This window comes from Nelumbo lutea, chromosome 8, assembly GCF_056320005.1.
Source record: "Nelumbo lutea isolate HS-2025 chromosome 8, American lotus-T2T, whole genome shotgun sequence".
NCBI classification, from domain to species: domain Eukaryota; kingdom Viridiplantae; phylum Streptophyta; class Magnoliopsida; order Proteales; family Nelumbonaceae; genus Nelumbo; species Nelumbo lutea.
This window is the reverse complement of record NC_142691.1, coordinates 11,363,076-11,632,316: the sequence shown is the minus strand read 5'-3', so window position 1 is coordinate 11,632,316 and position 269,241 is coordinate 11,363,076. Positions and strand designations below refer to the sequence as shown.

At 38.5% G+C, this 269,241-nt stretch overlaps 6 protein-coding genes and 1 long non-coding RNA gene across 59 annotated transcripts; 2 read left to right on the top strand and 5 right to left on the bottom strand.

Annotated features, from left to right (window-relative positions):
• Positions 1-13,056: 13,056 nt before the first annotated feature.
• On the top strand, positions 13,057-18,000 carry LOC148842724 (uncharacterized). 50 transcript variants are annotated; one of them, XR_016103438.1, is made up of 6 exons: positions 13,057-13,264; positions 13,450-14,901; positions 16,388-16,494; positions 16,801-16,925; positions 17,040-17,297; positions 17,728-18,000. XR_016103438.1 is itself a non-coding variant. In XM_088958682.1 (2 exons), the coding sequence occupies exon 2, from the start codon at positions 13,611-13,613 to the stop codon at positions 14,898-14,900; it is 1,290 nt and encodes a 429-aa protein (XP_088814808.1). In that variant the 5' UTR covers positions 13,060-13,255; positions 13,450-13,610; the 3' UTR covers positions 14,901-15,107. The 50 variants fall into 50 exon arrangements, 2 of the variants coding, with proteins under 2 accessions (XP_088814808.1, XP_088814809.1); XR_016103466.1 differs by having other exon boundaries at positions 13,060-13,255; positions 16,862-16,925; positions 17,089-17,297; positions 17,784-18,000; XR_016103468.1 differs by having other exon boundaries at positions 13,060-13,255; positions 16,862-16,925; positions 17,040-17,100; positions 17,784-18,000.
• A 950-nt stretch (positions 18,001-18,950) lies between these two features.
• On the bottom strand, positions 18,951-24,493 carry LOC148842723 (uncharacterized). The gene is made up of 2 exons (XM_088957903.1): positions 24,213-24,493; positions 18,951-19,527 (listed from the first exon to the last, which is right to left on the bottom strand). Exons 1-2 carry the CDS (start codon positions 24,491-24,493, stop codon positions 18,951-18,953), a joined length of 858 nt encoding a protein of 285 aa, XP_088814029.1.
• A 2,629-nt stretch (positions 24,494-27,122) lies between these two features.
• On the bottom strand, positions 27,123-40,837 carry LOC148842722 (potassium channel KAT3-like). The gene is made up of 13 exons (XM_088958379.1): positions 40,505-40,837; positions 35,813-36,028; positions 35,543-35,704; positions 34,887-34,944; positions 34,413-34,730; positions 33,884-34,123; positions 32,684-32,782; positions 32,572-32,604; positions 30,968-31,153; positions 30,362-30,439; positions 29,188-29,263; positions 28,178-28,333; positions 27,123-27,461 (listed from the first exon to the last, which is right to left on the bottom strand). The coding sequence occupies exons 1-13, from the start codon at positions 40,690-40,692 to the stop codon at positions 27,358-27,360; spliced, it is 1,914 nt and encodes a 637-aa protein (XP_088814505.1). The 5' UTR covers positions 40,693-40,837; the 3' UTR covers positions 27,123-27,357.
• Positions 40,838-44,959: 4,122 nt separating this feature from the next.
• LOC148842721 (beta-ketoacyl-[acyl-carrier-protein] synthase III A, chloroplastic-like) lies at positions 44,960-53,617 on the bottom strand. Its single transcript, XM_088958380.1, has 7 exons — positions 53,412-53,617; positions 52,898-53,034; positions 48,337-48,442; positions 48,119-48,237; positions 46,890-46,954; positions 46,542-46,764; positions 44,960-45,379 (listed from the first exon to the last, which is right to left on the bottom strand). Exons 1-7 carry the CDS (start codon positions 53,587-53,589, stop codon positions 45,158-45,160), a joined length of 1,050 nt encoding a protein of 349 aa, XP_088814506.1. The 5' UTR covers positions 53,590-53,617; the 3' UTR covers positions 44,960-45,157.
• Positions 53,618-79,493: 25,876 nt separating this feature from the next.
• On the bottom strand, positions 79,494-234,152 carry LOC148842720 (zinc finger FYVE domain protein). 3 transcript variants are annotated; one of them, XR_016103586.1, is made up of 36 exons: positions 233,040-234,152; positions 220,520-220,664; positions 209,981-210,256; positions 209,662-209,829; positions 209,337-209,552; positions 207,557-207,651; positions 201,352-201,526; positions 198,287-198,717; positions 197,977-198,100; positions 182,582-182,680; positions 182,425-182,496; positions 181,332-181,469; positions 172,295-172,448; positions 171,828-172,195; positions 152,775-153,238; positions 152,340-152,684; positions 150,326-150,550; positions 136,337-136,427; positions 135,381-135,458; positions 134,895-135,185; positions 134,605-134,802; positions 133,847-134,335; positions 133,420-133,581; positions 132,833-133,162; positions 132,632-132,714; positions 132,352-132,456; positions 124,753-124,984; positions 112,611-112,976; positions 94,152-94,253; positions 91,500-91,643; positions 90,010-90,098; positions 89,486-89,568; positions 89,213-89,328; positions 82,110-82,195; positions 80,350-80,445; positions 79,494-79,812 (listed from the first exon to the last, which is right to left on the bottom strand). XR_016103586.1 is itself a non-coding variant. In XM_088959033.1 (36 exons), the coding sequence occupies exons 1-36, from the start codon at positions 233,927-233,929 to the stop codon at positions 79,747-79,749; spliced, it is 7,596 nt and encodes a 2,531-aa protein (XP_088815159.1). In that variant the 5' UTR covers positions 233,930-234,152; the 3' UTR covers positions 79,494-79,746. The 3 variants fall into 3 exon arrangements, 2 of the variants coding, with proteins under 2 accessions (XP_088815159.1, XP_088815160.1); XM_088959033.1 differs by having other exon boundaries at positions 80,350-80,449; XM_088959034.1 differs by having other exon boundaries at positions 80,350-80,449; positions 209,948-210,256; positions 233,040-234,133.
• A 369-nt stretch (positions 234,153-234,521) lies between these two features.
• LOC148842719 (uncharacterized) lies at positions 234,522-236,468 on the top strand. Its single transcript, XR_016103587.1, has 3 exons — positions 234,522-234,655; positions 234,738-234,796; positions 236,131-236,468. It is a non-coding gene; the product is annotated as an uncharacterized LOC148842719 (long non-coding RNA).
• An 18,837-nt stretch (positions 236,469-255,305) lies between these two features.
• Positions 255,306-261,474, bottom strand: LOC148842718 (heat shock 70 kDa protein 15-like). Of its 2 annotated transcripts, none has more exons than XM_088957212.1 (10): positions 261,301-261,474; positions 259,640-260,871; positions 259,172-259,399; positions 258,943-259,038; positions 258,634-258,855; positions 256,953-257,147; positions 256,702-256,848; positions 256,465-256,614; positions 256,184-256,314; positions 255,306-255,860 (listed from the first exon to the last, which is right to left on the bottom strand). In XM_088957212.1, exons 2-10 carry the CDS (start codon positions 260,807-260,809, stop codon positions 255,662-255,664), a joined length of 2,538 nt encoding a protein of 845 aa, XP_088813338.1. In that variant the 5' UTR covers positions 260,810-260,871; positions 261,301-261,474; the 3' UTR covers positions 255,306-255,661. The 2 variants fall into 2 exon arrangements, with proteins under 2 accessions (XP_088813338.1, XP_088813337.1); XM_088957211.1 differs by having other exon boundaries at positions 261,239-261,360.
• Positions 261,475-269,241: the final 7,767 nt, after the last annotated feature.

The window sequence follows — 269,241 nt, the reverse complement described above, 5'->3', positions numbered from 1 at the left end:
GCCCTATAGAATGAACAGTGTTCCGATACTATTATATAATGCCTTGATGAGGTGTTTCTATACCCTATAGAATGGCCACCTCATTCTATGATATAATTCTAAGGTTCTGTTTGGCTTGTAGTTGGAATTGGGATTGTAATGCTCTATTTTTATAGTCTGTTTAATTCTGATAGGAATTAGAAGGGGGGAGGAAATGACCATTCCTCAAAAGAGAGAATGCCATTCCACCAAAAATAGAAATAAGATTCTAATTCCACCAACCAAATAATTCTGATTCCGATTCCAAACCCTTACTCTCACAAACCAAACAGACCCTAAATATTATCTAAGCATAAAATTAGTGAGAGGTGGCACAATCTAATTAGGCCTGCCAACCCCTTGAAAGTGGTCAAACCCCCAAAAGCCCCTTATATAGATAATTATGGCCCTATGATACCGAGTGTAACAAATTTTTTATCCTTGATAAGGGGTTTGAGGTTTTCTATGGGTTTAAATCATAAAAAACTCCTAATAATTACTAACCTGAAATATTAGACCAAACTAAGTACATGTATCTATATCTATACTACTAAGGCTGCATTTGACATTCCTTATTTTCAGGACTTATATCCTTTAATAGAAAAAAAAGGGAGATAATTCCTTAAAATAAGAAATGTCAAATGCAGCTTAAAATACCCCAATTTTAAAGACAGAAATACCCCAAGTACATGTATCATTATCTATATCTAGTGACTTTTGTTTGACTAAAGCATCATAATTTTTGAATTTGATTCATCTCTTATTGTAAGGACATAAATGTAATTTCAACAACCACTTTTTCTCCTCAATGAAATTCCACTCATTAAGTCTTATATTTAAGTTATTCATTCCACTAACATTCATTGAATCATATTGTTGATTAGAATACTCAATTTTTGAATTTGGTCACTTTAATTGTGAAAGCACAAACCATTACATTTTTACTCATTCAATTCTCTCTCATTAAATCTTATATTTAGGGTATTAATTCCGTTCTTTCATTGAATTGTATATTAATTAACAATATTAAATAAAAACAAGTATGACAAAGAATAATTTTTTTCATGGATGACAAAAATAAAATACAATTTTAAAACCAACAAAAAATGGAATTGTTTTCTTGTTTAATGGCAAGTCAACAATTCAACCTTTTGGATTAAATGTGTCGATTTTTGGTATCATAATTAAATAATAATAAAAAAATAAAAAAGATGAAAACACACAAAAATATAAAAAATACAAAAAATATAGAAAATATTTGGACAGCTCTAATGTCGTACCTTAAACAAAAAGAAGTATGCCAAATAAAAATTATTTTTTATAAATATAAAAATATTAATTTTTTTTTTAAATTTAAAAACATTATTTACCATCAACATCATCATCAAAAAAAATTGCTACATACAAAACTTATGCACACCTACTAATAATAATAAAAGTATTATAGCTTTTACATGTTCAAATTTTCAATGTATATTGATACATTTAACCTCGCTCAACATGGCACCAAAAGCAATATTGCCATTTTCTCTAAAGCCACCATCAATATTTACTTCACAAAAATCCTATTGAGGTGGCTTTTCAAATAAACCATTCCAAATTTCAAAGTCATGATGAATTTCTTTTCTTTCTAGAGACAACATGCAATTCTAGTATCAAAATCTCTTTCTTCTTTCAATAAAACCTATGAGCATAGAAGATGAGAGTTCCATATAATTAAGTCAGGCTTTATCTTTTCATTTCTAGCTTTCTAAATGCTATGAAAACTTTACAATATAATAAGAACAATCAATTAAAAATACAACTCTTTAATAAGAGCGAGGTGATCAATTCATTCCTTTCTGATGATGGAACAATCTTCCAACCACAATTCAATATTTGCATCAAAAGTTATGCCCCCACTTGTTTCTAAATCGGATTTAGTTCTCACAAGACCGTGCCTATACCGTCTTTACAGTCCCTTGCAGCCTTGCATAAGGAATATCTCCCCATGAAAAAATATATATATATAAATATGGAGATATTCCCAGCGTAAGACCGCAAAAGACTGTAAATGTGCAAACAGTACGAACACGATCTTGTGAGGATTGAATCTAATCTCACTCATTTCTAGTTTTAAATTGAATGGTCTTCCAAATCAAAACTCCAAGTTTAAATGAAAAGACTTGATAAAAAAAAAATTCAGAGGTTAATCAAGTCCATTAGGACCATAACTAATCCATCCCTTAAGAGTAGAGTTGGGATCTTCTCCCAACAAAAACCGTTTGAATATTCTTTCAACATGATCTGTGTCCATACATCTCATCATAAGATTATGATTCATCAGGTAGGAGGTGTGTGAAATTAAAACAAATCATGTTTTTTTTTCTTTTTTTCATAGAAAGCAAAAGTTCAAAAGAAAACAAAAGATCAAAAAAGAGCTACACACAACAGGGGGATAACGCATCCTCAAATAAATGGAATTAACACAATAGGGGGCCACAGAGAGAGAGAGAGAGACCTATCGATAGTTTAGAGTCATTTAATTTGAATCTATTCGGGTCATGGCTAAGCTGGCCCTGCGAGATATGTGGTCGCCCAATTATCGCCCTGCCACCTCGTAACTCGGCTGGGTTGGCATAGCTCAGCCACGTCAGGCTAGCTCGACCAAGCTACGCTATTGTTGTGGAATCTCATCTTATCCTTCTAGTCACTTCAACTATACGTCATATGGATGAGTACAACTACGGATAAAGAGGAGTAAGGAAGATGATTTCGTTGGGGAATGATACTCTATCCCCAATACCTCGGCGGTTAACTTCATCCCGACAACCCTAGAAACCTAGTCCGACTAGGACACGAATAATCAGTTATAAAAAGATACTCCATGCTCGAGATAAGGGATCCAACTTCTGAGACCTACACCGCTACTTAGTTCGGACCGACATCCTTATAGCTCAGCCCGACTATCCTATCACTACCTACTGACTTGAGCGTCGGAGTTCTTACCCGGGGATAACTCCTCGAGCCTCTGACTTCTGTTTCCTTCGTCACAGGTCTTGAAGCACGGCCTCATCCTTGTAACTCGGCCCCGCCCTGCTAGCAAAGACTATCTGATTGCCCTCCTCGGTTTATGCACCACCTCGGATTGAACAACATCAAAATCTTAATACTACTTTTTGTGCATGGGCTTTCATAAACAACCAATTCTTACCATGGGGTTCAGAAAAATGAAACAATCGCCACAATAACACCTTCCTTGTGTTAAGGAACTTGTAGTTCAAGAACAAAAAAAGCAAGTTTATAAAAACTCTTGTATGGGTTTGCGTTTCAAACCTATATATTTACTATTCAATTTTTTTTTAAAAAACCAAACTATGTCAAAACACGCCTATGAGCCGAAGAAATTTCATCAAAAGCTAGGATCTCAAAACCTCATTGGGTCACCGATTCAAATCTGACTAGGGCTGTCAACGGGTTGGGTCTAAATTGGATTCAGGTAGAACTGAAACTGATTTGAAAAGAATTATTAAGGACCAGGAACTGAATCGGACTCAATAGAGTCTGTAATCTATTGATGGATTAATAGATTAAAATATATAATCTAACTATGATGGGTTAATGGATATTTGTGATATATTAAATTAAGATTTCTGTCAATCACATTAAAAATATTGCATGATTTACTTAATTTTCATTGGTTGACATTTCACAAAATGTATTTACCATCAAGACTCTAATAACATTATAAATGTCAATTGTAATACACACATTATTTTTTCGATGATTCACATTTTTTTGCTTTAGATGTAATTAGTGCACCATAGATTTTGTCAAGAAAATATTTATAGTGTGTTAAATTAATTAATCAAAATTTTTATCAATCACATTAAAGATGCCAAATGGTTTACTTAATTTTCATTGGTTCACATTTTACAAGGTGTATTTATCTTCAAGACTTTGAAAAATAACTTCACAAAATTCATTAAGAACTTTTTTTACCTCACTTATTCTATCAAATGAAACACAACTAATTATTCACTTCCATCAAATTTTCAAACCGCACCTTCAGTCTTTTTTTTTTCCTGTAGCCAATTTGTCACCTTCCCACTCTCCAGCACCTAATGGGGCAAGGGAGGGAGGGGCAACGATGCGTGACGCCCAGGCAGGCGTGCCCTTGGCCCAAGGGCCTCGGGCCCAAGGCCCTTGCGGGCATCACATGTTCACTTCTATCAAATTTGTTTAAAAGAACCGACCCACAACACTCAAACTTGATGTTTACCTAACTAGACTTGAGTCCTTTTTCTTTCCCCATTTTCCACTTTTTCTTTCTCATAACAATGTCACAAAGAGAAACAAGAAGTGAAATAGTCAGTCTTTTTTTTTTCCCTGTAGCCAATTTGTCACCTTTCCACTTGAATGCATCTCTATCCGGTGAATCAGTTGTGGGACAACATCTCGTCATCATGTAAGAGGACCATAGAATTATACTGTTTGTGATTTCCTTTTGCTCTTGAAGGTGCGGTTTGAAAATTTAAATACACAGCCAATGACTCTCACAAGAAACAAGCAAGAAGTCAAGGATAATGAAGAGACCAATTTAAAAATTTATTATTTGAAAACCCTAAATTCAGCAGTCTACATGGCTTCTGTTAGTTTCAATGGTTTGACATGATATGTGCAGAAAAAAAAAATGGTGAAAAGAAAATATATTCTATGATCTTGGAGACAAGAATAAACCTAAATAAGAACACATTATTCTCAATTTGTTTGGTTTTGAATTTTCTGTAAGGCTGTGGAAGAGGGTTATCTGGGCCTATCCTGACCTGTCATATAAACACCCTACTAACCATAAATTGATAATCTTCTGTTCTAAAGCAAAAGCATATGTTGGGTTGCTCTCTCATACACAAACCATAAATATTCTTTTGCAACCCAGCATGATAAGCCGGGGTTGTTTTATCAGGTGCAGTTGGGACTGTATTCTATCTGGACCTTATTCCTTGTTACACCAACCTAGATCCGGCTACTCCTAGGGGTGTCAATTTGACTGGATTTGGTCTAATCTGATTCAGTCTAATATGGGTCCAATCCAATTCATTGAATGTTTTGACCATTTTTGGATTTGCTTATAATTCAGTGTATAGATGTCTAATTTGTTCAAATTGGTTTTAATTTAGATAGATTGGTTTCAATCCAAATCTGATTCATTGACACTTGTATTCCTATCTTCTATCAATAGGCCAGATATCGGTTCAAGCAGATTCAGTCCAATATAAATCCATTACTAATGTGTCCAATCCAATCCAACAAATACTTTGAACGTTAAGTCTGGATTAGTCCAATTCAATGTCTTATTAGTCTGTTCAATTCATTCAAATTGATTTTGATTTTGATGGGTCCAATCCAAAACCAGTCCATTGACATTCCTAGCTATTCCCATCCTGATATGGAAGAGGGGCTGTCTGGGCCTATCCTGGTCTGTCATATAAACACTCAAATAGCCATGAAATGAAAATCTTCTGTTCTAAAGCAAAAGCCTATCTTGGGTTGCTTTCTTATACACAGAACCAGAGATATTCTTTTGCAACCCAGCATGACAAGTCTGGGTTGTCTTGTCCTGTCAGGGGTAGTTGGGGCTGTATTCTGCCTGGAACTTATTCCTTGATAGTCAGCCCAGCCAGGCCATTCCTAGCCCTACTTTTATGATCAAGAATCCTTCTTTTTAAGTTTCTTTTTGGATTTTTATTGTAGGGTTAGTGGTTATTTGAAGAATGAGATGAACTGTGGACTAAGGTTTCTTCACTGTATCTAGCTCCAATAGAGTTTATGTTGCCATGGTCATACTATAGGCTCCATTTGGTTGCATAAGAATTGAAGGATAACCAATGGTTTAATTTCTGAAGTTATTATTTTATAGTGTTTGGTTGCATGTAAAATTTTTCTAACAAAGTAAAATAGAAAATTGTTTCTCTGGCAATTTACATCAATGTTTTTGAACTGCTGTTGATTCAGTCGGTCGGATAGGGAACCGTCCAGGCAATCGGTTCCGCTTTACTCCAAATTCATTCTTGGCAAAAAAATTGTTGAATTGGTCGACATGTTGACTTAGGAAGTTGAATTTTCGATCCATTAGACCCATTCAATAATTTTGACAATTTTTTTATTTTGATTTTTTGTTAGAACAGGCTATCCTTTTAAACCGGATGGTTGAGCCGTTAATCTGAAAACCAGTAGTCAAAATGGTTCTGATTCCGGATTGGTTTTTAAAACATTTATTTGCATTGAAAAAAATAAGAAGGGATGGAAAACAAAGCTTCCATTGTATAAGGGATGGATATAAACATATAATAAATCTTTCTGACTATTTTCTAAAGATACAAACTCAACTTAATTGTGGGAAAATGGCATACATTCTTTCTAATGTTCTGAAACCTATTTTCCCCAAAAAAAGTAAGTAAATATTGGAAATATTAGAAATATGATTTGTTTTCCTACTGTGAATCATTTTTTAAGAAAATCACTTTTTTTTTTCTCCAGACAAATGCAGAAGTAGTTTTATTTTCTAGCTTCATTTAAAAACCGTACAGCATTTGAGTTATTTTGCGCAGTCCATCTCCACTCCCAATCCCACCCTTGGAACAAAAGAAAGGAAACAAAGGTGTAGCTTCAATGGAATTTTAGTGAAAGTTAACAACAGGGCTCTTTTTACTTTTTACTTTTAGAAAGATATGGCTTTTACTGAAACCATGGAACTTTTTTTTCTGCACCACTCTTTATTTCTGATAAGTGACATGATATTCTCACATTATCAGAAACTATAAATTCAAACTTGATCTCTCTGAAGGAATTTTATCTTTTGCTATTCCTCTCAGTTGCTGCCATTTGTTTCTCTACAAGAAAATGTTGTATGGAGCAATTTTGCGTGTCTGAGGTGATTATAGAGTACTCACAGTCAGTTAACAAAATCGTGGACACATATTTTAATTTAGAACTCCTGCCCATAAGAATTTATCTACCCACGAAAGGAAACATGCAAACATACGAGATGTTCTTAATATATAACTGTAATGAGGCGTGGGTAAGAGAATTGAGCTCCACATTTGTATTGGAACCGGTTTTTCAGTTTTTGGAAAAGACCAAAATTAAATCGAACTAAATCAATCGATTAACTAATTTTTTGGTTTAGATTACTAGTTTTGGTTTTCGGTTTTTTATGAACACCCCTAGTGATTAACGAGTTTGTTAATTGTTAATAGCCATGTCCACCTTTGTATTTAAAAATTAAGGTTCAATTTGGATAAATTTTTCTTTTGAGCTTTGGGTTATGAGAAACAAAAATGAGCCAAAAGATGCTTTGAGCTTTTGATAAGAGTTGTATTAAAAACATAGGGATCTAAAGAAAAACACTTTTAAGCCCCCGCCCCTAAAATACAAAGCCTAAAATCAGGCTTTGTGCTTTGAAAACACAAATCCTAAAGCTTTCCAAACACAGTTTAAATAAATTAAGGAAAAAGAAGGACAAAATGAAGGGTCTTTGAATTACCCAACATTGAGAACTTATCTCATCCATGATCAGATAGGTCATAGGCCTGCCCTTGTGTCACAAGTGACTCCTTCACGGTGCCATCAAACACCTTCCACCGTGCCATTTGTGTGCCTTCTTGGCGTCATCATGTGTGTCATAGGTGAGCTATGTATGTATCTTTATAAGGGGGAGTCTGCCATTTGACTAGCCCCATGACACTTGGTCATAGTTTCATTGTTTAGGGTGAAAAGAATCATACAAAGGCATGATCATAGTTTCAAAAGGCTATATGAAAGTGGAGAGACACAAGCCTTAAGATTAGGGGTGCCAAACTCACTTGACTAAAATGTATCTATGCCCCTTATTTAGGTGCTAAGTCCAGCTCATTATTACCCCTACCAAGATGCATACGCCTCATAGCCTTTAATCTCAAATTGTTGAGACTATGGTCTCATTTGTTCCACCAAACTAGAAAAAGACATTAGAAGCTAAGCAAACTTTTTGAGGCTTACGCCTCTCAAAGGCCTACTTGCCTCATGCCCTCTTCACCTATTGAAGACCAATGGCCTTGTCTCCACCTTTTGTGCTTTGAAAATATTTGACATTAATGAAAAGGCCAAAAGTAACACCTTTTGCCTTTGTGTAAAATCTATTTTTGCCTCAAATTGTTGAGGCTATATATGGTCTCATTTGTTCCACCATATATAATGATACCTAGTGCCCAGTAGAGAATGCGGTCTTAATGCAGTTATAATAATACTAAAAGCAAACTTTTTTTTTGAGACTTTTGCCTTAAAATGTCTTGATTGACTCTTGAGACCTAGCTACTTGCCTCACCTATTCAAGACCAATGTGGCCTTGACTCTACCTTTTGCCTTTTTGAAACCTTAGGCCTGATATTGTGCATTGAAATCTACATTTCTAAACCAAGGAAGTTTGTGTAAAAACCATTTCCACAAAAGAGTACAAAACCAAAAGTATCAACTTCGATGGCCTTTCCATTCCCATTCCCATTAATGTAAATTAATATTTTCTTATTCTCTATTCCAGGACATATCTATAACATTTTAAATACCTTTCCCTTCACACTTTCCTAAATATTTGTTTTTTTAATTTTTAGGATTATTAGAGGTGTGAGAGGAGTGTGACACCTGGTTTAAAAAAAAACAACTTGGAAATGGAACTGTTCTGTCCACTGATTTTTGGGTCAATGATTCGATCATTCGGTTCGAATGGATAACCCGATCTGACAACAAAAATTAAAAAAATAATTAAAAATAAAAAATGGTCAAAAATTGTTGAACAGATCTATAAGTCAATGATTTGACCACCTGGGTCAACAGGTCATTGACTGATTTAACGGTTTTTGCCTAGGGACTGGATTTGAGGTAAAACGAAACTAGTTGCCTGGAAGATTTCCGGGCTGAACGGTCCAACCATTTGGGTCAACGGTGGTTCGAAAACCATGGTGTGACAAGATATTTTTGATGGTATTTAACAAAACACACAAATAACTTAGGGGGGTACTTGCATGGAAGGAAATTTGGAAATCTTTGGAAATTTGTTTCACCTAATTGCAAATTAAGGGAGTGTTCGACAACATTACTAATTGGGTTCAACTATGATTCTGGAAAGATATGATACTGAAAAATTTTACAACCAATCAATTAGCATTCACAAAAATAGAAACCAATCAAATTTCACCAGGGGTTGTGATTGGTCAAAGCCTTTCTGATATGATGTCTTTCCGACATCATAGATTTTCCCTTGTTGATTTTGTTTCAACCATGTTGTCGAACACCCGTAAGTCCTTTGTATTATCACTTCCTTTATCATGATATAGTATAATGGTTCATTCAGAAACTGTGAAGAAATCCTTTATTTATGGCTATGTAGTAAGATGGGATTATAAGGCCCTACTACATCAAAGTACAAGAACTTTCCCTGAATTTTTTAGCTCTCTTATTTTCTATCAAATCAAACATAACCTAAAAATAATACCTATTAAAGGAGAGGAAAAACAAGGAGAAAGAAGGTTCTGTCATTTAGAGCCTTCGAGTGTAGAATTCTTTTACATCAGCTAATTGAACTCTTTCTTTATTGGTCAAGTTCAACTCTACTCAATTCAGCCTTAATCCTAATCAACCATATAAACCTTTCCACGCCATTGTGCTATATATCAAGGGCTATATTATCTTCCCAAATTCTAAGTAACACCTCTATTGGTCCTAGCTTCTAATTGCAATTGACAAGGCTGAAAATGACTTCTTACCACCCAACACATTATGTGAAAAGGTGGTATGAACCATGTAGATGCAAGTGATCTTAAAATTAAGATTTTGATCAGCTAAGGATTTTGTCCAACCAAAGTCATAGACTTTCTCATCATCAGGGGCAGAGCCAAGATTTTATATTAGGGGGGCCAAAAGCTAATGAACAAGGATTAAAGGGTCCAAATATGAATGGGGGCCAAAATATGTGAAATGTCAATAGGGATTGTGAGGATTTTTAAGGCATAGAGGGGGCCATGGCTCTCCTCTGCCACTCCTAACTCTGCCCCCTGTTCATCATCATTTAAGCCTTGTCCTATTTATATGAGGTTGGTTACAAACTATGAACCCTGTTTTGCCTTCCATTCTGTTTGGTGCCTTGCTGAAATCGACTTCTTACCATCCAATACATTATGTGGAAAGGTGGCATGAACTATGTCAGTGGTTTCGAAATTAAGATTATGATCAGCTAAGAGTTCTGCCAAACCTGATTCATGATTCATCATCATCTAAGCCTTGTCCTATCTATATGGGATCTGCTACTTGAATTCTGTTTTATCATTCCGGTGTGTTAAGTGAATTCAGATTAGCTGAATGTTTTAGCTGTATAACAAGCTGTGGAATCAATGATAATGTCCCACACTAGTGATAAAATACATGGGATCCACACCAAGAGATTGAATGGTTGTAGGCTCCATGCATTTTATGATTGATATTGGAGTGTTACAATTGGTTTTACAGCCCGCTGAATAACTATTTTAGGGTTGAGAGGTATACATTTTGGTTTGTCGACAAAATTGTCTTAAAAGCAGAAAAAAAAGTTTGATTAAAAGATCTAATTAAAACGACTTGTCCTTAATTCAAACGTGCGGCTAGCCTTACAATCAAAAATAAATTTTTAATTCAAGTTAGAAAGTTAGTTGTTAAAATAATTTTTGAAATTTCCTTCATGTTTTTTATATTAGAAAAATATGCTACACAAGATGGGGGAAGCATGACCCCAGAAGTCAATAAAGCAAATAAAATAAAGGTAAATAGGAAGATTAAAAAAGTTAAAAGAAAAAACAGAATGAGGAGAAGACATCGCCTTGTGAGTGAGCCATTTCGCCGCTTGGTTTGCCTCTCTAAACACGTGCCTGTAACATACACCTCTGTCCAAAAGCTCTTCCATTTTTCAAAATAAAAAGGCTAGACACTCCTAACTAGAGAATCTCTGTTGTTAAAATACAAATAAAAATGTGTAAATTGTAATTGAGTAGCAAAAAAAAAAAAAAAAAACAAATAGAAATGGGTAATGACTAAGAGCCATTCCCATTAAACTGAAAAAAAGGTGTTTATATATATATATATATGTATTTATGTATATATAAATTCTCACATTACTATATTATCAAACGTAAAGATTCAAGCATCTGAAAATTTGAGTTTTTTTTTTTCAAAATAAAAAGAAAAAAAAGAACTTTGATCCCATCTCTATGCTATAAAAGGGCCATTAACCAAATGCTGATCTTGGCACTCCTTAGATGATGAAGATGAACCAATGTCGGTTCTAGCCATCTGGGTCTTAGGAGGGATGGACCAGATATGAACCCAACCTTCCGTATTTTTTTTTTTCTTTTTGCACTAAGTGGCTTCATCACCATCATCTAAGCGTTGTTCCATTTATACGGGTTGGCTACATGAATCCTATTTTGCCATTGCATTTTATTCAGTGCTATATCTATTTTTATTAGTTTATCAAATAATATTTTATTATTTTAGTAAAATATCATTTCTTATTATTTTTCGAACAACTCCTTTTCCCTTTGCACCTAGTTCTTGTATACCCTTTTTACCAAAAAAGAAACTTATATATCCTTCAAATTTCTAAAAGATCAATTTTTTTAGCAAGACTCGAATAGCTAAAAAAGCCAAAACCCCGAAAGCCTGCCCGAGAAACACTCCCCAAACGCAGCCTTATATGATTAGGACAAATTCTAGTTTGATAGACCAGCAAATGCTTAGGTTATGTTTGGTTCGATTAAAAGGAAAAATAGAAAGTTGAGGAAAAGATATTAACAAAATTTTTGAAACTTCTTAAAGAAAATTTCCTAACTTTCTATTTGTCTCATATTTTTTTTGTTGAATATATTTGTATTTTGTATGTATTTGCATGTACATATTTGCATTTGTACAGTGTAAAATGCAAATATGTGTGAATGCAAATATGTAGAGTGTAAAATGGTTCATATAAGTTGCAAAATTGTATTAGTTTTTCACTAGCAAATTTACCTTCTTACCAAACCGACTTTTAGCTATAATGGATGCAAACATGAATTCCAATAAAACATATGTTTTTTTTTTTTTTTTATCAAAAGCCTTAAGTGCAAATTTACTTCTTTTTTATTGATGTACTTTTACATATTATTATCAATGTAAGTATGCACTGCTCTGTCATTTGTCAATGTATAAATGTAATGTCAAACACGGGCAAAAGTGAACCAGAATGCAAATTTACCCTGAACCGGAATTTACACTCCATTTGCATTGTATCCAAACACAGCTTTAGCTTAATTTGGTAGGAATACAAATACAAAAACTCTGCCCAAAAGTTGGGATCTGCTGCCCAAAAGTTGTTTCACAAACTTAGAATCTCTTGCACATAAAAACTTTGTCCACATTTATCCACTGTACACTACCCTACCAATTAAGAACATCTCACATGCATAATACTATACAAGAGGATGAGATGTTTTCCATGTGTAACTGTAATGTTACGTGCTTAGATATGGGCAAAGTTATTGTGGGCAGGAGATCTCTGACTCTTTTCCACATCCTTACCCAAAGAACACCACAACTATGTATTGAAAACATCTAACCACATGACAGGAAAATATTTTCAATACTTAGCTGTAATGTCTCGTTGGTAGAGATGTGCAAACAGCTTGTGGGTAGGAGATACTAACCCCTATTTTCCTCATGGTTTTTAAAAATAAACTGGTGATTGAACCGATAAGGGATCCGATTACTGGTTTGAATGGTCTGACCATTCGACCTGAACGGTCAGCCCGTTTTAACAAAAAAATTAAAAAATTAAAAAATGGTCAAAACCGTTTAAACGGTTCGAATAATCAACCAGCTAGTTCAGCGGTTTGCTGACCAAAACCAATGGTTTTGGAGGAAAACGAAACCAGTTCAGGTGACCGGTTCCCGATTTTTCCAGTTCGACCGTCCGATCCGGTCCGGTTTTGAAAACCACGATTTTCCTCGTTTGTGGCCAACAGGATTGCCCCCACTCGCAAGAACAAATCTGCGGATCACGCATCCCGCGTATTTTAGCACCTCACCCTTCTTACCAGCTGCTGCTATTGCTGATCTTCTCCCGGTGCTCCACTCTTCTCTTCCCCTCTCGCCATCGCCAAAACCCTACAAAGCAGTCGGAATCAAAATGCTCTGCAACATGTAACAAGCAACCACACAGGTCGTCAAGGTTTATCCGGAAGCAGTATTCGTATCTCTTGCTTTTGTCTTCTCTTCTTATGGATATAACTATATAAGATCAGATATTTATCTTCATATATCAATAAATTAGGGTTCTTAAATGCCAGGAATTGAAATTTGACTTCTCGAGAACCACAACTCACGATTTTTTTTTTTTCACTTTTCTAAGGCCAGGACGTTGGGATCCTTGAGAATTTTTTTATTAAATTCTTAGCCTTCAACTCTGCAGAAAGGAGGAATAAGTTCTTGAATTCACGAAATTATGGTTCTTGAGAGCGGACGCTAGCTTATTGTTGGCCCTTTTTAGTTGTTCTTTGGTCTTCAATCTTGCGGAAATGGACGACACGAATGACGATGCAAGGTATCCTCCGAATCCTTACTCTGGAAATTACCACCAGAACTACGGTTCTTCGCATCGCCAGAAGCTTCCGGTGCGAAACGCCTCTTATCTGCAGGCTGGTGGTAATGAATATGGTGACGAAGATGAGGATGAAGATGAAGCAGAAGAGGAGGAGGAGGAAGAGGAGGAAGAGGAAGACGAAGAAGCAGGTGTGCAGCGTGTTGCAGAAGGGGCAAATGAAGATGAAGATGATGTCGAGGACGACGATGGAGAGAGAGACAATTATCGGAGGAGGGTTGAAGTTGAGGATGAGTCTGGGAGGCACAGAAAGAAGCGAAAGCTTAAGAATTTAGGTTACGAGTTTGCTCCTCGGGTAGCAGCACCGTCTGTTGCTGCCACTGCTGTTACTACTGCGCCCAAGCTATCCTTTGGTGGCCGGAATTCCCCAGCTGATTGGACAGAACATGAAACTTTTGTTCTACTAGATGCTTGGGGTGATCGGTTTCTTCAGCTTGGGAGGAAGAGTCTTCGATCTGACGAATGGCATGAAGTTGCAAACAAGGTTTCAGAAGAGTCAAATACCATTAGGATGGATACTCAATGCCGCAATCGTTTGGATACGTTGAAGAAGAAATACAAAAGGGAGAAGATGAAGTTAGCAGAAACTGGTGGCACAACCTGTAAATGGGTTTATTTTAAGAAAATGGACATGCTCATGACATCATCACCACGGCAACCTGGGTTGTCATGTGGATTGGATTCTGGCGAGTATGTGTTTATGAACCCCCGAGTTTACTTGAATCGTGCAAATGGGTTGGATGAGATGAGGGACAGCCCAGAAAATTCAGAATCCTCAGAGGGTGACGATGATGATTCGGATGGCCTTCCACCTAAGAGACCAAGATTCAGAGATGAGGCTGACGGGGGTTCTTCCTTTAGGTTTCTTGCTGATTCTATTCAGAAATTTGGAGAGATTTATGAAAAGATTGAGAACAGTAAGAGGCAGCAGTTACTAGAATTAGAGAAAATGAGGATGGAATTCCATAGAGATTTGGAATTACAGAAGAGGCAGATCCTAGAGAGAGCACAGGCAGAGATTGCAAAAATAAGGCAGGGAAGTGATGATGATGATGATGATGATGATGATGATGATGATGATGATGATGATGATGATGATGACGACGACGACGACGACGACGACGACGACGACGACGACGACGACGACGACGACGACGACGACGATGATGATGAAATTGATGTTTCTGCTGAAAATATCAGTGGGTGATGTATGTGTTTTCCAACTTTTTATTTCTTAGTTTTATGTGTTTCTTAGTTCACATGTTGTACTGCTTTCATTGTTGTATTCTTTGGATATTTTCACTCTCTCCTTTGGCTCTTATTCATGATGCATTTGAGTCTGTTAGAAAATAAAATATTTGGAAATGCTAGGTATACTAAGACAGCACCAAAACCAAAAGATCTTTTGCTTTTAGTTCTTCTCTTTGGAACTATCAACCATCTGGTTCACGAATTCATTGGCCATATGGTCTGGTGGTACTTTTCAAAAAAGATGCATTCTATTTATGTGGCTCTTATGTGGGGATTACTTTTTTATTAACAATTACCAGAAATGTATGTATTGATGATAAGATTTGATCATTATCCAAATCTTAGCCCAACTATATGGGGTTGGCTACATGGATCCTATTTCACCAATCCATTCTGTTTATTGCCATATCCACTGTTAAATTATTGGCGGTTTCTTTTTTGCAAAAAAAAAAAAAAAAGCACACATTTCTTACTACTTCTACTCATGTTCCTTTTGGTCTACCCCTTTCCCTTCTAGCCCCCTTCAACTTGTAACAAGTCATTCTTTTTACGGGGGATATTGATGGTCTTCTATGCACATGATCAAACCATCTTAGTCTACTTTATTTCTCTCATTTTATCCCTACTATACTAATTCAAGTAGCAGGGGATGAAACTGGCTGAAATACAACACAACAGATGAGCAGATTGTGGATAAAATGATGTAGCAGGTACAGTTTATAAATAAGTGTTTTGAGGGGTTAATGCATATATTCAGTGGATGAAGTCCTGTGCTTCAGTTCTTCCCACTTAGGTCTCACATGGATAGTTCTTTCCTGGTTATGCATTGATTAATTGCAAATTGCGATCAATGAATTGGACAAAACCAGTCTCACTTAAATTAAATAATTGCTTTACTATGATCCAAACTTTTTTATAAATCAAACAAATATTTACATTTTTTCTGACGTAATTCAGATCTCAACAGATGAAATGAGAAATCTGGTTCACTTTGAAAATGAAATAAAATAAATGAACATTTAACCCAAATGAAATGGTAACAATGATTTGTAGAGCCATTTGCCTTCTTCCCTAGCAAACGAACTTGATATATGGGACACTTGCTGGTCCAAATTATTCTGGGGCACCAGATATTTTTCATCACACCTTGGTAGTTAGGGACTTGAATTACTAGGGGAGTCATTGGGTTGGGGAATGTTATGGGATGATCCCGAATATGAACCTTTCTTCATCTTTTAAGCTCTGATAAAAAATAAAATATAATGTTTAATTCAATAACGTTAACAATAGAAATCAGGATTAATGAGCATAAATTCTGTAATGGCGAATTTGGAGTGAATGCCATTTTGGTATAAGAACTCTTTGTTCAAGCATCTTGTGGGTACATGGGCAAACCAATACAGATGCAGATTGTAATATCTTTGTGCTTGTTGAGTTTTACAGGATCATAGCCATGGAATGTCATTTTAGTGTAAGAACTTTTGGTTCAAGCATCTTGTGGATACATTGGTGGACCAATACAAGTGCAGGTTGTAATGTCTTTCTACTTGGTGAGTTTACAGGAACACTATCACCATGAAATCAAGATTTTGCTGATTTTTCCTTTTTAGTGGTTAGATTTATCTGCTTCTTTTGTTTATTTTTTTTGGATGTTTTAGTGTTAACTTGGTTCATTCACTTGCTGTAGAACTTAATTTTGTTCCTTCAATCAATGATGATCTACTTAATATTTGTGCTTCAGGCTGGTTTTCCTTGGTATCCGGTTATCCTTGTTAAAGTGTTTTTTCTGTGCTTCTCGTAATAGAGAGTTCCACCATTTCTTTTTAACTGCATTCTTGTCTTTTGTTGGATAAAAGGTGACAACTGTATGTCACCGTTCACCAGAAGGCCTCAGATTTAATGGGTGGAGCTGTGCAGGCACTTTTATACTGTACCAACAATTGGCATTTAGCTTGCCATGGGAAAGTTCAGACTCAATAAGGTGTCAATGCTTTTCAACATTTTCTTTCAATTTTTTTTTAAATATTACAATGTTTTTAAACATTATATAATTTAACATTTATTTGTGTCTTTGTTTGGTTGACTTGATTTCTAGAGGATTATGTGCTGAACACCTCAATTCTTGATTACTGATACCTGTGCAGACACGAATCAAGGTAAAACTTGTGATTTGCTTCATGGTCGCAAATCTGAAGTCATCCTGCTTTTCTTTCTTTTCTATATCTTAACTCTCTCTCTTGGGGGAGCGGGGGCATTTTAAGTGGATTGAAGGAGTCTTTCTACACAACTGTTGTTATCTTGATGCTTTGACAAGTGTGGTAGGGACGCAACTCTGTTCTTGGAATCAAAATAGGTAAGTAGTGGGAGCCTTCTGCGTTGATTCTCTTCATTGGTACCAGTATTGTACTGGCTCGATATTACATATTATTTTGCCTTTCTTCAAAAAATGATATAAACTATATTCCCAGCATAGTGACTTGATAACACCATTCAGCTTGTTATAATTTGTGCTGCTGATTATTTTGTGGGGACTAATATCCCATATTTGTGGTGGTTGTGGTTGTATGTTTTACTCCCCACCTACAAACAAAAAGGATGATTTTTAAAAATGCAGGGAAATATATGTGAAAACAAAGATTTATGAGCTTCCGATATATTGAGTTAAGAGGGGACAAAGTTATCATCGATTGTCAATCGTTTTTTTTTTTTTTGTGTGTGTGTGTGTGAGATTGCCAATCGATTAAAAAGAGTATATGATGTCCGAATCTTTGCTAACTATGCAGAAGAAAATTTTTGGATTCATGTGAAATGGGGTACAATTTCAACTCTTTGATTGCAGAGGGAGCAGCTCCAGTGCCAGATGCTTTGGGCGGTTATATGTAATCTAATTGGCTTTGAAGCCTTGTGCTACTAGTCTATTTATGGTGTGAATGAAACTGTGAAAGCCCGTGAACCCATGTTGTATTTTTATTCACACTTCAGAGTTCACATTTGTATACTTTCATCCATCTTGGCCTTTTCTATTGCAGCCAATCTAAGCGGTGCTTTTGGGTTTCTGTTTGAGTTTGATGCCATTATTCTTAGTAGTCGCCATCGCTTCTGTTCCCCTCTCCTTTTTGGTGGGTTGTGTCGGTTCAATGAAACTAGCCAAACAGTACTTCGAATTCTCTGACATGGGATTTCCATTGTGTAAACGGATAGTGCTGTAACTGCATTACTGTGGTTCTTGCATACTCGGTACGGCACCAACTGCATTATTGCCTGTTGATGCTATCTGACTTCTGAATGATTCACCAAAAATTGGCATTGTATGTTCTTTCATGGTTGCTAATGGTTAAAGGTTCTTAATTATTGAAGGAAGCGACGAAAAGAAGAACTGCAGAACAAATGTGGACGTTTCTTGTTAGGTTGTGAGATCATGGGTGTTGATCAATTGAGTGCTTTGCAGCAAGGGAAAGTGGGAAACTACCATTAGAAATTGTCACAGGCTGCAAACCTGCGATCCAGCAGGAGTACTATATGTACCAAAATATCTCTTTCCCTTGCTTCATTGATTCATGGTGCAGTATTGGATCCCTGAGAAGTTGAGAACGTATTTACAAAAAAAATTATTGGGGTTGCGATGATTGATTTATTGTGTGGTTTCAGATCCTCAAACATATCTCTTTACTTCATAATACTGGGGAGATCTCGGTAGTCAGAACTAGATACTCGACCAATTGTAGCTTTTGAATTTTGAACTCTCAGCACCATGAAGAAGAAGAAGAAGAATTGGATAACCCTTCAAACCAACTAGAAACTTCTAGTTTTAGAGATATGTGGGGCGAATAAAAATGGCCTCACTCTTTGATTACATATTTTGAAAGAAAATCCACTTAAACCACAAAAAAATGTATGTTTTCTCTGTATGAGTTTTGGTTGATGAACAAGACTCCGGAAGCAACTAATCTTGTCCTGGGCTGTGCAGCTTCATCCGAACCTTCTCTTCCTCGGTGATTCAAGTACATCAAACATCAAAGTTTAGTGATTTACATGTATAGTAGAAAACAACATTCATAACAGTGTCCAAGACAAGCACCAAAGAGTACATGGAAGCTAACATCAGGCCCTCCCAGACACTCATCCCTTTGCACATCCTAAACTCAAAGAGACATTCAACTAGTCTCAAGCCCACATTATTAAACAAAGTCATCAGTAGGGCTGTTTGTCTCCTTCCTTCTATTAGACTCTTGGCTTTCATCAATGACGCAAACCCATAACACTCGTTCTCTAACACAGACAAAACCCTTGCCAAGTTCCCCACAACCGTAATGTGTGCAAACCCCACACAGAAGGGTATTCCCAGAAGCCCTATGACACCCCAAAACCCAAGCACCATTGAACAAACCCCACATGCAAACAAGATCTTGGGTACTATTACCAAGCTGACAACCAAAACACCAAAGAGGCTAATTGCAATGAAGAACTCCCAGAAACATGTGTGGAGAAGCTTCACCCAGGCAAGCCCACTTCTCATAAACAGCCTTCTTCCATTGAGGCTGATCCCATTGTAACTGTCTGAAACTGCTTGCACAGTGGCAGCTCTTCCAAGGAGAGAGAAAGTTACAGAAGAAGGGAAGCAAATGATGATGTGAACAATGGTCTCGGAGAGGAGTCTAACTAGGGGTTGAGCTCCATTGTGTCCAAATAACTTTCTTGTTAGTCTGATTGTGGAGGGCGGTATTGTAGGAAATTGATGAACGAGGAAGTGGGAGATGAAGAAGGAAAATGGGAGAGGCGAAAAGAGGAAGATCGAGATAGAGTGGAAATGGGTTGGATGCAGAAGTAAAACCCTGATGGACTCCCTAAAGATTTCGGCTGTACTCATCACTTGAACTGATTCAAAGACCTGTGCCGTTCTTCTTGGCATTGTGGGAAGAACAGAGGAAAGAGTAGAGATAGAGTGTCTGTCAGTCTGAGTCCTTTGGTCTCAGCTATGGTCACATTGGTTTGAATTTTAATTAGAGCTTTTGGTTGCTTCAGTGCTAATATTTCATGATTGTATTGGTTTGTAAAGGAATTCACTTGACTTGCATTTTAGCACTTTAGCCAACTATTTAAGATTTCAATAATTAAGATAACTGAAGCCATTCACAAGGGCTGATATTAATGAAAGAGGCCTGATTTGGTGACTCACAAACTACCGAATTAAATGGTATTGCATGCTTTGACACCATTATTTGCATAGTTATTGGTGATTAAAGCTATGATATAATAATACTTTATTTTATTGTTTATCTACAGAAATCAGTTTTCACTCAGACTGATAGATTGAGAGATTCAGGGAATCAGAGATCAAGAGACTACTTATTATGGTAGGTTGCTCTAGAAGGTGTAATTCCCTTTATCAGAATCAGCCATCAGGGGACTTTGAAGGGTACGAACTGATAGTGGGTTGGAATTTGGAAGCATTTGGGGGGGGTGGTTGAGCCGTTGAGGTGGGGGGAAAAGTTCAATCATTTCCTTCAATGAGATGACATGATTTTGCCTTCTTCATCAAGCTCCAATTGGGGGAGATTAGGGTATGGACCGAATTATTAGAGGGGAATTGGAGTGGGAATGGGAGTGGGAGTGGGACAGGGAGGACCCTGTGGAGCACAGGCTGTTGAATGTAGACAGTCAATTTTTTTTTCCCATCTTTAGAAACGATTGACTAGTTGTGGCTTAGAATTTGTGATACATTGCACATTGGTGAGACCCAATGGGACTGGAGGACGCACTCAGTCTTGTTGATCAGAGGGCCTCAATCATTCAATATGGTTCGAACCCACAAATTGGGTGGTCAGGATCAGTTGTTCAGCAGTGGCTACACATCTTTGGGTCCAAAATCCAAACCCACAACATGCTGAACTGATAGGTGTATAATGTTAGGGTATTGGTTTCTTGGAATTTTGAATTCCATGTCGAATTTGATCCGGTTAAAGGTGATCCAAGTTCAATTCCTTTATAATTGGATCAAATATGGATTCACCCCTCTTATCCGATAAGATTCAAGTTAAATCTAAATATTTATCAATCAAACATGCATAACTGCATACTCTCCGTGGTAGGGTAAGGTCCTCAGGTGCACCCTGCTCTGTCTCTATCCCTTGATTCCTCACCTCCATATTTGGATGAGAGGCACCAAGCATGATTTTTGAACTGTTGTTGATCCGGACAGTTGGACCATTTGGTCTGGGAACTATTTAGGCAACTTGTTCTGTTTCACACTTAGCCCATCTTTTAGCAAAAAAATGTTAATTTGGTCAGCAATCCATTGACCCCAACGAACGAACCATTGACCTATTAGACCTAGACAATTATTTTTGGTCATTTTTATTTTAAAAAATTGAAATGGCCCAGAAACTGGTGGCCTAAGCGCTTCCGGTTCCAGATCGGTTTTTAAAACATTGACACCGATGTGGCTTCAGCTACTGGGTCACGGATGAGTATATCCAATTAGATCGGATCTGTCTGCAGCCCTAATTCCTAAAACGACCTAAACCAGACCTCACCTGGTTCCCAAGGAAAGGGTCAACAATCCTGGTTTTTTTATTGACTTACTGTACCTGATTCCCTTCGGCTCGGTTTGTTTGGGTGGAAATTTTCCACTCAAATATTTCGGCTATACTTATGCCCCTTTTACAGTTAAGGCAAAATATTTCACTTTTCGTGAATGGAAGCAAACACTGCTTAAAGAGTTCTGGTAATCAGGTCATTTGGACCTCTTGTCACATTGACCCATTTGTGCTATATGGTGAGGACTGGTGATTTGCCCAACTGCCAACCTCAGCTTTCCGTCAGATAGGTTAGCCACTATTTATTCGAGATTTTCTGAGTGATATCAACTGTCTGAAAGAAGCCCAAGAAAGGTGATTAAATTGAACACCTGACAAGGGCTTTTGGATCCATGAACAGAGGATAACAAAAGGAAACACATCTGGGCCCTGAGGCCCCTGACCATGCTGACGGTGAAAGAAAGAAAACATGGTCATAAAGAATTCTCTTATGGATTGGCAGAAACAGAAAAGTGAATCCCCTACTTTCTGGATCTGAAGTTTTGTCAAATTAGTATACCCTTGCATACAAAATGTGAAAGAAATGGACTTTGATAGAATTAGGTCTTACTTTCCACTTTCCAGTTTCGGCTCCTATCAATCAAACACATCCTTCACTTTGGATTGGCCCTCACCCCTGAATTCACTCCCTTGTCCTAGATTTACCCAAATATGCCCGATACACCGGGTATCAGTAGTTTCTTTTTTAGGTTTTACTTACTTTTTTTGAAATCAGTTCAGAGGGGTCGGTATAAAGCCCAGCTACCCTCTGAACTAGTGGATGACCCGATACAACCCCTGAAAGGACGTATCGGGAAGCCATCGGCATGATACATATCAGCCGATACGTATCATACTTTGAACCTTGGATTTACCTAGAATTGGAGCTTTTCTCAAGTAATTATGCATTCAAAGTTTCAGCTGTATTTTTAGATTTTAAGTGCCCTGACTTCAACACTTAAGCTAGTAAATCAACTTCTTGGTGAAACCAATTTTAGTAGCTTCTTTAAAGAGGTTCAGTCTACGCAGCTCGATCAAAGCGAATTGGGATTTGCTCGTCACAGAGTGCACCCCACACCAACCTCAGAGGCACAACCCACTGTGTATTAGAGATATCTCCCATGAATGATAACACACAAGTATGGGAGATATTCCCAATATGCAGTTGAGACGTGCTGTAAAATCGGTGTGTGGAGCATTCTGTAAGGAGTAGATCCAGACTCAACCAAAGCTGTTACCCTCCTAAACGGGCTCTAAAATGTTCTGTGCAAATCTTATGGGCTAATTAGGAAAATCATCTTGATAATTGGAGACTCCAAAATTGTTGTGGGATGGCTGACAGAACCAGCTTCAGCTATATGGTGATATAGAGACTTATTGAAGAAAGTCAACTGGCACACAAGAAATATGACAGTTACCTCTTTGGGGTGAAAAGATCAGTAAATACTTTAGCAGCAGATGTAACAACTCGTGCCTCTTCATAGGTTTCCTGTATTGGCTTAATTTATGGATTAATAAATTATTTTCATTCATAAAAAAAAAAACTAGGAAAATCATCCAAAGGAAAGAAAAGGGCTTCACATGCTAAGATAAACTTTGTGTATACATTCCAATCCTGTTTTGCTTCTATGTATACACTAAAAAAATAAAATAAAGGTTAGATAAATTTTAATTCAGAAGACAATATATAAAGTGGCATGAATCCCAGGTCATTTTGCCCATTTAACCTAATTTTTCTAAAATCCCAAACTCACACACTAGTTCTCACACATTTCCCTCAAGTCTTTCAATAAAGTTCATCTTGAGAACGCCTTGAGAATGATTAGTTCATTAATGCCTAACGATTTATGCTTTAGAATGGTTATTTTTATCATATTGATGCTTGTTGTTGTCAACCTTTAGAATCTTAAATAGGCTATTTAGTAGTTTTACTTTCATCATCAACCCCGTTGGTGGATCAGGGGGTAAAGTGCTGGAATCTAGAAGTTGGGGGTTGTCACAAAACAAAGTATGGGGTGGTAAGTATTACTAAACCCTAAGTACGGGGTGATTATGTAATTTATCCTTTTTTATTTTCAAAATATATTGACAAATGTTACTTTTTGGTTAAAGATCGACTCTCTTGAAAGTTTAAAATTTCTTGAATATTTAAACAAATTCTTCTAGAAAATTTGAGTTCTGCAGATTTCTTATTTCTTAAGATCCAATTCTCTAGCAAAACAGTTCTGCTTCTTTTGATTTTGGTGATCTAATTAAAACATAAATGTTTCTGGAATTCAAACCTAAAATTATTATTTTTTCGCCAAAAGGTGTAATTGGCAGTTTTGTGAGTCCTCCTTCCCTGAATACGTGTACAAGTTATGAAAAACTAGGTTTCTTACACAACAAAATTATTTCCTAGGGTAAAATACAAAAACCTCCTATGAATTTTCTGACAATTATAAAAACCTTTCCTTATATTTTACTTTAGCAAAAACTTTCCTATATTTTTAAAAATTTTAACAAATACTTAAGTTACGGAAAACGTTAAAGAGATGATCAATTTTTTCAAATTAACTATTTTACCCTGTTATGAATTTATGTGCATATGTTTTTATTAAAATAACGCTATCTCAACAGCTCCATAATATGTTCGAACACTATTCATCATCTTCCTCACGCACAGCGGCATGGCAATACACTCCCCCTCCAACCTTCCCCCTTCTTTAATGGGTGGGAAACCATGGCGGCAAATGGATGATAATGTCAGACGTTCAACGATGGTACTGGAAATTTCGTTCAGCAATGGGAATGATACTCTGTTTTCTCGTTCATTACAGGAGGAAGCATGGGTACAAAAGACCTTACTGGGCATTGGTGCAATGGAAAGCTTGCTTACCTGTAGAAGGTTGGCGTAATATATCCCAAAAGATAAACCGGCGTCATCCAAAGAATCAAATATGGTCTTCTGTGGGAACCCTTGGATCAGCTTCATAGTATCGTGACTGATATATCCGTGCGACGTTGCAAAGTGCATGAATATCTGGTTTGGCTGCGCTGAACTGGGAAGCGATGCGAACCACCTATCACACACTGCAAACTACGACACAAACTCCTTGTATACCGGTATTACTTCCGGGTTAAACCCATTCATCACCGTCTCCGACAACCCCTTCTCTACGCTCTCTGCCTGCTGTGCAAATCTGTTCATCGTCGTCGCAATGCCGCCTTTATTAACCGATGATGACTACTGTCCCCATGGAACACCAAAAACCTGCTCGTAAATTGCCTGACACGAGTGAGCAGGGTCAGGGTCGACGTACTCCAATTGATTCCCAAAGTAAACCCGTTCCGAGTTGGGATCCGTTGCAGAGATCAAGTTGTATTCTTTCCCAGTGATACCATCAATTTCAGGGTTGATGGACTTCATCCACCCTAGCATGTGATCCAAGGAGTGGTTTTCTTGGATTAAAACCATGACGGTTTTGATGGAACATGAATTAAGAGTGGAGGAGCCCTCCTAAGGCATGGTTGTCACTTTGGAATTGAGTTTGGTCTTCTGTTTCTGAATGGTAAGATGAGCAATCTTTAAGGGCAGTTCGTTGCACAAAGCAACAAACTGAGACATGGTGATGATCGATAGAGTAGAGATAAGGGAGGATGGGGGAGCAAAACGTCTATCTTGGTGAAGCGGATCGCATATATATAGAAGAGCTAACCAGTTTGGTGATCGGTTATTTGGATCTGAGCCAACAAGGGCTATCAACTTTGGTGCTAGCCCTGTAATGAACAAAATTCCCCATTACATGGTTGCCCACCCTGGAGGAAGCATGGTTGCCCACCCATTACAGGTGCTTTTTCCTGTAATGAACAAGAAAACAGAGTACCGTTCCCGTTGCTGAACGAAATTTCCAGTGCCATCCTTAGACGTTTGACATTGTCATCCATCTGCCGCCATGGCTGCCCACCCATTAAATAAGAGGGAAGGTTGGAGGGAGGTGTACTGTCGTTCTGCCGCTGTGAGTCGTAAGGAAGAAGATCAACAGTGTTCGAGCATAGAGTTGCTGAGACAGGGCTATTTAGTAAAGACAGATGCACATTAATTCGTAAAAAAGTAAAATAGGTATTTTAAAAAATAATCATCTCTTAACGTTTTCTGTCTTGGTCCTTGACGGAAGGGAGGTATTTGTTGAATTTTTTAAAAATAGAGGGGAGGTTTTTATGATTGTCAGAAACGTCATGGGAGGTTTTTGATCCCTTTATACCTTCCACTCAAAAGAAATAGAGAAGGGTCCTCGGAGTAATGATAAAATCTCGGCTGACAAGAATGAGAAGATGGGTTTGAGTCAGGAAGAGGCTACTTTGTGCGAAAAAAATGCCATGGTTCAGGACAGCATCCAGGGCACCCCTCCCAAGACCCCAAATAGTAGGGACCAATATTGGGTAATGGCCGTTTTTAGAGTAGTAGAGAATGAAAGTTTGTCACTTTTTCCTACTCAATGATCATAGTCAAGTTGGTGAAGGATCAAAGATTGCAATGCCGATAAATCTGTATGAAGTGACACACACATATTTACATAATGTGAATGCATGTATGTATATAATAAATCAGTTTGCCACTGGATGTTTACAGAACAGCCATTCTTTACTATCTAATTGGTCAGTCAGATTGCTCAGAAAGACGGATAATTATTCTGTTCATATGATTCCACTTTGATAAGACTGGGGAAGAACTTGAAATCTGTTTATAGTTGGAATTGGAGATCTACTTGCAGATTTGGTAGTTATGATTCTCCCATTTGGCATGTGAGCATTTTACAGTCTTATAACATACAGCTATAATGCCTCGGAAGATACTACATATATCAGCCATGTACATATGCTAACTAATGTGGCTTAGGAATGAAGTAGTTGCTTTAGATCAAGTAGTTGTCCTTGCCCATTTAAAAAGAGACGAGATTCGTCTTGAAAACAATTGCACTGAAAGCCAATAAATCAAATATAGTGCATTGCTATCTCTTTTCTTTTCCCAATTTTAGTTTGACTAATTAAATCACTTCCATTTCCTACCCTATTCATCAGGCAATAATCTTTCACTGTTAAAACATAAATCACTTTTATGTTATAGGTAATAAGAAATGACTTGTTACTAGTTGGAGGGCTAGAAGAGCTAGGGGCAGATTGAAAAGGACAAGTAATAAGAAATGATTAAGCGTCCATGGCACTGAACAGAACAGAATGGTGAAACAGGATTCATGTAACCAATCCCATATAGTTGGGACAAGGCTTAGATGATGACAGTGGCGGAGCTAGGAATTTTCTTTTGGGGGGCCAAATTTTCTTTTGGGTCTATCATAGATTTTTTTTAAAAGAAAAATAAACAATTTTTTTTTTTTTTGGGAGTTGGAGGAGCGTTACACAGTGATCCTTAACAGTGAAATGCATCAAGCTATACTGGAATAGTGGAAGAGAAGGAGAAGTGCAAAGAATCTTCTATTAAGAAGAAAATCTTCCATGAAGAGAAGGATCATTTCCAAGAGTAGCATGTACTCTTTTAGATATGTTCAGCTACAGAGATATCGGATGATAGCTGTAAACTTCACCTTTTCTGCTTAGTACAATGCTTTTAAATTGTATAAGATGTCTTTAAAGATCATAACTGACAAAGTATGACATTTTTATAGTTACCCAAATACATATGAATAGGTATCACTTCATTCTATTATTACATGATTGAACCTTTTCTCCTCTATATTTATATTTTATGCATCTCATAGCTTATTACGATGTTAATTTACATTGCCACTTGTACATAACCAAGTATACAGAGGTTGACATTAGTGAAAAATCATCCGTTCTTCAAAAAATGAACAGGTGATCATCGTCTCTTAAGGCATTCAAATCTTCCACTTCTGAGCCATCAGCCATGAGAACTTTACTCCCTCTTTTCCCAAACTTCTTCTCTGCATCCAAGGCATTTGAAAATAAAAAGTAAGGCCTTTTACCTGGCAACCAGACTTTTCATTTATTTTCCTCCTTTACGAGCTCATTGACTATACATGTCATGTGAATGCTATGTTCTATATCTCGGATTTTTTTTTGAGAAATTTGGTGTCTTACAGTTTGCAATTGATGTGAACCATGTACCATTAGTTTCTTTTAATTTTTTTTTAATTTGTAACAAAACATAATTCAAGTATCATGTCAAAATACTTTGCTAATTAATATATATATATATATATATATTTATTTATTTATTTAAATTACTTTTTGGGTTTTCTAATGGTCAAGTTCAAATATTAATGTGTCATTTTCTTTTGATAAACATCGAAGTGGTTAGTTCTACTTCTACAAGACAGTGCATGTGTGTACCTAGCTATTGAGTTTTTTCCCATGAATAGATGACACCCATTCATTTAAATCTGATTGTCTGCTGAGAAAATTCATACATTTTTCTTTTGCTATTAGTTTTCCCATAATGATTTTATCATTCTACTCTGATAAGTGTAGTAATATCTAGTTCTATTATTCACTTCATAAGTTAATTTTAATTTTCATTTTTCATTCATAATGACTTTGAATTTAAATCTGAATGGTCTGCTGAGGAAATTTCATGTTAAACTATGGAGATATTTATAGCTAATGTTTAAGAAATTTATGGGAGGTAACAAGCTTGTACCTGCTAATCTTAGAAGGTCTTCCATCGAGTCAGGCAAATGAATGAGTTTTCCCATCTTGCTGCCTTCCATATTGTTAGCTTCGTTTGGATGATGGCCATATATTACCAACCTCATGGGTAATCTGATTGAACACGGGTGAGAAGGTGTTGCTGTTCCTGCAAAATAGTAGGTATAGTTTGTAAATAATCTTTGACTTTTATTTTACACACGAAAATTGAGAAAGACAACTATTTATTTAGGAATACTTGTACAATTAAAAACTGAATTAAAAAACAAAGTTAAATATAAAATAATACATATAACATATCTAAAATATATTTATACATTATTTATTGCTAATATATATATATATATAGTTGGGATACATATATAACCAATTTGTACTTGCTTACCTATAAATATATATTTACATATAATGATATATATATATATATATATATATATATATATATCATTATATGTATAAATATATATTTATAGGTAAGCAAGTACAAATTGGTGTCTCTTAAAACAATACCTTTCATGAATTAAGATCCATTCAACTAAACAGGGTTCTCTACATAACCAGATTTGTACTTCCATTCTTCATAGCTTTTGCTCTTAAACTAAACAGGATTCTCTACATTTATTGAGCTTACCATTGCAGTGATCTGAATTATGTCCAGCTTAACATGATCACATTCTGAAGTCGCTGTTTTTTTTTTCTTAACCAGTAAAGTCAGTGTGGCTGTTGTTTGGACTTGGGTATGTCAATGTTATCAATCTAAGAAAAAGTTCTCAGCTCAAGGACATGACAAGAACAATGGCATCATGTTCTTCATTTGCATTGATAATCATTTTTCATTTGGAGAAATCTCATCCTAGGTTAGTGTTTTTCAATGACCAAACAACTTATGATATCAACTGACAACCCACATACAAATTTGCCTTTTCCATACAAACATGTACACAGCCCACATAATGTTCATGGACATTGTTTAGCAATTAATAAAACATGGGAACATAGAACCTTCTAAGTTGGCATCTCCATCACAACTTAGTACTGATGCTTCATGGTCTCTTATTTCCTCTCCAGATGCTGTTTCCTGCATAGGGAACATAGTTATCATCACCACATCATACTGGTAGCTTTAATGTGCAGAAAGATACTAATATGCATATTAGGCATGACAAAACAACAAGCATCTCACTAAATAAGTATAGATGAACAGTGAGATGGATGAGTCGGAAAACTAAAAAAGTCAGGATCAGAAATAAACTTATTGAAAGGAAAATAGGAGTAGCTCCAATAGGTGATGAAATGAGGAAAAGTAGATTAAGATGGTTTGGGCACATGAAGAGAAGATCATCTACAGCACCAGTAAGAAGTATTGATCTGTTATAAGTTGAAGGGGCTAGAAGATCTAGGGGCAAGACGAAAGGGACATGGGTTGAAATAGTGAGAAATGATTTAAAGGTTCATAATTTAACAGTGGATATAGGATTGAACAGAATGGAATTGCAGAATAGGATTCATGTAGCCAGTCCCATATAATTAGGAAAAGGCTTTGATGATGATGATGACCCTATTATAAGAAAATTGTTCCTACTCTCCTTTCAAACAACAGAATGTATGATTTCATACATGACAAAAATGATGTAAGTGTAATAGTTGATGAAAACATATCTGCATGCCTCTATTTTGAGGTTTTTTGTGAATGTTATTATGGCTGTTTATTTGTATGTGTGGAATGTGAGGTTGCAATTAGTACTCAAGGAACAGATATATGTCCATGCTCAAGTTCTTACTGCATTTGGCAACCAAAACGTAAAAATATTATGACATTAATGTTGTGAAAAAGCTATAAATATTTGATCAGTGAATTTCATGTTCAATGGGAAAGAGCCCCTTTAAAGATTGAGTACCTTTAGAAGATATGGCCCTCAATTTCTTCTTCTGAGGACTCAGATTAAATTAAGTTAAAGAAACTAAAATGGAATTATATATTATAATAATTTTACTTCAAGAAAACTAGCATGCTCTATTCTTTTACACTCTCTCTCTCTCTCTCTCTCTCGATCTCATACACAGGCATGTAAATAAACACTTGCACCCACATAGAGGTAGATATACAGTTACAGATACTCATTCAAAAATTTACCATTTGTGACAAATTAATTCCTGGTTGGAGATGAAGACTAACCTTATTATTCAGGTCAACCAGCTCTTCTGTTATAAATGGCATTTCATCCAATATTTCTCTTTTTAATCCCTTCAAATACTGAACATAGAGGGGTTAGTATTATAGGGCAAAATGCACAAGATGCGAAGTTGGAAATTATGTGACCTGAAAACCAAAAACATTTACCCCAAGGCTGTGCTTATTTTGATGTAATATGCATAAGTATAGATAAAATATTTTAGAATGAAACATTCAGTTCCTTTTAAGGTTGAAAGAAAAGGAGACTGAAGGTATGACCTTTGGATTTGAGATCACTTGAAATCGATTACATTGAACATGGCCTTCCATCATGTTGGTTTCCTTTAATGGTAAAACATATGACTATTTACTTGAGTATAATCATGCCAATTGTTTGAATTCTTTTATTTGTTTTATGAAGGAGGAGCATAGGAAACTGCCATGAAAATAGTCTGTGGGTTTTTCTGTCATTTTCGTATAGGGTGGTTTGCAATCTTTTCTTTTTTTTTTTTTGGAATTTGAAAAACATGGAACATTATATTGGTAAAACATTGACTTAAAACAACGAATCTAATACTCTAGACCATTTGTTTTCCTCAAAGTCCAAACCTGAATGAAATTAGAGATAATTGTTTTTCCATCTTCAATATGTGGCTGCACAATTTGCTTGAAGTGTTGATGACTTATTCGGATGACCTGAGAAAGTCTCTTGCTTCTCACTATGAAAGGTTGTGGAACGTTGAAAATTACCCCAATTTCTCCTGCCATGTCTGAAGGTCCTAATTTTGAAAGAACCTGAAAAGTTCACAACAATTTAGATTGCATTATGCGAAAAAACACAAAGCTCTGGCTTCCAGAGTTACCTTCATTTGCATTATGTGATTCCACAATTTAGATGTATTTTACATAGGGACACTTCACATGCTAGTTCTCTATTCCTCATTAGGGGTGCAAATGGATCGGATAATGATCCGATCCAATCCTATTTGGTTGAATTCGGATCATCCCTATTCGAATCTTTGGATCGGAATCAGATTCCCCCTATATTTATAAATATAAATATATATAATACATATATATATGTTATTTTTTTATTTATAAATATATTATTTATATTGTATTTTTATAAATTTGTTATATAATTTATTTATTTATTAAAAACATGTATATATATGATGAAAATAATTGAAAAATAGTTGTACTTTTTGTTTTTCCTTTATTTAAATTTGTATATTTTATTTTTCTTTTAATAATTTATTAATTTTCAAAGAAAACAAGTCGGATCAGATCAGATCCAAAGATCCGACTTATCGATAGGATTTGAATTCAAATCAAGGCCTATCAGATCCTATCGGATCTTCAGATCTGACATAAACAATGTTGGATCGGATGCGGATATACCCTGATTCAAATCCGATCCAATCCGCTTGCATCTCTATTCCTCATTATTTAGATCATTTTATCTCAAAAACTATAAATAATCTTGTTACTATAATACAATATATTTAAATGTCATATCCTGAAGCTTCTAAGAATTTTGTTACTAGAATATACCATGTTTAAATGTTAAGATTACATGAATAGAAATGTAAACCCCTTGCTTCTCCATCCTCATTTTCCTTGGAAAATATGCCTCTGTTTCTATCTGAATTGGTATCAATAACTAACCTGCCTATGACACTGATATGCAAATATGTGGATTGGAGGCATGCTGCATGCTGTTAATTCAGTCAAAGTGAGTATTTGTTTTAGCTCAACGTTTCCATTGGTTCCTTAATATATGTCTTATATGAACCAAAGATGTTTTAAACTTCTATGGTCTCCTATGGAAAAATATTGATGTATTTGTCAAGCTACTCAATAGATGATGGCTGAACAGTGAATGAGGTGTAACCAATTATGCATGTAATCTGATCTAACTCCATATCTTAAAGAAATCCTATTTGAGTCTAGTATTAAAATTCTTGGCAGCAATACCATGTTACTCTTTATATTTAATTCTTCATATGCTTAAAATTTCAAGTTCTATAGATAAGTTACTGTAAATCAGAATTTCTTTTTACTACTTTCTGATCAAAAGATGAAAACGAAAGTTGTCATCACCCACCCTTTGTTAGAGTAGAAGCCTCTTTTTAATGTTCCCATACCATTTTGTTGTTCCTATGTTCATGCCTCTAGGAAATTAGTTGTTACTCGGAATGGTTTGTATGTACCTGTTCTGTTCCATTCTTGTAGATCAGCAGGTCCTGTAGATTTATGTACAGTTAGACTCTGCATCTCAGAAAGGAAACAGTATAAAAAAGTCAGAAAATGGAGCTATCATACCACTGCACCAGAGGCTATGATGTAGAAATCTGTGGGTATTTCATTCTGTAAAATAATATCAACTTTAGGTGGAAAATATTCTGCTTTCATCTCAGCAACCTGTGAGAGGAACTCCAATGAGTTACTGAACGGAAAAAATGAAAAGGGAGCACTTACAAATTAGTAGCCCAAACTTTTTTTCATATTAATGCTTCTACTGCTAATGTATTAGTTTCTTTTTCTGCTTTTTTTTTTTTTTTGGGTGGGGGTGGGGGGGGGGGGTGGGGGGGGGGGGGGGGCTGCTCAATCTAATGTATTTGTTTGGGATACTAGCTGATACACAACAGGACACATACTATGACCAGGAGGGCATGAATAAACAATTTCTATTATAAACCAGGCTACTCGAGAGCTTTAAAGTTTTGAAGCTTAACTTTGATAAGCAGCTTCTGAGATTCGTTGAAACTGGGAATGTCCAGGACAGAATTATTTTGGGGTGACAAGGGAGAATATGTAAACTGTGACCTAGTTTAGGAAAATGATGCTGACAAAAGATGATAACGTCTTTTCTTCAAGGCCATTGGTTTTTTTCTTTTTTCCTATATATCTTCAAAAGAATCTTCCAAGAAGTCCAATGGTGAATAGCTCTTTATACGCTAATTTATTGGCTTCAAGAGGATAAGGATCATTAATACTACCTTGCTGTGTGGATCATGATTTTGAAATCAGCAGAAGAGTAGGAGACTTTCTATGAGGTTATCAGACTCTTGGAGAGGTTAATGACCTAATTCTCTTCTCAGAAAAAAAAATGCACACTTTCTTTTTCTTTAGGGTGTGTGGATCATGATTTTGAAATCAGCAGAAGAGTAGGAGACTTTCTACGAGATTGTCAGACTCTTGGAGAGGTTAATGACCTAATTCTCTTCTCAGAAAAAAAAAATGCACACTTTCTTTTTCTTTAGGGTGTGTGGATCATGATTTTGAAATCAGCAGAAGAGTAGGAGACTTTCTATGAGGTTGTCAGACTCTTGGAGAGGTTAATGACCTAATTCTCTTCTCAGAAAAAAAAAATGCACACTTTCTTTTTCTTTAGGGTGTATTTGTTTCCATGTAAAAGGTGGTGAAAAAAATGCTTTTGCCAATGAAACAAGAGTAAAAGTTTTATTCCCCATAACAACAGCCTAAAAAGAAGTAATGAAAAAGGAATGGAAATTATTTTACCAACTGGATTATTAGATCTTGAGAAACTCCTTTGAGAAGGTAAGAATTTTCAACAACTCCCTGGAAGAGATGTTGGGCAATGCTGGATCTTATTGCATTTGGCAAGTCCTCAAGCACTTCTTCCTGCTGTAACTCTGTTGTCTTGAACTTGAGTTGCACATTTGCTACCATCTGCTCCTTCAAGCTTTCTGGAAGTCGATTCTTGCTTGCATATCGCAAAATCTCATTGATGGCATCCCTCTGTAAAAGGGAAAAACAAGTTGCTTCAAAACATGAGAGTACTTGTTTACTATAACTAGCTGAGGTTTTGATGGTGGCAAATATCCGATATCATGAAGCATTGAATGATTAGCAGTGTTTCACGGTTGAATGTGCAAATCAGTTCTGAATCAAACTGAACTAGTATCTCTTTATGACACATTCAGAGTTCCCTGTGGTGCTCCTTTGTGGAACTAATGGCTCCATGGATGAGGTTGCTTGCTGAAAAGGGAGTTATTTCAAGCATTGGAAAAAGAGAATGAGGACTTACCATTACAAAGGTCCGTATGGCACTGTGGACAATAAGATTGGTCATGTTTCCAATTATGTATGCAGTGAGGCCAATGTTGAAGAGCATGTAGCAGATGTTGAAAACCTTCTCTCCATTATTTTGTGAGTGAAGATCTCCATAGCCCACAGTTGTCAGGGTGACGATAGACCAGTACATGGAATAAGTATAGCCCACCCAGATGCTACGGTTTTCAAAATCATCCAATGCACTTCCAATCCATGTTTTACTTTTGTTTGGGTAATGGGTGGCTAGCCAGTAGTAGAAGCAACCAGCTGAGTGCACTGCAAATAGAGTCACCTGCAATCGATAAATAGCAAATAAATTATTAAATCAAATTCCAGATTCTACTGCATTTGGTATCTATTTAAGTGTTTGAGAAGAGGGAGCTCTCAAATGGCTGTGCAATTTTGGCTGCCTGCTAAGTAGTAGAAAGTAGAAGTCAGAGGTACTTACAGCTATGAGTTTACAGTATCTTGTCCAGAAGTAGCTGAAACGTGTGTCTTTCTCTAGTCTGCAGAAAAAAAGTAAAATAGTTGAATTCCATTTTTTCTTTAAATTCTTCTCTTTTGTGTTTTCTGATATTGTATTACATTGTTTATAGGAGGAAAAAAAAAACAGAAGAACTCCATAGACATCATTGTTATGCACAAGAAGCATGGCAAAAAGCTTCGTCAAAGTTCCTAGAGCAACACTTCAAGGTAACCATCAATCAATTATGAATGGCTACGGCTATGAGAAAAACTTTGGAGCTTAAGAACTTTATCATAGTATACTGAATCGATGGTAAAGCCAGGATTTAAACATTCTAATCACTGTTCCCTTATGTTTACTAGTCATATTCTCATATGTAGAAGCAGAATAGAACCATCTTTTCTCATTCCTAGGTCTTTAGAAAACAGAGTGGAAACTCTGATATTTAATCTTTGGGTCTATTCAGTGATCTCTAACCTCTCAAATCTCAAATTCCATAGCGCATGCAAGAAATTCTGCTGAATTGAATAAAATAATGGTGTCTTCGGTGCCAATTCCAGGCGCTACAGCTCTTGAATCCAGGAGAATAAACGATTTGCATTTCAAATATTAAAATGGATGATACATTTATACCTAACCTTGTGAAAAGTTGGCTAACACGCCTGAGCCGCCACAGCCGGAGCAAGTTGAGGAAGCCAAAAACTTCGCCGTGGTGCATTTTTCCGGTGAGAATTCGGTAAATGACCTGGTATGGCAGGGTTGAAGCTACGTCCATGGGAAACCATAACTTGGTAATGTACCTGAGATGAAGATGAGTTTGAGTTAATAGATAGGGCTAGGAGAAAATGTAGAGAGCGCCAATGTGCCATGGGAATTGGACACAAGCAGAGAATCCACGTATATAGTACCGTGAAGCAATCTTCTTGGGATGATCGACGAGGAGATAGGTGGATTTATCCAAGTAGGCTACAAAGAAGGTCATAACAATGTCCACAGCGAAGAAAGCATCGACCACCAAATCAACAGGCAAGAGAGCGCCGGTCGCCACTTTTTTGAACGCTAGCTCGAAGGGAGATGACCATGCTGAGTATATCACTAGCACCACCAGGAACGTCTGCCACAACCTGCGCGTTTTTATTTTTTATTTTTGTAAATAGTACAGTCAAAATGGCTGCTGGTATGTGGGTGCAAATGGATCGACAGAAATCGGATCGGATTCACACCACCCCTATCCGATCCGATATATATCATACATATATGTTATTTATTTAATTTATTATATTATTTATTTTTTATAAAAAACACACATATATATGACAAAAATAATTAAAAAATACTTATATTTTTATTCTTATTTTTATTTAAATTAATATATTTTATTTTTCTTTTAATAAGTATTCATTTTTTAAGAAAACAAGTGGAATTGGTTCAAATCTGAAGATCCAACTTACGATAAAACTTGAATTCAAATAGTCTGATTGGATCGGACATAAACAATATCAAATTGGATTCGAATATATTTTTATATTTTCATCCCTTTATTATCCCTTCATTGTGGCAAAATCTAGGATTCATTGCACTATGCAGGAAAGCACATGATTGAAAATGATGGCAAGTATATCTATTCATGGCCCGAGCTTTAGGTTTGATTTATCACTATGTTGGGTTTGGGCTTTGGGCTGGCCCATTTAAATTTTAACAAAAGTAAAGCCCGAGGTCTCTTCTACTCTAATGTCTATTGAGATCGAACATCTAACCATGAATAACAATACATAAAAAAAGTTTGGAAAAGATTCACGGTGTGCGGAATAGGCGTATTGTGAGGTTGGTGTGAAAAGCACTGGGCAAGGAGCAGATCTAGACTCCCATTTTATAAAACATGAAACAATGAAAAATAAAGACTTCGAACATGATTGATTGATATCTAGATTTAACGAATGCTGGTGGCAGCAGAATTTGATCTGAGGGATAAGACTAGCTTTGAACTGACTGAAGACTTTAGAGTAATTTAACATAGAGCTATTTCCAAATTTGTGAACAAAATAGATACAAAATGAGCTAATTTCAGCATCGAATTCTTTGCATTTGTGGGTTCAAATTTTGTGTGAATTTAAAAATAATCAAAATCATTTTATTTAAAATTAAATTGGTTATCGAAATTTCAAAACAAAAACATCGGAATAGGGGTGATTTCAAGTCAAGCCGAGTTGAATAATACGAGGTTCGAGCTCTGCTCGCCAAGGTAGTATAAGGCTCAAGTTCGAGCTCGAGCTTGGTGAGTTTGAACCTTGAGCTCGAGCTCGGCTTGCCAAGGTAGTATAAGGCTCAAATTCGAGTTCGAGCTTGGTTTGAGCTAGAACCTTGAACTCGAGCTCGGCTCGAGTAAAAAACTTCTAATATTTTTATTTGATATTTAAAAAATTAAGAATTATAATAATTAGTTATTAGTATATATAAAAATAAAAATATTATATATATAATATTTTTAGTATATATTTATTATTATTATTGTTGTTGTTGTTGTTATTGTTGTTGTGTGGCTCACGAACCTCACGAGTCAAGCTATATTAGGCTCGAACTCGACTTAATTACTAAACGGGCCTATAAATTTGGCTCGAGCTAGGCTCAAAACTTGGTTGAAATTAAGTCTAGCTGAGTTTTTCACGAGCCAATCTCGAATAGCTCATGAAAAACTAGACTCGTGGCCACCGTTACATGGGAAACATGTTTTTAGTTATATATGCACTTTTTATTTGTAAAACTGAAAAAACAAAGTAGGGGTGCAATTTGGGTCAGGTTTCGTTGGGAATTTATTAATTTTCAATGAGCCCCAACCCCTAACTTGAACCCGATGAAGCTGAAATTCTTTAAAGCAGGCAATCTGACTTGCAGCCCTACCATCTGATCAATTAATAATGTTCTATAAATCATACAGGAAAATTTTCTTGTTGCAAGTTTCCAAAGCAAGTCAAAACCACATTTGGTTTGAAAACAAATTGGTTCTTCCAACAGAAACACATTAAACATGCTCTTGTATTTGTGATTTAAAGAACAATTTTCATTTAATAATAACGTTTTATAATTCATATGATATTTGTACTCCAAAGTTGTTTTTTATTTTAAAATACATCATTGTGACGATTTTAAGAACAGAAATGTTTTTTATATATATAAAACCAACTTGTTTTTGCTTTTCAAAACAATGGAGTTCAAAGCGTGATTTTGTTTTTGTTTTTGTTTGTTTGTTTGTTTTTTTTTTTTTTTTGCCAATGTGGCAATTTTAAAAAACAGAGAAAAATCTATGCTGTGGGTGGATAAGACATAATACTGAAAAAAGCTTTAGCCAAGTGAAATTTGATTAATACCACCTGATTGGACTTTTATGATACAAGTTGGTTGGTTACAAGTTTTTGATAAAGGTGTGTTTGATTGCAGTGCAATTTTATTTGCACTAATACAAATGCATGAGAGTGTAAATGAAAAAAAAAATACAAATTCTCATTTAATTTTATTTTGCACTGCAATCAAATAAAATAAGCTAAAATTTGACACAAAAATAAGTCAAAATTTACACTAAAATCATTTGCACTATCATAATTTTGTATCAGTACAAATTTATTTGCATTGCAACCGAACAAAGCATAAAAAACAAATGAAAGCTAAAAATTCATGGTGTAGAATACCCCCTACCCCTAGAGGGGTCAATGTTTTATTTTGATGTTTCTCTCAATATCTCCTAAATTAATTAAAGAAAATAATTCAGTCCATATTTGATCGATGGAAAATAAGTTACATTTTATTAGACCAAACACAGCCTTAGCTCCTTTCATTCATTCAGGTTTACGCATGGTTGAAATTTAGGCACTGTTTGCTTTTTGATAAGTTATTTACCTAGGTAAATGCAGTTATCTGGGTAAATTTTTCTTGGGAAACACTTAGGTAAATGAATTTACCCATATTCTTTTTTTTCTCATGTAAATAAAGCAATGACCATGTTATCCATAAAAATTCATTATTAAAATAGGCATTTTTGTCCTATTTTGTCAACTTTTCCCCTAGGTGGGAAAATTATGTAACTACCTAGGAGATGGGTATCACTTATCCACCTAGGAAAATAAAATTTTTCTGGTTCCCACATAAATTTAAAAAAAAAGAGCATGTGATTCTTGGTAACCAATATCCCATTGATCAACTTTCCTCCCTCTCAAAATCTAAAAAAAGAAAACCCCCTTAAAAGGATTGCAGACTTTGCAGTGCTTTTATAATAGTAGATAAAAGTCTTCATTCACGTCTCTCTCTCTCTGTCTTTCTATTCACGTTCAGTAATAGTTGCAAGAAAAATTCAAAAACCCAACGGTGCATGTATTGAATGAGAATAAAACAAATTAAACTTTATTTACGTAATAACGTGAATGAGTTAAAAATGATGAAAGTAGTTGGACTTCATACCTCTACATAGTCATGCTTTGCAAATTATCAAGAGAGAGATTCAAGACTCAGGCACAGGCAGTGGGTGAAAAAGCCAATTAAAGAGGTTTCTCTCACTACTTAATTTTCTCGATCTGTTTTGGGGGGCCGGAATGGCGTCCATTCGTTTCTGAACCCACTTGACTTGAGCAATCCAACACGTCATGGACTCATGGCGTCCATTCGTTTCTCACCGGTTCCCTGCGCTGTTTTCTTTCTTTTTTCTCTCTCTAGGGTTGTTCATAAGATCAATCAATATCAAATTTACCAATTCAACTCAATTTAATGTGGGTTGGTCGGTTTTCAACTATTTTTATCGGATTCGGTTCATGGAGGTCGGATCATTTTCAGTTTGGTTATGTATAAATCGACCCGACCTGATTTAAAAATTTTTAATATAAAAAAGTGATAAAACTTTCATATTTTTTTAGTTTAAGATAATTTATATTTTATTTTTTTAAATACTATTGCAATTATTAATTAACTTTGTTGTTTTAAATTTTTTATCCAAAATTAGTTATAGGCTATCTTTTGATTGATGGATCAAATCCATAAATTGATCTAAACCAATAGATTTAAGTTGGCTAATATTCACTAATGGTAAGTTGGTTTTGGGGTCAATTCTCCAACCCCATTAAGTCAATTTAATTCAACTGAACTACCATTGAACATCTCTCTCTCTGAAATTTTCTCCCTAGCTAAGTAGTTCCACGACTAATTCCCGTCTTGATTCATGATTCATATCTTCCTTTTGGGTTTTTCGTGTATGTGCATAAAATGCAGATTTTCTGTGTAAAAACAATCTGTATCCATTGTCTATCTGCAAGTGTGTTCCTCCATGTGTTGGCATGGTTTTTCATTTCTTTTTCTCTCTTCATATCGTTTCTTTTGACAAGATGAGCAAAAGCTAGCTAAGGACTACGCAGAGGAGACCAACCCAAGAACTAGCTAGCAGTCTACCACACAAACAAAACAAACCTCCAATGGAAAACCTTTAACCTAAAAGAAAATAAACAAATCTCAACCCATGAAAGTTGTTAAATAATGCTTTCGCTTAACCTTTGTTCACAACTCTAAAAAAAAACAGAGAAACAGACAGACAGACACCGAGAGAGAGAAGAAGGGCATGATACCTATATCTGCGATCATAAGGAGCGATTATATATTTTCTGAGCTGCACAGACCCTTCGACGACAGTCCCGAATGCAGGCAATAAGCTGCTGGAAATGGAAGCTAAGTTCTTGATTTCACCATTCGAGGAGTATCTCCGAGCCAACAGTGGCGCCGGTGACCTTGTTGCGCTCTCAGTCTCCGTCGACATCGTCAGTATAGCCCCGCCGGATTTACAAAATACAAATCTGGGTCAGCTTAACTGAAATTAATACTAGATATATATAGAGAGAGAGAGAGTAGCTACTAAATTCTCCTCTCTTGTTTAATTTTGAATCCATTTCCACCTACGGAATGGAAGCTAATACCACAACTTTATTTTATATTTATAAAAGTGATAAAATATTATATTAAATTAAAAAATACTTTAATTGTGCATTGATTGATCCAGAAGTCAAAGATATAGGAGGTTGAATTATTTGATAATTCCTTGCAATTTCCTCGCCGAGTTGGCAGTATTAATTTGGCATGGTAATAAATCCCCAGGAGATTGAAAATCAAGTTGATATTTGACAGGATGCCAACGGGTCGGGTACGTTGCGGGTTTGACTAAACCTCAACCTGGACCTGCCCTAAAGTAATACTTGTCCAGAGCTACCCCGATTATTAAGGCTGTGTTTGGTTTAGTTGTAATGTAAATAAATTTTCATTGATGCAAAATAATGGCAGTGTAAACGATTTGAGTGTAAATTCTAACTTATTTTTGTTTCAAATTGTAGCTTATTTTATTTAATAAATTAAGACATGAGACAGAATAAAATAAAATCTAAAACAAGATTAAATAAGAATTTAGATTTTTTTTTTTTTACTTTTGCACTCCTATACATTTGTACTAATACAAATAAATTTATAATGCAACCAAATACAACCTAAATGAAGAGGAGCTATCGAAACTGTTACACCCCATCCCATGTATAACCTAGATCCAATTGATATTATATATACTAATATATTTTTCAAAGCTGCAGTGCCAACCATTCGGGTTAGGGTGGATTCTCCCCAACCCAAAACCCGATTAAGACCAAACCGGCCCTAAGACAATAGGGTCGGGTCAGTGCGGATTTACAACCAAACCCGACCCACTGACATCCCCAATTTGAAGAACAGCCGAGGAATTAGGATCGACTCAGAGTCGCTGAAACTTGAAACCAGTAGATATCAATTTTATTCTTTTCTATCATCTAAACTGACTTAATTGGTATCAGGCATGTCCGTGTGCATGTATGTAGATGAATTATTGCGAATAACCATGAAAAAAGCAATTGTTAATTGTTTTCTTCTTTGACCAAATGTATCTTTACAGATTTTCTACTAGTTTGAGGACGCGGGTTGTTTTCATGTTTTGTATGTGCATGTGATGCATGATGTCATAGCCATGACTCTAAACCCATGCATCTATCATCTATGTGGGGTTTTATGGTCATTCATGCATTGACATTGTGTGGTTGGTTATGCTGACACAAATACATCAATACCCACCATTTTCAGAAGTGTGGCATTTGTTCAGTGTGTGGTGTATTGGTGTGTACATGATTTATGATGAGAATATGTACATGTGGCATGAATCACATCCACATCCATGCTTACATGGATGATATGTTGACCATGGTCTCAAGGCCGTGCCCTAGTGATATTTGAGCAATGAATGAGTGTAAGGATGTAGGGACTAGGGTGGTGACATGAATGCACAAATTTTTATATTTTATTATTAAATAAATTATTAACAATAACAAGCTTTGGTGCATAATAATACTTTAATTTTTTTTAACTTCAATTGTAATGTTATAAAAGAGGGAAATAATTGACTTTTGTGGATGGAATTGATTTGCATTTTTTAGGTCAACAAATCTGCCCTATTTAAAAGTTGAAGGGATAAGGCTTGAATGATGATGATGAAACTCGTGCCCTAATCCCTCTTTAGTTTCCATTAGAGTATGTTCTTGGTCACATAAAAATCTTTTTCTTGTCATTTGTACAAATAAGATACTTCCATTAGTTGATTTCAGAATATTGTTGAAAAAAATATACCTTATTAGAAAAACATTGTTTGAGAGTAGATAGTATACGGTTAGTATATGATAAATATACAAGTATAATAAATACAAAAATAGGTATTTGCACTTCACATACCTATAATACCGTTCTCACACCGTTTGCATAGCCTTTTACACCGTGCATTGGGAATATCTTCATATTTTGTATGTTTTGTATTTTTATGAGGAGATATTTTCAATGCAAAGCTGCAAGGGACTGTACAAACAGTATGAGCATAGTCTTGTGAGCACTGAAGTCGATTTCATTTTGTTTTGCAGGTGTGGACTTCAACACTTAAGAGTGGTGACTTGGCATATCCAAAGAAGCTGATATGATGAGGTATCTTCTGAATTGACCAGCTAGCTAATGTGCTGTTAGTCTTGTCCACATCATCCTCATGCCCACCATGTGTTAATTCTAACTTCTTACAAAAGACAGGTTGTAATTTTGTACTTCAATGGGCCTTCTACATAGTAGAGACAATTTGGCACAACCATGTATTATTAAGGTTGCGCTTGGAAATGATGCAAATAAGTGTGAATGCAAATATGTAGAGTGTAAAACGGTCCATATAAATTGTAAAGTTGGATTAGTTTTTCGTTGACAAATTTACCTTCTTACCAAACAGACTTTTAGTTGTAATGGATGCAAATACAAATTCCAATAAAACATATGCCTTTTTTAATCAAAAGCCCACTTGAGTGCAAATTTACTTCTTTTTTATTGATGTACTTCTTATTATCAATGTAAATATGCATTGGAAAATGTCTTTTCTATCATTTGTCAATGTATAAATGTAATGTTGTCAAACACATGCAAAAGTGAACCGAAGTACAAATTTACCCTGAACCGGGATTTATACTCCATTTGCATTGTTTCCAAATGCAGCCTGAAATCTAGTTTATGTACACAAAAAGTTGTTATTTGGGCCTACATTTTGGGCTGGGTTCGTCAGGCTTCAACAATAGCTCAGCCCATGTATGCTGGAAGCTGAATATGCCTAGCCATTTTTTTTTTCCGGCTTCCTTAAATAGGAGCCCGGATCTCCTATAGGCAAAAATTCATAAGGGGATGTTCTTAATGCGTGACTGGATGTACATGCTTGCGGTGTATGTGCAGTTTTTGGAGATCCCGTGGCCTCAAACAACCTTGCGTTTAAGAAGTTATATGACATTATGGCAGTTAGATGTATCAATCAATTTGTACTTTTGAAATACCCCATTTAATTTCAGGGAAAAATAATGCAGAAATTTCCTTGTCAACAGTTTTTACTGCCAGATAGATCTCTGGTAGCAATGGAAACACAATGGTGGGGTCTTTGCATGACTATGAAGCCTTTTTTTTTTTTTTTTTGGTAAAGAGACTATACTGAGGTTGAAACGCCTCGACCTCAAACGCAGCCATATCAAACACCCACATTGTTTATAGCAGATCCGAAGTGATATATAGGACTCTCATGTCAAAAGCTGACATGATATTCGGTGTCATGTCATTGACCCAGATGATTGGACCATTTGGTTCGATTCAAAAATCATTTAGGCAACCAGTTCTGTTTCACTCTTAACCTGTTTCTTGGCCAAAAACCGTTGACCTAGGTGATTAAACCATCAATCCATTCGACCTGGGCAATGTTTTTCGGCTTTTTATTTTAATTTTTTTATTTTTTAAATTGAAACTGATGGTTGAACCCCTGACCCAAAAACCGGTGGCAAAAGCAGTTCTGGTTCCGGACTGGTTTTTAAAACATTGCCAACTTTATAAGTAAAACTGTGGACAATTTGAGCTTCCATATGATGATTGAGATTTAAGACAAAGAAATCAATAAATTTAAAGGGTAATAATCTTATAATCCCCAAGGAGAGCTGTTTTTTATTGTGAGAAACGTTGTCAGAATTGGACCTGACACCTGAGTACCGCACATATGAAGATTAAGATGAATAGAGAAATTTAGGGGAGGTTTATAATGGATTGTTTTCTTGAACCAAATTGGAAATTCTTTCACTTTGTTTTGAAAAACAAATTCAGCATTCAAGAACAGGTACTGTTTTATCGTTGAGGTGGCATAGCTTAGAAAATAGAAACAATAAAATCAGAAACATTCGTGCTTTATTTTCTATCAAACCAAGCATAACCTTACAGAATCATTTCTCTTATTCACAAGTCGATATGAATGTTTAAAGCACAAAATGCTTTGCTAATTCCCAAATACTGTACAGACGTACAGTGCTGCACTAAAGAATCAAACTTAAATGATTCAAAGTCGAAGCATAAATTTCGGTAGCCAGTTTTGCCGATGGAGAGAATAGAGAATAGTGCTTTCAATATTCTGCATATGATAGTAGTAAAGCATCAAACGACGATAAAGTCAAAGAAGGCCTCAGCGATGGGAGAAAGACTTAAATTATTGAGATGGCCAAAGCCAAAAAAGTTGCAAAATCCAAAAGAACAGAGGAGAGACAGAGACGGTGCTATCACCATCTCTTGCAAATACATATCAATTTCTTGGGAATTCAACAACTGCCGTTTACAATCTCTCTTCTAATTAGCCTTTCACCTGCACTTACCATGTGCCTCAGCAAGACTTATCCCCACCTCACAATCACAGAACCCCAAGTAAGGCCAGCTCCGAAACCTGCAGCCACTATTGTATGACCGGACCGCACCATACCACTTCGAACAGCTTCATCCAATGCCAGGGGTATTGATGCAGCACTAGTATTGCCATAATTAGCCAAATTTGAAATAACCCGGTCTGGTGGGACTGCTAAACGTGTTGCAACAGCATCAATGATCCTTTGATTTGCCTGCATTAACAAGATTTCCATCAAGACAGCTTCAGGAAAAGAGGTCAAGAAAACTGATTTGAAGGATAGCCTATCAGTCCAACTCTTGGCACAGCCCTCCTGGGTGCAGTGTTGCATAGACTATTAAATGGATGAAGGCCCATATTACACAAGCTATAGACTTTAACACTGCATGGATTCTCGAGGGACACACTTCCATGAAATATTTTTCCTTTTTCTTAATCTCATTTGACATAAACGGATGCCTATAGGAAAAAAAAAATTGGCATAAACAGACAGCTAATGTAGATAATGACTACCATATTTCATATGGAACGTTAATAAATAATTAACATAATTCAAACACTCTTCCTACAGATATAAGATGCTATAAAACTCATAAATTGATTTAATAGTATATATGTTGCAACATGTCACTGGTTCCTTTTTTTTGTATTGCTGAGTTTTCAGAACACGTATCAGATTCTGATTCTCATTTCCGTGTCAATGCAACATTAATGGGATGTCACACTACTGCACGTATATTTCATGGGTATTGGTGATATGGACATCACATTGGGATTTAGAAGGTGTCTTATAATATTTTTGGACTTTTAAATTTTATGTTTAGGTGTATTTTGGTAATTTTATGGTTGAATTATGTTTCAATGTTTATGGCACTAGGATGAGTAAAATAAGATTCAAAGTTTTCTTCGTGCTTTAGTATGGGCAACTCTTTAGTTTTCTCTTTTCTTAGTTCAAGTAGGAATTATTCATCTCCAAGGGCTATACATATGTAATGTCACTGATTTTTTTTTTCTTTCATCTGGAGTGAAAATGGGGGTAACCCCCCCCCCCAAAAAAAAAAGACTAGGGTGAAGGCAGGATTTGATCCCAAGTCTCTGCTACAACCAGCCAGATGCTTTCTTTGCTAGCAAACTAGCTGTCTGGCACCTTTCCAAGTGGTACAGTTCTGATGTATGCTTCTTTCTAACCCTAACTAGTGTTGTCTCCTCTACTCTGTCCATATTCTTGCAAGTACCATCAAACTAGCATTTCTCAGAAGTTGTTTCTCCTCTCAAAAACTCTTAAACTCCATCCTAGCAAGTCCTTCTAAGTCTGGTCCAGCATCAATTGGGTCCAGAAGTGCTAGATTTCACTTTTGGAGATTTATCTAAATTACCTGATGAAGCAATAACCAGTCAATGTCAGACCCCGTGAGACCAGCTTTTTCCAGGGCAGACTCAACTGACTGTGGCACACACCGAACAGCAAAACGGAATACCTCTTTGCCATTCATCTGGATACAGGAATAAGATGACTGTCTAGGAGGGAAGTCCACCACTGAACCATTGGAGCCCAGCACATGATCAGTTTCATCATCCCTCGCCATAGCATTTAAGTACCTGCATAATAAACCAGTTGATAAAAGTAAAAAATGTAATGCAAAATAAATAGTGAAAACCAAAACAGCAAAAATATAAGGATAAAGGCAAGTTCATTTGCTTTTTCCAAAAGACAAGAACAATACTTTCGGCCCTCCCCATCACTATGTAAGTCGAAACTAAATAAGCCATCCTCACTGCCATCACATGCCTGCAAAACAGTTATTCTATCAACATAGAAGTGATGGTCCATTTGCAAATATACACAACGAAGTCCATTTTCCATAAGAAATCTCAAGTATGAAAACTTGCTTGTTCCACCAGAAATCAAGCCACACAAGTAGAGGTAAAACTGTTAATGCTAACAAGAGACCATTTGAGCCAACAGATGGGTGAATACAAAGCATTTTCAAGTCACAATAGTTAGCCAAGTCACTTGGAATTCCTTTTTTTTTTCTTTGGTGGAAATCACTTGAAATCTATGATACCCAGATATGGATACGAACCATGACATGGATATGAACAGGGATACAACTCTCCATTTCCTAAAATTCTGGACAGATACTGGTAAGGGTATCCCATGTGATATGCTTATAGCATACATTTGTATCTAATTTTTTAAGCTAAGTATCATCTCTATAGATGTATGTCTTGCCAAATTTAATTAAATTTTTTATTGGAAATTTTAATTAAATTTCTAACATGTGCAGATATTTTTATAGTATAATTTGTTAAAACACACCACTGTACATATTTTAAAAGTGTTGATGCTATTGAGTTAGCCTAGAAGTATCCGCGCAGCATCCAGTATCATATCTGGTAAGTATACAGTACAGGTACACTAGGCATGTACAGGTATGGTTTCATAGCTTGGAATCAACAAGAAGAAATCTCCATGTATAATACTTCCACCATGAGAGACCCATGATGGAAGTGCTTCTTGCCCTCCAGACGAAGCAACTCCTTAATGTCTCAAGGCCATTCATTAAGGCCAAAGGTCAACCATTTAGGGTCTATTTGTTTGCGGTGTGAATCTCTTTGCACTGGTGCAAATGCATGGGAGTGTAAATAGGATGGGTGTATTTGCTTCAGAATTGACTTTGTCTTATTTGTCTGGAAGAATTGAATAGGAAATAAAATGATGTGGTCACAACCTTCAATGAAAGAGAAAGGAAGTAGGAGAAGGGTACCAAATTATCAGGTATAGATCCTAACATTCCAACTCCTTGATAGCTGACTAGAATAACAGAAAACATGATGAAAACAAAATAAACCCTTTGGGATTTGTCATTCCATGCCTGAGCATTAAGTAGCATAAGATCACAGGTATCCAATTTACAGTAAGTCCAGTAAAACTAAAAAATAAACCATGTACCTGTACTAATACGGCACCTGCAGCATCCCCAAAGAGAATACAAGTTCCTCTATCCGTCCAATCAACATATCGAGAAAGAGCATCAGCACCAATTACTAGAACATTTTGAAACCCACCTCCTGTATTTCAACCAGCATACCTTAATTGTATAGACCATGAGCAGGAGCTAGAAATAAAGTATAATATACCTAAATTACTACTCTAAACAAAATGAATACCTCTGATATGACAAGCAGCTGACACAAGACCCAATACAAACCCACTACATGCAGCTGTAATGTCATAGGCCAAAGGATTTCTTTTACAACCTAGTGCTTTCTGGATCTGTTGTCAAGAGAAGCATATTATGGATTTTTCAGAGGTCTTACAATATGAAAGATGAATGTAGAAGAAAGAAAATGAGATTTAAATCAGGTGTTAAAAATCTTAATCAACCAACATAATCCAATGGAGCTCCAGAAGTCCGACATTTTATTTCTCATACAGAAGAGTTATTCGTACTGATACGGTAATACACATTTCTAACCATTCTGAAACTCAACATTCTACATTGAACATAAAAAAAAAAAACTATAATAAAAATGGAAAACAATATCAATGAAGTACTTATTTTTTTAAAAGTAAGATATTATAGTAATAATATAGTCAAAATGTGTTACAACTATAGGCCATGTACACAGTACACCCTTATGTATAGGACTATACAACTTGTTGGCAAGAAATTAACAAGAAAAGAACACATTCCTATCAAAAAAATCTATACTAAATTCTTCAGTTGATTGTGGGCTGGTTGTGTTTGCTGGCATTGCTGCTTCTTTGGGGCTGAGTGATTTTTAAATCACCTATGTTGTACCCAATGTTTTAAAACATGGAGGCATGACGTGAGGCGTTCCACTACCTAGAAGCGTGAGGTGTAGTTCAGAACGCAAGAGGCGTAAGCCTCCTGAACACAAGGAGGCGTAAGCCTCCTTAAGAGGAGGGGGGTTAGAAGGAGAATGAAGAGGAAGGGGGGATCTCATTTTTTCTTTATTTTTAAAAGAAGAATAAAGATGCATAAAGTGCATGAGGAGGTGTAAGCCCCCTTATCTTTTCTTCCCTTCCTATCATTTTCTCTTTTTTCCTTCTCTTTCTTTTTCTTTCCCTTCCCTTCCCTTTCTTTTCCTTTCCTTTCCTTTTTTTTTTCCTTTTTCTTTTGTCTTTTTATATCAGATGTGTACGAGGCGCATGAGGCATACGCCTCTAGCACGCCTCATGAAAAAAGCGCAAGAGGCATACGCCTCAGAGGTGTCAGCACCTCTGGCATACGCCTCAGGGCGTTTTGGGAGCGCCTCGCCTCCAGGCGTATTTTTTGGGAGCGCCTCGCCTCCAGGCGTATGCCTCCCACGCCTTTTAAAACACTGGTTGTACCTTCTTCTTTCTCGATTTTTTTATCAGTAAATTTTATTTTTTATTTATCTTCAAAAAGATCTGTTGAAACCCAGCCCCCTGAACACCTTATGAAGAACAAAGTTTTCCTTTATCTCTGTTTTTTTTTTTGGATCAAATTCCTTTCTCTGTTCAACAACACTAGACTATCAACGTAGGTGCTCTCAAATACTTGAGAATTCCTTTTCCTCCCATATACACCAAAATACATCCACTGGAACATCCTCCATACAATTTTATCCCTCCTACTAACACCACTGATCTGTCAGCTCCAAGGCTCAAATGGATTGAGGAAAGCAGCCAACCAACCCAAAACTATTCAGTAGGATGCTCCAAATTCTGAAGGCACTCAGACAGTGCAACAAGAGATGATTGACAGTTTCCAAATCCTTTGAACAAAAGACACACCATTATCGAACCAATGTCAATCCCCTATGCAGCAATTTGTTCCGGGTAAGACATTTTTCCACTGCTGCAGTCAGTCCAAGCAAAAAAACATGACCTTGGAAGGAGCTCCACTGTGCCAATATCAATGGAGTACATGTCCTAGATTGAAACTACAAATGGACATGAATTCTATGGAACAGTATACTCTATTTATGGAAAAGTAGCCTCTTATCTCTAGAATTCGGTAGTTTTTATTTTTTTTACCTTATTTTGGCATCAGGTGGACACCACCGGAGCATAGTGATAGCTCATTTAGGCCATCCTCCTTTTCGCTGCCAAAAGGTAAGGGAAAAATCTTATGGAGACGCACCAGAGCTACAATTCTATGGACAGTGTGGGAGGAAAGATTGTGGCATCATCATCTACATCAAGGGCTTATTCCTTTCCTTGTTGGACCTCACCAGCCTCTCATATGATTATGATCAAGTAAAATTTTGATAGCAGCTGCTCAGGTAACCAGGTTGGTCAGGTATGGGTGGAGTTATTAGAAATACCCAAAGGAACATTTTGGCAATCTTTTCTGGGCCTATTGGCCATGGCAATTCAAAAACAGAAGAATTGATGGCAATGGTGCAAAGTTTGAGATTGGCTAAAATGCTTCATTGTAAAAGCCTGTTGGTGGTAGGGGGCTCTCAATAGTAGTTTTTTTCAGGTGGATTACAAGTAACAAAAATGCCTCTTGGGTTATAGGAATACACTAAGAGAAATACGACAGTTGGCTTGGGAGATGAAAGCAACATTCATATGGGCACAAAGATCAGCCAATAACCTAGCAAATAAACTAGTTCGACAAGGGATAAATAGAAAGTGCAGTTTTGAGGAATCATTTCCTTGGAGAGTCACATAAACTAAATGCTTGTATAAAGGGTTTGGGTTGATGATGCTAGCCCAAAATTCTAAGAGGGGTGTTTGGCATACTTTGTACTGTAACAGGAATCCTTTTTCAAAAATCAACAAAGTTTACCATTACCAATAGAAAAATGCTAGAATTTTTTTCTAGCAAATAGCAAGTGGTAGAAGCCTTTGATAAAGTCACATTTAGGTTGGTACATGGGGTGAAAACAAAGGAGGAATATCACAGTTTCTTTACAGATGGCTTTGTTAGAGGATGGTGTAATGCCATCAACATCATCTATCCTCTACAACAAGACATACTTCTGCCATCCAAGAATGGAATCTCCCATCTCAAAACAGCATCAAGTTAAATTTTCAAGTGTGCAGTATGGGAAACCCAGGAAGCTAGGAAGACATACAAGAACTATCAAGATGATATTCTAATGATTTGCTCAGGCCTGATAGAACATGGAATGAGATTGGGCCAACATCTAGGGCATAGAACCCCAAAGGTAGAAGGGGACTCTAAGGTAGTAACTGGATAGAAGTAGGAGACAGACCAAGCACTTGACAATGTAGACAGACCATCATTGAGGTTAGAAGCTCAGCAACTGCATTAAATGCTAGTATGCTAAAACTAAATGGAGAAATGGATCCAAAGATCAGCAAATTCCTTGGAAAATGAACTGGTCAGGGATAATGTCAACGGAAATGAGATATATGGGTGTTCAAATCACATTTAGCTTAAAAATAAAATAAAATTTTAATTAATAGAAAAAAGAAAATACATTTCTAAAAAAGGGTGATGAGATAGTCCATTATCATCTTTCCTATGCCAGCAACAATTCTTTTAATATTTCTGGATTTGTCCTCAGAGAGCCTCCTGTTTCTCTCCTTTCATAATCTCCAGAATACTGCAAATGGAATACAGCTCCAGCAAAGTGGGGTTCAAATAATATGAGTTGAAAGTTAGTAATGCCATAATTGGTTGGTGAAGGCTAATTGGGGCTGGCCCTTGGGTTTATCAATTTCTAAGACTGGTGATGACTTTTATCAGTTTCTAGGTAGGCACCGACTGAAAAGCAGCAATCTAGAGTCCCTAAGCTCAAGCTGGTGCAAAGAAAATAAAAGAAACTGTGTATACTCAAGAAGAGAAAAGGAAAGAAGAAAGGGAAAATAAGAAAGAAAACAAAAAACAAAGAAAAGACAGAAAAATATCTAAGCTGATTAAATTATGGCATCCATATTTTCATTATAAATTAATGAAATAAATTAAGGCCAACTGCAAATCACATAACATAACTTAGGGAAATCAAATATGTGGTTTAGATGCTTTATCTTCTCTTCCCCATCTTGTGACAAACATAGAAAGTTCTCTCCCAGATACCTGTATGGCTGTACATGGATGCCATGCCATGTTTGCACCATGCCCACCCAAATCCTTACCATATTTGAGCTCAGGAGTCTATCAACAACTCCATTACGCAATGAAACTACTTAATCTCAATCGATCAATCAAGCAGCTCACAATAAAGTTCCTCATCCCCTTTTCCCGTGTCTGAAGTTCTGCCCTCATCTAGGAAAGAAGGGTAAGTGCCATTACCCAATTATGGATCTGCCTTTTTTTTGTTTTGCTGACAGGGTGCACATTGTTTCCTGAGTACAGTTTTGGAAACAATTTTAATGAATTACTTTATCATTCTTCAAAGAATTTGGGGTCTTGAAAGGGGTAGACTGGATATGAACCTAACCTTTTGCACATTTTTTTTTCGTTTTTGCACAAAGTGTCTGCTCTCAGAAAAGGGTAATTTAGATAATATTAATTATATATAATTAAGGGGGCAACTTTTTTGGACAGAGATAATATAATCCAAATTTTGGCTATCCAAGGAACCCTACCATCTCAGCATCACATGGACACTTTGATTACACTGATGGACAATGAGAAATGTTTTTTCTTACATAAGCTAGTTGACATGAAGCATATATTAGGAGCAAAACAACAACTACAATTTCATTTTTTATTTATGTCTTTGATTAATTTTATGATGCCCTAAAACAATAGCTTCATACCTGAGGTGCACTGCCAAAAAGATCATCCGGAGTAGATGTGCACATCAAAACTAGGTCCACATCATCAGGATCAACTTCAGCCATCTGAAGAGCTTTCTTTGCTGCCTCCACGGCCAACCCTGTCAATCTATCTTTCCCTACCAAGACATAAGTAAAACCAGATATGGGTATATATTTACAGGGGTACAATGACCTAACAGAAAAATAATTCATCAACTAAATCAATTAAATAATGAACAAGGAAAGCCTTTTTTTTATCAGTAGAATGAATTAGGAAAGTTTCTTCATAAATACCACCAACTCCAATTCCAAACATTCAGGAGAAATGTGTTCCATGCATCTAAGGGACTCAACAGCAGAATACACATAGAAGTGGTTCAACCATGCATCAGACTGATATCTGGTTTAAATATTCTACCTGGTTAAAAATAACTAATGACATCCTTACACCCCCTGCAAGCTTGGAAAGCTTCAACCACACTTTATAAATGAGCTTCATGAAGAAGGAGATTACCTGAAAGAACTCGTCGATTACGAATGCCAGTTCGAACAGATATCCATTCATCAGAAGTTTCGACAATTTTTGCAAGATCATCATTGGAAATCATAAGGTTTGGTGTTGCAGATCCACATCCAACCAGCTTGCAACCTTTATTTACAAATCTGTGGGATGGGAAGCACTTGTCAAACATAGAAATTTAAAAGAACAACTTTACTTAAAGAAACATTTTCAGCCCTAAAAAGGAATTTCCAGTTCTTTCTAAACAATTAAATTAATAGGTTCCAGTGACATGCATTGCCCCCATAGCCTAGGTGGCTTAAATGGGCCTAGCCAATCCCTATTTCCATTTGCAAGTTATGGAATTCAGGATAGTTACAAAGAAAATAGAATTTGACATAAATATCAGTCATTAAAAAATGAAACATTTCTTTTTTGGCAAGGACAATGTGAAACTTTTTTATTTTCAAGAATTGGCACTTTGCATGCGTAAATAGTCATCTTTTACTAGTGTTTTCTCCTTATATTTCCCTACATTGTGGTGCATGTGTTGTAACAACTTTAACACCTTAACATGAAATTATTATTTTTCAACAACAGCTCACATAGAATATAAGAAAACATTGCACTTAAGCAAAGCAGTGCAAATCTGGCCAACTTGAACAAGAAATCAAAACAATAATGTAATGAGCTGGCCAAAAGACAGACAAGATTAAAAAGCTCACAAGATGTCATCACTGTCAAGGTGTATAAGCAATTCCAAGTGACAGTGGAGTGCCTAGTCACCTAGGAGGGCACTTAGCTGTTGCCTAAATTAGAGAATTTTACAAAGAAAAATGAAATTCTAGGTTAATTCACTAATTTTATATACCAATAAGCATGCACACAAATTGAAAATTAGCAATGCTTTTTTCTACTAACATTATATTTCCTCTCAAAAATCAAAATACATGGTAAACCATCATTATTTGAAGGAGAATAGCATTTTAAATCAATTAACTTTAAATTTTCAAACACAAATCTAATATAAAATAAGTATTTAATAGAAAAATTAAATGTTGAAGAATTACTACAACTAATATACTAATAAAAATTTAAGAGAGAAAAAGTAATAAAAAGGAAGAAAACAAGGGGTGGATCCCTATTTTATTCAATTTTAGAGAGAAAATAATTGTAGAAAAAATAAGAATCCTCTTTTATCTCTCTTTGCTGTCTTTTTCTTTTCTCAGAATCATTAAATCTTGTTTTATCCTTTAAATAGTAAAATCCTAGAATAAATCATAAATAATATATATGATATTGATATGACGTATCAAAACACATTAATAAAATGCAGCCATAGTAATATAGTAATAATACTACAAATTTACAATGAGGTGCATGCCTTGTGACTTGTGAGCTAGGCAGGCACCTACGAGTTTGGATGGGCTCCCCACAGAGCATGCCCCACAGGTTCCCCACAGCCCATCCCCCTCGGGCATTGGGAACATCTCCCTTGCTTGTCATGGGGAGATGTTCCCAATTCACAGGAGGGATGGGCTGTGGGGTGCATTCTATGGGGAGCTCATCCCATCTCGGCACCTAGTAAAATCTGGAACCTAAACCCCATTCTTATCAATCTACAGCAATCATTATGAGATAGCCCCTCAAAATAACTGAAAACCATGTGCTGATCTTTTGACCCATTGGGAAGTGGTTCTAAATTCCCTTGCCTGGTAACGAGCCTCCTTTCATTTTATTTGCCATTTTGTCTTCCTTGATTTTACCACTTATTTAGTTATTTTCATTTTCTTTGGTGATAGTAAAAGATTAACAAACTTGTAGAAACTTAAAGCAGAAATCAACCTTAGTCATCAGTAGAGAAAAAGGCAACAAAGACAAATATAAAAATTGAATCATCACTAAACAACAGTAATTGTATGTGAGTGAGAATGATAACAAACAGATACTGACACAATATTGAATCAGCAGGACACCCATTAGTCCCTTACCCCATGGAACATTACCAAGCATTATAAGATTTCCTCACTCTGATTCAACCTTACATCCATCATATAACAGCACACAAAGAGGAAGTGACATGACAAAGGACCACTCTATAAAAGTAAAACATGAACTCTATTGTGGGAACTTCATCATACAAAGCAGTGAATTAAAAGCTTCATTGAACCAAATTAATTTGCCTTTTTAATAACTAAAAGTAGCTAGGCTGAAAAATTATAAGACTAAAATTAAACAAAAACATGGTGACATGATTTATAAAATTAATGTATTATTTTTCATCAAGAATCATATGATTAAAAAACCTCAACACTAACTATAGTCCAGTTTCAGCCACTATTAGTTTCAGAATACATGGTGAGAAAGTAGACCATAGGTCCAAATCAACCAACTAGGTAGAAATCCTTCTCTTCAAGTACTGGACTGCAGTACTTTATTGGAGTATGACATTCATGTTGATTGTCTTCAACGCAATCATGGGCTCATGGCAAACAACCAATCGCTATACCAATCAATTCAAACATTCAAAACTTAATGAAGCCAAACATTCCACCAACATTTTATGAGATTAAACCATTAATCATAACCAATATGATTTTTGAATTTAAAGACTACCTAATCCTCTTTCATAAGCTTTTTGGAGGAGACAACTTCAAATTTCTACCACAAGGATGAATAACAAGGGGGAGAGGGGGAGAAGGACAGAGAAAGGATCCCCTTCTCTAATACCTCAAAATGCCTTGAAGAAACCTTTTGATAGACCCATTCAACAAGGTGGAGAATTGAAGCAGAACGCCCTGAAATCCATTTGATCCAATGATCCTCAAATCCCATCTTGTTCCATTTAAGAAGCTACCAACCTACATGATCATAGCCTTCTCTAAATCCAGCTTATAAACAAACCTTTCACAAAAGCACCTTGAAGGGGGACATGATTGAATTAAAACCTCTCTAAGCCAGAGAGAGTCAACACTTCAAAAATAATATCATAGAGACTAGTCACAAAAGCTAATTTATCCCTGTAAAAGAAATTTGGTGCAAGCCCATTCCACCTCGGGTTGGGAATTTTTGGTGGGAAAACTTTCTGGAAAGAATCAACACCTGTGATCTTCTTCAAAGAAAAAGACCCAAGAATTGTCTATCCCCACACAGGTGTGTTCTTTGCAAAGCTGATAGAGACACTGGGTACCACTTATTAATGCCTTGTCATTATGCAACATCTATTTGGGCTTGGGCTTTGTCCATCTTTGGGTGTAGCTGGATCCCCCCCTCCGAATGTGCAGAGTTTATTTTCCTTATCTTTTTTCAGTTGACCTGCAGAGAAGGGTAGGATCAAGTGGAGTGTTAGGACTGCTGTATGTTGGTCTTTGTGGGAAGAAAGAAACTCCAGAATCTTCTTGGAAAAGGAGAGGGAAGCTGAGAACTTCATGGAGATGATCCACTTAAGGGTAGTGCACTGGCTGAAATCCATGGATTTGTCTTCAGACTTTTCTGTGGATGTTTTGTTGAGAAATTGGAAAGAAATAGCAAAATCAGTCCAGGTCAAGAGAGTCATTAGTCCTTCTTGGATCCCCCCTTCTGCTGGGTATACAAAGTTAAACTTTGATGGCAGCAGCATTGGGAATCCAGAACAATCAGGAATTGGAGGGGGTTTCAGAAATGAGGAAGGAAATACTATAGCCCTTTTCTCTGGTCCAATTGGAGAGGGTGACCCTCTCAGGGCTGAGATATCAGCAGCCCTGGAAGGGATCCAAAGAGCAAGAGAACTGGATATTAGGAGACTGATTCTTGAAGGAGATTCGGAGATAGTAGTAAGTTGGTTAAAGGAAGACAAGCCTGGTTTGTGGAAATACAACAATGAGAGGAAAAATTTTAAATGGCTGGCAAAGGATATTGAAGTTAAGTACAGCTGGGTTCAAAGAGCTGCAAATGCATTTGCTGACGGGCTAGCTAAGCAAGGGGTGTATAGGGATTCATTGTTTTGGGCTTCTTTCTAATTCTGTTTTTTGCTTGTGAGGGAGTTAAGACAGCTTACCTCCCTCTGTTTGATTGTAATACCTCCTAATTAATTCCAATGAAATTCTGTTATTGATCGAAAAAAAAGGAAAACGAATCTTCATTTATAAAAGGAAAAAGGATAAAATCAGTCAATCATATTTGGTAAGGTATAACCAACCCATATACAACCAAACAACAACCATCCACACCAACACTAGTACACTACCCAAACAGAAATTTGCACCAACATAAGGCCCTCAAGAAAACATAAAAAGAAACTGACAAAAACCCTGACTCCAAACCCCACCAACACACAGACCCTAACAGAACAAACCTACACTCCCAACCAAAGAATACAAGTCAATTCTTAAAATTTAAAGCCCCAAACTTTTCTCCAACACAACTACACCTTACCCACCATATCCTTTTTTTATAGATAACCAGAAACTTTGATTAATTAGAAATTAAATAGTATCAAGACTCTCAACCCAAGCCAAATACACAATAATCTTATGAGTACATCTTATCCCATAAAAGTTGCTCCCCAGTAGCCCCTTGCTTGGCTAAGGAGCTTGCCAGCGCATTTATTGACTTGTTAACCCACTTAAAAGTGGCCTCAATCTCTCTTGCTATCCTTCTGATTTCCCTTATTACATGTTAACCCACCCACCATATCCTTTAACAAGATAGTCACCAGACCCCACTGACATAACTCTGAACCACCTTTAAACTTGAAAGGATTCTCACTTAAACTTTGGAGGGGAGGGAGGAAGATGAAATTGCAGACACTTTTTGTTGCTTGGTAGCTCCTTGGCCATTGAAATATCTGGGATTACTAAACAGGTATTACTCTTAACTTTTGAGATTATAATCATAAAACAAACATTACTAAACTAAATTATCCAGTTTGTGAGTTAAAATATTAATTTCTTTTTATTATTTTCTTATTCATTAGGGTTCAATCAACATGTATGCTATCTTGAACTCTTGAATACTTCAAAACCTGAACTGATAAGCAAGGAAGAACTCAAAATTTTGTCCAATCAACACATATTGATTACTTTCTTCTCTATCTTTTCTTTTCATCTTTTCTAGGACAAAATAGGGGTTCAGCCCCTCTATTTTTTTTTTAATTTCTTTTATTTCTTCCATTTTTCATGAATATGTTGAATTTTTATTTTTTAAATGAAGTTTGTACCATTTTTATGAAGATTATAGACAATTTCTAGTGAAAGATGGTTGCTGCTTGCTTAGGAACCTAGGGAACTACCCTAGGATTCATTAAAAAAATCCACCACCTAGGTGACTAGGAGTCCACGACAAGGCGCCCCCTGTCACCTAGCCTCGCTTGGCACCTTGAAAACCATGGCTTGCATTTCAAGTTGAGATGAACTAAAGAAACTAAGAAAAGGCAACCACCAAAGGATGCAAAGACTAAAACTTGGAAGCATAATTACCTGCAGTCTACAGATAATGGAAACTGAAAAATGAACACTCACTTCATGTGTAGACAAATGAATGTTTGTATGCATATACACAAGCATGCATGCATACAACATACATATATATGAGACACTTTCACATGGAAAACTCTAGATTGTTAAATTGCCTCATCTCTGTCACTTGCAATTGATGCTTACTAATATGCATTTGAGGGGACTATCCGACCACTGGTTTTTGGCTTTAATAGACTTACAGGCATTGAAATCCTAGAATCAACATTCAGTGAAAATACAGAGAACTAGACTTAGCTGTCATTCAACCATTTGACTGGGTGCCATTTGGAAGATTATTTTTTTTTGAGTAAAGGTTGATTTCATTAAAACAGCAGGAAAAACATGAGCAGATGTACTGCACAGAAGAAAGAAAACTCAAACAGCAAAAAAAAAAAGGATTACAAGGGGGAAAGCCTATAGATTTTCTATTCTTGCTCCAATTTTAGATAATCCATCTGCGATATGATTCAACTCCCTCGGTATCCACAGCAGGTTTGCATTTATATTTTCTAAGCAGTCTCTTGCCTCAGCCAGATAATGACTCAACCTCCAAGGGCCCCCCTCCTTGTCCTTCAGCCATTTGATAATATAAGAAGAATCTCCTACAATAGATAAGTTCTGAATGCCCAATCTTTTTATTATTCTGATTCCAGTGAGAGCAGCCATAACTTCAGCCTTTGTTGAGTTGGCATTACCTATTGGGCCACTAAAAACCCAACAGATAAGTTCTGAATGCCCAATCTTTTGATTATTCTGATTCCAGTGAGAGCAGCCATAACTTCAGCCTTTGTTGAGTTGGCATTTCCTATTGGGCCACTAAAAACCCAACAGATATTACCCAGATCATCCCTCAAAATACCCCCTATCCCAGCTACACCAGGATTGCCTGCAGCACTTCCATCAAAGTTTAAAGTTATCCTTCCTTCATTATGCGGTGTCTGTATTCTCTGGATTGGTTGAGGGTAGGTTGGAAGAAACAAGATTGTTTGGATATTTCTGTTAAAGTCAGAGTCCTTGGAACAGCTCAGAATTAACAGTCCAGAAATTACAATGAAAGGAGATATCTGAGATTAGTTCTTCAAGAGATCTGCTTTTGTTGTCAAATAAGCGTCTGTTTCTTTCCTCCCAAATTCCCCACAATACTGCATGTGACACCGTATGCCAATACAATTTACCTCTTCTGCTTAGGCCCGAACCATGCCACTGATAGAGAAACTCCTGAATATGCTTTGGAAAGACCCAACTGTATCCAGTCAGGTTTAAGAAATGACACCAGATCTTTTTAAAGAAATTGCAATGAATAAGTAGATGATCAGCTGATGCACCTTCTCTTAGGCAAAGCAAACAGGCATGAGGACAAATATATGATCTTCCCAGACCTTTTTTCTGAAGGTCACAGGTATTTATTCTCTGTAGGCACGCTTCCCAAACAAAGAAACAGACTCTTAACAGAATATGACTGCTCCAGATCTTCTTGAAAGGGAAAGAGGAACTCTGTTCACCTGCAATTAGAGCCTTGAACATAGATTTGGAAGAGAAATCACCATTTGGGTGGAGGGTCCACAGTCCACACTCGTCAATGAAATGAGGGGAAGTGTAGACTTCTTTAATGGTATGAAAGAGGTCCAAGAGGCCTGAAATCTCTCTGTCCCTGTTCAGGTTCAAGTTGTTATTGGCAGGTATATCTAGGATACAAGAGGAGACAGTTGAATCTTGGTCTAAGGAAAGGTTGAAGATTCTAGGGAAGGATTCTGCTAGGGTGGTGGTGTTCCCCCACCAGAGATCTTTTCAGAATTTTATTTTATTACCATTTCCCACTTTAAGTCTAATGAAAGGAAGGAAAGAAGAGTGAGAGGAGGCTATACCTTTCCAAGGATTTGAATTCTTTACCTGGTTCAAATGAAGATCACTGTCCCACCCATTTGTGCTTGTTCCATATTTGCTAGAGATGACAGCTGCCCAAAGAGCATTGGACTTTATAGGAAATCTCCACAGCCATTTGCGCAAGAGAGATGTATTTTTCTCTTTTAGATGTCCAACTCCCAATCCTCCCTCCTCCTTCAGCTTACTCACTTGATCCCAACTTACCAAGTGGTTTCTTTTCTCCCCTCCTCCATCCCGAAGAAAGTTTCTTTGGATTTTCTCTAAGAGGTTTCTCAGTTTAGATGGAATTTGGAAGACAGAAAGGTAATATACTGGTAAGTTTGCTAGAGAGGCCTTTAAGAGAATGAGCCTGCCCCCTTTTGATAGATAACATTTTTTTCCAGGAAGCTAGTTTCTTTTCACACTTCACCACTGGCCCCCAAAAGCTTAGGGTTCTTGGGTTGCCTCCGAGGGGCATTCCTGAATAGGAAATAGGGAGGTTTTCCATTTTATAGTCCAGTACAGATTTGAAGATCTCTAGGAGATCCTCTTCAACCGAGTTTATGGGTACAATGCTGGTTTTGCTAAAATTGACCCTCAACCCAGTGACTGATTCGAAAACTTCAATTACCCTTTCCACATTAGAGATGTTTTCCAAGGAAGCATCCAAGAATAAGATGATGTCGTCAGCAAATTGCAAATGAGAAATCTGAACCAAATCTCCCCCCACTTCAAAGCCCCTAACCAAGCTTAGTAGTTTGGCTTTGCCAAAAAGAAAATTGAAGATACCCACCACCAGGGTAAAAAGGAGAGGAGAAAGTGGACAACCTTGTCTAAGCCTTCAACTAGCCTTGAAATAGCCCTTAGGCTCTCCATTTAGGAGCATTGAGAACCAATATGAACCAATACATCCTTTGATCCACTTGACCCATCTACTGCCGAGGCCTCTCAATCTCAAGCAATCCAAGATCCAATCCCAGTCAACTTGTCATAGGCCTTTTCAAGTCTAACACTCTAACTTGACTAGTACCCCTGGCTTCCCAAGAGCCTTTCTGTCTTCTACGCATTCATTTGCAATTAAAATACTATCCACTATTTGTCTTCCTTTAACAAAGACAAGCTGATTTGGAGAAATCAGATCTCCTAGAACTTCGTTCAGTCTTCTTGCTAGAACTTTCGCCAAAATTTTGTAGACACACCCTACCAAACTTATTGGCCTAAAGTCCTTAACTTCTAAAATTCCCCCTTTCTTTGGAAATAAGCACAGAAAGGCTGAGTTTAAGCCTTTGTTTACAATGGTAGAGGAGTAAAACTCCCTAAAAACTTTAGCAGGTCTTCTTTAACAATATCCCAATATTTTTGAAAGAAGAATAATGAGAAACCATCTGGGCCAGGTGCCCTATCTGAAGGGATAGGAAATCCATCACACGGGCACCCAAGAATGAGGAATAAAGGGGGCGAATTTCAAAAATTTTTCTTTCCCTTCAACTGGGAATCGAATTCCCTATTTAGAAAATCATATTTTCAATGATCATTCTTGAATCATAAACTGAACCAGATCTGAACCAAAAGGAGGAGAGAGAGATAATACCTGATACAGAGAAATAATATCTCTCAATGGAGGTGTTCATGCCCAAGGTAGAAACCAAAAATCTGCTCCCACTGAACATGGCACAGTGCAAGGTGGAACAAAATAAACAGTGTCCTTCCTAAGAACTTGATTCTTCCCAAGAATCACCTGGACGGTTTGTGAATACAACTCCTACCAATCTTTTTTCCAAAAGATTGGAATCAAGATCCAATCTTGATTTCTCCCAAGCAATGGAGATCGAACTGCTATAGGTGGCGGCTGCAGAAAGGAGGCGGTTAGAGAGTATTTGCAGGGTGCAGAATTCTCTCTTCTGTGATCTCAGCTCTGAAGACAAGAATGTTGCTGGTGAATCTGTTGGATGTTGTGTCTAAAGGTTGCCGCCCCCTATTCCTTTTATAGACTTAAAGGGATCAGCTCCTAATCCCATTAGGAGTTGCTAACCCAAATCATATCTGGATTAGAAGTCCCTTTAAGATAAAGGATAATCCTTATCTTATCTACAGATTAGATCACCCAGTTCCTAATCTAATTAGGAAGTTTCCAAATCTAAATCTCATTTAGATCTTGGACTCTCTGAGTGGATAGGGTGTGGGCCCAATCCTATCAGCTGATCTTATCTCAGAATTCGCCCCTTAAAGACTAATCAAATTAGCCCAGTTCGAAATGGGCTTGAGGCCCATTTAGGGTTATGTATTCACTAAGCCTTCCAAACTGCTGTCTAGTTGGGCTTCCTTGTATGGCGTGGGACCCAAACATTGATCTACACATCAGCCACATGGGTTCAGCCCAGCCTTTGTTACAAGGCCTAGCCGAATACACTGTTATGGACAGTGCACCCCCTAAAACCCATCAGATGGGCTCTATGGGCCCAACACTTACCCTAAGTGGTCCCTGGGCCAAGCCACCTTGTAACACCCAAGGACTGTGGACAGATGCAAGATTAGCCCATCAGGTATTATCCTCAATGGCCTTACACTTAACCTCTCAGCCCATAATGATCATACACTGCCCGACAAGAGAGGACCTCTCCCTCGGCTACAAGGAACAGTGTTGCACTCTCTCAAATATGGATCCCAAGAATTAAAACCTTTTGCAAATCATTTCGAAACCATAATATATATACTTTTATATCTCATATAAAATATATTTTGCAAAACAAATCTCAACGATTGAAATCGGCTGCCGACAGTCTTGGTTTCCATCAGTGAGAGTGCATCCCTGATCATTACTTTTGTCCGACAAAGGGGCTGATCCTGTCACTATGATCACCCACTCAAATGAATTCTCAGACTGTCCCAACATACCCAGGTTTTGACCCCCGCTAAGGATCTCACCGATTGGTACATCAAAGACAGCCCAATCCGACACTTAGTGCAGTATCATAATCGAGTCTAGGGGTCGGGTGTAACTTTACAGTTTTGCCCATCAATCTCCAAAATCCAGGGCAATACTGGAAATCCGGTACAGTTCAAAGATTCAATTAATCCCACACTGTGTGTGCTTGGGGTCTCACCCTGGTAGCTGAGACAAGCCACCCCAACCGACTTGGTGGCACCACAGTATCAGCCTTGTCAGGATAGGTCTCCCCAGACCGACCCACTGGTTGTGAACATTCTAAACTAACACGAGTCTCATAAGTGTCCAGTTTAAGGGTATTACACAGAAACATACCAAGGGAACATGAATCAAATATGCACTTTTATTCATTTACAATAAACTCATAAAGTACATCATTTTGATTGAAGCTAAGGGCATACAAAACTGTCTAACACTATCTCCATCCATGCTGAAGACTGCCTCTTTGATTTCTATCTGTTCAAAGCTTCTTTTCAACCAGGCTTTCTTGTCTAACGACAAGGTCGATCCTTCCTATCTGCTCAATCTGAATCTGCACTGGCTTTCCTTAGAGTATAGGCACTTAAAGTAGGAGAGGAAGGCTTCTGTGATTTCTTCAGAATTTTCCACTTCTCTTTGGTTCACTCTTGTTTTGGATATGAAGTTTTTCCCATGTCTTCCTGAAGAATAACCATGGAAAAATCTAGAATTGTTGTCTCCTTTCAGCCATCTCACTCTTGACCTCTGCCTCCAATAAATTTCCTCCTTTCTGACTACCTTTTCCCAAGATTTCCTCAGCTTAGTTCTTCTTCTGCCAGATTCATCTAAAGTGCCGCTCTTTTACATCTAATTCATCCAATTCTGTGAGCATCCTCCTTTTCTCATCTTCAAAGGCTCTATATTGTTCTTTTCCCCAAGATTTCAACTTCCTCTTCAGGAATTTTAATTTTTGTAGAAGCCTGAATCCAGCCCATCCCTCTACTTCACACTCCTCCCACCAACCAGCTACTGGCTTCTTAAAATCCTTGTGAGAGGTCTACCATTTTTCTAGTCTAAAAGGGGGCTTTCCTCTTGTAATTAGGTCAGTGTTTAGCTTAATGGGCCAATGGTCTGAATTACAACGATGACAAATGTCTTGGATTAGGTTGGGAAATCTTTCCACCCAGTCCTGGGATAAAAGAAACCTATTAAGTCTACAGCTAACTGTGATTTCCTGCATATTTAACCTGGTATATTGACCATTCTTGAGAAGAATGTCACAAAGATTATATCTGGAAATGAAGCTGGAAAATTTTCTCAAGCTTCTTGTTGGAGCTCTACCATTGGAGTGTTCTTGGCTGAACCTTATTACATTGAAGTCTCCTGCTACACACCAAGGAATTCCTTCATCCTCATGCAAAGAGTCTAATTCCTCCCAGAATCTCTCTCTCTCTCTCTCTCTCTCTCTCTCTCTCTCTCTCTCTCTCTGTGAAGGGAAATTGGGACCATACACCCTGTTAGAATCCAATTGAACCCGTCTTTTGTATTGGTGAATAAGACTAAGACTGAGAAATCTCCTCTATCAATTTCCATTGTGGAAATTCCCTTATTCAGCCTATTGTCCCCTGAGTTCCGATCCATTAAATCCCATTGCAGCCTTTTAAGTTCCCTTTTAGGTCCCGTTTTTCTCTTTTTTTCCTGTGTTCCCTTGTTTTTGGCGTGATCTTTCTCTCTTGGCCCCTGTTTTTCTCCAGTTTGCCCTCTTCTTTCAATCCCTAGGTGGGACAGCTCTCCATTTGAACCTGAAAGACAAGAGACAGATGAAAAATGATGAGAGGTTTTAGAATGTTCACAAACTTGGGGGTAAGAGAACCTGAAGCAAATGGGGCGGAAGAGGTCCTGGGAGACGGAAGGCTGGTGTGGCGAGAGTTGGGAGAGCAAGCTGGTGATTCTCTTCCTTGTCTACAAATGAGGCTGTCCGAGTCTGAAAATTTCCCGTACTCTAGATTGATTGGTTGGGTTTGTTCTAGAATCTCCACACTTCCCCAGATTTCCTTCCCTGCAAAAAGTTTTTGTGCCCTTTCAAATGCTTTCTCTTGAGGATCTGCTTCGCTTTCTGTTGCATAGGGGTTGTTATCGTCCCCTGAATCATCTTCTTCATAGCCAGAAGAGCCATCAGAGTTGGTTGAAGGGGTTGGAGCTCTGAAAGCATTTCCTTTTTGTCGACCCAAGCTAGGGGGGTCTCAAGCACTGGTTGCCCAGAGAAAGAGGGAGTCTCCGGTGGGCTCGAGAGGGAAGGGTCCAAGTGCAAAGGAGGGTTATGAGCCTCTAGTGGACAGCCCAAAACTTTAAACTTGTTGGAGTTTGGGTCGGGCTTTGGACCCTAGGTCTTGGGGGTGGGGGTTCTTTGAAAAATTGGACACCTTTCTAAAGGGATATCGAACCTTGCCAGAATCAACCTTCTTTTTAAACACCTGCTCCTCTCTAGCCTTTAAAGGTAAACTTCCCACCTGGGCTTATTATGCTCTGAGTCCCACCACCGACTTAACTTCTTTCTTATGGCTCCTGCTTGAACTATCACACATTTAAACAGTAAGGGAGAGATTGCCACACGGTAGTTTGCCATTAGAGCGAGTTGACTCAGTCTATGGGGGAGGGAACTTGTTTGCCTTCTCCGTCTCCAAGGAGAGGTAGAACCAGACATTTCTGTCAAGGTGGGGTACTGATTTCGGAATAGCATGGATTCCCCAATTTCTTACTTTGATTATGGCAAAGCTCAAATCGGTGTGGTTCAACGAATCAAGATCTAAATCCTTCAAGCCACCGCATAAATCTCCTATCAATGAGAAAGTCTCCTTCGTCCAAAGGTGGAAAGGGAGACCTCTTATCCTTACCTAGCCATTGAATCTTAGGGAGTCTGGGGCTGCATTTACCGTCAGCCACCACCTTTCTAACTTTACCCAATCGCTGTAAACCGGAACTGAGTCCTGTTTCACCCAAGCCCAAACCAGCTCTTCTATATGGGCGAAACCCACTGCTCTATTGTCTTCGAACGGGAAAAGCACCAACAGGGAGTCAAAGTCCAATTTCTGAAGGGTTTGTTGCGATGGACAACAATGAAAGTTGAACCTCCTGCATTGATGATCCTACTTTTGGATTCTAAGGGGGAAAGAGATTCAGCGAGAGGTCTTTGGTACCAGGGACCAATCTATTGGTACAAAAGTAGTTTAACAACTATAAAGAAGTCCTCCAACCTCCATTGGTTGGTTCTTCAGGAACACAAATACTTCTTGGCCTTTCTGATTTTTCCCAGCTACTTAGACAAACAAATCTACCCCAACTATTTTCTTTGAGCTGTAAAGAAAAGACTCTTCCTTTGGTCACTCTCTTGCTGTCTGCAAAGTGTCTTCACTGCTTTTCCACGATTTCTTGGATGAATGTCCTGGTCCATTGAAGATCTGCCTGCAGCAGAAGGATTCGTGACCAAGCTCCCCTTCCTCTTTCTGTCACTACAATCTCATCTTCTTGATTGCCACTTCTTCTTTCTAGTTCAAAAGTCTTTGAGCCGACTATTATGAACCTCTTTTCCATCTCGATTCTTTCTAGTTCTGATTCTTCTCTTATTCCTTCTAAGATTGTCACTGGTCGCCGGTGTTAACAGTCCCACATAACTAGGAGTTAGAGAAGACAGAAAATATGTTATTGGAATAAAGAAAGAAAGGCAGACCCTACAACCCCATTGACTGAAGAGATTTCACATTGCTGCTTTTTCTGCAAGGTGGTGTCCACTTTTTTTTGGAAGAATAAGATATGGTAATTCATTCAAAAGGAAATCAAATACAAAACCCTATACAATGAGATTCTATACCAGGAAGGAAACAGACCCAATACACCCAACTTAAAAATAACAAAACAACTATTTATTTCTTACAAAAAGAAAATCTTGATAAAAAAAGTTGTCTATTTCTGAATAGAGAGTGGTTTGCCATTTCTTTCACGCCTCTTCATTTGTTCTCTGGCACCCTTAAAAAATTCTGCTATTTCTGTCACACCATACTGCCAAGAAAACTGTTGAGGAAGGATGTCCCAAACTAATTTTCCAGCTTTGCTTAGTCCCCTTACGTACCAAGCTCCTAAGAATTCCTTCACACCATCCAGGAAACACAGTTTCACTCCAAAAAACTGCAATAGTCTTACTCAAATCCAGTAGAAAAAATCACAATGAAGCAACAGATGACTAGCAGTTTCCACAAAACCAGTACACATGGGGCATCCCATGTCCACCAGCTCTAGCCTCTTTTGACTAGATTATCCCTGGTCAAAATCTTATCCAGCACCGCTGACCAGACAAAAAAAAGCCAATTTGGATGGTAGTGCCCACTTGGAGAGCCAAAATTATCTTTCAACCTCTTACATGGCTCTCCATTGGAGTTTCTTTTAGTGGTTTCTTCAAAGCAGCTCAGCTGAAACAGCTCAACCAAAGGTTAAACTCTCTCAAATGGGGCCTGGATCTCACCTTAAGCTTCTTTTTGTAGCTTAAGCCCAGCTCCCCATGTTTTTCCTTTTAAATTTTTTTGTATAATGACAAAAAATGTCCTTTTTTGGGGGCTTCTTTTCTTTCAATTAGATTCCTTTTAAGCCATGGCATCTTCTTAACGACAAAAGAATCTAATTGCTAACCAAACATTGCTTAACTGTTTTCAGTTGTTACACCTTTTACAATTGTTAAGCGGTTCAACTTAAGCTTAACCCCTTCCAAAGGAGCCCTAAATTTGAGCTCCAAACAGTTATTCAGAGATAAAGTACTTACACAAGGACTTCCCATCAAAGAGTCATGTACACTTCAAATGCAAAACAGCGCTTCCATCAAAATAAGCATAAATGAAGTAAACTTGAAATTGAACTAAACTTCAGCAAAATAAATACAAATGAAAGAAGTAAACTTGTAATTGAACTAATACAAAGGATAACCCCACTCCATGCCTCAAAAGGAGCAGCTTTTGTCGATCTAGATCCGTAATCAAAATCAAATACAATTTTCAGGGAAACTCCCAAATAAAGCAAACCAGCAAGCAATATAACATTTGTAGGTTCAAAAGAAAGATGAAATCCCCTTTAACAAAAGCAGTCATCTATCAGAATTCCTCCATAAAAGTGCATGATGACATCAGTGGCACTAAAACAAGTGACCATTAAGTTCTAGTCAATACTTCTCTACTCAAACTGAGTGCAGGTTTTCGAATTTCGAGGCTACTTATAGATGGGAAACCAGCGGTCTCTCCCTGAAGCCAGAGATCTATGAAAGAGGATCCGTGTGCTGATATTGGTATTAACGCTCGCGCTCAGCGGTCTGGGCGGATGGGTTGATGGGGCGATTCAGAGAAGAAAAGGGAAGCGGCGTGGGTGGGTGGCCGGGTTGTGGTTTTTTTCTATCCAGTTGTCAAGATATAATTGGATGATCGGCAATCTCGAGGACCGATGGATCCTGCAACCATAACTCTTCATCTGATCTGAGTCCCCACTCCCCAACAGACAACTCCCAAACCCCAACCGTTCTACTTTGAATAAGCATTTTGAAAGTAGGTGTGTCGAGGTTTGATTAAATGTGCTTTTTGGAAAGTAGATTTCTTGAATTAAAAATTTTCAAAATGCAACAAATCTACAAAATGAAGTATAAATTTATTTTGGATTATTTTGTGCTTTTTGTATGCATTTTGGCTAAATATACTTTTCATTAATTCCCTTAAACCTCCCGGGAGTTTTCTAAAAAGGTCTTAAACCTTACTTGATTTGGGGGTAAAGGGACTTATTAACCCCTTTCCATTAATTTTAAATAGACCTTGTATAGGTTTCCCTACATTTTCTTCCATTTTCCTACATTTTTCCTTCAAACCAAATATCGCGTCAGAAATTATGAAAAGTGTTATTTACTAAAATACCCTTTATAGTTTCTTGGATTTACTAAAATCTACCTGTAGTTAAAATTTTACTAAAACACCACTTATAATTTGCAATGGATTTAATCAATCTTCCATTAGATGATAGTGGAAAATGATAGTGTTGACCCTAATGTTCATTTAAATAAATTTAATCAAAAGAAAATAAAAATAAAAATACTATTTTTGCCCTTTATAAGACATGAACAACCACTATATTGGCTATATTTGGTTAATTTTATTTTCTATACAAAAAAAAGTGTTAAGGGTATTTTTGAAATAAAAAATCATGAACCTAATGGCAAAACAAGCACTCCTCAATGAAAGGTTGATTAAGTAAATAAGTTGTAAAATATATAGGATGTTTTAATAAAATGAAAACCATAAGGTAGGTTTAAGTAAATATGTAAAACTATAAAATGTGCTCTAGTAAATGACACTAATAGAATCAATCACATAAGAGTATAAAATTGTTTTATATTTTCAACTTTTGAAATAATTAATAATTATTCATATTTTATATACTACTTTTAATAAATTTTTTATATTACAAAAAAAAACAATAATTAATTTCAATTAGATTTATTCATCAAACTAATGAAATCGACCAACCTGATCAACTCGACCCAAGTTGGTCAGTTCTCTAGTATTTTAGGTCGATTTTGGTTCAAAATTTTCCCAATTCGACCAAGTTGGATCAATTTCACTTTGGCCATTTGTAAACCAACCAAAATCAAATAACCTAACAATGGATATATATATATATATATATATATATATATATATATATATATATATATATTATATTTTAAATATAATTTTTAACATGGAAAAGTGAGACATTTTCCATATTTCTTAGTCTAAAATGTTTTATATCATAAATCTAATTCTTAAATTTATTTTTCAATAATTGCACTATAATTTTTAAGTTTAAATCTTTTGAACCGAATGATCAAACCAAAAAATTGACCCAAACTGATACAACTTGAGTGGGTCAGTTTTCACAAAAAGTCAGTTTTAACTGACCAACTCCCCAACCTGACTATGTCAATTTGGTTGGCCAAATAGCCTACGACCGAAATGAACCAACTCATGAACACTCATAATTCCACCTAAATTAATAGTATCATCTCTGATAAATAACAATAGTTTAATCTCCAATAATTATTGAAAATTTATAGTGAAAATACATAATTATTGAAAATATATTGATAATAAAAAGATACAATAAGTACTAAAAATATATTAACTTAGTCAATAAATAGTATAATCTCTAACAAATATTAATCAATAAGTTATAACAAAAATATAATAAATTTATACATAATCATTGAAAATACATTTATCACAAAAAACAATAAATAATTACTGAAATACAGTAAATATTATTTGTTATATAATTATATAAGAAATACAAATTAAGAGTTTAAAATTATTATTAATAAATATTTTTTTGAAAGTTATTTTCTCGAATACAAATTAGTTATTTACATTATTATGTTAAAATATTAAACTATTATTAATTTCAATATTATGTTATAATTATTTTTCTACTTTTCATAAATTGTTTAAATTTATTACATAGTTTCTTTATTTTGTCTATTTAAAATCTAGTTATGTTAAATATTTTGTTATTTAAAATATTTAGTTATTTAAATACTTAAATAATATGTAAAATACTTAAATTTTAAAATATTAGTTATTTATTGAATTTAATTATCCATAAAATCATAATCTATACTATTATTACATAATTTCATATTAATTTTGTAATATATTAAATTACTATTAATTTCAATATTATATTATAATTACTTTTCTACTTTGAATAATTTTTTAAATTTATTACATAATTCTGTTATTTTAACTATTTAAATATAGTTATGATAAATATTTAAATAATCTAAAAAATATTGAAAATTTTTTGTTATTTGAATTTTATTTATTTAAAGCTATTACATATTATTAAATATTTGAAAAACATTTAAATTGATAATCCAAAAAAACATAATTTAAGTTGTTAGTACTTAATTTCGTGATATATTTTGTCAAAATATAAAATTATTTTTTTGTGTTTTCAATAAATATTTTAAAGTTATTATATAATTTTGTTAGAATATTTAAATAATTATTAAAATTTTTAATCCAAACTTTCTTTAGATAGATATAGATAAAAAGTAGGGGAGAGGATAAATAGGAATTAGAGATAATTTATGAGAGAAACTCTCTACTAAATTAGAGATAATTTTGGAGATAAATAGGAATTAGAGATAATTTTGGAGAAAGCGGGGGAGGTAGTTTAGGAGAAATTTTAGGAGATGAGATTATTTAAGTTTGTGGGAAAGTGCATCTCATTGGTTGTTTAATCTAATTAAGATAAGCACTGATGTTTTATATTTTTAGAACAAAAAAAAAAAAAGAAAAAAATACAAAAAAAAGAGAAAATAGATAAATAGCTTATCTCAAAGGAGAGCTATGCTGACATGGCATGACCAATTTTAGAAGAGGAAAATGGGTGTTCATTTCCACTTATTTCTTATCTATTAAAGATGAATCTTCCAACTTGTTGTTTTCCAATGATACCCTCAAAACACAAACAAAACTTCTCATATAGGGGCTAAAATGGATATTTGACAATTTTCAGAATTCAAAACACTCTATACATTCAGAGTTCAAAGGAAAGAAAGTTCACCAATACCAATATACCTCTTTATGTAACTATTGCACTTTCAGACGTCAGACGTAAGACGTCAAATGTTAGACAGAGCAAACGCCCTAATGTATAGGTTGTCAATGGGTCGAGGTTCGACCTAATGGACTCAGATCAATTGGACTAGTTCTAATTCTAAAATTCATCCCGATGAGGTGGTTCCGGTTCCTGAGAAATTGTCCCAATTATTATCGGTTCAGAACTAGGTCCACCATGTCCCAAACAGATTTGGACCTAACTCGAGCCTTATTATATATATAATATATAATATAATATTAAATGTATAATATATATAATAGTTAATAGATTATATATTATGTCATATTTAAACAACATATGTACAAAATGGTCATTAGGGTTTCATTCAAAACCCTATCGAAATGAGCCTTTTTTTTTTTTGTTTTGTTTTCTTCTCCATTCGAAAGGCAAAAGCGAAACCAGAATTTTGCAAGTCTAGAAAACAGGAAAAGGGGCTACAGTTGAGACAACCTAATATTTTCTCTTACCGTTAATATGTCTCTCCTCTCTCGTTGGTCTCATCTCTCTTGTCATTAATATATTATCTCTTGTCAGTCTCTTTTCTATCGCCATCAGTCTCCTCTCTCACCGATATCTTCTTTCTCCTCCATTAATCTCTCTCTCAAAATTTTTTCCAGTTTTTACCAGTTGATTTCTTCTTATTTTTTAATAGTTGATCTTTAGTTCTTTACTAGTGAACTTGACTATTGGGATTAAGCCATTAAGGGTTTTGTTTGAAATCAATCTCCATTGTTGAACTTAGTTATTGGGATTAAGCCATTAAGGGTTTTCATTTTAATTTGATCTCGATTGTTGCACTTGGCTATTGGGAGTTTGAAGTCGATCTCTATTGTTGAACTCAGTTGTTGTCTTTTTCTCATAGGTTTATTATAATTGGGTCCATCGGGTTGGACCCAATTGTCCCGATACCCAATCAGTTCAGTTCTGGTTCCAAGATTACAAACCTTATAGGGTTTGGTTTGGTTCTGGGCCCATTGTATTTCTTGTCAGTTCAGGACCGATTCTACCATGTTTCGATTCAGACTTGACCTGTTGACAACCCTAAATATATATTATGTTTCATACTAATTCCTCTTATCAAGTTAATAGATTTTTTCTAATTCCAACTTTACCCTTAAACTATTAACACAAGTTAATATGTTTTAGTATTTCATTTTTTGTGGCATAAAAAATGTTTTTAGGTAAAGAAAGGTTCAAGTTTTCTTTTTTTTTTTTTAAGGGTATTTTTTGGGTTAAGCATTTAAGGGTATTTCAATCATCAAATATTTGTTGTCTTTTTCTCATAGGTTTATTATAATTGGGTCCATCGGGTTGGACCCAATTGTCCCGATACCCAATCAGTTCAGTTCTGGTTCCAAGATTACAAACCTTATAGGGTTTGGTTTGGTTCTGGGCCCATTGTATTTCTTGTCAGTTCAGGACCGGTTCTACCATGTTTCGATTCAGACTTGACCTGTTGACAACCCTAAATATATATTATGTTTCATACTAATTCCTCTTATCAAGTTAATAGATTTTTTCTAATTCCAACTTTACCCTTAAACTATTAACACAAGTTAATATGTTTTAGTATTTCATTTTTTGTGGCATAAAAATGTTTTTAGGTAAAGAGAGGTTCAAGTTTTCTTTTTTTTTTTTTTAAGGGTATTTTTTGGGTTAAGCATTTAAGGGTATTTCAATCATCAAATATTTGTTGTCTTTTTCTCATAGGTTTATTATAATTGGGTCCATCGGGTTGGACCCAATTGTCCCGATACCCAATCAGTTCAGTTCTGGTTCCAAGATTACAAACCTTATAGGGTTTGGTTTGGTTCTGGGCCCATTGTATTTCTTGTCAGTTCAGGACCGGTTCTACCATGTTTCGATTCAGACTTGACCTGTTGACAACCCTAAATATATATTATGTTTCATACTAATTCCTCTTATCAAGTTAATAGATTTTTTCTAATTCCAACTTTACCCTTAAACTATTAACACAAGTTAATATGTTTTAGTATTTCATTTTTTGTGGCATAAAAAATGTTTTTAGGTAAAGAGAGGTTCAAGTTTTCTTTTTTTTTTTAAGGGTATTTTTTGGGTTAAGCATTTAAGGGTATTTCAATCATCAAATATTTGATGATTTTATATAAGGAAAAAATTGGCATTATAAAATATTTAAAATGTATAAGTCCCTTTATCCCGAAAGGTTAAGCAATGTTTGAGGTTAGGTCAAAATTGAGGAGAGGCTTAAAACCTTTAAAAAAAAACCCAAGCGGAGTTTAAGGGATTTATCCTTTCATAAAACATAGTAAGGTGCAAATGTACGCAGCCCTACCATGTGATATAAACACAATGATACTCTTAACCAAAAAAATCAATAAGGTGAATACATGGCAAAATATGTGCCACATCTGATGCCCATAAATATGATACGTGACTAAACATATGTCATGTGATAAAATATATGCCATGTGGCAAATTTTGACATATGAAAACAATGTCATATGGCAGAATTTGTGACACGTGGAAAATTATATAAAATTTGTGAAACTTGGCAAAAAACAAGTAATAAAATATATGCCATGTATAAAATTGGTGACACATGACAAATTATATGGCAATGTGACACATGACAAAATATGTCATGTGGCAACATATACATGGCAAAATACATAAGGAAAAAATTGTGAAACATGACAAAATATATGCCATGTGACATTAATTTGTGACAGATGACAGTATCATGTGGCATTTTAATATTATAAATTGCAACAAATAACAAGTTGACATTCATTTGGTTGGTTTCTTGCTAAAAGTTAGAACTTGTAATGAATAGCTTGCCATGAAATTCATGCTTTACCAAAAATGATGAACAGTTCTAGTCTTCTCAAAACGTGGATGAACTCCAACAGCATATTTCAATTATAAAAGAGTACATTAATTAGAAAAGAAAAAAAAAAAAAGAGATTGAATCCAAACCTTGAAAAGTGAAAATCAAAAGGGTGTTTCATTGTTCTTAACGATCGCTGATTGGGTTGCGTTTGGTTCCAATTATTATTATATGGGTTGTGCTTTTGTTTTTGTTATTTTTGTCTTTTTCAATTAAATCATATTTCCGTTAGGACAAAAAACAACAAGAAACAAACAGAACTGTAGAAGCAACGAGAAGGTTGTTTTTATTGCCATGGTCAACGTTAAAAGATACAATAGCATTTCATGTCGCCATACATGAAAGGTTTCCTTATGTTGGCAAGCTGATTGGATGTTGAACAAAGTGTTTTTAGCATTTATTGTGTTTGGCATTGGCATATATTGCTACCTAAAAAGTTTCCTGATCATTGGCTCATTTTATATTAGATTAACATCTAAATGTATGACGGAAAAAAAAGAAAAATTACTTTATAGGTAGAGTTATACTTTTTTTTTTTAAAGGTAGCAAAGCATTGATTCCTCATAATAAGTGAATAAATTTTTTCATTTTTAATTTTTTTATTTTTTATTCTATATTTTAATGAATTTAACCGATTAAATTCTTACACTTGAATCATTTTTGGCCATGTCAGATGACTTTCAAAGAGCCATGTTTTGTCACGATTCTAGAAGGGTTTATCATATTCGGAACCACTCCTAAATCATGTCCAACTCAAACACAAAAACTTTGTTCTTGTTTTACTTTTCAAGTTAGGTTTTTTTATTCTTTTTCTTCGTTCTCTTCTTACGATCAACACCAATCTTTTTTATTTTCATTATGTTTTTCTTCACGTCATACCTTTCATAGTGGTGGAAGTAATTCTATTTTTGAGAGAGAAAAACAAAGGCAGAAGGACACCAATCAGGTAAATTGTTTCACCATCTCCTTTCTTCCTTTTCTATTCCGAACCCAATTTAAATTTTGTTGTTTTTCTCACTAAAAACAAGGGATGGAAAGACGCTATTTTGGACGAAACTACTTTGTAGGGGCAGAACTACTTTGATTCATTGCCCAAACAGGTAAAACTCCTTCTCAGTCTCCATTCTTCTTCCTATATTCCAAACCTCGTTTAAAATTCATTGTTTTTTTTTTTTTTGACTAAAAATAGGTGTGGGAAAATGCTATTTTGGACTAAAAAGAGACGTTATTTTGGACTAAAAATAGGGGCAGAAGGAGACCAGGCGTGATTAGTACATTTTGCTCATGATTTTGTTTTTATTTCATGCTTTTGAATTGAATTTGTGGTGTGAACACTATAAGTGTGATTAACAAGAAAAAACTTTAAAAAGAAAACCCAAAAAATGAGAAAATATTATGTTGCAAAAAAAAAGCCCATTTTTTACTAATCGGGCAAAGAAGGCGAAGATAAACGGGTCAGTGCGACCCGTTTTCAATAACAAGTATAGGTCGAGTATCAACCCATTTCTAACCGATTTGTTTTAATTACCGTGTTATACACGATTGCCAGATTTACCATGTTACACACATTTACCTAATAATAATAATTTTATTATTTTAAGTAATTTGTAATTTTGTTATTTAAAATAAATAATTACACACGACTACCTAAATTGAAGATGAAGGGGGCCTATGCAATAATTATTTTTTAAAATAAATAATTTAAAATAATTATTTTAAAACAAATAAATAAATAATTACACAGTTTGGTTTTTAGGTTTTTTATATTTAAAACTATAAACAATTACACCGTTATTTAAAATAAATAATTACACATGATTTGGATTTTAGGTTTTTTATATTTAAAAAATATAAATAATTACACTTCTATTTAAAATAAATAATTACACACAATTACCTTAATAATTTATAGTTTTGTTTTTAATTATTGTAACCTTCATAAAAAAATTTTGATTAATATTTTGAATAATTTATGGTCACCTTCACCATTTATAACCTTAATAAATAAATAATTTTTAAAATAAATAATTAGAAATATTTCTGAAAATATGATAATTTCCAAAAATTAATGGAAATAGCATAAAATTACCAATAATTAAGAAAAGTCACAATTACCAAAAATTATCCAAAATATTACCAAATATGAAATAACATTATTAATCAAATTATTGTTAAACTATTGTATACTTATTTTATAATAAATTCACAATAAAAATACGATAATTAATAGAAATAGATAATATGATAACCAAGAATTATCCTCTCCCCCACTTTTTATCCATATCTATCTAAACAAAGTTTGAATTTGAATTTTTTATTTTTTAATTTCATGTCATTTTGAAACAATCAATGACATACTCTCCTTCCCCATAAATAATTACCTAAAATCTCTCTCTCTCTCTCTCTCTCTCTCTCTCTCTCTCTCACACACACACACACACACACACACACACACACACACTCGTTCTCATTAACCTAAGTAATATTCTCTCCTAAAATTTCTCCTAAACTACCTGCCCCCTATCCCACTTTCTCCTAAATTATCTATAATTCCTATTTATCTTCTAAATTATCTCTAACTCCTATTTCTCTCCAAAATTATCTCTAATTCCTATTTATCCTCTCCCCCACTTTTTATTTACACATATCTAAAGAAAGTGAATTAAAAATTTTAAGAATTACTTAAATATTCTAACAACATTATATGATAAATTTAAAATATTTATTACAAACACAAAAAAATAATTCTAATAGATTTAATAATATTCGTGTTATTAATAATTTTATATTTTTACAAAATTCATGACAGAATTATGTAGTAACAATATAAATTATGATCTTTCAAATTATTCAATTTAAATGTTATTCAAATAAAAATTTAACATTAAAAAAATAAAATATTATTTCAATAATTCAATAACTAAATATCTTAAATAAGAAAATATTAAAAATAGCTAAATAATTATATAACAAAATATTTAATATCATGTAACATCTTTAAAATAAATAAAACTCAAATAACAAAAAGTTTTAAATATTTTACATATTATTTACAATTTTAAATAACTAAATAATTTAAATAACAAAATATTTAACATAACTAGATTTTAAATAGTAAAATAACGAAATTATGTAATATATTTAAAATAATTATAACATAATATTGAAATTAATAATAATTGTGATATTTTCAGATATTTATTTTCAATTTTTTTCATGCCTAAATATGGTGGGCCCATTTAATTATTGGTATTTTGATTTACCCTATTTCTCATGCCTAAAAAAAATAGAGAAAGTATTTTCTATGTCTAGGTAATTCAATCAAATCAAAAAGCACATGAAGTTTCTTGATTTCTGGAGGATGGTTTTGCCCATCCTATTTGTTAGATAATTGATCCCGCTCATAAATTTTGTATTTCAATTTTGCCCTAAGTAGATTTTACATTAAATACCACATACATACCATTAACAGTATTATAATTTATATTCCTCTTGAATTTTGTATTAGAACTGTTCTTAAAAGTATAGAGCAATAATTTCTCTTATCCATGACTTCTCTCCACCTCCCACTATATTTTGGTACTGCTAGGGGTGCAAGTCGGGTAACCAATTTGAAGAATTTACATTGCATTGAACCTGGGCTTTTAGGCCGGGCCCATTAAAATTTTAACAAAATCCCAACCCAAACCCATCCAAGTTGGGATCCTAGGTGCTTCTCACTTATATTTCATTCATCCGATGGCATGGTGGCATGAGAGGAATAGCCTGATAATGATGAAATTCCTATGATGTCAGTTTTCAATCTAGCTATATAATTGATATCTTTACTAAAAATTAAACACAGATTTGAACAATCCCATACTATTAATAGGGTTTGAACCAAGACAAACAAGTTTTGTCCTTTAGGCTCAGTTTAGGAGTACAAATACAAATATATAGTGCAAAACCTTGTATTTTTTATTATTTTCTATGTATTTGTATTGTTCTCTTTCCAAACTTAGCCTTAATAGGTCCCATGTCTCGAGAGCGAAGAAAATCAAGAATTGAAGTTTTTTTTTTTTTTTCTTGTCTTGTTTTCTTTCTTGGGCAATTCTATGGTACCTAAAAGGTAGAGTACCTAAAAGAGCTTCCACAATAAGAATCCCTAGCCCCTAGGTGAATTTGAGTAAAATATCAGTTGATTGGTTGTCAATTTGTTTTGTATTAGGCACAAAGAATGTTATATGCACGCCTCAGCAAAAATAGCAGAGAATATTTGATATCAATATTTTCTAGCACCATTTTTCTTACAAATCTTATTTGCATTAACTATATTCTTCACATAATGTGTCAACACAACAGAATCAAAAGTGAAAAGACTATTTTGTCTTGCTCAACTTATGATACATTGTAACCTCCTCGCCCCTCCCCCAACTCTTTTCCTTTTTACAATCCCCCCTTTTTTTACATAAAACTATTTGATTTTCTGAATGGTGAATAGATGGTACCAACTCAATAGTTCTCTTTCAAAAATAATGAAGATTTTACATAAATTTACATGTATTGAGCCAACCATTGTTTGCACATATCAAGCACTGGCAGTGCATTTGCGTGTAATGCCTGCAATACCACAGAAAGAGAAGAGACATTTCTAAATGGACTTCACAAAATAACTTTATTGAAAAAAACTCATGTCAAAGAAATGTTTCTTCTCTTATAATACAGAAGAAATATAGTAAAGGTTATTCAGCAAGACAATATAAGGCTTACACAAAAGAAAAAACTAAAATTCATTTCAAGGATTAAAGATAATAACCAAACATAAAAGGTTCTAACTTATATCCCTTCCCCCACGAGAGAGCTGCAGACAAAATGATTAGGAAGTTTTGTAACCGAAACCTTTTCCGGTAGCTTATCTAAATTTCTGAAATCTATAGTCTACAGCTAATCTGAAACATCATCAGATACATATTCTTTCACAAAACTTCAATTCTTGGGGATAGTATTCATTGCATAACATGATAACACATAGCAGGCGCAAGTAGATTAATCTAGATCAGTAGGAACTGATGGTATAAAAAGATGTTAGATTCATATATTGTAATACCTATGGTAACCATATGCCTTAAAAAGGATGAGAAGAGAAAATAAACATACCTGATGTGCTACGTACTGAACATCAGCCACACTTCCACTTCGAGAAGCAATTTGGAAAGCACTTTTTAGACGGCCACATACAACACATGCCAAAACCTTCCTGCACAGGCAAGTCTAGATAATGAAACATGATTCGAAATACCACAGTGAGATAGCATGAAATAAAAGGGCATACAATCTACTCAACTCAACTCATTCAACCCCAACTATTTGAGTTGGCTACATGAGTTCTGTCCTGCCATTGAGCTCTATTGAGAGCCATGCTTTCGGTCAAATTATAATTCCTTAAATAAATTTTTACCACTTCATACCTCGTTTCCTTTGATCTTCCTTTGCTCTTTCAGAGCCTTCTATTTGCACCAATTCACGTCTTACCAGTGCAGGCATTAGTTGTTTATGCATATAGAAAACCATTTCAGGTCAATTTTCCCTCATCTTTTCAGTAATTGGAGCTACTTATAACTCCTCTCTAATGTGTTTATTTTTTATTCTATCCATTCTAGTCTTGCTGTTCATCCATCTCAATATCATCATCTCAGTTAGGCTCATTTTTTGCATATCATATTTCTTGATTGCTCAGCACTCCGTCTCATATGGTGATGCCAATCTAATTATTTGAAAAAAAAAAGATGGCTTTGGGAACCATAGTGACACAAAAAATGCTACACTACGCTCTCCATGTGTATGACCTACAGACTATCAATTTAGAGTTCTATGCCAGCAGCCTTCCAATTGGCAGCAAAACCCAAAAATTAGATTGGTTGTGGCATATTAGGATAGAAGCATTAAATTTACAGCTATGACTTTGAAAAAAATACATGTATAATTGATAATTCTGAGAGAACCAATTATATTTGGTATCTTTTTCCTTTGAATAGGTTTTCATTTTTAGCAGAAGCAGAAAAAGATAATTCGCATCTCTATTGTTCTTTCTAACATCTCTTATGTTCGAAGGAGCAATCAAAGTAGAATATTATTTTTGTCCAAGATACATAAATAATATCACTGCAAAACTTACGAGGCACTATAGATGGACACAGAATGGTTTACCATTGCTCTAGAATGTAGAAAAAGTTAAAATTAGGTCATGTTTTGCAAAACTTAAAATGCCTCCATATGTTATTGCTGATAAATATCCGATTTATGGCTGCTCAACTTGATATAGTAGGATAATACACACCAGAACCGCCACTCAAGTTATACAACCATACTCAGATCAGATGGCCATAGGGACTCTGACTGGGCTTAACTATGTTTGCTTCAGCTTTTAGGGAATGAGATTGGGATAACCACAGAGATTAAGGAACTTTGAGGTGGAAGGGAATTCTTGGGATATAACATGTTAAAGGGAAAATAATTTGATTATTTTTAATAATTGATTTTTTTAGTACAATGGTTTTAGGAAACATATTAACGACTCATTACAACATATATGGATAAAGGGCAGAGAGAATTAGGTTCGTGTTAGAGGGGGAGTGTGGAAGGAGATGACATAAGGCAGGAGGATAGAGGCATAAAGGGAATGGGGTAGATTAGCCACATCATCTTAAAAAGATACATACTGAATTCCAAGCACATAAATTCAAGAGGAAAGCTTTCATGCTAACAGGCTCCAACAAGTAACAGTAGATTAGCCACCAGTAACTAAGATATAAGATGAACAAATTTTGCCTAAACTTTCATGCTAAATGCTTTCATCTCACTTAGATTTGGCTATACATGTAAAATTTTCCAACAACAGTAACAAATGGCATTATTACCTGTGACTGCTGATTAGCATGTCTATGAGACGGTCAGGGCGTTCTTTGTGTTTGTTGGCATACACATTAATTGCTGCTCCCAACACCTAATTATTCCACAGTTGCACAAAGTTATAAAATTTCAAAAAGCAATAGAATATAATATAATAGGATTACCATCACAAATACAAAAAGAAATCATTCCCATTGTTATATGGAGCTTGCAGAATAAAAAGTCAACAAAATTAATATGTGACAAATGGAGGAAATTGTTTGATGATGATCTTGATATGTGGAATATATTAGATGTTGGTGAAACCATAAAGGAGTATTTAAGTCATTGCAAAGAAGTTGATCATGATCCTTTTTGGTCTGTCCTTAGCTCCTCTAGCCCCTTCAACTTGTAGCAGATAACTTCTTATTGGTGCTGCAGATCGTCATTTTTGCACCTGCCAAAATCATCTTAGTCTACTTTCCCTTTATTTATCAAATATTGCAGCTACTCCTAGGTTCCTTTGAATAACTTCATATTTGCTACTATCCCCTCTAGTTTTCTTACTCATATGTCTCAACATTTGCATGTTTGTTACACTCATATTTTGGGCATTTTGTTGACCACCCAACACCCTACTTCAAGCAACAAAGCTGGTCTTTTACCTGTTTTATAAAAATTTCCTTTTAGCCTATGGCTCAGTTTGGGAAGAGTGCAAATACAAATATGTTCACTGCAAAACCTTGTATATGGTATTTCTCAACCTTGTATTTGCACTCTTCCCAAACTGAGCCCAAGTGGTATTCTCTAATCACATAAGACTCTAGATGCACCTATCCATTTTGCCCATGATGCTCTGATTCCATAGGTGGCTTCCTCCTTAATTTCTCCTTTGCTATGGATTATTGAACCAAGGTAATGGAAGAAGTCACATTGCAATATCTCATTGGTCTCTAATCCTAAGTGTACCCTGATTTCCTCTCCCATTGTTATTAGGACCTCCTCCTACATATGTTTAGTCAATTCATCCATGGCTAGCATGTAAATAAATAGGGGCCAAGTGCTAAGCCTTGGTGAAGCAATATTACTTAAATATGGCAAGGACAAGGCTTGAGAAGATATCAGATATGAAATTTACACTAAAAACAGTTTGCAACCCATTATTGACTCAACTGATTGAATTGCTGACCTGTAATGGAGTTAAAGGTAGGCCCATTCCCCAAGCCCAACTAAATATAAAAACTGTTGACTTTAGTAAAAAACCATTGACTTGGGTGGTTAAACAATAAACCATTCAAACCGTTCACAAGTCGTGGTTTAAATAAATGTTGAATATCACCATTATTATTTATTAAGTTATAATAATCGTCATATAAAATATCAAAGATATTTAAAAAAAAGAAATAATAAAGAGAAGGCATATTGAGAAAGGAGAGGAGATTGAGAGAGATTCACAGAGGGAGGGGAAATAGATAGAGAACCAATGATGTGATGATTCTAATGGTACAGCTGCATGGGAGGAAGAAGAGGAGAGGAGAGAAGAGAGAGAGACTGCTTACTAGTGGTGGTGACAAGTATAAGTCACCCCTCCTTTCTTCTTCTTGGTCTCTCTTTATTTTTCTGATTTTATAAGGAAAGACATTTACAACTATATTTGTCAAGGCAACACCTAGGCAACAAGGTGCCCATGGAAGGTCACCTCACTTAAGTACCTAGCTATTTTGTCATGGATATTTTTTATACTCTTTACATTTTGAGATTATAATAGTAAAACAGACATTGTGAACTAAATTAGTGTGGGTTTATATACTAGTTTCTTTTTATTATTTTCTTATTTGTTAGGTTCAATCAACACATATTGGTTTATGCTGTGTTTAACCCTTGAAGACTGCAAAACCAGAACTGATAAGCAAGGAAGAATTTAAAATTTTGTCAAATGGTCCAATTAACACATTTGCCCTTTCTTTTCTTCTTTTCTTGGACAACAACATGGGCATAACACCTTTTTCTGATCAGCAAATAAAAACGTTAAATTAATTAAAAGTTATTGTGAAAGTACAATGCAAGTCATCTTTTTTTTTTTTCTTGAGAGAAGTATAAAATGTATTAACTGAGAAAAAAGTGTACAAGTATAGTCCTCTAGACAGTAGTATTTTATACAAAAAACTCCTTTAAGGACCCCTAAAAAAATTTACAGTAAAAAAAGTGGACGAGAAATCATCAGGACTGAAGCATGAAAGAGTTTACATCCAAGTTCTCAACATGCCAACCACCAAGTTGATAACCGCCTCCTCTGCACTCGATTTCTGTTAAAAAATTCTACTATTCCTTTTGTTGAGTTGTGGGCCGATTTTATTTGTTTTTATTTACATAACTTAGTTAGGTAGTTGTTGGGCCTTAGGCCCATTAGTTTATGTTTAAGTTAAGTGCGGCTTTTCAGCTTCTTACAAGTAGCCGACTTACTAAAGGCATACTTGTACTTGTGGACTCTTTATTTATGAGTATATAATCTAATGAAATGGGCGGCCAGATTTGATTTTGGCTTCTCCTCCATTCTCTTCTATCTCTCTTCTCTTTCTTTCTAGTAGAAACCTTTTCTTCGCTTCTTTCTTTTACAGATTTTAAATCAAAACAGGTTATCAAAACTTTTCTACTTGGTATCTGAGTTATGGAGGGCTGTGGAGTTGAAAACAAACTTGGAAGTGAAATGGGACAAGGGGGAGGAGGCGCTAGAAACCTCTTCGGGGCTGGGACCATCACTACAGTCAAGTTAGATGGTACAAACTACTTAGAGTGGTCACAATCTGCAAAGATGGCCATTGGTTACCAGGCAGGGAGATAAATCTGTTGATATTTACTTTTCAGCCCTCAAAACCTTATGGCAGGAGATAGATCATTTGGAGACTGTGGTTTGAGAAAGTAGCAAAGATGCAACAACTTATCAGAAGCTTGTAGAGAAGAATAGAGTTTGAGTTTCTAGCTGGACCTAACCCTAAGTATGACATTGCATGGCAGCATATTCTTTCCAGAAATAGTATTACTCTCTCTCAAGCATATGCTTTTGTGCCTAGAGAGGAGAGTAGGAGGAATGTGATGATGAGGAACCCAGGCCTTGAGCAGTTAGCCATGGTTAGCACAGTGAAGCCTAAGCCAAGTGGAGACAAGGCTGGAAATGAACCTAGGAAGGAGGACAAGAAGGATCTGATCTATGACTACTATAAAAAGTCTAAAACATACTAGAGATACCTACTGGAAACGTTACCCACACCTTGTGCCTAGCCGACTCATAAACAAAATGGGAAATGTGAATATGTTAGTGACTGGTGACTTATCAGGACCCCCTACTACAACTTCCCTAGAGTCTGTTGCAGTAGTTGCAGTGATGGCCGAATTGGAGAGATATGGACAGTTTTTGAATCAGAGGGATACAGTCAGTTCCAACCCATTATCAAGCGGACAACAGGGTGCAGGTGGATCAGGAGGTAACCATTCTACTATTTTTCACATACAACTAGTTCACATGCCACTGCAAACTATGTTTCCACTAAAGGTAAAGAGGAACCTCCTTGGATTATAGACTCAAGAGCCTCTGAACATATGACCAACATTTCAACAATTTTCTCCTCATACCACCTCTGCTATGGTAGAGATAGAGTCTTCGCAGTTAATGGATCACATGTTCCCATTGTTGGGAAAGGGTTTGTCAAGATAACTGATACCATTACCCTACCCTCTGTCCTTCATGTCCCTAGACCAAGCACTAACCTTTTATCTGTTAGTAGCTTGACAAAGAATTTGAATTGATTAGTGATTTTTTCTCCCAGTCATTGTGCTTTACAGGATCTGAAATAAAAGAGGACGATTGGGAATGGTCGTGAGGTGAATAGAATCTATCTTCTTGATGCGCTTCATAGTCATCAGAGTCATCATGTCAACAGGGGTATTGAGTCAGAGTCAGTGGGTCAGGTTATGCTTTGGCATAATTGGTTAAGGCATTTGTCTTTTGCTTCTTTGCATTTCTTGTTTCCGAAGTTGTTTGAGTCTGTTAGTTTGTGTAGTTTGGAGTGTGAAGGTTGTCAGCTTGGAAAGCATTGTAGACATTCCTTTAAAGCAAGTAATAAAAGATGTTCTTCTGCTTTTAATATTGTTCATACTGATGTATGGGGACCATATCATGTTTCCTCTATTGGTGGCTATCAGTATTTTCTTCTATTTATGGATGATTGCTCTCGATATTCTTGGCCATATTTGATGAGATCTTGTGATGAGGTACCATCTTTGGTTCGACAGTTTCATCAGATGGTTCTGATGCAGTTTGGGGTGTGAGTGAAATTGTTTAGATTAGACAATGCCAAAGAATATTTTTTAAAAAACCTGGCATCATACCTATTGGAGCATGGAGTAATCCATCAAAGCAGTTGTTCATACACTCCACAATAGAATGGTGTAGCAAAAAGGAAGAACAAACATATTGCGGAAGTTGCAAGAAGCATGATGTTGAGCTCTACTGTTCCAGTTCGCTTTTGGGGTGATGCAATTCTTACAACAGTTTTCTTGATTAATTGGGTGCCTTCTTGTGTTCTTGGATATAGCACTCCGTTCAACCTTCTTTTTCCTGAGGGGGAGATGTTCCATATTCCTCTAAGGGTGTTTGGATGTGTATGCTTTGTCCATGTTCTTGGTCCTCACGACTTAAAGCTGGACCCTAAGGCGAAGAAGTGTGTCTTCCTTGGGTATGCAGGAAATAAGAAGGGGTATTGTTGCTATGACCCGGTCTCTGGGAGTTGGTATGTTACTATGGATGTCACCTTTTTTGAGTCCACATCTTTTTTTCGTAGAGGGTTCTTCTCAGGGGGAGTATTTTGGGGAAGGAAGTGAGCAATCTATACCACATCCGGTTCCAGACCCTTTGTCCACTCCAGTGTCCGACCCACCTATTTCACCCACTTCACCACCTCCATTGCGTCTTGTTTCTCAAGGTTTTACATGACAGCACCTATGACTGCATAAGGAGGCTGATTCCACAACAGAGGAACCCACATCACTCTCTATTGGCTCATTGGAGATTCTAGGTTCGACTGACACTGACCCATATATGCCCCTTGCTTCCTCTGATGGTTTAGTTCCTATTGATACTACTACCCTTGCTCCTAACCCCATTGCAAATGACCTTGATCTTCCTATTGCACTCAGAAAAAAGAAGAGAAAGTGTACTGTTCATTGCATCTCACACTATCTTTCCTACAGTGGATTATCCCCTTCCTACCGAACCTTCCTTTCCTCCCTCAACTTCGTGTCTATACCCAAGGGTGTTAGTGAGGCTCTCTCCAAACCTTTGTGGAAGGCAGCTATGCAGGAGGAAATGAAAACTTTGATTAAGAATCAGATGTAAGAGATTGTGGATCTACCAGAAGGCAAGGAGACAATTGGATGCAGATGGGTTTATACAGTGAAATACAAGGCTGATGGGAGTATAGAAAAGTATAAGGCGAGACTGGTTGCAAAAGGGTACACTCAGACTTATGGCATAGATTACTTGGAAACTTTTGCACCAGTGGCAAAGATGAGCTTAGTCTGGATTCTTCTATCACTAGCAACTACATACTCTTGGCCACTCTTCCAACTTCATGTGAAGAATGCTTTTCTCAAGGGGGATTTGCAAGAGGAAGTGTATATGAATCTTTCAGTTGGTTTCTACAATGATGTGGAAAAGGGAAAGGTATGTAGGTTGAAGAAGTCTTTATATGGTTTAAAGCAATCACCCAGAGCTTGGTTTGATAGGTTTAGAAGTGCATTGGTTGTATTTGGCTATACTCAAACTCAATCTGATCACACACTGTTTGTGAAGAGGAGGGGGTCACTGGTGTTAGTTTTGATAGTGTATGTGGATAACATTGTAAGTTATAGGAAATGATTTGAGTGAGATTGATACCTTGAAGAAGAATCAACACAAAGAGTTTGAAACTAAGGATCTTGGGGAGCTGAAGTACTTTTTAGGCATTGAGGTGGCAAGGTCCAAACATGGGATCTTTATCTCATAGAGAAAGTGTTCTAGATCTACTACAAGAGACCGGGAAACTTGGGGCAAAGGAAGCTGATACACCTATTGATTAGAACCACAAGATAAATGCTTCAGAAGGTGAACTAGTGAAGGATGTTGGGAGGTATCAGAGATTAGTGGGGCAGTTGCTATACTGATGTATGGCACGACCAAACATCTCTTATGTAGTGAGTGTGGTGAGTCAATACATGCATGCCCCACGAGTTCAACATTGTGAGACTACTGATAGGATACTTTCCTATTTTAAGGGACACCCAAGTAGAGGCATATTGTTTGTTGACCATGGACAATTGAAGTTAGAGGCTTACACAGATGCTGATTGGGCAGGATGTCTAGATGACAAGAGATCTAGATCAGGAGTTTGCACTAATGTTGGAGGTAATCTAGTTTCATGGAAGAGTAAGAAATAGACAGTTGTGGCAAGGTCTAGAGCAGAAGTTGAATACAGAGCCATGGCACATGGTGTTTCCGAGCTCCTCTAGATCCATTCCTTGTTAGGGGAGATTGGGATTGAGGCAGAAGAACCTATGATGCTATACTGTGACAATCAAGCAGCAATTAACATTGCCCACAACCCAGTTCAACATGATAGGACGAATCACATTGAAGTAGACAGACATTTTATAAGGGAAAGGGTAACCTCTGGAGAAGTTTGATTGCCATATGTTGCATCTGACTTGCAGCTTGCTGATGTTCTTACAAAAGGTGGTGTAAAAAACAAGCTAGAGAATGATCTACACAAGTTGGGAATGTGACATTTATTCCCAACTTGAGGGGGAGTGGTGAGTTGTGGGCCGATTTTATTTACATACCTTAGTTAAGTAATTGTTGGGCCTTAGGCCCATTAGTTTATGTTTAAGTGTGACTTTTCAGCTTCTTACAAGTAGCCGACTTACTAAGGGCATACTTGTACTTGTACATTCTTTATTTATGAGTATATAATCTAATGAAAGGGGCAGCCAGATTTAATTTTGGCTTCTCCTCCATAAATCCCCCTGCAGCTCTGATAACCACATTACAACAATACTGAACTGAATCCAATACTAAGTAAATATGTGAAATAGGCATTACTTGGTCCCAATCATCCTCATCAATTGTGCCTTTGATATTTCTCAAAAATTCTGTCAACTGACCACCTTTCTTCCTCTCGGCAAGTGACGCTGCAACTCCAGCATAGATATCAACAGCTGTAAAAGCGCCCAAAAAAACAGTTGAGAGATACAAGAAGACTAAGAAATACATAAAAATGAATTTAACCATAAAAGACATGAAAAAATTGATCCAAAAAACTAGAATGTGAAAAAAACCGGCAAATCAAAGAAAAAATCATGAAAAATTACATACCAGGAAGATTAAATTCATATACTACTTGGAAAGCCAAGTCAAAGTTCTTTTCAGCAAGAGTCTCTGCAATCTCACATCTTCTCCTGTGGTAGTTGGAGATAGACAAAGGAAATCCTTAAGATGGAAATTAATACATACACACACATATAGTGAAGTGTATCAGACACAAAATAATTGCATTGTAGGTTTCATAGTCAAACAGAAGCTTCTCTACCAATGGAATGAAAGCAATTCAGCTAATCTATACAGCGAAAATTAAGTAATTAAAACACCAGATAATGACTTTAAAAAGGAAAAGTTGATGTAGATCAATTTTGGACAGATATTCAGATGCTCTACATAGTGCATGACGATGGTGTGAAATGCTTCAGATGGTAGTCAAAGAATACAGAACACAGAAATATGACTCTTAAATAGAAAAGAGTTGACTCCAAGGTCAATTTTGGACAGCACAGAAACCCGTTGCAAGGCTAGATGATTGTGGTGTAAACTGCTTCAGATTGTACAGTTGAGTTAAAACAAACCTGAAAGTGTCAGGATCATTTGGATTTCCAAAAAGAGAATGCTTCCACTGTGGTCCCTCTGCAACATTGTAAGCTTTCACAACATCCACCTACATAGTTTTCAAGAATGTTAATAAAAAGAATAAATGAGGAGCATATAAAACTCCAGGTAGGTCACAAAGATGTCATGGTCCTGAATTTGAGGTACTTCAAGGAATATGAACAGGGTGTGCAGTTTAAATCCTTGTAATGTTAATACATTGAAACAATATTTTTAAAGCTGAGATACTAACAGAAGTATTCTTTGGTTAGGGTATATAAAAATGTGAAGCATGTTATGATAAAAAATCAAGACCGCAGATGCAGAACCACTGTTGTTTTGTCAATTCCTTCAATTATGTAACTGATGTACTACAAACCGATTTCTTAAAGTTATCTAATAGTCAGACTTTGTTGTGACTTGTGATCCACAATTGACAAAAAACCTTTAGTTTGCAGAAAGTATCTGACCAATGGCACCATTAAATTGGGTAGTTTGTATATATAACCATCAAAATATAAAAATGGTTAATAAACAATATTTTTAAAACTAAACTGGCCTTTGAACTGCAAGAGCTGGCAATTCATGGTTCAAATATTCAATCATCCAGTTTAGTTATCAGCATGAAGTCATTAATGTAGATAATCAAACTGAAAATAAAAAGAGAAAAAAAAAGTTATCTGAAGTTGGATCTTTGCCTGACTACCTTCAATACTTCAACCATGTGGAGGATGGATGACCAATACAAACTGTATATTGAATAGGGTAGGGAACCTTTAAAATGATAATTTCCCCAATGCTCATTAGGTATACAAAACCATATGCCACCTTGTATTCACCTTTAAAATGTAACCTCAGTATGTCACACAGGTTCCCGCCCCGCCCCAACTCCCACCCCATTATATATTAAATATAATCAAATATATAATATTGTTTATGCTATAGGTATCAAAATATATTAAAACCTTTTTTTAATTAAAAAAATTTCCCTTATTTTAAGTAAATCTATTTCTAAAAAACTTTTAATTTAAAAATTTGGGGGATTTGGGTCCCCAACGGGTAACCCGTCTCTATCAGGGATCAGGGATGGAGGGTCATTTTATCCCTGACAAGGATCGGGGTTGGGGACAGGGAGTATGGATTATTAGACATTCTTTATATGTGTTACTGACAGTTTATAGAGTGTCATGACAAAGATGTCTATCAGATTGAGACTGGTAAGGAAGGTAGACAATAGAAGGAAAATAATTTCATGAAGAAATTACATGGTCATTAATCAACTTAGTGAAATAACGACTAACAAACTAGATACGACATTTCAAAGTGGATAAGTATATTTTATAGTTTCTCTTTAACAACATACAAGTATACATGATTATAGTGAAATAACCCTTCTCTGTGTGTGTGTGCATGCACATGATTATAAAAAGTTTTTCTACTAAAAGCACCTCTTTCTTGCAAGATCACATACCTGGATTTTTACACGAGCAGATAACTTGACAAGCCCCTCTTCAGTGAGCTTTTCTGAGGCACTTTTTCCTCGGACACCCTTAGGGATAAGCTTAGTGGATTCCCCTGCCTTGTGCCGTGCTGACAACCCTTCTTCAAAATGCATCTAATGAAGAAAGAGATAATAAGCTAATAGGAATGCCACAAGTAAAACACAGCAACTGAAACATACACCAATTAATAAAAAGCACATTGGTAATTCTTATGGCAGAATCATCACCTCCCCCCTCCCTCCCCTCCAAAAAGAGGATATGATCATGTAAGCATAAACTTTCTTGCAGATATGTCAAAAGCTTATGATTTTTATGAAAGCAGAAGTTTACTCAATAAGAATACATTTAGATTTGGATGGCTTGGTTAAATAATTGTTATGCAGAGATGTATAAGAATGGGGGCCTTTTGGACACATCCCATTTTGGTAAAGGGAGCAAACTCCTAATTAGTAGTCAGAAAGTACATGTAGAGGCATTCATAGTAGAGATAAAGGGGAGGGTTAGTTGTCATTTTCCTAGTATCTTTGCTATACTTTGCTGTACTCTACTTATATTGGCTATAGACTATTTGTATCTTAAGTACAGAATAGTCCTTTTATCTTTTAATATAAAAGGTCATCTTTCTAGGTGTGGGGGTCAGTTTTGACACACCCGAACAGCTCTTTCTCGTTACCTTTTTTTTTTTCCTCGACCTAACTCTAGTATCAGAGCAGTCATCAGTTTTGACAGATATGGTATCAGAGCAGGTCATGACCTGACCTATTTTCCTTGTTTTTGAAATGCATATTGGTGTAAACACTCCACTGTGTCTGTGTTCACTTCTGCTGCTCATGGAACTTTTCTAGAGTTGTTATGATCAGCCCTAATCTGCTAAACATTGAAGCTGCGCAACCACTGAAGAATATTCTCTGGTTTCTTTCTCTCCAGTTGCTGTATTCTTTGAAGTTTCTTGCTGCTAGTATCACCTAGGCTACATCAACCAATCTCTACTGTGCTTGGTTTGGGTTTGTCCTAAGAAGGTTTCGATCCTTATCTTCGAGCGGAAACATGCTGTTGTCCTCTTGTTAGTTTCTTTCCCGGACTATTATAGGAGCTCGCTTTGGAGTGGATTAAATAAGTTTCCAAGAAGATTTTGATTCTTCTCTTGGATCATCTACTCCTTTTAGTCCCTCAACTCTCTATTTAGTCTTATCAATCAAGTTGGGCATCCCCCATTCTCTCTTATTATCTCTACCTTTGTTAGTCGACTATTATTTTAACAGTCAATCAGTTTTGTTAACAGTTGACCAGTATCTATTAACAGACTACTAGTTCTATGGGTGACATCCTCCTCAATCTCTCCCTTGATATGAATTATTGAACCAAGGTACTGGAAAATGTTACATTGAGTTACCTCTTCGTCTCCAATCCTTAAGTGTACTCTGATTTGCACTCTTATTATTATTAAATTTACATGACATATATTTATATTTTAGTCCTACCAATTTTAAAGCCTCCTGCTTCTAAGGCACATGTCCATAAACATAACTTTGCATTTAATCCTACATTAGTTTCATCAATTAAAACAATGTCATCGGAAAATGACATGCACCATGGGACCTCCTCCTAAATATACTTAGTTAATTTCATTATGATCAAAGCAAATAAATAAGGGCCAAGTGTTGGACCTTAGTTGAATTAAATTAATTTTATATTTATTTTCAAAAAAAATATTTAGACATGAGTCTTAGTTGAATTGAATTAATTTTACATATGCATATGGAGCTTCTCACCCATAGAAGTCGAGCAGGATGGACAAAATGGAGGGGTGCATCTAGAAACTTATGTGATAGGTCAAATACTCAATATGACTTAAATTAAAAGGAAAATTCTATAAAACAGTTGTAAGGCCAGCTACATTGTATTGAGCATAGTGTTGGGCAGTCAAGAAACAATATGTCCAAAAGATGAGTGTGGCAGAATGCATATGCTGAGATGGATGAGTGGAAAATCAGAAATGAAATCATGCATAGGAACTTAGGAGTAGCCCCAATAGGTGAAAAAAATTACGGAAAGTAGAATAAGATGGTTTAGCCACATGCATAAAAGAACATCAACATCACCCTTAAGGTGATTTGTTATAAGTTGAAGGGGGTAGAAGGGCAAGGGGTAAAAAAACATGGGTAGTAGTAGTGACAATGCACATGGCATTAAATAGAATGGACTGGTGAAACATGATTCATGTAGCCAACCCCATATGGTTGGGATAAGGCTTGGATGATGATGATGATGCGTGCATACATACCAATATTACTAGACTTATATTAATTGGATAAAATTGAGATGGAAATTCTAAACAGATCTGATTTTTGAGATCCAAATTCAGTTTAATTGAATTTTGAACTAGGACTGAGATAATTGGGTACTGTTTACAGCATGGATACTTTTGTCAAATTTAATGAAGCTTTTACCATTTACAATTAAAATATACTGTTTAGATATTTTTATAAGTGTTCATTCTATAAAACATATAAACCAGTAGGCATTCATTCAGTAACTGGTATCACATCATGCATTGTGTCTAATATGGGTACGCTTAGCATGTAAATTTATCTAGGTTATTTCCTTCTGAAAGAACATACCTTGGCATTCTCCAAATGCCTTATAGCTTCCTCTTGGAAAGATGAGTTCATAAATAATTGGATACAGCAGAGCCCAGCAGCTACATGGTCTTTCTTGATTACCTGAACCAATGAGGTAGGTGTAAGTATGCTAAAGGGAAAAAGTCCTAAAATCTGAAATAAGGAAGATTATCGTTCAAAAAGAAAATGAAATTAGGAAGATTATTGTGGTGAAAAATTGGAAAAAAAAACAAAACAGTTAAATTTGCTGAGATCAGAAACAACAAATTAGTGATACTTCTATAGCCATAGATACACAACAGATTGTGCATGTTGGACAGATTATTATCCACACATCCAAGAAAAAAAAGAAAGAAAAAAGCCATTTAATCTTCAGATTTTTCCATATACAGCCCTGTTGACAAAAATAGTACTACCATGCACCTGTATGCAGGTAATAAATTGTGCATGTTGGTAAGTTGTTGAATGATGTCCATGCATACTAAACTGTATGGAAATATTTAAGTCAACCATTTACAGAAAAAATAGTCAATTGTTCATGATTTATGTTTGAGGCAATGCAATCATATCGGACAATGATCCATATTAGCTAAACTCTTAGGAACATTCTTTTGTTACACAAAAATCGAGTTAACACATAAGAAACTTGGTTACTTCTCCATATCACTGATCAGTACAAGAAAAACAAATATGTGGGCATTTTATAGTTCTTTTATGATAAAAATATATAACAATGGCAAGTATATACAACTTTCTCTTTAGTGCTACTGAAAAGCATTCAATCTATTGAAACAAATCATCCAACCCCATTGATCCCTGTCAGTTCTTTTAGGTTGTGATATAATTCTAAGTTTCTAACATAAAATTCCTGCACTACTACTGTAATGTCAACCATACCATGGAAACACTTGGTACTATAGCTTTCAATATCAATTATCAACGAGATTTGGAAAAACCTCCCCATTTTGCTTGGGGTCATACAAAATATTCCAAGAATCTTTCTTCCCTTGTATCTTCAATAGATTGCTAATACTTGGGGATATTTCAAAATTTGTTGGTATATTACATATTGAGGATTTAAAATTTTAGAATATCATCAAAGCTTTCAGATTTTCATTGAAATCATTGAGCTTTTTAAGAAACTTTTCATGAAAAAACAAATGGCGATTCTTTTATTGGATAATTGGCTTACTACTATAAATGTGATTCACTTACTAAATCATTGAGCTTTTGGGCCTTTCCTCCTTATCTATCGAGGGTGACTCAGCTAAAACAATAAAGTGGTTACAACAGAAGACTGGAGGTCCCTGGAAGCTTGCACATCTACTGACTGAAGCTAGACACATTTTAAATTCCCTGAATGTGAAGCTAGCTTGGATCCCTAGGGAACTGAACACTGTAGCTGACAGCCTAGCCAAATCTGGAGCCTACAGAGCTAATTTGTTTTCTGATGTTTCCTTGCCTGTGTAACTCTGTTCCTGCCTTCTAAGGGCTTGTATTTGTTATCTTTTCTCAGTTACTAAGTCAGCATAGTTCAAATTTAAAAAATAAAAAGCAACTAGAAAAAGAGGACTCTCAATCTAATCAAAACATATCAATATTATGCAGAGGAAAAAGGGAGGCCAAGTGCCCTTGATCCAATGCTCATGTGGACCTCCTTGTCCTCTCCTTTTTCCCACATGCAGTTTATTTATTTTTAAATTAAAAATACAAAAGTGTAATAAAACCTTCTTGATTCTTAATTTTCCAATAAAATCCTTCTTCTCTCTCTCTCTCTCTCTCTCTCTCTCTCTCTTCAATAGCCAGCGTTTGTAACCTCATATCTCCCCCACTAAATTCATTTTTCTCTCCACTTAAATCTTTTTTGATCCCTCTTAACTCTCTCTAATAAAGTAGGGGTATAAGTTGGATGGATTGGACTTGGATCAAGGGACAACCCAATCCCAAACTTAAACACAAAACTCAAACCTGAACCCAGACCAATGTCGAAGCCCAAGCTTGCAACCTAAACCCCAAATAAGCTCAAACAAACACAACTTGGGATGGGCTTGGGTGAGTTGTTGAGATCATGGTTTAAAATGTTCCTATTTCCCTAATATTTCCATGACATATATCCACTTCCATGGGTAGTGACACAAAATTTTAATTGAATCGACATATTCCCCAATGAACACCGGCAGCACTATGTGGAATAATACAAGAGAGAGTTTCCATGACATATTTCCATTTCCACTTCCATGGGTAGCAACATGAAACTTTAATGGAATCAACATATTCCCCAGTGAACAATACCAGCACTATGTGGAATACAATTAAAAAAGGAAACCCAATGCACGAGGCACCCACCAATGCTGGATCTAGGAGGGACAGATACACACAACCTTACCCCTGCACATACGGAGAGCTTGTTCCAAGATTTGAACCCGGTCACTCAGGTTGCAATGGAGTAACCCAATCGTTGCACCAAGGCCCACCCTCACTATGTGGAGTACAAGAGATAGTATTATAACATAAGTTGGTAATTGTAGATATGTGGAAAAACAATGTTGTTGCCTGCCTAACTTACATGATTACCACTTTGAGCTAACTCAATATTCATTTCAAACATGAAGTTAAATATTAGTTTTTATTTCTGTAATAGATTATTTGGTTAATCTATTGCAACCATTTACGATGGTTTTTCTGTAATAGATTTTTGTTTTACAATGCTTCTACCATGTCTATAATGTTTACAATATTTTCATACGATATTTCTGACATGTTTCTTATATTTGGATGACTGACATTTCCACTGACACCAACATTTTAAACCTTGGTTGAGATTTGATAGTATTCTCATCTCACTCATGTTTTGTACTTTCTATAAGAAACATGTCAGAAATGTCAGAAATATTATATGAAAATATTGTACAAATTATAGACATTGCAGAAACATTGTAAAACAAAAATCTATTACAGAAAATCCTTGGTTGAGATTTGATAGTATTCTCATCTCACTCATGTTTTGTATTTTCTATCATTTATGCTGGCTATATAGTAAAATTGGAGTACAACCACAATTGTAAAATAAAGTAAAGCTATATACGAGGAAGGAAATTTCTTCATTTTGTTTGGATTTTTGCTCAACTCTGCTAGTGTGAACTTGTCTTGCACCGCTGGTCCCAAGTCAGGATAAACGAGCATTGCATCAAGTTGGAAGCCAACACTAAAACTTTTGCCACTCTCATGAACATGATGATTGTTTGGATTTTTGCTTATTTAAAAAATAAATATTAGGTATTTTTCATCATTTATTTTGCTTCTTATATCTCACAATTAGTTAAACACTAACACAATTGTTAAATGATATTTTATGACATCTAAAAATACTAGAAGCAGCCCACATGCGATGCCTAGATTGGTGCCAAAGATAACTCATATTCTACAAGGGTGTGATTAGATTCAGTGTCCTAATAAAAAGGGAACTGAATTTGTTGTAAGTTTAAATAGGCCCACATTTTATTTTTTTATTTTTTTTAATTCAAAAAATCACAAAATTCAGAGGAGTCATAGAAAGGGTAGAGTTGTGACATTCAACAAAATCTGAGTTTCAATCCAAAAAGCTCTAGGCCCTACTGCCTTACCAGACTTAGATTTAGATCCAAATAAATACATAAATTATGATCCATATCTCATCCATTTTAATATATCCCAAACCAACATTTAACTCTTTATCCTACAACTGTCTCCATTCTAATTGGAATCAAATATTAACCAACCCACTTTTACTCAATTGACTTTATAAATAAAGTTAGCATGCAAATCAACGTTTCCAACCAATATTTGGTAGGCTGGCCAAACTGGTCAATACGCCACCTAGCTAGGTTTCTGGGTCCATTTATCCCTGGTCATTACAAAAATATGTTTTTTTATCAGCAAAGAAGAATTTTATTTGATATTAGATTTAAAATTTTACAACTTTGTGTATGGGATTCAAACTCCCACACTATTACATATTTCTGTCCCTCTTTACATTGCAGCCAAAACAATTGTTGCCTCAAAGCCCCTTGTTTAGCAAGATAATCGGCTAGTCCATTTACTCCTTTTGACCCATTTAAATTCAGCCTCTACCTCCCTCGACCTTTTCCACTTCCGTTATCACTTGTTTGAAAGTCCATGGAGTAGTTCTATTGTTTTTAGCCCAAGAGATGATCACCTTGGAGTCCCCTTCAACCTCAATATGCCTCATTCCTAGTTGCTTAGCTATCTTCAATCCTTGTAGCATTGCCATTAACTCAGCTTTTAGAGAGTTGCCCATGACGATAGGTCCAGAGAATAATGCTAATATTCTCCTATCATAATTTCTGATCACTCCCCCAATACCTGACAGTCCCGGATTTCCAAAAGAGCTTCCATCAAAATTCAGTTTGATTCTGTTACCATCTAGAGGTTTCCTTTCCATCCTTACTCTCTCTTTCACTCTTGAAGATTGTGCTACTTCTGTCCAGGATCTTATAATGTCCATGACTGAGAACTCTTGAAAAATATGCAAAGATAGTATTTAACTTCAATTGTGTCAATTACCTCCTCAATTGTTCTACTCTTGTCCAGGAATATTCTGTTATTCCTTCCCAAATCACCCAACAAATAGCTGCCTTTGTAGCTTTCCACATAACCTTCCCTCTTTTCTTTAGTTGCATAAAAAAATCTCGGTTGAAAAGTCCCACCACATTTTGCGGGGAAACCCACCTGCAGCCAAAGAGAAAGCAAAAGAATTCCCAAATGTGATGCACAAAGGAACAAGATAATAATAGATGTTCAAGGTCTCACCACTTTCCTTACAAAGGCAACACATGTGAGGAGAAAGGCAAGCAAAAGGCCTTCTTCTCTGTAGCATATCACAAGTATTAACCTTGCCAAGGAAAATTTCCCAATAAAAGGCTTGAATTTTTTGGGGGATAGGCTTACTCCAAATTTCTATTACAAGGAAGTCCCCATCCGGGTTGTTAGGTGTGGCAAGAACACTAAAAAAGGAGGAACAAGAGAAGAGACCATCTGAGGAACCTTTCCATATTCTGAAATCTTCCAAGGATGGGTCCACAACCTGATTAACAACCAAGTGACCTGGACAGTTGAACCAATGATTCGTTTAACCTTTCCATATTTTGATGGACACACCACACTTCGCTTTTCAAAGTAAATGAGACGCTAGTAATAAAATAAAGAAGTCAAAATGACATACATACAGAAGAGATGGCTTAGATGATGATACACAATTGTTTAGGGGGTGTTCAAATTCGGTTATCAAATGGAAAACTGAACCGAACTGAACCAAATAAACCAATTCAGTTTGGTCGTTTTGGTTCAGAAATAGAACCTAACTGCCATTTTTGCAAGTTCTTAGTTCTCTCCTTATTAGTGGAATCACAAGACAACTCCCCCCATCCATTTCTCGAATAGAACTCTTTTCCTCCCCTCCCTCCCCTCTCTCTCTTTCCTCCCCATTTCACTTCCAACACAACCATCTCCAATCACAAGCCCTGACTCAGCATTCCTTTTTTCTCTTCTGTCAAAGATCATGCGTACCTCTATAGAAATGTCTTCCACCACTGACCAATTGTGATATCCTAACGTAACTTCAATTAGATATCTCTCCACACCCAAATCTTGAACCACATTCTCAACCTGCTTCACCTCTCCATCAAAGATCATTCTGTGGAGAAGATGGGCCGAATGGCCCATAGGCTGTTTATTCTTTTTTACTGTTTATGTTCTTTTCTGTAATGGGCCTTATTCCGGGCCCATCCTTTCTATGTTATATTCTTTGTAATTTCTTTCCCAACTAAGGCCTCCTTGTAATTATTCAAATTTATCTTAATAAAATAGTGTTAGGGTGCTGAGAGGGGGTAAGGTTCGAAACTCTCACTCTCAAAACTCTCATTGCCGAACTCTCAAGGTCTGTTTTCTTCAGTTTTCTTCATGGTATCAGAGCAGGCCTGAACTTCAGTATTCTAGGGCTGGAAGCTTCAGCTCGTGTTGCCTGATTCTTGGAGGTCATTGGAAGGTGCCCAAGACTCAAATCTCTTGGAGAAGTGGTTCGGTGGCCAGGAAGAATCAGAGAAAAAATGGAAACAACTTGGTTTCTGATTTGAAGCTTAAATATTGTAAGTTGTGCTCAGATTTCTGGGTTATTTTTCTGTGTTTGGACTGTTGAAGTGTCCAAAATTTCTGGGTTGTTTCTGTACAGCTATTCGGCTGTCTTTTAATCTGGTTTAACCCAGAGATTTCTAGGTCGTTTTCACTCCTTTTTTGGATTGTCAAAACTGCCGAAACATCATTGGATTCAATGCTGCAAATTGTTGCTTCTTTTTGGCTGTGTTTTGGGGGCCTGTACGGACTGTTCTTGAGACTTTTTTCACCTTTGACAGTGGGGTCTTCTCTATTGCCCACACTGTGTTTGTAAAAAGGCCTCTTCATCAATACGGACTGGTATTTACTCTTCTTGGCTACTTTTTGTTGATTACCCTGAAGTCCCTGATTAGAAAAGGAACTTCAATTGAGTGCACAGTGCTTAGAAGTTTTTTGATTACTTCTTGAAGGCCGAACCAAGGTTCTACTTCAGTCTTGGTTCTTACAACTTCCGGGTGTAGTTTGGCCTTGTGTATTGCTGTCTTGAGGTTGGTTGAACTCAGTCCTTGCTCATCCTCATTCGGTACACTTGTAGAAGTCATCTGAAATCATATTTGAAGTGTTTACATGATGAACTCCTCAGAATTTGAAAACAAGAATGGTGCTGAATATGGATTGGTTCAGGGGACTCCAGGTGATTCTTTATTGACTGTGACCACAGTTAAACTAGATGGAACTAATTATCTGGCATGGTCACAATCGGTAAAGATTTATATATGTAGTAGAGGAAACTGGGGGTTTATTTCCAGGAGCAAGAAGGCTCACCCAGAAGATGATCCATCCTACGAGAAGTGGATGCAAGAAAATTACACTGTCATTGGGTGGCTTGTGAACTCAATGCATCCACAAATTAGCCAACACTACCTATGGATGAATTCAGCAAAGGAAATTTGGGACAATGTTGCAGAAACCTATTCCCAAAAACTAAATGTGGCTAGAGCCTATAAATTGAGAAGTGATGTGAAGAATTTAAGGCAATGGGAGAAACCTTTAGCTGTATACTTCTCAACCCTGAAGTCTCTGTGGCAAGAAATTGACCTAATAGAAGCTGTAACTTGGGACACCACCAATGATGCAGAGACTTATAGAAAACTGGTTGAAAGGAACAGGGTGTTTGAGTTCTTAACCGGACTAAACCCAGAATATGATATCATAAAACAAAATATTCTTTCCAAGGAGAGTGTCTCATTGTCACAAGCTTATGCTTTGGTGAGCAGTGAAGAGAGCAGAAGGGTTGTTCAGGTTCAAGGGGCTGGTATTAGTGATCACTTTGCGAATATGGGGGTTAAGCCCAAAGGTGTTGTTGGGACATCTAGTGGCTCAAGAAAAAAAGAAGTTGTATGTGAGTATTGCAAGAAGCCAAAGCACACCAAAGACAAGTGCTGGAAATTACATCTTGATCTTGTTCCATTTTGGTTTCAGAAAAAACATGATAGTAAAAGGACAAGAAGTGCAAATGTGGCTGCTAGGCCAGATAGTGATAAGTACTATACTGAAGAGATGTCTACTTGTGCACAGTTGGAAGCCATGAAAGCAAAACATGAAAAATTTGGGAAGATGATCAGTCATCTAGAGGATGTGACTTCTTCTTCCAACCCTTCAAGAAATTCAGCTTCTTCTGCATTTGCTCATTCAGGTACAAGGGCTTCTGCCAATCATGCAACCACTTCAGGTAATCTTAAGATCCCTTAGATTATTGACTCAGGTGTTTCTGATCATATGACCAACCTTTCTACCTTGTTTGTTTCATATGACTTGCTTCTTGGACGTGATAAAATCACTTTAGCTGATGGTTCACTTTCCCCTATTTCTGGGAAGGGAACCATCAAGGCTACAGATTCCTTGTTCCTACCTTCTGCCCTTCATGTACCTAGACTAAATACAAATTTGTTGTCTGTAAGTAGTTTAACCAAGTCACTAAACTGTTGTGTAACCTTCTTTCCTTTCTACTGTGTTTTTCAGGATCTGGAGTCTCAGAAGGTGATTGAGAGTAGCCATGAGGCGAATGGAATATACCTGCTTGATACTCCAGGACAATGCACTGATCATCCTGGGAATGTTGCTTTGGGGTTTGTTTCTTCAAAGTCTATTAGTCGGATTATGTTGTGTCATCGTCGTTTGGGTCATCTGTCTTTTTCTGCCTTGATCATCTATTCCCTGAACTGTTTAAGGGAATTAGTTTGTCCAGTCTTCATTGTGAGTCTTGTGAGTTATCAAAGCATTGTAGAAACAATTATCCTTTAAGCAATAAAAGATCTTCTTTTCCTTTTAATATTGTGCACTTGGATGTGTGGGGGCCTTACCACTTACCCTCCATGGGTGGCTACAAATATTTTATATTGTTTATTGATGACTTTTCTCGATTCACTTGGATATTCCTGATGAAATCCCGTGATGAAGTTCCAAGACTTGTAAGACAATTCCATGAATTTGTTCTAACCCAATTTGATACCCGGATTAAAATTTTCAGATCTGACAATGCAAAAGAATATTTTGAGAAGAACCTATCTTGCTATCTCTCTGACATGGGGGTTATTCATCAAAGTTCCTTTGTTAGGACCCCATAATAGAATGGAGTTGTTGAGAGGAAAAATAGGCATACTGTTGAAGTTGCAAGAAGTATCTTATTTGCCTCACATGTTCCTACAAGGTTTTGGGGTGATGCCGTTCTCACAGCCACCTACCTTATAAACCGTATGCCATCCAGGGTTTTAGGGTTTAAGTCTCCCTTCAATCTCCTTAATCCGGACAATGATCTTTTTCCTATTCCTCTTCGTGTCCTTGGCAACACCTGTTATGTACATGTTCCAAGTGTCTAAAGGCATAAATTTGAACCCAAAGCCCACAAGTGTATCTTCCTTGGTTATTCCCCCACACAGAAGGGTTACTGTTGTTTTGATCCAAAGATTGGCACTCGGTATTGTTGGAAAGTAGAAGATTGACTTTCTGATTGATTCTCCATAATTTTAGGTCCATCAGTTTAGGAAACTTAATTTCCTAGAATCATGGGATATTAATTGAAGAATCCCACTGATATAGAAATTAGTTTTTTAGGAAAAGTTAGTTTCCTATTTTATCACCCTGTAAGTTAGCTCTGTAATTTTATATAAAGTTGTGTATATGCTCCTTCCAATACAATACAATCAATTCATTTTTTCTCTCAAATTTTCACATGGTATCAGAGCTGGTCACGACTTAATCCACACATAGTATCTCTTTGGTCATTTCTGCTGCTGGTTCAAGAACTCTCTAACAGTATTTGGGAGGTTCTTGAGTGTCCTTGATTCTTCTTCGAGATCGGATTCATCCTTTTTTCTTGGATCTCTTTGTAGAGACATCAGATCAGTCTGAAATCTTAGATCTGGTGTTGCCCAGAGCAGATTTACTGAATCCCTTTGGTTTGGTTTGGATCAGTTTTGATTTTGAGTGGTTTCGATCCACTCTTCAGTTTGGTGGAGCATTACAGTTACCTTTTTTTTACATTGGCTGAAAGATTCTTTAGGCCTTCATCGCCAACCCTTACTAAGTTTTTCAGACCTTCATTGTCTGTTTTTTCTCTCTTTCTAGAAGCCCACCCAATATGTCGGAAGCCACTGTATCAAATACCACTGCACAATCGGAAGAAGTTTCCTCACATCAAGCATCTGGCGACCTACAAAACATTCAGGCAGCATATAGGTTGAACGGGAAAAATTATTTGAAGTGGTCTCAGTTTGTTCGAACATATTTAAAGGGAAAAGGAAAGCTTAGCCATCTCTTAGGGACGGGACCGAAGAAAGGAGATCCAAGATTTGATGCATGGGACGAAGCTGACTCCATGATCATGTCATGGTTATGGAATTCAATGAACTCTGAAATCAACGACACATGTATGTTTTTTTCCACGGCTAAAGAGATCTGGGATGCCGTCCGACAAACATATTCAAAAGCACGTGATGCAGCACAAGTGTACGAAATCAAAGTCAAGACTGGAGCAACTAAACAAGGCAGCAAGACAGTTACCAAGTATGCAAATTTACTGCAGAACTTGTGGCAAGAACTCGATCATTATCGGTGCATTGAGACTAAATGCGCAGCGGATGCAGCAATCCTAAAGAGTTTTATCGAAAAAGATCGCGTTTATGACTTTCTTGCAGGACTCAACGCAGAATTTGATCAAGTTAGGGTCCAGATTCTCGGCAAAGAAGAGGTACCATCTCTAAATGAGACTATTTCTCTGATTCGTGCTGAAGAAAGCCATAGGGGGGTTATGCTTGAACCCTAAGTACTAGAAGGTTCAACCATGACTACAAGGATGGAACAACCGAAAATACTGGAAGGAATGAAGACAGATTTGTCCTCTGCATGGGACAACAAGGAGTCTCTTTGGTGTACCTATTGCAAGAAACCAAGGCACACCAAAGAGAAGTGTTGGAAGCTGAATGGTAAACCATCGAATAGGGAATGGGGCTATCGAGGAGGACAATAGAAGAGTCGAAGTCAAGCTAACTTCACCACAAATCAGCCGAGCCAAGAAAAGCCTCCAGACAAGACTGAGTTCAATAAGGAGGAGATCGAAAAGTTAAGGGGGCTTCTGGGATCGTTGGAGAAACCTAGTGGTACAGACTCTCTTGCAATCTTAGGTAAATTTTCTATTCCTCACGGACTAAATGTCTCAGATTAACCTATTAGGGATTTATGGGTTATTGACTCAGGAGCCACAGATCATATGACTCACTCCTCACTACATTTTAGCACTTATACCCCCTGCCCAAGCAATCGAAAAATAGCCATTGTAGACGGTTCCCTTACTACCGTAGCTGGCCTTGGGGATATCCATATTAATCCATCACTTACACTAAAAAGTGTTCTTCATGTTCCAAAATTGTCTACTAACCTGATATCCATCCAAAAACTCACCCATGGCATGAACTGTAATGTGCTTTTCTATCCTTCTTACTGTATATTTCAGGACCAGGATTCGGGAAAGAGGATTTGACTTGCTAAGGAGAAGAATGGACTCTACTATCTTGAAGAATCATGCAAATCAAATATTGTCCAGGATAAGTTATCTCTGTCATTCCTTTCATCATCCAACAAAGACACCATTTGGCTTCATCACTTTAGACTAGGACATCCATCTTTTGGAATTCTGAAAACTATGTTCATTGTTTAAAGGATTGAGTGTTGAATATTTTCATTGTGATGTGTGTGAATTTACAAAACACAAGCGTGTGCCCTTTCCAATCAGTAACAAGAGAAGTTCAGTCCCATTCTTTTTGATCCATAGTGATATATGGGGACCCTCCACAGTTCCAAATGTGTCTGGCTCACGATGGTTCATCTCTTTTATTGATGATTGCACTAGGGTCTCTTGGATCTTTCTTCTTAAATCTAAATCAGATGTAAGTAGTGTACTCCCAAATTTCCATAACATGATCCAAAATCAATTTGGGGTCAGAATCAAAAGATTTAGATCGGATAATGCACGGGATTATTTCAACCAAACTTTATCCCCATATTTTCAAAAAAAAGGGATTATCCATGAATCCTCCTGCATTAATATTCCACAACAAAACGGAGTAGCAGAAAGGAAGAATGGTCATCTACTAGCTACAACCCGAGCCTTACTTTTCCACCAGCATGTTCCAAAAACCTATTGGGGGGAAGCTGTGCTTATAGCCGCATACATTATAAATTGATTACTTTCGAGGGTGTTGGGATTTAAAACACCAATGGAAACACTTTCTCAATTTTATCCCGATCTACGTACAACAAATAATCTCACCCCAAGAATCTTTGGATGCACTGCTTTTGTCCATGTTCATACCCATAATAGAGGGAAGTTAGATCCAAGAGCCGTCAAGTGTATTTTTGTGGGTTATTCATCCACCCAAAAGGGTTATAAGTGTTACCACCCACCTACTAAAAAATTCTGTCTCTATTGATGTCACTTTTGAAGAAAAAACACCATATTTCACTCAACCTTATCTTCAGGGGGAGTCTTTGTCATTCATTGAAGATGAGGACAGAGATTTGTTCCCGTTTGGTCTACCTACAGTTTCTCAACACCCAAACTCAGCATCTATACCAGTTCAATCCGTATCTGCACCTATTGAACCACCTCAAACCAAACCAACTTCTTCACCCATTCATACCAGACCCATGACAGAGAATGATGAACTTTGTGACTCTATGAGATTGCAGGTATATTCAAGAAGAAGAAATCAGGATCCTAATCTTGTGCAGGTTCAAGATTCAACTCCTAATCCTGAGAATGAGGTAAATACAGTTCCAAAAATTTCTTCTGAATTAGCATCTGACCAAGATCTTCCTATTGCCCTTAGGAAAGGCACAAGAGAATGCACTAAACATCCCTTATATCCCTTAGCAAATTTTGTGTCCTTTAAAAAATTCTCACCATCACATAGGAGTTTCCTAGTTAGTCTAAACACCATTCATATTCCTAATACTTTATTTGAGGCATTATCTGATGAGAAATGGAAAGATGCTATGAGAGAAGAGATGCGGGCTCTAGATAAGAATCAAACATGGGAAATTGTTGACCTACCACCAGGAAAGAAACCCGTGGGCTGCAAGTGGGTTTTCACAGTAAAGTACAAGTCAGACGGCTCTCTAGAAAGATACAAGGCAGGACTCGTGGCAAAAGGATATACACAAACCTATGGTGTTGACTATCAGGAGACATTCGCTCCAATGGCTAAGATGAATACGGTAAGAATTTTGTTGTCACTAGCAGCTAATTTCGACTGTCTTGGAGCATTTTGATGTAAAGAATGCTTTTCTTCACGGTAATTTAGAGGAGATATACATGGATATTCCTCCGGGCTTCAAAGGAAATCTAAAAGGAAATAAAGTTTGCAAGTTGAAGAAAGCACTATATGGTCTCAAGCAATCACCTAGGGTGTGGTTTGGAAGATTTACTAAAGGTATGCTTGCCATCGGATACAAACAAAGTCAGGGAGATCATACACTCTTTATAAAGCATTCGGATGCAGGGGGAGTCACGACTCTTTTGGTATATGTCGATGACATAATTGTGACAGGAAATGATGAAAAGGAGAAGGAAGCCTTGAGAAGATGCCTAGTCAGAGAATTCGAAATAAAAGAACTTGGGAGATTGAAGTATTTTCTAGGGATTGAAGTAGCTCATTCCAGAGAAGGCATCTTTATCTCACAACAGAAATATGTAACAGATCTTTTAAGAGAGACAGGAAAGTTAGCATGCAAACCATCCTCCACACCGATTGAGCCAAATCACAAATTGGGAGAAGCAAATGAAGATCCAACCCTGAATAGGGAAATGTACCAAAGATTAGTAGGAAAACTTATATATCTTGCCCACACAAGGCCAGACATAGCATATGCCGTGAGCGTGGCTACCCAGTTTATGCACAACCCGAAAGAGGTTCACCTACAGGCGGTCTATAGGATACTACATTACCTAAAGGCTAATCCTGGCAAAGGAATCTTGTTTAAAAGAAACACTGGATTAACCCTAGAGGCATACACCGATGCAGATTATGCAAGCTCTCCCATGGATAGGCGGTCCACTACAGGTTACTGTACGTTCCTTGGAGGAAATCTTGTGACATGGAGGAGTAAGAAGCAGAATGTGGTAGCTAGATCAAGTGCGGAGGCAGAATTCAGGGCAATGGCTCAGGGAGTATGTGAATTACTATGGCTCAAGATAATTTTGGAAGACCTAAAGATCAGATGGGAAGGTCCAATGAGATTATTTTGTGACAACAAGTCAGCTATTAACATTGCTCACAATCCCGTCCAACATGACATGACAAAGCACATTGAGATAGATAGGCATTTCATAAAGGAAAAGTTGGATAGCGGATTGATTTGCACTCCATACGTCTCAACGAATGGTCAACTGGCAGATGTGCTGACAAAAGAGCTTTGCAGTGTGGCATTCCAAGGACTTATCTCCAAGCTGGGAATGAAAGATGCATATTCACCAGCTTGAGGGGGAGTGTTGGAAAGTAGAAGATTGACTCTCTGATTGATTCTCCACAATTTTAGGTCCATCAGTTTAGGAAACTTAATTTCCTAGAATCATGGGATATCCTAGAATAATGGGATATTAATTGGAGAATCCCACTGATATAGAAATTAGTTTTTTAGGAAAAGTTAGTTTCCTATTTTATCACCCTATAAATTAGCTCTGTAATTCTATATAAAGTTGTGTATATGCTCCTTCCAATACAATACAAACAATTCATTTTTTCTCTCAAATTTTCACAGGTATGTCTCAATGGATGTCACCTTTGATGAGCTTTCTCCCTTTTATGGTTCCTCTCCAGATGGACATTGTCCACAGGGGGAGGATTTGTCATAGGTGTTTGCTCTTCCATTCTCCCTGTCCCAGTGTTCTTCCACCTTTACCTCCTCGTCCTATCCTCAATCCCAAGGTGTATCAAAGGCAGAGATCCAGAAATGAGCAGGTTGTTTCTCCTACAACACATGAGCCTCATACACTTCCAGTCACAGATGAGACAACAGGTACAGTTTCAGCACCCTTGGAATCATCCTTCCCTGACCTTGATATTCCCATTGCTGTTAGGAAAGGAAAACGGAAGTGCACTGCTCACTGCATTTCCAAGCACCTTTCTTACAAGTTGCTTTCACCTTCATACTTTGCCTATATATCTTCTGTTGCTTCTAACCCTATTCTCAGGTCTGTGTCAGAAGCTCTTAATATTCAAGAATGGAGGGATTCTATGAGGTCTGAAATTGATGCCCTACACAAGAATGACACATGGGAAGTGGTTGATTTGCCTGAAGGAAAGGATCCAGTCGGTTGCAAGTGGGTCTTTACCATCAAATATCGAGTTGATGGCACCATTGAAAGGTACAAGGCCAGACTGGTTGCAAAAGGCTATACACAGACATATGGGAATGATTATTTGGAGACCTTTGCACCTGTCGCCAAGATGACATTTGTGAGGGTTCTTCTATCTTTAGCTGCTCACTTTGATTGGCCCCTTTATCAATTGGATGTGAAGAATGCATTTCTGTATGGTGAATTACGTGAGGAGGTTTATATGTCTCTTCCTCCAGGGATGTACGAAAATTGATATGAAAGGAAAGGTAAGCAGGCTGAAGAAATCCCTTTATGGACTAAAATAGTCCCCTAGAGCATGGTTTGAGAGATTTAGAACAACACTTGTTAACTTTGGTTATGTGCAGACATAGTCTGATCATACTCTTTTTGTGAAGAGGAGTTGACCTCTGGCAGTATACCTCATTGTATATGTAGATGATATTGTAGTGACTGGTAAATGTTTCAGGAATTCATGATCTAAAATCTTTCCTCTATATAGAGTTTGAGATTAAAGATTTGGGGGAACTAAGATACTTCCTCGGCATAGAAGTTGCTCGATCCAAGGATGGGATTCTTATCTCCCAAAGGAAGTATGTCCTTGACTTGCTCTCTGAAACTGGAAAGATAGGTGTTAGACCAGTCGCTACTCCTATTGATATGAGTCATAAACTCTCTGCCTCATATGGGACATTGTTAGAAGACAAAGGAATCTTCCAGAGACTTCTTTTGTTAGAAGACAAAGGAATCTTCCAGAGACTTCTTGGGAAACTTCTGTACCTATGCATGACTCGGCCAGATATTGCATATGCAGTCAGTTGCATTAGCCAATTCATGCATGCTCCACGAGACACTCATATGGCAGCAGCAGAGCGAATCCTATGTTATTTGAAGGGCTCCCCAGGAAAGGGAATTCTGTTTGCTAAGCATGGTCATATGAAACTTGGAAGCCTACACCGATGCTGACTGGGCTGGAAACATTGATGACAAAAGATCTACTTCTGGGTATTGAAGCTTGGTGGCTAGTAATGTTGTTTCTTGGAGAAGCAAGAAACAATTGGTTGTTGCTCAGTCTTTAGCTGAAGCAGAATACAGGGCCATGACACATGGAGTTTCTGAACTATTATGGCTAAAATCATTGATGAAGGAACTTGGGGTTGAGCATGACAAGCCAATGATGTTGTACTGTGATAATCGGGCTGCCATCAACATTGCTCACAATCCAGTACAACATGATAGAACTAAGCATATTGAAATTGATCGACACATCATTAGAGAAAGGGTCTCTTCGGGTGAAGTATGTCTTCCTTTCATCACATCTAAAGGACAGTTGGCAGATTTTCTCACCAAAGGCATTCCCAAGGCAAAACTTCAGCATGATACTAGCAAGCTTGGCATGATTGACATCTATGCTTAGCTTGAGGGGGAGTGTAGAGAAGATGGGCCAAATGGTCCATAGGCTGTTTATTCTTTCTTACTATTTATGTTCTTTTCTGTAATGGGCCTTATTCCGGGCCCATCCTTTCTATGTTATGTTCTTTGTAATTTCTTTCCCAACTAAGGGCCTCCTTGTAATTATTCAAATTTATCTTAATAAAATAGTGTTAGGGTGCTAAGAGGGAGTAAGGTTCGAAACTCTCACTCTCAAAACCCTCATTACCGAAATCTCAAGGTCTGTTTTCTTCTCCACACCCAGATCTTGAACCCCATTCTCGACCAGCTTCACATCTTGAACACTCCCATCTTCTACCATGGTAGTTTTGTTGCCCTTCTCTTCATTGAATTAAATCTCTATCACTTTCTCTATCTCAATCACCTTGTCATCTCTATTACCTTTGTCTTCCTTGGTCAAATCTACCACCCTATAGTTATATCTGGTTATGTGTCAAAGAAAATCTCCTATTCCTCACACGTTGATTTGATTACTTGTCAAAACCCTTAGCTCTCCAATTTTACCTGGGATCTTCTTTCGCTCGACCTATTTCTTCTTCCTTAGCCCTTAGGTTCAGAGCAGTACCTTTAGCAGAGTCAAAATCTCAACTGTCATCTCCTCTCGTGGGCCAACGTTCATTATATCTGGAACTCAGCCCATTCCCTTGGACCTTCTTAAACATCTTAACACCTTTTGAGGTTTCAACACTTATGTTATTTGGTCCACCCCGAATAACCACCACCTTGGTCTTCAAATCTTCAAAGTTTACATGATTGCCATCATCTTCCCTTGACTCTTCATCTACCTTCTCCTATTATGATTCTCAACTCCAACATTTCACCAGCAAAATAAAGATTAAGGCGTGGAGGCAACATTTGCACATTATTTGTCTTGATAAGTATTCACATGCATTGTAAATTTTCCCATAGCCTGTAATTGGATTAAGGCATTCACTTGGACTTTTAGTATGCATTTATATGCATGTCTATGATGTCAGTATTTATCTAATAGTCAATCCATCTGACCCAAAATCTTGGGATAATAGGACTCTGGTAAAATGGGTCCACCAACTCACTATAATTACATAAACATTTTGTTGCATCACACAATAAAAACATAATTGTAAAATAAACACCAATACAATTTGATGATGCATACATTTTCTTGATTACGCTCAGTTTGGAAAGAGTGCAAATACAGATATTGTACAGTACAAATACATACAAATAAAAATACAAGGTTTTTCACTCTACATATTTGTATTTGTATTCCTTCCAAACTGAGCCTTAATTCCATTTTTGTGCACCATTGCATTTTCCAACAGGTATTGCTTGGTTGCCACATTTCTTGGGTGCTTGGAATATCTAAGCTGCACTAGGGATATTGTTTAACCATCAAATTTTGTATATGTTAACAACAGCAAGAAAATTGAATATTCACTGACCAAAAAACCATGGAATTATTTGGAGTAAATAATATCTCTTTTAATCCGAAACATCCAATATCTTTGAACTGTTACCGATCAAAAGAAAACAAAAAGAGAGAGAGAACTCTTGTGCCTTTCCCAAAGTCTGAGGGTTCCTTAGACCCACACCTTTTCCTTTTTACTGTTAATATAATCACATCTTCATTATTGAAATTAAATAGAAGGAATTCCCAAGACACTTAAGGTAATTCCAATGATACATAATTATTAATACAAAAATGCTTATTACTTTCAAGAAAGGTATTTTCCATTAAAACATAATTATTTCGATTCATAATTTTGCATACCAAAAACACTAGGATAACTCAACCATGAAAAAACTAAACTATTTATTTAGTTGAAATTCCTAATAATTAATTAATCACAGGGACAACAGATCACTATCCAGAAGAAGAAACAAGCAAATATTCCAGCTTATGTTACAACATTATTGTATGAAGGCATGCACAAATCCAGACACTTTCCAAATTAACAGCAAGAACACACAGAGAGAGGCTGACATGCACAAGTGGTTCTAAATAAGAAAGGAGTTTCATGTACCTGAAACTTGTATAGATAATTAAAATGCCGATGAGTTTCACAATATATGCATATGCGAGCAAGTGCGGCAAAAGTATACTGGTTCACTGCCACATCCTGTGGTGAAGAAGAGGACAATCTTGTTGAAATGACATTCTCCAAAACAGGTGTAGAACCATAACCAACACACCAATCACACAAATCATCAATGGTCCCATAATCAGTTGCCAAAGGATCAGGCTTTTGAGGGGATGAAGCAGCAGTAACTGCCCCAACTGATGATGGTTGGGGTGGTAGAGGAACAGCATTTTCAGGGAAAAACAGCATACAAGCCTCATGGTAGTGACCATGTCTGAACATAAAACCAAGCAAATGTTGGCGTGCATACTGCAAAAAAGAAAATGAAGAATACAATTTAGATACATCATAAATGTTACAGAAAAATTATTATCTCCCAATATGTATCTCAAGAATCAAAATAAATAAAAGAGAAATTATCTAAAACCTTTTCTGGCTTTACTTACAAAGCTTCCTCCAATCTCCTTTAAATACTGCCAAAGAGTCATAATGTCTTATGAATCATGCACCTTTCTACTGTTAAGTCTCTGTCTGGTCTTATAATGGAAGCAGTGCACCAGACCTAAATTTCTATATGACAAAAATAACCTTGACCTACTGACATCATTTCATATTTAACATGACAAATACTCTTAATATATGCCAATCAAACCATTAATCCTTTCTCTTTCTTCTCCCAAAAAATTATTTTACAACAAGAATCATGGTCCTATCTAGAGGGTCATATAAGTGCCGCCATTTGATCTTTTTTGTCCAATGTCAATAATTTGCTTCGAAGTCATATATTATATAATACAATAAGGAAGCAGGGAAATCCATTGATATGGATGTCTATTCACATTCCAAAAGTCGGTGAAAGTTCTAGATATTGTCAATAATGCTAGAATGTTAGAGTGATGCTCGGCTGATAAGAGTTCTTATTAGCCCATTCTTATGTTTAACTTATCTTGTAACTGGGCCTGTGTTAATGGGCCTAATCCTGTTTAATGATTTAAGTCATCTGGGTGCCCCATCACTAATCAAGGGCATCCCAGTAATTTCTTGTACCTTGTACTATATTCATCTATAAATAAAGGACTGGTCGACTGGATAGTACAATTCGACATTCTCTTAAGTTCTGTGGTTCTCTTCTCTTCCTTGCTACTTCGAGTATAGCTCTTCAGATTACATGGTATCAGAGCATTAGCTCCTTCCTGGTTTCAACAGGCGCACTCTTTTCTCTTGCTATCTTTTCATCTTCTCTCTTCCTTTTCTAGGTTGCTGCAGTGAAGACCTAGGAGTGTAAGAGAGTAAAGCAAGTTCAAACCTAGGGTTTCTCTTGGCTGTAGGACTCAAGGGAAGTAAGACCCAGAAGTAGATGTCCTACTTAGATTATCTCCAGCAAATAGTAGCTATTGGGCTACTAAGAGAGGTCTGTATAGGACAGACCTAGTTGAGGACTGATTTCAGCAGTCCTAGCACTAGCCGAAAGGGGGAGAGCTTCCTCTACAGTTGCAGCTTTGTGCTCCAGCAAGACTTGCGCAGAACAAGTGGCAAAGACTTAGCCTTCTCTACAGTTGCAGCTTCGTGCCCCAGCAAGACTTGGGCAGGACTGTGGTAACTTCAGTTACAGATTCTCTTCAGGTCGGCTATCAGTCCTACTTTGTGAACTTCAGTTACTACACTGCACAGTTACTTCAGGTTGCAGAACAAGCCCTAACTGAAGTAACTTCAGTTACTAGCACTGTGAACTGGTTTAGTTACTTCGACCAGCCCTAAACAGCACTGCACAGTACCCGAACTGTAAACACTTCTACCAGCACTGTGAACACTGTGACCACTTCGGCCAGTCCTAAACAGAACCACCTACAGCACTGTGAACAACTCTTGGACTGAAGTCAGGATGTCCTCACTATCCGGTGAAGTTTCCTTTAGAGATAACAGACCTGTTACAAGGTCCTCAAACCTGGAAAACCCTAATCTGCACAGCTTGCAGATTACAAGTGTGCTGCTAGATGAGTATAACTTCAGAGAGTGGTCTGTCTCAGCAATGCTGTTCATTACCTCTCGTGACCTCACAGGCTATTTGGATGGAGACAAGAAACAACCAGAAATTGGCAGTCCTGAATACACCGTGTGGCGCAAGGAAAATGCCACAGTCATGTCTTGGTTGCTGGCCTCTATGATTCCTAGGGTGGCCAGAACTGTTCATCACTTCCCCACAGCTGCTAAAATTTGGGAGAAAGTATCTAAGACATATGGCCAAAAAAAGAACAATGCTAGAATCTACAGGCTGAACCAAGACATTGCAGCCCTAAGGCAAGGAGACATGTCCGTGGCAACCTACTTTGCAACACTGGAAGGCCTCTGGGAAGAGCTTGACCACCATTTGATTTTGGATTGGGAAAATGCTAATGATAAGGGGAGGCATGATAAGCAGATTGAGGAGGGCAGAGCCTTCAAGTTTCTGGCGGGTCTTGACCCTGTATATGAAGGTATAAGGTCACAGATTCTAGGGAGAGATGAATTACTTGAGCTTCACCATGTCTACTACCTGGTGAGGAATGAAGAAGTAAGGAGAAAGGAGATGCAAGTTGACTCCCAGACACAGTCAACAGAACTACCTGGAGAACATTCAGCCTTAGTCTCCACTAAGGGGAATAGATTTTCAGACAAGAAGTCCCTCAAGTGTACACATTGTGGTGGTGAGAAACACACAAACGAGAAATGTTGGATCCTGTACCCTCATCTGAAGCCAACTGCTCTGAGAAAGGACAAAAGGCAACATAAGGGCCACACAGCAAGTGGGAATCTTGCCACCAACAACAGTAGTGACAACTCACAGAGTATTCAAACAGTGTCATCTTCCACCGCAAGGCAGGCTGCCGACTCCTCTGGACCAAGTACTTTGGGCTTCACAGCTAGTGAGGTAGAGGTTCTCAGTCGGGCATTAGCCCGTCTGAAGAACAATTCTTTAGCTTCCACCTCTTTTGCCAAATCAGGTACAACCTCTGCATTTAGTGCATCTAGTTCCATTAATTCTACCTCTTGGGTGATTGATTCCGGAGCCACTGACCATATGACACATATGTCCTCCTTATTCTCCACATATCATTTGTTGTCTGGCCAGGATAAGATGAGAGTAGCTGATGGGTCCCTCTCCACCATCTCTGGAAAGGGGGTGGTTGACCTAAGCAAGGATCTCTCTCTTAAATCAGTCCTACATGTTCCTAGTCTTACCTCAAATCTGTTGTCTGTTTCAAAGCTTACAAAAAACTTGAACTGCAATATAACTTTCTTTCCTTCTCATTGTGTCTTCCAGGACAGATTGACGAGGATAACGATTGGGAGTGGTCATGAGTATGGGGGCCTCTACTATTTTGATGAAGATGTCAACTCAGCCTTGCAAGCTTCTACTACTAGTCCGGAAAGTGTGGAGTCAATAGCTAGGCTGCACTTGTGGCATGCTAGGCTAGGTCATTTGTCCTTTTCTTCCTTAGCAATGTTGTTTCCCGAACTATGTAAGGGCATTCCGAGTCAGAGTTTAATTTGTGATGTGTGTCAAATGTCAAAACAATGTAGATCAATGTATCCAATTTCTAGTAATGAAATTCAAGCCCCTTTTGATTTGGTTCATTCTAATGTTTGGGGTCCTTCACCCATTGTTTCCATTGATGGCTTCCGTTACTTTATCAGTTTTATTGACCATTATTCTCGGTGCACTTGAATTTATCTGTTGAAAGGACGTGAAGAAGTTCCTCGGATAACTATGATGTTTTGCAAGATGGTTGAAACACAATTTGATAAAAAGATCAAGCAATTCCGTTCAGACAATGCAGCTGAATACTTTGAAAGATCCCTGAACTCATTCATGAAAGATGCAGGCATGTTACATCAATCATCATGTGCTTACACCCCTCAGCAAAATGGGGTTGTTGAGCGCAAGAACAGGCATCTATTGGAGACAGCTCAAGCCCTTCTTTTCCAGCACAATGTGCCCAAGCAATATTGGTCTCAAGCTGTTCTCACTGCATCATACCTGATAAATCGGATGCCATCTAAGGTACTGGGTATGAAGACCCCTTTCTCTGTTTTGTGTCCCACTCTTCCAGAATTTCCTCTTCCCCCGCGAGTTTTTGGTTGTACATTCTTCATACATGTGAAAGATCCAAAGAAGACCAAGCTAGATCCTAAGGCTACAAAGGGAATATTTTTGGGGTACTCTCCTACACAGAAGGGGTATAAGTGTTATGATCCTGTCTCCAAGAAAAAATATGTCACTAGGGATGTAGTCTTTTTTGAGTCTCAACCCTATTTCCAGTCTTCTCAGAATCCTCTTCAGGGGGAGAGTAGTGGGTTGGAAGAGGATTCTCATTCTCCCTTCTTTTTTGTTCCCATTTCATCACCTTCCACTACTACTAGCTGTAACATTCCGGGTCAACCTAGTGAGACTTCCACTGTACCAGTTGCTTCTCCAGATTCGGCTGATGCTTCTGAAGGTTCCAGTAAACAAGAGAAAGAGATACTTACATACAGTAGAAGGAAGAAGGCCCCTCAACCTCATGATTGCAACCAGTTGAACTCAGATCAATCTGTCTTTGCAATCCAAGGTAATTCTGATTCACTCAATTCAGATTTGGATCTTCCTATTGCTCTCCGTAAGCCTATTCGTTCTTGTACCACTCGGCATCCCATAGTCGATTATGTTTCTTACTCACACTTATCCCCTGCCTATCATTCCTTTGTGTCTGTTCTTTCCTCTGTATGTGTCCCTTCCAGGTATTCAGAGGCGGCATCTGATCCAAGGTGGAAAGAAGCCATGAATGAGGAGATGAAAGCCCTAATGAAAGCAAGGACATGGGAATTGGTGGACCTGCCAGAAGGGAAAGGCACTGTTGGGTGCAAGTGGGTATTCACAGTAAAGCACAGGGAAGATGGGTCAATTGAGAGGTACAAGGCCAGACTTGTGGCAAAGGGATTTACACAAAAGGAAGGAATTGACTATAAGGAAACCTTTGCCCCAGTAGCAAAGCTCAACACAATCAGGGTTCTACTGTCACTAGCAGCAAAATTCTCTTGGGAACTTCATCAGCTGGATGTGAAGAATGCCTTCCTAAATGGTGATCTTCATGAAGAAGTATTCATGGAACCCCCACCTGGATATGATGTTGGAAAGAAGGTATGTAAACTAAGGAAAGCATTATATGGTTTGAAGCAATCTCCCCGGGCATGGTTTGAGAGACCTTGTTTGGCCATGAAGAAAGTAGGGTACACTCAGAGTAGTGCAGATCATACATTGTTTACAAGGAGACAGGATGACAAACTTACAACACTCATTGTGTATGTGGATGATATGGTGATTACTGGAAATGATGTGAAAGAGATGAAGAGGCTGAAGGAGTTCTTAGCCTCAGAATTTGAGATCAAAGACCTGGGAAATCTGAGATACTTTCTTGGAATTGAAGTTGCTAGATCAAGAGAAGGAATCTACATATGCCAAAGAAAGTATGTGCTAGATCTCCTAGAGGAAACAGGCATGATGGGGTGCAGGCCAGCAGACACTCCAATAGAACCAAGCCATGGATTACAAGAATCAATGGGTGAGGAATACTGTGATAAGGAAAGGTATCAAAAGTTGGTAGGAAAACTGATATACTTATCCCTTACTCGGCCAGACATTGCCTATGCAGTGCATGTTGTCAGTCAATTCATGCACTCACCAAAGACCCCTCATATGAGAGCAGTGGAAAGAATCCTCAGATACTTGAAGACTTGCCCAGGGAAAGGAATTCTATTCAGAAAAAACACCAGACTTGAAATTGAAGCCTACACTGATGCTGATTGGGCTGGGTCCGTTGGAGACAGAAAATCAACCTCAGGTTACTGTACATTCTTGGGAGGAAACCTAGTCACATGGCGTAGTAAGAAGCATAATGTTGTGGCTAGATCAAGTGCAGAAGCAGAATACCGGGCTATGGCACACGGGGTTGCTGAACTCTTATGGCTCAGGACTCTCCTTAATGAGCTTGGTATCAAGACTGAGGGTCCTCTCAAGCTGTATTGTGATAATAAAGCTGCTATCAACATTGCCAACAATCCTGTGCAGCATGACAGGACAAAACATATTGAAATTGATCGACACATTGTCAGAAAGAGAATTATTTCAGGAGAACTTTGTGTGCCTTATACTCCATCAGAGATGCAGATTGCAGATGTATTAACTAAAGGGCTGGCATCAACGAAGTTCAGGGACATACTTGGCAAGCTAAACATGATTGATATTCATGCTTAGCTTGAGGGGGAGTGTTAGAATGTTAGAGTGATGCTCGGCTGATAAGAGAGCCCATTCTTATGTTTAACTTATCTTGTAACTGGGCCTGTGTTAATGGGCCTAATCCTGTTTAATGATTTAAGTCATCTGGGTGTCCCATCACTAATCAGGGGCATCCCAGTAATTTCTTGTACCTTGTACTATATTCATCTATAAATAAAGGACTGGTCGACTGGATAGTACAGTTGGACATTCTCTTAAGTTCTGTGGTTCTCTTCTCTTCCTTGCTACTTCGAGTATAGCTCTTCAGATTACAAATAAATTCAAGGGAAGTTTTAAATATTTTCCCCATGTAAAATAATAATTCATAAAGCTCTTAACAACAAAAGCATATAAACTGAACATATCAAAAGAGAGAAAAGGAAACTTTACTCATTAGTTAATTCCAACATTGCATTTTTATTTGGAAAAATAATTAGTTCATTGACTTCTAATTTCATTTTATTTTTGAGAAAATGTATGGTATATTGGAAATTTACTGATGTTTGATGAAGAAGAAAAGAAGATAGAGAATGGAGAAGGAAGAAGTGGGAGAAAAAGAAAAAGAAGAATTAGCAGAAACAGGGGTGAGAAGGTGTCTAATGTACCTTTCCAATATCTTAAATATGAAGTTATTTGAATTACAGTTTTGCCCACAATTGACTCACAACTTGATTAACACTCCCCCTCAAGCTGAGCATAGATGTTGTATATGCCCAACTTGTCTAGGTTATCTTCAAACTTATGCTCACAAGCTCCTTTAGGAGGACAATCAGCCAACTGATCGCCCGATCTTACAAATGGCAGACACATGTCCCCACTCACAACAGTCTTTGATGAAATGTTTATCTACCTCAATGTACCTGGTCTGATCACATTGGACTGGATTCTGAGAATTGTTTATGGCAGCTTGGTTGTTACAATATGACTATCAGCATCTTAAACTATATTCCCAGCTCAATTAGAAGGCTATTTAACCATAACTCTAAAACCAAACAAGTCATAGCTCTATAATTTGCTTCTATGCTAGAATGAGCAACCACACATTATTTTATGGTCCTCCAAAAACTTTATTGCCTCTAATAAAGGCATAGTATCCAAATATAGATAACTTATCATCTACAAAACTGACTCAATCAGAACAAGCATAAGCTTCTACAGTTCACACTATATACTTCAACTAAACACAAATTGAGGCAAACTAGGAAATAATAGTATTAAGAAGAGGATGACCGAGATTATAGTGCCATACTTTAATTAACCCAACTAATCATAAAAAATAACATCTTTAGACTGAGATTGATATTCCAAAATTGGTTAGATTGTTAATCTAGGAGGTAGACCCCATTGACCCCAATTTGACTTCTAATCATCTCCCTATGCTTATGCCCCAGAAAACACAATGACGAGAATGTTGTACAATAATTAAGGCCTTTGGTAAGATAAGTAGAGAGCTAGCGGATAAAAAAGTTAGTATGGAGCTCAAGAATGTGAATAACTAAACAACGGGAGAATGTGAATAACTACACCAACCACTGATATTGGAGTATGGGAGCCAACAGCTATCATGATTTTGTTTTACTCAAAGCATAGCTTAGAATAAAATAGAGTGCAGACATACTGATCATATGATCATTGTCTACAGAATAAACTAACCATGGGGTAGGAGCAAAAGAGGAGGCACGGAAAATATGTGACATGGTTTGGCAAAGGCAGTGGAATAAGTATCAGAGGTAAAGGAGCTATATACAAAACTAGTTTAAAGCTGAACCAGAAGGTTTCGCAACCTCCCCATCATTTTGAAATTATTTGACCCCAAGGAAGTCAAGGATGAAGATGAGGAAGTCTGAGTATCAGTAGTAGTAATAACATTGGCATTTTTTTCCCATTCTTAAAACCATTCTGACTTTGGGTGAGCATGCAACTTCTGAAACTGGTCCTTGGTGTGTACTGCTTTGGCTTCTTATAATAGTCATCGACCATATATTCTACCTTCTCTATGTGTGGATAAAAAGGTGGAGATTGGGAAAACAGATGGACATTGGGAAACTATTGGGCCTATTTTTCCTGGGAGGTGAAGGAATGGTGAGGAAGGCAATTGAACAGTTGGAGAGAAGAAGGGAAGAACAGAATAGAAAGAAAGATACTGGGGAAGGAGGTGAGGTATGGGAGGAAGGGGAGGAGAGGGAGGGAAGAAGGGTTTGCTGATGAGGAATAGAGGGAGAGTGAGGTTTGGAGGTTGAAATCAAAGATGAAGCTGGTTTCATGGAATGTAAGGAGCCTGAGAGATGAAAGGAGGAGAAGGGTAATAAGGAACATTTTGAGAAAACAAAATCCAGATGTGGTGCTGTTGCAGGAAACAAAACTGGAGTCATTTGATATAAGAATGAAGGAGATATGGGGGCCTAAGGATGGGGAGTGGATGGAAGTGAATGCAGTGGGTCTCTACTCTCTCGGGAGAGTTGGTGGTCATCTGGGACCCATGAATCTTTAAAAAGGTTGGAGTGAAGAAAGGGGTGTGATACCTGCAGAAATATTTTCATCATGGCCAAAGATAAGAGGAAGGAACAAATCTATTGCAGATTGGGTCTTTGTATTACACTATTACCAAAGTCTAGATAAGTTACTAGGGAGGACTTTGGGGAAAATCTTGGGGAAGTTTGAGTTTTCAAATGGAAATTTGAATAGCTTGTCTTGATGTGTAATTGAAAAGTTCTATTGTATTTCTCACTAAAGTTGGGTGTTGCCTTAACACCTGGATATGTTGTAACCTTTTTCTTTTCTTTTAATGAAAATTTAATTTTATTTTACTATCAAAAAAAATTTGTATGATGGCTGCCCTCTGTCTTTCATCATCCTGCACAAGTGAATATGCTATGGGAGGATTAAAAGCAAACTCAAGATTCAGTCCTGCCAAAGGCTTAAAACACTTGACTATTCTGAATAAAATTCCTGTATTGATCTACATCAAATGGATCCCTCTACTCAAATGCCTCAAGATTATCAATCTCTTCCCTAACATCCTGCAATGAGGACTATATAGCAAATGACTGTTAGACAGTGTATGCCCTTAGCTCCAATCAGATTGATGTACTTGATGACATTTATTGTAATGAATAAAAGTACATAATTGATTCATGCGTTTTGGTGTGTTTCTGTGTAATACCCTTAAACTGGAAACTTATGAGACTCTTGTTAGTTTAGAATCTTCACAGTTGTTGGATAGATCTGGGGAGATTTATCCTGCCAAGGCTGACACTGATGTGCCGCCAAGTTGGTTGGGGTGGCTTGTCAAAACTGTCAGGGTGAGACCTGAGGTACATACAGTGTGGGTTTTCTTGGAACCCTGAACCGAACCAAAATTCCAGTATTGCCCTAGACCTTGGAGATAGATGGGCAAAATTGGAATGTTAACACCTGACCCCTAGACTTGATTATGGTACTGCACTAGGTGTCGGATTGGGCCGTCTTTTATATGCCAATCAGTGAGATCCTTAGAGGGGGTCAAAACCTGGGTATGTTGGGACAGTTTGAGAATTCACCTGAGTGGGTGATCATAGTGATAGGATCAACCCCTTTGTCGGACAAAGTGAACGATCAGGGAATGCACTCTCTGATGGAAACCTAAACTGCCGGCACTTGATTTCAACTGTTGAAATTTGTTTTTGCAAAATATATTTATATAGAGATATACACACACACACACACACACACACACACACACATATATATATATATATATATATATATTATGGTTTCAAAAAGTTTGCAAAAGGTTTTAATTCCCGGGATCCATGTGAGTAGAGAGTGCAACATTGTTCCTTGCAGCCGAGGGAGAGGTCCTCTCTTGTCGGGCAGTGTTTGATCATTATAGGTTGAGAGGTTAAGTGTAAAGACCATTAAGGATAATACCTGATGGGCTAATCTTGCATCTGCCCACAGTCCTTGGGTTTTCATAAGGTGGTTGGACCTAAGGACCATCTAGTGTAAATGTTGGGCCCATTAAGAGCCCATGGTGATGGACTGATGTGTAGATCAATGTTTGGGTCCCACGCCATACAAAGAGAACCGAATGGGCAGTAGGTTAAGGGGTAAGTGAGTACATAAACTTAATGGGCCTAAAGCCCAATTCGAATTGGGCTTAAGTTAGTTAATTAAAAAGGAGGCAAGATAGGATTTATAATCTGATTAGGATTAGTTGAAGGATAAGATAAGTCTTATCCATTCAAGAGTCCAAATCCAAATATCAGATTTGGATTAAGGAACTCTCTCCTAATTGGATTAGGAGGCTGATCCTGAGAAGGCTATAAATAAAGGGGGCGGATTCCTTAGTTATACACAACACAACAACTTGCAGAATTCCCTCCTATTCTTGCCATCCCTACCCAGTTCGATCTCCTCTTGAGGAATTGATCAAGAAAGGTTATTGATATTGATTCTTAGCTGAAGAAAAAATCTGAAGTTGTGTTCACTAGTCCCTGTTCTATTATTGCTGAAGAGCCAACCTGCTGATCCTGCTTCATTACACACTGTGTCATCTTCGGTGGAAGCGGGTTTTGGTATTCTCCTTGGGCGTGAACACCTTCATTGGGAGTTACTGCTACTTCGTATCAGGTATATCCCTCTCCTCCTCTTTTGGTTTTAGATCTGATCCGGTTTTGGATTCAAGAATGATCCTTAAAAATGCAGTTTTCTAAAATAGGGAATGCGATTCCCAGATGGGAGAGAGCGAAAATTTTGAAATTTCGCCTAATCTTCCTGCAGGGTTCGGGCATCCATATGATGGATCTCCCATCCCTTCAATGACGTCTCCCTCTGTTTCATAATGCAGGCCTTTCTTCTGAGATTGCTCAAGAGTATGTTGCATTAATCTTGTCCTAAATCTTCTTTGCTGTTGTAAGAAACATGTAATTGAGTGCTATATGGGGCCTTATCAAGCATACTAACCAAGACATAATTAGAAGGTTATGTCCCCACCAGCCACCAAGCATAGGCAGGGCGATCCATCTAGAGTTTCACCTATCTCCTTGTATGGAATCCAAACTTTCCATGGCTTAGTGCATCGAGACCACTATAGAATATTGGTCTCATTTGAATTCGCTATTGTTATTTAAACATTGACACTTTCATTGGTTCCCACATTACTACTAGGCCTAGATTTCATATCATCCTAAGCCATCATTCAGAACCAAGTAAAGGTCATCCTTAGACAAAAGGGGTAAACAGTTCAGGTGTTCTCAGCAATCAGCATACCTCTGTCCAATCACCACAACCAACAATCAAACACCATAGTCCCTAATCAGACCATGTGGCACAATAAAAGATCTCTCCTTCCAGTGCTGGAAAAAGGTATGGTAGGGGAAACATAACATGGCCCTAGGATCTAGGGTTTTTCTATAATGAGGTACAGGTCAGCCTTACAACTGCTGGCATCATCTGTATGGACAATGACATCAGCAGCACCTCAAGGAATATGTCAGCATAATACAGTCTTGAGCACGCCATAATACCAACTAGAAGCTTATTTGATATTTGATGAAGGAGAAAATAATATAGAGAAGGGAAAAGTAAGAATAAGATGGAGAAAGAAAAGAAGAATTACCAAAAATTTACCCCAAGTCACTTCACCTAATCAACAGGTACTAATTAAGTCGCATGCAGTACTAATATATATAGTGTCAAATACAAAAATATAACACGGACATTGGTTTCAAAGTAGGAATTAAATCACTGAGCACAAGTATCAATCTAAATTTCTGCAAGATGGAATAACAGGTCAATATAATAACAGCTTACTTCTTGCAAATAGTTAACACATTCAAGGTATCGAATGTTATCAAGGTTGCTGCGGGGACCGTCCTCAAAATCAGAACTAGATGACATGGAATGATTGTTTGCAGATTCTTGAGACCATCTAGACCTCTCAGAACGTGGAAATGTAGATGGCATATATAGAACATTAAGGTATGAGTCAGCAGATAGAGAATCATCCAGGATTGTTGGTGCACTTCTAGCCAAATGTTCATACCTGCAATAGTGGTTGAAGATACAAAGGTCAAACAGGTATGGAATCAAAGAAAGAACACAGAAAAAAAGGAAAGGATCAACGGAAAAATAAATTTGTTTTCCAATACAGACACCAATTCTGGAATCTTGGGGTGATAAAAATATTGGTATTCTAAGTTCTTTAAATTTATTGCCTAGTTAGTAAATCAAAATCACTATTTATTGTAATCTTGACACATTATTTATAGTAAAATTGTGATTTATTACTTTTAGTAATTTTAGGTTTCTTTGCAACAAGTTAGATTTAGTAGGATTAGAAAAGTGTTAATGACACTACTTAAGGAGTTAGAGTCCTTGTTTAAATGCACCTATGGGTTTATGTAGGTTTCAAAGTGGTTAGTAGTTATCATATATCAGCATCCAAGTCCAAATTGGAGTCTATGAGAGGACATCCAAGACCCTATAGCATGTCTATAAATAGTCACTATAATGAGAAAAGTGGAGTTGATTTGATGAAATAAGTTTATTTTGGTGATTGATGATTACTTCCAGGAAAATTTCTCTTTTTTTTTCCTTTCTCACCTATTTCTTCTTGTAAGTACTTAAACTTTTTTTACTTGCTTCTCCATACCTATTATGAGTACCCAAAGAGAGATACTTCCTTTTCATCAATCTGTAATGGATTTATATTAGACTGGGTCAGATTGAACCAGTATCCGGTCCATTTGACAGAAAATTAGAATACGGGTGTCAACAGACCAGGTTTGGGTTGGGCTCAATCTAAATTAAAACCAATTTGAACAGATTGAATAATTCAGACATTGAATTGGACCAGTCCAGATCCAGAACAGTCCAAAGTATTCATCGGATTGGATTGTACCTGGTCCATTTGTAATGGACTCATATTGGACCGAGTCAGTTGGACCAATATCTGGTACATTGACAGCCCTACATAGGGATAATGATGGTCATGTGGTAGCTATGCCCTCAGGTCCAGTTGGAGTTGGGTTGAACTTTACACTGTTATCTAAGGAGTGGAATAGGCAAGGGATATGAGTTTGAACAACTTAATCATCAAAAGGGATTCAAAGGCAATGTTTAAAGTTCTGTCACACATCGGGGCATATCACATCATACCAGCCCTGCCCAGATATGTGAAATAATAGATTTTTTTTTATTTTAATATAACCAGGGGGTGAGGCCTTTCTAAGACCACCCCCTGTAAAATTTTGAAAAAAAAAACTAAAAAAAATGCAAGGTTGAAAGTATCCATACACCTCTTCTGGCATGTTGGGGTGTATCAATATCTTGAACCTTGTTCAGAGGTAGTGATTTGATGGTTGAGAAGTAGTAAGAAGGAAAGGTGGCTTTACAAAAATGATCCGAAGAAGTTGAAATGGCTGACAAGGAATATGCATATTCAAATACAATGGGTAGAAAGATCAGCAAATAGTATGGCTGATGCATTGACTAAACAAGGGGTTACTACTTACAATAGACCAAATTGTATTAGTCTATTTTTAATATATGTAAGATGTTACATTGGGAGAGGAATCCCCCTTAAATGTATGCCTTGAAATTGTATATACATTCTCAGTTTCTTAATGAAATTCATTGTTCTTTTATCAAACAAAAAACTAAGATATTGATGAAGTTAATACAGATCATAAATATGCAAGAAAAGAATGATATTAAACATTTAACTTACAATCTTTGTCTTGAAACAAAGAAAAAGTTGGGTTGGATGGGGTAAGATAGGGAATCATAGGCCTTGTTTGCCAAAGAAAGACTGCAAGTTCAATTATTTGGTAGAGGACATAGTAATGGTGCGATGTGTACACATTGTGGTATGGATGGACGTATTGTTAATTTTTGCTATGATCTACATGGCCCGCCTTCAACCTGGGCAAATCATGCAATGGTTAGTGGTGGTATGGGACAAGAGAGTCAACAGGCCAATCAGACACCTCCATCTACAGATGCCTCCGAGCAAGAGATGACGAGTATTTCATGTAATGAATATGAGCGGTTGATCCAGGCTACTTCTCAGCCGAGTACAACTACGCTTGCCCACTCAAGTATGGCTTATCTGGCATCCAAACCCTCCCATTGGATCATTGATTTTGGAGTTTCCGATCATATGACTGAGACTCCAGGTGTGTCCACTTCTTCCATATGTGGTATTGGTAATGTTAACACTAGTTCATTCTCTTTGTCTTTAGTTTTGTATGTTCCCAAGTTCCCTTTTAATCTTATCTCTATTAGTAAATTGACCAAGTCTTTTAATTGCTCTATCACCTTTTACCCCTCATCTTGTGTCTTTTAGGATCTCAAGACGGGGATGAAGATTGGTGGAGGACATGAAGTTGGTGGACTGTATTATCTTGATGGTGGTGGTGGTTCGTCAACAACTCTTTAGTCGTCTCTTTCTCCTCTCCAGTGGCACTGCAGACTTGGTCATCCGTCTCTTAAAACTCTTAAGCAACTTGTTCCAGCATTGAGTCGACTTTCTACTTTGGATTGTGAGTCGTGTCAATATGGGAAACATCATTGGGTTCCCTTTAGTCCTAGAGTCGATAGTAGTAGTTGATCAAGACTACAATCAGTCTTGAATTCCAAAAGATTTCGGATTGAGAAAAGTAGAAGAAAGCAGAAGTACACAAGGGTTTTGAAAGGAGGGACATATTGAATGAATCTGCCGCCGCCACTCTCTCAATATTTATAGGTTATGTTCACTAAATGTAGGAAAGGGCAGAATTGCCCTTAATGCTTACATGGCAAATAAAACAAATAATAAACTGAAATAACAAGCTGTCTAAGATAACTACCAACACACACTGACATAACTAACAAATGTTACATGTGCTGTCATACGAACACAGTGGGGACCACAGCCGAGGGGCCCACATTAGTGCTCTCTACACTCCCCCTCAAGTTGGGAATAGATATTTGTCATTCCCAACTTGAATAGATCTGCGAGCTGCATGTTGGAGGTGATATACGGGAGACACACTTCTTATGATGAGACCCTTTTTCTGACAAAATGTCGATCAACTTCAATATGTTTAGTTCTATCATGCTGCATCAGATTGTGAGCTATATTAATAGCCGCCTAATTATCACAATACAACATCAAGGGCTTCTCATAATCAATACCCAACTCTTCAAGTAGTGATTTCAGTCATAGGATTTCAGCCACTCCGTTAGCCATTGACTTGTATTCAGCTTCGACACTAGAGTGGGAAACAACACTTTGTTTCTTACTCCTCCAAGAGACAAGGTTACCTCCTACAAGGGCACAATATCCAGGGGTAGACCTCCTGCCATCAGTACTCCCAGCCCAATCAGCATCTGTATAGACCTCCACCTTCATGTGATTATTGTTTTTGAACAGTATACCTCTACCTGGGCATCTCTTCAAGTATGCTAATATCCTCTCAGTTGCAAGAAGATGAGTAGTTCTAGGGGAATGCATGTACTGGCTGACAACACTGACTGATATCTGGCTGTGTGAGGCAGAGATATAGGAGCTTTTCAACCAACCGTTGGAACACTGATCTTGTGATTCTGTTCAATGGGTGTATCGGCAGGCTTGACACCTAACTTTCCAGTTTCCGCAAACAGATCTAGAACATACTTCATTTGAGAGATAAAGATCCCCTGTTTAGATCTAGCAACCTCAATACCCAAAAAAGATCGCAGTGCACCAAGATCTTTCACCTCAAACTCTTGATGAAGGAGCTGTTTGCGGGACTCAATCTAACTATTATTATTCCTGTCACTACAATATCATCCACATATACAGCAAGCAAGGTCAAAGAAGAGTTCACTCTTTTAATGGACAGTGTATGATCTGACTGGGCCTGTACATAGCCGAATTTTCCAAGGGCTAGTCTGAATCTATCAAACCAAGCTCTAGGGGACTGCTTTAATCCATACAATGCCTAATTCAGTCGGCAAACCTTCTTACCTGCTTTTGTATCATAGAATCCAGGGGGCAACTGCATGTAGACCTCTTCTTGTAAGTCTCCATTCAGAAAGACATTTTTAACGTCCATCTGGAACAAGGGCCAAGAGTAACTTGCTGCAAGGGCTAATAGAACTCGAATAGTGGTCATCTTGGCTACTGGGGCAAAAGTCTCCAAGTACTCTATACCATAAGTCTGAGTAAACCCTTTTGCAACCAACCGGATTTTGTACCTTTCAATGGAGCCATCAACATTATGTTTCACAGTAAATACCCATCTACATCCAATTGGTTTCTTTCCTTTGGATAGGTCAACTAGCTCCCAAGTATTATTTTTCAAAAGGGCATCCATTTCAACTTTCATTGCATCTTTCCACTCTGGAGCTGATAAGGCTTCTTGCACTGTTCTGGGGATAGGAATATCAGCAATGGAAGTGAGAAAGGACTTGTAAGAGGGAGATAGACGATCATAGAATAGAAACTGGGAAATACAGTGAGCTGTGGATGTGGTGCAATGCCGTTTCCCTTTACGGCCGCAATAGGGATGTCAAGGTCATCAGAAGGAGGGGAAGTAGCAACAGTGGAAGGTATCTCAGTGGGCCTTGGGATTGTAGTACCTGGATCTGGATCCGCAGAAGGAATTGGGGCTGGCCTGGACTGCTGATGACCGAGACCAACCTGCCTATATCGCCTGTGATAGACTTTCAACTCCTGATCCCTCTAACAACCCTAACCATTACAGCCTTCATCACTCAATGGAATGGGTAAAGGAACCACCTCAGATGAGTTAACCCCACTCTAACTGCGCTCCCCCTGAGGAAAAAGACCCAAATCCTCACTACTCTCCCCCTGAGGAGAAACCCTAGGATAATAGGGTGCCTCCTCAAAGAAGGTGACATTCATCGAGACAAATCTCTTCCCTGAAACAAGATCATAGCAGCAATAATCCTTTTGAGTTTGTGCATAACCGAGAAAAACGCATTTGGAGGCCTTAGGGTCAAATTTGGAATGATGAGGTCCAAGAAGCTGAATAAAACAGGTACAACCAAAGGTTTTAAGAGGAACTGTAAACAACTCCTCGTCTGGGTATAGAAGGGTAAACAGAGGCTTCATATCAAGAAGCCGTGAAGGAACCCGATTAATGAGATACACTGCCGTGAGGATAGCATCACCCCAGAAATGGATAGGCACATTGGAGGTAAACATAATGCTTCTAGCCACCTCCAAAATGTGCCTATTCTTCCTCTCGGCAACCCCATTCTGCTGTGGTGTATGAGGACAAGTGCTCTGGTGAATAACCCCATGATCGAGTAGATACGAGACTAGTGGCTTGGCAAAGTATTCTTTTGCATTATCAGATCGAAGGACTTTGATTTTGACCCCAAACTGGGTTAAAATCATTTGATGAAAGTTTTAGGTTAGATCGGGAACCTCATCTCGAGAACGCATAAGGTAGACCCAAGAAAAACGGGTATAGTCATCAACAAACAACAGAAAATATCTGTACCCACCCCAATTCAGTTATGCAGGTAGTGTTGTCAGCCAGTACATGCATTCCCCTAGAACTTCTCTCATCTCCTTACGGCAGAGAGAATATTAGCATACTTGAAGAGATGCCCGGGTAGAGTGCTCAAAAACAATAATCACATGAAGGTGGAGGTCTATACAGATGCCGATTGGGTTGGGAGTATTGATGACAGGAGGTCTACCTCTGGATATTGTGCACTTGTGGGAGGTAACCTTGTCTTTTGGAGGAGTAAGAAGCAGAGTGTTATTTCCTGCTATAGTGCTGAAGCGGAATATAGGTTAATGGCTAACGGAGTGGCTGAAATCTTATGGTTGATATCACTACTTGAAGAGTTAGGTATTGACTATGAAAAGCCATTGATGTTGTATTGTGATAATCAGGTAGCTATTAATATAGCCCACAACCCAGTGCAGCATGACAAAACTAAACATATCGAAGTTGATCGACATTTTGTGTGAGAAAGGGTCACATCACAAGAAGTGTCTCCCGTATATCACATCTAATATGCAGCTCGCAGATATCCTCAGCAAGGCTGTACCAAGGAAGAAGTTAGAGGCAAACCTATCCAAGTTAGGAATGATAAATATATACTCCCAAATTGAGGGGGAGTGTAGAGAACACTGATGTGGACCCCACAGCAGTGATCCCCCACTGTGTTCGTAGGACAGCATGTGTAATTATTTGTTTCAGTCATAGTAGTGTCAGTTGGGGTCAGTTTGTTATTTCAATTGTTATTTACTTTATTTGTCATGTAAGTACTAAGGGCAGATCTGTCCTTTTCTCTATGTACTGAACATAACCTATAAATACTAAGAGAGTGGCGGCAGTAGATGTGTTAGAATCTGTCCCTCCTTTCAAACCCTTGTATTCTCCTGTTTCTCTTCTCTTCTCCTTCCTCTCACTTTTCTTTTGCTTTTCTTAACCTAAAATCTATTAGGGTTCAAGACTGATTGCAGTCTTGATCTTCTACTAAATGAATGGAAATGGCTGTCAACATGGAAGAGTGATGCCTCTAATAGTACATTTACCATTTTTCTGTGAATGAAAGCTGGTATGGAAGACCAGGGATGGTGGTAAACGAAGAGGAAGACGTCAGATCTAAAAGAGGTAGATGCAAAATCCGAGTTCATTTTAACGCTTAGTGCTAATAAAACTGCCAGATCTGGAAGAGGTAGATGGCCGAAGCCAGATCTGGAGCTAATGTGTTAAAATGAATGGAAAAGGATGTCAACATGGAAGAATGACGCCTCTAACAGTAGATCTACCATTTTTCTGTGAAGGGAAACTAGTCTGAAAGACCAAGGATGGTAGTAGATAAAGGTGAAGGATGATTCATTCAATGAAAGAAGACCAATATGGTACAAAAATGGGCGGAAATTGCGAGAGGATGCCAAATCTGAGCTTACCTTTCAAAAATATCACTGGAGATGGCGTCGGTGAGATGACCATTGGACGACGTCTGAGAAGAAGACGACACTCTCTGGGTTGTTGGCTCGACAAAATTTTCTCACAAAGGCCTCTATTTTCCTTTCTCAGCAGGGTCTCACCATTTTGGTGTGGCCCCACGTATTGGTTTTTGGGAAACCCCATCCCAAGCCTTTCTCTTCCCATCCCAGTTTTTCTTTCAAAACAAACAATAGAAAAAACGAATATTCTTCAAAGATTCTTCCCTTCCCATCCCTTTCTCGGCAACCAAACATACCATTAATGCCAAACCACCAAAACCAGTCAGTGTTCATTGAATTGAACTGGGGTCCACTTGCTGACCCTAGGTTTGGACAGAACATGTTCTTGGATCACTATTGGCTCAAGCCAGCCTGTTCCAACCCTATAACAATAGATTCATAGCTTCTTTAAGCAGATAAAGGAAATTATTTATTATGCACAGGCTTACATGGAACGAACAGATGAAACATCAACTGGTGGACCTCCTTCTATCGTATTTATGATCTCCTGAATGGCGGGCGCAGGATCACCCTTGTGCAACTGAAGAGCTTGCCTAGGCACCAAAAAAAAAAAAATTAGGCAAAAAAGAATTATAACTATTATTATTATTGAAGAGGAAAAGGTCAATGTTAGATTCGTGAAGAAAATGCTCCAGTTCCCTTATAGTATGCTCATCAGTTGTACATTCTAATCCAATACTTTTGAATGACAAAACACATGCAACATACTTAAATTTCACACGCGCCTGAGCATAATGTTCCATACGAATTAAAGCATGTCCCCATGCATTCCATACAGGAAAAGCATCAATCTGAGAATCAAAAAGTACAAAAGATCAATAAGTATGAAATAAGAAAAAATAATTCAGAGAAATAAAAAATGAAAAAGAAACAGAAGAGAAAACTAATTGCTTCCAGATGGATGTTTACCTTGCACTTTTTGCAAGTATAGACAGCCATGCTATACCTTTCATCTTTAATTAACCTGTCTCTGAGACGTGCTGATGATTCCTTGTCAGCAATATCATCAAGAGAAGCAACAATTCCTGATCCAAGAAGGCTCTGAAGCAACTCAGCACGTCCTAGCCATATATCTGCTTGTGATAGAAGTTCAGATAACTCATCTGTTGACTGGCTACCAACACTAGAGCTGCCAGCATCTGAAGAAGCATCATCAATATCCCTACTTCTTTCAGAGACACTTGATAAGTCACTACTCCCTGCAAGTTTCTTCAGCTGGCCTTTAGCATGCAAGAGTGCCTGCAAATGCATAATTAGACACTTATTGCAGGTTGAGCACCAAACAAAATTCACAATTAAAGCAGATATAGAATGAAACAAGAGTTCCAGGGATATGCTAGTACCACAGCAAACAGAAACCAAGCCACCGCCATGGTTTATCATGGAATCACTATCCTCAACCATGATATTACCAAGGTTCCCTAGAAGGGAAGTAGACAATTTGGCTAAAGTTGCTGTACTGCAGGGCTGTTCTATCATTCCACCAAGATAGATACCTGTACAAAAGTTTCTGTTGCATGATATGCTCGCCCTAAAGTTTCCATAGATGCATCCAGAGGCAACTGCTGAGAACTCAAAACATTCTTCATCTGGGCAATGCATAACTCCAGAGCACCTTTGGCAGATACTAACTCATCAAAGCACAAGGAAAGTAATGCCTAGAAAGAGAAGTGCCACACCCCGCACCAAAAATTCAAAAAAAAAAAAAGAGAGAGAGAGAGAAGTAAAAGGTCATCAGACTTCAAGAAAGCTAGTTAAAACATGTGTCCATGTTAGCTACATGCAACAACTGCAATATGAAATATGCAATTGTGGACAGTTACTTTGGAATAGTATATATACTACGTACATTGATACAAGTATGGCAACAAAATTGTAGACAATAGAAGCAAACAGAAACTATAGCTTCTATTTCTACCATACCTTAAAAAGAATTATGTCAGGTGCACTCTCATATCGATGTGAGGAGCGAACAGAATCATCCTTAATTGGATCACCTGTGAGCATCCATTCCTCAGAAATTGAAACAGCTGGAAGACGTTCTTGCCCATCAGCAGTGTATGTTGAAACACGATCTTCTTGAATACCAGCCATTGCCTCCCAAGCAACTCTTTCAGATGGTGTCAATCCTGAGCTCTTTCTTTTCCGATAAACCTCTTTCGGAGAAATCTTATTTCCAGTATCACGGGGGGTCCAAGAAAAGGCTCTCCTAGCCTCTTTTTGAAAGTTACTGAAGCTGCTAGTAAAATTTAACCTACTAGTCATGCCAGTTCTTGATTTCTGCCTTGGTCTTGGACCTGAGGCAGATATCCGTTGTTCTCTCGAAGGAGAGACAACACCGACAGAAATAGCTTTGGTGGAATACATGAGAATTAAATTGTTGTCCCTTAATGTGGGGAATTCTTTAAGGATCTGCAAACAAATATCATATAGGTGTCATACACAGGATGTACACAATAGCATACCATAAGAAAATAATCATATGTGTTATATCTCATGTTAAGATAAAGCTAAGATAGCACCCATCTTCCCCGACCTACAGATCCCATGTCCAAATCAATTATCTTAAGTACAAAAATCAATCTATGAACAATTTTCCTTCATAGAGACATGAGGAAACTATGAATTTGATAAAAGGGCTTCTGACCGATGCACAAATCAGTAGAGCAAGAATATGGTACCAAAGAAGCAGATTCAAGTTGCTTCCGCATTAACAAAACTTCCAGAATTAAATGAGGGTGCTCATGAAGGGAAGAGCATCTTTGCTGCCAGGGAACCGGCAAAGCTGCTAGAACACGAAGGCCCAAGGCCCAAGAGTTTAGACGAGAAACTTCGACATCCGATAGATTTCCATCTCTTCTCTTTAGGAAAAAGTGAACCTTCAAATAGAAAAATAAAGAAGTTAATTGAAAGAAGATGGTTTGTCAAAGATATATATGAAAACTTATATGGAACAGAATGAGTTGAATACAAGAAGCTGCTTTGAGCGTAGGTTTGGCAACAGTTGCATTGCACCCATTGCAACAGGTAAAGCATCATCAGAGTCACGTAGTGAAGAAAGAAATCGAGAAGCTTCTGCTGGACCTCCACCATTAAGTGGGTCTGCAGTGAGAAGCTTCACAAGTTGTCGTCCTTGCAATTCTCTTCGCAATTCTATAGATAAGTTTGCACTTTCAGCAACTTCTAAAGCAGCAGAAACTGCTCCTTTTCCAGCTAATCTAAGTGCAAGACCTTCAGGATCTGCTTTACAATCAGCTTCAACCTGACAAAGTCCATAGAAAGAAAGTGAAAGAGGCATACAGCCGATGTTCAAGGAAAACACAGGATAAGGAATGACTCCACTATAAAGAGAGAATATGAAACCCAGCAGATTACAAATAGATTCTGAAAATATAAAAGGAAAAAATTAACATGATTGTTTTATTTTACTCAGAAGATAAGAAATGAGAGCTAGGACCTCTTGCCAGCTGCTATAATGGTCATCTGCACGTAAAATGTGACTGTACCTCTGCAAATCCTGTCTCATTTGCAATACCTATATATGTCCAGAGAAGTATGTTAATAAAAAAAGAAAATGAATAACCTGGAAAATAAATTTTTGGAAGGAGAGCATCAAGATTACTTCCAGCACTACATATACGTGTTACGCATGCGTCTCAATCACTAAAATTGGTAGAACAAAAACCAATGCCAAATTTAAAGAAATGATGCTGGATTTTCATACATGCTTAAGAACAAACCAACGGTCAGAGCAGTCCACATGGTGTGTCAAGAACAAATCACTGATCTAGACCAACAATCTGGAAGATCTTAATGATATGCCTACACCAACCCAATCACTCGTGATCTATCCAATGATCTAGACCAACCAGGTGTAGCAAGAAGATCAGACCAATGATTAAGGCCCTTGAAGTGATAGTGCCCACCAATGACTTTTTGTTAGACATGTAGCTAAGGTTATAGTAATGGACACAGTGTAGTTAAGGCAACTGAGTGCCACCTAGATGACAGTATGCCACTTAGGTGAAAAAAAAGGTTATTATGTAATTGCATACTAATTATAAACTACTAAACTATAAAATAACTTGGTAAATGTTTTAAAAAATACTTTTACCTAATTTTTCGAAAGAAATAACACAATTTTTGAATAACCTCACTGCTTCAACATAATACATACAAGGGATCAACTGATTAAGAGCCCTAATTTTTACCTCTACATACACTAATAATGACCCAACGTGGGTTGTCCAGACTCATCAAATATAGAAGGGGAACACCAAACTACTTACTTGACCTTACTAAGATGCGTATATCTATACCACCCACACCTAAAAATGTCAAGATGGCACTTATACTACACTAAATGTACGTGTATATAAAAAGAGAAGTGAAGGTTCATATGAAAACTTTTACCACATTCCTAGCTGGATCACTTGCAGGCAAGTGGCAGCTGCACATTGTGAGAACATCCATAGCAGCATCTAGCTCCCATCTGTGTAGATATCTGAAATAAAATATTATGTGATTAAGTCAGCATCTAATGATTTAAAAGGTGAAGATGAATTATCCTAAAAAGAGAACAGGTAAACTTTCCTTTATTACTATACTTTCTAGCTGATGTTTTATATCAAGTTATTTGAGAGATTTCAAAAAAACACATGAATTTCCATTAATTTTTATTTCTTTAAGAAGGTTCACATGCTGGGTACAAGCACAAAGAGTATGTTATTGAGGAGCGAGTAACTGTTGATTTCTGTTATTGGGCTTTTAGTTATTGGATAATGGGTTGGACCATATTTCTTTGTTTATTTTTTGCCATTAAATGTTGCTGCTTCCTATCTAGGGGCATTGCATTCTTGTAATTTCAGTTTTTATTGTCAGCAGTTAACATAAAAGGAAGTGGCAAGCAGGCTACACTAGACATCCCACAACCGGGTGTTCTCTTCTCTTCTTCCCTTCAATTTCTTCTGATATTCTCTTATTTGATTCTCAGATTAGTTGAAATTATTTTATTACTAATTTAAAGGCATTATCAAACCATGGTTTTCTCTACTTTCTTCTGTGTAAGACCCATGCATGGAGTAGTAGATCAAGCTTGAAAAACAATGTATTTAACTAAGATAATGGCAGAAATCAAGACAGCAAAGTTCAGAATAGAGCAAGAAGACAGAAAGAACAAAGAAGGGTTTGGGCGAATAGAGAATCTAATTGATCTTTCAGCCCCCAGCCCCTTAATCACTTTTGTTAGAGAAGATTTTAATTGTATAGAATTTACAATCCTACCCCTAATGGCGCAGTTGCAATGAGTGTGTAAATAATTAAGGCCATGTTTGGGAGTGCGAAGCCTACATCTCCTCTGTTAGGTTGAAGGCTTTCTTATGTATTGATGGTTCGGCTGATAAGAGTTCTTATTAGCCTGTATTTGAGTTCAAGTTATTATGTACTGGGCCTGCGTTAATGGGCCTAAGCTTGTTTAGTGTTTTACATTGTCTGGGTGTCCCATCACTAATCAGGGGCATTCCAGTCTTTTTCTGTAACATTGTACTATACACTAATATAAATAATAGTACAGTCGACTGGGTCATTCAGTTCGACATTCCAACATCTCTTCTTCTTCTTCTTCTCGTTTCTGCTACTTCGGCTACAGTAGTTCAGCTTTCATGGTATCAGAGCATTGAGCACCTTCCTGGTTACAGCCGACGCCATCTCCTCTCTCTTGCTGTCTTTCTCCTTTTTTTTTATCTGGGTTGCTGCTGTGAAACCCTAGGGTTGCAGGAGAACAACACAAGGTTCGACCTAGGGTTTCCCTTGGTTGTAGGGCGCAAGGGAAGTAAGACCCAGAAGCTGATGTCCTACTAGTTTTTAGTAGTTAGCAGCTATTCGACTGCTAAGAGAGGTCTGTATAGGACAGACCTAGTTGAGGACTGATTTCAGCAGTCCTAGTGTTGGCTGTCAAGTGGAGTCTGCATAGCACAGGTCGGTTACCAGCCCAGAACACCTCATTTGCTGCTGTAACTGAACTGCTTCAGAACTGTGACAGCCTCGGCAAGTCTGAAACTGTGTTGCGAGCTGTCAGAGCCTGCTGTGGTCACTTCGGCCAGTTAGAACCTGCTTCAGAACCTCTTCAGAACCTGCTGTGACCACACAGGCTACCAAGATGGGAGCAAGAAAGAACCTGAGGTTGGCAGTGCAGATTATGCTGTGTGGCGCAAGGAGAATGCCACAGTTATGTCCTGGTTGCTTGCCTCTGACTCCTCGGGTTGCCAAGATTGTTCATCACTTTCTTACAACAGCCAAGATTTGGGAAAAGGTGTCTAAAACCTATGGACAGAAGAAAAACAATGCTAGAATCTACAAATTGAACAAGACATTGCTGCCTTACGGCAAGGTGATATGACAGTTGCAACATACTTTGCAACTCTGGAAGGTCTTTGGGAAGAACTTGACCATCGCTTGATATTAGATTGGGAAAATGCCAGGGACAAGGAGAGACATGATAAGCAGATTGAACAGAGCAGAGCCTTCAAGTTCTTGGCTGGTCTGGACCCAGTGTATGAGGGTATAAGGTCACAAATTCTGGGAGAGATGAATTTCCCGAGTTACACCATGCTTATTATCTGGTGAGGAATGAAGAAGTTAGGAGAAAGGAGATGCAAGTTGACTCTCAGACTCAACCAACTGAACAATTTGGAGAACATTCAGCCCTGGTTTCTACTAAGGGAAACAAACATCCAGACAAGAAGCACCTCAAGTGCACTCATTGTGGTGGTGAGAGACATGTAAAGGAAAAGTGTTGGGTCCTGTATCCTCACCTGAAACCAGCTGCATTAAGAAAGGACAAGAAACAACAAAAGGGTCATGCGGCAAGTGGGAATCTTGTCACTAGCAACAATGGTGCCAACTCACCAACGGTGTCTTCTTCTCCTATGGGGCAGGTTGTTGATTCCTATGGAACTGGTGCTTTGGGCTTCACTGCTAGTGAGGTAGAGGTCCTTAGCCGGGTACAATCTCAGCCTTTAGTGCCACTAGCTCTTTTGACTCTACTTCTTGGGTTATTGATTCCGGTGCAACTGACCACATGACACATATGCCATCCCTATTCTCTTCATATCATTTGTTGTTTGGTCAAGATAAGATGAGAGTTGCGGACGGATCTTTTTCCACCATCTCTGGAAAGGGGGTGGTTGACCTAAGCAAGGATCTCTCCCTTAAATCAGTTCTACATGTTCCCAGTCTTACCTCAAATCTTTTGTCTGTTTCAAAACTTACAAAAAATTTGATCTGTAGTATAACATTTTTTCCTACTCATTGTGTCTTCTAGGACAAATTGATGAGGAGAACGATTGGGAGCGATCATGAGTATGGAGGCCTCTACTATTTTGATGCAGACATTGGTTCAGCCTTACAAGAATCTGCTGCTAGTAGTCCGGAGAGTGTGGAGTCAATAGCTAGGTTGCATATTTGGCATGCTAGGCTAGGTCATGTGTCTTCCTCTTCATTAGAAATGTTGTTTCCTGAATTGTTTAAGGGCATTTCAAGTCAGAGTTTAGTCTTTGAAGTATGTCAAATGTCAAAACAATGTAGAATTGTTTATCTAATTTCCAGTAATGAAATTTGTGCTCCTTTTGATTTGGTTCATTCTGATGTCTGGGGCCCTTCACCCATTGTTTCTATTGATGGCTTCCGTTACTTTATTAGTTTTATTGACCACTACTCTCGATGCACATGGATCTACCTGTTAAAAGGAAGGGATGAAGTACCATGGATAACTATGGCATTTTGCAAGATGACTGAAGCGCAGTTTAATAAGAAGATTAAGCAATTCCGGTCAGATAATGCTACCGAATATTTTGAAAAAACCTTGAACTTATTCATGGAAGATGCTGGCATATTACATCAATCATCCTGTGCTAATACCCCTCAACAGAATGAGGTTGCTGAGCGCAAGAATAGACATCTATTGGAGACAGCTTGAGCCTTACTATTCCAACACAAAGTTCCCAAGCAATATTAGTCTCAAGCTGTACTTACTGCATAATATCTGATAAATCGGATGCCATCTAAGGTGTTGGGTATGAAAACCCCTTTCTCTGTTTTGTGTCCCACTCTTCCAGACTTCCCCCTTCCTCCTCGAGCCTTTGGCTGTATATGTTTCATACATGTGAAGGATCCAAAGAAGACCAAGCTGGATCCTAAGGCTACAAAGGGAATATTCTTGGGGTACTCTCCTACACAAAAGGGTTACAAGTGTTATGATCATGTCTCCAAGAGAAAGTATGTCACCAAAGATGTGGTCTTCTTTGAGTCTCAACCCTATTTTCAGTCTTCTCAGAATCCTCTTCAAGGGGAGACTAGTACTAGTGGGATGGAAGAGGATTCTCATTCTCCCTCCTTTTTTGTTCCCCTATCTGCCTCAGGCCTTCCATCCTCTTCTTCTACTCCTTGTTGTGGCATTCTGGGTCAGCCAAGTGAGGCTCCCACTGTGCCGGTTACCTCTCCTGATGTTGCTGATGTTCCTGAAGGCTCCAGTAGGCAACAAAAAGAGATACTCACATACAACAAAAGAAAAAGTGGCCATCAACCTCATGACAACAACCAATTGGTCTTGGATCAATCTATCTCTGCAGTCCAAGGTAATTCCAACTCACATACTCCTGATTTGGATCTTCCTATTGCTCTCCGTAAGCCTATTCGCTCTTGCACCACTCGGCACCCCATTGCTGATTTTGTTTCTTACTCACATTTATCTCTTGCCTATCACTCTTTTGTGTTTGCTCTTTCCTCTGTACATGTTCCTTGTAGGTACTCAGAGGCTGTGTCTGATCCAAGGTAGAAAGAAGCTATGAATGAAGAGATGAAAGCCCTAATGAAAGCAAGAACTTGGGAATTAGAGGATCTACTAGAGGGGAAGAGCACTATTGGGTGCAAGTGGGTGTTTACTGTAAAGCACAAGAAGGATGGATCCATTGAAAGGTACAAGGCCGGACTTGTGGCAAAGGGGTTTACTCAAAAAGAAGGGATTGACTACAAAGAAACCTTTGCCCCAGTAGAAAAGCTCAACACAATTCGGGTTCTATTGTCACTAGCATCAAATTTTTCATGGGAACTTCATCAGCTGGATGTGAAAAATGCCTTCCTAAATAGTGACCTTCATGAAGAGGTATTTATGGAACCTCCACTAGGCTATGACTTTGGTAGAAAGGTGTGCAAAATGAGGAAAGCATTATATGGTTTGAAGCAATCTTCCCGTGCATGGTTTGAGAGGCTTTGTGGGGCCATGAAGAAAGTGGGGTACACTCAGAGTGGTGCAGACCATACATTGTTCATAAGGTGATAGGATAGCAAGCTTACGACACTCATTGTTTATGTGGATGATATGGTAATTACCGGGAATGACTTGGAAGAGATAAAAAGACTGAAGGAGATTTTAGCTTCGGAATTTGAGATCAAAGACTTGGGCCATTTGAGATATTTTCTTGGGAGTGAAGTTGCTAGGTCAAGCGAGGGAATCTACATATGTCAGTGGAAGTATCTTCTTGACCTCCTAGAGGAAACAGGCATGATAGGGTGTAGGTTTTAGACAGTTTTGTATGCCCTTAGCTTCAATCAAAATTAATGTGCTTTATGAGTTTATTGTAAATGAATAAAAGTGCATATTTGATTCATGTTCCCTTGGTATGTTTCTGTGTAATACCCTTAAACTGGACACTTATTGAGACTCGTGTTAGTTTAGAATGTTCACAGCCAGTGGGTCGGTCTGGGGAGACCAATCCTGACAAGGCTGACACTGTGGTGCCACCAAGTCGGTTGGGGTGGCTTGTCTCAGTTACCGGGGTGAGACCCTAGGCACATACAGTGTGGGATTAATTGAATCTTTGAACTGGACCAGATTTCCAGTATTGCCCTGGACCTTGGAGATTGATGGGCAAAACTTGAAAGTTACACCCGACCCCTAGACTTGATTATGATACTGCACTAGGTGTCGGATCGGGCTGTCTTTGATGTACTAATTAGTGAGATCCTTAGCGGGGGTCAAAACCTGGGTATGTTGGGACAATCCGAGAATTCATCTGAGTGGGTGATCATAGTGACAGGATCAACCCCTTTGTCGGACAAAGGTAATGATCGGGGATGCACTCTCACTGATGGAAACCAAGACTGCCGGCAGCCGATTTCAACCGTTGAGATATGTTTTGCAAAGTATATTTTATATGAGATATAAAAGTATATATATATATATTATGGTTTCTAAAATGTTTGCAAAAAGGTTTTAATTCCCGGGATCCATATAAGTAGAGAGTGCAACACTGTTCCTTGCAGCCGAGGGAGAGGTCCTCTCTTTCGGGCAGTGTATGATCATTAGGGGCTGAGAGGTTAAGTGTAAGACCATTGAGGATAATACCTGATGGGCTAATCTTGCATCTGCCCACAGTCCATGGGTGTTACAAGGTGGCTTGGCCCAGGGACCACTTATGGTAAGTGTTGGGCCCATAGAGCCCATTCGATGGGTTTCAGGGGGTGCACTGTCTTTAACAGTGTATTCGACCAGGCCTTGTAACAAAGGCTGGGCCGAACCCATGTGGCTGATGTGTAGATCAATGCTTGGGTCCCACGCCATACAAGGAAGCCCAACTGGGCAGCAGTTAGGAAGGTTAAGTGAGCACATAAGCTTAATGGGCCTAAAGCCCATTTCGAACTGAGCTATTTATTTAGTTAATTAAATGGGCGAATTCTGAGATGGATTAGCAGATAGGATAGGGTCTTAATCCTATCCACTCAGAGAGTCCAGATCTGAATGTGATTCAGATCTACAAACCTCCTAATGGGATTAGGAGAAAGCTATTCTAATCTGCAGATAAGATAAGGGTTTATCCTTATCCCTAGAAGAGAAGGCTGATCCAAATATGATTTGGATAAGCAGCTCCTAATGGGATTAGGAGCTGATCTTTTAAGTTAACAAAAAAAGGAGGGGGCGGCAGCCTTTAGGAGACATACATCAGATCCTTTTTAGTGCTGAAATCAAGAAGAGAGAATTGTGCACCCTGCGAATACTCTCTTGCCGCCTCCCTGTTCTTGCCGCCCTGTTTGCCAATTCGATCTCTAGTTGTGGGAGAAGTCAAGATTGGATCTTGACATCAGTTCTTTGAGAAAGGATTGAAAAGGAAGCTGTGCTCACGTACCATTCTACTGATTCTTGCAAAGGACAGAATTCTTGGGGAAGAACACTGTTGATTCTGCTCCATCCTGCTCTGCGCCATCTTCAGTGGGAGCAGTCTTTGGATCCTTCCTTGGGCGTGAACACCTTCGTTGGGAGATATTACTTCTCCGTATCAGGTATAATTCTCTCCTATTCCTTTTGGTTCAGATCTGGTTCAGTTTAAGGTTCAAGAATGATCATTGAAAATATGATTTTCTAAATAGGGAATGTGATTCCCAGTTGAAGGGAGAGAAAAATTTTTGAAATTCGCCCCCTTATTACGCAATCTTTGGGCGTCCATGGGATGGATCTCTCATCCCTTCAGTAGGCCAGTGGATACTCCAATAGAACAAAATCATGGCCTACAGGAATCAGTAGGGGAGGACTACTGTGATAGAGAGAGATACCAAAAATTGGTAGGGAAGATGGTATACTTATCTCTCACTCAACCAGATATTGCTTATGTTGTGCATGTTGTCAGTCAATTCATGCACTCTCCAAAGATCCCTCATATGAAAGCAGTTGAAAGGATTCTCAGGTACTTGAAGACTTGCCCAGGAAAGGGAATTCTATTCAGAAAAAACAATAGAATTGAAATTGAAGCTTATACTGATGCAGATTGGGCTGGTTCTGTTGGAGACAGAAAATCAATTCAGGATATTGTATATTTGTGGGAGGGAATCTGGTCACATGGCGTAGTAAGAGGCAAAATGTAGTTGCTAGATCAAGTGCAGAAGCAGAATATCGAGCAATGGCTCATGGGGTTGCTGAACTCCTATGGCTCAGGACCCTTCTTAATGAGCTTGGTATTAAAACTGAGGGTCCTCTCAGACTGTATTGTGACAACAAGGCTGCCATCAACATTGCAAATAACCCTGTGCAACATGACAGGACAAAACATATTGAGATAGATCGACATTTTGTTAGAGAGAGAATAGTCACGGGAGAACTCTGCATTCCTTACACTCCATCCGAGATACAAATTGCAGATGTACTAACTAAAGGGTTGGCTGCAACAAAGTTCATGGACCTTCTTGGCAAGCTAAAAATGATTGATATCCATGCTTAGCTTGAGGGGGAGTGTTAGGTTGAAGGCTTTCTTATGTATTGATGGTTCAACTGATAAGAGTTCTTATTAGCCTGTATTTGAGTTTAAGTTATTATGTACTAGGCCTGTGTTAATGGGCCTAAGCTTGTTTAGTGTTTTAAGTTGTACTATACACTAATATAAATAATAGTACAGTCGACCGGGTCATTCAGTTCGACATTCCAACATCTCTTCTTCTTCTTCTCTTTTCTGCTACTTCGGCTACAATAGTTCAGCTTCCATCTGTTAGACTGTTTTGTATGCCCTTAGCTTCAGTCAAAATAATGTACTTTATGAGTTTATTGTAAATGAATAAAAGTACATATTTGATTCATGTTCCCTTGGTATGTTTCTGTGTAATACCCTTAAACTGGACACTTAATGAGACTCGTGTTAGTTTAGAATGTTCACAGCCAGTGGGTCGGTCTGGGGAGACTTATCCTGACAAGGCTGACACTGTGGTGCCACCAAGTCGGTTGGGGTGGCTTGTCTCAACTACCGGGGTGAGACCCTAGGCACATACAGTGTGGGATTAATTGAATCTTTGAACTGGACCAGATTTCCAGTATTGCCCTGGACCTTGGAGATTGATGGGCAAAACTGGAAAGTTACACCCGACCCCTAGACTCGATTATGATACTGCACTAGGTGTTGGATTGGACTGTCTTTGATGTACTAATCAGTGAGATTCTTAACGGGGGTCAAAACCTGGGTATGTTGGGACAGTCCGAGAATTCATCTGAGTGGGTGATCATAGTAACAGGATCAACCCCTTTGTCGGACAAAGGTAATGATCGGGGATGCACTCTCACTGATGGAAACCAAGACTGCCGGCAGCCGATTTCAATCGTTGAGATTTGTTTTGCAAAATATATTTTATATGAGATATAAAAGTATATAAATTATGGTTTCGAAATGATTTGCAAAAGGTTTTAATTCCCGGAATCCATATAAGCAGAGAGTGCAACACTGTTCCTTGCAGCCGAGGGAGAGGTCCTCTCTTGTCGGGCAGTGTATGATCATTATGGGCTGAGAGGTTAAGTGTAAGACCATTGAGGATAATACCTGATGGGCTAATCTTGCATCTGCCCACAGTCCATGGGTGTTACAAGGTGGCTTGGCCCAGGGACCACTTAGGGTAAGTGTTGGACCCATAGAGCCCATCTGATGGGTTTTAGGGGTGCACTGTCCATAACAGTGTATTAGGCCAGGCCTTGTAACAAAGGTTGGGCTGAACCCATGTGGCTGATGTGTAGATCAATGTTTGGGTCCCACGCCATACAAGGAAGCCCAACTGGGCAACAGTTTGGAAGGCTAAATGAATACATAACCTTAAATGGGCCTCAAGCCCATTTCGAACTCGACTAATTTGATTAGTTACTTAAGGGGCGAATTCTGAGATGGATCAGCTGATAGGATTGGGCCCACACTCTATCCGCTTAGAGAGTCCAAGATCTAAATAAGATTTAGATCTGGAAACTTCCTAATTAGATTAGGAGATGGCTGATGTAATCTGCAGATAAGGGTTATCCCTTATCTTAAAGGGACTTCTAATCCATATATGATTTGGATTAGCAACTCTTAATGGGATTAGGAGCTGATCCCTTTAAGTCTATAAAAGGAAGAGGGGGCGGCAGCCTTAAGACACACAATCATCAGCAACAGATAGTCTTGTCTTCAGAGCTGAAATCACAAGAAGAGAGAATCTGCACCCTACAAATATTCTTTTGCCGCCTCCTTCCTGCATCCGCCTCCTACAGCAGTTCGATCCCTAGTTCTTGGGAGAAATCAAGATTGGATCTTGATTCCAATATTTTGTAGAAAAGATTGGTGGGAGTTGTATTCACAAGCCATCCAGGTGATTCTTGAGAAGGATCAAGTTCTTTTGGAAGAACGCTGATGATTCTGCTCCACCGTGCACTGCGCCATCTTCAGTGGGAGCATATTTTGGATCTTTCCTTGGGCGTGAACACCTCCATATCTCTCCCTACTCCTTTTGGTTCAGATCTGGTTCAGTTTATGGTTCAAGAATGATCATTGAAAATATGATTTTCTAAATAGGGAATTTGATTCCCATTTGAAGGGAGAGAAAAATTTTTGAAATCCGCCCCCTTATTCCGCAATCTTTGGGCGTCCATGTGATGGATTTCCTATCCCTTCATCATCCCCCTCCTATTCTGACACCTAAATCTGGACCCTGCACCCTACTGGCGAATTCTCTTCTTAGTCTATGTTCAGGGCTTTGATTGCTGATGAACAACATCCCTCCTTATAAGAAGATCTGGTGTAGCCACATCCCTTCAAGAGTTTGTTTTCTTTGTCCGGGAAGCTTGTCTCCAGAAATTAAATACTTGTGATCTCTTGCAGAAAAAAGTTTTTGGGAAGACTGTCCATCTCTCCTCATGTTTGCATTCTATGCTTCAGTGAAGGTGAATCAGCAGATCACATTTTTCTTCACTGCAAATTCACCCAAAAGATTTGGTTCCATTTCTTGAAAATGGCAGGTTACAGCTGGGTTATACCAAAGCACATTATGGACACTTTGCACCAATGGCAAGGGACAGGGTTAAGTGAAAGGGGTAAAGTTTATTGGCAATCAGTGCTACATGCAGTGTTGTGGGGTGTTTGGGACGAAAGAAACAATCGCCTCTTTGACAATAAATTCAGAACCCTGGAGGAATTAATTTCAGATATTATTTATATTTGCAACCTCTGAACGGTGAACTCAGATCTGTTCAAAGGACTCTCAGTCAATGATCTCAATAGAGATGCTTACCGCTTTCTGTTTCTCCCTCACCCCCATCAAACATCCTTGAGCCATCCCAACCCCATCAGTGAAGGAGTGATGACCCTTAACTTCGACGGAAGTGCCTTAGGTAACCCTGGATTAGTTGGTATTGGAGGTACAGTAAGGGACGAAAGGGGCAATATATGTTGGACTTTTAGCAGTCCAATTGGTTTGGACGATTCTACAAAGGCTGAAGTGATGGCTGCTCTCACAGGAATCAGGATAATATAAAATATGGGAATCCAGAATTTAGTCATTGCAGGTAATTCAGCAAATACTATAAAATGGTTAAGAGGCAAAGAGGGGAGACCTTGGAGATTGAGTCACTATCTGGCAGAGGCTAGTGATTCTTTGGACTGTTTAAATGTAAATTTAGTTTGGATTCCTAGGGAACACAATCATACTGCGGATGGTTTAGCCAAATGTGGTGTGTAATTGGAGCATTTGTATAGCGACAAGCTTCCTCCTTTGTAATTTGTAGGGGTTCTTCCCCTGCTTTGTACATCTTCTCATGTACCTCCTCTTCATTTAATGAATTATGGTTAAATTTTCAAAAAAAATAATAATAAATTAAATGCTTATTGAATAAGTGTTTACTCGAATAAGCACTTATTTGCATTTGGCACCCGGCTTTTTCAAGTGCTCATTTAAAAAAAAATGAGCACTTATTTGCATTTGGCACCCAGCTTTTTCAAGTACTCATTTAAAAAAAATAAGCACTTATTTCATATTGTGACTCTTTTGTACTTCATTTTCAAAATATCCAATCCAAAGTGAATAAATAGTACTTTGATAGAAGTACTTTTACGAAAGTACTTTTATAAAAGTTCTTTCATAAAAGTACTTCCATAAAAATACTTTTATAAAAGTACTTCCAAAAAGAGCTTTTATAAAAGCACTTCAGTAAAAGTACTTTTGTAAAAGTGCTTCTATAAAAGTGCTTTCCTAAAAGTGCTTTTATAAAAGGACTTTCACAAAAGTGCTTTTTATAAAAGTACCTTCGTAAAAGTGCTCTTCTAAAAGTACTTTTGCCAAAGTGCTTTCAAAAAGTACTTTTTTTAAAAGTGCTTTCATAAAAGTGTTCTCATGTAAAAGTACTTCCTAAAAGTGCTTTTGTAAAAGGGTGTAATTGGTATTCTAAAATTTACCGAGGACAATTCTAGGAGAACAAATTTGAATAAGTGCTAATTATATGAGCACTTAAAAAAAGCTAGAAACTTGGGCTTAAAAAATAAGCCTTTATTTTTAAAATAAGCACTCATTTCAAGCTTATTTCCCAAACACCAATAAGTGCTTAATGGTGTGGTCCCCACCCAAATACACTTATTTTGAATAAGCACTTATTTTTAAGCACTCCCAAACATGGCCTAAGTGAGCCAATTTCCTATCAAGGTTCAAAATATCGACACGCATCGGCCCGTATTGGCCGATGCCCAATATGTATTGTATCGAGAGCTTCTTGATATGCCCCTACAGAGGGTGTATCGGGGTTTTAAACAGTTCAGGGGGTGGACGGACCTTAAACCGGCCCATATGAACCTGATTTGTAAAAAAAAACTACAGATACTGCCTGATACGCCTCTACTGGCACATTGGGCGTATCGATATTTTGAACCTTGATTCCCATTAAAACTCAAGCCCAATACCACTAAAACCTATTCCACTATTAAAAATGGGAATGAGGTCTAGATTCTGGAATTTTTCTCGACTAAAATACCACTACAGTTGAATTTGGTCCCTCTTTATTATAAGGGCAAAAAACTAAATTTGAACTACTCCTTATATTAATTAAATCCATTCCTTTCCCTCTTATCAAGTCCTATGTATTTAAGGTATTAACTCCCATCCACTCATTAAATCCTATGTTTACCATATATTAAATAAATAGGCTTTGTGGACCCTTTCTTGACTAAAACACCCCTACTTTTGAATTTGGTCCTTTTCCAACTGTGAAAGTAGAAAATGTAATTTAAACTATTACTTTTCACTTCATTCAATTCACTCTCATTAAGGTGTTAATTCCCGTTCTCCCCCCTTAGGTCCTTTATTTCACGAAGTTTTGTTTCTCACGATAAATTCTACTAATTGAATCTATAACCAATAATTTTAACAATATAAAATTTATGTGTTCAAACCCAACATGAAAACTAAACTATCCTTTGTCCATGTAACGGAGTACATAGTTCAACTATATGGGTCAAATGGGTCAACCAATGGTTTCATAGTTAAATAATAAACATTTAAAAATAAATAAAAATACCAAAATTAAATAATAGGTCAAACCAGTCAACCCACATTGTCATAATTAAATAACAAAAATTTAAAAAAGATAGACAAAAACAATTTAAAAATATTAAAAAAATGTAGAAAACATTTAGGTACATCTCTAATATTATGTATTTCATTATATTAAACAAAAAAAGTGTAATAATTAATGATGGAAGTAGAATGAAAATTTAAACCAACTCAAAAGGAAAACCATTTTTCAATCTAATTGGTGGTGAATGACCCAAATGGGTGCAAATTGCGCGGAATCAATTTGAGCCTGCACCAACCTAGCTTGCAATTTTAGATGAACTAGCTTGGATTTTTTGTCCTTGGGCTCGGCCTGGGCATAGGGCCAAAAGTTTGGGTCTACTAGTTTTTTAAGCTGCACTCAGGCCTAAGCTCAAGCCTGGCCTTATATACATACATAAATACGTACAAGCATGCATGCATACATAGACACATAGGGAACTACCGTAGGATATATGTTTTTACTTAAAAAAAAAAAAAATCCATCACCTAGGCGATTAGGCGACAAGGCGCCCCCTGTTGCTAGCCTTGCCTTGGCTCCTTGAAAACTATGCTAGGCACAAGTCCTACCTTTACATCCTTACTTAGATAGAGAGGGTTTTTGCATAGTGATACATCCTTATCTGAATAGTTCTTTTGTAGTGGGAAGGGCTCTCTATCCAATCTGTATTTTGCATAGCTCATTTAATCATTTTTTGCCACACTTGTTTAACTAACATAAGAAATACAGTTACCTTTTAAAAAAATTAAAAGCAATTTAAATTGTAAGCTAACAAGTTCAAATGCTTCCTAGCTGCTAAGTGACATCTTAACTAAGATGTATAATACTATTGTATTATAATAAGATTTGGTAGGTCTCAATTCTGAGATCCTAGTTATCAAATGGTACCAACTACCAGCTCTGAAAATTAATATATGCATTCCAGACAAATATACAAAAATGCACTCAACAAGCTAAATAGATAGAGAAAACTGCCTTAAACCAAACTATCAGTAGAACTCAATGTAGGAAATATCTTCTGAGAGGTTGCATACTTGAGAGCAAGCCTTGCTGCCAACTGCTTGTCTTTCAACCTTAGACAATACTGCCAACTGTTGCTCCAGAAATTATGGGCTCCAAAACCTTGAGGTTGCCCAGCCATTGAGTGGTTTTCCTCTCCACGTTCAATTAGTAACTGAAGTAATCGATCAGATGCTCCATCGCGTAAACAGCGATCCGAAAGAGCAAGAGCATCCATTAATTTTCCTTCACCAATCAACCTGTCAGAGCATACATAATCATTATCATTCATTTAGCAGCAAAATGGATGAGACAATTTCATCCCAGTCAAAGCTTAGTGTTTTGGACCATTAAAGGATTTGTGGATTCTGACCACATGTAGAGCAGGCAAAGCTTAAAAGTGAAAAATTAATCAGTCTGGCTAGCATTTAAGATGGCATGGGATTACAGCATTATTAGTTTTTCAAATGAAATGCATTGCTTATAGGTTACTATGACAGCAATAGAAGCATGCACCCCAGTACTTAGGCACATAATAGTGCCCCTTCATACATAGACACACAATATCATGACAATATCCTACCAAAACATATCCATCAAGATCAAGTTGAACTGAATGTATTGAAGAGTCAGGTTAGCTTCCAAATTCAAAATTTGGCAGGAAAACAGGGTAGAAACGTGCTGACTTCAGAAAACCAAAGGGATTAAAAGTTAGTAGGGCTGCATGAACAATCTATTGCAAAAGAACTGGTGTAATATTGGATTTGGCACAAACCAGTAAATGGGTCTAGTGTACCCAAAACTAGCCACTACCCAGTGCCCAAGCTTCCCCCACAATTTACCTCACTCAGCTCCAATTTCCAAGATAAGGACAATGGCCCAGCTAAAAATTGACATTGTTAAAAGGTTTCAGTAGACCAAAGCTCCATAAGTGGACAACAATTCCCTTATCATTTCATTTTCATCTTCAGTTTCATCCTTGGATTTATATTGAAGTTTCTTTTGTAACCTTTCAGAAGTGGAAACTTTGTTTTGATTAGGTATTTCTCCATGAGTAAAGAGGAAACTTTGTGGAAACTACATAAATTTCACGCAGAAATATGAAAAACCTGAGAAAATTAGAAAACATTTCCATATTGAAATGTGCAAATGCGGTATCGGATAAAAATGGTAATTATTATGATATTAATATGTTGTTACAAGAGTCAATTATTTTTAAGTCAAGCATTTAACATATGTTTGAAGAGTTTTATATTATGGAAACCATGTTAGAGGATTCAAAGGTCTAGAATGAAGAATCAATAAAACCAAGTACTTTTATTTCCTAACTTTAGAGGTGGCAAAAGGGCGGGTTGGATTTGGGTTGAGATTTAACCCTCACTGCTTAACCTGACCACCTGTTAATGACCCATTTCAATGAAATTAAATGGGTTGGATTCAGCCCAAACCCGCCCTGACCCACCGCCAAACCCATTAACCTTGTAACAACTCCAATACCTGGAGGCATGAGGCGTAGTTCAAAACATAAGAGGCGTGAGCCTCCCAAGACAAGAAGGTGTAACCCTCCTTAAGAAGAAGAAAAAGGAAGGAGGATATCATCTTTCTTTTTTTATTTGCCTTTCTCTTTCCTTCCCCTTCCTTTTCTTCTTTTTTTTTTTCTTTTCTTTCTTTTGTTCTTTTTCTGTTCCTTCCCTTTCTTATCCTCTCCTTTCCTTTCCTTTCTTTTCTTTTTCTTTCTGTCCTTTTGTATGAGGTGTGCATGAGGCACATGAAGCATACACCTCTAGCACGTTTCATGCGAAAGGCATATGAGATGTATGCCTCTTGCACCTGAGGCATACACCTCCAATGCCTTTTAAAATAGCTGTTTTAACAGAAGGAATTTGTGTGGAGTTAAATCATTTGAATCTAAATGGAAGCACAAGGAAAGAGATGTTCACTACCCTTTGCACACCTTTTTGTTGCATACCTTTTTGTTTAATCCGTACACATATCCTTTACAATAATAAAATTTCTGATCCTCATAAAAAAAAGGAAACAGATGTTTACCTCTCAACAGCTTTTTCATATGGACCCTCATTCTCCCAATCAAAAGAAAGAAAGGTGGTTGTATCAAGTTCAACATTCTCAGATTTTGGGGCATCTCTCCAAGGGTCAGAAGTTGCATTGCCTTGATTATTGGATTCTGGCAAAGTCGTAGAAGCATGACTGCTGACAACATTGTCATCAGATTCTGACTCAGTATCACTGTCAGGTTCACGTAATCGCTTGACAGCCGCTTTTACCTCAGGTTTCACCTTGCCATTGTTAGTACTCTGCTTAGATGTTATAGCAGATTCTGATACCCTATGAAGGTTTGTCTGCATCTGTATCCATCGGTTCAGAGTTGGAAATCTGTCCATCAAATTAGAAGGTAAAATTAAGGCATCCCATGAATATTAAGTAGGAATTGTTTCTTAGATCATCTAGTGCTATCTGACTTACCTTTCAGATTGATCAAGAGCAAATTCATAGAATAACCTATCAGCATCAGATGACTGTACTGATCCATCATACAAGGAACTGGACATAGATGATTCGTTACCACCATATAACATGCTACTCCCAAAAACGCATGCTAAGACAGCCCTCACTGGAGATAATTTAGCCAAATGTTTCACTATATCTAGCTGTAGAGGGTAAAGTGGGATTTCAGGTCTCACTGATGAAGGGACATATGAACTTGACTTGGCTTCTTTAGAGGAGCAGAGAAATGCTTTATTTTCCAGGCGAGTCTTAGAAAAAGTAGGAAGCATGGGGATGCAGGCCCATCCATGACCTGAACGTGGAGGATACACAGGTGGCACACAAGCTGAGATAACTTCATGCACAAAATCAGCACACATGATATCTGCTACCTTTCCAGCAGCATCGGTGCTGCCACGCTCAAAAACTAGACGGGTTAAAAGCTGCAAATGAATAAACAATCATGAGACTTCCTGATAAATATTTGCACCAAACTAAAATAAATGAGCTACCTCATGCCATTACAACAAGTTTTGATAAAACCATTATCTGGAAACCCCAATTATTTTCTATAAAAGTTCAGCCATGAAGTATAATTGTAAAACTTCTTTATGCATTTCCTACAATTAAATTTGTTTAATGTTAGTTCAAATAAACTCTACTTTATTAGATACATTTAGAACAAAGAAACTAATAAAAGAACTATATTATTATTTAATATATAAAGGGAGTTATGATAAGACAATGTACAATGAAGATACAAAAATGAAATAAAGAAAACAAAAACCGAGTCCATTACAAGTTCTACAAGCATTACTTAAGCTATAGAAATTCCTATGGCAATTGACCCCAACCAAGGATTAACTCTGGAAATTAAATTAAGCTCCATTGAATCATCCAAAAAACATAGAACCATGACTAAAAAGTTCAATCTCATTTGAAAAATTCCAGAGTTTCCACAATCCCCTCCCAAAACCTTTGCCTCAACTGACTGCATTTTAAAAAGACCCCCACTATCTTCAGGTCGAACAGGATTGCTATGACATCAGCCAAAGTTAAATTGCCTCTCCAACAGGTACACCAAAAGCCCAAATTGTGTTCCTATCCCTTCTGTAAACAACTGGATCCCACAATACCTGAAGGTCCAGTGAATCCCAAACAACACCCATCAAACTATAACATGCTTTAGTAATGGTACTAAAGCATAAAGCGCTTCGATGTCCTCCATATCTTCCTTACTCTGGCCTAGCTATCCTGTCATAACTTATTGCCTTACTCCCCCCCACCAAACTTGAAAGTGCACAGAAACCAGGTTCCCCCTATCACTACCTCTTCCTCCAGAACTGGATGATCCCATTGCTCTTTGTGGGTAGCTTGCAAGGCTCCACACAAGGACCCCAAATCGTCAAGTACAGGAGTTCCAGTTTCAGTCTTTTAAGGGTCCCATTTTGAACTGCCAATATTTAAATCCAAATCTTATCAATTGTTGCACATGACCAACTACCATTGACAACTATAACTAATTCCACCAATGAGGCTACTTGTAAGTTCAATTGGACAGTTATTTTATTTTGACCATTACTACCACAGACAATCATAGCTCATAGATCTCAGGCATGCCCAACCAAGGACATCTATTGTCTTACATTCCACTCCATAATGCATAGCCAATCTTAGTAGTCCTCAAAAATTCCATTTCAACTTTACATGGTATGACCTGGATCAAGGCTTTTGCTTCACGGTTTCTCTGGATTCCATTTTGACCATAGACCATTTGAATAATCAAGGCTTCTCTATGGCATGCAGTTGTTTGATGTGCAGCAACCACAACAAAGATGTTATGAATAATTCATTCAGTGCAGGATTGTGGTCTTCATTTGGTCCTTTTTCACCTTGATCATGAAACCTCTCCTCAGATCATCTCTACCTCATGAAGAATTTTCCCTTTGTCTGGCAATTGGAGAAGGGCATCATGCAAAACCTCTTTGTAGTATCATTCCATTTATAGTCAGAGAACAGAAGATAAAGCAACGGTATATTTGTTGAAAAACAAAAAAAAAAAACCTAGAAGACTGTGCTGACATCATTCTACAATGTGCATAGGTTATTATTACATCCCAAGTTTGAGAATTTTGAGAGATTATCTCAGGATGGTATTTGGGCTGTTTTGGACTCAAGGCTGCATAGGATAGGCCATGTCTATAATGATTAGTCTCTTGGGAGATACTTTTTGTTTGTTGTAGGTTTTTTTGGTCAACAAAAGAATTCATTCATTAATTAAAATAGTACAACAAGAGACAAACAGCAAAGTACAACAGAGAACACCTGTATCCTATCCCCGCCCATGCATAAACTCACAGAGCAAACAAATTGTTGTCTGTTGACCCCCCAGATTTGCTAAGCTATCGGCCAAAAGAATTGGCTAATCTTTGTATCCAATGAAACTCAACCTGTGTATCCCTTGAAAATCATTTGACCCACCTAATTTCATTCCTGAAGCCCCAAGCAGCCTTTGTTTCATCCATTAGCCAGCTGATAACAATCTTCAAGTCCCCCTCAAGAATCAACATCTCCGCTTCCATCCCAGAAATTATTGCCTTAATCTCTGCCCTTACTGAATCTCCCTCTCCAATTGGATCTGAGAACAAAGCAAGAATACTTCCATTGATCCATTCTCATCCCTTATTACTTCCCCAATACCAGAAGGCCCAGGATTACCCATACTACTCCCAACAAAGTTCAGCTTCCACACCTCTGCCTGGGGATTCCCATTCCTTACAAGTTGATGGCTTCTTAGAGGATGATACCACTGCTACCGCCCAGTTTCTAAGAATATTATCAAGTGTATAATCTGAAAACAGCCAAATTAAATTACATGGGTATTGTTCAGCTTAGTCTCTCCCGCAGGCCTCGGTAACATTTCAAAGCATATAATTTCTTCATATTAGGAGTTCTAAAATATGATATAATTGCTCTTAATGCAACTGACGAAAAACAGTCTTGACAACAGTGGCATTTGGCAACACAAATCATATGGACTTGTCACATTCTTCTAGTAATATTATCCATTAACAGGTAGGCAATGTTGTGCCACCAAACTTTTCTCTCAAGCTTTTGAGTGATATAGTTACATATGTATGAGGGTGCAAGAACCAATGTTAGAACACCTGTGGGAGAGACATTACATTTTATAGTTACAGTGGGTCTTCACCAAGGCTCAGCACTTAATCTTTGTTCATTTGCATTAATCATGGATAAATCAACTAAATATACTCAGGATGAGGTCCAATGGTGCTTGTTGCAGGACAAAGGATTAAATGCAAAATTAAGTTTATCGAAAAATACCATAGAACAAAAGGTTTTTGATAACTCAATGCAAAATTTTTCTATTACCTTGGTTCAATAATTCATAACAAGGGGAAGACTGAGGAAGATGTCGCCCATAGAATTAGAGCAGGATGGGCAAAATGGATTGCATCCGGACTTGTGTGTATAGAGAATACCACTTTGGCTAAAAGGAAAACTTTATAAAAATGTTGTAAGGCCAGTAATGTTGTATGGAGCAGAGCATTGAGCAGTCAACAAACATCATGTCCAAAAAATGAGTGTGACACAAATGTGAATGCCAAGATGGATGAATGGAAAAACTAGTAAAGACGGATCAGAAATGAAGTCACTGAAAGGAACTTAAAAGTAGCTCCAATAGGTAATAAAATGAAAGAAAGTATATTAAAACAGTTTGGTCATGTGCATAGAAGACCATATACGGAACCCGTGAGAAGAAGGGATCTGTTACAAGTTGAAGGGACTAGAAGAGCCAGGGGCAAACCAAAAAGGACATGGGTTGAAGCAGTAAAAAATACTTGAAGATTTTATGGCACTGAACAGAATGGAATGGTAAAAGAGGACTCATGTAGTTGACCCCATATGCTTGGGACAAAGTTTAGATGGTAATGCTAAGTGGTATAGTTGTATATGTCAGACGGGGAAGGTAGAGAAAGAGCAGAAAGGGAATTTAGAAACTATGAAAATTCAGGAATCAGAACAAGAGAGGGAATAGATTATTTCAGGAAGCCAAGCAAAAGAGTGTTTAAACCCTAGACCTGAAAAAAAGTGACCTAGAAACTAGGAAAAACCCAGTGAAACATAGGGCTTTTCCTAAGAGGAAAAAGAAGAGGGCCACCTTAAAGAAACCATTAGGTGTGACAATGTACACAAGAAAGGAGAAAAGGTAGGAAAAGGAAGAAAAGTGAAGTGGAAAAGCTGATTACTGAGATTGACTATGATAAGGAAGAGAGTAGGAAGGATAAAAGAGGGGAAGGCTATTATCTTAGGCTCTCTCCTCTAGGTCCAGTTTTAGTGGAGGCATGAAGATTCCAAGTTGGAAGTGAAAGGGTTAGGGAGTGCAAAAAAAAAGAAAAAAGAAAAAAAGAGACTAATAAGAGAGGCTCTCAAAAAGGAGAAACCAGATGTGATCTTAATGAAAGAAACAAAAATTCAGGAAAAGGACAGAAGATGGATTAGGAGCATCTGGGGTACAGGGGGTCTGAGTTGGAATGATTGGAGGAACTCATAGGTCAACTCTCAGTGTTTAATCAAATTCAGAAGACTAACAAATGGTAAGGAATGGAGTTTGACAAATGTGTATAGCCCAAACTCATACAGAGGCAGGGTTCATTTATGGGAAGAGTTAAGTGCAGCTAGAGGCCTATGGTGTTAGACAGTTTTCTGTGCCCTTAGCTTCAATCAAAATGATGTACTTTATAAGTGCATATTTGATTCATGTTCCCTTGGTATGTTTCTGTGTAATACCCTTAAACTGGACACTTAATGAGACTCGTGTTAGTTTAGAATGTTCACAGCTAGTGGGTCGGTCTGGGGAGACTTATCCTGACAAGGCTGACACTGTGGTTCCACCAAGTCGGTTGGGGTGGCTTGTCTCAGCTACCGGGGTGAGACCCTAGGCACATACAGTGTGGGATTAATTGAATCTTTGAACTGGACCAGATTTCCAGTATTGCCCTGGACCTTGGAGATTGATGGGCAAAACTGGAAAGTTACACCCGACCCCTAGACTCGATTATGATACTGCACTAGGTTTTGGATTAGGCTGTCTTTGATGTACCAATCAGTGAGATCCTTAGCGGGGGTCAAAACCTGGGTATGTTGGGACAGTTTGAGAATTCATCAGAGTGGGTGATCATAGTAACAGGATCAGCCCCTTTGTCGGACAAGGTAATGATCGGGGATGCACTCTCACTGATGGAAACCAAAACTGCCGGCAGCCGATTGCAATCGTTGAGATTTGTTTTGCAAAATATATTTTATATGAGATATAAAAGTATATAAATTATGGTTTCAAAATGATTTGCAAAAGGTTTTAATTCCCGGGATCCATGTGAGTAGAGAGTGCAACATTGTTCCTTGCAGCCGAGGGAGAGGTCTTCTCTTGTCGGGCAATGTATGATCATTATGGGCTGAGAGGTTAAGTGTAAGACCATTGAGGATAATACCTGATAGGCTAATCTTGCATCTGCCCACAGTCCCTGGGTGTTACAAGGTGGCTTGACCCAGGGACCACTTAGGGTAAGTGTTGGACCCATAGAGCCCATCTGATGGGTTTCAGGGGGTGCACTGTCCATAACAGTGTATTCGGCCAGGCCTTGTAACAAAGGTTGGGCTGAACCCATGTGGCTGATGTGTAGATCAATGTTTGGGTCCCACGCCATACAAGGAAGCCCAACTGGGTAGCAGTTTCGAAGGCTAAATGAATACATAACCCTAAATGGTCCTTAAGCCCATTTCGAACTGGGCTAATTTGATTAGTCTTTAATGGGCGAATTCTGAGATAAGATTAGCTGATAGGATTGGGCCCACACCCTATCCACTCAGAGAGTCCAAGATCTAAATGAGATTTAGATCTGGAAACTTCCTAATTAGATTAAGAGATGGCTGGTCTAATCTGCAGATAAGATAAGGATTATCCCTTATCTTAAAGGGACTTCTAATCCAGATATGATTTGGGTTAGCAACTCCTAATGGGATTAGGAGTTGATCCCTTTAAGTCTATAAAAGGAAGAGGGGGAGCAGCCTTAAGACACACAATCATCAGCAACAAATAGTCTTGTCTTCAGAGCTGAAATCACAGAAGAGAGAATTCTGCTCCCTGCAAATACTCTCTAGCCGCCTCCTTCCTGCAGTTGCTGCCTACAGCAGTTCGATCTCCATTCCTTGGGAGAAATCAAGATTGGATCTTGATTCCAATCTTTTGGATAAAAGATTGGTGGGAGTTGTATTCACAAGCCGTCCAGGTGATTCTTGAGAATGATCAAGTTCTTTTGGAAGAACACTGTTGATTCTGCTCCACCCTGCACTGCGTGAACACCTCCATTGAGAGATATTGTTTCTCTGTATCAAGTATTATCTCTCCCTACTCCTTTTGGTTCAGATCTGGTTCAGTTTATGGTTCAAGAATGATCCTTGAAAATATGATTTTCTAAATAGGGAATTCGATTCCCAGTTGAAGGGAGAGAAAAATTTTTGAAATTCGCCCCCTTTATTTCCGCAATTTTGGGCGTCCATGTGATGGATTTCCTATCCCTTCATATGGACGGGAATATGGTGTCAGGGTGGTGATTTCAATGTAATAAGGTTTTCATTAAAGACAAATAATCCAAACCAGAGAGTAACTATAAATATGAGGAAGTTTAAAGAATTTGTGGATCTTTTTGAGCTGAAGGATCTCCCCTTGCTGCAAGCAGACTACACTTGGTCAAACTTCCAATCTTCCCCACTTTGCTCCAAACTAGATAGGTTCCTTTTTTCGGTGGATTGGGAGATTATGTGGGAGGACCTAATAACCAAAGCCTTGGTTAGAGTTACCTCAAATCATTACCCTATTTGCTTAGCCCAAGGAACCTCACTTGGTGGTCCCTCTCCATTCAAGTTTGAAAATATGTGGTTGGAGGACCCCACCTCTGTGAAGAATATCAATTGCTGGTAGAGGGAGTTAGGGAGAAGAGGAGTGAAGAAAGGGATTAACTTCTTGAGGAGATTGGGGTTTTTAAAATAGAAAATAAAGTCCTGGAACAAGAATCTCTTTGGGATGGTGGAGGAGATGATACAAAAAATTCTATCAAAGCTCTTAGAATGTTGAGTGGCGAAGAGAGAGAGGAAAGATGGAGGCTAAAGTGTGACTTAGAAGAGGTTCTTAGAAAGGAATAGATCTCGTGGAGGGAAAAATCCAGATGCAAATGGCTTCTAGAAGGGGATGGAAATACAAACTTTTTTCATTCCTTAGACAATGGAAGAAGAAGTAAAAACCTAAGTGATAGGTTGGACGTGGATGGCCTAGAGATAATCAGAGAAGAGGTGATTGTCGAGACCTTTGTTGACCATTTTAAGAGGTTTTTTTTATCAGTAACAAGAAACTTTATTAATAGATCTCAATTGTTGTAGAGTTAATTTTCAGAGAATGAACTATTGTACTAAAAGATTGTCTTTATGTACCCACTTTGAGAAGAAATTTGATTTCTGTTTCAAAATTGTGTGTGGATGGATATTCTGTTCTCTTTAGTAATATGATTACTATTAAAAGAAATAACAAATTCCTCGCATACGAAGAACTTGAGAGTGGTCTCTATGTTCTCCATCCTTCTCTGGAAACAAACTTAACCGAAACTATGTCGGATAATATCCCCAAGAAATGAACCCGTGATACAGTTAATCCCACGTGCCTGTGGCATTACCGACTTGGCCACATTAACATAGATCGTATCATAGGGTTGGTAAAGGATGGTCCTTTGGATTTTCTAACTGTAGAAGATCTTCCAACCTGTGAGCCTTGCCCTCAGGGAAAGATGACGAAACGGCCATTTAACGGTAAGCCTGAAAGATCGGCAAGCACACTTGACCTTATACATACTGATGTATGTGGTCCCCTGAATGTTAGGACACGTAACCAACACGTTTATTTCATAACATTTACCGATGATTTCTCACGATATGATTACGTGTACCTAATGAGACATAAGTCTGAATCTTTTGAAAAGTTCAAAGAATTCAGACAAGAGGTCGAGAAGCAGTTAGGGAGAGAAATTAAGACCCTTCAATCAGATCGAGGAGGTGAGTATCTCTCTGACGAATTCAATGACTATTTAAAGGACAATGGGATAGTATCATAGCTGGCTCCTCCTGCTACACCACAACTAAACGGTGTGTCAGAAAAGAGAAATCGGACTTTATTGGATATGGTCCTATCACTTTTCGTACACTCAGAAATACCCGCATCCTTTTGGGGTTACGCATTAGAGACTGCAATATACGTGCTGAACTGGGTTCCAACCAAATCAGTTCTGAAGACTCCCTATGAGCTTTGGACTGGTAAGAAGCCAAGTGTGAGACATAGAAGATTTGGGGTTGTCCGACACATGTTAAAAGAACGAGTGCTGACAAATTGAAATCCAAGACCAGTCGTTGCCTATTCATAGGCTACCCCAAACGCTCTGTGGGTTACTTATTCTATGACTCAAGAGAACAAAAGGTGTTCTGTAGTCGAAATGCCCAACTCTTAAAGATGATTACATCCTGAACAATCATCATCAAGAAGTTGTTCTTGATGAGGAGAGCTTACGAGTAGTGGGAGATGTCCCACAAACTCCAGTTAATAACCAACCTAGAAGATCTACCCGGGTTTCCAGGCCTCTGGTTCGTTTAGGCTATGGCCAAGAGAGTTACTTGATGGAAGCCATGACCAGTGAGGAGGATCCAGTGACTTATACGGAAGCTATATTGGACACAGATTCCTTGAAGTGGGTAGATGCCATGAGAGCTGAGATGGACTCAATGGAGACCAATGAAGTTTGGACTCTGGTAGATCCGCCCCCCGGGGTAAAAGCAATTGGTTGCAAATGGATCTATAAGAGGAAGAAGGGCCTCGATGGTAAGGTTGAGACCTACAAGGCTCGTCTTGTGGCGAAAGGGTACACACAGAAAGAGGGAATCGATTATGAGGAAACCTTTTTGCCCGTGGCCATGCTAAGTCCATTAGGATCCTATTAGTTGTAGCAGCGTACCATGATTACGAGATTTGGCAAATGAATGTCAAAACTGCGTTCCTAAATGGAGATCTTACTGAAGATATCTATATGCAGCAACCGCAAAGTTTCATAATTGCGGGTCAGGAACACATGGTATGTAAACTAAATCGATCCATCTATGAACTTAAGCAAGCTTCTAGGAGTTGGAATATCCGGTTTGACTCTACCGTCAAACAGTTTGACTTTGAGCAAAATCCGGATGAACCCTGTGTTTACAGGAAATCCAGTGGAGATAAGGTTACGTTCCTGGTTCTGTATGTAGACGACATTCTACTCATTGGGAATGATGTAGGAATGTTTATGTAGAGAACATTGATGTAGGCCCCACAGCTGTGGTCCCAATCTGTCCGTAGGATAGAATGTGCTCTAGTCATCCTAGGGTTAGCTGATGGTCAATCTGTTATTCCAGTTGTTATTTATATTTCAGTTTTATAATGTTTTATGTATTATGTAAATACCAAGGGCAGATTTGTCCTTTCATGTAACTAGCATAACCTATAAATACCAAATAGAAATGGCGGCAGCAGAACATTCAAATTTTGTCCTTCCTTTCAATTCTTGTGTTCTACTGCTCTCTCTCTACTCTTTCTCCTCTCTCCTCTATACTTTTTCTCCTTTTTTCAAACCTGAAATCTACTAGGGTTCAAGACTGATAGCAGTCTTGAACATCTACGTGGTATCAGAGCAAGGTTAGGGTTTCTCATGTGAGTCTAGTCCAGCCGACCACATGAGAATCCCCTAGGACTGGAAGCTGAGAAAGTGGAGTTCGTGGACTGATTCTTGGAGATCGCCAAAAGGTTTAGCAACTGTTGAAAACTTGTCACGGTTGTAGAGTGCTGGTGATCAGGAAGAATCATAGAAGACTAGGGTTCGGGTAACATTGGAAGGTAGCGAACAGTTTTTTCTTGTAAGTTATTTATTTTCTAAGAGAAGTTCTATCAAAGAAGATAGGTTGGACCTATCTGGAAAGGGCGGCCAAACCATTCTAGGGTTTTCTCCCTTCTATTCTCTAGGGTTTTACAGCAAACCCTACTGTTGGGCCGAACTGCCTTAGGGTTCTTTTCTCCTACTCTAGGGTTTGAAAGTGATCTTGCGGCAAACCCAAATAAGCTTGCGGCAAGCCCTACTGTTAGACTGAACCTTGCGATCTACCTGGAGCTGTCCTCAAGTTTTGTTAGCATTGATCACCTTTTAGGGTTTCATATTAACCCTATTGCAAGTCTATCTGTACGGTACTGATTGGAATGTGCAACTGAAATGTTCTCTTTAAGGACTGATTAAAACCCTAATTCTGCCAAGCATATCAGACCTACTTCAAAGCTGATTTTTCAGATCCTTTTGGGGTTTTCGAACTCTCTTAAGGGGTGAGAACTGTACAGACTGCTGCTGCTGTGTTTGCTAGTTGGTTTCAGACCTGTTTTGTGCACATACACTGTGAATACAGATTGGTCCTTCACTATTTTCATTGTGATTGGTAGTCCAAGTGCTGTTTTTTGAGACTTGACTGAGATGGAGTTTAAAAATCAGGCAGAAGGCAGCTTTGGGAACATCAGTTATGGTAGTGTTTCTGAGACAGGTGGTCAGATTACAACCGTAAAGTTTGATGGATCAAACTATTTGGAATGGGCCCAATCAGCCGTGATGGCTATTGGGGGAAGAGGTAAATTAGGGTACCTCTTGGGAGATGTGAAAGAACCCCCCAAGGGAGACCCTACGTATACCAAGTGGATCCAAGAAAACTACTTGGTTATGACATGGCTGCGTAATTCTATGCAGCCTCATATTAGCCGAAATTAGTTGTGGGCAAAGACAGCTAAGGAGATATGGTATGTTATGAAAGAAACTTATTCCCAACCCCTTAATGTTGCCAGAGCATATGAATTGAAATGTGAAGTGAAAAACCTTAAACAATGAGAGAAACCAATTTCAGTATACTTCTCTACCTTGCAGTCTCTATAGCGTGAGATTGATCACTTAGAGACTCTTGAGTAGGAGAGTCCCAAAGATGCACAAATATATAGAAAGTAGGTCGAGACAAACCGGGTGTTTGAGTTTCTGGCGGGCCTAAATTCAGAGTATGATATTGTGCGGCAACAGATTTTGACTAGAGACAGTGTGACTCTCTCCCAGGCATACTCCTTAGTACATAGTGAAGAGACCAGAAGGAAAGTTATGATGCAACCTTAGCCTCTTACACCAGCCTTTGTAGCTGTCAAACCCAAATCAGGGGGTGATTCAGAAAAGGACAGGAGGAAGGAAGACAAAAAGGATGTGGTATGTGAACAAACATTGTAAGAAACCCAAACATACAAAAGAAACATGTTGGAAACTGCATCCTCACTTGGTTTCGGCTAAGTTGAGAAACAAGAAGGGCATTGTTCATGTTTACCTCCAAAGTCCCTATTCACTTCTGGGGTGATGCTATCCTCACAACGGTATATCTTATTAATCGAGTTCCTTCCCGGGTTCTTGATATGAGATCTCCTTTTTCCCTTCTTTACCCAAGTGAGGAGTTGTTTTCTATTCCCCTTAAAACATTGGGTTGTAGCTGCTTTGTTAAGCTTCTCGGACCCCATCACTCCAAGTTCGAACCCAAGGCCTCCAAATGCATCTTCCTTGGTTATGCACAAACTCAAAAGGGTTATTGCTGCTATGATCCTGTCTCAGGGAGGAAGTTTGTCTCCATGGATGCCACTTTCTTTGAGGAGACACCCTATTATCCTCGGGTTTCTCCTCAGGGGGAGAGCAATGAGAGTGGGGGTTTGAGTCATTTTCTTTAGGGGGAGAGCAGTGAGAGTGGGGGTTTGAGTCCTTTTCTTCAGGGGGAGAGCAATGAGAGTGGGGCAGTTCCTTTACCTATTCCATTGGGTGATGAGAGCTGCAATGGTGAGGGAGGTCAAAGGGATCAGGAGTTGAGGGTCTATCACAGGCGATGCAAGCAGGTTGATCCCGGTCATCAACAGTCTAGGCCAGCTCCAAGTCCAGGTATTACAGTCCCAGGGCCCACAGAGACTTCCTCTATCATCACCATTTCACCTCCTACAGATGACCTTGACCTTCCGATTGCCGTCCATAAAGGGAAACAACATTGTACCACATCTATAGCACACTGTATTTCCCAGTTTTTATCCTATGATTGCCTATCTCCTACCTACAGGTCCTACCTTAGTTCCGTTGCCAATGTCCCTATTCCAAGAACAGTGCAAGAAGCCCTATCCGTCCCGGAATGGAAAGATGCAATGCAGGTTGAGATGGATGCCCTGTTGAAAAATAACACCTGGGAGCTAGTTGATCTGCCCAAAGGAAAGAAACCAGTTGGCTACAGATGGGTATTTACTGTGAAGCACAATGCAGATGGATCCATTGAGAGGTATAAAGCTCAGTTAGTTGCAAAAGAGTAGCCAAGATGACCAACATTCGAGTCCTATTATCCCTTGCAACAAGTCACACTTGGCCTTTATACCAAATGGACGTGAAAAATGCTTTTCTGAATGGAGACCTGCAGGAAGAGGTTTACATGCGTTTGCCTCCTGGATTCTATGATGCAGAAACAGGTCAGAAGGTATGCCGGCTCAACAAGGCTTTGTATGGTTTGAAGCAATCACCTAGGGCTTGGTTCGATAGATTCAGACTAGCCCTTGTGAATTTCGGCTACGTACAGGCCCAGTCAGATCATACTCTATTCATCAAGAAGGTAGAGTCCTCCTTGACACTACTTGCAGTATATGTTGATGATATTGTGGTGACAGGGAATGATAGCCATGAGGTTGAGTCCCTTAAACAGCTCCTTCATCAAGAATTTGAGGTGAAAGACCTTGGCGTACTTCGGTATTTTTTGGGTACTGAGGTTGCTAGATCCAAACAGGGGATCTTTATCTCTCAGAGGAAATATGTCCTAGATCTGCCGACAGAAACAAGAAAGTTAGGTGTCAAGCCTGCGGATACACCCATTGAACAAAACCACATGATTAGTGCAGAGAGTGGGGAGCCTCTTGAAGACAAGATTATGTTCCAGCGATTGGTAGGAAAGCTCCTATATCTCTGCTTCACTCGACCAGATATTACTTATGCTGTTAGTGATGTCAGCTAGTACATACGTTCTCCTAGAACCACACATCTTCTTGTGGAGGGGTATACTGTTCAAGAACAATAACCACATGAAGGTGGAGGTCTATACAAATGCCAATTGGGCTGGGAGTGTTGATGACAGAATGTCTACCTCAGGATATTGTGCCCTTGTGGGAGGTAATCTTGTCTCTTGGAGAAATAAGAAACAAAGTGTTGTTTCCCGATCTAGTGCTGAAGCAGAATACAGGTCCATGGCTAATGAAGTGGCTGAAATCCTATGGCTGAGATCTCTACTTGAGGAATTGGGTATTGAGTATGAGAAGCCCCTGATGTTGTACTGTGATAATCAAGCAACTATTAATATAGCACATAATCCAGTGCAACATGACAGAACCAAACACATTGAAGTTGACCAACATTTTGTACAAGAGAGGGTCTCATCTCAAGAAGTATGCCTCCCTTACATCACATCCAGTATGCAACTAGCAGATATCCTCACTAAAGTCGTATCAAGAAAGAAGCTAGAGGCGGATCTATCCAAGTTGGGAATGATAAACATTTATTCCCAACTTGAGGGGGAGTGTAGAGAACACTGATGTGAGCCCCACAGCTGTGGTCCCACTCTGTCCGTAGAGTAGAATGTGCCTCAGTCATCCTAGGGTTAGCTGATGATCAATCTGTTATTCCAGTTATTTATATTTCAATTTTATATTGTTTTATGTGTTATGTAAATACCAAGGGCAGATTTGTCCTTTCATGAAACTAGCATAACCTATAAATACTAAATAGAAGTGGTGGCGGCAGAACATTCAGATTATGTCCTTCCTTTCAATTCTTGTGTTCTACTGCTCTCTCTCTACTCTTTCTCCTCTCTCCTCTATACTTTTTCTCCTTTTTTCGAACCTGAAATCTACTAGGGTTCAAGATTGATAGCAGTCTTGAACATCTACTATTTACTACGGTGAAAGTATGGCTTTCACAGCAATTCTCCATGAAAGATCTTAGAGAAGCCTCCTACATACTGGGTCTTCGGCTCTATAAAGATAGATCGAAGAGGATAATAGGATTATTCCAATTTGCTTACATAGACAAAATAGTCAAGAGATAAAGCATGAAGAACTCCAAGAAAGAAAATGTTCCTTTCAGGCATGGAGTCACTCTCTCCAAGGGCATGTCTCCCAAGACTCTCGAAGAGATTGAGGGCATGAAGGACGTTTCCTATGCCTCAGCCGTAGGGAGCATCATGTATGCCATCCAGGGGTATACTGATGCCAACTTCCAATCAAATCCAGATGATAGAAAGTCTACATCTGGCTATATTTTCACGACAGGATCGTGTGTTGTTTGCTAGAAAAGTAGCAAACAGGGGTCCACGGCGGATTCCACAACTGAAACCGAGTACATTGCCGCAAGTGAAGCTGCCAAAGAAGCCGTATGGATGAATAAGTTCATTCACAAATTGGGAGTAGTTCCGTCCAGCACATCACCCATCCCATTGTTGTGTGACAACACTGGAGACATTGCTCAGGCTAAGGAGTCACGAGCCCACTCAAAGTCGAAGCACATCAAGAAAAAGTACCACGTACTGCGGGAGATGTAGCAGACCCATTAACTAAGCCACTGACACAAAAAGTGTTTGAGAAACATGTGGAAAGAATGAGACTCCGACTTCAAATTGGACCTAAGTGCAAGTGGGAGTTGTTAGACAATGTATGCCCTTAGCTCCAATCAGAATGATGTACATTATGACATTTAATTTAAATGAATAAAGTACGTATTTGATTCATGTTATTATGGTCTGTTCCTGTGTAATACCCTTAAACTGGACACTTATGAGACTCGTGTTAGTTTAGAATCTTCACAGTCGTTGGATAGATCTAGGGAGATTTATCTTGCCAAGGCCAACACTGATGTGCCGCCAAGTTGGTTGGGGTGGCTTGTCTTAGCTACCAGGGTGAGACCTGAGGTACATGCAGCGTGGGTTTTCTTGAAACCCTGAACCGGACCAGAATTCCACTATTGCCCTGGACTTTGGAGATAGATGGGCAAAACTAGAATGTTACACCTGACCCCTAGACTCGATTATGATACTGCACTAGGTGTCGGATTGGGTTGTCTTTGTGTGCCAATCAGTGAGATTCTTAGAGGGGGTCAACTTGGGTATGTTGGGGCAGTCCGAGAATTCATCTGAGTGGGTGATCATAGTGAGAGGATCAGCCCCTTTGTCGGACAAAGTGAATGATCGGGGATGCACTCTCTCTAATGGAAACCAAAACTGCCGGTAGTCGATTTCAACGGTTGAAATTTGTTTTGCAAAATATATTTATATAGAGATATACATACATACATATATATATTATGGTTTCAAAATGTTTGCAAAAGGTTTTAATTCCCAGGATCCATGTGAGTAGAGAGTGCAGCATTGTACCTTGCAGTCGAGGGATAGGTCCTCTCGTCGGGCAGTGTTTGATCACTATGGGCTGAGAGGTTAAGTGTAAAACCATCGAGGGTAATACCTGATGGGCTAATCTTGCATCTGCCCCCAGTCCTTGGGTTTTTATAAGGTGGCTTGACCCAGGGACCATTTAGTGTAAATGTTGGGCCCATTAAGAGCCCATGGCGATGGACTCAGGGTTCACTACTTCCTATAGTGAATTCGGCCAGGCCTTGTAATAGAGGTTGGGTTGAACCCATGTGCTTGATGTGTAGATCAATGTTTGGGTCCCACGCTACACAAGGATATCCAACTGGGCAACAGATAGGAGAGTAAGTGAGCAGATGAACTTAATGGGCCTAAAGCCCAAATCAAACTAGCTTAATGGGATTAATTAAAAAAGGGCGATTTTAGGATTCAGATCAGCAGATAGGATAAGGGATTATCCCTATCCACTCAGAGAGTCCAGATCCAAATAAAGATTTGGATCAGGAAACTCCTAATTAGATTAGGAGGGTTGATCCTTATCTACAGATAAGATAAGGGTTATCCTTATCTCTTAAAGAGAGTTCAGATTCAAATACAAGATTTGGATTAAGAAACTCCTAATGGGATTAGGAGAACCTCTCTTTAAAGGGTATAAATAGAGCAGCAAGGGGCGAACCAAAAACACACAGAAAACAAGAGAGATCTTCTGGTTCGCAGATCACAAGAAAGAAATCTTGCAATTCGACTGCTTCAAATTTCAACCCTTTCCTGCTCTTGCCACCTCTGCTAGTTCGATCTCCACCTGTAGGAGCGATCAAGAAGAGTTCTTGATATTATCTTTTGGGAGAAAAGATAACCAGAAGTCGTGCTCACCTGCCCTCCATCGAGTTCTTGCTGAAGAACCATCCTGCTGATTCTGCTCCACCCTACGTTGTATCATCTTCAGTGGGAGCAGTCTTTGGTATTCTCCTTGGGCGTGAATACCTTCGTTGGGGGTTACTACTACTCCGTATCAGTTATATCCCTCTCCTACCTTTTGGTTTCAAATATGGTTCGATTTGGGTTCAAAATTGATCCTTGAAAATGCAGTTTTCTAAAATAGGGAATGTGATTCCCACATGGGAGAGAGAAATTTTTGAAATTACGCCCAACCTTCCTGCAAGGTTCCACCATCCATATGATGGATCTCTCATCCCTTCAAAGGTTAGTGGGAAATCACTATAAAATCATAGAAAAAGTTCTAGCATGGAGACTAAAGAAGGTACTGCTCTTGGTAATGTTACAACATCAAGGAGCCTTTGCTGAAGGGAGACAAATTGTAGACTGGATCCTTTTGGCTAATGAATGTGTTGCAGAAAACTGATTAAAAAAAAATGTGTTGGAGAAAAGAGGAAAGGGAAGGGTTTGGTGTGCAAGCTTGACATAGAGAAGGCCTATGACTTTGCGGATTGGTCTTTCCTTCTGGAAATCATGGAGAAAATTGGGTTAGGGGAAGGTGGAGGATGTAGATGAAGGGATTCTTAAGTTGTATACAATATTCGATTCTGATTAATGGTGTGGCTAGAGATTACTTTCCAGAAAAAAGGGGGTTGAGACAAGGGGATCCCATATCTCCCTTCCTATTCACATTAATTGCAGATGTCCTAAGTAGGATGATCTTGAAGGCCAATCAGAATAATCTGCTTAGAGGTTGGAGGGTAGGAAGAATGGAGGTTGCAATAACATATTTGCAGTTCGCAGATGAATTTTGTGAGGGAGGCAACCAAGTTTCCATATCAAATCTGTAAGAAATCATCAATTCCTTTGAATCAGTCTCCACTTTGAAGATTAACTGGGGAAAGAGTTCTGTAGCAGGAATAATTTTGGAAGATGAAAATTTGAAAGTGATAGCAGAGACTTTAGGGTGAGAGATCAAGCATTGGCCTTTAGAGTACTTAGGATTACCCTTGGAGGGGAACCCTAGTCAGAGGTCTTTTGGAAACCAATGGTAGAGAGATTCACAAAAGAAATTGGCTATGTGGAAGAGGAACTATTTATCCCACTGGTGGAAGGATAACCAAAGTTCCGAGAACCCCCAATTTGGTAATGTTGTTCATTCATTCATCCTAATAAAATGTCTTCTTAAAAAGCAATTAAAACTATAAAATCATTATTTCTTGTGTGAAAACTAAGAATTTAAGACCTAACATGGACTTGTTTGGGCTTGCCTCGAGGGGCGTGGCACAGGGTCTGGGGGTGGAGCCCCCGGTCCCAGCCGCTATGTTCAAAAAAAGCAAAAAAGTGTCAAATTTTCAAAAGGCGCATGCCTGGGCTTAAGCGTAAGGCACATTAGACACACGCCTAGGCGCACCAGGTGTGCGCCTTTTGAAAGGGCTGCACGACCTAGGCGAGGCGCATACCCTGAAATGCGCCTCGCCTGTGCGCCTAGGCACGCTTGAGGCGCACGTTTTAAACCAATGGTTGTGATATGAACGATTTGGGAGGAAAGGAATGCAACAATCTTCAATGGAAAATGCAGATCAAAATAAGATTTGGTGGAAATTATAAAGACAAAAGTTGCACATTGGGTAAAAACACTTGAGATGTTCCAAAGATTATCAGTGGCTGATATATTGCAGGCTTGGAAAGAAGTGGCTTTTTCATCTAAGAAGAAAGAAAAGATGGGGATGGAATGGAAGCCCCCAGCTCCAAATAAATTAAAGCTGAATTTTGGGGGCAGCGCCATAGGGAACCCGAGATTGACAAGCATAGAGGGTGTGTTCACAGATTCAACAAACAAAGTGCTGGCCATGTATTCAGGGCCCCTATAGGGGTTGGAGACTCAATAAAGGCTGAGCTACTAGCACTTCTTCAGGGGTTAAAACTAGCCAAACAAGCAGATTTTAAAAACTTGGAGGTTGAAGGAGACTCAAAACTCGTGGTTTCTTGGTCTAACTTCAGAGGTAATGCTCCTTGGACTTATAGACATTCCCTGCAAGAGATTGAAAGTTTAGCAAGGGAACTAAATGCCACTTTCACTTGGATCAGGACTGCGAATGGGATGGCTGACTCTCTAGCAAAACATCGAGTTTAAAGACAACATCTTTTCTGGGCAGTACTGTAAATCATTATGTAGCTCTGACTGCTTTTTCTGCTGGTTGTACTTTGTTTTCATCTTCTCTCAAATTAATAAAACTAATCCTTCTTTGCTGATAAAAAAATAAAAAATAGTTGTACATATGTCCTAAGAGATTAAGACCAAACACTATCAAATGTAGCTAGTTCAAAAACTAAATAAACTAATCAAGTTGTCCAACCCAGAAAAGCAAAATTTAATCCAACAAAATTTATCAGGTTTCCTTTTACAAGAGTGTTTAGGACCACAAAATTTCAATACTAAAAAAAGCAAGCTTTGAATAACAAATTAAAAAGACCCAAGGAATAACATGGAAACAGAATTCTTACATCTTTAGGCCATTCATATACAAGTGAGAAAAAGTTGAAATCATGAGTTGTATCAATCCCATCAACTATGTCGCCAATTGTTGCTATGTACAGAATAAATGCTGAAAGATATGTAGTAGGTTTGGAACTCAGGGGGCCATATAATCTCTTTCCAGTATCTTTCATATCATAACCACCAGCTTGCAGGTTGTTGTCTCCAGTTGCTGACCTAAAGGGTGCTTGTTTGGTGGCTCCCAGCCCAAGCCCAAGCACTCCATCCCTATCAAAGTTTGAGACCATTTTCTTATCAGAATAAGGTCCTTCCCCTCTAATAAGATTTGTATTTGTTTCTTCATCAGCAATAGCTCTAGCAAGATTATGAAGCTTCCCTGAAATTCCAAATGACAAATAAATCATAAAGGGCTCAGTAACAAATGTTTCACAACAAAAAAGAACATACGCATCTCAACACTTCCAGAAATAGATACCACTCAAAAATTGTCGCTTCCCCCTATGAGCATCTTCAATCATCTGGTGAAGTATAGCCAGTGTGCGTTGCCTTTGCCCTTGTCGGCTAGATTCCTTGGATGAAGTAATGCTTGCTTCTCCCGAAAGTATTGCCTGAAGGGTTGGTGATCTTTCCTGAGAAGATTAAAAAAAAAAAAAAAAGAGAGAGAGCATCAAAAATAATGGTGTTACTCTACCACAGAAGAGAGAAGAAGAAGAAGAAATAACAAAATCTAAAGACTATGTGATAAACATGGAAGTAAGGAAAGAAATCATGTTAGAAGAAATCAAATTTATACATATTCTTTGAATAAAATCTACATATTCTTAAACCAGCAGCAATTTCTTAATTTTTTGGTGTGTAAAGAGACTGGGCCAAATGGGCCCTAACAGCCTCTTATGTGATATCCTTTATTTTATCTTTTATTTTATGTTGATGGGCCTCACTTAATGGGCCTGTTATTTGTTCTTATTTTATTTTCTTTATGTAATTGCCAAGCTGGCCGCCCACTTAAGGGTATACTTAAGGAAGACTAATTTGACTTCTTCTCTTACCTCTTCTCTTCGACATACACAGCTCTTGCACTATCATTCAGATCTGATTTGTACTGCTAATCACTGATTTTAAACCTGATATTAGAGAACTGATTCACATCTTGGTATCAGAGCGGGTTCAGTTCCTCTTTCTTCTTTTTTCTTTTGTTCCTGTACACTCTAAAATCAAGAGTGTATGGAGAGATAGGTTCTCTATAGTATAGAGAATAACTTGCCTAGTTGGTAGAAGGGTTTGGAGAGTTTAGTTCTGGCCAGATTTTGCCAAGAAGTGATGCTGTCTTGCTGCTGCCCAAAACCCTAGCCGACTAGAGAATTTCGAGTTACCAGGAAAGGTGAAGCTTGGGTGTGGCGCTCTGTGCTTGGAAGGAGTCTTGTGACTGCTAAAGGAGGGCGTTTCAGGTTTGGAAGAGCTTGGGTTACTCTGGTAGGTGCGGCAGTGTCTTCTCTCACCCGCCCATCTGCTGAACAGAGCAAAACCCTAGCTTTTCAAGCACCCAAGTTCTGGTTTGACTTCAAGTAAGTTCACATAGTCAAAATTTTCTGTTCTTTGATTTCCATTTGATTAATGGAGACATATGGAAGTGAGTTCAACCAGGTGCCAACTTCTGGACCTACTCTAGTAGATTCCGTTTTGACTGGTGTTACCACAATTAAGCTAGATGGGACGAACTATCTTGCTTGGGCACAGTCTATAAAAATCTATGTTTGTAGTAGAGGAAAACTTGGGTATCACACAGGCAGCAAGGTGAAACCCGAAGAGGCAGACCCTGAATTTGAAATATGGATGCAAGATAACTATATTGTTATAGGATGGTTAGTCAACTCTATGCAACCTCATATAAGTCAGCACTATCTCTAGATGTCTTCGGCTAAGGAGATATGGGACAGTGTAACTGAGACCTATTCACAGAAACCGAATGTAGCCAGAGCATACAAATTGAAAAGTGATGTGAAGAACCTGAGACATGGGGAGAAGAGTGTGGCAATCTACTACTCCATACTAAAGTCCCTATGGCAGGAAATTGATGTTATGGAAACAGTGGTATGGGAGAGTAAAAAGGATGTTGAAATGCATAGAAAGCTAGTGGAGAGAAATAGGGTGTTTGAGTTTCTCATTGGACTCAACCCTGAGTTTGATATTATCAGACAGAACATTTTGGCCAGGGATGACGTTACTCTTTCACAGGCATATGCTATGATATTGCAGAGTCCATCTACAGAACATTTTGCACATGCGGGAATGAAACCGAAGGGCCATACCGAGAAAAGAGAGTAGTTGTGTGAATATTGCAAGAAACCACGACATACAAAGGACACCTGCTGGAAGCTTCATCCTGAACTTCTTCCCGATAGGTTTAAGAACAATAATAACCCTAAGAAGGGCAGTCAGGTGGGAAAATCCAAGACTGCTAATGCTGCTAGAGTGCCTGAGGGGGGAAGTAAGGAAAGTGAAGAAAAATCAACTATTGAGCAATGGTTGCAATGAAGCTGGATTTTGAGAAGTATGGGAGGCTCCTAAATCACCTGGAGTTATGGTTTCTTCGACTCACCCTTCCAACAGTACATCATCTTCATCGGCTTTTGCTCACTCAGGTACATATGCCTCAGCAAATCATGCTTCAGTTTCAGGTAATCATAAACTCCCTTGGATTATAGATTCCGATGCATCAGACCATATGACCAGCCTATCTAACCTTTTTTGTTCATACCATCTCCTCTCTAGGAAAGAGAAAATATCCCTGAACGATGGGTAACTTGCCCCCATCTCTGGTAAAGGAGATATAAAGACCTATGACACCCTGTTCTTATCTTCTGTTCTCCATGTTCCTAAGCTTAACACAAACCTTTTATCTGTTAGTAGCTTAACAAAGTCCATGAACTGCAGTCTCAGAGGACGATTAGGAGTGGCCATGAGGCGAACGGAATATACCTACTGGACACACCAGATCAAGCCTTGGGACCACCTCATGGAGTTGCTTTAGAGTCAGTTGTGTTAGAGTCTATTAACAAAATTTTGCTATGTCATTTTCGGTTTGGTCATTTGTCTTTTTCTGCTTTAAGTCATATGTTCCCAGATATGTTTAAAAGTGTCTTTATCTAGTCTTCATTGTGAGTCATGTGAGCTAGCAAAGCATTGTAGACATTCCTATTCAATCAGTAATAAAAGATCTCTTTCTCCTTTCCATATTGTTCACTCTGATGTGTGGGGGCCATATCACATGCCAACCATGGGGGGCTACAGGTATTTTATCCTTTTTATTGATGACTATTCTCGTTATACTTGGGTTTATCTCATGAAATCATAGGATGAAGTACCGATCATTGTGAAAAATTTTCATGATCTCATCCTCACCCAGTTTAATACCCGTATCAAAATATTCCGCTCTGATAGTGCTAAGGAGTATTTTGAGAAAACCCTCTCCACCTACCTTTAAACTTTTGGGGTTATTCATCAAAGCTCTTGTTCCTACACTCCACAACAAAACGGGGTGGCGGAAAGAAAGAAACATGTGGTTGAGGTTGCCAGATCCCTTTTATTTACATCCCATGTTCCTGTAAGGTTTTGGGGAGATGTTGTTCATACTGCTACCTACCTAATCAACTGTATGCCCTCCAGGGTCCTTTGTTTTAAAACCCCCTTTAGTCTTCTCTTCCTGGATGAGGATTTATTTTCTCTCCCTCTCCGTGTATTTGGGAATACATGTTATGTGCATATTCATAGTCACCAAAGGCATAAATTTGAACATAAAGCTCATAAGTGCGTGTTTCTGAGATATGTCTCTACACAAAAGGGTTATTGTTGTTTTGATCCAGTTCGTGGCACCCGCTTTGTATCTCGAGATGTCACCTTTGCAGAGTTGACTCCTTTCTTTAGTGTTCCTCCTGGGAGGGAGAAATCTGATGAACCCTTTGCTATGTCTCCGGTTGTTCCTCTTCCCATCCCTTGTGAGTCTGGTCATGGGGTGTCCACCTCTTCCACTGGACCCACCTCTGATCCTCCTCTTGCTTCTGCTCCTACTCTCCAAAGGTGTTACCAAAGGCGGAGATTCAAACATATGCAGGTTGTTTCCACTCCTTCAGAAGAGCATCTGGCCACTCCCACAGTTCCTGAGGAAACAAGTCAGCCCCCTATCGACCCACCTTCGACCGTCCCTGACCTTAACCTTCCTATTGCTCTTCGCAAGGGCAAGCGGAAGTGTACAGCCCATTGTATCTCCAAACATTTATCTTACAGCCTTCTCTCTCCTTCCTACTTCCTTTCTTGCTTCTGTCTCTTCATATGTGATACCTAGGTCTGTACCGAAAGCATTGTCTCAACCTGAATGGAGGGATGCTATGATGATTGAACTTGAAGCATTACATAAGAACCATACCTGGGATGTTGTGGACTTGCCAGAAGGGAAGGAACCAGTGGGGTGTAAATGGGTGTTTACCATTAAATATCACTCTGATGGCTCGGTTGAGAGGTATAAGGCTAGGTTGGTTGCCAAGGGTTACACCCAAATGTATGGCATTGACTATCGAGACCTTTGCTCCTGTAGCTAAGATGACTTCAGTTAGGGTCTTGCTTTCTCTAGCCGCTAACTTTGACTGGCCCCTACACCAGTTTGATGTTAAAAATGCTTTCTTGAATGGAGATCTACATGAAGAGGTTTATATGTCTCTACCTCCAGGAGTGTATGGGAAAGAAATGAAAGGCAAGGTGTGTAAACTACACAAATCCCTTTATGGTCTCAAACAATCTCCTCGGGCTTGGTTAGATAGATTTCGGGCTGCTCGTCTCCTTTGCCTACATTCAAACACAATCTGATAATACACTGTTCTTGAAGAGAAATGACTCTCTAGTGACCTTCTTGATTGTTTATGTTGATGATATTGTGGTCACGGGCAATGACATTGAAGAGGCCAGTAAACTAAAAGCATTTCTCCACTCTGAATTTGAAATTAAAGATTTGGGAGATCTTCGGTATTTCTTGGGCATTGAAGTTGCTCGATCTAAGGATGGTATATTCATATCTCAGCACAAATATGTCCTTGATCTTCTTGCTGACACTGGTAAACTTGGAGCTAAACCCATCACCACTCCCATTGATCCTAATCATAAGCTTTCTGCCACAGATGGTGCACTGTTGTCTGATAAGGGAGTGTTTCAAAGACTACTTGGGAAGTTGTTATACCTTTGCATGACTCGGCCAGATATTTCCTATGCAGTAAGTGTTCTCAGTCAGTTTATGCATTCTCCTAGAGATACTCATCTAGCTGCTGTAGAAAAGGTTTTGTGCTACTTGAAAGGTACTCCAGGGAAAGGTATTCTATTTGTTGAGCATGGTCACATGAAGCCGAAAGCCTTTACTGATGCAGATTGGGCAGGATGTATTGATGACAGAAGGTCCACCTCTGGTTATTGTGCTCTGGTTGCTGGGAATATTGTGTCTTGGAGGAGTAAGAAACAATCAGTAGTTGCTAGATCCTCAACTGAAGTAGAATACAGGGCAATGTCTCATGGTGTGTCAGAATTACTATGGCCACAATCCCTTCTAGAGGAATTGGGGGTGGACTACGAGCAACCAATGATGCTTTATTGTGACAACCAAGCTACTATCAACATTGCACATAATCCGGTTTAGCATGACAGAACTAAGCACATTGAGGTTGATAGGCATTTCATAAGGGAAAGAATCTCTTCAAAAAAAGTTTGTTTATCATTTATCACATCAGAAGAGCAACTGGCTGATATCTTGACCAAGGGATTTCCCAAGGGGAAATTGACACACTATATAAGCAAGCTGGGGCATGATTGACATCTATGCTCAGCTTGAGGGGGAGTGTAAAGAGACTGGGCCGAATGGGCCTTAACAGCCTCTTATGTGATATCCTTTATTTTATCTTTTATTTTATGTTGATGGGCCTCACTTAATGGGCCTATTATTTGTTCTTATTTTATTTTCTTTATGTAACTGCCAAGCTGGCCACCCACTTAAGGGTATGCTTGTCATCATCAATTTGTTTTAGAGATTAATAAAAATAGGGTTAGAGGAGAAGGAAGACTAATTCGACTTCTTCTTCTCTTCGACATACACAACTCTTGCACTATCATTCAGATCTGATTTGTACTGCTAATCACTGATTTTAAACCTGATATTAGAGAAATGTTTCACATCTTGGTGATTGGGGTTTCAGTCAATTTAAGTTTTCTGAAAAATGTGAGAAGTTGTCCAGGGTTTTCAACCAATGAATAGCCCTATTCATCATACATTCTTTCACTGCTTGCATGCTTTTCTCATTCTCTAGAAAGATTTTTGCATTCCACTCTTCCCCAATGGTCCAAATCAAAGATGCTCTTATACATCCCCACATAATCCTTCCCCTTTTCTTAGGCATAACAATAGTAGTTGGATCAAATTGACCATTTACCCCCATTGGCAAGTTCCATCTGCACCTAGATAAAGAAAATAATCATTCCCAAATGCCAACAGTAAAAGAACAAGAGATTAGCAAGTGGAAACAACTCTCACCATAGATTTGCATAGAATACACCAATTTGGGGATAAGCAAAGAGATGGTCTTTTTTCCCAGATGTCCAAAGTGTTAACCTTTCCATGAGACACTTCCCAATAAGACACACCTATTTTGGGGGCATTGGTTTACACCAAACTTCATTAGAATGGAAAAACCTAGGGGAAGAGCAAGAGAAAGAGAGATTGGAAAAAAGAAGTGCAAGAAAAAACACCCTTGGGATGAGCCCACACTTGCCTATCAAATTTAGAGGGATCAAGGCAAACATTATTAAGATGCAAAAGGTCAACCACATCCTCAGACTCAACATTCACCAGCCACTATGAAAGCCAAAGTTCCGGTTGTGATCCAAGGGAAGTAAAGGAGGGTAATGAAACTTGGCATTGGTGTCTTTAAGCAAAGATAAGGAAAACAAAGAGGGGAAAAGATCCTTAACAAAATTACCAAGACAAGTATTTTCCCAAAACCAAACAGAATCCCGAAGCAAATATCATACCTTATAAAACTGGAAAAAAAAAAAAAAAAAAAAAAAAAAGAGGAAGGATGCCATGAATAACCTTCCAGGGAGATACCAAATCAGCCTCAAAAGATACACATGCAACCCAGCCATTTTCCATTTGTTTTTTGATAGAACCCCACAAAGAGGCACGAGGTGCCACCTCTAAACTATACCATAAAGCTTAAAACTAAGCCCAAAAAAGCTGATTCCTATGTACCCCTTATTTAGCTAAAGAATCTGCCAACCCCTTTGCCGATCTTCTTTCCCATTGAGCTGCGACTAATATGTTTGATGTTAACCATCTAAACCATCTCAAAGCCCCTGTATAGAACCAGGCTGTAGTCTCCAGCTCTTTAAACCACCCAATAACCAGTTTAGATTCGCCTAAGATCTGGACCTCAGCATTACTGGAAACTCCCCCAATTCCAAACAGCCCTGGATTACCTAGGCTGCTGCCATCAAAATTTAATATAACAACACCGTTTTCAGGGGGTTTCCACTCCACCGAAGGCTTAATTCTAACAGCAGAACTTTTGGCAATTTGCACCCAATTCCTCCACATGTCATCAAAGGAGAAAGGTTGAAAAAGGTCCAATATCTTTGCCCAACGTATGGCCCTTTTTAAAATGCTTTCCCACAGACCATTCCCATCCTCTCCTAGTCTCCTTATCATTAAAAAATTTTGGCATTCCTTTCCTCCCAAACAGTTCACACCAAAGCAACTCCCACACACCTCCACGGGACTCTACCTCTTTTCTTTTGCCACCTTAGGTTGTGGAGTCAAAGAAGTTGCAAATCTGCCTTGGTTCTATCCACCTGCATCCAAAAAGATAAAAAAGCTTCTCCCAAAGGCCTCCAACAAAAGGACAAGAGATTAGTAATGGAAACAACTTTCTTCATTTGCTTTGTAGAGGGTACACCAATTTAGGAGATGCAAAGAACATGTCTTCTTTTTTGCAAGACATCCGAAGTGTTTTATTTTTCCAAGACATACTTCCCAACAGAGGGCCCCAACTTTTGAAGGGATAGGCTTGGACCAAATCTCCATGCTAAGAAATGGCTAAGGATTAGGATTTGAGCACAGAGACAAGAAAAAAGAGAACACAGGAAAAGGAACCCAAGGAACTAGGCAACCAAATGTGAATATCAGGAGAGGAGGAGTCCAAACAAATAGGTTCAAGAGTTTTAAGGAGCAAGGCAACCTGGTCAAGCTCAAAATCCCTTAAATCTCTCCTAAAGCCTAAATTCCAGTTTAGACTGAAGGAAACAGAGAAGGACACAAACCTCTGAATTGGCTAATTTTCCATTTTGTCATGAATACTAGAAATCACTTCATGCCATAACCTTCCCATTTCTAAAAGATACCTTCAGAACAATTTTCCTAATAATGTAATATTCTTCTTAACCAATTTCCCAATGGCCAAACCTACTTCTTTCTTACTTCTACATACTATCTCTCAATTGATCAAATGATCTTTCTTTCCTTTTCCCAGCGCCCAATGGAAATTCCTCATAATTTTCTTTATCTTATTTGCCTCCTTTTGCAATAATCTCAAAGCTTAAAGATAATAAACTGGAAGATTTGTGAGGGTTGATTTTATTAGGGTGATCCTACCTCCCAACAAAAGGTAATTTATTTTTTCATCACACTAGTCTTTTCCCACACCTTTCTACAATTGGCCACAAAAACTACATTCTTTGGGATTTGCACCTAAGGCTCAGTTTAGAAGGAGTACAAATACAAATATGTAGAGTGCTGAGTGCAAAGAGTACGAATACAAATATGTACAGTACAAATACATAGAAAATAATACAAATAAAAGGTCTTTCACCCTACATATTTGTATTTGTACTCCTTCCAAATTGAGTCTAAAGGGAGACCTACATAGGTTAGAGGCCAGCTAGTGGTAGCACTCTCAAAGCAGGCTGCTATATACATAAATTGTTTATTTACTGATAGAAAAACAGTAAAGGCAAAGGAAGTTCAGCAAATAGAGGGAATGGAAAGGGGAAGAGAGGGAGGACAGTAGCTTTAACCAAATTAGTTCTTTTTCTCATTTTGTGTGTGTGTGTGTTTTGGGGGATGGGGCTGATGGAAGTTCACTAGCCTTTCTTATCAAAGAAAGCTGTTGAGTTGTCACTCTTGTCTTTTAACCTTATAGCAGTGCAGAGCATTTGATGTATTTTTAGGTTGGAAAATTACATATTTGGTGCCTACCGTCTATTCTGCTATACAGTTTCTGTCTTTGGGATTTGGAATTCTGAGATTCTTATATAGTTTCCCTTCCTCTTGCTCTTATTCCTGCATAAATTTCTTTTCTATTAATGTATTTTATTACAAATTAAAATAAGTTTCCATTATGTGGTTTAAAGGGAACACAGTTGATAAGAACTCTTGTTCTAATAAATGGAAAATCTTTTTGTTTAACGAATATTTAGAATCTTACCTGTTCCAAGTATTCATTTAGACGCTTTAGGACATGCCTTGTGACAGAAATTATCGTCACTTCTTGAATCTGATCCCAATAAGTTGAACCTATTTTTGGAGAGCTTCCTGGATAGATCTCAGAAAGCATGACTTGAGCCTGAATATTACAGCATTCAATACCATAACAACGCAAGGAATGAGCATGTTGAAATTCTAAGGACAAAATTATCAAAGTAAAAATTAGAAGTGAGAAGAAACTAACAGAAATGTAAACACAAAAAAAAAAAAATAGCATGAAAGGATAGCGTCACTTAAAAACCACCAGGAAATTAGAGAGAACTCCTGAAAGATCAGAATTCATTGTAACACAAAAAAAGCACAAAAACACTTATTTCATTTCCCTAAATTGAAGCATTACCATGATACTCAGAAAAAGAATGATCTGATTTATAAAAGCAGTCTTTTCTTTCTTATGGTGATCATGATATCCTAATGAAAAGAACATCTTTCAATCTCCCAATTTACATTACCAAAAGCATTTTTGAAGTTTGGACTTTCTATTTGTTGTTTCTTCATTTAACTGGAGAAGTTGGAGAAAACGAAAACTGTTCTTGGCAGCCGATAAACCCCAAAAAATAGGGATGGATACAAGCCATAAAAATTTACCAAACTAAGAGAAAAACACGACTGGTTGAGCAAAGATAGCCCTAAAAGGTGGGAAATTAGTTCTGTCATGAAAGATTGCAAGGTACATATGGTTTTTTCTTAATATTCCAAAGAAGAAGGCATAAGGAATTTGTTTTGCTTATACTCCCAAAAAGGAAAGAATTTGTGGCATTCAAAAATAAAATGACATCTATAATTAGATTTCAACAAAGAAGTCAGAATTGAGTTTGCTTAAAGAGGAGAGCTAGACCGAGAAAGTTAACTGACCCACTAAAAGCACTGGACTCCTCTGATATTGAAAAATCAAAACCAGTAGTGCTGCATCTCACTATTATACCAAAATACCCAAGGCTGAAGGTAGGAGAACATCAAAGTTCTATACCATGCAAATCAAGCCAATGCTTGTAAAATGAGGATAATTTTCAACCTTGTAAATATATACTTGCCTGGTCTAGAAGCTGTTTCGACATATTCACTGACCTTGCAGAAGTTGCAGCAACATCAATACAGAGAAGAATCTAACAAGGAAACACAGTCAAAAGAATGTAATACGAATTATAAAAACAAAGAAAAAGGAAGAAAAATAAAATCAGGAAGACTTACAGTCGATAAAGGACCTAGCTGAGAACGCAAGGATGCAAAATCTAGTTCCTGTACAGTCGAAGAAGATCCGTCTATAACACGAGAGACTGCATCTTCTACCTGGGAAAAATCGAGTAAGAAACTGGAAAACAATGTAGATACAGTATATGCATGTAATTTAAATAAGTATATTCATTTGATACAAGTAACATTTGAAGAAAGGGACCAACACTTCAGTGGCCTCTGGTTCAGCACAGTAGGATAAGGCAAATATGACATGGATACATCCTCTTTAAGGTTTTCTTAAGTAAAATTTTGATGGAAGTAGCCAAGGTAACCCTGGCCCTTCTGGAATTGGAAGGATCATAAAAGAAAAGGAAAGAAATGTAATTCGATTTACAAATGAATCAAATAATCCTCAACAGGTCATTACAACCAGCATAAGAAGATTCAATGACATCATTAATAACTGTGAGTTGAAGGAACTCCCTTTGTTGCAAGCCCTCTATACTTGGTCTAACTTTCAGGAGATACCAACATGCTCCAAATTAAATAGGTTCCTTTTCAATGAAAGTTGGAAAAACAAGTGCACAGATTTGATAACTAGAACTCTACCTAGAGTCACATCTGACCATTGCCCCATTGACTTAGGACAGGAGCCTTTTAGGCAAGAACCCCGACCCTTTAGGTTTGAAAACATGTGGTTGACTCACCCGGATTTCATGAAGAAGGTTGAGGAATGGTGGAGAGAATATCTAAGGGGTGAAGTGGAAAGGGGTAAGATTTCACAAAAAAACTAAAAAAATTGAGAGCACATATGAAGGATTGGAATAGGAGCATTTTGGGAGAATAGAAGAAACGAAATCCTCTTTGATGACCAAATAGAGAAATTGGATGCAAAGGAATCCCAAAGAGTCATAAACTCTCAGGAAAGAGATCGGAGATGGAAGCTGAAAAGAGATTTAGATGAAGTCAGCTAGAGAGAAGAAATTTCTTGGAGGCAGAAATCTAGATGTAAGTGGCTCAAGGAAGGAGATCGGAACACTAAACTTTTTCATGAACAAGCCAATGGAAGAAGGAAAAACCTGTATCCAAATTGGAAGTGCATGGACTAGTCCTTGATTCCCAAGAGGATAGCCAATAGTTTTGTTGACCACTTCAAATCCATCTTGAGACCCCTAGGACCTAGAGTGGAGTTGGAAGGTGTGACTTGGAAAGGAATTTTGAGGCCGAATGGATTTATAATGGCTTTCTTTCAAGATTGTTGTGACATAGTCAAACAAGATTTAATTGATATCTTCAAGGAATTTGAGGATAATTCAGTCATTAGTCGTGGAACTAATGCTACTTTTTTAGCCTTGATTCCTAAGAAGAAAGAGGCTAAGCATCCAAAGGACTTTAGACCTATTAGTTTGGTGACTAGTGTATATAAGATTGTGGCTAAGGTCTTATCTTTAAGGATAAAAAAGGTGCTTCCATGTTTTATCAGCAAAGCCCAATGAGCTTTTATTCAAGGGAGACAAATAGAAGATCAGATCCTAATAGCAAATGAATGTGTGGAGGAGATGAGGATATCGGGTCATCAAGGTTTTGTTTGTAAATTAGATCTTGAAAAGGCCTACAATTTAGTGGATTGGGGTTTCTTATTACTCGTGCTAAGGAAGAGTGGGTTTGGGGATAGATTGTGCAAATGGATAAATGGTTGCCTATCCTCCCGCCATTACTCCATCTTGGTCAATGGGGTAGTTAATGGTTTTTTCCCAGCTAGTAGGGGTCTGAGACAAGGTGATCCCATGTCGCCTTTCCTATTTACTCTAGTTATCAACGCTTTCAGTAGACTCCCCTCAAACGCGGATAGTGCCAAGTCTTTAAGAGGGTGGAGAATAGGTAGAGACAAAGCTTCAATCGCCCATCTTCAATTTGTAGATGATATAATAATCTTTTGCAAAGGTAGTGATCTGATGGAGGTAAGAAAACTGAAGAAGTTAATAATTCACTTTGAGAGGGCCTCAAATTTAAAGATAAATTTTGAGAAGAGTTGTGTTGTGGGAATAAATTTGAACAGAGAGGAGATAGAGTTTGTAGAAGCCTCTTTAGAATGCACTTGGTTACAGTGTCCTTTATCATACCTAGGACTTCCCTTAGGTGTAAATCTAAAGGAAAGTAGGTTTTGGAACCCAATGGTGGAAAAATTGGAAAAAAAGCTTGGCAGCTTGGAAGGGAAACTATATTTCCTTGGGGGGTAGAGTTACATTGATTAAAGCAACTCTAGCCAACTTGCCAATATACTTCCTGTCAGTCTTTAGAATTCCTAAAAGGGAAGCAAAGAGGATGGAAAAACTGATGAGGGACTTCTTATGGGAACCTGGGGAAGAGAAAAAAGACCACTTGATTAGGTGGGAGGTGGTGAGTCAAAGCAAAAAAGGAGGCCTAGGATTCGAGAATGTAATCAGTAAAAATGAAGCTCCTTTAGGTAAAGTGGCATTGGAGGTGGCCCCTGGAGAGAGAGAGGTTGTGGCATGAAGTAGTGAAGAGTATCCATGGTTGTTCTAAATCAGGTTGGGATGCAGGGGTATCCCAAAAGGCCCTACTCACAACACCCTAGAAGGCTATTTCCAGCATTCTCCCCAAATTCCTCAAGTTTGCAATGTGTAATGTTTGTTCTGGAAACTCCGTTCTTTTTTGGGAAGATATTTGGGTGAGCACTCAACCCCTAAAAGACTATTTCCCATCTCTCTATTCCATCTCCCTCTATAAAAAGAAACCTATTTCATGGTTCCTCCCCCCCCCCCTTGGTTCTCCCTTTGGCTTTAAACTAGGATTTTGGGTTCTGAAGAGGTTTAAGGGATGACGAATTTTCTTGTGTTTCATAGCTCCTGTTGGTTCTAGACTCTCTGTGTTTGGACCCCCCTAACCCGGATAAAAGGGTTTGGCCACTAACCCCAGTTGGCTCCACTTGTGCATCTTTCTTTAAATCCCTTTGTTCCAACCCCTCCTCTCTGGTCAAGGCCAATACCTCCTAAAATAGATGTGTTCTGTTGGGAATTTATGGTAAGATCAATACCGTGGAAAACTTGCAAAAGAAGAAACCTTATGTGTTTGTCCCCAAATTGGTGCTTTATGTGTAAAGTAAAGAGTGAAGACTGTAACCATTTGCTGATATCATGCTCTTTTGTTGCCAATATTTGGAACTGGGTTGTATCATTATTTGGGTGCAGATGGAACTTGCTCTCCAAAGTAAAGTTGTTATTCTCTCAGTGTTTTAAAAGCGCAAGGAGCAAGGGAAATTTTGCGCCTGAGGCGCAAGGTGCAAGGCGAGGCGCGCCCCTTTTTGAGGTAAGGTGCACAATTTTTTTTTTTTAAAGCTAAAAATTCAAAAAAAAAAAACGCAAAAAAAATTCTAAAAATAAAGCAAAAAAAAATCAAAAAAGTTATAAAACATAATATTAATAACAATATAAACTTAAGTTTTAAAATAAATGTTTTAAAAAACCTATTAACTAAAATTAAAATACATAAATATAATATGTAAAGCATAATCAAATGAGAATTTAAAAATAAAATCAAACATATAAAACATTTTCAAGCATATAAAACCCACAATCTCTTTTTTTTTCTCAATTGCATCAAGTAGCTAATGTGACATATTACATTCCTAATTCTACGAGTTGCCTTTGTGCCACGCCCCTCGAGGCAAGCCCAAACAAGTCCATGTTAGGGTCTTAAATTCTTTGTTTTCACACAGAAAATAATAATTTTATAGTTTTAATTGCTTTTAAGAAGATATTTTATCAGGATGAATGAATGGACAACATTACCAAATAGGGGATTCTTGAAGCTCTGGTGAATCCCCTATTTGGTAATGTTGTCCATTCATTCATCCTAATAAAGTATCTTCTTAAAAGCAATTAAAACTATAAAAGTATTATTTTTTGTGTGAAAACTAAGAATTTATGACCCTAACATGGACTTGTTTGGGCTAGCCGCCAGACTCAAAAAAATAGGGAAAGGCGGCAAATTTTCAAAAGGCACACGCCTAGGCTAAGGCGCAAGGCGAACCAGGCGTATGCCTTTTGAATGGGTTGTGCCTAGGACCTGGGCGAGGCGCCTAGGGGTGGAAACGAGCCGAGCTTTTCACGAGTTGCTCAAGCTCGGCTCGTGAAAAGTTCGGCTTGGCTCAGTTTCAACTGAGCTCGAGCCTCGAGCCTAATTCAGTGGCTCGATTGTTAAACAAGCCGAGGTCGAGCCTACTAGAGCTCGGCTCGTGAGGCTCACGAGCCGTCTCGAATAATACATATAATAAAATTATAGAAAATAATATATATAATAAAATATTATATTTTTATAAAATACTTTTTCTAAATATTTTTATAATAAAATATTTATAAAATATAAAACGAGCCGAGCCAAGCTCGAGCTTATGAACTCTTAACTCGAGCCAAGCTCGAGCTCAAGGTTTTGGCTCGAACCGAGCTCGAGCCTAGTAATATTCGGTTTGGCTCGGCTCAAATCCACCCCTAGTTGTGCCTACCCTAAAATGCGCCTTGCCTGTACGCCTAGGCGTGCCTGAGGCGCGCCTTTTAAATCACTGTATCCCCTCTGTCTACCTTTGGGATAATGACAAAAGAAGGAAGCTAATGTGGAAATGTATCAAAGTCGCTACCTTGTGGACCTTGTGGGAGGAGAGAAATGCTAGAATATTTCAAGAAAAGGAAAGAAGCATTGATGAAGTCAAGGAGTGCATAATGATAAGGACAACCTTATGCTTGAAATCTTCACACTTGTTAGTGGATTACTCCATTGATGACTTAAGGAGAAACTGGGCAGCAGTGGCTTTTACAGTCTCCACAAAAAACAAACCACAAGCCGAATGGAAACTCCCACCGGATGGAATGGTAAAATTGAACTTTGATGGTATCTGCCAAGGTAACCCAGGGCCATCCGAAATAGGAGGGATTCTGAGAGACAAAGACAGCAACATGTTGTCTTTATTTTCAGGACCAGCAGGTGTTGGTGATTCTGCAAGGGCCGAGATACTAGTAGGGGTACAAGGTACACAGCTGGCCAATCAACTTGGAGTGAACGATTTGATAGTAGAAGGGGATTCCAAGATAGTAGTGGGCTGGCTGACAAGTGCAGAAACAGCTTGTTGGGGCTATAGAGATCTGTTAAAGAAAGTTAAAGGCTGACAAGAAATATGACAGTCAGGGTTCAGTGGGTTAGCAGATCAGCAAATTCAATGGCTGATTCTCTGGCCAAGCAAGGGGTATCAAGGGGATATCTGTTTTGGGCAACCTTGTAATTGTGTATCAGGCTTGTGTATGTTTAGTGCTTAATTGCTTATGGTTCAGTCCTTGGGGGAGGTAACACCTCGTGCCTCTTCCTAGGCAGACTGTACTTGCTTTATTTGAATTAGTAGAATTACTCTCACTTATCAAAAAAAAAAAAAAGAAGAAAATGCAATGGCACTTTACTCAGGACTGGTGGGTCTATAAGGGCTGAACTATACGCTGTTCTACAAGATGCTCGGATTGCAAAAGAGTTGAACCTGCAGAATTTGGTGATTGAAGGGGATTCAAAGGTGGTAGTGCATTGGCTGAAGGAACCGGATTCAGTAACATGGTGTTATTGGGAAGAAATAAAGAAACTCAAATGGTCAACAAGTAATATGGATCTGCTTATACAATGGGTGGGGAGAGAGGCCAATGCTTAGCTGATTCTTTAGCTAAGCAGGGAATACATAGGGATCAGTTGTATAGGGCTCAGTTCTAATTGTTTAATGCAAATTTCTTTTAGGGTCACGCTGCACCTCGTGCCACTCCCAGGATGCTTGTAATGCTATTTATCTTTATTGATATCAATTAATTTTCAATTATCAAAAAAAAAAAGGAAAACTGACAGTTTCTCCCAATTTCATTCTTGTTATCTTCCAAAACACATACTAAATTGCTCCTTGCATTATTTCTATCCACCTGTATAAGATCTAGTAGCTACTACTACTACTTAGTATGGCACTTCTTTTGTCAAAACAACTTATATGCAAAATTGCAAATATAGGTATTAGGATTCGGCCTACCCTTGAATCCTATTAAGTTGATAACAGTCAAGAAGAAGGAAGAGAAAGAGAAAGAGAGAGAAAAAAGAAGACAAGAGAAGAAAGAGAGAGAGAGAGAGAGAGAGAACTGGTTCGAATGAAAGAAAGAGATCACTCTCCCATTTGGCCAGAATTGATTTATATTACTTATATTGTGGAAAAGACACATGTGCCCCTACTTAAGGGACACTAAACCTAACATAATCTTACACATCAGCACATAAACATAAGTAAAAAGACAGAACCATCCCTACATATTTGACACTAACACTCCCCCTCTAGCTGGAGAAATATATCATATAATAACAGCTTGTTACATATGTAGTCCATTCTTCCCCAACTCAACCCTTTAGTAAACAAGTCTGCCCACTGGTTCCCTGTGTTAACATATGCAGTATCTATCATTCCACTCAGCACCTTCTCTCTCACAAAGTGACAATCAACCTCTATGTGCTTGGTTCTCTCATGAAACACTGGATTAAAATAAATATGAACTACAACTTGATTGTCACAGTAGAGCTTCATTGGAGTGTCAACAATGTATCCCATCTCCTGTAGGAAGTTCTTCAGCCACACTAATTCACAAGTAGTATGTGTTATAGCTCTATATTCTGCCTCTGCACTGCTTTTTGCCACAACTGTCTACTTCTTACTTTTCCATGTCACTAGATTACCCCCAAGAAAAGTGCAATAGCCTGTGGTAGATCTCCTATCAGACATAGAACCGGCCTAATTAGCATCAGTATATCCTTCTATTTCAAGTTTTCCACTACTCTTGCATATCAAACCACGACAATGAGACCCCTTTAAATACCTCACAATTCTTAGAACCGCATCCCAATGTGGAATCAGAGGACTATGCATGATCTATGGAGGGTTTTTCTTCTCTTATGTGTTTCACCTTCTTCTTTTCCTTAAGAAAAACTTCTACAGATTTAGCCCAGGGTACATAATTTTCTCCATTCAGTTTAATGGAGGTCATTTGGACATTCAGGTAGTCAGTAGGGACCATCACATTAGTCTTGCTATCACTGCTGTCTCCCATAGCTGAATTCTGATATTGCTGAATTCGGCACACTGCACACTAGACCACACCACACACTGAACACACTAGTTTCAGCACTTAGTACTGCTAAAGATTGCACTCTTTACACCACAAACCCTACCCCACAACTACCTGAACACTCACCACACTGTTTGAGGACCACTCCCCTTCTGAATCATACTGAAAGAAAACATAAACCCTAGCACACTACAATTTGAAATCCCACCATACAATCGGAAATAGACATGATTTGATTCACAGCACGAAATTGCATAGAAATCTCTTACCTGATCACCAGAAAATCAGACCACACGAGACATCCACTGCACCACACGAATCAACCCTCTTCTCTTCATCGATTAGGGGAGGGCTTCATAAAAGCCACAGCAACCAACCACAAACAACACAATTGGAAGCATTGAAACCTCCAAGGGAAGAGAGCGACCACTCTTTTTCAGCCCTTTCCCTTATTTCCAACAGATGGCAAAGAAACCAAGAGAAAACCCTAGACTAGGTGCACAGAGAACAGAATTCTGGGCAGGTCTGATTTGCTCAGTTTGGCTCTGATACCATATTAAGATTCAGCCTGCCCTTGAATCCTATTAAGCTGATAACAGTCAAGAAGAAGAAAGAGAAAGAGAGAGAGAGAGAGAGAAAGAGAGAAAGAAGAAGAAGAGAAGAGAAGAAAGAGAGAGAAAGAACTGGTTCGAATGAGAGAAAGAGATCACTCTCCCATTCAGCGAGAATTGATTTATATTACTTATATTGTGGAAAAGACACATGTGCCCCAACTTAAGTAAGGGACACTAAATCTAACATAATCTTACAAATCAGCACATAAAACAAAAGTATAAAGACAGAACTACCCCTACATATTCGACACTAACAATAGGTATCATCTAAGCATAGTCTTACATTTTTCATTTCATTAGTGAGGTTGGTTCTATCGTTTGATTGCAATCAGTGGCTAACAAATCCATCCAGTGGTATCAATTTTCAATGAAGCAATGGCCAGTTGTTTGGATTGATTTATTCAAGAAGATTCCGACTAGCGATTAAAAGCCACACATAGGTGAACAGGCAAGGCACATTTTAAGGTATGTGCTTCCCAGGCACAGTACTTCCAAAAGGTGTGCACCTGGTAAGCCTTGCGCTTCATGCCCCTTAACAAAATTTGCGCATTTTGCTTTCTTAAAGTCTAATGGCCGGACCTGGGGCTCCACCACTAGACCCCTAGCCAAGCCCCTTAAGGCAAGCCCAAACAAGTCCATTTCACTCACTCGCTGAAGCTTTGAAACCCCTATTTACCAATGTTGTCCATTCACTCATCCTAATAGAAGATATTTTTAAAAGGCAATTAAAATTATAAAACCATTTTTTTGTAAAGACTAAGAATTTAAGACCCTAACATGGACTTATTTGGACTTTGCCTCAAGGGGTTGGTACAAAGACAGCTCATAGAATTAGGAATGCAAAATGTTAACAAATTAGCCATTTGAAGTAATGAAATTGGGAAAAAATAAAGTGATTAAAAGCTTCCCATGCTTGAATATGTTTTATATGTTATGTTTGATTTTTTTTTTAATTTTCATTTTGAATGTGTTTTACATGTTATGTTTATGTATTTTAATTTGAGACAATAGGTTTTTAAAACATTTATTTTAAATTTTAAGTTTATATTTTTTATTAATATTATGTTTAAGTTGAAAACAGCCCTTTGAAGTATGAGACTGTGTAAGATTAGATGAAAACCAGAAAACCAAACAAATGAGAAGATTGGAGAAGATAAGAGAGAGAGAGAGAGAGAGAGAGAGAGAGCTGGCGACAAGGAGTGTTACAGGATGAGAATTTTGAACTAACTCTCCCTAACACTCTAATACAATTTTATTAAGTTAAATCTTGAATAATTACAAGAGAGGCCCTTGGTTGGGCAAGAAATTACAAAAACACAGCATAGAAGAGTATGGGCAAGAAATTACAAGAGAGGCCCTGTATTCTGCTTCTACTGAGAATCGGGCCATAACTGATTGTTTCTTGCTCCTCCAAGAGACAACATTACCAGCCACCAGACTGCAATACCCTGAAGTAGATCTTCTGTCATCAATATTTCCAGCCCAGTCAGCATCAGTATAGGCTTCAAGTTTCAGATGGCCATGCTTGGTAAACAGAATTCATTTTCCTGGAGTGCCTTTCAAATAACACAAAATTCGTTCAACAGCTGCCATATGAGTATCTCGGGGAGCATGCATGAACTGGCTAATACAACTAACAGCATATGCAATATCTGGCCGAGTCATGCACAGGTACAGGAGTTTCCCAAGAAGTCTCTGAAAGACCCCTTTGTCTTCCAACAATGTTCCATCTGAAGCAGAAAGTTTGTGACTCATATCAATAGGAGTTGCAACTGCTCTAGCACCCATCTTCCGTGTTTCAATGAGCAAATCAAAAACATACTTCCTTTAAGAGATAAGAATCCCATCCTTGGATCCAGCAACTTCTATGCCAAGAAAGTATCTCAATTCCCCTAGATCTTTGATCTCAAACTTTGTATGAAGGAAAGATTTGAGATCATTAATTCCAGAGACATCATTACCAATCACAACAATATCATCAACATACACAACCAGGTAAACAACCAAGAACCTCCTCCTCTTCACAAAGAGTGCATGATCAGACTGTGTCTGTACATAGCCAAAGCTAACAAGGGCAGCCCTAAACCTTTCAAACCATGCTCTAGGGGACTGTTTGAGTCCATAAAAAAATCTCTTCAGCCTACAGACCTTTCCTTTCAGAGAGCAAATCAATGACATACTTCCTTTGGGAGATAAGAATCCCATCCTTGGATTTAGCAACTTCTATGCCAAGGAAGTATCTCAACTCCCCCAGGTCCTCAATCTCAAATTATATACGAAGGAAAGACTTAAGAGCACGAATTCCTGAGGCATCATTACCAGTCACAATAATGTCATCAACATACACAATAAGATATACTGCTAGAGATCCACTTCTCTTCACAAAAAGAGTATGATCAGACCGTGTCTGAGCATAGCCGAATTTAACAAGTGCTGCTCTAAATCTCTCAAACCATGCTCTAGGAGACTGTTTGAGGCCATAAAGGGATTTCTTCAATTTGCATATCACTGCCATACATTCCTGGAGGGAGAGACATATAAACCTCCTCATGTAAGTCACCATTCAAGAACGCATTCTTTACATCCAACTGATAAAGGGGCCAGTCAAAGTGAGCTGCCAGAGATAAGAGAACCCTCACAGATGTCATCTTAGCAACAGGTGCAAAGGTCTCCAGATAATCAATCCCATACGTCTGTGTGTAGCCTTTTGCAACCAGTCTGACCTTGTACCTCTCAATATTCCCATCAGCCCGGTATTTAATGGTAAAGACCCACTTGCAACCAGCCGGATCCTTCCCTTCAGGCAAATACACCACTTCCCAAGTATCATTCTTGTGTAGGGCATCCATTTCAAATTTCATGGCATCTCTCCATTCTGAAATCTCAAGAGCTTCTGACACAGACCTAGGAATAAGAGTAGAAGCAACTGAAGAGAGATACGCAAAGTATGAAGGAGAAAGCAGACCATAAGAAAGGTGTTTGGAAATGCAATGTGCAGTGCACTTCCGTTTTCCTTTCCTAACAACGATGGGAACATCAAGATCAGGGAAAGATGGCTCCGAATAGGTTGTAACAACACTTGTTGTCTCATCTATGATTGGTAGTGCATGAGGCTCACTTGTTGTAAGGGAACCAACCTGCTCATTCCTGGATCTTTGCCTTTGATACACTTTGGGATTGCGGGTAGGACGAGGAGGTAAAGAGATAGGAGCACTAGGACAAGGAGAATGCAGTGACTGATCCTCCCTTGATTCATTTGGTGAGGACATGAGCTCATCAAGAGACTCAACTAGGACAGAACTTGGGATTGCGGGTAGGACGAGGAGGTAAAGAGATAGGAGCGCTAGGACAAGGAGAATGCAGTGATTGATCCTCCCTTGATTCATTTGGTGAGGACACGAGCTCATCAAGAGACTCAACTAGGACAGAAAGAGGAGCAAACACTTGTGACAAACTCTCCCCCTGTGGACAATGTCCTTCCTGAGATGAACCATAAAAAGGAGAAAGTTCATCAAAGGTAACATCCATTGAGACATATCGAGTGCCAGTCTTTGGATCAAAACAACAGTAACCCTTCTGTGTGGGGGAATAACCAAGGAAGATACACTCGTGGGCTTTTGGTTCAAACTTATGTCTCTGGGCACTTGGAATGTGTACATAACAAGTGCATCCAAACACACGAAGAGGAATAGGGAAGAGATCCTTATCTAGACGAAGAAGACTGAAGGGGGATTTAAACCCTAAAACCCTGGATGGCATAAGGTTTATGAGATAGGTAGTAGTGAGAACAGCATCACCCCAAAATCTTGTGGGAACATGTGAGGCAAACAAAAGGCTCCTTGCAACTTCAACAATATGCCTATTTTTCCTTTGAGCAACTCCATTTTGTTCAAAGGTTCTAACACAGGAGCTTTGATGAATAACCCCCATGTTAGAAAGATACAAGGATAAACTCTTCTCAAAATACTCTTTTGCATTGTCAAATCTAAAAATCTTAATCCTGGTATCAAACTGAGTTAAAACAAATTCATGAAATTGCCTCACAAGTCTTGGAACTTCATCACGAGATTTCATTAGGAATATCCAAGTGAATCGAGAAAAATCATCAATAAATAGGATGAAGTATCTGTAGCCCCCCATAGAAGATAAGTGGTAAGGCCCCCACACATCAAAGCACACAATATTAAAAGGAAAAGAAAATCTTTTATTGCTCAAAGGGTAATTGTTTCTACAATGCTTTGATAACTGACACGATTCACAATTAAGACTGGACACATTGATTCCCTTAAACAATTCAGGGAATAGATGACTTAAAGCAGAAAAAGGTAAATGACCCAAACGACAATGACTCAACATAATTCGACTGACAGACTCTGAAGAGCTAGAACCAAAAGCAACATTCTTAGGATGATCAAGGCATTGTCCAGGAGTGTCGAGCAAGTATATTCCATTCACTTCATGGCCACTCCCAATCACCTTCCGAGACTCTAGATCCTGAAAAACACAGTGGGAAGGAAAAAAAGTTACACAACAATTTAATGACTTGGTTAAGCTACTTACAGATAACAAATTGGTATTTAATCTAGGTACATGAAGAGTGGAAGATAGGAGTAAGGAGTCTATAACCTTGACAGTTCCCCTGTCAGAAATAGAGGCAAGAGAGTCATCGGCTAAGGTGATTTTGTCACGACCAGGAAGTAAATCATATGAAACAAACAAAGTGGAAAGGTTGGTCATGTGATCAAAAGCACTTGAGTCTATGATCCAAGGGGTCTTAGGATTACCTAAGGTGGTTGCATGGTTAGCAGAAGCTCTTATACCTAAGTGAGCAAATGCAGAGATGGCTGAACTTCCTGAAGGATTGGATGATGAAGTTACACCTTCGAGATGACTGATCATCTTCCCAAACTTTTCATACTCAACTTTCATGGCCGCCAACTATGCACAGGCAAACTCAACTTCAGCATCTGTACCCGTGGCTACATTTGCACTCCCTGTCTTTCTACTATCATTTTTCTTCTGGAATCGAGCAGGAACAAGACTGGGATGTAACTTCCAGCATTTGTCCTTGGTGTGCTTCGGCTTCTTGCAATATTCACAGACAACCTCCTTCTTTCCAGTGCCACCAGGAGCCCCTATAACTCCTTTGGGTTTAACCCCCATATTTGCAAAGTGATCATTAGTGCCAACCCCTTGAACCTGTACCTGTCTTCTGCTATCTTCACTGGTGACCAAAGCATATGCTTGTGATAATGAGACACTTTCCTTGGACAAAATATTTTATTTTGTGATGTCATATTCAGGGTTTAGTCCAGTTAGGAACTCAAAAACCATGTTTCTTTCAACCAATTTCCTATAAGTTTCTACATCATTGGAAGTATCCCATGTCACAGCCTCTATCAGATCAATTTCTTGCCACAAAAATTTCAAGGTTGAGAAATATACCGCAAGGGATTTCTCCCCCTGTCTTAAATTCTTCACATCACTCCTTAGTTTATAAGCTCTGGTTACATTTAGTTTCTGAGAGTAGGTTTCTGCAACACTGTCCCAGATTTCCTTAGCTGAGTTCATCCGGAGATAATGTTGACTAATCTGTGGCTGCATTGAATTCACGAGCCACCCAATAATGGTGTAGTTCTCTTGCATCCATTTCTCATAAGAGGGATCATCCACTAGGGGAGACTTCTTGCTCCCGGAGATAAACCCCACTTTCCTCTACTACAAATATGAATTTTCACAGATTGTGACCATGCCAAATAGTTGGTTCCATCCAGTTTAACTGTGGTTACAGTCAACAAAGATTCAGTTGGGGTTCCCAAAGCATGTCCAAATTCAGCAACACTCTTACTCTCAACATCTGAAAAGTCCATCATGTAAAGGCGTCAATTAAGGTTTTGGTAAGCTTCCACTAGTGTACTGATTGTTGATGAACTCAGATTGAGTTAAATCAGCAACAAACACAGCCACCCACAAGGCCAGTTCAGACCTGACAGCCATGAGAATCAAGTTCAATGGCAGCTCTTTCAAGAAGAAGAAGGCCTGATTCAGCCTTCAAGAGACAACCAGTAGACCTCCAAACACTATGTACCCGATTGGAGTCCCTTTCTAGTTAGGAATTCTAGGTTCCCAACAATAAATGCCCTCAAGAGAGCAAAAAACACAGACCATAGTACTTGAGAGGCCTTTTTACAAACACTATGTATGCAGTAGTGAACACCGTAGTGAACACCCCACTGTTAACTAGTAAGAACAACTTCAAAAGCAGTCCGTATAGGTCCAAGAAGCAACTGAACTGAAGTAGAAACTCATACCACTGAGTCCAAACAAGTTTCGACCACTTGGCAGTCCAACAAGATGAGAAACTAACCCAGAAATCTCTGAGTTAAATCAAGCCAACAACAGCCGAACAGTGGGGCTGATTTAGAGGGGTTTCGAGCACTTTAACAGTCCCCCCAAATCAGAAAAACAACCCAGTAATAACTGAAGCAACTTACAGTTGTATAAATCTCTGACTTGAGCTTCAAATCAGACCGAACAGTCCTTCTCTCTGATTCTTCCTGGTCACCGAACTATTCTCCAAGCAAATAGAACCTTGAGCACCCTCCAAGAATCAGGTGAATGAGTCTAAACTTCCAGCCCTAGATCACCCTATTGCAGTCGGCTGGACTATACCCACATGAGAGCCACGCCAAGCTCAGGCCTGCTCTGATACCAAGTTGAAAGCAGCCCTTTGAAGTATGGGACTGTGTAAGATTAGATGAAAACCAGAAAACCAAACAAATGAGAAGATTGGAGAAGATAAGAGAGAAAGAGAGAGAGAGAGCTGGTGACAAGGAGTGTTAGAGGATGATAGTTTCGAACTAACTCTCCCTCTAACACTCTAATACAATTTTATTAAGTTAATTCTTGAATAATTACAAGAGAGGCCCTTGGTTGGGCAAGAAATTACAAAAACACAGCATAGAAGAGTATGGGCCCAGAATAAGGCCCATTACAGAGAAGAACATAAATATAACATAGAATAACAGCCTATGGGCCATTCGACCCATCTTCTCTACAGTTTAATATTTTTTATTTTTTGGAACTATTTGCATTTTTTTACCTTGCTTCTAAAAGGTGCATGTAGCCTAGTACCTTGCACTTTTAAAACACAGATCCCAGCATTCATTTCCTCCAAATCGTACATAGACAGCTGCTCTCATACATGTCCACTATCTTCCTAACTAGGAAGAAAAAGGACAACAAGAACAAAACATTGTGTCCTGAGGGGACAAAAATACTGCTCAAAGTGATTAGTAGGTGGGTTGGGGCTTCACAACTTGCCTTGCACAAAAAACAAATATGAAGTAAAAGCATTTTCCATCTTCCACCACCTTAAAACATATAGTGCATCTAAGAGAAGATATCTTGAAATGATCAGACCAGACCACTAGCTACATAGTATATGACACCAACAACAAATGTATATCCTATGAAAACCACCAGATTAAAAGAAAATTGAAGCCTATGTAACCTTCAGATGTTATACTTAAAGAGCAGTACAAATGCACTCAAACGCTATATTGCAACTTAATGCAGTACAATGCGTAGAGTAGAACTATAACCATAATAAGACATCAAACAGGCCGATCAGTTTGGATCATACCGATGCTTTTCTAAAAGCATGATCTACCCATTCAGCAAGTTCAAGAGTAGCTTTATCCTCAGGGGGTAAGGAAAACCTATGCACAGCCTCTTCTCCAATATCATACTTTGCCCTTTGCATGCAACTGTATAACAAAAAATAATCAAAGCAGTTAAACACTTGAACACTTAAACAATTGGGCAAATCAAAATTTCACAAGAAACAAAAGAAGATTTATTTTCCTGAAAAATGAAAGAGAGAAAGCAGAAGACATCATGAATCAGCACTAAAAGGGAAATGCTGTTTTAAAATTTTAAGAAATTTATCATACAGGTTTAACAATTTAGAAGGAGCTGCACGTAGTATGGTCAGTGCCTCCTTCCAACTCCACTGGCGTTCAGATAACGGAAGAAGGCGTTGCAAAATAGACAAACGCCATTCCCAATCTTCAATAAAATGCTCAGCATTTGAAACTCTCCAATCCATGGCCTGTTTTCCTTCAGTAGTAACACCACTGCTCAACATGTGATCTTGTTCAAATCCAGCAGCTGATGGTAAATTGTGATGTAATATTTCAAGTAGAAATCCTGTGAAAGATACCACCATTTTGTTTCCCCTTTCACATATGGTACTAGGATCGGTTTGGTCCCAAATAGACATGTATGGTGATTCAGGATAGCTCTGGGCTGAGGCACAACGCTCCATATTCAGGGAGATGTCATCCATATGTAGAAGTGAGATGATAATGCTCACCATAAATATCTGAATCAGTGAAAAGGTTTTCTATGAGTAAAAATCAAATAAGATGACATTCCATATGAGATTCTATACTAAAACATAGATAAACACAGTTGAAATTTGAATGTTAATTTCATCCAATAGAGTGAAAACATTTTTACACAAGTAAAACAAAGGCCTCTCCACTCTCAAGTTTCAACATCTCAGAGACCACTTCCGTGCCCCACATCTTAAGACATATCTGACCATTCAAAAGACACGAGAAACTGAATGACCATAATGGTTGGTCTCACTCTCCTCATATGTGATTTCTATGTAAAGAAAATGGTGAAACTGCTTCCCACTCGCTAATCTCCTCTCCATAATATTTCAGTGTATATTTTCTCTTTGTTTCACTGTAGATAGAACCCTCCAAAAAGTGTGGGTAGTTCATTTGAGGACTCATTCGTGGCCCTAGAAGAAAGGAGAGGAAAGTGTGTGAGGGCAGCAATTCTTTGAACAGTTTGGGAGGAAAGGAATGTAAGAATTTTCTTAGAGAAATCTTGGTAAAGAGGCATATTAATGAAGAATGTTACAACCCAGGTGGTTCATTGGATTAAAACCTTGCCCATTTTCGCTCCTTTTCCATCAGAAGACGCAGTGATGAGTTGGTACATCATAGCAAACCCTACAGTAATCAGAACAGCTACCACATGAATGTCGCATCCACCCAATCAGCATCAGCTTAAGTTGCACTATGATGGAAGCAGCATAGGAAGTAATAGGAGAGAGGGATTTGGGGGAGTAATAAAGGACGCTAGGAAAGTGTGTATCCTTTGTAAGGCTTATGGTGAAACCTGTAGAGAAGATGGGCCGAATGGCCCATAGGCTGTTTATCTTTTATGTTCTTTGTTGTAATGGGCCTTAATTTGGGCCTATCCTTTCTTATGTTATGTCTTTTTAATTTTCTGCCCAACTAAGGGCTTCTCTGTAAATTACCAAAGTTTAACTTAATAAAATAGAATTAAGGGTGTAAGAGGAGATTATGTTCAAAAATCTCTCTCTCTGAACCCTAGTTGCCACCATCTTCTTCTTCATCTTCTCCCTTCTAGAGTTCTGATTTCTGTTATTTTCTTTTGACTTTTTGCATCTTTCTAAACAGTCCTTTCCTCTCAAAGGCTGTTTTTCTTCTTGGTATCAGAGCAGGCTCGTTTTTTCTTTCTTTTTCACCTTTTTTCCCATACACAGTGTGTATGGAGAACTGAATCGTATGAATAGTTAGACACCTTTTTCAGCCCGGTTATTAGTGGTTTCTGGAGAGGACTGACTTTGTCGCCCCCTTGACAGATTCAGGGGTGTTGCCGAAACCCTAATTTTCTGGAGAAATCTGATTGCGGGCCCCACAAGGAGTTTGACCTGGGCGCTCAATGACTGAAGGCTTTCTTATTCCCCTTCTTGAAGATCGAATCAAGTGGTTTGGTGTTCTATGAAGTCTACAAGGAGCGGCTGATTTTTCTCTGTTTCTCCCAGCTTCCGGGTGTGACACAAATTACTGGTACGGCTGCATAGAGGTAGGCTCACAACACAGTTTTGTTCTATCTTCATTTGGTGTTTTTCAAAGTTACTTGAAATCTTTTTTCAAGTGTTTAAGAAGATGAACCCATCAGACATTGAAAACAAGCATGTTGCTGAATCCGGACAGGTTTCGGGAGCCTCTGTAGACTCTCCACTGGTTGTGACCACAGTCAAGCTGGATGGAACTAATTATCTGGCTTGGTCACAATCAGTAAAGATTCATATTTGTAGTAGAGGCAAGTGGGGTTTTATCTCTAGGAGCAAAAAGGCTCCTTCGGAAGATGACCCATCATATGAAAAGTGGGTGCAAGAAAATTATACTGTTATTCAGTAGGAACAGCAATACAAGTGCTGATATCCACACCTAATCGGTAGGAACAGCAATACAAGTGGTGGTTCACCACACCTAATCGGCTGATATCCACTTTCCAGGGCAGCCGAACAGTCACTTAGGGCTTAGGGTTCAACAACATTCCTTAGAGAGCTGAATAGAGCAGCACACAGTCGAAGGAGGGAGAAAAAAAATAAAAAAAAAAAAAACGAACAGTCCCTACTCAAATTTTAGGACATTAATAGTCCATCGAAAGAGGGCAAGAAGAGAACCATAAACAGAGAAACTTCAGTTCAGTAGCCAGATCACCCGAACTATGAATAGGCAGTACACTCATAGACCCAATCTTCTCTGCAAGCCAGAACCCTTCAGTAGGCTTCAACAAAACTTAGCTTCAGTCGAGTGAAGCTTTCTATTTATACTATTCTGGCCGTACATAACAATATGTCTACAGAATTACGAAAATATCCCTACAGGTACTAAGCCTGTGTACAGTACATATAATACACCTGTTAACAAATTGTATTTTCTCTTTTTGCAAAGATGATATCTCTTACATTATATTTGTAATCAGTTGTTTTTTTAATGAAACCTACCTTCACTACAAGGAAAAAAACAATATTTAGAACCACAGCAGTCATTCAACCTGCATCATTGGCCTTCTCATGCATAGGAAGCAATAAGGTAGAAGAAGCAAGTTAACTTTTTTCTAATAATTGCAACAAGTAGTGCAACTAACAGCATTTTTTTAACATAAATACCAAGCCACTAACCTTACGAGGGATATTACTAATGGCCTCTAGATGGTTCTGCAAGTCTTTTAAATAACATAATGCCTTTCGTTGATTGTTTTCACTTTCATCAGTCACACTCTTTTCCATAGCACCTAAAGCAAGCACGGTAGATTCCAAAACATAACGCATGTGCATGAGTTCAATATCCTGCATCCTACCAATATACATCAAACACAAACATCAGAATGTGGAAAAGTAATACAAATTCCAACAAAGACAATAAAGAAATAAGTAGTTCATGATTTGAATTTGCAATTTATAGGGATCAATCAAAAAATGCAATATAAGAGCTATAGATAGATCATATAGGAAACTACCATAAATGACAACAAATAACTAGAATATCCACTAGCAACTCCAAAATCATTAAACCATCCACCATTTCTGGATATCCTATCATGGAAACCACCATGGTCAAAATATCCTCAAAATTTGCACTATATCCCTGTCATTCCCTAATCTCAAAAAACCAAACACAAAATACATGGGGATATTACCAAATATCAACAACATTTTGCATACCTTCCATTCTATGAAATTTATCTTCAAGAAATTCCTAAAATATCTTACATTATGTTTTGCTAATATTTAGGGTTAAAGCCAGATAATGTTCCCAGATTATGGAAATATTTAGGGAAGTATGACTAAAATGGAAGCTTTTTTTCAAAATTCTTCCTCAAACTTGAAAATACTACAAAACCTTTTTCCTCAAACCTTTTTCTTTTATTAATAAAATTTTCTTTTTTATTTATTACTGAAAAAAGACCAAGATTCTTTTGGGACCGGTAACAGTGAAACAGTTTTATTTCTTTGAATAATTTTTTTTTTTATCAATAGCACTTTCATTAATTCATCAATAGAAGATTTACAAGAGGAAGACAAACACACTTATCTTCCAAGAGCATCAAAGAACCTCAAGAAAAGGAAAAAAAGAAGAAAAAAACATGAAAAACACACTAAAGTTACAGCTTAGCCCAAAACAGTGAATCCCTTTCTACCCCTTGTTTAGCGAAACTGTCAGCTAGGGAATTAGCCGATCTTTTAACCCAAAATGTTTTAACTTCCATCTCCCGCACCAGCCACTTGAATTTCCTCCTCTCATTATTGTACTTCCATAAACCATTGTGATCTTTACTCAGCCACCCTATCACCACCTCTGAATCCCCTTCAATTATGAGCTTCTTGATGTTCAACTCCTTAGCTTTCTTTGAATAAAATTAAGTGCAGTGATTGAGTGCTTTGCACTCCTTTTTGGGTTGTTAGCCTCAGCTAACTCCCCATTAATTACACATTCCCACATCCCGCTTCTTATGGGACTCTGAAGGATTTTTTTTATCAATAACTGTGAATTGTATTAATATTATAAAAAGTTATAGGGCAAGGGAGCTAAACAATCTTAGCTCCCGAGAGCAACCATTATACACCAAAAAAACGATTACAATACAGCCCAAAAAATATAACTTTTGTTCACCCCTTGCCTAGCTAGACCATCTGCCAATGAGTTCGTACTTCTTTTTACCCATTTGTATTGAATTTCCATGTCCTTAGCAATGTTTTAATAGGCATGGGAGGCGTACACCCGTAGGCGCATGACAGAAGCGCCCAGACCATTGAGGCGTATGCCTCATGTACAGAGGCGCGGACTCTGGCACGCCTTTGCAAAGAGGTTTATGCCTCCCACGTGTGTCACTTTTATACATTTAACATATTACTTGTTTTAAGTTTTTTATGTTCTAATTGGTGGGGCCGCGATTATATCAATCTGGTCTGGTATGTGTTTTTTCTTCTTCTTTTGCACTTTGCAACCTGCAACTTCTTATTCTTTCTTCTTTGAGCAACCTGCAATTTCTCAGAAGTGGTGATATTATTTTTTTTATTCTATTTTCAATTGCAATCGAAGAGAGGTTGCTGTTGGACCAACTGACCAACCTGGGCGGGGCTGTGAACCTGTGACAAAGCTGCAAGCCTGCACGGTTTTTTTTTTTTTTTGGATCAATAAGCTTCAATGGTTAGTACTTAGTAGTTATGTTATTCATTTCTTTTGTTTCTTTGTTTCTTTGTTTCTTTTTCTTCCTGATTTTAGTAGTTTTGTTTCAGCCTTCTTTAACAGTGTTACATGAATAAATTATGCCACACAGCCATGTTATTTGTTTCTTTAAGTTCGTAGGCATCCACAAATTGATTGAATTTCCTCATACTCATGGTCGACCTCCGCCTAGGACTATTTGTTTCTTCCAGGAATCTTATAACATTGAAGTCACCTCCTACACACCAAGGCCCTTCCACAGTCCCCTTATATCAGCCAGTTCTTCCCATAACTTCCTCCTCTCTCTATATTCATTCGGTCCATAGACGTTGGTTAGCACCCATTCAAACCCATCCTCCACTTGTCTAAACTTCAAGGATACTGAAAATTGGCCTATCAACTCTTCCTGACCTATAAATACTTCATTCTTCCACATTGTGACAACACCCCCTGCAGACCCCAATAAGGCAGGGCCGCCCAAATAATCCCCCTACCTCTCTAAACACTCCTTGCCCACTAAATATCGAAATCTGCTCTCTTGGTCTCTTGCAAAAATACCACATCTGGGTCTACTTTCTTGATGGCCTCTTTTATTACTGTTCTCTTCCTAGCACTTCCCAAACCTCTGATGTTCCAGCTTATGATCCCCATCTATCTATGTTCTTTACCCTTTACCCCTCTTACCCTCACTTATTCCTTTTCCTCCTTTCCCCTTTGACCTCCAAGCTTCTATCTCCTCCCACCTCCTTCATCAACCTTTCAGCCTCACTCAATTTTCTCCTTTTAACCTTTGTTTCTTCTTTCTTTGTTTTCAAAAACACTTTGAGGTCATTTGGATCTTTCAATTTACACCCTAATTTCTGTACAAAACCCGCCACAGAATCTTCACTAATTAAGTCTCTTTCATTTGACTTTCTATTTCCCTGCCCTTGTTCTGTTTACCCACCTCTATCTCCTTCCTCCTCAAATCCTTCTGTTCTAACTCCCTCTGGTCCTTCCTTTTGAATGTTGTTCACCACTGCTTCATTTAACAAACACTCAAGGATTTCCAGGATTCTTTTCCTTCTTTTTGCTTCTCCTTCATTCCCTACTTCTCTCTCCTGACCCTCCCTGTCACTTCCGTTTTCTCTTACCCCTTCCCCTCCTTCGAGGGCTGCATCCTCTGGGTTGGGATTTGTATTTGGCACATAGGACAAAGAGCAGGCGTTAGTATCACAAATCGAAGGGACACGGTTGCCTGGGTTGTGTTGGGGTAGGATAGGAGTGCGGGAATTGGATACAGAACCAGTCAGGCCCTAACAAGGAATGTGGGGTTCATCTGACTCCAAGGCTCGGTTCTGATTAGTTAGCCTTTCCGCCTCCTCTGATAAACAGAGAATTCTTACCCTCCTGTTTGTGCCTCACCACTATGTCCCCGTCTTGCTTCTGAGAAGTCTCGAGAGAATCCTTACAAAAATCCTGTTCGGCAAGGTGATTTGGAGATGGAGCTTCTGAGTTTAAGTTAGAGTTTTCACCCCCCAGAATTCGAAATGTGTTCCACTTCATTATTATACAGCTCTTTCTTAGCGCAGTGAGACATTTCCTCTACTGGTTCTTCTATAAGCAACGTATCCAGATCGAGAGTTGCAGGAATTTCTTCCTCTAGAAACTTCTCACCCAAGACACTGCCTATGCTAGACCGGCTGTCAGAATCTTCTTACACATCTGCCTCCTCCAGATCACAGTCTACCCAGCCCTTGTCAATACCTTCTCCTTGAAATGATCTCGATCATATCTGGGGCTTGGTCGGTCTTGTGAGGTTCCTCCCTCCCTGGGTATTTCAGGAACTGTGCGAGACACCCATCGTAGTGAACTTGAACTCTTCTCTGTCTGCCTGAGATCCCCCACAACGCCCCCATCAGTTTTCTTCGATGAGGAAGAAGATAGATGGGGTCTATCGTCTATAGTCCCCAAAGTTTTACCCCGACCCACGTGCTCACTTAAACAGTCACGTGGGTAGGGAGTCCACTATCTGTTTCAACCATCCGGTCCACCCACTGGTTCGGATAAGCCGGCCTGCAAGCCTCTCCCCTCTTAACCACGTCAGCGAAAGCATCTCGAACCTTTGAACTTCCATCTAATTCAAATATTTTTAAATTCTTTTCTTTTAATAGCTTTCGTGACCTTTGGTTTTCTCCCACCGACTTTCCAACCTCCCTTCTAAGCTGCCACGTATGTTCAGCCTTACTCTCCACCTGTGGTCCCCTAGTAATCCAGCCCTCCACGTCAGTGTCGTCTTCTACCTTGGTTATTCGTCCCCAAAGCTCTGCCTCCACCTCTGAAACTAACCAAACTTTAAACCACGATCCATCAGCAAGAACCTCGATTGTTCTTGGGAGCGATTCCGGTCTCACCCCAACCATCCTAACCACTGCGGTGCGAAAGTCTTGCAGCTGCGCTTCCTCCATTTCCCCGCCCAACAGCTTCACAATATTTCCCAGATTTGCTTCATTCCAGAGATGGAAGGGAAGTCCTACCAGCTTGAGCAGGAAACTTCCACAAACATGTTCCATCTCATTACACAACGGCTTCCAGTTTTGTATTTGGACCATACCTTCTTCACATTCGAAGGTTGTAAAGCCCCTGTTTATCTCATCGTCAATTCTCAACACTGCCTTCCTGTCTGAGAATGGTTTCAGAGCAACCTCAGACTCCAGATTCAAATTATGCACCACTGAGTTTAGAACCTTCCCCCAATCTTGTATTTCCTTGCTCACTGATATCACCATTCTCCTCTCCCAATCATCTTTCTCACCCTCAAACCACAGTTTCACCCCTGTATTAGAGCTCGATATAACCTCTCCAGCACCGCATGAGCTCTTCCTCAATGGCTGCCCCATGCATTTAAGGGGTTCAGATCTTCCTTCTTGCTCCTTCTCCACAAGTTTATCGACACAGACAAGAAACTGCTGCAACCCCTCCGCGAAGGCCATCCAACCTTGCATCTTCTCCCCTTCTGGTAAGCAAACCATTTGTTTTCTTGTGCCGAAGTATTCTGCTACCGTGATGAACCAGCCTCTTCCATTGCACCTCAGCTCCACTTCGCACTTCTTTTCCAGTTCTAAAACATTCCTCCAACCTATTGTCCTAACCGATTGTATAACACCATAGATAAAGCCCTTCAACCATATCACTGCTTCCGCAAACAATAGTATCATCGCCTTCCTATCCTCCCTAACTTTTAACAGGTTCTTTCCTCTGGCCCTTCCACTATCGAGTAAGATTTTCTTCGCTTCAATATTCAGTTCAGACTTCCATATACTCACCATTTGAAAGACTTCTCCGCTTCGGCTTCCCATCTTCCTCTCCTCTCCTAGGTCTTATGGGGGCATTGTCTAGTTATGAAATGAAAAGAAAATGGCCATGGTTCTCTGAAGGATTTGATTTCTGTTATACCCAGATTTTGCCAAACCATTCAGTAAGGAGTTAGCCAACCATGGAGACCATTTGTATCATGTTCCAATTCCCAATAAAATTTTGTTATTTCCTATGCCTATATCTTCATCTCCAAGACCCCCCTTTGTTATTTCTAATCCATGCAATAATTGCCTTCAAATCTCCCTCTACCAGTTCCTCTTTCTAGTGGGGAGTTTTAGCCATCATTAGACCATGCAACACTGCCAGTAACTCTGCCCTGATAGAGTCACCTACCCCAATTGGACCTGAATAGAGTGCTAGAATATTTCCTTCAAAATTCCCGAAAACTTCCCCTACTCCAAAGGGCCCTGGATTCCCTAAACAGCATCCATCAAAATTCATCTTGATTCTGTTCACATTAGATGGATGCCGCTGTGGTTAGGATTTAGGTTATGCTGCTGAACAGGAAGCCACTATTATCCAATTTCTACACCATATACATATCCAACAACTAATTTAAATAATAAAATAGGTCCACAAGAAAGTACGTAAACAACCATAAAGAACAATCACTCATGACAGCAAAGATCATCACCAAGTTATGCAAAGAGACAACTAGCCTCATAGTCACAATTCATAAAAGTAACCAAATGCGTCCACAAACATGGGATTATCCATACAAATTAAAAATATGATGGTTGAGCATCAACTACAAAAGCATGTAGCAAATGACTAGTGATGATAGACTTGTTGCATCCGTACCTCTTCCAAGCTGCTGCATTTGAAGCAATGGGCTGCATGCTGATTAGCTCAATGGCATCTTGAAATTTTATGCCTGGAACTACATCAAACAAGACCTGGAGGAAAAGTATCTTGTTAGAACCAAGCAGAAAGTGATATTTAATAACCAATAAAAGGATGGAATTTAAAACCCCAAACTTTTTTCCAGTAATAAATAAAAAAATTATTAATCAAAGAGAAAGAGTACATCCATGATGGAAACGAAATATCACCACAAGATCAAAAACTACCCAATACGGAGAATAAAGTATTACAGCTCAAGAGAAAAACAATAAAACAAGAGATTAATTTCGTGACTCTAACTCTAGTAAAGACCAAAAGCCATTCCAAACATCTTTGGGAACTCCTTCAAATTCTGGTAAAATACCATCCACCCCATGATTCTTTTACTGCATAGCAACACTGTTTGATCTCTTATTTTCTCTTCTTCTCAGTGTTTAGGAAACCGGACCAGACACGCCAGATGGACCAGTTGAACCATGGCCCGGGGCCCTGGCTGGTTCAGCCACACCCCAAGAACCAGAATTGCTAAAAACCCAGGTTTCAAAGCATCCAAGGGGTATCTTTTCAAAGCATTTGCCCAACTGTCAGCAGATCTATAGATCCATGAGAAAGCTACATTTAGTTCAACGACTAGTTTTCTGATTTCCCTCAATAAGTACTTTATTTCCAAGCATCCAAGGGGTTGTCCATAAGCAAGCCAACTAATAATTAGAATCTCCTTCCACCACTATATTATTATACTGCTGACTTCTGCCCAACCATAATCCCTATAGAACAGCTAGTATCTCAGTCCTTATTGAGCTTCCATATCAAATAGATCCAGAAAAGATTGTCAATATATCTCAGTTACAACTTTTGAATGCCCCACCAATCCCTGAAGATCCCCAATTTCTCAGATTATGACCACCAAAATTCATCTTAATCATATTTTGCACTAGATGACAAGGTATTAGCAATAGTATCAAAAGTTATTTACTTGCCTCTCCTTAAAATAGCTTATCAAAATTTGTAGATTCCTAGCCCCTCCTTCCCCACCCTCTTCACAAAAAAAAAAAAAACAATAATAATAATAATGATGGCGTTTGCAAATTGCAAGTAGGTCACTATTTATCTCTCCATCTTCCTAGTAAATAAATTGCCACCCTTACTAGTAAACCAGTTAACTTCTTAGCATATAGACAGGTTAAAGTCATCCTTTTTTACACGGGAACTGTCCTAATCAATGACTGCTTCTACTTGCCAAAAGACAATCAGAAAGACAGACAAAATCAATGTTTTCCTTCTTGGCTTTTGTTTGGAGGGTTACAAATTTAATATGTCCTCTATTCCTTTTCTGTTGGATCCACACATTTTTTTTGTAATAAATAAAAAAGAAAACTTTATTGATAAAAGGAAGAGTACTTCGATCAGGGTGATGAGAGATCACCACAATTGCTCTAAACAACTAAAAAAGAGAATACAACAAAGAGGAAAGAGAAATACAAGATTAAATGCTTGGGATCCACCTCAAGAAACGACCAAAAGACAACACAAAGGACCTCCTTTTCTGTTGGATCCACAACATTATGGGGTTCGATCTTATACAATGGTTGTAATCCTTGTTAGTTTTACATATTGATAAAAACACTCAGCCACCTACCAAAAGAATTGTTAACAAGACTATATGTGAAGCTGTAATAAGCTATAATCACGATGCTTGGTGTTTCATCAAATTCAAAATACAAAAGCATATTCTTACCCTCATAGGAGTCTGAACAGCAAGTCGTTCCAGCACAAAGTTTTCAACAAAAGGGTCCAATTGTGCACCCTCATTTTCATCCACATTTTGTTCTTTTCCAGAAAACAATAGTGAAGACTTGGAACTCCATGCCTGACCAGAATTGATACAGGCAACAAAAGAAGCAAGATCTAGATGATAACACAAAGTATCACAAAGATGCTCCACGCAAGATATCTGTTGAATGCACTTCCAATGATTACAAAATCATTCTGCCAAGTACAAATATGACCTAAGGAAACAATACCAAACATAAAAGGTATTTCTACTGAAGCTTCAAGATTACCTCATCTGATTGTTTGCCATAGAGGGAGAACTCTTCCAGCCTTAATACCTGTGACTTGCTTCTCCACAAAACTTGCATCAGTTTTTTCCGAGCAACTGTTTTGCCAGACAATAAATCCCAACCCATAACAGCTACCAGGGGTTGAAGAAGGGGATACAAAGAAAGAACCTGTCAGATAAACAAGAACATTTCTTCAGTGAAATTGAAGGTAAATATACATTCAATGAAAAGATGACTAATTTGCAGAAGCATAATGACAACATTATCTCTAATATGCCATACTCACTTATTCAATTTATACAGGATAGTAGGCACATACATTGCTAGCTTCATGAAGCTGTTCCCTCTTGACAGCAGACAGAGCATTATCCATAACACATTCCAGTGTGTGTAATCCAGAGACACGCATATAGTGGTACATGTCCCTCATGCAAGAACTGATTGCCATACTCAGTTTTGAAGTTTTATCATCTAGATTTGCATCTTGTCCCAACTCTATAAAATAACTCTGAAGACGACCAAGAGGTGGGATACCATTTGCATCACAAGCTCTGTACATCTCAATTTCTTCAGAAAGCAATTCATCTTGAATGATCTGTCAATGAGGAAATGTCTATGAAACTTCAGAAAACAAGATACCATATGGGATAACTGTTTTTTTATTTTTTGAGTAATTAAAAAATCTTATTTTAAGTATAAGTTTAAAGTAATAGACAAAAGAGTACACCACCTACTACCCACAAAATATTTAACTGATTATAGATGATCTCAAGACCTGGAAGTCCTGAGTTCATTGAGAAAAAGAGCCAAACCCATTAAGAAATTATTAATATCCTTGGCAAGCGCACAGAAACAGCATTTCCAGTATGTCAAAAAAATAATCAGTTGCACTCTTTCTGTATCTGTATAGCCCAGCAAAACCAAGTAAATGTCTCCACCAGGAAGAGAGACATTTCCCTGAGTGCTTCCCAAATCAAAAAACGCTGTCAAGCCTCTAGCAAAAGCAAATTAAAAAGGAAATCATGATCAAAGCAGAAAGCAATCCACAAGTTCAATGGAGTCCAGATAGATGAGAAAAATACCAGGAATGCTTTTGAGCTAGATATTATGGGTAATATAAGGTTTTTTTTTTTTGACAAAAACGACTGAAGCAATGGAGAAAGGGTCCAAGTCTTCTAGAAGATGGAGGAAGGGATTACAGGTAGAGGCAAAGAACTTCATAATCGAAGAGGCGAGTGCTAAAGGTAATGCTGAAAAAACAAGAAGGAAACATGACCATTCTCAAAGAACCATTCAGCCTAAAAATTTAAGCTGTTAGGTGAGGTTCTTGAATAGGTTGATATTCTCTAACATGCCCTCTCACACGAAAGCCCATTGGGCTTGAAGCGTGAACAAGCACAGGCCCACCCATACCTTGTGCTGAAACTTATTTAATTATAATGGAGGTGACGAAGATCAGACATTAGACCACTTGGTCAGATTGGCCCTGATATCATCTCAAAGAACCATTCAACCTAAAAGCTTAAGCTGTTAGGTGAGGTTCTTGAATAGGTTGATATTCTCTAACAACCAAGAACTGTTTTTTTATGCTTAGCAACTGGGCGGGGGGCTCCGCCCACGGACCCCCAACAAAGCCCCTCAAGGCAAGCCCAAACAAGTCCATATCAGGGTCATAAATTCTTAATCCATGTAGAAAAAAGTTGTGTAACTTTAAGTGCTTTTTAAAAATCTCGCTTTGATCGCACACCAACTCTTTTTTTATGCTTAGCAGCTAGACAGGGGGACTCTGCCCCCAGACCCCAACCAAGCCCCTCGGGGCAAGCCCAAACAAGATGGTGAAACTACTTCCCATATTTTTAAATCATGTTCCGTTTTGCAGAAGAGAAAGCCGAATAAAAGCCTTTCCCCTCGTATGTGTTTCCTTTGTGTTTGTCGAACTAAACCTGTCAAGTGAGCAGAGAAGAAGAAGAGGAAGAGAAGAGGAGAAAGGAAGAAATGTTTGAATGGGCATTGTTCATCAGCCGGCCCTGTTCACTTGTATAATAACAGTACATAAAGTTACATAAAAGGACCAGGATGCCCCTGATTAGTGATGGGACACCCAATCAAATAAGACACTAAATAAAAATAGGCCCAGTAACTTGAGGGGATGAGAGATCCATCGTATGGACGCCCAAATCTTGCGGAATAAAGGGGCAAATTTCAAAAAAAATTTCTCTCCCTTTCAACTGGGAATCGCATTCCCTATTTAGAAAATCATATTTTCAATGACCAATCTCGAAACATAAACTGAACCAGATCTGAACCAAAAGGAGTAAGAGAAGATTATACCTGATACGGAGAAATAATATCTCCCAACGAAGGTGTTCACGCCCAAAGAATGATTCAAAGACTGCTCCCACTGAAGATGACATAGTGCAGGATGGAGCAGAATCAGCAGTATTCTTCTCCAAGAATTTTGTCATTCGCAAGAAACAGCAGGATGGCACGTGAGCACAGCTTCCTATCAATTCTTTCTCTAAGAACTGATGTCAAGATCGAATCTTGACTTCTCCCCCAACTAGAGATTGAACTGGTAAATTGGGTGGCAAGAAAGAATTCTACAAGGTTGCTTAATTCTTTCTTCTGTAATTTCAGCTCTAAAGATGATCTGTTTAACTGATCATCATCTAAAGGCTGTCGCCCCCTCCTTCTTTTGTAAACCCAAAGGATCAACTCCTAATCCAATTAGGAGCTGCTTATCCAAATCATATTTGGATCAGACCTCTTTTAGGTGATAAGGATAAACCCTTATCTTATATGTAGATTAGAGAAGCCTTCTCTTAATCTCATTAGGAGGCTTCTATATCTGAATCATATTCAAATCTGGACTCTCTGAGTGGATAGGGTCTATTTGCTGATCCATCTCAGAATTCGCCCATATTTAACTTATTAAATAAGTCCAGTTCGAAATGGGCTTTAGGCCCATTAAGCTTATGTGCCCACTTAACCTTCCTAACTGTTGCCCAGTTGGGCTTCCTTGTATGGCGTGGGACCCAAACATTGATCTACACATCAGCCACATGGGTTTGGCCCAGCCTTTGTTACAAGGCCTAGCCAAATACACTGTTATGGACAGTGCACTCCCTGAAACCCATCAAATGGGCTCTATGGGCCCAACACTTACCATAAGTGGTCCATGGGCCAAGCCACCCTGTAACACCCAGGGACTGTGGGCAGATGCAAGATTAGCCCATCAGGCATTATCCTCAATGGTCTTACACTTAACCTCTCAGCCCATAATGATCATACACTGCCCGACAAGAGAGGACCTCTCCCTCGGCTGCAAAGAACAGTGTTGCACTCTCTACTTATATGGATCTCAGGAATTAAAACATTTTGCAAACATTTTAGAAACCATAATATATACTTTTATAACTCATATAAAATATACTTTGCAAAACAAATCTCAACGATTGAAATCGGCTGCCGGCAGTCTTTGTTTCCATCAGTGAGAGTGCATCCCCGATCATTACCTTTGTCCGACAAAGGGGCTGATCCTATCACTATGATCACCCACTCGGATGAATTCTCAGACTGTCCCAACATACCCAAGTTTTGACCCCCGCTAAGGATCTCACTGATTGGTACATCAAAAACAGCCCAATCCGGCACCTAGTGCAGTATCATAATCGAGTCTAGGGGCCGGGTGTAACTTTCCAGTTTTGCCCATCAATCTCCAAGGTCCAGGGCAATACTGGAAATCTGGTCCAGTTTAAAGATTCAATTAATCCTACACTGTATGTGCCTAGGGTCTCACCTTGGCAACTGAGACAGGCCACCCCAACTGACTTGGTGGTACAACAGTGTCAGCCTTATCAGGATAGGTCTCCCCAGACCGACCCACTGGCTGTGAACATTCTAAACTAACACGAGTCTCATTAAGTGTCCAGTTTAAGGGTATTACACACATACCAAGGGAACATGAATCAAATATGTACTTTTATTCATTTACAATAAACGTATAAAGTACATCATTCTGATTGAAGCTAAGGGCATACAAAACTGTCCAACATAACTAAGGCCCATTAACTAAAGACTTAATACCCAACCCAGACAAGAGGATAACAAAATATCAGCCGAACCAACACTCCCCCTCAAATTAAGCATGGATGTCAATCATGTTTAGCTTGCCAAGTCCAAGAATTTCACAGTGGTTAGCCCTTTAGTTAAGACATCTACAATCTGCATCTCTGAGGGAGTGTAAGGAATGCAGAGTTCTCCTGAGACTATTCTTTCTCTAACAAAGTGACGGTCTATCTCAATATGTTATGTTCTATCATGTTGCACTAGGTAATTTGCAATGTTGATGGCAGCCTTGTTGTCGCAGTACAACTTGAGAGGACACTCAATCTTCACTCCCAGTTCACCAAGAAGAACCTTAAGCCACAACAGTTCCGCAACACCATGAGCCATAACCTGATATTCAGCCTCTGCGCTAGACCTGGCAACCACATTTTGTTTTTTACTTCTCCATGTAACTAACTTCCTCCAACAAAGGTGCAGTATCCTGAAGTCGACTTTTTGTCACCCACAGAACCAGCCCAATCTGCATCAGTATATCCTTCAACTTCAATTTTATTGTTTTTTATGAACAGAATCCCTTTCCCAGAGCAAGACTTTAAATATCTAAGAATCCTTTCTACAGCTTTCATGTGAGGAATTTTTTGAATGTGCATGAACTGACTGACAACATGAACAGCATAAGCAATGTCAGGACGAGTGAGAGACGGGTAAATTAACTTCCCCACTAGCTTTTGGTATCTTTCCTTATCAGGATAGTCCTCTCCTACCGACTCCTGTAGACCATGGTTTGGTTCTATTGGAGTATCTGCTGGCCTGCACCCCAACATGCATGTCTCTTGTAGAAGGTCAAGGATGTATTTCCGTTGACATATATAAATGCCCTCTTTGGATCTAACAACTTCAATCCCTAGAAAGTATCTCAGTTGACCCAGGTCTTTGATTTCAAATTCAGCAGCTAGGACCTCCTTCAGCCTTTTAATCTCTTCCTTATCATCCCCAGTAATTACCATATCATCTACATAGACGATAAGAGCTGTAAGTTTCCCATTTCCCTTCCTTATGAATAGGGTATGATCTACCCCGCTTTGAGTATAACCACCTTTCTTCATGGCTCTACAGAGCTTCTCAAACCAAGCTCGAGGGGACTTTTTAAGGCCATATAGTGCTTTTCTCAGTCTACAGACTTTCCTGCCAAATTCATAACCTGGTGGAGGATCCATGAATACCTCCTCATGTAGATCACTATTTAAAAAGGCATTCTTCACATCCAGCTGATGAAGCTCCCACAAGAAATTTGCAGCTAATGATAGTAGAACTCTGATAGTGTTTTTTGCTACTGGAGCAAATGTTTCTTTGTAGTCAATTCCTTCATTTTGAGTAAATCCCTTTGCTACGAGTCTAACATTGTATCTTTCAATGGACCCATCCTCCCTATGCTTCACAGTGAATACCCACTTGCATCCAACAGTGCCTGCTTCCATTAAGGCATTCATCTCTTCATTCATAGCCTCTTTCCACTTTGGGTCAGACACTGCCTCTGAGTACCTAGTAGGAACATGCACAAAAGAGAGAGCAGACACAAAAGAACAATAACGAGGGGACAAATGTGAGTAAGACACAAAATCAGCAATGGGGTGTCTGATAGTACAAGAACGATAGACTTACGAAGGGCAATCGGAAGATACAAGACAAAGGAATTGATAGGATTACCTTGAGTTATTGAGACAGGTTGATCCGAGTCCAATTGGTTGATGTCATGAGTTGGAGGACTCTTCTTCCTTCTATTGTAGGTGATTATGATATATTTTTGTTGCCTGCTTGAATCTTTAGTAACATTTGCAACATCACTAGTAGTAGTTGGGCCAATGGGAGCCTCACTAGATTCACCTGGGATACTACAACTAGGAGGATCAAGAGGAGAGGATAGAAGATCCGAGGCAAAGAGGGGCACAAAGAAGGAGGGAATAGAAGGATCAACAGGAGGGTCATCTTCCATCCCACTAGTCTCCCCCTGAAGAGGATCCGGGGAAGATGGAAAGTAGGATTGAGACTCAAAGAAAACCACATCTTTTGTGACATTTTTTCTTGGTGATTGGATCGTAACACTTGTATCCCTTCTGAGTAAGAGAGTACCCCAAGAAAATTCCCTTCGTAGCTCGAGGATCCAAATTGGTCTTCTTCGGATCCTTGACATGTATGAAACATATACACCCAAAGACCCTAGGTGGAAGAGAAAAAAAAAACAGGAAGGTGAGGGCAAAGAACAGAAAATGGAGTCTTCATCCTCAAGACCTTAGATGGCATTCTGTTTATCAGATATGATGCAGTAATGATTGATTGAGACCAATAGGCTTTTGGAACCTTGTGCTGAAATAGTAAAGCTCGTGCAGTCTCCAATAAGTGTCTATTCTTGCGCTTAGCAACCCCATTCTGTTGGGGGGTACTAGCACAAGATGACTGATGGATCATTCCCGCATCCTCCATAAGCAAGTTTAAGGACCTTTCGAAATATTCAACAACATTATCTGACCTAAATTGCTTGATTTTCTTGCCAAATTGTGTTTCAATCATTTTGCAAAATGCCATGGTTACCCGCGGCACTTCATCTCATGTCTTTAATAAGTAGATCCATGTGCATCGAGAATAGTGATCAATACAACTGATAAAGTATCGATAGCCATCAATAGAAACAATGGGAGAAGGACCCCAAACATCAGAGTGGACTAAGTCAAAAGGTGTTTGAATTTCATTACTAGGAGTTGAATACACAATTCTACACTGTTTTGATAATTGACAGACTTCACAGACTAACTTTTGACTTAAAACACCTTGGAACAATTCCGGAAACAACATTTCTAATGACGAAAACTGTAAATGACCTAGCCTAGCATGCCACAGGTGTAACTTAGTTAATGACTCCACATTAGATTGACCACCAGTAGCAGATGTTTGTAGGGCCGAACTAATGTCTGCATCAAGGTAGTAGAGGCCTCCACGCTCATGACCACTCCCAATCATTCTCTTCGTCAAACTGTCCTGAAAAACATGATGAGTAAGAAAAAAGGTTATGCTACAGTTCAAGTTCTTGGTAAGTTTTGAAACAGATAAAAAGTTTGAAGAGAGATTGGGAACATGCAATACAAATTTGAGTGAGAGGTCCTTGCTTAGCTCATCCACTCCTTTCCCAGATATGGTAAAGAGGGAACCATCAGCAAACTTCATCTTGTCTTGGCCAGACATTAAATGATAGGAAGAAAATAAAGAAGACATGTGAGTCATGTGGTCAGTCGCACCGAAATCAATAATCCAGGAAGCTGGATCAATGGAACTAGTTGCACTAAAGGCGGAGACAATACCTGATCTGGCAAGGGAGGTGGAAGCAAGGGAATTTGTCCTTAGGCGGGCCAGTGCCCGACTAAGTACCTCCACCTCATCAGCTGTGAAATCCATAGACCCATGTTCTTGGGAACTAGTAGTCTCTCCCATGGAAGAGGAAGCAACTGTGGATGAGTGTTGGGAACCTCCATCCCTGTGACTTGCTGCCAGGTTCCCACTTGCAGATTTGCCCTTCTGGTGCTTCCTATCTTCCATCAATGCAGCTGGTTTCAGATGAGGATAGAAAACCCAACAGGTCTCTTTCACATGTTTTTCTCCCCCACAGTGAGTACACTTCAGGTGTCTCTTGTCAGAGAACTTGTTCCCCCTTTGATTTGTAGAAATTAGGGTTGAATGTTCTATAGATTGTTTAGCTAGTTTAGTCTGTGCATCAACTTGCATCTCTTTTCTTCTCACCTCTTCATTTCTCACAAGGTAGTAGACATGATGTAAGTCGGGCATCTCATCTCTTCCCAGAATTTGGGACCTTATGTTCTCATATATTGGATCTAGGCCAGCCAAAAATTTGAATGCTCTACCCTCTTCAACTTGTTTGTCATGTTTTTCCTTGTCTCTGGCATTCTCCCAGTCAATGATCAGGTGGCGATCCAGCTCTTCCCCTAGTCCTTCTAATGTAGCAAAGTATGTTGCAACACTCATATCTCCTTGCCTCAGGGCAGCAATATCTTGATTCAATCTATAGATTCGAGCATTATTTTTTTTCTGCCCTTAGGTCTTAGACACATTTTCCCATATCTTGGCAGCTATGGATAAGTGTTGAACGGTCCTAGCTACCCTTGGAGTCATTGAAGCAAGTATCCAGGGCATGACTGTAGCATTCTCTCTTCTCCAAATAGCATATTCAGCACTCCCAATTTCGGGTTCTTTCTTCTGCCCGTCCAAGTAGCCGGTAAGATCCCGGGATGTGATAAAGAGCATGGCTGAAACAGACCATTCCCTAAAGTTGTATTCGTCTAGCAACACATTTGTTATCTGTAGGCTGTGCAATTTTGGGTTCTACAGATTAGAAGACCTCCCACTAGCCCTAACATCTCTAGAAGACACTTCCCCGGGTGGAACTTCTCCGACTTGCAAGAGTACCAAAAACTGTCACACAAGTTATATGAAACAACTTCAGACTTACGGAGCTTGCAGCACTGTAAACCCAGACCGGAGGGTCCGTATCAGGACTGAAATACCAAGTTCCACTCTGTTGTACTACTCTAACTACTGTTGTTGCAAGTTGCCACCAAACTGCTGAAGCACCGAACTGAAACCAGGCGAGTTTTAGTGCTCTGATACTATGTTTGCCGAACTAAACCTGTCAAGTGAGCAGAGAAGAAGAAGAGGAAGAAGAAGAAGAGGAAGAGAAGAGGAGAAAGGAAGAAATGTTCGAATGGACACTGTTCATCATCCGGCCCTGTTCACTTATATAATAATAGTACATAAAGTTACATAAAAGGACCAGGATGCCCATGATTAGTGATGGGACACCCAGTCAAATAAGACACTAAATAAAAATAGGCCCAGTAACTAAGGCCCATTAACTAAAGACTTAATATCCAACCCAGACAAGAGGATAACAAAATATCATCCGAACCAACACTTTGCAAGGTGGTGAAACTACTTCCCATATTTTTATATAATGTTCCTTTGTGCTTTATATTTAGAAGCATCTTTGTTCTCTACATGGGTGCAGATGGACTCCTCCTCAAGATAGGGTGGGCCTCTTTGACCCTAATTTCTGGAGACGACCAAAGAAAAGAGGAAAACTAGTTCGGAAAGCAATGAGGGTTGTTGCGGTTTGGACCATTTGGGAAGAAAGAAATGGAAGAATTTTCAATGATAAAAGCAAAACTGAAGACAAAGTTATTGAGTTCATTAAAATAAAGGTTGCACATTAGGTGAAAACCATGGAGGCTTTCCAACATTTCTCGCTGAATGATATTTTGAGAACTTGGAAAGAGATGCCACTCTCAACACAAGAAAAGGTATGGCAAGTCATGGTATGGAATCCCTCGGCATCTAACTTCCTAAAGCTCAACTTCGACGAAAGTTACATAGGCAATACGAGATTGGCTGGGATATGGGGTGTCTTCGGGAATTTAGAAGGAAGAATGGTGGCATTGTATTCAGAACCACTGGAGCACGGTGATTCACTGACAGTAGAAATGGTTAGCCTATTGCAGGGCTTAAAATTTGCTAAACAGTTTGGTTTCCACAATCTAGAAGTGGAAGGGGACTCTAAGGTGGTCATCTCTTGGACAAGATGCAGTACCCAAATCCCTTAGGTTTTCTGGAACAAATTTAGGGAGATTGAAACTTAATAAGGGAGCTTAATGTTTTCTTTAAATGGGTGAGAAGAACAAATGGAATGGCAGACACTCCAGCCAAATAAGGAGCTTTAAGAGAACAGTTGTTCTGGGCAAATCTGTGAATTCTTGTTCTTTTAGGGATGGATCTTACACCTATCTGCTTGTAATCTTTAAGCTGCATTAATAAAATTACTTTCTACTGATCAAAAGTTTTTTGACAATCAGAATACAATTATGCTTTACCTTTCCCAAAAACAAAAAGGAATACTTCTACATCTAGTAGCTTGAAGGGGTATATATGGTATGTACCATGCCCTCCTTTCTCATATAATCAGGGCCTGTATTTTCTGGATTATATAAAATAAGTGTATCTTCTGGAAATCACAATCAATATCTTCATACAATAATTTCACCACCATTCAGTTAACTTGTCATCCATACAAATTGCATCTAGTTAAGCTCGGATTGACTTCTAGCTCAACTTTTTAGGGTTCATCCTCTTCTCAGCATACCAAAAATTTAGTTACAAAACTACTTGCTGAAGCAACTATCTTGGAGCTTAAGGTGAAGCCTCCAAACAAACAAACAATAAAGGCAGGATTCTACTAGAGCTTTGGCATTGAATGGTCAATCTTTTGGCATAGCTGGAACATTTGCAGAGTTGCTTCCCATACATTTATGCACGTTTAGTTACATATTTATGAATGCATGTAGTTCACTATAAACCGCAGAGTTTCTTGTGAAGGATCAAGGATCCTTATTGCAAATTCATGACATATGGACCAACGTATATAAAAGTAAACCAGACATCAAACTAGATAGGGCCCCAGTTCCCAGTTTTCCCAGTCTAACCAGCAGTTCAACCTGTATAGGTTCCTGTAATTCCCTATTTTCAATTACCCATTCTGGTTGAACACAGTTTGGTCGAACACTCTAGTCCAATTTTCAAAATACTGATAATGCCAATTTTCAACATGCACAATACCCCCCCCCCCAAATTTGTGTGTAACTGTGTATAGATCAAAGTTAGGCAGGAAAAAAGATTAGTATATATTTATAATTAAATGATCAATCACAAAATCCAACAATATGATTTTTACCACCTGGATCATCCGTACAACTTGTGTGCAGTTTGATGAGAGTGCTTCTCCAAACACCAATAACATTTTTTCCCGTATGGCATGCCAGTTGGCCCCAAAACCATTTCTTCCGGACCAAATCCTCTTCATTAGATCTTGCAAGCACAACCTAAGAGAAACATTGTAGGAAGAAATTAATGAAGAACTACAAATGATATACTTAATGCTAACAACTAAGAATTAGGGATGTCGAGCAACTCCAACCCAATCCACCCCATGTGTAGAACATCTATGCTCAGCCAAGGCAATTTATACAAATGATTTAATGCTGCAATTTCTTGTGGTTGAGATTTGATTTTAATGCTGCAATGTCAATGGGCCAGGTTTGGCATGGGTTTACCTCAATGTAAACTCGACCCAAAACCCAATTAAGGCTGACTCAGATCAATGTGGGTTTACTACTGAATCCAACCCACTGACATCCTAAGTGAGAATTTATGAATTATTAAACAGAACAGAGAAAAAGAAGAGCCACAAATAAAAGAAACGGAGTTACCACATTGTGAAGTCCCAGATAAGAGTCTGTTCAAAGTCTAGTATATCTCTATGAAATCCCTATTTGATTCTATGTTAAAGTAGAGAAGAAGAAGAAGAGAAAGAATAAGGGTTCGGCGAGATTAGGAAAAATCAGTCCACCTCTAACCGACCCACTTGTATTTATATCCAATAAACATAGTTACAGGAAAGACCATATTGTCCCTCATAAGTGATGGGACACATAACTTAAACTTAAATAAAATAGACCTTTCACTCTCAAATAGATAAACCCAAATGACCAAAATACACCTGATTTGTGTATTCTAACACTCCCCCTCAAGCTAGAGAGTATATGTCATATAGTCCCAACTTGTCACAAATATAATCTACTCTGCCCCGAGGCAATCCCCTTGTAAAGAGATCTGCCCACTGATTTCCTGAACTCACATGAGATGTGGTTATCACTCCACTCATCACTTTCTCTCTCACAAAGTGACAATCAACCTCAACATGTTTGGTTCTCTCATAGAAGACTGCGTTGGAAGAGATGTGAACAGTAGCTTGGTTATCACAGTATAGTCTCATGGGTTTGTCAACCGAGAACCCCATCTCTTGTAGCAAATTTTTCAACCATACTAGTTCACATGTGGTATGAGCCATAGCTCTGTACTCAGCTTTTGTATTACTCCTTGCCACCACTGTTTGTTTCTTGCTCTTCCAAGTTACAAGATTGCCACCAAGGAAGGTACAATACCCTATAGTTGATCTCCTGTTTGATATAGAACCAACCCAATCAGCATCTGTATACCCTACTATTTCAAGAGTCCCTCCACTTTGGTATAGAAAACCACGACCTGGAGCACCCTTCAGGTACCTAACAATCCTTAGAACTACTTCCCAATGAGGAATCCGATGATGTTGCATAAATTGATTCACCATAGTCACAGCAAATGGTATATCTGGTTGGGTAATAGTCAGATAATTCAACTTTCCCACCAACCTCTTGTATCTTCCAGGATCATCGAACTCTTCACCTGCATCAACACTCAACTTGACATTAAGTTCCATAGGAGTCACTGCCGGTTTAGCACCTAGCAGTCCTGTTTCTTCAAGTAGATCATAAACATGTTTTCTTTGACATAAGTTAATTCCATGCTTTGACCTTGCAACTTCTATTCCCAGGAAGTATTTCAGCGTACCCAAATCTTTCGTATTGAAGTGGTCCTGTAAGAATTTCTTCAGCCTGTCAATCCCGTTACTATCACTCTCAGTTATGACAATATCATCCACATACACCACTAGCAAGATTTTCCCATCTTTTGAGTCATGGCTGAACACAAAATGGTCTACCTAACACTGTTTCATCCCAAATCTTTTCACTACTTCACTAAACCTCCCAAACCATGCACGTGGAGATTGTTTCAGTCCATAAATTGCCTTTTTGAGTCTACAAACATTACCATCCTCCCCCTGAACAACAAACCCTAACAGTTGCTCCATATACACTTCCTCAATGAGATCACCATGTAGGAAAGCATTTTTAATGTCCAGTTGCACAAGAGGCCAATCATACATAGCAACTAATGAAATCAACACCCAAACTGAACCAATTTTAGCCACAGGAGAAAATGTCTCCATATAGTCCACACCATATAGCTGAGAATAGCTCTTGGCCACTAACCTGGCCTTCAATCGCTCTACACTGCCATCTGGAAGATACTTCACTGTGTAGACCCACTTACACCCAACAGCATGCTTACTGGGAGGAAGAGCAGTAAGTTCCCACTTGTGATTGTGTTGTAGAGCAGATAGTTCCTCTTCCATGGCTTGCCGCAACCCTGGGAGGTAAGGGCTTCCTGAACAGTCTTGGGAATGGAAACAGATGATAACAATGATATAAAGTTGCAATGAGAAGCAGAAAGGTGAGCAACTAAAACATTGTGTGAAATAGGATGAGAAGTACAAGTGCGTTTACCTTTCAACAGGGCAATAGAAAGATCAAGGTCTAAGGGAGAAGAAGCAATGACAGGATCTGTCGACGAGGGCTGAATTGGAGGAGGGGTTGGTGCCTTTCTGTGAGTATAAACGTGTTTGATTGGTGGCCTCTCAGTAGTAACTTGCATGGGAGGTGAATCTGCACTGGATTGGGAACCACGGGAAGGGGATCCGCAACAGGGACAGGAAGACGAACTATGGAGGAAGGAAAAGAAACCACAGTATCCGAGAAAAAGGGAACTGATTCAAAGAATGTGATATTATGGAAGTTATGGTTATAACACTTATACCATTTCTAAGTCCTTGAGTAACTAAGGAAGATACACTTAGTAGCTCGTGCATCTAACTTGTCTAAACCAGGCCCCAAGTTTTGAACAAAACAAACACATCCAAAGACTCTTGGGGTGAGAGGAAATGGAGATAGGGTGGGAAACAACACCAAGAAGGATGATTGACTTCCAATGATGGACATGGGCATCCGAGTGATGAGAAAACAAGATATGAGGACAGCATCATTCCAAAAATGCTTTGGGACATTCATATTAAGCATCAAAGACCGAACAGTTTCAGGGAGATGTCGATTTTTCCGTTCAGCTACACCGTTTTGTTGTGGGGTGTAGGCACAAAAAGTTTGATGAATTATCCCATGGTGCTCTAAGTATTGCTAAAATGGTAATGAGGTGTACTCTTTGGCATTATCGAAGCGAAGAATTTTAATATGAACACCAAATTGGGTACGTATTTCAGCATAAAATTTTTGAAAAATATAAAACAATTCATTGCGATCTTTCATAAGATAAATCCATGTCATCCTTGAAAAGTTATCAACAAAAATTACAAAATACTTATACCATTGTATGACATCACTTTGATCAGACCCCAAATATTAGAATGAACTAAAGAAAAAGGACTCGAGACACGACTATCAACTCTTGGACTAAAAGAGACTATGATGTTTCCCAAGCTGACATGACTCACAATCAAAAGATGAAAGATGACTCAAAGAAAGAACCAGCAACTTCAGAGCCTTGAGAGAGAAGGATGACCAAGTCTGCAGTGCCATTGAAGAAGAGTAAGAGAGGCCTGAAAAGCTACTGGAGGGCCACCACCATCAAGGTAATACATGTTAGCCAGTTTTGTATGCCCTTAGCTTCAATCAAAATTGATGTACTTTATGAGTTTATTGTAAATGAATAAAAGTACATATTTGATTCATGTTCCCTTGGTATGTTTTTGTGTAATACCCTTAAATTGGACACTTATTGAGACTCGTGTTAGTTTAGAATATTCACAGCCAGTGGGTCGGTCTGGGGAGACCTATCCTGACAAGGCTGACACTGTGGTGCCATCAAGTCGGTTGAGGTGGCTTGTCTCAGCTACCGGGGTGAGACCCCAGGCACATACAGTGTAGGATTAATTGAATCTTTGAATTGGACCAGATTTCCAGTATTGCCCTGGACCTTGGAGATTGATGGGCAAAACTGGAAAGTTACACCCGACCCCTAAACTCGATTATGATACTGCACTAGGTGTCAGATCGGTCTGTCTTTGATGTACCAATCAGTGAGATCCTTAGCGGGGGTCAAAACCTGGGTATGTTGGGACAATTCGAGAATTCATCTGAATGGGTGATCATAGTGACAGGATCAGCCCCTTTGTCGGACAAAGGTAATGATCGGGGATGCGCTCTCACTGTTGGAAACCAAGACTGCCGGCAGTCGATTTCAACCGTTGAGATTGTTTTGCAAAATATATTTTATATGATATATAAAAGTATATATATTATGATTTCTAAAATGTTTGCAAAATGTTTTAATTCCCGGGATCCTTATAAGTAGAGAGTGCAACACTGTTCCTTGCAGCCGAGGGAGAGGTCCTCTCTTGTCGGGCAGTGTATGATCAATATGGGCTGAGAGGTTAAGTGTAAGACCATTGAGGATAATACCTGATGGACTAATCTTGCATCTGCCCACAGTCCCTGGGTGTTACAAGGTGGCTTGGCCCAGGGACCACTTAGGGTAAGTGTTGGGCCCATAGAGCCCATTCGATGGGTTTCAGGGGGTGCACTGTCTTTAACAGTGTATTCGACCAGGCCTTGTAACAAAGGCTGGGCCGAACCCATGTGGCTGATGTGTAGATCAATGCTTGGGTCCCACGCCATACAAGGAAGCCCAACTGGGCAACAGTTAGGAAGGTTAAGTGAGCACATAAGCTTAATGGGCCTAAAGCCCATTTCGAACTGAGCTATTTATTTAGTTAATTAAAGGGGCGAATTCTGAGATGGATTAGCATATAGGATAGGGTCTTAATCCTATCCACTCAGAGAGTCCAGATCTGAATGTGATTCAGATCTAGAAACCTCCTAATGGGATTAGGATAAAGCTAATCTAATCTGCAGATAAGATAAGGGTTTATCCTTATCACTAGAAGAGAAGATTGATCCAAATATGATTTGGATAAGCACCTCTTAATGGGATTAGGAGCTGATCTTTTAAGTTAACAAAAACAATGAGGGGGCGGCAGCCTTGAGAGAGAGACCAACAAAAAGAGATCCTCTTTAGTGCTGAAATCGAGAAGAGAGAATTCTGCAGCCTACGAATACTCTCTTGCCGCCTCCCTGCTCTTGTCGCCCTGTTTGCCAGTTCGATCTCTAGTTGTGGGAGAAGTCAAGATTGGATCTTGACATCAGTTCTTTGAAAAATGATCTGAAAGGAAGTTGTGCTCACGTACCATTCTACTGATTCTTACGAAGGACAGAGTTCTTGGGGAAGAACACTGCTGATTCTGCTCCATCCTGCACCGCGCCATCTTCAGTGGGAGCAGTCTTTGGATCCTTCCTTGGGCGTGAACACCTTCGTTGGGAGATATTACTTCTCCGTATCAGGTATTATTCTCTCCCATTCCTTTTGGTTCAGATCTGGTTCAGTTTAAGGTTCAAGATTGATCCTTGAAAATATGATTTTCTAAATAGGGAATGTGATTCCCAATTGAAGGGAGAGAAAAATTTTTGAAATCCGCCCTTTATTCCGCAATCTTTGGGCGTCCATGTGATGGATCTCTCATCCTTTCAATACAATCCACTTGTCTCATGCCCTCCACCAATCTTCATCCCCGTCTTGAGATCCTGAAACACACAAGAAGAAGGATAAAAGGTTATGGAACAATTAAGTGACTTGGTTAATCTACTAACAGGCATAAGGTTAAAGGGGAACTTGGGAGCATATAAAACAGATGATAAAGACAAGGAGGAGAGATCAACATCACCAACACCACATATGGGAGATGTAGAACCATTAGCAAGAGTAACTGTTTGAAATGTGGAGGACCGAGAAAGAGAAGAAAATACATTAGGAGTCCCAGACATATGGTCCAAGGCTCCGGAGTCAATGATCCAGGGTGAAGGCTTGGAAGCCAAGCAAGCCATACCAGAATGGGCAAGGGTAGTTGTGTTCTACTGAGATGTCTGAAGGAACTGCTCATATACTACACGATGTACATTCACCATCTCCTTCCCAAAAGCACTAGTAGATGTGGAGGGAATTGAGTCAGTTTGTTGACTTTCAGTAATTGTACCACTACCCTTAGTCACAATATGGTTAGCCCAAGTGTTGGGTGGATCATGTAAATCATAGCAGAAATTAACCGTGTGCCCCTCTAATCCACAGTGTGTACACTTCCTAGGGGCATTATTTCTTCCTTTACCACAACCTCCCCCTGAGTTCCGACCTCCACTCCGGCCACCAACACGGTTAAACATGGGACCACCACAATTACCTGGAAGTCCACGACCACCACCACCACCTCTATTTCCAAGGCCTCCCCCTCTAGTCAATACAAAACCATATATGTCTGAGAGAGAAGAATGCTCTATAGACTCAATAGATGTCCTCCTAAGACAGGCAAAAACATCTTCAAGTGAGGGAAGAGCAGACCCCCCCCCAGTATTTGTGCACGAACAAGCTCATATTCAGCCTTCAAACCCACCAGAAACCTTGTCACATCAAGTTGCTCACGCTGTTGTTGTTGAATCTGAACATCTTGTTAGAGGATGATACACATTGAGCTCATTTCGGATATTCCTCAGACTTGCATAATATTCCTCCAAGCTTTGACTGCCTTGCTTCAGATTAAAGTACTCTTGGTACAACTGATACACCCTAGTTGTATTGTCTTGTCCGGAGTACAGTTTCTTAGCATGATCCCATATTTCTTTAGTTGTATCTAGGAACATAAAGTTCACGCTAATTTTTTGTTCCATGCAATTCCACAACCATGTCATTATTTGTGTGTCTTCCTGTTCCCAGACACTAAACCTCGAAGAATCAGAGGAGGGTTTCTCCTCTTTCACATGTTTTACCTTTTTCTTGGCCTTTAAAAACACCTCCACAGATTTTGCCCACGGCACATAATTCTCACAATTCAGCTTAATAGATGTCATTTGAACATTTAGGTAATCTGGAGAAATCATAACGCCTGTTTTATTGTCATTCCCATCTCCAATCGATGCCATCTTAACTAATTCACCTTCAAATACTCAGCACAACCTCACGCACTTCCACAAAACTTATCTCACTCTCAGCACCACCAACTTCTTCAAATACACAATGCACATCAAATACAAAAGCTGAAATCACTCAATCATTAAATCAAACACTTGTATTGCACACTGCAGAACCATTTACACACCAAATACAAGGGTTGAAGTCACTCGGCCATTAAACCAAACATAGAAATCAGTATAAACACCACCACACGACACAAGGTTTCACTTTCAACTATTCAGAATCACCCACACACCATTCAACACAGTACAACCACCACCACACCACTGTTGTTGTGAACTTCATCAATCGAAAAACTCTACTTTCAGCACAAATATGAGGTAAAAACAGAGAAGAACAAGGCTGATATGCATACTAATCACTTCAAACCTCCACAAAATAATATATATATATATATATATATATATATTTTGAACCAAAACACAGCATTTACAGTCCACTATTTGGGCAAAAAACATAACTGCTCATACATGTCCACAAACAGCCATCTTCGTATCACAGAATAGAGGGCATCTAGTACACAACCTCAACGACCACCACCACAGTAACTGGAGGCATACTCACCTCCAAAACCACAAAACGACCACTCCTTTTTGGTCTCTTGTCGAGCTTCCACTCAGGCTAGAAGAAAATCAAAGAAAGCTGAAATAGTTGGCGGCAAACCCAGGAAGAAGACAAACAGTGAGGAAAAAAAAAAAAAGGGAAAAAAGAACTAGGTTTTATTGCTCTGATACCATGTGAAATCCCTATTCGATTCTAGGTTAAAGTAGAGAAGAAGAAGAAGAAAGAAGAAGGGTTCAACGAGATTAGGAAAAATCAGTCCACCTCTAGCCGACCCACTTGTATTTATCTCCAATAATCATAGTTACAAGAAAGACCACATTGTCCCTCATAAGTGATGGGAAACATAACTTAAATAAAATAGACCTTTCACTCTCAAATAGATAAACCCAAATGACCAAAATACCCTTGATTTGTGTATTCTAACAATCTCCAATATTAAATTCTACAATGTAGGTTTAATATATATTTTGTGATAAGTAAAAGGAAAAATTAAATTAAATCAAGAACAACGAAAACAAGATACAGCCTCCAACAGTGCCAAGATGGTACCACACAAACAACTACAAATCACCCACACGACCGAACAGCCCAAAACGCAAAGAAAACAGCCACACAAACATCTCAATGAGAACAATTAAAAACATCATAAGAGGCATCACTGCCTAAACACCGACAAGAAGATTTGTTCCTCATCAACAATTGATTCGTCCTCCCTCCCTTTTCCTCGTTCCAAATTTCTCCCCCATCCCCTCTAAATGCTTTTGAAAGACTCTCATCCTTTCTCCTCTTTTCCAACTCCTCAAGAGCCATTCTAGCAAAAGCCTCACCTCTTAAGAAGAACAAACCCAATGCTTTTCCAACTTCTGCTTATTTGTCAACAAACTTCTTATATCCAATCTTTCTTTCTTCAACTCCTTTGACACCACCTCCTCTTCCACCTTCTCACCGTCCTTTCTAAATTTCGCAGCGCCTTTACTATTAATTGGTTCCTCCCCCCAAAGAGATCAGGTTTACTTTCCACAACCTGGCTTTCCTTACCAGGGGACACAACTCTTGAGCTTTTGAATTAAGACTCCGTCTCTTGTGAACATTTTTAAGTTTATTGGTTGGACCTGTCCCAACTATACAGTTCGTTCTCGTGAAAGAATGGTAGGATCCATCTAATGGACGCCATAAAGGTTGCGGAATGGGTGGGCGAATTTCAAAAATTTCCTACATTCTCCCAACTGGGAATCATATTCCCTAAATTTAGAATACAATATTCAAGGATCCTACTTGAACCATAATCAAACCAGATCTGTACCAAAAGACAAATGGGATGAATATACCTGATTCGGAGAAACACTATCTCCCAAAGTTGGTGTTCACGCCCAAAGAATGCTCCAAGATCCGTTCCTGCTCAAGATGACATAGCTGTGGATGGAACAGAACCAGCAGAGTGCGTCCTACACACTGGATCATTCACAAGAATCCTCTGGAAGTACTAATCACTGAATCTTTTTCAGTCTTTCTTGCAAGACTGATGTCAAGAACAGATTTCTTGACTTTCTTTTTCTGCAAAGATCTAATCTTGCAAAAACAAATGGCGGCGGCAGGAGGAGAACTCCAAAAGCGAAAAAGTTGAACTGCTTCTTCTTTCTTTTTCTGGAGTATGAGATCTGATCTCAATTCGCAGGAACCTTTCTTGCAATTTCTCTTGATTCGAAATCTGTTGTATTTCTCTCCTTTTTTTTTGTTAGGGTTTCTCCTCCTTTATTCTTGATTAAGAAACTTCCTAATTAGGAGTTACCCCAATCCAAATCAGTATTTGGATAGGGGATAATCTTAATCCTATCTGCAGATAAAGTTAGCTTACTCCTGATCTTATCAGGAGGTTACCAGATTCAAATCTAATTTGAATTTGGTCTCTAAGAGTGGATAAGGCTAAAGGCCCAATCCTTTTACTAACATTAATCTCAGATTCGCCCCAAGGATGGGTGATCATATCAGCCCACCTCGAAATGGGCTTCTGGCCCATTAAGTGTTCAGTGTCTAATTACTTTCCAATCTGCTGCCCAGTTGGGCTTCTTTGTATGGCGTGGGACCCAAGCATTGATCTACACACCAGCCACATGGGTTCGGCCCAGCCTTTAATACAAGGCCCAGCCGAATTCACTGAAAAACTCAATGAACCCCTTGAGTCCATCATATGGACCCTATGGGCCCAACACTTACATTAAGTGGTCCCTAGGCCAAGCCATCTTATAAAAACCCAGGGACTGTGGGCAGGTGCAATATTAGCCCATCAGGTATTATCCTCAATGGTCTTACACTTAACCTCTCAGCCCTTAATGATCAAGCACTGCCCGACAAGAGAGGACCTCTCCCTCGGCTGCAAGGAACAGTGCCGCACTCTCCTCTCACATGGATCCCGGGAATTAAAACCATTTGCAAACAATTTGAAACCGTACATATATATATAAATATATTAATTTTGCAAAACAAAATTCCAACGATTGAAATCAACTGCCGGTAGTTTGGTTTCCATCAGAGAGAGTGCATTCCCGATCATTACCCTTTGTCCGACAAAATGGCTGATTCTGTCACTATGATCACCCACTCAGATGAATTCTCAAACTGCCCCAACATACCCAGGTTTTGATCCCCGCTAAGGATCTCACTGATTGGCATATCAAAGGCAGCCTGATCCAACACCTAGTGAAGTGTCATAATCGAGTCTAGGGGTCAGGTGTAACTTTCCAGTTTTGCCTATCTATCTCCAAGGTCCAGGGCAATACTGGAAATCTGGTCCGGTTCCAGGATTCAAGTAATCCCATACTGCATGTGCCTCGGGTCTTACCCTGGTGGCTGAGACAGGCCATCCCAACACTTAGTGGCACACCAGTATCAGCCTTGACAGGATAAATCTCCCCAGACTTATCCAACGACTGTGAACATTTAAAACTAACACGAGTCTCTATAAATGTCCAGTTTTAGGGTTTTACACAGAATTAAACCAAACAACATGAATCAAACATGCACTTTATTTATTTCCACTAAATAACAAAAGCACATCAAATCAGATTGAAGCTAAGGGCATACAAAAACTGTCTAACATCTCGTTCTGCTTAGATGATGGTGATGATGATGATTCTTCACTCTTAGGGCAAGATCGGATATTAAGAAGAGGGATTGACATGAACTGACAATGATCAGAGTGAACGAATTGAAATATTTAAATGTTGTGTTCTGCTTAAATTGTCTATTCTTCTTTTTCTAAGTATCAGGTATCGTGTTCCAATCTCTTTATCTGTATGCCTTTTAACTTTTATATGTTATTAAATTTGAGTTCTAGGAGCACGATGAGTAATCTTTGAAGATATGGGTCACCCCTTGCTATAGTCTTGAGTACTTCTTGAAGGCAGTTACAAATTATTGCTGATTTTGGACATTATTGCTTATTCAAAGAAATTTATCAAGTTTGGTTCAGATATGGCCAGATAAAGGTGTATATCTTGGAAAACACTACCTTTCGCAATTAGTTAATTCCAAGGTCCAAAGTACCGATACAATACACCCCGTATCAGGCATATCATATTGTACCATTGGCTTCTCAATACAATTGTTTACAGGTGCTTTGAGGAAATCATTTTTTTATTGATTAAATTATATAAAAAACATGTATAAAAATGAACTTCTGAAAAAATAAAATAAAACAAATAACCTAAAATGTATTGATATACCCCTGCCGATACAGTTGGGTGTATCGATACATCCCTGACTCTTTTTCTGTTTGATTTCTAGTGTGTACTTGGTGTGTCAACTTGACAGCCAATGATGTTGAGATGTACTTTTTTTTTTTCAATTTAGTGAAATTTCTTTCTGATCCTTCAAAAAAAATACTTTGAACTTTGGACTTAATTCTTGTGGAAGAGGTACAAGGGTAAACTGCAAAATCAAAACAAACCTTTTCTTTTAATTTGTACTTCAAAGGAGTTAAAAACGCTAAATTTTGGAAATTTAAGAGGCGATGGACACTGATGTATCTAGAGTTCTTCCATTCTCTTACAATTGACAAAATCATCCTTATCAAAAAGAAAGATATGGGCAGAGAAAAATAAAGGAAAGAAATAATATGAATAACTGGGACCATGGTTCAAAGTATCAATACGCCCCCTGAGTATCGGCAGAAGCGTATTGGAACTTAAAACCATGTGCCTTTGTGTTTTTTTAGTTTTTTTTTTCAAAATTTGGTTTTTGAGCTTGTTTTTAACAATATTTTTATTAAAAAGAAGGGGTTCCCAAAACACCTATAAACAGATGTATCGGGACCCAACAATACAATACGATATGCCAGATACATGTGCTGTATCAGAGCATATCGTATCGAAATTTTAAACTTTAACTGGGACAAACATGCTTAAGGCAATATCCTTAGAATGGAATGAGTTAAGAGTTTATAAATGATCATAGACGAAAATTCTGGTTGGCTATATAAAATTTTAGAAAAAAGAGACCCAGTGTACATTCTTGCCCCCATTGGCTTTCTTTTCCAGAAGCATTTCAAATATAAGTCCCCAGAGATATGGTCGTTCAGACTCCAGATCCAATAGAAACTCCACTTTCAATATCATCACCCCCTCCCTACTCCGACATACAGACAATAAAGGATGTGATATTCTACATACTACATTATACTCAGTGTATCTGCAGCATAAAATTTGTAATTACCATCTGCCAGAAACATACTACAGTAAATTTGATGAGGAAATGTGCGGACCTTCCAGCATGGGGGAAAAACAAAACAAAACAAAACTCAATTCTACATTATTCAATTGACTATTGAAGCATCGCATAGTGTGAATAAGTGAATAACAGATTCGGTTAAAATAGATAAACAAACTTACCGATATTCAGTCTCCAAAACACCATTATCTGTATGAAGAAAACGAATATGAGAAACAGCACCACTCTCATCGCCCTCCTTCAGACGCTCTTTCAAGGCTTCCAAATGTGCCATCTGAACATTCTTCTGAATCAAAGCTAGAATTTTCAATTCCTCTTCTGAGTAACCCAGACCCACCTTCTCTTCGGTGTTCACAGTAATTGCCAAAACAGAATCATAGGGGTCGGACCAGTTAACTTGCTTCTGAATATTCCAACACAGGGCGTCACAAATTTCTGCCTGGTCAAGGATTACCTTCCTCAGGCATTGTACTTCCGCGTCTTCAAAGGAAATAACTACATCAGATGGCCCAATGTCAGCTTCAGTAACATCGACCTTCAACCGCCGCAGACCTAAATCCGAAATACGGTCCAGAAAATTTAGAGAATCAACCAAAGCACCACTCGAATCCTTCAAATCCGCTCCTTCAGAGAAATACTCAGGCCGAGACTCAAAATTCTCACTGGAAACATCTTCTTTCTCTATACTCTCCAAATCCACAAGTCTTCGAATACTTTCTGAAACTCTAGAAGAGACGAGCTGTACAAGAAGAAGGAATTCAACTTTCAACCGCAATATCTCGGGATCGAGATTCCAGATCGACGATGCGTCTTCGAATTCGAGCAGCTCCATAGCTGACAACCACGCGAGCAGCGCCGGGGAGCCGCATGTGCTCGACCACAGCACGCCATTAACCCTTCCTCCTTGAGCTACGATGGCCTGAAGGATTGCAATGGCAAGCTCGGGTTTTCGCTTTCGCAAGCTGAGCAAAGTCGCCCTGAAAGCCTCGAATTGTGCGAGGAACAGATGATTTACGGTGACTCTGGAAAGCAACTCGATCTCTTTCTCCATTACGGCAATAATCGGATCGCAGATTAATCTCTGATTATTCGATTGTTGCAATTGAAATCGATGATCAAAATATTCAAAACCATGTCCGCTGGGATTTTCAGGTAGAGTCCACTGAAGATCTTCCTTTTTTTTATTTTTCCTCACGAACTTTTCCCCCCTTTACCGCCTAAAGAAATGATTGTGAGTTCGTAACTGTCTCTCCGCGCGCCGGAAATGATCGAGCAAATTTACATGGGGGGCCAAGCAAGCCTCTTCATTCTGGAGCTACAAGACTGCATCACGCACAACTCTCTAAACCCTATTAAATTGCCACGTGTGCTATCATGAGAAATTGAAAAGGTAAACCAAACCCGACGATGATCTCTAAACCATCCTTGTCCGTCTGATCTGGATCGATCATGCAAAAGCTAAAGACATCGACGATGAATGGGCCACTTCTCCGTACACACCTACCTTTCCTTCCGCCCGATATGGATCTTTCATGCGAAACCTAAACACATAGACAATGAATGGGGGGGTGTCTGATCTCCATACACCGGATTTGGCTCCGCGCCCATGATCGAAATGTGAGAATGATGCAACTAGCCCGTTTGGAGCCAAGCAAAAACAGATCGTGATGCAATCAACAAGGCTGGTTTGAAGGAAAAAGTAGGAAAAGAAAGGAAAAGATTTCTTCCCACCAGGCAGAGCACCATAATATCTAGGCCTAGCATCCAACCTTCTGTTGTAAGGGTTTCTTCCCAAAATCTCTTCTTCGTGCCTTTCCTCATATTTGCATCAGCTTATTTTGTGTTTTATTTCAAGTCAGGTTAGTAAGTCTATTTCTATAGAAGCAAGTAGAAGTGGCACATAGTCCAAAGAGCCCCAGTAAGTTCTCGTCCTTACAATCTACAGAGTTATTGATGCATCCTTCTGTAGTATGATTTACTTCTATGATGTGTAGGTTTTGCCTGCTTATTTTATTTTATAAAAAGATGAATTCATTTGTTAGGCATAGACCTTTGTGAGGAGAGTCCTGTCCAAAACATAGTTCATCATCACTATATATATGTATGCCACTATGACTGTCAACAACAAACATAGAGATTTGTTTATAGGGATTTGGGACGAGGCTTAGATGATGATGATGATTATCTCTAGATTTATCATTATGTTTCATTTATAAGGATTTGTTGTACGTGCATATTTGGGTGCAATCTTATATATTGTTATCTCTGCACGCCCTCTCTGTTTGACAACCACCACCACTATTTAACTTCATATTAAGGAGTTTCATATCTGCCGAATCACTTCATAAATAATCACATATCACATGATCAGTATTTAAAGCTGATAAAACAAACATTGCCTGTTAAAGCATGATCCTCTGTCTCATATTTACTCTTTATGGGTCTTCAAATTCTCTTATATATTCAACATCTTTCCTTTCCTGGCTCTCTCTCTCTCTCTCTCTCATAGATTAATGGCATTCCATCATTATCGTCATTATTGTTGAAGTAGAAGCACAACTCGTGAGCCATGAAAAAGCATGGGTTCTGTATTTGCCTCCAGGCTTATTGAGTGTGCAGAAAAACAAAAAGATGCGAGATAAGTTTAATCTACTTAGTACATTTTTAGCTGCTTTTTTCTCTTTGTTGGTAGACCTCGAATCCATTTGTCCTAACTCATGCATTACATATTACAAAAGGAAATGACCCAATCAATGGGTCATCACTTTAACCATAATATTTATTTTTTAATGTAATAACTACAAGAGCTAAGATAATAACAATCCATGTAAAGGTATTGCGCGCATAGCTTGATAGCATCGTATATATACTTACATGTACCATTAACCAATTGACTCTAGTTCCACTCAGTTATTTTCAAAATTAGAAGAGAAAATTCATGCAAATTAAAGAAATTGGAAATAACTAATTTGCAGGTGAAAACAAAAGTATTAAACAATATATTATCTTATTTTTAATTCAAATATTCTTTCTTTTTCTTATTTTTCCTTTATTTCCTTTTACTAACTTGCTTTAGATGTCATCTATTCGAGACAATTCCATTTTCTACTTTGGCTTGCATGAGAGCTATGAGGCAGAACTCAAAGAATTAAAGAAGAGTTTGACTTTTAAAGCTACTCTAATGCCAAGCTTCTATAAAGAACCTCCTCCAAAGATTAAACTAAAGATGCTAACATGCTCTATCCATTTCAGGTGAATGGACTAATGACAATATGCTACATGTACTCTACTTTGGCTTGCTCTATCCCCATCTATGGATGGTGGATGTGGGGAAGCTAGGGTTCTTTGTTTCTTAGAACCAAGACAGGTACTCATGCAATATGATGTTATCATGCTTTTAAATTTTTTAGCCTAAGGGTCTTCTTTTAGTGCATATGGTGTATTTCGAGGTTCAATACAAAATATTTGTTATATTATACCATATAATTAAACATTTATGTTGACAGACCAAATGATGAGATGATAGGAGCTCGAAGAAAATATGTTAATCAAATAGGAGTCATTAAATACACAAGTTGGGTTGTTAGTTATATTTTTCTTTTATGCTTTTTGGGTTGTTTTGTCTTGGTGGGACTTGGGCCTTTTTTTTTGTATACTTAGGTAATCTCTTCTTCTTTATTTATATATAAATATAAAAACCACACGATCTCGTCTTCTTCCAAGTTTCAAACCTTAATCTCAATTTGGAAAGACTACAAATACAAATATGTATAGTGCAAATACTTGTGCTCTACATATTTGCATTCGTACTTCTTCCGATCTAAGCCTTACAAACCTTTTTCTCCCTCTATTGTTCTCTTTTCGCTCTTAGTCAATCAATTTACGACCTGTTACAGGTTTACAACTATAGTAAACCATTTTTTTATTACTTCGTATTCCTCTTTTTTATATGCTATGATTGTCGAATACATCACCAAACAAAACCATCTTTCTGCACTCTAGCTTCACCATGCTTCATTTGTTTTCATCAATTCAATATTCCCACTACTTCCCCTTAATTGAGTTGTTGTTCAAATTTTGAATACAAAATGTCCAATGGAGAAAGCTTTTTTGTGTGTGGGAGACTGCAATGTAGGGAATTTCATTGACACATGAGAGGGTGGCATTGCCAACATGTGGATCTCTTTCAGTTATTAAATGATCTAATTAGTTTAATAGCTTTTTAACATAACCTTTCAACAATTTTATCATCTTTGACTCCCTTAAGCATCATCTTAAATATTTCGTAGCCAGTGAATTGTTCCCATCTAACAAGATTCATGGTGATATTTATTTCTTAATCACTTTCATTAGTATAAACAAGAGAGTGCAAATATGACATGTCACCATTGAACTGATGCAACTAAACGATACCCTTACTATAATCAAATTCCACCATATAGAGGCAATTTTCAAACTGCCCACTAAAACTATTAATATCTCTAGCTCTTTTCTTATATCACATATAAAGCCCATCTATCGATGGCTCAATAAATCCAAAGCATTTGTTTTATGATGGAGCGCAATTTGGCTGGTCTTAGCTGTCAACGATTTCGCCTCTGAGCTGGAGCGACGGGGAGCCTGAAACGGAAAAGATAAGGAAACTCCGGGGGAATCCGGTGATATAATTCCGAAGCTCAAGTTAGTAAACTCTCAAAGGCAAAGTATATATCAGATGGCACAAAGTTCACATACCTTGTTGTTGGGGGTAGGGGGCCTTTTATAATCACTTCGCACACTCGCTCCGAAGCCCTTGTCAGGTCGAGTATGATTACCCTTGCATCTGTCAGTTCGGGTGTCGTCCTTTTTGCTGGGACAAAACTGTCACTGCCTTTTGTCGGAGCCGTCTCTATAACTTGAGATGGCGGTGTCAAGAGGCGGTGGCAGGTGGCCGTTTGGAGTGCAGCTGTCAAGCGTTAGATCCCAAGTCAGTCGGGTGCGCCGCCCTTGGGTACGGACTTCCTTGGTGCCAGGCATAGTACGGTTTGTTTGGTTTTGATGCCCTGAGGGCGATGTAGTGGAGTGGTGAGTGAGGCGAAGTCTTGAGTTCGAAGATATATCCTGTTCTAAGGTAGGCCAGTTCGGTGAGGTGTGTCCTGAACTGCTTCAAGGCAGGCCAGTTCGGTGAGGTGTGTCTCGAACTGCTTCAAGGCAGGCCAACTCGGTGAGGTGTGTCCCGAACTGCTGCAAGGCAGGCCAGTTCGGATTACTGTCTAGTTTGGGGCCAAGGGTGAGTTCGGGCCCCTAGTAGGGAGTTCGAACGCTGGTTTCTCCCCTTGGTGCTCGCGCCTTAGGCGTGTTTTTGTGTCGAGTTGTTGCCTTTGCCACGTATTGCATAACTGTGAGGTCGGGCCAAATCTTCCTTCATCAATTGCCCCCCACTCCTCGTGCCAAGGGTCTTGCCCTGGTGTGGGGAGTTTTGCGATGTAGTAGGTGGATTTGTCCCGATCTTCGAATCTTCACTATGCGAGATGCTTTTGCCATGGTTCTTTGGTTTTCTGGATTGTCCGAGAATGTGGGAGACGTGCATACTGCTCACGAATGTTGACGGACACGGTAGCGCGCGTTTATTTTAAATTTCAAAAAGCCGCACCGCTGCGACGTGACAGCGGGTCTTTCAATTTATGAAAAAAGCGTGCCACTGAAGTTTTCAAGGGACGTGCGCTGGCGGTTTTGTCCATTGCAAGGAGGCGTGCGGTGCGTTGTTAGTTTCAGAAAGACGTGCGTCGGCACGACGTCTGTTTCAAAAGACGTGCACTGACATTTCGCTCTTTTTGGAAAGATGTGCGCCAATCACGTCTCGAACTCAGGGGATGTGCGGTCAGCGCGAATGCGGGCCGTTGGATTGTCTTTGATTTGCACTATCGATTCTTGGTTACTGTATATAAATAGTAGGGGACCCCAATCAATTTGTCACTTCTGCGGTTTGTCTCTTGAGTTCGCGTCTAGGCTGGTTACTTAGCCTTCAAGGTTTTTGGCTTGTTTCCGTCTCCGGAGCCTTCAAAACTTTCTTCCAATGAGTACCTTCCTGAATCCATTTCCTCGATGTCTAGCTTTGATAGCTGAGACGACTCTACAAGTAGGACTGATGTAGGTTCTACAAACTGAGTCGTATCCCCCGACTGTCTTAGTGATCCTGAGGTGGGACTTGAGGATGACTATGAACCCGTAGGCCGAGCCGCTTCGGGCAGTTTGGCATCTAACTCTCGCCGAGGTCGGATGCTAGACAGGTTTGGTCTTTCGACCATGATGCCCGAGGGGCTCCAATCTATACTTATGTCTTACAATCTGCCCGGGGGGTATACATATTTCATTCCTTCGAGTAGCTTCATTGGGAACACAGTCCTGATGAGATCGTGATTTTTCGAAAGCAACTCGCTGCGGGGCTGTGACTGCCTTTCCACCCCCTTCTCGTCGAAGTCATCAACCACTTTGGTGTTACTATTGGTCAGCTTCATCCGAACTCTATTCAGAACCTGGTGGGGACAGTCTCCCTTTTTTGCGAACAGAATTTCCCTTTAGACTTTGAGATATTCTCCTCCATCTTAATGCTTAAGAAACAAGCGGGTTCTCTTCCTGGGGGAAGACGGGCGTATTACTTGTCTCCTCGCCCTGGCTTTAAGCTTCTGCATGAGCTTCCCAATAAGGTCCCGACGTGGAAGCGGGACTACTTCGGTGTGCGAAGTGCACAAGGGTGGCCCTTTCAGACCGGGTGGGGTGAGGCCACTCCTGATTCTGGTGTCACTCTTGATAAAGAGACGGTGAAGGGCCTCCGGCAATGGGCACGACAAGGTTTAAAGTGCCACCAGTACTTAACGGAGGCCAAGCTTATTGCGGTCGGCCTGAGTTCGAGTAGGTTTCTTAGCTCGGGTTTTTTGTTTGCTTTGTTCCTTCATTTTTTTTTTCTGATGTCGAACCTGTTTCTGCAGGTGTGATGGACGCAGAGAGGACTCGCGGGGGGCGCCTGTTCCAAGGCATGAGGAGGAGGAAGCAGGTCGCCATGCAAACTCGTACCGAGCTACCCCCAGATGAGGAGCCTCAAGTTCCAGGCCACACACCAAAGGATCTGCCCAAGGAGCCCGAGGTGACTCCACCGATGCATGAAGCGGCTGGGGCGCCTTACGCTGAGACCATTCACACGGGTGTTCCTGCATACTCCAGTGCTCCTGCTCATTCTGGGTCCGCTCATACACGAGTTGGGCCCTCGGGTTTGAGAGCTCAAGGGGAGTTCAGGAGCGTGTTGACGTCGAACTACACTCTTCAGAAGAGTAAGGAGGCTACTTTCCCCGAGGAGATCACGACGTGGACCAATCTTCCTTTGAATCAAGTCGCATGCCGTGCCATAACACATGCTATGGTGGTAATTCAGATTTCGTCTACCTTCTTCATTTTCTATTGCTTTTGTTGTTATTGCTCACTTGTTTCTTTTGGTAGGTGAATTCTTCAATTCATGCCTTAGCAGCCCAGGTGGAGAGGAGCTCGCGACAGGCGCAAGCTGCTGAGGCGGCCGCTCATGCTGCCAAAGAGGCTTTCTGAGCGGCTGAGGCAAATACCCGAGTCGCTGAGGCGGTCGCTTATGCTGCCGAAGAGGCTGCTCACGTCGCCATGGCCAGTCAGGCGATGTCTCAGCGGTATGCCGAGGCCATGGGGGTAGTCGTCAAGCACATGGTGGACTTGCGGTTGGACCTGCAGCATCAGGTCAAATATCTTCAGGAGGACATCAGGGAGAAAACGCATATTTTTTCCCAAGGTATTGAAGACGCCAAGAAGAAGGTTGTTGAAGACTATATTGCCTCTCTGTGTTTTGACGACCTGATGGTGGATTCTTACAGAAGGGGATTCAAGCTGAGCCGATGGATGATCCAGAACACATACCCCGACCTCGATGTTAGTGCTATATCCACCTCGCGTATAACTCAGGAGATGGCTAATGCTGCCGATGGCGAGCCAGATTTTGAAGGAGAGGCAGGGCCTTCGGGTGTTGTTGAAGTGCCTTCTGATGGCGAAGAAGTAGCTCTGGGCATGTAATGGAATAGACAATGTACTCCCTTTGATGGCCAATGTACTTTTTCTTGCAATGGAATAGAATATTTTCGGTTAAAGTGCTCTTTTTCCCGAACTGATTTTTTGTCGAACTGAATATGCCACTGTTTCTTGTCCGGGTTTGTGTACTTACGCGACCTATTTCGGCCCCAAGGCTCTTGTAGCGAACTGATTTTTTGCCGAGCTGATAATATGCCCGACTTTTCTTTGCTTTGCTTATGCCAAGGTTCCTCTTGTAGCGATTTCGTCCACTTCGCTTGGCGGTTTATAAGTAGTATCGCCTCAAGTTAACAATGTTCCATGCTTGGGGTATTTGCTTGCCTTCTAAGGTTTCGAGCTCGTATGCCCCCCCCCCCCGAGTGCTCTCTTTACTTTATAAGGCCCTTCCCAATTTGGACCAAGCTTGCCCACGGCGGGTTCTGGCACCATAATTTTACGAAAGACCAGGTCGCCTACCCGGAAGCTTCACTGCTTAACTCTGGCATTGTAGTAGCAAGCTACCTACTGCTGGTAAGCCACTGTCCGGATGTGCGCGAGGTCCCTTACCTCGTCCAGTAGGTCAAGGTTGGTATGCAACTCATCTCCGTTTGTCCGATCGTCATATGTTTCCAGTCGCAATGTTGGTACTTCGATTTCCGCCAGGATCACTGCTTTAGTGCCATAGGTGAGGTTGAAGGGGGTTTCTCTCGTGGAGGTTTTTGCTGTAGTTCGGTGAGCCCATAAAACACTTGGTAGCTCTTCGGCCCACAATCCCTTAGCTCAATCTAGACGTGCTTTCAGTCCGCGCAGGATGGCTCTATTCATTACTTCCGTCTGACCGTTTGCCTGCAGGTGCGCGACTGATGTGAAGTTCTGTCGAATCCCCATGTTCTGGCACCACTCTTAGAACTTGAGATCCTCGAACTGCTTGTCTTTATCGGAGATTAGTACTCGAGGTAACCCGAAGCGACATACTACGTTCTTCCAAAAGAAGTTCTGTATTTTTCAGGCCATAACTGTTGCCAGAGGTTCAGCTTCTATCCACTTCGTGAAGTAATCCACTACCACACTAGGAATTGAAGTGTGAATTGAAGTTGAGCAGTGCCTCTTTTACTTTCGCCAAGTATGCGATCATGGAGAGCTTGCGTGCTTCGTACTCACCCGTAACTTGGTTGACCACGAGCTGGGAATCGCTGCAGATGACCAAGTGCTTTGCTCTTACCTTTTGCGCTAGGTTCAACCTGGTTATCAGTGCTTCGTATATTTGCCTCATTGTTAGATGCCACAAACTCAAAGCGTAGTGCGTATTCCAATTTTTTGTCGCCCGGGCCGCATAAGACTATTCTAGCCCTGTTGTTTTGTTGGTTCGAGGAACCATCTACGTGAAGGATCCAGGGCACCTCATCCCAGTTCGCGTTTTGCCTGGCCAGGAGAGATGCCACACTGACTGCTACTTCACGGGGTTCAGACTCTAATGGCTTGGGAGCTCCGGGTTCGCCCGAACTGGGGACCTCGGGCTCAACCTGTTGGGCTTCAAGGCTGAAAGTGCATTCGGCAATAAAATATGCCAAAGCTTGGGCTTTAATTGCGGTCCGTGGTTTGTACTAGAGATCATACTCGCTGAGTTCGATGGCCCACTTCGTAAGCCGACAGGAGACCTCGGGCTTCAGCAAGACTTGTCTTAGGGGTTTGTCTGTTAATACGACGACGGTGTGAGCTTGAAAGTACGGGCGAAGTTTCCGAGATGATATCACCAGTGCGTAGGCTATTTTCTCTATCCGCGGGTACCTCGTCTCTACTCCCTGCAGAATTTTACTAACATAATAGACGGGTCGCTGGACCCGTTCTACTTGCTTTATTAATACCAAACTGACCACCTCGTCGCTCGCCGAGAGGTACAGTTCTAAGACCTCGCCCTCTTTGGGTCTGGCTAAGATTGGTATGGTGGCAAGGTAGGTCTTTAGCTCGTCGAACGCAAGCTGGCAATCTCGGGTCCATTCGAACCCTTTGCCTTTGATTGCCTTCAAAAAGGCAGGCAGCGGTCTGCCGACTTGGACATGGAGCGGCTCAGAGCTGCTATGTGGCAGTTTAGCCTTTGAACTTCTTTTACTTTCCGATGTGGTCTCATATCAAGGATGGCCTTTATTTTGTCCCAGTTGGCCTTAATACCGCGCCGGTTGACAATGTACCCTTGAAACTTACCCGAGGTGACACCGAAAACACACTTGTTTGGGTTTAGTCTCATTTTATACTGATGCAGAATTTGGAAAACAAAATCCAAGTCTTTTATTAATTCATGGGAGAACTGTGTTTTGACGACCATGTCGTCTACATAACATTCTATTTTCGTGCTTATTAAGGGCCGAAAAAGCTTATTTACAAGTCTTTGAAAGGTCGCCCCAGTGTTCTTTAGCCCGAAGGGCATGACCTTGTAACAGTACAGTCTGAACTCGGTAATGAAGCTAGTTTTTTCCTCGTCGGACTGGTCTATCCTGATCTGGTTGTAGCCTGAGTAGGAATCCAGGATGCTTAGCAGCTCATGTCCCGAGGTCGCATCCACTAGGCGGTCAATTTAGGGTAGGGGAAGCAATATTTTGGGCAAGCTCGGTTCAGGTCGGTGTAGTCAACGCACATGTGCCATTTGTGGTTTGCTTTTTTCACCAGCACTGGGTTGGCTACCCAGCTCGAGTAATGAACCTCCTTTATGAAGTTCGCTGCGAGGAGCTTTTCGACTTATTCGTCGACCGCCCCCCAGCGCTGCGGGGCTAAGTTGCGTTTCTTCTGTCTAATGGGTCTGACTACAAGGTCAGTGTTAAGTTTGTGAGTTATAAGGTCGGGGTCAATACCGGGCATATCTGCCGCGGACCATGCAAAAATATCTAAATTCTGAAGTAAGAAATTCACCGGTTCGGTTCGCAAAGGCTCCTTGACGGAAGCACTGATCTGTAGTGTTCGCGTCGAATTTGTAGCCGAGGTCGGGACTGCGATTGTTTCCTCATTGGGCGAAGCTCGTTCCTCGCCCTGCTCCGCAGGTTGCTCTAGTTGGAGGTCGTCGGCTGCCTTGGTTTCTCCCTTTAGGGCGGCAACATAGCATTTGCGGGACTCAAGTTGGTCGCCCCGCGCTACCCCTACACCGAAGTCCATTGGGAACTTCATTGCCAGATAATAGGTGGAGACCACAGCATGCAGAATATGCGTAATTGGTCGCCCTATTATGGCATTGTATGGGGAGGGGATCGCAACCACCAGGAAATCGTGGTTGAGTCTTACCGTGCACGACCATGTGCTGACTTCCACAGGTACTGTTATTTTCCCCAGGGGCCTGACTTCCTCTCCGCTTAAGCCTACCAGAGGAGTGTGAGCAGGTTTCAACTCGCTTTTCTACAACTGCAATTGGTCGAACGCCGATTTGAATAGAATGTTCGCCGAACTGCCTGAGTCCACCAGTACGCACCGGACTTCGAAGTCGCTGATCCTTAGCTTTATGACGAGCGCGTCGTCGTGGGGGTAGTGAACACCTTGCACGTCGTCTTCTGTAAAAAAGATCGGTTCTTCTGTCTTTGGCCTCTTGGGAGGGTTCTGCTCCTCTCGGGCTGCTTCGCGAACTGACGTCCGTGCTTCCGTCGAAGTGCATCCTGCCACCACCGAACCGCCCACTATCACGTGGATGGTTCCCCGGACAGGCCTCTCTTCTACGGGAGGTCACTGCAAGGCTTCGGCTGGTCTGCTGTTCGGCTCGGGGACATCCTTCCCGTGTTCCCCTTGCCGACTTGCTTTATTACTATTATCGTAATGTACAAAATTTCTCAAGTACCCGCGATGGATGAGTCTCTCTATCTCGTCACAGAGATTATTACATTGCTCGGTGCTATGACCGTGATCTTTATGAAAACTACAATATAATTTTTTGTTCATCTCGTTTGGGTTGCTCTTCAGGCGAGGTGGCCACTTTATGTAGGGGGTGTCCTTGATCGTCATCAGGATCTCGGTCCACCTTCTGTTCAACGGTGTGTAATCCGTCCGAACTGCAAAGGGAGCTCGGGACGGCTGGCTTGGCTTTGCCTCTCAGTTCTAGCTTCTTGTGTCGTCGGGGTTGGAGGGCCCACCTTCTCTTTTTCTTTTTTCAACCCGGCCTTCGGCTCTCTGGTTGATTTCTTCCTCTGTTCTCATAAACTTGTCTGCGAGCTTGAGGAAGTCGGCTACGGTTGCGGGCTGGCTGGCCACCATGTGCCATTTGAATTCTTTGTGCGTCACCCCTCTTTTGGCCGCGACGAGCTGTACCACGGGGTCTAACCGAGGGATCTGCAAGCATGCTTCATTGAACCGCTTGATGTAGCTCCAGATGGGTTCTCCCTCTCTTTGGATTACCCCGAAGATGAGTTCCTCGGTTTTGGGGCACCTCTTGCTGGTAACAAAGTGTGTGGTGAAGATTTGCACGAACTGGGCTCAGCTTCTTATTGACCTGGAAGCAAGGTTCCGGTACCAGGTGCGGACCACCGCTCTAAAGGTGGTGGTGAAGGCCATGCACATGCATGACTCGCTGGCCCTAGCGATGTGCATTTGCGACTAGAACGCGTCGACGTGGTCGTTAGGGTCAAAGGACCCATCATACTTGTCCAGAGATGGGAGTTTGAAATCTCTAGGCAAGGGGACTGCCAGAAGTTCTGCTGAAAGGGGGGAAGGAACTGAGAGAATGGGGACGGTTTTTACCTCGCTCGAGCTCGTTTCTTCCTTGACTCTGAGCTCGGGTAGCACACGGGTAGTAGTCCGGCGACTTCGCCGGCGCGTTCTTTGAGTGGGCCTAGTGCTTGCACTGCTGGCTTCCGTGTTGCCGAGCTCGATGGCCCCGGAATGCTGCCCTACTGCTAAGGCGCTGAAGCGGTTCTCCGTGAGTGGGAACTTGGGCTTAGAGCTTCGGGGTGACTTTGTAGGTGAGGTTCATGACCCACCCGCGAGCTGTGAGGCGGGGGTGATCTTTCTTTGCTTTCGGCCCGGGGACGAGGCCTGACTATTTGGGGGGTTCTGGGGTCGGGAAGGTTCTCCTTGGTGAGGTCGGCCACTTTGAGGGGAGGCCTTAACCGGCTTTGAAACAGGGTGCCGGGGGGAAGCAGTGACTGGTTCAAGGGTAGCTAAGGGAACTGTTGCTGATAATGGTTTTGGGAGAGGTGGTGCAACACCTGGTGCTGCTGGAGTTGGTGCTGCTGGAATTGTTGCATTTGGGCCTGCATTGCCCGCATGCATTGCATTAGATCATCTAGCTGGTTTTGGCAGGCTGCTAGTGGGACAACAGTTGGTTCCGCGAAGTTCGTTTCAACGGAGAGTGGAAGAGGAATGTTCAACGAAGGAGTGTTCAGAGGTGCCACCGCCTGTGGCACATTCAAACTTGGGATCCCATCCATTGAAAGGGGGATGGTGAATTGCCCAATGCACACCGCTGGAACATGGAGTTGCTCTCCGGTAGTGGTTGTTTCTGTTCCACGTCCGACATTGTTGGAGGAGGCCATTTTGGTGTTGGAGTGGGTGTTGGGGTTTTTGAAAGAAGGGCAGGTAAGAGAGATTTAGAGGGAGGCTTTTATAAACGTTCCCACAAACGGCGCCAATTGATGGAGCGCAATCCGGCCGGTCTTAGCTGTCAACGATTTTGCCTCTGAGCTGGTGCGACGGGGAGCCTGAAACGAAAAAGATGAGGGAACTCCGGGGGGAACCCGGTGATATAACTCCGAAGCTCAAGTTAGTAAACTCTCAAAGGAAAAGTATAGACCAGATGGCGCAAAGTTCACATACCTTGTTGTTGGGGGTAGGGGGCCTTTTATAATCACTTCGCGCACTCGCTCCGAAGCCCTTGTCAGGTCAGGTATGATTACCCTTGCATCTGTCAGTTTAGGTGTCGTCCTTTCTGCTAGGACAGAACCGTCATTGCCTTTTGTCGGAATCGTCTCTATAACTGGAGATGGCGGTGTCAAGAGGCGGTGGCAGGTGGCCGTTTGGAGTGCGGCTGTCAAACGTCGGATCCCAAGTCAGCCGGGTGCACCGCCTTTGGGTACAGACTTCCTCGGTGTCAGACATAGTACAGTTTGTTTGGTTTTGGTGCCCTGAGGGCGATGTGGTGGAGTGGTGAGCGAGGCGAAGTCTTGAATTTGGAGATATGTCCTGTTCTAAGGTAGGCCAGTTCGGTGAGGTGTGTCCCGAACTGCTTCAAGGCAGGCCGGTTCGGTGAGGTGTGTCCCAAACTGCTTCAAGGCAGGCCAGCTCAGTGAGGTGTGTCCCGAACTGCTGCAAGGCAGGCCAGTTCGGATTACTGTCTAGTTTGGGGCCAATGGTGAGTTCGGGCCCCTAATAGGGAGTTCGGACCGCTGATTTCTCCCCTTGGTGCTCACACCTTAGACATGTTTTTGTGCCGAGCTGTTGCCTTTGCCATGTATTGCTTAACTGTGAGGTCGGGCCAAATCTTCCTTCATCACTTCACAATGGATGTATTATGAATATATAATATTATAGATGTGTTAAAATTTTTTCTACAATTTCTTTTTAATTTTCATACTTTAATCATTATCTTGACAATCTCCCATGTGCAATGCACGTGCACTCTTACAATTACATAGATAGTATTTGATTCCATTGCGATTTATCCCATATACGATGTCAGATAAGCGATATAAATGTGTTTCTCTTAATAGAGTTTGAAATGTTGTTTTTAAATTGTTTATCAAATAAAGGTTTGTTTTTATTTGTGCCAACGTCATTCCTTGATAAAGCTTTTTTTTTATATGTTTTTTCTAACATCAAGTCATTTTTTACTATCCAGCTTATATGGTGATTAAGGGCATCTAATGCCACATTGCTGTCAAAAACATCCAAAAATGTTTTTCAACCACTTTTCTCCCTTTAAAAGATAAACTATGAATGACACCCATATTAAGTATGGGACCATTAATCTGAATTATTTCAAAATTTTAAATTATTTATATTAGACATTTAGGTTAGGCTTTTTATATCATGTTTTATCTAGAGAATGGCCCCATACTAAGGGGCAACCACAATATTATTTAATTTGAAATTTACTATTTAACTATAAAAAATTAAATTAAAAAAATTAACATGGGTTTAACATCTTTGTATTTGGCAATCTATTTTGACCTACTTTGTTTGAAACTCATTATTAATTTATGTTGTTTTTAATATGATTTAAGAGATTAAATGAGGTCTTATTTTTAAGTAGTAACCCACTATAATTGGCATTTACTATTTATTTGATAAATTATTTTTTAAATCTAAATTAGGTTACATTTTCAAAAAAATTTAAATCTAGTTTGCAATTAATAAACTATTTCATCTAAAAGAATGAAACTCACACCATTTGTATTAATTGTTTAGTCATTTTTATGAATTTCATTTATTTTTATTTCATTCATTTAATATTTTGAATATTTTTAAGTTGAATTATTTGTTTAATCATTACTTTTGAAATGGTTGTGTTTGAATAAAATTCATTTGCTACCATAACATTTGAAGTGGCCACTTTTTACGGATTAGGATGCTAGGTGTGTGAATTTTAAGAGGGTGGAGTTGTCACCTTTTTGTGAGTGGATAGACTTTTTTAAGAGTGAGAGTTTAACTTTTTCTAAGATTTTATATATTGAAATTTTACAATGCCACATGTTTGGAGGGTGGGGGTTGTTGCTTTAAGACCTTCCTTTAATATAGATATAATAGATGTGGTACTAAATATATATTTAATGAGGCATTAATTGACATGTTTTACATTCTAAAGAATCTTTAATGTTACTCATAAACAAAACTTATAAAATAAAATAGAAAATAAACTATGAAATGTCTATTGCATGATTGTTAATCTCAAAATCTAATACATCACAAAATATTTATTTATACATCACAATGGCACTTCCGAAAAAATGAACTTATTGATAAAGTGAAAGATTGCTATTCCTCTTATATTTAAGATTTTTTACAAAGGCTTAAGTTGTTTTATGGATAGTGAGTTTAAATTTTATAGCAAACAGAAAAGAAGAAAAAAACTTAATTCAGATTAGCTGAACTGATTGGTTGTGTAGTGGCCTGTAGAAACAATTATAACATCCCATGACGGTGATAAAATACGTAGGGCATATAGTGAGATATTGAATGTTGTAGGCCTTATGTATTAAAAGGCTGGGTGCGGGGCATTATCATTGGTCCCACTGCAAGGTGAAAAGTTGTTGCCTTCAATCAGTTGTGTTTTAACAACCGAGTGGTGGCTTAGTTGGTATCTTAATTGGTTCGCTCCAACATTGACATGGAATCGATTCCCACAACCGCCAATTTAGGGACGGGGTTATTAGTGGTGTGCGACACCAAATGCAATTTTTTTAAGAAGTTAGTTCTATTTTCAAAACATGTATTAATTCATAGGATATCAAATCTCAAATTTATTTCTTATCCAAATGGTCCGAACACCAACACTACTCTAAAACCATGAGATGAACAAAAAAAAAACAAAGAGGCTTTTTTTTTTAAATCATCAAGAACAATATGAGAAGTGGTTGGAAAATGAAGAAGAGAAGTGGAGGATCAAGTTAAGAAATTATGATTGATAAATGGAGACAAAAATACAATTTTTTTCATCAACTTGCTAAGTTTTAGAGAACACAAGGAGTTCAAGGAATAGGGGTGGATTCGAGATGAATAGCATGAGGTTCGAGCTCGGCTCGCCAAGGTAGTACAAAACTCGAGCTCGACTTGAGAAAAAAATGTTTTGTAAAAATAAAAAATATATATAATATTTTTACTTGATATTTACTAAGTTAAGAATTATAATAATTAGTTATTATTATATATATAGCTATTCGAGCTCAGCTCGCGAGCCTCAGAGCTATATTAGGCTCGAGCTCGACTCAAAGTTTAATTGAAATTGAATCGAGCCGAGCTCGAGTAGCACGTGAAGAGCTCGGCTCATGGCCATCCCTATCAAGAAAGAAGAGGAAATATAGAGGCATGGTTAAAAATGAAGGAAAAGGAAATAACAAAATTGTTAGAGAATCAAATTTAGTCAATATGGGACATACAAGAAAATTCCAGGGGTTGCGGATCTAGGGATGCCAATTTTCTCCATTTCCCCGATCATTGCAAGGATCTACCCATGGTGGGGAAGGTGATGATTTTTCCCTATAGGAACAGAAATGGAAAAATTTTCATCTCCAATGGTAGCAACAAGGAGAGCACTCCCCATAATGTGGGGATTCCTTCTTGTACGTATGTATGTATGTATATTAATATTCTTTTAAAAATATAGTTTAATATATTTAATTGAATTTATGATCATAAGTTTTGACTATTTTATTTTTAATTTTTATATGAAGTTAAAAGCAAAAACAAAATAATTAACATCATTAAAAAATTCATGGGGAGTAGGGATTCTCATGGGGGCAAGGATGGGGACAACCTTAACCCTACAAGTGGGGACAGGGAAAGAGATTTTTGTCAGGATGGGGATTTAGAGTGGCTCCTCACCCTGCCCCACCCTGTTGCCATTCCTAAAAACCTTCAACTTCCAAGTTTGACCAATTATCATATCTCTATGCTAGAGGAGGGTCCAATTAAAGAAGTTTTAAATGTTGTGAAATCAATGAATCTACATAAAAGCATTGGAGCCACATGGTTATGCAACTTTCTTCATTCAAAAATATTAGAACTTGGTGGGGGGAGATAGTTACCAAGAAAAGATGGATTTTTCTTTCTTATATATAACTGAAGAATTTTTTTTATTATTATTCTAAAGATAGTCCATTCCAAAATATAAGAGCCTGGAGATACCATCTCACTGTAGAAATATCAAATGAAAGATTTGCAAGCGATAAACTTAGGTTCCATTCGTTTTTTGGATTTTGAGATAGGGGGGAGTTGGTCAATGGGATTTTGGTTCCCATCGACTAAGAAACCCATGTTCTTTTTTTTTTCAAAGTTATGTTGGGTCCATGGAAAATTTATTTTCCCTAGGTGTCAGTGTCACTTACTCGGGTAAGTGATACTCATATTCCAGGTTGGTAAACAAATTTTCCCACCTAGAGGGATAGTTGCCAACACTTGGATGGAGCAAAATTACCCCTTTTAATAATAGTTTTTATAGATAAATTGGTCATTATCTTATTTACCTTAGAAAATATTTCCAGTATGAATACCTTATTGAAAAACAAATAGGGCCTTACTGTCTATTTTACTCTACTAAAAAAATGATTTGCAAGTGACATATAAAACATCAAATGAAATACTTATAAGAGTAAAAATATCAAATAACATGTGTACTAGGAAATTATTTTAATTTAGATAGCCGAGCTGAATTATGGGAGAAAATGGTACAAATAGATAATCTTAGAAACATCCCCTGGGGCTTAATGGGGGAAAGGATGAGTTGATTTCCATCGGAGTAGGGATGCAAGTCGGGCTAGGTTAGGTTGGGTTGAGGCCAACTCTAACCCTAACAAAAAGGACATAGGTCGTTACAAAATTGAATAATTTTGTGGAGTTTACTTCTAGTGGGCAGAGCATTTTGGAGCAACCCCCAAGTGAAGAGGAGTAATTTAGGACATACATTCTGGAGGCTCCAGAATTGATGCCAAGTAATGTTAGAAGCCAGAAATTGCTGTCTTGAAGAAGTGGGATGCATAGAGGTTAGAAGTTTGTAACCCGATGTTGTAGTATAACATCCATGAGGTGTCAGCTTCCAAACTAGTTTGTCTGGTATTGTGTTAGCCTGTAAAGGAAGTCGAATGGAGACAATAAATTGAGTAGTAAGTGAATCAAAGGAGGCTGCAATCTAATTATTGCACCAAGTCGTAGAGGAGTGCTCAATAATCCCTGCAACTTTGATGTTGTGGCTTGGTGTGGGAGCCATGGTAGAGGGAAGAACCCCATTTGGTAGCCAAGGGTTGTGCAATGCATCAATAGTCCACCCATCCCCAATAAGCCAATGGCAACCTTGGCGCAAAATATCTCTCAGCTTTAAAATGCCTCGCCAAATGTATGATTCGGAGGGTAATAGTGGTACATACCAAAAAAATTTTAGTATTGATATATTTTGCCCTTAACACCTTCACCCAAAAAGCTAATGGGTTGGAGAGGAAACGCCAACCAAGTTTGAGAATCAGAGCTTCATTAAAAGCTGATGCATCACGAAGTCCAACTCCTCCCTCATCTTTTCATCTCAAGAACGTATCCCAATAATGCATATGAAAAGCATGCTTATCTCAATTAGTCCATCAAAAAGTCTTACAAATATTATTAAGATCAGTAAAATAGCTTTAGGTAAGAGATAAGATTGTATGATATACTGAGGTACAACATGTAGAGTGGATTTGATTAAAGTTTTGAGACCCGCATGACTAAAAGTGTGTTTCTTCCAAGAACTAAGTTTGGACTTCAATCTATCAACCAAATAATTCCATTCAGTAGTTTTTGATCTACCCAATAATAGTGGGCCTCTAAGATATTTCTCGGTTCATAACATTTACAGCAAAACGATTGGCCAATTGAGTTCGCACTCGTCGGTGAGTATTAGGACTAAAAAAATTGCTAATTTTGATTTATTAAATAAACAATAAGTATATGTTTGCATGACATCCATTTTTAAATAAATGTTTTTATTTTTCTTGATAAAAATGATTGATAAATGTCTTATAAGGGTTTGTTGACAAATAGATGTTATTAGGCATATTAAACATTACATCAACGAAATAATAACCGTTGGAAGAAGCATTAAAATGAAGCTTCTTCCAAGATTGATACTTAGGTAAATTAAGACCAAAAATTATTAACAATTATGCATATGAATCAACATTATGAAACAAACGTTGATTTGACAATGGCATGGCGCTGATTATCAAATAAACGTACAATGCTTAAAAAAGCCTTTGAGATACGTTATCATACATTCAAGCCAAAACTAACACACTGTTTCTGGCTCCCTCACATCCAATTTGAGCGTACATTCAATTATTCTGGATCTAATCAGTTTTGTTGTTAAGAATCCACATGTATAAACCCCAGAACCGCCTATTTTGCACTATCTTTTCTTTCTTTTTCTTTTTATTTTTTATTTTTTTGTCTGTGTTTGTTAATAGTACAAACGCAAACTTCATCAATATAAATGCAAATGAACAAGAGAATACAAACCGTCAGGACATCTTCATGTATATTACTTTGTTTGATTGTAATAAGGCAAAGTCACCGTGCATTTTTGTAAATATTTGGAATCTTAAATCATTATAAGCAAAGAACACAGCATTTTACTTGGAGTGCAACTTGGGAGGGCTTAGCCGCTTAGGTTGAGCTTTTGGCAAATTTTGAATAGACCAACTGGAATTTGGAAGTCTAATCTTTAACTCAGTCTAATCCGAGTTGCAACCCTACTTTTTAGAGGTCCAGATCCGAAAACAGATCTACGGCCAATATAATCAATTAAAACAAATACGTAACTCATTTATTCAAGTAAAATAAACCTACTTTTGATCTATTCAAGTAAAACAAACCTGTGACCCATTTGTTTAAGCAAAATAGTTATAAAATAGATGTCCAATTAAAGTTCAGTTTGGGAACAGTACAAATACAAATATGTTCATGCAAAATTTGCTATACAGTACATATTTGTACTTATATTCTTCTCAAATTAAACCTAAAAAAAGTTCTTTTTTTAACACTAACTGGATGTATAGAAATTGATAAAATCCAAGGTAGTAGTAATTCTATGGGAAAATTTCCGGTCAATAAGTACTCTGTACTTTGGCTCTAGTGACAATTTGGTCCCTGAATTTTAAAAGACAATCCAGTACCCGAACTTTTAAAATGTGACAATCCAGTACCTTCCGTTAAACAACCGTTAAGTGACATTTGAAAAGTCAAAAATGCCCTGTGAATGTCGTCTAATTCTCTTTATCAACCATCCAAGTGTTGAATAGTCTCAAGTCCTAGCTTTTTTTATTCAAAAAAGTTGGTGACTGTTTAGAAGAATCTAGAATTTAGGGTTGTTCATTTTATTGTCAATGTTTCGATAGTTGATAAAGAGAATTAAATGGCATTCTTATGGCATTTTTGACTTTTCAAATGTCACTTAACAGCTGATTAACGGGCTGGTTAACAACAAATATTGGATTGTCACATTTTGAAAATTTGGATACAATTGTCACATTTTACAGTTCGGAGACCAAAGTACGGAATACTGATCAAGAATTTTCCCTAATTCTATTTTATGTCGCATGCATGTTATTTATAGAAAAATAAAGAAGAGTATATTTGCTCCATTAAATCTGATAGTTTGACAAAATAACCTCAAGTCTGAATTGTGAGCACTGAGCACTAAACGTCTGAACCTACTAACAAGGGTACAGTGGGTACCCATTGCCGCTCCTACTAACCACCTCACTGATCATTCCTTAGCACCCGTTTTGGAGGGCTTTCATGCAGCCATTTTGTTGAAAATAGGAAATACATGAAAAGTTGTGGTGCAAAAGGCATAAAGCCAGAAATACTCTTACATCAGTTACATGACCTGAGAAATCAACTTTCCAACAAAGCTATTGTTGTTAGCTTCTCCAAGCGGCTAGATCAATGCAGCTCAACCTACATGAAGCCCGCTCAAGCTGGCCCTTAATCACAGAAGCAACGGATAGAAACATCAGTATACACTATACAGTATACTAATTACTAAATAATAATAGACTAAACGAGTTTCTAGCGGATTTATAAACATATTTTCTAAATGTTAATTCCCCTCTAATTAGAAAAGAATCCATCGTTGTCCGTATCTACAAAATACTGCAATGCAATTACGAGTCCTAGCATCGACTTCGTGACATTACCAAAAAATAAAAGGCATTGACTTCGAGAACAGCGGCTACCATAAAAATTTATTTATTTTAAGGACCGTCATGCATGTTTCAATCCGTAAGATTTTTTAACAACAAAGCGAGTTGGACGGTACCTTGGCCCCAACTTTAATAGTCAATTTTACCAGCCACATTACCAAGCAAATCGAAAGACTCAACAAATATGTAACTGAGCATTTTACTTTGTCAAGTATTGCGTACCAGTAATTTGCTCGCCATAGATGAGACACCTGCGAAATAAATAACAAACGCTAGTAACTATCATATGGTTTTGTTTTTTGGAAAGCCCAAATGTAAGCAATTCATTCAGATGGAAAAATTAATCGCGACTTTCTTGTCCTCCCATAATGCTTTTTCCAAGAATCGTATCGTCAACCTATTATCTTTATGTCGAGAGATGAAAATAGAATGAACGCCAAATAAGAGCTGGGGATAAAAAGGCGGACAAATTTGTGCTAGCAGCTACGAGGACGCACACATGAAGCGCAGTTATAAGATGGAAAAAGAAATTTTCTTACATTACCTGGTAAAGAAAACAATAAGGCCTTCAAAAATGTATCGAGTCGTAGAGAGAAGAAAAAGTTCAATGGCTTCTCTTGAAACCCCTTTAAGAAAAAAACACTGGATTCTAGAGACCTCCCCAATAATATGAGTAGCCCACCAATCAAAGGTGGTGGTACACATTAGAAGAAAAAAAAAAGAAGCAAAGACCTGTAAATCAACTATAACCTCACTCCCTCAACCGCAGCCATAAATCAGGCTCAAAATATAAATTGATATTACAATTTTAGACCAATACTGAGGTGGGAAGAAAACATAGCACAAATCCCACGATTTTCATAACCATCTTATGCTGGATTTGGTGCACCCTCGGGTTTATCAGTCTCCATCGGCTCAGAGGCAGCTGGTGTTGCCTCAGCACTACCTTCTGCAGGATTTTCATTGACGCTGTCATTACTTTGGGGCTGGCTCTCAGTCCCCTTAGCTGGAGATGGTGTTTCCATAGGAGTCTGAGGCTTAGGCTTCGTCATTATAGGCCTGCAAAACCTGTTAAAGCAAACACATACTTTCAATACATGCAAGAGGAGTAGAAACAGGAACGAAACCGGATTCAGTCAAGCCCCATTCGAACAGTCTTTGTAGCCTTGCATTAGGAATCTCTCTCCATGAAATAAAACACAGAACTACGAAGATGTTCCCAATGGTAGGCTGTAAAGGCTGTTCAAACGGGAGTTTGCACCGACTGAAGCCGATCGCAACAGAAACACCACGGTTACAAGACGAATCAGAACAAGCACCAATATAAAATGTCCACTGGCAATCATTTATTATGTACATCAAATTGAATCACAAACTGACGCAAGACATACCTGTCGACTGTCTCTGCCTTCTTTTTCACATCAGCTGACAGCAGAACTGGAGGAGCATATTTGGGCAACCCATCCTGCTGCTGCTGCTTATCTCTCAACCATGCCTCAGCTTCCATACATTCATTTATGACCTGCAGAATTAACAAGAAGAACAATTAGGCCTAGCAAATAGGAAATAAAGCCCCTAATACATTAACTATAACTACAAGCAAAGCTGCAAAAGGGGTCAAGAGATGACTCCCCGGAGCTAGAAAATATGGGAAGATGGAACATCAAAATACCTTCTGCTTTTCCGCCATGTCAATGTGATCGAATTTGGGATCATTTGACAGTGCTGCTTCTCTGTAACTATTGATACAATAGACAAGTTGGTCAATTGCTGGTCCCCGTTCAGAGCTCTCCTTATATCTTTCCTCGATAGGGTCACCTTGCTGCAATTCCATCAGACATTAAATCCAAATATATCATACAAACAAAAGTATAAAACTATCCAACCAACAGTTAGCAACAGCTCCTACCTTTTTGAGCTCCTCAAGCTTGGCAATATATACGCCTTTTGTTTCATCTTCCCCATCCTCGTATAACCAATCCTCCACCTCCTGAAGCTTAGCAGTGAAATCCTCCCTTTCTGATGCAGTTACAAACTCATGATATTTGTCATTGAGCTGGAGAAACAAAACAGCAGACGTAAATTTCATGAGTAAACCATAACCATGAAAACTTGCAATGAAGTATCTTTTTATGATGGCAATTAAGGATTTTCACCAACCTTATTCCTCATATCATAAACGTATGCTTCCACAGCATTCTTTTTGTCCTTGGTTTCTTCCATGACCCGATCTTGCAAAGCCATTTCAAACTCCTTCTCCACAGCTTTCTGTACATCTGCTGGTACCATTCCACCATAAACAAGCTCTGCAACTGGGACATTTGTTTTCTTCACCTTCTTCTTTGGAGCTTCAACCTGCAGACAAAAACTAAGCTGTTAAAAGAATTGAAAGAGAAATTTGGCCTCCAGAAAGGGCATAACTCCTAAATGGCACAAATGATGATATCTCTAAGAAGGAACACTTGATGCCAACATACTTGTCCCAATTTCTAAGTGATAGATGAAGCAGCAAAACTAGAAAATTATAATGAATGACAAGATCCCTGTAGTCACTGTGTGACTAAAACATGAAAGGAATGCATGAAACTAAACAAAAAGAAGGTGTTTACGCCTTAGATGTTTCTTCCATCACAAAGCTTCTACATTCAACGAGGTCATCTCTTTAACTACCTTAATGAGGTAATGTTCAACACCTTGTAGACTTTCTCTATCAAAAAGCTTCTACCTTCAATCAGGTCATATTTTTTTATTTGCCAATCAAAGATTAAAGACTAATTTTTTGGCAGATTGTTTTCCTTGTAATATGAAATTCACAAGCTATGCTTCCATGTATGTTGCATCTTCAGTGAGTTTAAGCAAAGGCATGGAATAACAATAGCTCATAATAGAAAATAGCAAGTAAGCAATTCATAAAATAGCAAGTAAGCATCAATAGCAATACAAACAAGTGACATTGCATAAAAAAGCAAGTAAGCATCAATAGCAATCTTTTGGACCCATTATCCATTTTTTGTCACCCCTACTATTGGAGCTATTAAACCTCCCCCCTCCCAACACACCCACACGTTAACATTTTTCTTGAAATGGATAGGTATTGTAGTTTATTATCATATGACAAAAATAATTACAAAAAGGATCAGCACCCACTCCAAGGCAATGTACAATATAATGAAAATATACAAAATACTAAATATCAAACATTACAATCAAACAAAGGCTATTAACGACAAAACATGATTCGTATGGCCACCATCCTTTCTATAGCTTCAATTTCACATCTTCTGTTCTCAAAATATTAAAACCAAATGGCCCAAAAGGTCAAAGAAAGTATCATGCTCCAAACTCTTTTGATTATAATCTTGGGGAAAACTTCAATTCTTATAATATATATATATATATATGAACCTCACCCATAAAAGAGTGGATAGGCTCCAACTGCTATTAGTTGACTTTTTTACATTACAATGAACTTACCACCCTCCCTTTCGACTAGAGCATATCAGACTAGATTAATAATAGCAATCAAACAAAATATCATTCCATGTACACAAAAATAGGGAGGATATCAAAGAAATAAAAAAACTTTGCTACCTCAAAGAGCAAATGTTGAAAAATCACAAGATTCAAAAGTTGCCCGTGCACTCCAGGACAAAAAATACCAGCACATATGGAAAGAAAGGAAATAATATAGAAAAAGAACATAAATGCATAAATGGAATTCATACGATCAAGTAATACACTAGGAAAAGCTCCATAGAAGAAAAATCAGAAAACACAACCTTGAAAACACACAACATTTATAATAACAAAGCAATCAAAAGATATGCATGATTTTTCAAACCTTTGCATCTGTTTCCATCTGCACAGGCTTGTCTCCAGACTCAGGAACTCCGTTTTCCACCCCTGAAGCATTAGTGGCATCCTTGGCATCTTGCATGTTTACATCATTTTCTCCAGTACCAGTGGGGGCTGCATCACTTGGGACCTCATCAGTTTCCATCTTTGCAGCTTCCTTAAGTGGCTCCTTTACAACTGGAACTTCAACTTCTTCTTCTTCCAGTAGCTGAAATGGAGATTAAAAGGAGTTAATAAAACAAAAAAAGATCACAATTATGACAAGAATTAAATCACAATTATATGCATTACTTACGGTTGCAGACTCGACAGATACAATGCCATGAAGATTCAAGCGAATTTTCACCTTCAGCTTTGCACGTTCACCTTTTGCAGATTGGAATGGACCAATCTGTTAAGGATACATTTTGAAAATTAAAAAAGAAAAAAAATTAGGAAGCTCAAAACAAAATATCATACAAATATGAAGCCAAGTTAAAACAGTTATTGATTCACAACAGAAAACTTCAGGTGGATATGCTTACCGTATAGGTACTGATCTTCGCAGGCGCTTTTAATTCACTCACATCAGGATAATGGACATCAACCGTGAATGTGCCTGACCTGTAGAATGTCAAAGCCTTGACACTAGGAAATGGATTTCCCTTTGGGAAGACAATGGTGCTCTGTTGTTGATCCACTGCACCATTCTGGGCATCTGGAGCTGAACCCTTCCAAGACAATGCAATTGGGAAAGGGAAACTCTCATTTACCTGTTTAGAGGGGCAAAAAGAAGATTATCAATAAATCAAGGTAGGTCTATGAGTAAACAAGAAAAAACAAAACGACAAAATAATAATAAAGTGTCTGAACAAAATAACAAGTATGAATGTAAAATAGCAGTTTGCTTTGTCATAATAATAACAATGAACTTTGTGAAGTTCTGGCGTAAGAATAAGTATATTCCCATATGCCACCATCTTTAAGTAGTAGTATAGAAGAGGAATTTTTACCTGGAACTCACGCACTTTAAAAGTGGGACTAAGAATAGCACATTGAAGAGCACAGCCTCGGGCTACACACTCACTAGCGTTCATGGTGCGTCTAGGTTCCTTTCCAAAGACCTCAGTCAATATCCTAATGATGGCTGGAACACGAGAACCTGAACCAACAACCTCAACTGCATGGATGTTCTCAGCAGTGAGCCCAGCTTCTGACAGCGCCTTCTCTAAAGGCCCTTTAACACGCTCCAAGATTGGAACACTGATCTTCTCAAATTCCTCTCTTTTGATGAACCCCCTGACATCTTTCTCATCCATTAAGCATTCAATATTCAAAGGTGCTTCCGGATTTGCACTAAGCACCTTCTTTAACTTCTCACAAGCAGCACGGAGTCTAAGGGAAGCCCGTGAATTCTGGAACACATCAATCTTGTATTCTTCCTTGAACTTCGCTGCAAAGTGCTGGAACAGAACTTCGTCAAAATCTCTGCCACCAAGAGATCTATCAAAGGCATGAGACAAGATTTTCAGCTGGCCTTTTTTGAAGCCTGCAATGCATACTTGCATGCTTGCATGACCAATGTCAACAAAAGCAACATTTAATTGATCGTTCTCAGGTAAATCCGTCTTGTAAATCCCATAGGCTAAAGCTGTGGCAGTTGTTTCGTGAATCAACCGGAGAGGATGCAAACCAGCAATTGTAGCTGCATCCAAGACAGCTCTTCTTTGAAGATCCGTGAAATAAACTGGGATCCCGATACAACAATCCACAACTGCTGCATTCAGATTCTTCTCCGCTATGCTCTTCAAGTCTGAGAGCACCATTCCTAGAAGCTGTGTGGGTGTAAAAACCCTAGATTCCTCTAGATATCGCGCATGGATTAGAGGATACCCATCAGGCCCTTCAGTGACAGTAAAAGGAAGGGCCTTAAGGTCCTGTTGAAGTTCAGGATCAGAGAATTGACGGCCAATCAATCGCTTTATCTGGGATATTGAGTTTTTGGGGTTCATCATAGTTGAGGCAGCTCCAGCTGTTCCAATGAACCGCTGCTTCTCACCGAAACAGACGACAGCAGGGGTCTCCCGTTTCGATTCATCATTAAGAACCACATCTATCCCTCGTTGCCGCGCAACGGCAACAATGCAGCTTTCATTACCGAAATCGAAACCGACAACACTCATCTTCACCGTAACTAACGGGCGGGTGATAAAATTGGCTTACTTCCGGCGAATAAAAAAACGATCTGAACAACACGGGCAAAAGACATGAATTGACATCAACGAAAATACAGAAATGACAACATAATCATCGTAAAATTAGAGTTCCATTCAGACGTAACAAAAAAATTTTCCACTTCCGCCCAAAAAAATGCATTCGGAAAACAACGATCTAAGCACGAATCTATAGATAAACAACATTATCCACTTGCATCGGAGCACCATGAACACCAATTTCCCACTAAAAAAGGTAAAAGCAAAAAACGGATAGATACGATATTCAGAAAAAACAAGATTCTATACCAAACGAAGACAACAGAAATGAACAATGGAGCTAAAACCTAGCTAAACACCATCAGTTACAATTGTAACACGGATCTGGAAAAGGCTTACACGTTGTAGAGCTGATGACCGGGAGGGTGTAGATTGAGCAACTAGGGTTTTTCAGAACATACCTTGCGATTCGCAGAGTTCCTGGTATCTTTTTTTATTGAGATTAAGGGAGCGTCTTCTGGATCGGCTGTTCTATCATGCGCACACCGCACGCGCGAGGACCTAGATGTAATATTTAGTTTTTTTTTCTAGAACCCTCCAGAGACTTGGAAAGCTTTTATGAAATTTAAAGGGTCAATTACAAAACCTCCCCTGAAGTCTTAAGAATCTCTCTAGTAATTTTACTTTAACAAAACGTCTCCCTTATAATTTTACTTTAATAAAAACCTCCCCTAAATTTTTAAATATCTCGACAAAAACCTGTATCAATGATCCAACGAATAATTTATACAATTATGAAATTACCCCTGATTAATTGTCAAGAAATTCATAAAATATTTCAAAATGTAGGAATTCCCCTTCCTCTCACAATAGAAGGGAACGGCGTGACTTCTTCTTTACTGTTCCCACTCTCTTCCATTGAGTCGATTGAGCTGGAGCAACCAAAGGGACTATACCGTTCAACTTCTTCACGATGGCTGTGATGATAGAAAAGAATCCTTCACTACAAACAATCCAGAGAACCATAATTGCATCACATAATGATATTCTGATGAAGGTTATTGTTTAGAAAAGTTATTGTCTATCATGAATCAAGCATTTCTTTTTTTCTTCTGGTTACACAATTGGAATTTTAATAATAAATCTAGGAAAAATTTTGCCTCATGAATTGACTTCGGGTACCTTTCTTGCGTAAATTTCATTGCTTTTGATCCCCTAGGAATCTTTGGGTAATGCCATTAGGCCAACGGTACATGTGAGGAATTTCTATGAAGCTTAGTCGATTATACTAGGCAATCTATCAAACTCCAAATCAACCAGTCAAAAATTTACTAAGAGATGAACACCGGTTGATTCACACAAGTTGTGCAATGCAGGTTGCTGCCAAACAGGGTGGCATTCAACCTAACTCACAGCAAGTGGCACCTTTGAATATTTTATTAGGTCCTCCAGCTTTTTTGTAGAGAAGTTGTTCACCCCGTTGCCCTTGTTGAGTTCACATCTCTGCCCCATAAGGGGCCACCCCATATTGTTCCACAGCACATCACCATTATGTATTGAGAACATCCCCCAATGATAGTATCAGAACCGACGATATCATCACCGGGAGATGTGTTCAATACATGGTGGAGATGTGTTGTGGGACGTTGTGGGGTGGAGATGTGAATTCACCCTTGTTTGCCCTAATGCAAATAATCAATGCTCAAATCCAAGAGATCCCAACTTGGTTTGGAATGGCCAATGTATCTATAACAAAAACATGGTGGCGATTCCATCAATAGTGAAACCCTTGCAAGATGAGAAGACCAAAACATTACAATTTTTAAAGGAATGCATCAAATATTAATAGTGCCTTTAGTTGCTCTAACCCAATCAACTTGATGGAAGAGTGGGGATCGAGGGGAGAGAGAGAGAAAGAGAAGGGGGGAAGAAGAAGAAATCAAAGAGAAAAAACCAGTCAATAGGAGATCGGGGGAAGGATTTGACACTGTTCCCTTTTATTGTGAGAGGAAGGGAAGGTAGGGGCAATTCTGACATTTTGAAAGGTTTTATTGTCTCCTTGACAATTATTCAGGGGTAATTTCGTAATTTCATTAGTTTATATCTAAATCACTTAAATAAGGGAGGTTTTAGTAGAGATATTTAAAAGTTTAGAAGAGGTTTTTGCTAAAACAAAACTATAAAGAATTTTTTTATAATTAGGGGATGCTTTGTATTTTACCCCCCCCCCAAAAAAAGCTAGCATATAGAAGGATGTACAACGCCTTTATTATTATTATTATTTTGGGATGTAATTTGGCTCGAGTGACAATTTGGTCCCCTAACTATAAAATGCGACAATTCAATATGCAAACTTTCAAAATGTGATTGACATTAATGAGTCCGTTAATTAGTCATTACGTGACATTTGAAAAGTAAAAAATGTCCTTCAAATGCCATATAATTCTCTTTATCAACCATCTAAGCATTGACAAAAAAAATGAATAGTCTAAAATCATAGCCTTTTCTATTCAAAAAAGTTGGTGACTATTTAGAATAATATAAAATTTGAGGCTGTTTGTTTTATTCTCAATGTTTGAATGATTGATGAAGAGAAATAGATGACATTCATAGAGCATTTTTTACTTTTCAAATGTTACTCAACAGTCGATTAAGGGACTAGTTAATGATAGGTAACATTTTGAAAAATTAAATACTGGATTGTCACATTTTGAAAACTTGGATATTGTATTGTCACATTTTAAAGTTGGATTAATCATAAAATTTTCCTATTATTTTTTTTTAAATGCTTTCTTTGGGGAGTTCTACGGCCGATGGTCCCAAAGGACTCGAGATACCAGGTTTCTAGAAAGATCTTTAATATGAAAATGTTGTTGTCATCCTCATGCGTATGCCCTCCTATGCTTACTCGTCGCTAGATGGCATATTGGGGCTCCCGATCTGTGAATGTGGACAGGTAATACAACAACATAGACGTACGGAAGAATACTGATACATGCTATCACGGTAATGTGCTGAATTTGGGCTGGGCCCGTGGGCCAGTTCTACTCGAACCCCTACCTAGAAGGCTAGAAGATTCTATTCAATCAACGCTCTTGTTATCATCGTCAGTCGTCCCTCGTGAAAATTGTTTGAACTTCAAACCAATTCAGAGTTTGGCTTTGGTCAGAGTTCATGCTCACACCGTTCCAATAGCCTCCTGTAACCTTACATTGGAAATATCTACCCATGAAGTAAAGGACATAAGTAGGGAGATATTCTCAATGCAAGGCTGTAAAGATTATTCAAATAGGGAAGTCGGACTCGCGTTAACACAAGGAAAACGAAAAAAAAAAAACAATAAATGAAAGTAAAGAAAAAATAACATAATAAAAGGAAAATATAATTGAAAAAATATATATATAGCCTAAGTATAGGGGGAAAGAAAAAAAATATAGAAAAATAAATCGAAAGCTCCAATTGAGAAATTTGAGAAGGGTACAATTGCAAAATGTTCCACACAAATATAAATATTTTTAATAAATCGTACAAATACATTCATCCCTTATTCATAAAAGTGCAAAGTTGATTTTTGTTTTGTAATGCTTTTTTTTTTTTTGGTATTTGGTGATACTCTCCCCAAATAATTTTTAGTTGTACTAGGTATAAATATAAACTTACGGAACAAATTATCATTTTCACATTGACCAATTTGAGTGAAAAGAAAAAACATATGTTTTATTTATTATGTATACCATGCTCCCATTTTGAAAAAAAAAATATATGCATTAATCCATAAATATAATAAAGTAGAATGAAGCTACGCCATGACCTCAGCTTTCCCCATTACCCATTTGGATATCCCTTCCTAAAACTATTCATAAGATCTCTCTCCATAAAAATCTAATTTAATCTACCCAAGCAGCACCACTATCCCCCACTTTCTCCAAAATTATCTATAATTTCTATTTTTCTCCTAAATTGTTTATAACTTAGTAGAATTATCTCCTAAATTATCTCTAATTCCTATTTCTCCTACCTCCCACTTTGATCAATATCTATCAAAAGAAAGTTTTAATTCAAAGAATTAAGAATTATTTAAATATTATAATAAAATCATGTAATAACTTTAAAATATTTACTAAAAAACAAAAAAAAATTTGATGTAATAAAATTCATATTATTAATAATTTTATACTTTTATGAAACTTATAACGAAATTGTGTACTAACAAAATAAATTATAATTTTATGAGTTATTAAATTCAAATAATAATAAACTTCAAAATTTTATTAAAAGTAAAAAATTGTTGTAATAGATTTGTAATATTTGAATTAATAATAATTTTATGTTTTACAAAATTATGTATTAATAGTATAACTTATAATTTTATGGATTATGAAATTTAATAAATAAGTAATATTGAAATAACTAAATAGCGATATTATTTAAGTAGATAAATAATATTTTAAATACCTTATTTTAAATATTTTAGGTATTAAAAAATTAATAACTAAATCATACTTTAAGTATTTTTTAAAAACAAATAAAATAGATAAAATTAAGAAATTATGTAATAACCTTAAAAATTTTATCAAAAACACAAAAATAATTATAATATGTTTAATAATGTTTGAGAATAAGAATATAAAATATAAATAACTTAATTTTTTTAAACATTATTGAAATAATGAAAAGTATATTAAATAATTTAAAGGTATTGAAGCTTTCAAATAACAAAAATAGGTAATAGCTTTCAAAAAATTGTTTTTGATAGATATTAAACAATAGAAAAATAATTGCAATTATTAATGTACTAATAATAAAAGCATTATTTAACATATATCAATTAATAATTATAGAAAATAATTTTATAAATTTCATATTTACTAATAATAATTTAAAATCTTATTTTATGTTTTTTATATATTTATATTTATTGTATTTTTGTGATGAATATATTTTCATTATTTACGTGTAAATCTATTGTTGTTTTGTTATTTAATAGAAAAGTTCCATTATATATCTATATATATAATAAAGTATAAACTTGCCACGTCATAGCCTGAGCTTTCCCCCTTACCCCAACCGAGAACTCTCAAACACTCTACATTTTGTGATTTCTTGCTCCCTCATGAAGCACTTCATCACTCCCTTCTCCCTCTCATGTAATGAATTGTTTAATTTATTTAATTAATTAACATTATTTTATGATATTTGTTTAATTATTAATTTACTTAATTAATTATTAGTATTAGCAATACATTATTTAACAATATTTATTAATTAATTACAATATTTATTTAATTAATAACCATCACTAATAAAAAATACTGTTACAAAAAACACTTTCAATATTTAAAAACACTTAAATAAATACTATAATTACTACAAATATTGTTAATTAATGAATCGCTAATTAATTATAACAAAATACCATCACTTCATTCAAAGTATTTTCATAAATATTGTTTATTAATTGAATACATAAATAAATACCAGAATTAATAACAAAAAAAATCATTAAAAAAGCTATAATTAATTATGTTATTTATTTATTTGTTGTAGATATTTTGGTAAGCTCGAGGGGTATTTTAGTCAATTTGGGTCTAAGAAGGCCAACACAAAATTCTAATGGTGGGTATTTTGGGTTAAAAAAATTAAAGGTGGAGATGGATTTTAGTATATACATCGGTTTGCACGTACGGACCAATGAAATTAACCAAAATGGAATCTTTTTATATGGAGGGCAAACAAGTGCATTTTTTTACTGGAATTCTACATGGTGGGTTTTTAGGCATTTTGAATTGATTGGTAGGGTTAAATTGGGCTAAATATGCTTGGATTAGGTTTATTTATAAGGGTTGTGATTCTGTTAATTTATTAACTTTGAAACATAATCATAGTGTGATGAACGAGAAAATGATTGAATTTTTTTGTTGATATTTGGTAGGGTGGTGTTCTTAAGCATTATGGTTTGATTGGTATATATGGTCAGATTGGTTCAATTTTGCTGAGATCGAGCATATTCGAAAAGGACTTGATATAGTCAATATAAAGCTTTAAAATGGAATCTTGGTGTAATGGAGTGTCAAATAAAGGCATTTTGGGCTGAATTTTCATGGGTAGAGCTTTAAGGGTGTGTAGGATCTTATGGAAACATCTGATTGATGTTGGAGGGTCAAAATCACATAAATATTAGGTTATCAAAAGCATCCATAATGGAATATTTGTTTGATGATGGGGCAAATGAGGGAGTTTTATGATGAAAATTTAGGGGTAGATGTTTTTTATGTGTATTGGGTTCAATTGTATGGTCTAATTGATTCAGATGTATTAAGATCAAGGAGATTTGGGTTGTGGATGCTTCAAGCTGACGAAAGAGAGTATTGGTTTGATAAAAGAATAAACGCCAGAGAATCTTGGATTGAAATTTCAATTGTAGATATTTTAGGAGGTTCTAGGTTTGATGATGGTGTTTAGGGATTTTTAGGTACTTAAGAAGGATTGAAATAGTTTGATCAGTTGTTTAGGGTAAATTGTGGTTTTGACAGTAAATGGAGCAAAAATCAGGTGGTGACAATGAGGTTTCCAAGGATAATGGTTTCTTTGACCATTTGATGGGGTTTGATTGGTCCATAAATGGTAAAGGCATTTGAGAAATTAATGTCTTTACCAATGAGATATGCCAAATTAAAACCTTAGTCTGATGAAGGGTCAAATGGGAGATATCTATGATGAGATTTTGTGGTAAGGTGTTTATAAGTATTTAGGGCTCTTTAAAAGCCCATTGGCTCTAATTTGTAATTATATTAAAAAATCTCATGTATCACACGAGTTCCAACTAGCTAGAATCCCATTTGCTGTCATTTTCAACATAAAAATGCATTTTTATCAAATACCAACAAAACTAAACTGGCATTTTGCACTCTTCCCAAGCAAGTTCTAATGGTAGGATTTACAATTTTTTATTTGAATAATAAATATATTGGACATTACTTCAAAGAATAATTGTTAATGTTGATTTCCCATTGGAGTCGTGTGGATATTGTAGTCCTGTTTGTTTGATTTTACTCTAACATGTTTTATAATGACAATTCTAAAACATTTTTCATCCACAAAATTTATGAGAAAATTCTTATTTTTTTAATGCACCGGTGTAAACTATAAAGGTACATGCTATGCACATGTACAAGTAATGATAAATTAGGGAGAATGACGGTGTAGCCTAGGGTCAGTGTTTTTAGGCCCAAAGTACAGTTGGGGTGGGTGCCAGTTTGAAATTGATGCAAATTCATGGGCGAGCATTAGTGGTGTCACAAGAAGAACCAAACCGATCCGATCTGGTTGGTTTTTCAAAACTTTTGGTCGGCCTCGATTTATAAATATAAGCAACCCTACTTGTCAGGTTGGTTTTGGTTTTTTCAGTCTAAAAACCGAAATCAACCCAAACTGACCCAACTATGGATAATAGAAGTTTGATACTTCTGGTTTTGGTATAGAAACAATGGGACTCTCTCCACTTCTAAGACTTTACACAATACCTTTTACAATTATAGAAAGTTGAACTCCACTTTAATTATTGTTTTTTTTATGTTAGTCTTGAAATTGGAGACAATTGGGCTTCCCCTTCATTCATTACTTTTTTGTAAAAGTCTTGAAGTTGAAGAGACTTATACAAAAATGGCAACTATCTTTGGGTTTGGTGTAGTATAGGCATAGCACTCAACAGCCTATACATAGAAAAAGATGGTGCTTGGCTCAAATAGGCAATGAAACAAATGAGCCAACAAGAATCATATACAAAATAGGAAAAAAATATATTGAAAATCAATAAATCACACTGGATGACCAATTGACCATCCCAAAATGGCTTGACCAAACCGAAAAACCAACATTCATGTTTGGATTGGTTTTCCCTTATAATCGATTGGTTTCGGGTTAGTTAATTATCAAACTGACTAGGGCGAGTCGATTGAGCAAATGGCCTACAATTGACCTAACCCGACCCATAAACTCCCTTAGCATGCATTGGTGTATAGAATAGGGGTTTTTGACATTTTAAATGTTTATAGCTCTATAGTGGAAATTCAAAAACTTGCATTGGACATGTTAGTACTTCTCCGAATAAATTATCCGTTATATTTTAACACTAAAAAAACTTTTTTGAGATGCACTAAAACCTATCCACTTGCTTTACGTAGCACTACTGATACTAATAAACTATGTTGCCGTGACTTCTAATACTACGTTTATTGTAGTAAAAAAAATCTATTGAGATAGCTTTATTGAGTTATTAAATCTGATGCTTAAATGGCAAAATAAGTTTAGTAATTAAGATGATCAGGTTGCAACAAATTGTTTGGTGTTGCCTTTTTCATATAGAGGATTTATTTTTTTATGTGGATATTAAAAAAATAAAA

Bases quoted from the DNA above. Each gene is read 5' to 3' on its own strand.
- LOC148842724 (XM_088958682.1), top strand. From the start codon at position 13,611: ATGGACGACACGAATGACGATGCAAGGTATCCTCCGAATCCTTACTCT.
- LOC148842723 (XM_088957903.1), bottom strand. From the start codon at position 24,493: ATGAAGCTGATCCAAGGGTTCCCACAGAAGACCATATTTGATTCTTTG. The intron at 19,528-24,212 runs GTTGGAGGGGGA...TCTCCTTGGAAG, and splicing joins CCCATTAAAGAAGGGGGAAG to AGCTGCCACTGTGCAAGCAG.
- LOC148842722 (XM_088958379.1), bottom strand. From the start codon at position 40,692: ATGTCGACGGAGACTGAGAGCGCAACAAGGTCACCGGCGCCACTGTTG. The intron at 34,945-35,542 runs GTTAGGTATAAA...TTTTTTCTGCAG, and splicing joins GTTAGCCAACTTTTCACAAG to ACTAGAGAAAGACACACGTT. The intron at 34,124-34,412 runs GTAAGTCCTCAT...TCCCTTTTACAG, and splicing joins CCATACGGACCTTTGTAATG to AGGGATGCCATCAATGAGAT.
- LOC148842721 (XM_088958380.1), bottom strand. From the start codon at position 53,589: ATGTTTGACAAGTGCTTCCCATCCCACAGATTTGTAAATAAAGGTTGC. The intron at 48,443-52,897 runs GTATGAAGCTAT...TCTTGACAACAG, and splicing joins TTTTTGGCAGTGCACCTCAG to ATCCAGAAAGCACTAGGTTG. The intron at 46,955-48,118 runs GTACATGGTTTA...ACTGTTTTGCAG, and splicing joins CAGGTGCCGTATTAGTACAG to GCATGTGATGGCAGTGAGGA.
- LOC148842720 (XM_088959033.1), bottom strand. From the start codon at position 233,929: ATGGAGAAAGAGATCGAGTTGCTTTCCAGAGTCACCGTAAATCATCTG. The intron at 182,497-182,581 runs GTAAGTCTTCCT...TTTCCTTGTTAG, and splicing joins AGCTAGGTCCTTTATCGACT to ATTCTTCTCTGTATTGATGT. The intron at 91,644-94,151 runs GTATGTTCTTTC...TTTCTTCATTAG, and splicing joins GGCATTTGGAGAATGCCAAG to ATGCATTTTGAAGAAGGGTT.
- LOC148842718 (XM_088957212.1), bottom strand. From the start codon at position 260,809: ATGAGTGTTGTCGGTTTCGATTTCGGTAATGAAAGCTGCATTGTTGCC. The intron at 259,039-259,171 runs GTAAGCATATCC...TATCCTTAACAG, and splicing joins CGAAGATCAGTACCTATACG to ATTGGTCCATTCCAATCTGC. The intron at 258,856-258,942 runs GTAAGTAATGCA...TCTCCATTTCAG, and splicing joins TATCTGTCGAGTCTGCAACC to CTACTGGAAGAAGAAGAAGT.